Source organism: Coloeus monedula (assembly GCF_965178545.1).
Source record: "Coloeus monedula genome assembly, chromosome: 14".
Lineage (NCBI taxonomy): Eukaryota > Metazoa > Chordata > Aves > Passeriformes > Corvidae > Coloeus > Coloeus monedula.
In genome coordinates, this window is record NC_138794.1 from 13,227,360 (window position 1) to 13,502,239 (window position 274,880).

Genomic DNA, 274,880 nt, shown 5'->3' on the forward strand with positions numbered 1-274,880 from the left:
AGAAGGGACCTGCGAGTCCTGGTTGATGGCAAGTTGAATATGTCAGCAGTGCCCTGGCAGCCAGGATGGCCAACAGCATCTGGGGGGGCATCAGGCACAGCATCGCCGGCTGGGTGAGAGACGTGATTGTCCTGCTCTGCTCTGCACTGCTGCGGCCTCACCTCAAGTCCTGGAGGCAGTTTAGGGTGTCAAAATACAAGAAAGATCTGGAGCTATTAGAGAGCATCCAAAGGAGAGCAACAGAGATGGTGAAAAGTCTAGGTGAGAAGCCATCCTGAGGTCAAACCTCACCAGGGTCTGCAGCTTCCTCATGAAGGGCAGCACCGATCTCTGCTCTCCGTGACAGGACCTGAGGGATGGGCTGGAGCTGTGTCAGTGGAGGTTTAGGCTGGGTACTAGCAAAAGGTTCTTCCCACAGAGGGTGGTCAGGCACTGGAACAGGCTCCCCAGGGCAGTGGTCACAGTCCCAATGCTGCCACAGCTCAAGGAGTGTTTAGACAACAATCTCAGGCATATGGTGGGATTTTGGGGTGCCCTGTGCAGGGCCAGGGGTTGGACTTGATGATCTTTGTAGGTCCATTCCAACTCAGGATATTCTATGATTCTATGATAATTACCTATGGTTTATAACAGACCCGTCATATGTTCACATAAAAAAACCACCTTACCTAAAAAAGTCTACATAACACAAAAATCCTAGCATCTCCCCAAAAAACCCACAAGCAATAGCTAAAACACGCATTTGGTTTAAAATGAAAATAGGAACTATCTTCAGGCAGTGACTTCATTTTCTTTGCAGTGTTCGTAGTATTCCAAAGCTCAAACTCAGGAACTGACCCATTTGTTCCACTACTGCTTCATACAGACCAGCAGGATAAAGCAAAAAGTAAAAAGAAATTACAGGTGGATTAGGGAACTAGTATGGGTCCTCTGCAGTAACACATGTCCTGGCAAGAAACCAGGAAAAGCTGATTGCCTGTCTACACAATCCCCCAAAGTTTCCAAATCAACTGGCAAGGCATTCCACTATACAGAACAGAATGAAAACAAGTTGGTACTTCAGAAGAAAGATTCCTCTAGACCTGAGCCATTAATGATCCCCATTAACTCCACTTCAGAATTCCTGATTTTCTAGCACAAAGACTACTATGATTTCTTAATATCAAGCAGAAAGCATGTCATCTCAGATTATCCAAGAAAGAAACAACATCAGATCAGGAGGGGAAAACGATGCCTCAAGTCTGCAACTTAAGTTCTTACAGAGGGAGGAGAGAGGTGTATGTTCCAGCAAGGCCATAGTTAACAGAGCAAGGCAAAATCCTGTAACTGAGCCAGTCAGACTGAGGGACATCTGTTTTCTAAGAAGGTAGGAATTATGGCATTAAAATTACAATAGCACATGACAACAATTAATCTTGGGGCAAAGTAGGATTAACATGTTCCATCCACACTGTTTTTCTACTTTTCAGAATCTGGACCTAGTGGAAGAATTTATTTCCCAAAATAGCAGCTCAGATTCTAGATGAGATCACTCCAGTTCTGTTTGGACCCATTGCCTGCACAGGTGAAGCAGAGCAGCAACCTTGTCCTCCTTGGCCAAGGGCCTGCCACAATCACCAGGGTATACGAGCACCTAGTGCTGATTGCATGGCCTGTTTCTCTGGCACCTGGCCCACAAATGCCACCCATTACTCTGTGCTGGAACAGTAAGATAGGGCACATTTGCTGGCTGTGAGTGGCTTTCCACCCCACAAAGCCACCGTGGGAAGTGCAGCAGAACCTGACGGCCAAACCATGAGGTCACATACAGTAAAGGCTCAGCCCTGGTCCTCAGCCTGCAAAGGACGCCACCACTGGTGCACCCAAAACCACTTACCTGAGTGCAACACCTGGGTAAACAGGAACTGAGAGCAGCTGGTCAGAGACTCACTCCTTGAGCCCACACCAATACCAGATCATCCATAAAATGTTATCCAATGACTGACAGCTGCTAACATTGTAAGATGAAGAAAATGGTGTCTTCAACAGCCTTTGCTGCTTTTCTGCTGCTATTGAGTGGAAGCACATCCTCTTCCCACCCCTCCCCCTGCTTCTTTTTCCTTAACTGGTTCACTCAGTACTTTTGAACCGTTCTTATTTTTAAAAAAACCAACATAGATAGGGAGGGACCTGTAAGGGGGAAAGGGCAATCAATTTGGCTTGATAGACCACTGATCTGAACTAGTAAGTCATTTCCTTTGATCTTACTTGCTTTTTAAAATCTTAACAGAATCTTCCCCATAGTTCTCAGCAAAGGAGCTTAACAGAAGGAGAGCAGCTGAGAAAAAATGGTTCTTTTATAGGAATGATGCTTTCCATGAGTATATCCTGTATGATTCATTGAAGCCTCAGCAATTTCAAATGTACAACAAGTGTGTATAAAAATGTGAGTTGCAGAGGGTGAATTTAAAACTTACATTAATTTTAGGGCCCTTTCAGTCAGTTACAATGTTTGGGCAGAACAGCACAAGAGTAAGAAACTGATGTTTGCTGAGCCTCTGCTGAGCTGAAGTTCAAAATAGTTCACTGGGGCTTTGGTTGCTTATTTTCACACCGTAGCCTTTCGGGTGTCACAGTGAGAACCTCAAAACACATGGCAAGATCAAAGGAACCATTTGAAATACAACAGGCAAACAGAGATGAAGACTGACAACTCCCTGGCCTGCCAAAGCAGCGTCAGTATGCTGGCATCAGACACATGAAATGCAGCCCATCTTCCCATCTATGCATGGGAAGCATCATTCCTATGAAAGAATCCATTTCTCACAGCTCCTCTGGTTCTGTTAAGCTCCTCTGCTGAATATTGAGGGGAAAATTCTGTTCAGCTTCTTACAAGCAAAGAGAACTCTGAGGATGTGTAATGTCCAGACAAACTCTCTTAGCACAAAAACAGAAACATGTAAGACCATATATAAAAATGCTTCTTTTACCAACTTGAGCAGATGCTTTGATGCTATCTCATTTTAAAACTAAGCTCTGCAGGTCAAATAGAGCCAGAAACATTCAGTAAATATTTCTGTTCTGTAGTTGAAAGAAATTGAAATGTATTTTAGAGACAATGAAATTTTCACAGCAACAGTGGTGGGAGATTGCAGCATTCAGACCAAGCCTATGCAAAAGATAATTTCTGTACAAGATCTAAGATTGACTAAGCTCTCAGCTTCCAATCTGAGCTCCACTACTCTGGCATTTAAGTCCTAGGAGACTGGAAAACCCATCAGCAGTAAAGATTCAAACAGAATACTAAATTAATGTCAATCAGCATGGCTTTACAGAAAAGATGACCTTCCTTCTTAATAAAAACCAAATAAGCTTGTCAAAATCTCAAAGGTTGTCTTGATATAGTGCAATCATTATTTCATAAGTCATGTCATATAAGCCTACACCATGACTCGTGCTGCTCACTGTATTCATAGACTACATGAAAAGGAGGAAAGGAGACTGGTGGCAAAGCTTATGGATGGTACCAAGTATGGCTGTAGATGAACCGCCAGGGAAGCTTCACAATGCTGAGTTTCATTTGCCCTTTTATTTATCAGTATAATTCACACATAAAATTACACTAACTATTGCTAACCAGAGCTAACTGTTACCACTGGGGTATCTTGAGGTTATGATAACCTTGGTTCTATTCAGGAGTCAGCTCACTGCTCAGCAGCAGTCAGAAAGCAATAGATATGTCAGAAATCTGCAAAGGAAGAAAAAAAAAAATCTTGTGCCACTGTGTAAATACATAGCTCTACCCCACTTTGAACACTACACACTTCTGTTCCCAGCATCCCAAAGAGGTAGATCTGGAAGGCATTAATAAAAAATATAAAATGAAAGGTCTGGAATAGTTTCCATATAAGAAACCATTAGGTAAGTCTCGCCTCTAATCTGGAGAAATCATGTGAAGGGAAATATGCCAGACCTGTAACACAACCAGATTGGACAGAATTGCCCAATATAGGGAGGTATATCAAAATGAGACCAGACAGGAATAAGAATCCAAGCAAATAAGATGTGGTTGCAGGTTTCTTCCTATGAGAGGTCAATGAACTGTTCTATTCCTTGCTTCCTCTACTCTTAGGGAAAAACTGAAAAACTTTGTGGAAGTTGAAAAGTGATGTTACTAAACAGATAGAAAACATGAGCAGGAAAGAGATATTAGCCAGGACAGTACAAGGAAAAAGTATTTTATGCACTCATCTTACACTCCTGCCCACGCATCCATTTTTTTGTCACTGTGCTGGCTGTACCTGTGGCTTGAGCCAGTACAACTACCCACCCTAACATACAGCAGCCTTAGAGAAGATATATTCCTACAGAACACACAAGTAACTGATTAAAGTATGTCTAACTGGTAGATCCTGGAGGTGCTTGCAAGTCCCACAGAGATATTCTTTACCAGTTATTTGGGAGAAAAATCTAAGGATGTTTGTGACAGGAATCAGCTGGAAAGAGCAATGCTTGGGATTTTTGCAGCCACATGTACCAACAAGAAACATGGGCCGTGCTTACAGCCTGGGAAGCTATTTTAGTAGACTGCAATTCATGGGATCTTTGAGGTCATGCTCAGTGTGGTTACTATGAGAGTAAATACAGCCCTCAAGCACACAAGGAAGAAGCACAGAAGCTGACAAGTGCTTGCTTTTGTTGTATTTCTCTGGTCAAAAGTATGTTGGCAGACAAATGGTACAGGACAATTAATTGCTCAAGGACTAGAAATTGCAAAAGTCCAAAGAATCATTGTTGCATCTGTGGGGGGGAAAAAAAAATAGTGTTAGCCACTGACTTTTTTTCTACCTGAACATGCAAATTTAGAATATAGTAGTACTTTTATTAAAGAGCTGAACAAAATCCATCACTCAATGATCTATGTTACAGAAATCTCTCTAGCAAGAGGCCACAGCTGTGGGGAACACACACTTTCACTGTAATCTAATTTTCACAAGCAATTGGTCTTTTTCCTCCTGTCTAGAACAGCTTTTGCTTGAACACACAAACTTATCATCTTTACTATCCAGAAGCTATAATTTGAATAAACAAGGCAGCTTTTTTTACTGTCATGCACTTAAGACTCACCACTGAAGACTAACTAAGCAGTGCAGTAGGAAAAAGCATACGGCACAAGCTGACGTTCCAAGACATTCCAAGTTCCACGAAGAAGTTGAATCACTTGCACAAGTGAAAACATTGACCTATGGGATATTTGTTAGTGTAAAAGGAGGATCAAATGCAGACTTTGAGAGAAAGATGTGCATGGTGGGCTTGTGCATTTGCCTTTTCTTCTTATCAGATTTGTAACCTAATACAACCTGGTTTGTGCCAGGACTAAAAGTCCCTGTCCTTTCACTGTTGCAAAGCTGAATACATAGAAGCACAGAACAGCCAAGGTTTGAAGGGGCCTCAAAAGATCATCTGGTTCAACTTCATGGGAAATGAAACATAGGTTATACATCTAGCACCCTGTCCAATTACATCTTGAAAACCTTCAGTGATGGGACTCTCCCATGTCCCTGGGAGGTTCTTCCCTGTCACTGATTTTTCTCACAGTAAAAAAAAAAATTCTTACCTGACTTGAACACTCTCCCAATGCAACTTGCACTCATGGACCCTTGTGAAGGTAAAGCCTTCATCCTCTTTGTAGCTGCCTGTATGTTCCAGAAAGGCAGTAACACCGAATTCTTCTCCTAGTCCGAGTTAAAAGCCTTGTAGGAGTGCTCATCCAAAAGACAGATGCCTTCAGGAACTGCAACATAACTTTGCCACATTCTCAGGGAGCTGTGGCAGATACATCTGTATCCTCAATTGGCACAAAGTGTAAAACAAAGGCATCAGTAGGATGTGAAGTATGAGTGTTAAGCTGAATATGAAAGGCTTCAGAGCCTGAAGGCCATCTGCTGACAAGGCAGCCAGTTATTCAGCTGTTACTGACGGCTTTCAGTATAAAACATTATGTTTGCAAAGGAAAATGCAAGCTAATACTTGAAAATGCTTAATATTTCTCATAATCCTTTTACAGATGCAAGAAAAGTATATAATCAATGTTTCGTTATTTCAAGAATTTGTTCCATCAAATTCAACCTGCATGGTGTTTTTAATAGCTTGATTTTCAATTATGTCTTTAGTTATTTTTAAAAAGTTTTTTGAAGGCCAACACAAAGTACAACTTGAGAGAAAAGACCACTGGGGTGGTTGTTGAGGTATTTAAAACCCCCTCTAGTCACACTGAAAGCAGCTGCTAATATTCATGGAGTTAACTGCTTTCAGAAAAAGTGGTTTTCTCTGAACATCAAAATCAACAGATATCAGAAAGCATATTTCCCTTGTGCTGAGAAAGAATTATTTTGAGCATTTCACCTCACACCATGTCACTTTTTATTTGAAAGGGACATTCCCTCCTGGTTTTAAAGAACTCTTAACATCCAGTGCAAGGAGACACTGCCCATGATCTTACACTACTCTGGCAGCCAGTGGCAACTCAGAGTTGTGCAGAAATGTGCCTGGGGCTGCCCTTAGCATACAGGAGAGCACACTTCCATTCATTTTTTTCTCCTCACATCACCCTTTCCTTCCTTCCTTCAGACAATTTACTAGGTTCCAGATTCCCCGAATACATCCACACTTGATTTCTTGCTGTGCCTCCCCTCCAAAGCCTGTGAACTATGCTGTGAAGTTACCCCTACAGCATGGGGCATGTCGTCTGTGGTACTCAGAGGACAGCCAGCAAGTCAGTGTGGGAAAAAAGAAACTCAAAACCCCAATAACAAATCAACTTCCATAAGGTGCACTTAGTCTCACTTTACTATTACAAGCTCTGCCCTCAGCTTTTTTCTTCTTGGTTTGAATTTGAGGCTCATTTGCTCCTCATCATCTTTAAGCAGACTAAAAGCTTGTCTGAGGGATAACTGTGCCATCTCTGTTCCCACAGAACACTGCAGTCACATTTTAATTTCAGCTGCAAACACTATGCATTAACATCCTACAAATACAGTTTGGAAATAACTATTGTAACCGAGTGAGAAATTGCAAAGAAGAAAGTCTTGGAATATTCTGGTAGGAGACTGCTTTACTTAGCCAAATTGTATTACCAGTCTCCATCCTTTGTTTCTTGCCAGTGGTGTCGAATGTTTACTGGTTGCTACAAGTCTGTTGAGTGAGAAAACAGAAGGTCAAAGAACTACTCTGGCTTTACAGTAACTGCTGTGCTCCAGCTGGCTTCTCCCTAATCACAGACTGCAAACATCAGCCTTTAAGGGAATGATATTGTCCGATTCACGCACCTCTGAAAAGAATAGTTTTATCCTTCAGGTATCCTACTCAGCATACCAGTGTGGAGGCACATGTCCCCCACACAAGCCAGACTGGGATCTTTCAAGCAGTATGGAATCGAAACAACATTAGCTGGAAGGGATTTCAGGAGACCTCTAGTACAGCCTTCTGCTCAGAGAAGCTAGCACCAAGCTATGAATGCTAAGAGGAAAATCAGTTGCAGGCACTCTTCCCTTTGCCCACGGTAGGAACAAGAGTGTAAGTAAAGTGTAGAGCTGAGCAACAATAAAAAAGTTCTAGTTTTATGTCTGTTCATTTGGAGCATAGTGATGAACAACACCTTCACAGGGCTGTTACAGGATATACAGCAATGAATTTGCAGCAAGTTGCAGCAAAAGCTAAAAAAAAAAAAAAAAAAAAGAGAGATTCTTTACCATCAAAGCAATCAGTAAAGAATAGCTGCTCAAGCAGAAACTGCAAAGCTAAAAGAGCATTTAAAACTGCAGCTATATTCCAGAGGATTTTATCTGATGGTACATATGGAATGCAGACAAGATTGTTCCCAGTTTACATTTAGAGATTCTTCTAGATTGTATTCTCAGTTGTGACCTGAAATTTCTCTTGTAGCAGTCTTTCCCGCTTCCTCCCCACAAACCATGCCATAACCACAGTTTACTGCTGTCACTGGGAGAAACCTGTCTGCATGCAAGATCTACCACCATCAAGTAAATCCTGGGATTATAGCATAACTCCTCAATTTAAGCCTTTCAGCATTCAAGATACAGTCCCCTGCACAATCTTCCTGTACAGACTGTCATTATTTTCCACAGTCCCATACAGCTGCTTAACACATTTTAAATTGTAGCCATTATTCCCACACACACTCCTTTTGCCTCTGACAGATCATCTTGCTGCATTTCAGGATCCATGCTTACTGAATAAACATGGATCCAGACAGGAAATGTGCAAGTATCTAATTTGAGGCAAAGCTGCTCTCTAGACCCCCATAATCCCCAAAGCCTTTCTCTGCCTGCCTGTTCCGGCCTTAAGTGCTGCCAGGGAGATTTATTAGAGAAATTATGTGTGCCAGCTGTACACACTTGCCACAAACCAAGTAACCCCTACAGTAACGCCTCTGGTCCAAAGACCAATCCATGTCTGCTAGATCCCCAGGCCAGAATCTCTCACATCTTTACTGCTAAGCACATCAGAAGCAGGAGCTGCTGAGAGGCAGCTATGCTTTTCCTTTCCCAAAAAATGTACTAAAGCAAAGAGATACTGTGCTGAGCTAGCTGGAATGTATAGTCCCACAGGAAACTCTGCAGGTGTGTAATGATGGCCCTAAAGAAGAGTGGCAGCAGGACTAATACCAGGTTAAGCTGCACACCTCCAGTTCAGGACCAAGTCTCTACACAGAGTTTATATCAGAACTTCTGTTTACCCATCCTTCTGTCAGTAACTTCTGCATACCAAAGTCTGGCCCCTAATTCTGTGGCCAACAGGCTTCCTTAAACAGACTTCATAGCCTCAGATTCTCCAAAGATTTTTGCTTGGTAGACTAAGTCACTCATCTATATGCTTGCTGATCTCTTTGAAGAGCTACAAGATATTTGAAAAGCAGAACTTCCCTTTGCAGCACCAATGGTGACTCTTCCCAGATAGACACTAATCCTGCCTTTTATTGTAGTTGCTGCTGTTTTGCTCAATAGGCCTGATAGCTGGTTAACAGACTTGCATTTCCCCAGATCCATCACAGAAACCTCTTAATAGATGGTTAACAGACTTGCAATTCCATCACAGAAACCTCTTCATAGACTCCCAACACATTCATCACCCTTTGCTCCTCAAGGACCACAGTAGGGAAATGAGTGAGATACATTTTGCTAACATTAATCCAGATATTTCAACTCTGACTTAGAAGAATTCTTGGGCAAATGCTGTACTCATGGCAACTTTTCAGTGCTCTAGTTTATTTGTACTATAGGCCCTGTTACAGCTGCTTCAAATTGAGACAGATCTGCTGAGTGTTTCAAATTATATGTATCATACACATTATTTTAATCCCATAAGTGTATACACACGTACACACCATCATGCAAGGAGGGAGAATTTCCATCCCCATGTTAAAATGTCACAGAGAAGGTGAGACCTCTCAGTCAGTGGCACATTTGAGAAGAGTCCAGGTACTTTCTTTCACAGCTGTCCATTAGGAGAACAGCTTCCCCAACTGGAAAAATTCAGAAGCTCTGACTAGAGTGCAAAACATACAGTGAGCTATAAGATGGTCTTATATAAACCAGGTTTTGCAAGTGTCATCTGTGCTTATTATAGTAACTTAACATATGTTACATAAAAGTATTATAATCAGAGTTCAAGCTTTTCACAAGCTAAGCAAGCACAATTTCTAATGGTTAATGTTATTCTTATATGCTCTTATTCATTGTTCTCAGGAAAGGGAGCTAGGCCTTCAAAAAGAGGAATCCAAAATGTCATTTGGCTACTCTTACACACTACTTGCAACATCTTTTGTGCATACGAAAACATATTCTAAAACCCAACAGGAAGAGATTGACAATAAATAGCTTACAAAGTAAACAATTTTGTGCCACCTGAATAAGATACAGAAGATAGATGAATTCTAACTTCTAACTCATTTAATAGGCTTTAAACCAGCACATATTTCTATTCAACTCTATTCTCAGTAGTAAGATCTGTAATTTTAAGGTAAATTCATTGCATCCATCATACTGTTAAGATTGTTTTTCTTTAGCATTCAGCTCTGCAGAATCCTGGGCAAACAAGTCACTAATTGAATCACAATCAGTTTTATTCTTTGTTGTTGGTCTGGGGGATTTTTTCAGACCCAAAACAAGAGTTAAAAGTTAATATATATTAACCAAAAAGCTGACCTTTAACTTCAGAAGAAAACTGAGCCAGATGTCGGGTTACAAAGAGCCGCAGTTGATGATTCAGATCACAGTACAGAGTATCGATGTTCCAGGAACGAATTCCTGTCCAAAAACAAAAGGAAAAAAAAAAAAGAAAGAAAGAAAAAAAGTGAGCTGTCATTGTCATTATATCTACTCCAGAAACAGAAGTGGAAAAAGAGAAATGAGCAGGACACACAAGGACCAGGGATGCTCTACTAGATGAGCATACTTAGGATGGAGAAGGTCTTCAGAAGCAGAGGACCACAAGATGCTTACCTTCCATAAAATATTTCTTCCTGAAGGACATGCAGTGAGCAAGTCTCCATTTGACTTGGACTTCATGAAAGGGAAACCAACAAGAGATGAGGCCAAATGAATTACACTACCTCCTAACCAAACAAATACATCATGTTAGTTTTACATCTGCACTCTCCAGCACTGGTCACCAGTAGAGATGGACTACTTTGTGGTTATGCTACTGAAAAGCTCAGACATCAGCTTCTTTGCTCCTATAGCCCGTGCATCCTCCAAGTCACAAAAGCCCCCCACCCCTCCAACTTGGTCTGCCTAATCACTCCTTCAAAGACGCTGATCCCACTAAGACCCTTTGAGTCTGTTCTTTAATCTATATAATCTTTGCCAGCTAATTGCCTTCATATCACAGCAGGAAGCTGCTTCTGCTCCCAGAGCAAGTGGCACCAAGCCATACTGGGGAAGTCACCTTCAGACCTCAATGTGAGCAGATGTACATTCTGGAGGACACCTAACACTACAGACCACACATCTTCAGTTCCCAGTAGGGAGCAGCCTTTCCTAGATGGTGTGACTGTAGACTGTGCCACAATGAGCAAAAGCAGGATATCACTAAATCCCTACTCCAGCATCTGGTGCTGATGCCAGCTGATGTTCGGACGTTGAAGGCCAATGCTACAGACTTCTAAAGTTAACTGAAACAAGAATTTCAGCTCTGGTATTTCTTGATGGAATCCTCACTGAGAGTTCTTTCACCATCTCTCTTGCATAAAATACAAAGTTTTATTGCCTCTATTATCTGCTTTCTTTCAAGGGAACCATGGTAATTTTCCATGGAGATATCATTCCCATTTACTGCAGTTCTAGTTCTCCATGTTGTGCAACAGCTTTTGCTGGCCACTGGTGGGAGAGGATCCTCAAGGACACATGCTCCAGCCTTCTACACATACCAAGACACAGTAATCATTGCATCACACAGGTCAGTGGTCTCAAGGCCTGTAGAATCTACAGCAGCTAAAAAAAACTTTGTGCTTAGTTTCTTTTTCTGGTGACAGCTGACACAGTAGAGTAATAAAGCTTATTTATCAGCTGACAGTCTGCACTACAGACTGCACAAAAACCCCTCAGTAAATCACCTGAACTTAAGGGAAAAAAAAAAAGAAAAGGAAAAAAACCCCAGAAAACCAAACTACTTACCAGCACAGTGCCTTTCAATTTGGACATGGGATATGAACAAACTAAATACATAATAAAAAGACATGGAGCAAGAAGGTGGACAAAATGTTTTCCTGTGCTATACTCCAAGAGAGCATAATTGTTTAAACAAATGTCCAATATAAGAGAATCTTAATGCAGTAATTATGAGCATTCTGACCTGGACAGGAACAAGGTGGCACTCTGCAGGGCAAATCCTGCTGACTAGCTGCTGTGTCATGGTCATCGTGTCCTACTGCAGCAATAAGTGCTATTTGAGGTACTGCTACATCCTCTAGGATGCAGAAAGAATAGATGCTCTTTCAGAGCAAGGAAAGGGAAGAGTGAAATTATCTTACTTGTTCTCATACTTGCAACAATTTATTCAACTTTTTTTTCCCTACAGATAGTCTGAGTTTACTCAAAATCTCTCTCAATTTGCCCCAATTCCAATTTATCACTCCATGGCACATGAGCCAGAACATTGTCCTTGCCGATTAGAATCCTCTACCATGAGAGTGCAGACTATACCACAATAAGGGTTTCTAAACATTCAAGCTCTTTGCACATGCAAAGCCTAGCCATGTGACTCATCAGTTTTCCATCTCATTCTTTATGCCCTTGTGAATGTTTTATTTCCTGCTGAGGTAATTGGCTTAAAAGATTTGGCATTTCTCTCCAATACCAGACCTAGGCTTCCAGATATTGTTTCAAAATTGGACAAAAGTAACACAGGAACAGAAAAATAAGACTAGCATTTATTAGTATTTTGGAAAAGTGTTGTTCAGATATCCCACAGATTCCCAATGTCACAGCCTACAAAGCTCTACACCTGGAAATGAGCATGTTTCTAGAATGTCGTGTAGCCACTATTGCGTTCTCCTGAACCAAGGTTTAGAAAGAAGACTGGGAAAACATACTTCTTATATCAGTCAGGGCAAGAGATTTATCAACTGAAAAAAATATCTTTAGTTGTTTTTTGGTTGGTTGGTTGGGGGTTTTTGTGGGGGTTTTTTTGTGTTTTGGGGTTTTTTTGTTGATTTTGTTCTTTGGGGTTTTTTTGGTTTTTTTTTGTGTAGACAGGGTGCCACAGCCAACAGAATAGACACAAAACAAACCCCAGCTTTCATCCTCTGTATTCACTGCTCAGCAGCCTGTTCTACCCTCACGTGAGCCCTCTTCAGCAGCTAACACTTAAGTGGGAATCATAATTTCCACATTTCTTGAACTCCCTGAATCAAGAGTACAACTGTCTACAACATCATAATATGCTGCCTATTGACAGGTCTCAAGATTGCTGTCATTTTAACTATTCTCATTTTTCCTATCTATCTTTCAATTTGCAAATATTGGTCCATTTTAAGAAGAGGTCATTCTCCCATTTCATAGTGGGGAAAACTAACTTCCTGGAGGTCCTACTCCATGTAAGTGACAGAGGAAAGACCAAAATCCAGGTTTCCAACTCCCTGAATGATTCACTTCTACTGTCAGTAACTCACTAATACCACTGAAATGGCTCCCCCTCATGCAAATGAAAGAAGTGTTTAGATTTAGCAGAATTTCAGCTGGTTTCTAGTCAGAGAAGGCCAACTGTAGAACTTATTTTTACTGTGGCGGTTAAAATTTATGTTACAAACAACATGTTTTTCCTCTGCAGTGGGAATTCTCAGGTTACTGGCATATGACTGCAGAACCAGAGTGAAATCCATTTGTTCACAGTCTGATCTGTCACCATTTCAAAGATTCAGAGAATGGATAAGGATGTAGGTTGGCACATTAGTTCAGTGAAGTGCCAAGTGAAGATGAGCACCCTGCTGTGCAGGAAGCAGAAGTGGCCCCTTCAAAGAAGGTCTTTCAGAGGCCAGATGGTCATAATCAGATCTACCACTCCTGACTAAAGCCATCCCTTGGAAAAGGGAATGAAACACTCCTCATGAAGAAGCTGATAAGTGACCTGCCAACAGAGGTAGCTGGAAAAGATGCTGAAGAGAAGAAATTGGACAATATTTGACATTTTTACACCCACCCCTTCTTAAATTGCACTGTCCATCTGTTCTTCAGTACTGCTGATGCTTGAGAAGAAAACAGTCACAGAATTATCTCTGAATAATACAGTTTGGCCAATAGTTATGACTGTTATCCCTGGCATATTTCAAATCAATGTGCCTTGGAAATGGGGGGCTGAGGGGAGGAGTGAATGCAGAGTCAGAAGGCTGTTACTTTATTTGTCAAAGGTGTACCAACTGCTTATTAGAACAGGGATTCCCTTTAAGGTCCTGATGTAGTTAATCAGCCCTCCTTTGCCTTTTTGTCATAAACTATCAGAAACTGCCACAAAGGAAGAACTATCATCTCACCACCTCCTTTCCCCTTACTTCTAAACCACACTGCATCTAATATACAAAGACTAATTCATTGCCAAGGCCTCTGGGTATTACTAAAATACAGGTAACAGAGGAGAAAAATGTTATGGCAGGCCTATCCTACATTGTGCCATTCCTGAAGCAGTTCACTGTGCAGCTTCTCCTCTCTCACTCTGGCCCATGCAGTTGCTCTATAGACAGGGAGAGGCCATACCACAGCAGCCCCCTGTTCACAGCCATCCCTAGGACCACAGTGAACAGTCCAGCAAGACAATTCCTCCAACAAGACAGAATTTTGGGGTCAGATGGAAATACGATGTAATCTACCAACCCACTAATAAAATAAAGACTGAGGGGAAAGAGAACCATGAAATATCTTCAAGCTTTAAGACGTTCAAAAACTGCGTTAACTGCACGTCACAAATGCACATAAAGCAATGATAGAGGAGAAAAAAATCCGTATGCCGCCCGACGCCGCAGAGAGCGGCCCCGCACTGCGCCGGCGACTCGAGCCCCGCCCGGCCCCGCGGGGCCTCGCCCTCCACCCCGCGGGCCCGACAGCGTCTCGACCCTCCCCGCGGGCCTCCGCCGCCGCCCCTCAGGGACGAGTGGGATGAAGCCCTGCGGCGAGACGGTGGTGCCGCAGGGCGGGGAGGGCACCGGCAGCTCCGCCTCGTCCCAGGCGGCGGCAGGGAGGACGCGCCAGGCGCTCAGGGGCAGGGATCGCGTCCGTCTCGCCCGGGATGCTCCGCCGCGACCCCGCTCCTCACCGCGCTCCAGGGCGCCGCGCAGCGCGCCCCGCTCCGGCTCCGTCCCGACCTCCCCGATCACGGCGAGCAGCGCGTGCCGCCGACCGCCCGGCGGCGCCGCCGTGTCCATAGCGACCGGCCCAGCCGCCGTCTCCATGGCAACGCCGCGGCCGCTGCTGCAGCGCGCCGTCACTGGCGCGCGGCTCTTAAAGGGCCCCGAGTCGCCCCCTGATTGGCCGAGCGGGCACGTGGTCCTGCGCTACTGCGGGGAGAGGGCGCGGCCTGCGGGCCCGGGCCCCGCCCGCGGACTCCGCGCCCCTCAGCGCCCACGGGCCCGCCCCCCGAGCCCGCCCCACCCTCAGGCTCTCCCGCCCCGCCCCGGGCCCCCGCACGGCGCCGGCTGCGGGGCGCCTCTCGGTCCGGACCAGCCGCACTCGGGCTGCCGGCTCGAGGCAGGTCGTGCCGGCACGGCGGCTGCCGGGGAGCTCCCGCCGGCGCTGGGGCGCGGGGTCTGAGTTCCTTCCGTCAAGGTGGGCAGAGCGGTACAGCGACCAGCTCGGATGCTCAAAACCGTGAGCGGGGCTCAGACCTTTGAAAGAACAATTAGGGGGCAAAGGGGTGTTGGTTTATAGTTTAGTTTAGAATTTAGTTACTTAAATACAGAAATCCACGGAGATTTTTAAATGCTTGGTGTTGAGTTGTTGCGATACCCATAATAAAGCCATGGAAGACAACAGTTCTAAAGACTCCAAGGCTTTGGCAGTGTCATTCGCCTTCCTTATCTCTCCTCTGTCGCTTGGCACTGAGCAGATCCCTTCCTGGTGGTTCTTCTTTCTGTTCAGTTAAAAGCAGGTCTCCAGCAATAAAGTGATGGTCTCCAACAATAAGTCATGGGATTTCCTGGATTCCAGATACATGAGATATGAGAACAATCTGAACTTCGCTAGCTTCCAGTGCAAAGCTGATGTGAGCTGTTCATGGCTGTACTGGCAGGCCACGGTGTATGCAGGAGTTCTTACTGTCTGGGGTGACCAGAGAGGCCCTAACTTTGGGCACAAGTCCTTGTTGCTCACAGTTCTGGCCAGCCACAGCTCCAAAGCAGTTCAATGCAGATGGCCTTAAGCTGAGACAGAAGAGATCCAGATTAGATATTAGAAAAATTGTTTTCACTGTCAGAGTGGGCAGGCATTGGAACAGGTTGCCCAGGGAAGTGGTAGAGTCACCACCCCCAGAGGTGTTCAAGAGGCGTCTGGATCTGGTTCTGGGTGATGTGGTTTAGAGGTTACAGTGGTAGTGCTGGGTGGATGGTTGGACTGGATGATCTTGAAGGTGTCTTCCAACCTTGGTGATCCTATGATTCTATGTGCAAAAGCTGAGCAACCCCGAAGTATGAAACTTCTACAGGCTGAACAAGGGAGAGCCACCAAAAAGTAGTTTCAGGTAGAAAAATCTATGTCTTTTCTGACAGAAAAGGAAGGACCACACTGTGCCGATGCAGTTGGGTGGAAAAGCAACACAGCTATTATAAAATTACACAAGTCAGCAACAATGTGCAGCATTTCCTAAAACAGTGTCAGGTTCTGCCCCTGCAGTCCGCAGGATTTCCACAGGTGAGCTATAGTTTAGGAACTTGATGGGCAGATAAGTCAGCATCCTGCCCTCTTTTGTTCTTTTGTACCCACCAAGACTGCAGTTGAAACTTCAGAAGGTCCAGAGAGTCGGCATTTTAGCAAGCATATGTGAATCTATAGTGTCACAGGACTCTGACAAAAGACAGTCAGGAAATAAAACAACCACAGAAAGGAAGAAAAATATAAAATAATTATCTCTGCAGGCTACAGCTGATGTTACTAGCTTATGGAGTTTTCTCAAATTAAGATCTTAAAAGGTGGTCTAGCTCTCAACAGATAAATTAGAAGATGATGCAATAGGTCTTTTTCACATTAGACTGTGGTGACAACACCACTGGCTATGAGCTTTATGAACTAAATCTTGTAAACAGGGAGAATTAGTGTATCAAAAGGGTTTATTTCTCTGTGTTGTAACCTGCATAGCAGCAATCATTTGGTTTTAGAGGATTGCACTGAAGACGTAAATATGTGAATAAAGCAGTAAACCTGCAAATAAATGCCAGTGTACTTTAAATTCTATCATGAAAGTAGGATTGTAGATCATGGAGGGAAAACATGACAACAAAACATGAAGATGAAAGATTTTCAGATATTTTCATACCAGCTGACAGAAGTACCTTCTGTTTTCAGGTGATTCAGTCTTAGTACTTGCTGCTTATTTTTAACATGGTAGCTTTCCAGAGCTGCAGCTTTTCACTGCAGTGCAGAGATGCTCTTCCAACTGGCTTTCTGCCAAGGAGAAATGAAACAGGAGACATGCAAACTGGAGTGAAAGCTTAAAAAGAATATCCAAACACAGAGACTAGAAGTTCTGGGGAAGACTTTACAATTAAAACACTAATTCTGGTTGTGTGATCCATTTGCATTCTTCTACTGTACCATCAGTTCATAGAATGATGGTATTTCTGTTGCTTTCTAATGTGAATTGGAGATATCTGTGGTCACAGTAGAATTGCAGTAGAAAAGGCTTGAGTCCTAGTGAGTGCACACTGCATGAGACAGTGAAATGAGGGATTTCCAGATTACTAAATTCCTCCTTTTCCCTGTACGTTCACACTCCAGAACCATAGAACAGACCTGTATAGCAATTATGGTGTAAGCTTATGCTTTCATGCACTGCAGCACCCCCATGAAAATCAAAAGCTGACTGGGCTTAATGCAGATATTAGAGGTCCTGACAAACATCACAGAAGGAGAGTGGCAAAAGCAGACTAAAGGATTACCTCATACTGAAGGACAACGAGTCACAGGTAAATGACATTTACAAAAATGGATTTAGACAGTAGGATCAAAATAGTGTAAAAAGGATTTTCATAATATCATTAGGAGAACAATCTATACTATTTCAATTCCTTGGTCCTTTAGCCTGGAATGATTACTTCCTGTCCTTCCCAGCTAAAAATTTCCAAATGAATAAAAGTACTTCAGGGATTCAGAGACCTGTGACAGTACCCAGGTGAGAATAATGCCTTTAACAGTGGTGAAATATGGTATCATTTTGGCTGTGACATTTCTAAGAAGCAGAGAAAAATAGGTGACTGCCCAAAGGGACTTTGTTCAGGCCTTGATCTGTCCTGTGGTGAACACAGCCATTCTTACATGGAGCAGAAGAACCCAGCATTGATAATGCTCTTATGTACAGATGGAGTCTTATGGTTGTTTATATTGACACTTCCAGGATGTATCATAAGATAGAGAAAGAGAGAGAAGGCTAAGCCTTTCAGTTTGACCAAACCACATTTTTGCTTCCGTTTAACTCCAGATTTATCAGAGTAGTACTCCTATTCCTCTCATTTTTGGCTTACAGAAGGTGTGGCAAGATACTATCTCCTGTGCAATTTGGAACAAAGCTCTGATCAAGGGCTGGTGAAATTATCAGGTATATTCATTGTGTCAAGTGATGCAGAGCTTTGGAATTAAAATTATCAGACTTTGAAAGGTGCTAATTCGTACTTTTATGGCAGTCCTTCTTTTAAGCTGAGGTGATTTTTAATCATTTAAATATTAAATACAAACTGTCCAGAATCTATACCTCTTTGTTTCATCTTTCCGCATAGCTAAAACCAGTCAAAATAATACAGCTGAAATGGTCAGGCAAAGTACCAACATAAAAAATCGAACATTACTGAGATTTTTTTGCAGACTAAACTGTGTAGGTTGCCAGCAGCCTTACTGAGCAGTGCAAAGAAATGATAATGCCACCCTTTCCACCATAATTGTGCATATGTCTTTCTCAACTTCTCCTGCTCAGTAAAGTCGAGCAGTGATTTCAACATTCCTTCAGAAAAAGGACATGATCCCAGCTTGTAGTGAAGTAGCTTAATTGCGGTATTTCGTGGTGCATTTTGTGTGATTGAATAGGTTGCTAGTGTTCAGAGAAAGTGATATGCAAGTAAGTAAAGTGAACGCTTGAGAAGTTAATTTGGTGTGGCAATCACAGCCCCGTCCGGCATGATCGAATATGTGACCTTTCTCGTTGTGGCATTCATACGGTGAACATTTTCGTGTGGTCACTCTTCGACAAATTAAGGACGTACACGCCTTGCGTTACCGGTAAGAGCCTTTGCCTGAGGGAGCAGGAGCAGCCAGGGACGGTGCGGAGGCCGGGCGGGTCCCGCCGGCGGTGCCCTCCGGGTGTCAGCAGGGTAGGCTCGGTCTTGCTCGCCGTCCCGGACCAGCTAAAGCGAGCGGGCCGGACCGGGCCGCCGCCGTCTTCATCGCCCGCGTTCGCTTTCTTCGCGGAGTGCCGCAGGGAGAGCGGGGCAGCCCCGCGGCGGGGCCCGGCAGCGCTGGGGCGCCGCAGGCCCCGTCTGGGCAGCCCTGGCTGCGGCCACTCGGGGGACGGCGGGGCCGCGGCCGCTCGGGGCGCCGCGCGGAGCGGGACGGGACGTTCAGAGGAGCTCCACGCCGTGACCGGCGCAGGCCGGGAGCGAGTGCGGAAGGCAGCGGTGGCTTCAGCTCCCCCCGGGGACTTGGGTGTTGTACCGGCAGCTCGTGGTGACTCGCCGTCGGTAGCACGCCGGGCCTCTGGACTCACGGCCACCGAGAGCGGTGAATGCCAGGCACTATTTGTTCCCAAAGCCATGGCGCAGAGGACAGTGCATAAGGAAATTGGCCAGGTAGTTTTTAGATGCGTCTGCGTCATAATAAGTGTAATACACAGTACAAAACCTAAACCCAGTTTTCCAAAGACAAGTGGCGTCCTTACTCTCTTAGTAAGCTTAGCTATCTTGTTGGGTATCTTTGTTGTAATTAATTCCCAATTGAAATCAGGATCTGGAATTTGGTCCTTTTTCTAGGAATACTGTCCAGTTTTGAAGATGGGGCTTGGGGCTGCACTGAGACATGGAGTGCAAGAAAGATTCAGAGTGCAAGAAATGAGAATGAGGAATAGCAGTCCTGTTTCTCAGTTTCCCTAGTTCGTGGTCTGCATTGGAAAGGAGTATTTGGACGAAAATCAACTATAGCGTCAGCTCACTATTGCAAACTCTGTAAGATGCAAGAAATTTGGAAAAATCCTCCAAATATGAAAAGTCAGACAGCTACCATACCTTCATTCATTGAAACTCTGGTGTTGGACATGTTTTGTTTGAAGCAAAAGGAAGCAAAGACAGATTTTGCTCTTTTATTCTTTCTTAGATAAAGGTAGCCATGCCCTGTTCATAGTTTATGATTAGATTCAGAAAAAAGGCAATCTGCCAGCTGAGAAGAAATACTTAAATGAAGACAAGTATATTATAAAGAAAGCAGGGTGTTTCTTTTCATAGCATAAAAAAGCTGGGAAAAGTGAGATTACACTAACACAAAAAATGGGCAGTCACCTTTAAAACACACACAGATTTGGCATTTACAAATTTGACCACCTGGACTGAGCTTTCAATTTTGTCCTATTCTGGTTCATGCGAAAGTACTGAATTGCAAAAACACAAGACTGGAAAATTCTGGAGATAATCTAGTCCAACTTCCTATTTCAAACCAAGATCAACTATACACATTTGTTACCACTTAAAATTTTTTCTAAATGTTAGAAATGGCATAATTTCTAGGACTTATTTAGCCTTACTTTTAAAATATTTTTGCTTATTTCTGCTTTGTCTTTAATTTACACCTACTTGCAGTTCATGAAAACAAATTCAGTTGTCATCTAAACTGTGAATATTATTGAGAAACAAATTATTTGCCATCAACTTTTTTTCTATCTGGAGAATATTATGATAGCCAAATCTGTTGGAGTGAAAGCTCCGCTGGACTCAGGCCCAGAGGGAAGCCAAAGCACAGGGGTTGAATTAAAACCTTTAGACAAGATGAGATACATGAAGTCACACCAAAGTGAAATAGAAATACAGATTTTTAAACTTTTAGTAGAAATATATGCTAAGTGCCTTAAAAAGTGCCTTAAACATTAAAAAGCTGCAGCAGGGACCTTAAACAGTTCTTACTGCAGCAGAGTTACCTTTTCACAGAAGTCTTTACTTTAGACAAAATATAGATAGAACTATACTGTTCACATTTTTTAGATAGTGTTCACATAAACAATAAGAACTGATAGAAACTATATATGCAAATCTGTGTAATACCTATGTAACACTTGTGTAAGACTTACGACTGTTAGAATTAGACCAGGATAGGTTAAGAAAATAAAAATTAGAATCGTGTATTAATCTTACTGGTTAATTAGAAAATATAATCCACAGTTCTGTAAGAAAAAATATAGACCATATAGAAGAAGCAGCTGTTTTCTGCCTGCTGTTTGCTGTTGCTGCTTGTCTTTATCATGTAACCCCCTTCGAACGCTGCCTTCAAGAAAGCTATGAGATGATGAAATAAAGAACTTAGCAGAAGAGCAGCCTCCTCTGCTCTCTTACCCTGGTCTGAGAAGGAAGGGTAACCCATCCAAGCTCAACACAAATCCTTTGCCATCTTCTCACTAGATGCAGGGCTTACCTTAGGCTGTGCCAGTGTAGAGTACAAGAATTACTTAATGCATCTAAGGTATGCATACTATACACAAGTTTAACGCTGTTTGCCCCTTTTTCTGTGGCAGCAGCATGACGCCGACTGAGTTTGTGAGGCACTGTTGCTTTATTTTGCAGAAATACCATACAGCAGCCAGCATCCCAGCAGCCCCCTCCTGAATTTGTGTAGCCAGTTATTTAATTTTTTTATAATATTGTTCTTACCTGCATTGTACTTTGTCCATTTTTCAGACCATTTAAAAAAGAACTTTCTTCTACTACTTCTAGTCCCTTTCAATTTCAGATTGCTTGTGGATTAATAAGTGTACTTATTTTGTGACCAAAGTGATTAAAGAAAATGGTGGACTAGGAATAGCACACTGATGTTTGAACCCTCACTCAAATGTACTTGTTTTGAACTGATGATTACTACTTCCCGAGGATAAATACCAAACAAGTTTTTTACTTATCTTATTGAAACTTCATCACAGCTATGCTTCCCTAGTTTGCTTATGAGAATCCCATACAGATACTGCTAAAAGTCTTACTATAATAAAGTTGTTATGCTGCCACTTCTGTCCTGTTGCTCTGACATAAGGTATCAGATGTTATGCACCTTGTATTTAGAGATCAATGTTGGCTGTTAAATCCTCTCCTTGTTGTCTTCTGGATACAAACCCAACTTGTCTGAGGATTTGTTATCAAAGTTTTCAAGAATTTGAGGGCAATTTTGAGAAAGAGTGACTGGCACGTTTGCCATTTCTAGTCTTCATTATCCTCTGTGAATTTTGTAAGGTAACTGTTAACGCTTCTAAGAAAACATTTCCGTAATACAGCTTAATATATACCAAAGGAGCATCTTCTGGGATTTAAACAACCACCCACTAAAGCATCCCTCCTGTGTAGCAATTTGCAAATATTTGTAGCCTGTTTAATGATCTTAACAGGCATGTGCAAACTTCCATTTCACATTACACACAAAATTTGTAACGTACTCATATATACAGCGTTTCACTATGTACACCCTTTATCTATAACGTTGCATAATAAGAGTTTCTTCCAGGCCAGGTACCATTTTTTTCGGATTCTGTGGTTTTGGTTCTACAACATATTTTTAAATAAAATATACAGAATTCTTATCTAAAAAACACAGGTGCAGAAATAAAAAAGAGGAGTTGCAAAAGTAGATTTATATTAGGCTATTCAAACTCACTATTTTTTAGGCAAGAAGGTGAATGCTGGAAAGACAACGATACTGTCACAATTATGCGCAAGGCTTCTTCGATCACTGTTTAGTCATATATACACAGGGAAATGACTCGGATTTCACTCTTCCGTGATATCCACGAAAGGACGGACCCGACAGTGGCTGTCCGGGGTGCGCGGTGCTCGGTCCGTGCCGGAGCCCGAGCACGGGGCTGTTTTGTACCTCTGATGAAAAGGGGATCGGGAGGGCACCGCGCGGACACCTCCCGGCCCGAACCCGGCGCCCGGCCCGAACCTCCGTCGCCCTGGCCCGCCATGTGCGCCAGGTGGGAGGTCGCTGCATTCGCCCTCGAGCGAGCTCCGCCGGCTCGGGCGGGACGGAAGACACGAGGCTCTTTGTCTCTCCTGGGCTCTCGCGGAGACGCCGAGCGGGCGGCGCAGCTCCGAGCCCGGCGCCGTTCCCGCTCCGGGGGCGGTCTCGGTCCCCATCCTGCCTGGTCCCGGTGCCGGTGCCCACACTCACCCCGCACCCCCCGCCGCGTCTCCCCGGTAACAGCGCGGGGCGGAAGGGTCGCGCGCGCCAATCGGCGCGCGGCAAGATGGCGGCGGCGGGAAGTGCGGCTGGGTTGGGCGGCGGGCGGGCGGCGTAGGGCCGGGCCGGGCTCTCGGGCTGCGCAGCCTGTGGCGTCCTGCATGGAGCGCGGCGGGAGCAGCCAGCTGGACCCTGGTTTCTCGCAGCAGGACACGCCCCTCCTCATCGTGGAGGACTCGCAGCCCCAGGGCGCGGAGGCGGACGCGGAGCGGGCTTGGCTCGGCGTGCTGGCCCGCCGGCTGCCGGCCCGGCAGAGCCCGAGCCCCGTGCTGGTGAGCGCCCGGCGTGGTGGCAGCACCGCCCGGCCTTGCCCGGCCCGGCTCTGACGCGGCCCCTGCCTCTGTCTTGCAGGACATCGTCTGCGGTCCTGCCGGCAGCCGGGCGGCCGCGGGTGGCGGGGCGCCCCGGGAGCGACTCGCAGGTAAGGGCGGGGCGCGGGGTCACGGCGGGTCAGGGTGCCGCGGTCGCGCTGACGGCGCTGTGCTTGCAGGGCCCATGGAGAGCCCGGCCCGCCCGAGCGCCTTTGGACCGCGGGGCTGCGTCGCGGAGGAGGCTCCACCGCCCGACGGGGAGAGCAGGTACGTGGGGTGGACCGGGCCGCGGGAGCCGCCATCCGGAGGCTCTCGGCCGCCGCCTCTCCGGCCTGCTGAAATCTCTCTCGTGCTGAGGACAGGCCGAGAAGGCGGGCTCGGTGCTGTAGCGGCCGCGCTCGGCCCTGGCCGGGACGTGCGGTGCGGTGGGCTTGGGGCGCCCGGTCGGTGCCGAGTGACCCCTCGCAGCATGAGGCGCGGGAAGGCGGCCTGCAGGAACCCCTGCGCGACGTTAGCGAGTCTCTCTGTTGCAGTGCCCTTGGAAAGGCCGGGGAACGAAGTGAAGGTGATGTTGAGGACTGTGCTTCTTCGCCGTGTATAGAAGGTAACTTCTCCATTTCAGGTCGGTTTTTTGGGTTTTGAATCAGACGCACCGTCTGTGCAGTTTTTCAGTTGAGCTGGCTCACTTGTCTCACCAGGGGTAATTGTGCCGGTAGTAATAAGTCAGAAATTGGCATCCTTTTCTGGAAGTTGATTTGTATGCTTTGGTGTTTGGGGGAAAAAAAAAAAAAAGGTTCTTTTATTATTACTGTTAGAATGGATCTTCAAGACTGAAGGTGGTTTAGAAGAGGCAGGGATGAATTGTGATCTTTAGGAAATGGAGCCTTATGAACTGGCATAATGGTCGTTGTCATCAGAGGATTTTCAGACACAGGCTGTGTATTATCAAGATTATTTTCTCATCATGGAATGAAAGTCTGCTGCGGTTCCTAATGGCATTATATAAGCCCTTGCTGATTAATACTGATTTCTGAGTTAATGGTCACTGTCCCTTTTCTGGTACTGTATTTTAATTAGTACAGCTGAGATCAGAGTCTGTTAGTTTATTCAGAGTTTCAGCAATAGCCTAAATGCTTTGCATGTTAGAGGGTATATCTTTTGCCCTTGTAAAAGTGATAGATGGCTCTTGAAATTTTTTTTTGATATATATATTTGTAATGGATGTCTGGTGTTAGATACAGGCATGTCACAGCTGCAGTTTGGAGTTCTAGAGCTCTCACAGAGCCAGGACTTTGAGACCGACTTCGTGCCCAATGAGGGAGATGCTAGGCATCAGCTTCACTCTGGACCTGCTGTCCTTTCTTCCAGGCTTGTGAAGAATGAGTCTAAAGATGGTAAGTGAAAATGATCATAGGTGTCCTTTTTCTACCCTGTAGATTCTATCTGGTTTCTTCAAATTTTTAATTTTATGTTTGTGGGACAGGAAATACAGTGTTAGTAGTTTTCAAAACTGAGTTCACAGCTCAGTGGTAGTTGCAAAGAATTTTGGCCCCTCTTTCCTTTGGGCTAGTACATTTGTTTCCCTGTACCTGTCCAAGTGCTGTCGTTGATTCTTTCACTTCTCTTTCCTAATTTGTTTCCAGAATATTTAGACAATTTGATACTAAATTCACTCCCTGGTAAATACTTCATTGTTTCTTTTGGTTTTTTTTCTTGTTTTCATAGATAGTTCAAGGTTAATTTTTTTTCATATGAGGCTTGCCTTGGTATTTGTGTAAATTATAGAACTACACTTTCTTATTTGTATATTCATCCAGGTGACATGAGTAACAGATACGTTTCTTTTATCTGTCTCTTCCTAGAACTGCATGGGGACAACACAGAAACTGACTCCAGCACAGAAGCACATACTGCTTTGGAAAGCCAGGCAGAGAAGTCTGGAAGGTAAAACAGTCTGTCTTCTTTATAGGTCTCTTGTGGACATTCTGTAAGCTGATTTGTGTCTTTTTTAACTGGATTTTTAGACATGGGAGAGGATTTAAGGCAAAAGAGAAAGGTAAAGGGAAAGATGAAGTACTGCCAAGGCCTTTTTGCAGCAGTGCTGACTAAGGAGTGCTCTCAGCATTCCTTGGTGAGAAAAGATGTGATGTCAAACTCCTAAACACAAAGATATCAATAGGTTTGTTTTTAAGGGTGAGTTCACTGCATAATAAAATATGCCAATAATTTTCTTAAAGCGATATGACTGGAATATACTAAAAGTGATAATTCATTTTAAGTCACGGAAATTATCTTGAAATAACTTAATCACTGTAGCATGGGCTTTGGCTGCACAGGAGGAATCTGGAGGCTAAGTGTTGGGTATTCCAGGATGCTTTTGAGTATTTGCTATTGTAAGCTTTATGGTTTTAATTGTTTTAATTTAACTTCAGTTTGTTGAATAGTATTTATTCTATCTGGCATAAAATTTATATAATATTTACCTCATCTTGTATTATCATATTCTGCCACAAAATAACGTTAAAGGGGTGAAATGAAATTCCTAGAATCTGCATTGAGTAGAAGTCAGTAGAACAATCTGCATTCCATTTAAGCATCACTTAGATTGGAAGAAAATGTAAAAAACAATTCTGAAAGTGTAACTTATCAAGAGTGAAAATGTTACTTTGTCAAGAGAAGTGGTCTTCCTTCTCTCTTTTTTTTTCCTGTGTTATACATGAGTGAATACTTTCCATCTGTTACTGATAGATTTTCTTAACAATATTGTAGTCTTACTTCATGTTTTGAATTTCTCAGGCCAATGACTGTGTTTTGCATTTCCAGAACTTTGCAGGAAGCAGAAGAGCGTACCAGAAAGAAAACGCCTGTCAGTGACCCCAGTGAAATTGAGGAATCCCTTAGTTCTGGTCATGAGGAGTCAGATATCTTGTCAACTCAGGAAGAGATGTTTCCTGAGAATCACGCAACAGGTAACAATAAGTAGAGCCAGAATGTCCATCTCAGAGATAAACATCATACCTACTTGATCTTTATAGATATGTAGTGTTTTAGGGTGTAGAGTGCCGTGAATATTTTTCATGTAATTTCTGCTAAAACTGAGAACACTATGGAAATAAAAGGCCACAGCCTCATTCACTATAGTATGGAACAATGTCTAAATGTCACTTTCTGTTAGAGCAGTTACTGGCTTGTTAAATACATTTAATTTCCTTTCTTTCTGTGCCGCTTGAAGAGCAAATCCAAAACCCAGCTTTAACCCTCTTCTGAAACTAATAATGCTCACCCTTTGTGGTGACACACCATGTAAAGTGTGGATAAGTAGTGTAGGCAGGCTTGTGCTCAGTGGTGTCTATACCGATCTGATCTTGTGAATGAACCTTCTGTGTCCAGAAGATTCAGTACCAACCTTCTCACACCGAGTCAGTGGCCAGTGCAAGGTGTCTTTTCTTACAAGAACCTTGCCTATATTTGCATTCTAGTGCTGGATCAGATGTGCTGATACTGGAGCCTTTGGGGATTTTTTTAAAATTCCCAGGTAGGAAGACTTACACAGTCTAAAATCTGTTCAGATTTTTCTTTTTCATCTGAACTATTTTGTGCTCACATTTCACATACTGAACTTTCATGTACAGTCCTTCACCAGCTCTGAAAATCAGCTTGTTGTTGCCTGTCTGAGAAGCTGTCCAATAGCATGAGTTTAACTGCTCAGAATTTTCTGATCAGCTGGTTATTGACTGTATTTCTATCTTTATTTCCTTCTGTTCAAAGCCACTGCAGGGAGTGGCTGTCCAGTAACCAGGGTGGAAGAGGGAAGTTCTCTGGCGTGCACCCCTGCCCGCAGTCTGCAAGTCCTGCAGCTCTCTGGACAGGCATTCGTTGTACAGGAGGATCATTCCACGTAAGCAAAAAATCCCCAAACTATTTCAAGCACTTCATTGCAGTAGTGCATTCCCCTTATTCTCTTCATTATTCAAGGACTTGTGCTTGATTTTAAGCAATCAGTGTTTTAATTTTGCACTATGAGAGGAGCATGGCCTTATTTTGCAATAAAATGAACTGATGGTGGCCATGTGATCTGTGACTGTGTCTCGTCTCTTACTGGTGAACACCTGACACTTGCCTTTCATAGAGGAGTTGTATTGTGATAAGCTGGAGCTTAATAGGGGGAGAACTTAATGCATTTTTTGGTGAGGTATGGTTTTCATTTCCATGTTTCCTTTTGGTCTGCAGTGTCTCTTCAGGCCTAGTTATTCCTCCTCCTGTTTCATTTGGACCCAATGCCCTTGTCCCCAGCAGTCCTACTGAACAGGAGCAAGCAAAAGGTAACATTTTTCTGCATACTGTCTGTGGTCATGTTTCTCTGTGCTAATTTAGTCAGAGCTTGCAGCCTTTTCAAAACCTGTTAAAATTATATTTAAAGAGTAAAGCAGAACTGAGAACAGTGGAGGGGTAGATGAAGGGAGATCTCTATTTGTGACTCTGTTGTTTATAATTCTCTATATTTTCTATCTGCTATTGGTATTTCTTGCATAGCTATCATAATAAAATTAGTATTGTTGACTAGTCCCCCTTCACTTGCAAGATGGGAAATGCTTTGTATGGCATACAGATTGCTGCTAGCAATTATCTTCCTTCTTTAGGGACAAGCCATTCTTGCTACAGGCAGATACCTGTATTAAGCCTATACTGTTAGGGCAATAGGGAGGAGAGGTAAGAATTACATCATATAAGTTATTTTACCTTAATATAGACAACTTGCACAATATTTGTAAAACCTTTCATATGCTATCAGTGTGTATCCTAGAATGCCATGCCTAAAGAGGTTAGATTCGATATGATACCTTTGTTGTTAAATATTTTCTTTAAGCACCCATTTACCATCAGGGATAAGATATCCATCAGTGCAGACTTTTAGTATGATACAAAATAAACTATTCCTTTCTGTGAGATTCCTGTCACAGAGTGTGAAATACTGTTAGAACAGATATTTTGTTAGCTGGGGTCTGAATTTAGTTGCATTTTAATGAAGATAGCAAAAGAAATACCTCAGAAAAATGCTTTTTTATAAATTTCAGGTACTTCTTTCTAATTGTGAAAGTTCTAGACCTGTAGCAAAATAGTCATATGAATTTGTAACAAAACACTTGCTTCCCCCTTTGAAAATAAGAATATGGATGTTTTTGATTTTTTTCCCCTGCAAAAAGAATGCCCCTAGAGACAAGATTTTACCAAGTTGAGTATGCCGCTGAAGACAAATATTTTAATGGAATGTTGGAAATTTAGGTACAACACAAGAATTTAGCACTAATATCTTTTCTGCTCTTTCAAACCAGATGAACAGATGGATATATCTATCCCTGCAGAAGGAAGAGAACTGGTGCAAAAGCAGAGAGGAGATGTGCTGGTGGAGATGGCCCTTCCTTGTATCCCTCCAAGACCTCTTGTCCAGCCACAGGCTTCAACTCCGGTGTCCCAGAGTGCCCCAGCCTTCTTTCCTGGATCTTTACCTATACCATCACAACCAGAGTTCTCTCATGTAAGGCTCCATGTATATATCTTCTTTGAGGTTTTTATACAGCTGATGCAGAAGATGTATTTGAGTCAACCTCTGTTCTTTTGTGTTGAGCTTGCCTACTAAGCTGGTTCTCATGAACCTCCCTGTTCCCACCAGTCACAGTTCCATATTAGTCATACTGTGTGGCAGCTCTTCCTGCAGAGAAAATGCAGAACAGCTTAAGAGGGCATAGTGAGTTACAGAACATAGAAGCTGTTGTCTTAGACTGTGCTGCCTTCTTATGCTGAACTGGGCATCCTGCATCTCAAACTGCATCATAAATTAGTCTTTTATCAGGCAAGACCTTAGCACCATTTGTCATAGAGAAAGGGAAGCTGTTCCATAATAAAGCATTTATATTCTCCTGCAAGGCTAGAATTTATTTACTGCATTTTTCAAGTTGCTTATTCTTGCTATCTGTTGTTTCCTTTGTGCATTTTGATTCTGGAAATTATAACTGTTCAAAAGGATTTAAGAGACAGTTTGTGGGTTTATACCTTAATATTATTAATTTCATGAACTTACTAGAAACTTCACTAGTTGAAGCAGTGCTTCTCCTTGGCTGAAAGCAGCATTTGTGTTAGTATAATAGATATCACAGAGAATCTTTCCAGAACCCTTGGTTGTTTGAGTAAAAATAGCTACTAATTTGCCATATTTGCCCTGTATTTTGTGATTTGGTAGTGAAAGGTACCAAGGATTGTGTCTGACTTTGCCACAGATGTACTAAATAGTAATGCATGGTGATAATTTTTCTCAGCAAAAACAGGTCAATCATGGCTCATATAAATGTGTGGAAAAAAAGTTTTGGATGTTTGTTTGGTTTTGTTTTCATTAGTTGTTTTTTTAATCTGTAGTTTTGTCCTAAGCTTACTCTGGTCCATAATCCAGTGTAATGTTTTAGGAGTAATAAACAAACAGTCCTACTTGGGGTGCCCTAATACTTCACGTCCCACTTTTTTCATTTTAGGATATCTTTGTTCCAACTCAGAGTCCAGAGAAGAAGCATGAAGGAGAAGAAAAAACTGCTGCTTTAACCCCTTTATGCTTACCAGGAGATGTCTCTGGATCCACAGATGCTTTGTCGAAGATGTCTGCAGATGACTCTGTGTCACAGCCTCCTGAGTCCTGTAAACTGATACTTTCTGCAAGTGCATGTAGCCAGCCCACAAATACGGATGTCAGTTCAGACTCTCTGAACACAGGCCAAGACAGTGAGACCACACAAGTAGAGAGGATTTCTGAATGTGAGGCGTCAGACTCAAGACTGTGTTCTGTGAAGAATGACAAAATAAAACTGAAAGAGAATGCAGGTGATCAAGCCCCCTCTGAAAACTGTGAAAAAGCAAAAAAAGAGGCTGTAGAGACTACAGAAATGCCTGTAGGACAGTTTGTTAGTGCAGGTGTTGCAGGAGATGGGCCATTAGCCCTTTCAGTTCATCGGGAGATCGAGTGTGTTTCTGGAAGTCAGGCTGCTGCAGATCAGTCTGGTCTGCCTGAGATTTTGTCCTATGCTGAAGAGACTTCTAAACCGGAGGAAGTTCCTGAGACTCAGTGTGAAGAACGAGAACTGCAAGTAAAAGAGAAGCAAATAAAGAAAGATAGGTCTCTTGTCGATATAACACTTTCTCACAGGTTTTTTCTTGAAAGGGAAGGACAGTGTCATGAAGATACGGAAGTGAAATCTGCTGATTCTTGTAAAACTAGCAACAATGTAGCCCAGGAATTAGAAAAGATTGGACCAGAATGTCAGGGAAAAGAAGCTTTGAAAGGTTGTACTTTTGCCACTGGGGAGGCAAAGACCATGGATAAACTGTCCGTTAAGGCTGTTGCAGAAAACATGGCAAAGCTCAATGAAGGTTTAGCTAAACCTTCTGTAGGGGAGTTACTGGAGCAGCACTGCAATTTGTTTCCGAAGTTAAAGAGTGATGTTCAATCAGAAGTGCCATTGTGTGCCAAAAAACAGCCAGAATTGGGACAGGTAATGGTAATAAGCAATCAGCCATCACTTGAAGAGAGAGGGGTTGAAACACAAGTGATTCAGCACGAGAATCAGGTGCCAAAGAATATGGAGGATACTGTTATGACAAGGAATCTGGAGCAAGAAGAGCAGATGCAGCCACAGGAGAAGGCAACTCCTAAATCCCCCAGTCCTTCCAGTGGTAAGTGAATTTAGGTTAGTAGTTCACAGGTGTATATTTTGAATAATGTCAGAGAGAGCGGTATACAAACAATCCTTAGTGTTTTCAGGGAGCACTGATATTAGATGCAAGTTGAGCAGTCTCTCTTAAGAGCAGCACTACACCTTACTGTGTAATATGTAGAACATGGCTTTGCTATTTTCCCCTGTGGTGTAATTCTTGCTCCTGGCTCTCACTACTTTATGGTAGAAATGCAGGGCAGCTTGAAGAACTTAAAATATTGTGACCTTGGCAACATTCAGGGATTTTTGTGACTTCTCCCCCACTCAAGAAACAACAGCAGGGTCCTTGAAAAGAATAGGGTGTGTGGGAGTCAGTACTTTCCCTCTTGTAGGTCTCCTTATTTTCTTTCTCCTTTTTTTTGTTCTCGGAGGAGAATTTTCTTTGTGGGGGTGTAAAGAGCAACTTTGAGCTAGAAACTAATATAGCAAATTTTTTCTTGAGATTATTTTAAAGTAGAATGGCTTTTCACTTGCACGCAAGCTGTGGCTCAGCAGATACTGTTATGACTCATTGAAATCATTTAACATGCTGTATGTCATTATACAAGATGTGGGGTACTATACCTGTGTTCTGTGGAGCTTTTGCCTCTTAGCTGACTTCATTTCAAAACACAGTTCTCTTGTCCTTAAATGAGAATGAATAAAGGAACTTGATTTTAGTGCCAGAAAATGTATTTCCCCTCTATGAAGTCTGTTAGGAAAAGGGAAAGACTGTAGGACCCCAAATGTTATTTAATGTTTTGTTGAATTATGAAGTTTTTGCTACAATATTCTTAATTTCCTTTAACTGAAAGAAGAAAAAGTAGCTCCACTATGTAGAAAATAATGCTTTGAGGAGATCTAGTCAAAATATCAGTTAAGAAGTTCAAGGTATTCTGACTCCATTGCATTTTGTGATCTAAGATGAACTTTCCTGTGAACAAGCCCACGGCCTTTGGGACTGCATGTTTTTTAAGACAATTCGGCATAGTCAGGAGAACAGTACTGGTCTTCAAATTTAAGAACAGTATGGGTTTTATTAAATACAACAATAAGTTTGGGAGTACACTGCTGAAACAATGATAAAGATAAATAGCTGCAGTTACATAACAAAGTTAAATGTCAGGTTCCAGTTCAGTATGGTCTTTCACAATATTCACAATCCAAAACTTCCTTTTTAAGAGAGTGTGAACAAAATTGTGTATGACTTCAGATAATATTACCCCTCTCATACTGTACTTGAAATGTTGGGGGTTTTTTTAGAGAAATATAAATGCAATTTAAACACATCACAGTTGGCTGGGTTTACTTTTGAAAGAGAACTATAAGCCATTGTTTAAAGAAAATTAATTCAAAAATTAATGCTTACTTGTGTTTTATGCGTTTTTATTACACTGAAGGGCTGATCGGTGTTAGGAAGAAGTTCAGGCTTTTGAGATATTCTACCTAATTGCCTTCAGACTCATGAAGCATGGTGGAAAAGTATGTAGAGTGATATTTGCTCTCCCACCATCACTCAGTCCTTAAGGTATGAAGAGCTGTAGAGCATCCCTCTACCCTTAAAGCAGCTTTGTTATCATGATAATTATTTTCCTAATAAATATTTTAGGAGTATAATCCCTTATCAACAAATTATGAAGCATAAATCAGTGAGCACAAACTTTGGGTGAGGGCTTGCCAGGGGTACACTCTGTCCCTTCATCCAGGCCACTGACAAATGAGTTGAGGCTGGACCCTGCAGTGACCCCTGGGAACCACTAGCTACAGGCCTCCAACTAAATTCTGCACAACTGATCACAGGCCTCTGAGCTCTGCCATTCAGCAGGTGCTCAATCCACCTTGCTGTCCATTCATCCAAACCACACTTCCTGGGCTTATCTATGAGGATGTTTCAGGAGACAGTGTCAAAAATCTTGCTGAAGGCGGTGTAGACTTCAGTGCACTGCTGTCTTCTCATCTGCCCATCACCAAAGGCAGTCGGATTGGTCAAGTGTGATTGCTGTTGGTCAGTCCGTGCTGACTGCTCCTGATAACCTTCTCCATGTGCACAATGATGACACCCAGGATGAGTTGTTCCATCATCTTTCCATGGACGGAGGTGTAATGGTGGCTTGTAGTTCACTGGGTCCTCCTTCTTGCCCTTTTTGAAGAGTGGAGTGACCCTGGCTTTCTTTCAGTCCTCAGGCACCTCTCCTGTTCTCCATGACCTTTCAAAGATGAGGGGTGTGGCTTAGCAGTAACATCTGCCAGCTCCCTTAGCACTCATGGGTGCATCCTATCAGGGCCCATATATTTGTGGGTGTCAGATTTGTTTAAATGATCTCTAACTTGATCCTCCTCGACCGAGGGAAAGCCTTCCTTTCTCTATACTTTCTTTCTTGCCTCCACGATCTGGGTTTCCAGGGCACTGGCCTTAGTAGCAAAGACCGAAGCAAAGCAGGTATTCAGTAGCTCCACCTCCTCTTTATTCTTCATCACCACGGCACCCACCACATTCAGCAGCAGACCCACATTTTTCTTAGGTTTCCTTTTGCTACTGATGTTCTTGAAGAAACCCTTCTTGTCTTTGACATCCCTTGCCAGATTCAATTTCAAATGGACCTAAATCTGTTACAGGTTGATGGTCATAAGAAAAGTTTATTACTTTTAATTAACTGTTTTCATTGATAGAACAGTTGAAGCAGTAATTTGAAAGCATTTAAACTTTGAGGCATTCACATTTTTTAGGTCTTGTGAAAGTTTGTTTGTATTCTCTCCCATGATATCCCTTGGTATAGTAATTAGATTATGCAGTTGATCATCACCTGTGCTGGTGATCATTTAATAAATTCTTTTGATCATTTGTTACTAGCCTGCCAAATGTGAATTTATAGGTTAGAAGGGATTGTGGTAGCTAAATCAATCAATATTCAGTGGAATTGCTTCAGTTTTTAAATAAAGCACTTTTTAAATGGAGATATACTCTAGGCCATGATACAGCAGGCATTCATTGATAAGCTGTTCATGAGGAGGGGTGGTTGGGCCTTCCAATGTGAGTACCATTGTGCTAGAAGTTACCTACCCACTGCAAAAATACACTGAAGTTATTGGGGTGGTCTTCAGGATGTTGCAGTTGCTCAACCATGTCTTTAAAGCTTGTGATAGCTTGGAGGTTTTCAGAGTTTTCAAACAGATGATACATAACTTTGCTGCTTGGGTATTTTTCTGTGAGAGGATTATGCAAATTAATTCCCTGTGACGTTGAAAGTTTGCAAATAAATGCATGGGATAAGGCAAAAGGAAAGAGCATTTTACTAGTTTTTTGATTTACTGTATTTGTTAAATCCTGCAAGATCTGCACATAGTAAATCCATGAAGGCATGGTTTCCCTGATGGGATAGGCCACCTCAGCCATCATTCTGTGTAAGTTTTAGGTTATCAATTCAGGCAACATGTAGCTCTGCTGATTCATTTCTGTCCTAACCTTAATTTCTGTTTTTGACCTCATCTCCCTTTTCTGTGGAAAATCCTGAGCATCTCTGAAGCAAAGCTGCATTCTGTAAAAGTCCTGTTCATGTCAGGATATGTAGTCTCCCTTTTATCTAGCACTTGGGAACACCTGCATCAAGTTGACCACAGTCCAGATTTTCACTGAGAGATTTTCCCCATAAAATGTGAGGAATATCAGAGCAGCTGTTCAGGGTGGTTTTGTACAGCACCAGTGTTATGCTTTTCCCTATTCCTATTTCCACCTATTTCTGGTTTTGATATTTGAACTAAAGTAGACCCTTGAAATTACTAATTCTTGTGCTCTGTGTCTCTTAGGAACCCCGTTCCATTTTACTTTGCCTAAGGAGGGTGATGTCATTCAGTCCTTAACTAGCATAACACCACCTCTTACTGGCCATCTCAAAATGGGACCCAGGAGACACAGCACACCAATTGGTGAGTTTAACCCGAATGGCTCTGTTCTGCAATGAAAGCCTGGAAGCTCTTGATTCTTGGTGCAGGATCTGATAGGATAACTCAAACCTACCTTGGCAAAAAACATTGCTACATTCCTGTTCTATGGGCAGGGCTGATCCCTTCCCCACGGTTTCCTTGTCATATTTTCTCAGTCTCTAGTGAAGGTGTTTGCTCCCTGAGTACAGGGTGGTATGGAGCACGTCTTCCTTGCGCTCGCTGTGGTGCTGTACCACTCCATTAAAGAATGTAAAAGAGCCTTCTGAGTAGCAAAAGAGCTTAGACTACAAGAAGATTGCTTCCAGTATTCATCATCTTTTATCAGGACTTTCTCTGCTAGGTTCACAAAATAGCACCCTGCAAGTGCTAGATGAAAGGAAGTCTGTTCTACTTGGGTAGTAGTAAATTATTCTGTCTCAAACTAAGGATAATACCTATGCTACAGAATTTTCATGCTTCAGATCTCTAGCAAGGAACTTCCACTACTGCAGCATTACTAGTGCATGCAGTGAAGTGTCTTCAAACCAAAACTAGGACCTCAGCCCTGGCAATGTGAATAACAGTAGCTACTTCTTGCTTCTTGTTTTTGTTTTTCTGTATTCAGTGGATGATACTTGCCCAGACAGCACTATAACAACCAGTGACGTTACAACAGAGGGCACAATGGGGACCAACAATGTCACCGTGGAAAGTGCAGTGGTATCAGCAGATGTGTCAGAAGTGTGTGAGAAAGGAGAGTCTGGTGTGGTTCCTGAGTCAGATGCAAAACTTTCTCTGCGAATGAACCCTGTTACCCCTGCAAATGATGGGAGTGAGGAGTCCTTGCCATTCAGCTTGGAAAGTAAGAGGATGAAACCTGAAATGTATAGGCCCTACTTGATCTCAGCCCTAACTCAAAACCTCTGTGGCATTCCCCAAGACAGTCTCTGAGTCCTTGTAATTTTTCTCATTTTTCTTTTTGGGCAGTGTCATTTAAATTTGTTTCTCTGTTTCTGCAATGCTCTAAGCAAGGATGGAGTGAGAGGAGAGGCCTCTGTTGTGAGGAAAGGTATTTCCAGCAGACTAAAAATGCAATGTGTAGTGGCAGTGGTACACAGGACACGAAGTGAAGTTTAATTGTGTTGGGAGGGAAAAGATTTATATATATAAATATTAAAAAAAAAAAAAATATATATATATATAAAAGAAAGTATAATCAGTATAATCGTAGAATGGTTTGGGTTGGAAGGGACCTTAGAGATCATCTAGTCCCAACTCCCCCTGCCATAGGCAGAGACACCTTTCAGTAGGCCAAGTTGCTCCAAGCCCCATCCAGCCTGGCCTTGAACACTTCCAGAGTTGGGGCAGCCACAGCTTCCCCAGGCAGCATGTGAAAGTGTATCACCACCCTTACAGGGAAGAATGTCTTCCTAATACCTAACCTAAATCTCTTGTCTTCTAATTTAAAACTGTTTCCCCTTGTCTTGTCACTATCTGCCCACAGAAAAACTCTCCCTTTTTTTTTAATAAGCCCCCTTTTAAGTACTGAAAGGCCGCAGTGAGGTGGCCCTGGAGCCTTCTCTTCTCCAGGCTGAACAAGCCCAGCTTTCTCCTGTCTCTGTAGGAGGGATGCTCCAGTCCTCTCATCATCTTTGTTGCTTCCTCTGGACCTGTCCGTAACCTGGACAAAAAGAAGTTTGACAGGATTTTAGTCAGAACAGTGACATTCCATCTAATAGTCTAAAACTTGTAGAAACTTAGGTCTGTTTTGAGAAGTGGGACAGGGAAGCCTGGGAACCCTTTGTACAGTGTTACTCAGCCTCTCTTCACTGAGTGTATGGAGCTGGGAAAGGTCAGAAGAGTCTTTTTGGATGATGGCAAAATCATCCTTCCCTTCCTTCTTGTTTCAGAGCCGGCAGCCAGTGACAGAGAAGATGGATCCCCTGCTGGTGCTGAGGCTGCTGCCAGGTAACTGGGCTTCTTGCTGGGCAGACTTAATACAAAGGTCTGGGTAGATTCTTTTTCCACACGTTATCAGCCACAGGGGAAAAAAAAATTAGAAGGAGACACAGAAGCAAAGAACATTTTTAGCAGTAGACATGACATTAACTCTTTAGCTCTTGCAGCAGGTTTTAATTACATAGGCAAAGTGGGAACCCCACTTGTTTGTTCATTATGGGCTCTGTGGTTCCTACTAATGCCAGCATTTTGCTCCATCTGATTGTAGTTAAAGCCAGAAATTCGTGTCTTGTGTAGTCTGGAATGCAAGTCTGCCTTATCCATCTCTTAAATTTCAAATGTACGAGTTTCTGCTTTCTTGCATGGTGCAACTCAACTTTCTGCAAAGAATCTCTGAGAGGTTCTGAAAGAGAATAATCTTTTTGGTATAAAGCTGATAGAAACATAATCAGTTCATGGTTATGAAATCACAGGTTAACATGTTGACCAAAACACTGAGTTATTCCCTTGGTCGTTTGATTTGTATGTATCTATCTTACCTCACGTTTAATGTTTGCTTGATTTTAGCTTGCAGGAAGTAATGTTTCTAAGTATTAATAGGAATCTGAGTAGGAAGACAGTGACCTGTAGTCATCCGAGTGAAGCATAGTGGTTTGAAGTAGTGAGAAAATTTAGGAATAAACTCAGTATCTCTTGTTACAGGATTGCATGCTAGGTGGTAATCATGCCTCACTGCTGAGGATGAGTGATAGTAATTTCTCACTGGTTGAGGATGGGTTGCCTTTGTAGGTATGGGATGAAGATGAACTCTCAAGGTTTGCTTCATGACTGTCATTCCCAGTATTTTTGCGGTGTCATGAAATTCCTGAGAAATAAGCCATAAAGGGTTGAACTGTGTCTTTGGGTGGGTACCAGAGGTAGTAGATGCTGAAACTCCTGATGGTGCTGCAGTTTCTCACCAGTGTTTTCCAGAGTTGTTCCGTTGCTCTTGGCTGTTAGGGTGTCGGCAGAAATGACAGAAATGCTTGTGCAGTTGCAGCTTCTTTCTTGATCTTTGAGACAGATCATCTCACTCATTCTGTGTCTGTGTAGGTCAATAAACTCAATACTCTTTGTTGCTTTCACAAGGGACTAGAGAATTCTTGTTTTGCTGTATAAGGGTTTTTCTCACTTCCTGATGCATTTTTGTTTGTTTGTTTGTTTGTTTTAAATCTGCACTGCTAGCTCCCAGAAAGCATCATCTGTGTTTAGTCGTGTCTGTGAAGTTCGTCGAGAGGATGAGGCCAGAGGTCATGGTCTTTCCACTTCTCCGTTTAGGTAACTCCTCACAATCTTTGCCTGCCAGTCCTGGTTGGATTTATATCCACATGTGCGTTTTCTACATCAAAGAAATTGCACTAAGCCATTTTCTTTGGGTGACTTAGAAGGTTGGGGACAATGGGGTAAGTATACTAAATCTGTATGTTTGTGTTTCACATGGTAATCAGGCTTACCTTTCAACTGAGCAGCCATGTGATTCCAGAAGACTGATATGCTTCAGTGAAGTCTTGGGTTTGAGGAAATTGAGATCATATTTAAGGCTGTTTAAATGCCTTTTCTGTCTCCTCTTCTAAGATCTTCTGACCAGTTTTGTTTGTTTGTTGTTGCTGCTGCTATTGTCCCCCTTCCACATCCATCAGTTTTTGCTGTCTCTGGTTGCTTTGAAAAGGACTGTACAGCTGCATATGTTATGGTGAGGAGGGTGCTGCCTGGAGAACTAGAAGTAAAAGTCTGCTTCCTTGGTGTTTTCCGTTCTATCTTTTGATGAGACAGTGAGGTCTTGGTCTATGTAGAAAGAGTAACCTAAGTTTCAACATTTATATTAAAGACCATAACAAATAGGGAGTTCCAATGCTGGATGAGGCACAGCCAGAAGGGAAGACAGTCACTCCTCAAAATCCTTAAGTACCCGAGGGAAGCCAAATATATATAGTAGGGCTCAGTATAGTGTCTCATACAGTACCTGACAGAGGCAGTACTTTGGCAGAGCAGACAAATTCTAATGAGAACATTAGGCAGCATTTGTGTGTATGCTGCTGGCTCTTCTTGCTACATGGGATTATCAGTTTCAAACCAAACAAGCACTGGAGCAGCCTGAAGTAACTTCAAGATGACATGCTTCTGGAAGCAAGTTGCATAGTTGGTGCCTAATGTGTGGAGTGTAGCAAGAAATTTTGTATTTCAAATAGCAACTAGTTCTGTACAGTGTCAGCCATATGTTTTACTACGCTGAGTATCGCTTGAGAAGTGTTGGAAGGTTTTTGTGTTATTTGAACTCTGAGTTCTGTGCAATCGTAAGAAGAAATTGAGTGACTGTCAGGGTGGGGGTTTTTTAATACTGCTTTCACTTGAGTGGCAGCATATTGGTTGTCTTGTTTCCTTAATCCATAGCTTTGATCTGTGTGTAACTGGTTTGCAGGGGGGATCTGTTCATTTTTCCTGGCACACAAGAAGATGCTGAATTACATACAAATTCCAGTGATTGGCAGTGCCAGCAACACAAGGCAGATGGCAGTGGTAGACAGATCCTAATTCCTCAGAGGATGCAGCAGGACTGCCATCAACAACCTTCTGGTGCAGAGGATGGAGAGTCTATGGAGACTGATGTTGTAAGCACTCAGGCAGAAGATGGGAGAAGAATGCAGAGAAAACAAAGTAAGGCTGTTAAAGTTGATCAAAATCAAGAGAGGTGGGAAAACACCAAGAATAAAGGGATCCAGACTACAGCAGACTATCTTTTTACCCCAACAACTGTTACAACAGCAACACAGACATCAGAAGAGATCTGTAGACAGGTGGAAATGGGAACCAGTATGTCTGGGCAAAGACCTGGGAGACAAGATGTGAACATTCAAACCGACGAGAGTGGGGAAAAGCTTGTCAATGCCTCTGGAGATGACACAGACTCTTTGCACAGTCAGGTGGGATGAGGGCTGCCTGTATTTAACTGCTTTAGGACAGTAAAGTATCCCTTCAGCCAGTAAATTCACTAACAGTTGGTTCTCTGTTGAAAAAAGGCAAAGAACCACTTAAAAATGTTAATGGTCACAAGCTGTCCTGAATTGACTGCTAAAGCAGCAGTACTCACTGGGCAGCATAAATTTGGGAAGCAAATGTCTCCATATATGTTTTCTGGAAAAATGTGACAAGTTTTGCTTGGTTGGTTGATTGTTTTTGTTTGGGGTTGGGGTTTTTTGGGTGCAGATATAGTTAACACTGTAAAATTTTTTTCACTTTTTGTTGGCTGGAGATGGGAGTTGCAAGAGATTTTGAGTGAAGGGTTTGATGCTTTCTGGTTTGTATCAGCCAACTTCTGATGGTTTGTTCTCTCATTCCATCTGATGTCAATGGGTAAACACATGAATGGGGAACTCCTCCAGAGAAACATTCTAACAAGATGAATAACGTCAAATTAGTATTTCAGAAAGTACTGGAGACTCAAAAACCCCCACTGCTTGGCTGTTACAGTTTGTATGTTTTTTTATCAACAGAAAGACTAGAAAAATGACTTTTTACTAAGCCTGTGTTAAGACTAATGTGTCCTGTGGGAAATAGGAGATTAACAGGGCCGTAAAAAGTGCAAGATTGATGTGATATGTCTGAGAGTCTACTCAATCAAAGAGTATTGGAAGCCACACTAAACAAGTTTGCTCTTTCCTCCTTGGGCTGCTATGATTTCCCTTCCTCTACTTGTCAGCAAAATGTGTTCTGTTCTTCTGTGTTTAGGGTCTCTTGTGTTGTTGCATCTAATTTGTAACAAGATGCTTAAAGGTTCCCTACTCCTGTACTTTAACATGATATGAAGAAGCTGTACTGCAGAGGTAGCCCTACTCAGAAATAGTTTGCTTTTTGTTGTGGTCTGTTTTGTTTTTACTGTATCCTCTTTATTACAGGGAGAGGAAGAGTTTAACCTTCTTCACCCACCCAAAGGCCGAGTTCAGCGTCGCCACGTGCGAACCATTCGAGAAGTGCGCACGGTTGTCACGCGTGTTATAACAGATGTTTACTACATCAATGGTGCAGAGGTGGAACGAAAGGTAGTTGAGGTAAGTTCCCGTTTTCGTGGTTAAATGGAATGAGATATTGGCCTGAGAAATAGAAGTAGTTAGAATGAGAGTATGTTATGGCTGCAGAAAACAAGTTGAATGAACAAGTCTGTGTGTTGCGATGACGAGGATTTCTTCATGAGGAAGCTTGCAGGCCATTTAGTGAATGGTAAAAGCTGTGTTTTTGATGCTAGTATATTTCATGCCATGTGTTCTGGAGACACGCTCAAGTCCCAAAGAGCTCAACAAAAGACTTAACTATGTGCATCCAAACATTGTAAAAGTCTTGGAGTTTTGCCGGAATAAAGATAATTCAGAATGAGCAGAAATTCTGTTAGTAAGCAAAAATCACTTCTTCCTGTAAAATTGAGCTATGTAAGATAATTTAGCCTGTTTCGCAGTTCAACATCATTTTTAACCACAGTCTTTTGAGTCCTGTGTACCAGATTCTGTAAGAGGTCTACAAAAATCAACTTAAAACTAAGGAATAAACAGCCTTATATTAGTACATTTGTGTTGTAGTATGTACATTCATTAATTGGAAAGTCTATAGGGTATCACAAAAGATAGCTGAGAAATGCTGATTTCATGTAATCACATCAGCCTGCTAGCAGTAAAATGTCACTGCTATTCTATAAAGGTAAATAACATGAGAGTCTTCTGTGTAGTCACAGTGAGTAATGACACAAAAGGATAAACCAGTTCAATACTTTTACAACTGACATTACACATGAAACTCCTTATTGTAACATAAAAATGGAGAATTAAGTGTCCTGAAATATCCTTACATAGTTTGTGTAATCACAATCATATAACCATTTCTGCTTTATCTACCAACACTTGATATCACTATTTTGTAGATGCATGTTTTTATATCCATAAAGCTTTAATAACTCCAGATGACAAGCTGTCTGAAACTGTTCTTGGATTATGAGCAACCAAAAGCTCCTAGTGTCTCATGTATTTCTTGCAGTCTCACACTCTAGAAGGGTGGGAATTACTCAAAGCCAGACTAACAGGATACCAAGCCAAGCTCTGCCCTGTTGTTAAGGAAACTTCCCTGTCTGACCATCCAGGAGCCACTCTGGCAGTCACAACTGCACCACCTGAGCTGGGATAGCTCTGTGCCCTGCTTGACTCCATGCACACCCCACACTCACACAGATCAGATTTCCTCACTGTCTGGAGCCCACATTTCCCATGGCAGACAGAGTCTCAGACATCTGGATCCTTAAAATAATCTTGTTGCAATAACTAAATAACAGCTTGAGCTGGTGCTTCCAAGGAGAGACCTCGAACAAAGGGCAGGCACCCTGGGCTTTTATAGCTTCACAGACTAAGGTGGAAAAGTGTGGGAAGGTCTGGGAGTCTTCTGTTCCTGCTGTGCCTCCAAGTGTCCAGGTTCCATGGCATTTTACCTGGGGCCCTCGCCCCCCAGACCTCAACCTGCAGCTCGCGCTTGCAGCCCTGTGCTACCTGCACTGAATGTATTCCTCAACACTGCTGACTGAGTTCTTAATGTGACTTCTTGATACAGAGCAGCTGCAGGCCTGTAGTGAGAGATGCACTGTCTACCATGGATTAGCCCAGTCTGAAGTCTGTGTGGCTGTCATTAGCTTCCTGAATGTGGTCTCAGCTTGTCTGCACTTTAGACTGGTGATTGTAAAGCTTCCATCTAGCTAGCACTTGAATCACCTCAGACAAACATCTTTTTGCTTCTTTTAAGGAAACTGAGGAGCCTGTAGTGGAGTGCCAGGAATGTGAGACTGACACATCCTCCTCTAGAACTGCAGGGGGCTCGTCACTGACCTCAGGGGACCTTGGTGATGTCAGCTCCTTCTCATCTAAGGCCTCAAGTCTCCACCGTACATCCAGTGGAGGAAGCAGTGGCCACTCTGCCATGCACAGCAGCAGCAGCTCAGGGCGAGGAACTGGAGCTGTCAGAGGGAAAGTGTGTGGGACAGAAACTGGAGAATTTGCTTTACCCATTGGCAGAGGCATCTTAGGAAAACTGAGGTAAGTGCAGAGTCTTGGGAAAAGAAAAAGATGTTTTGCAGAAACAAGCATCTGGCTTGTGAGTGTGAAGCAGGGTAGACCTAAGTCAAAGGTTTTCTGGGAAAGATCTGGGTTGATGAACAGGAATAAGGAGGTAGTATTTGCTTTCCCATCTGTTCTTCCTAAAGGAGTAGCTTGTTTCCTTGTGAGGCATTGCCTTGCAGTTTAGCAGCAAAGAGGCAAACTTTCAGATCTGTTGCAAGATGATCAAGAAAATGGGAGGATCCTAGTGAGCTGGCTTCTCTTCTCAAAACAGTTAACTCGTAAATTCTCTAGCCCTAGGAAAGGAGCTGGGCAGCCTGCATCTCCAGTCAGAGTTAGCCAGACAGGAGCACTGCCTTGTGAGGAAGAGGAGGACTCTATGCCTGGCACTCGTCAGGCTGGCAGAACACCTGTGACACTTCGCGGACGAGGAAGAAGAGGACGCCCACCATCTCGAACAACAGGAACAAGGTACCCTGGAAAAAGGAGACTGGAACTTTAATTTATTGCCAAGAAAGAGAATGGGGAACTTCTGTTTTAATGTGCTAGAGGAAAAGGAGTACTGAGTATTTCAGAAGTTAGTTTTTAGTGATATCATGTAGCAGCTGCAAGCCCCTCACTCAAGTATTTTATACTTAGTAATAGTTTTTCCAGATCCTTGTGGGAATGCTTTTTGTCTTTTTTTCTCCCCTATCTGGGACTGCTTTTTTCTACAGAGATTTAGCTGGACTGCCAGGTATGGAGGATCTCTCAACTACAGCATCACCTGAGGAGAAATCATTTACTCGTTCAGTTCACCCGCCAGATGGAGGAGAGAAATCTGACACTTCTGGCTTCTGTGCCTTACGTCGAAGTGACTCTCCAGAAATCCCATTACAAATGGTGACTGGTCCTTTGGACCGTGCAGACTCACCCTCTGGGAGCAGCTTTGTGGGCCTCAGGGTTGTAGCAAAGTGGTCCTCAAATGGGTACTTTTATTCTGGGATGATTACCCAAGATGTTGGAGCTGGAAAGTACAAGCTGCTCTTTGATGACGGATATGAATGTGATGTGCTAGGAAAAGATATTTTGCTCTGTGATCCTATCCCACTGGAGACAGAGGTGACTGCACTCTCTGAGGACGAGTACTTCAGTGCAGGTAAGAGCAGTGTTTGAGTTTTATCCTTGGTTTTCTGAGTTGCTGAATGTAGTGGGAAATGGGTGCTTGTTCCAGGAGGATGAGAAGCCTGGGTATGGTTGGCTAACAGGTGTTATTTGCTGTCTTGTCAGGTGTTGTGAAGGGACACCGGAAGGAGTCTGGAGAACTATACTACTGCATTGAAAAGGAAGGCCAGAGGAAGTGGTATAAACGAATGGCTATTATCCTGTCTCTGGAACAAGGAAATAAGCTCCGGGAGCAGTTTGGGCTAGGTCCTTATGAACCTGTCACCCCGCTGACCAAGGCAGCTGACATCAGTCTTGGTAAGGAAAGGTGCTGTTGAGCTGCTGACTGCTGTTCTGTGTCTTGTGCCTTTGAGGTAATTCTAGTACCTGAATGTTTCTGAGTATTCAGTGATGCTTTTGGTACTTTATAGTGAGATCTTTGAGATCCTTTTATTGTTTGGCATCAGAGACTTAGTGGTATTGACTGGCTTGTGAAAAGGGGTCTGCTTCTAGGACAGTGATGCTTGCCGTACTTATATGCACTTGGTGGATGGCTGCTTTGATATAAAGTCCCAGCAGTACTGGGAGGAAAAGAGACAAGCAGGGTACAGGGCTTGAGAAGAAAGGTATATTTTTTTTCTTGCTTTCCTCTGTCAGAGGGTGATGGCATGTATCTTCTAGGTACTATTGAGTTCAGCCACTTCTGTACAGATAGGAAGGGTGAAAGCTTGTGGAGTTTGGTGACAGCCCATGACTAATCCCTGTGTACGATATTGCAGATAATCTGGTGGAGGGGAAGAGGAAGCGACGTAGTAACCTTGGTTCTCCCAGCACTTCCAGCAGCAGCACAACTCCCACTCGTAAAGGGCAGGAGAGTCCACGTGTCCCACCAGTCTCACTGTCTGGGAAAAGGAAACTTATTGCTCCTGAAGATGAGCGATCCCCAGCTAAACGTGGCCGCAAGTCAGCAATGATAAAGCCTGGTTAGAACCTTATTTTCTGCTCTTATCTTGCATTCATCTAGTTTTTTCCTACCTGGTTTTTCTGTAATTGATCTTTCTGCTTTCCATAACTGAAAAGTAGGTGAGATTGCTTTTTTGTTTTGCAGGGTTTGAGACTGATTCTCCCTGGATGCATTCAGCAGCCAGAGATATTTTTAGCATAGTCTGAGTATTTACCTGCAATCTTTTCAGTTCTGCCTTTTAGAAATGTTCTGACTTTAATGTTGTGATTTGTCTCTCTCCTTTCTTATCTCTTTAGTCAGTCCTGAAAGCTGCTAAAGGAACCCCTCACAGCACTCAGTGTTGTTTCAGGATGTTGATATGACTTGCAAACTTGTCCCATAAGTCCTTCGTGGTTTGATTTGAAGATTCTTTGCAACCAGAAGGATAAAAGATCCCTACCTACCCTAGTGTAATCCTAGCCCAATCCTGCCTCTCTGTGTCTCCTGCAGTAAACTGAGTTGAACAGGTCCCCCAGGTAAGACGTATCTTCGAAGACTTATGGTGCTTCTGTCTCTCTGCAGGGGCTGTGAGAGCTGCAGAGTTCGTAAGCACCTGTGAAGGTGTAGATGCTGCAGATCCTCCAGTACTGAAGGGTGACCATGGACCCTTGCCCCACAATAAAACCCTCTTTTTGGGCTATGCCTTTCTTCTCACCATGGCAACACCAAGTGACAAATTGGTCAATCACCAGAAGCCATCAGATGGTCCCACTGGGAGCAGCGAGGAGGAAGAAGGTGAGGCAAATCTTACCCATTGCATTTTCAAGTGAAATGCTGTGTCCTTAGGGAAAATGTTGGATACTGTCTGATCAGACATTTGTGTGAGTACTCGTTTACCCTTTTGCTCTTTAATCCTTTGCAGAAAGGACCTAAGACTCAGTCTCTGATTTAGCCAACTTGCATCCTAAGATGTGACAAACCTCAGTGATGATCATAGGCCTGTTCTGCAAGCTAAGAAGGGTGTGAAAATTAGTGAGATCAGCAGTGTCAGAATAGTATAATGTAAGAAAGAAGGTTTTGAGAGATAAGGGACAGTGCTGGCAAACACAGAACTTGAAAGCACGTATGAATTGCTCCAGTTAGCTTTTGCTGGTGTCATGTTTCATGCAGCCAAAGAAGTAACAAGGTGCTCACCTGGCTAGTGGTGTGCTGCCCTTCCTGCTGCCTCTTTTTTTTTTTTTTTTAACTTTATCAATTGTTTTCTTTAGATATTCTTGGGAGAAGGGCTGGGTTCCCTTACTGAAGTTGATGAGGGCTCTGTGGACTGAGGTGTAGGAACATGAGCAGATAGATTATAGTCAAAAATTGAACTTTCTGCTGTAGATTTTTTAGAGATGACTCCATATGATAAACACTACATAGAAAAACAGCTGCGAGCAGGAGCTGGCTATATCCTGGAAGACTTCAATGAGACCCAGGTAAGGGTTCACTTACTAATCTAGAACAACAGTCACAAAATAGTTGAGATTGGAAGGAATTTCTATAGCCTATCTTGTCCAACGCTCTGCTGAAAGTGGGATCAAATAGAGCAGATTGCTTAGGTCCTTGTCCAGTTGTGTTTTGAGCATCCTCAAGGATGGAAACACCCGAGCCTCTCTGGGCAGCTTGATCCAATTAAAAAGAAAGAAATTCCTGTATTTCGATTTTTAACTGTTGCTTCTTGTCCTTTGAGTGGATAACACTGAGAAGAGTCTGGCTCCATCTTTTGTACACCCTCATATCAGTCATGAATATGCATTAAAAAAACCACCCAAGCCTTCCCTTTTTGATCTTTAACAAGCTCAGCTCTCTCAGCCTTTTCTGGTATGTCAGGTGCTCCAATGCCCAGGCCTTTTAGTGGTCCTTGGCTGGACCTGCTCCACCATGTCTGGTGTTTTTGGTATACTGCAGAACCTGGAAGTGGATGAAGTACTCCAGATGTGGTCTCACCACAGGTGTGTGCCTTGGAACACTTAGAGGTAGAGCTCTGCACTTACCAGATCTACTTGGACAACTAATGTAATTTAATGTGGCTTTTACTTAAATTTAATTTTTTTTAATAAAGAGGGTAAATTGTTCATGGAACATCTTGCCTGAGGAAGCAATCTTGTCTAGTGACTTACTGAGTGTCAGACTAAAAAGCAAATCATCTCCTTTGTCTGAACTGGAAGAGGGCTATGATACAAAATCTAGGCAGAGTTTTTGCCTGTGAACGGCAGAGCCTGGAATAGGATATTGTTAAACATATTCTGGAATCAGTAGTGCCTTTATCCAATTCATCTTTCACATAATACAGCTGTGAAAATCAAGGTTTCAGTTGTTTTCTTCTTTAAACTGTTTAGCAGCAGGATAATTTCGGGGACTTTTTTGCAAGCATTGTCTTCTGCTTACGTGCCTTCTTCTCTCCCCTGAAGTGTAATGCGGCGTACCAGTGTCTTTTAATTGCGGACCAGCACTGTCGAACGCGGAAATACTTGCTGTGCCTTGCCAGAGGGATCCCTTGCGTGTCTCATATCTGGGTCCATGATAGCTGCCATGCTAACCAGCTTCAAAATTATCGGAATTACCTTTTGCCAGCTGGATATAGCCTCCAGGAGCAAAAATTGCTAGAATGGTGAGTGCCAAATAACTATGAACGGAGTCCACAGACTCTTGGAGAGACCTGTTACACTTGGGAGGCTCTTAAATAGCTACAAATACTGAAGGTGACCCTAGTACTGCTCCTTATACTTTCCCTTCCATGTAGGAACAGCACTTCCATCTTTCCTTGGATTTGCAGTGACCTCTAATGCCAAGCTACATTTGGGTGCCATATACACAAAAAACAGTGTCTCCTTGGAAGTAAGGAAGGTGTCAGTCTTCTCATGAGGAAGGCAGAATTCAGACAAGGCTTCCCACACCCTTGGCTAACTTCTGTAATTGCTTGGAAATGGATAAAGGAGAGCAATACTATGTTAATTTCCTTTTCCCTTGGTATGTTTTGAAGCTAGCTTCTGCATTTTCTATGGAGTCTTTTCCAGTAAGTCTGTTCTGAGATGACAAGGGAGATCAGACTTTTTAGGCAAGCTGAGGGGCAGACATAAATTTGTAGATAGCTGTAGGCTTTTGGGCAGGAGACTGATGTCTTCCTGATCAGCCCTGTCAAAATGGAAGCATTTTGGATATGCACAAAAAAGGTGGTTCAGGATTAGGGAAGAGTTCAGCCTAACTTTGGATATAGGCTGCTGTGCACACACCCCACCAACACTGTCTAGCTCTGTTTTACTCTCTATAAACAAAGGATAGTCACTCCAAGTACTTCAGGAAGGGTGGTAAGAGAGTGGGTCATTGTATGCAAGATATTCAAAAAACACATATGGGAGCAAATCAGGTGACTAGACTACTGGATATTCTTACCAGTCTGCATTTCTCTTTACTCTACAGGCACCCACGAGAAAACCTGTTCCATAACCTGAAGGTTCTCCTGGTGTCAGACCAGCAAGAGAACTTCCTGGATCTGTGGTCTGAAATTCTCATGACGGGGGGAGCAGCATCTGTTAAACAGCATTACTCAAATGCTCACAACAAAGGTACTCATTGGCCAGTTTCTCAGGGAATCCTATGCCACTGTGGTCTCTAGTATGGTTTAAAACCATGTAGGATGGTTTACAAGGTTGTCTGTAAGCAGAAGGGAAGGCAAAGGGCAGACACTTGAATGTAATCTGTATATAGATTACATCTAGGAGACCTGTCTTGCAGAGGAGATGCTGCAGCAATTCAGAACACAAGCCATCAGCTTCCAGCCTGTGTTGAAAGGGGGAAATAGGCAAGAGTTGCTCCTGGGCCTTCTGTTGGCCTCTCAAACTGTGCTTCCCTTGTTCTTCTGAACTCGGCTGTCTCTCCCTCTCCATATGGGATGTAGGCCCTAGCACTCACAGCCTGAGGTCAGGACTCAGAGTCATGCCTATACTGTTGGCTACTGGTTTTCTCTTAAATTTTTGTCTGGACTAAAAGGAATATTTTCTTGCAAGGTGCAGGGTTGCTGTAGGTGTGTCTTAACTTTTACAAAGAGAATTCACTGCCTATGAAAGAGAAGACATAGAAGAGTGACTCAGGGTGGTGAAACACACTGATCTGCCAGGTTGGATGGGGCTTGAAGCAACCTGGTCCAGTGGAAGGTGTCCCTGTTCATGGCATGGGGTGGAATGAGATGAGCTTTAAGGTCCCTCTCAAACCAAGTAATTTAGCATTCCATGCTTCTATGATCTTCTGCTGCAGAGCAGAATCTTCTTTCTTCACCTGACAGATGCCTGTCTTTTCTCCTGTACAGATATTGCTTTGGGTGTTTACGATGTGGTGGTGACTGATTTTTCCTGCCCAGCTGGTGTCTTGAAGTGTGCAGAAGCTTTACGGCTGCCTGTTGTCTCGCAAGAGTGGGTGATCCAGAGCCTTATTGCTGGGGAGAGAGTGGGCTACAAGCAGCATCCAAAATATAAACATGACTATGTCCCTCACTGAATAAAACTCTGCCCTGCTGTCCCAGCTGTTGTGCAGACTGTGTTTTAAACAGGTTTTAAATGTTTGTGAATTGGGCAGTATGCATGGATTATTGTATATAGTTTTATCTGCTGGACTTTTATGATTAAATAAATGTTTGATCTCTTGTGGTATCTGCTGGTACTCCTCATTTATCTAAACTTATTTCAGGGCAATGCCTTCAGGAAAGGAGTGCAGAGAAAAAAGAAATACTTATATTTCTCTGAGCTGAATAGCACTAATATTCTGCTTTGAGTAAAGCCTGAGCTCAACACAAAGTCAACTACAGAAAAAGGGGAAGGGGGTGTTTTCCATTGGCAGAAGTTCAGGGCAGTGGCACTTCTGTTTGTTGAAAGAATACCATGTTGTGTGTTCCTCCACTTTGCTGTTATTTTCTATTAATTTCATTAAGGTGCTGCTGAAGTGAGTGCTAAGAATTTCTTGGACAAAGTATCATTTTGGTTTGGCTACCTCTTTTTTTTTCCCTGTCAGACTGTATAGGTATTAACCTGTCATAGTGGAGACTGGCTCTACCTAAGTTGAGATAGACACAAGAACCTTGGACAACTAAACTGCTGGGAGACTGAGGTACAAAGAGTATGTAAGTGCTGTGTATCTTTAAATGCTAATGGGATAAATCATCTGCTTTTGAGCTTCTGCATTCACATCTTAGTGGTCAGGTGGCAAAAAGGCAAAAGCTCTTCACTCTAACAGTGCTATAGGCTGACGGCCTCTCTCCATCCTCATACAATCTTTAGTCCCCTGCTTCAAAAGTGTAAAGTTTTTCTCAGTGTGTATTTTTTCCTCTATCATTTCATGGCTCAGACATTTGACCTTGTTGGTCTGTAAATCTCACATCCAAACTACACCACTTTCTCCAGCTTTCTAGCTTTTTCCAGGGATTTTAAACTTTGCATCAGGTGTAGTCCTACCATAAACAGCTGTAATGCACGGAAGGTGCCAGGTCTTACACTTGCTGGCTGTTGTTACTGTGTCTTTCTGAGTGAGCAGAGAGGATTTTTCCCCCCCAAGGACATGTAACTCCAGTATGAGCTGTGTGCAAGTACCAACCCTTTGAGGGGGAGGCTGGTTTCCTGGCAGCGTTTGTGTTCAAATTGGGAAACCTGATACAACACCCCAGTGATGGACTGAAGGGTTCTCTTTTGCCAGTCATTCCAATGGAATTGCATCAAGACAGTTTGTACATTATGGCAAGGCTAGGAAATCTTAGTAACAGGCAAGAAGTTCCTGCCAGATACTGCTTTTTCTATGACAGACAAGGCTGGGCCACGCTGTTCCCTTTGCACTGGGCTGCAGACATTGACAATACTCCATATAATTGCATGACAAGGTATTTTTATTTTGGTTCAGTAGGGTAGTCACTAGTAGCATTCTAAATAGTCTGGAATGAGAACAGCACAGGTGAACATCCCAGGTAAGCATCTCCTTACTCCTTACCATTTTTCTGCCGGCAGAGGGTGCTTTGTACTCAAATAGGGCAAAGCTCCAGTCTTGGCAAGTGTAATTTTAGCACATAAACTGTATTAAATTGTATAGAGAAAGCATGTGATATCACCAGTGTCTCCATGACCTATACACATATCCTAGACTAGTGCACTGGATGAGAAGAGATTTTTAAAAATCTACTTCTTCCCTCCCCCTTCACCTCAATTGAAAATTGCTACTGCTGTTTCATCTACCTGGTGGTATTCGATTAGCAGACATTGTGTACTGTAAATCAGCTTACTACACAAGTGGAACTTCTGAATACAGACACAACTTCATTTGTAGTCAAGAACAAGATTCCTTCCTCCATCCTCAAACTTGATGTGGAGCATAGTCCAACTGAAAAGACAGCATAGTCCAGCTGAAGAGTCCAGACATCATAATTCTGGTTTTCTTCACTTTCTGAAGAGGTTCAGATTGCCTCCCTAGAAGCACTTACAAGTATATGCAGGGCTTCAGAAAGCATATTTTTACTAGTTCAGAAGAAATGGAGTAGCTTTCTGTAATCGCTGGGCAGCCTCACATAAGTGGCACTTCTTGCCAATTCCTTCTGAAACAGTAGATCACCAGGCAAAAGCCAGGTACAAAGGAAAATTCAGTTGAGTGCAAACTCTCCAGCTGTCCAAGAGCACCAGTCTCCAGCACCTGATGCATCACTAGTCACAGCCTAAAGGAAAGGCCTTTAGTGCTTAGACGCCAAAACTGCAAGAGAAAGGTACAGCATTAACTACACATTGAAAGTAACTCCCTTTACCAACCCACACCAGCATTTTTCAGCCAGTATGAGCTAGCAGCTTGTTCAACTTTCTGCCAAAAGGAACTCAAAGGGGAGAAAGCATATGAAACCCAAAAATGCTGATTTGTTACTTTTCTGTCATAGTATTTATCAACACTTAGTGTAAGCCAAAATAATTAGAAGCAATCAATAAAAATGGCTTTGTACTTCAAGTACCTCAGGATAATGCTATAAGCAACCCACAAGATATTCCTACCTGCCCAAGGTTCCTCCAGCCTGGGTGTAGTATTTGTTATAATCCAAGCGTAGTAGCAATTGAGCTAAGTCAGAGTTTATCTGATGATTGCGAACACTAGAGAGAATCTTGAAGAGAAGTGATGACTGACGACTGAATCCCTACAAATTAGAAGATGTCAGTTCTGGGCCCTCTCAGAAGAGAAGGAAAGCAAGCATCTCATCTCTGTTTCTGCCTAGCTAGTCCTTTAACAGCCTGAAGAAAAGAATCACTGCAAGAGATGTGATGCTTGTGGTCTAGGATAAGGTAAGGTGTGAGCCACAAGAATTCCTAGAAGTTAGTTATCCAAAAAGAGGGGTACCAACCTCTGCCTCCTTTCTATTCCAGTATCTGCCCCCCTTCCTCCTCTCTGTGCACATAGAATTTCCAAGCCAGGAAGAGTTGATTAGTTAAAATAATTACAAGCATTTACATAGAAGGCCTCTGCTTACACGCACTCTTTCTCTACCGCTGTTAAAGCCAAGATAGCTGCTTAGGCAAATGTTTGCATGGGAGAAGAACAGATCCACAGAAACATAGATTCACCTTCACCAAAATACTGAGTTGTGCAGCTCCTCGTTCATCTAATGGGCCCAGATTCTGACTGACCAGAGAACAAAAACTATGACAAAGATCCAGAATTTCATTTAAGCAGTGGAAAACCTACATGGAATGAAAAGTACAAATTAGTAGTTGAAACAGAGTTCAAACACAGAGAGAAAGCAGGTACCTGAAAAGTTGTAATATTCATAACAAAGATGTTGCTGATACTGTATTTTTTAGTCAGGAAGGAAGATATTAACGTAGCATTTTTGTAAGGTTTTCTATGGAAAAAGGATTTAAATGTTATGGTGCATCTCCCCTCTACCCCTCCCACAACCTTTTGCAGACATTTCTGGGAAAACAGCAATTGGCATGAACCATCCAGATAGGCACAGGAGCTGCACACTGGCTTCTCTATCCAACCAGGAGGTCATCACTGCAGCTTTGGGATTAAGAAGGCAGGATAACGACCAACAAGAGATACGGTTCAAGGCTTTGCTTTCACTGTTCACTAAACTAGGAATTTCTTTTGTATCAGTTGATCTGACTGCGTAATTACTATTCTGCCACCTTTATTCTACAATAACCTCATAGATGAGCACAGAGACACTGTTTCATTGAAACTGACCTTCTTTGCAAATATTTTTGTGGGGCTGTTTATAAAAATACTTCTAACTTTTTTTTTTTTTTAAATTAACAAAATTAAAAAGACCCTAAGTCCACCCGGAAATATCTCAACTATTTTTATTCTGTTAAGTAGAAGAGGGAATTTTTCCTACTCTAATGCATATCAGTATGAGTCCCTCAGGAATTCAGTTCCCAGCACTCTGCTTATTAGTACTTCTTTAATGAAATAGCCTGTGATAAAAACATAGTGATAAAATACAAATTACTAAGGTTAACTGAACACTGAAATAAGCTTGACTTAAAATTGCCAGGAATGCAGCATTCACACACACCAACTGTAAATTAGATGATCTAAATTGAATTATCAATTATAGTTTATACCTGCCTTACTCTGAGAATTGTACTCTGCGATCTGCAGAAGATTATCACTGATCTGTCTTAAAATACATGATTTGTCCTATCTGTTCAAAAAGGTGTGTTTCTTAGGGCACTTGGAGAATTGGTAGAAAAAGGTGAAAACATGACCTACTTACAGGTTTTAGGAGGATGAAAGACTGAGCCAACAAATTACTTAAGAAATGATCGTGAGCCAATCGTATACTCTCAAAATCTCTTGTGGCGTTTATCTGCTGCAGAAGCTGTGAGAACTGAGACTCCAGTACATCCACCTGACAGATATGTGAACATACCTCATTAGTGATTTAGGAATTGGGAGTGCTTGAGACCAGCCACAAGTTTTGAATAAGAAACTTACTTTCCTCATTGCTATTCTTATGTTAGAGGTTGAGGATCCCCTCCTCTCTGCCTGATGAATGAGGAATTATATACAAGAGCAGTACGTAACGTGGAGTACACAACAATTTTTGATGCCTAAGTAATATCTAAGTAGAAAGGAAAATGGTCACTTTCTTTAACTATGAAAAAAGTATATAGATAGCATGTAAACAAAGGTATTTGATTGTAGTAATTTCTGAAGTTATACTGGGAGATACTATTTGGAATCTTAGGGCAAAGGCTGCAGTACAAAAGCTCAGCCAGATTACTGTGGAGAATTTAGAAAGCCAGGCCCCCTCTCAATTCTTTGAAAACCAAACCAACCAAACAAAAAAACCCAAAACTTAACTCAAAGTAGAGTTCACTTAAAGAGGCAAGAGAAGGAACCAGGATGGTATCTTAATGATGGTCCTTCAGAGATGACTGGTTTGTCACAAACATTTAGTAGCACTAGGGAGTTACTAAAGAACTCCTCCACTTCACTGATTCACAAGTCCAAAAACTTCGTAATTGTAGCAGTAGTTTGGGAACTTGGAGGAAGCTCTAGACTTGTGAAGGAAGTCCTGATTTCCTTCAGGTACAAGAAATCAGAAACCTGAGATAGGTCTTCAGTGCTGCCTCCATGCATTTCTGCCAGTTTCTGATTAAGTGATACAGTTTATCTTTCTCTGTAATACTGACCTGCAGATAATACTGAAGATTGTCCACAAGGAAAGCCATGTGATCCCTCAGACGCCACTTGATGGCATCTGTTCTGTTAGATTTCAGGTGTTTGCGTTGCATCTGGAGAGCCCAGCAGTGCTGTAGCTCAGCCTGGACTCGTCGCACACTCAACAGGTATTTGAACACAACATTGTACCTACAATCAAAAAATACAAAGTGGTTTAAGACTAAAATCTTCCTCCGCTGCAGGTACTGGAGAAGGTAACAATGCAAGACTGGAAAAAGAAACAGGAGGTGACTGCCAGTAGTTAGGGCCCATCAGGTCATGGCCCATGTGCCCTGTGGCACATCTTGCAGAGTAAGATTTCTGCTTGTATTGATTACTGACCTAAAAAATACAAAGCTAGTTTCCGTGTAAGGAGGGGAGCTGTCAATGAAAACACTGTTTGTTAAAGTAGCACTGTTTGTAAATCAGTGCAGATCTGTCAGCATCTTGCAGGTCTTACTGTCATTACAAGTACTTTCAATATGAGTAAGTGGAATGAGCCATTTTAAGGTTCAGAGAGCAATAGCTTTACCTTTCTCTCCATAGAGAGAAAAAAAAGCCCAACACATTAGTGAATGCCTCAGATCAGGGAACATACAGATTAATGTAGAAAGACCATACCTAGTACTTACTTCTCGAGAACAGCAGGAGTAAAAAGAATGTGCAGTGGCCATTGAACTTTGTAAGAAAGGCCCAGAGCTGCCCATCCAGATGTGGGGGCTTCACGTGGAGATAATTCCCGGGAAGGCCCTTCACGAGTCTGAGAAGCATCTAAAAACAAGTAAGGTGCTGAATTATGAATTATTATCTTCTCAGTCAGTACAACCATGGCAAGAAAGAAAAGGGAAAGAACAGAATTGAGCCAGTGCAGTCTAGGCCCTCACATAGGGCAGTAAAGGGAACAAAATTAGTATTTCTTTAACTTGAGAGAAAGGTAGGTAATAGGATTTGAAAATAAGGTCATCATCTCCCCTCTTAATTTATGGCTAAAAATCAAGTAGATACCTTTATGTTCCTTTCCATGATACTCAATGGTTAAGTGAAGAAGAGGAAGAAGGTTGTCATCATCTAACAGCACCTTATGAGCAGACTGCTGAAATGCAATGTTGACATCTGACAACAAGAGAACACGTATCAGCTCAAAATCAGCAGCTAGTGCTAATTTTGCATCCATTAATTATTTATTCTTGGTCCTAAAAGACAACACTTATGCACTATTGACACTCTTTTAATTCCAGTTTCAAATACCTGCCATCAGAAGGTTTCGGAGAGTTTGTTTTCACTCACTCTGTGAGACATTCTAATTCACAGGTGCTATAGTTTCAAAACTAATGACATAGTGTAGAGGGTTAAGATAGAGCTCTTCTGTACTGGACATGGCTTTCCACTTTCCTGCTATACCACAGTGAGGACAGTTTGATAAGCACATAAGCAACACTCACCATGTTCAGTTACAGCTGTAGGTGGTGTCTTTAACATATGCTGTGCAGTGTCAATGAAGGCCTGAAACAGCTCACCTCTTCCCAAAAGGTAAAAGTCTTTTATAATCTGTGGAGATAAATTTTTTGTACCTAACATACCAAAAACTGAGCAGAAATTTTAAGCATCCTAGCTGATAGCACCCATTTTTTTTATTTGGACAACTGCTGTTCCAAAACACAGTTGGAGAGCTCTGAATTTTATTCACTGACCAAAAAGTCTACATTGCTTCAAGATGCAAGCTACAAAAGCACATACACATACCCATCTATCTCTGCCTCTGACCAAGTTCTATCAGTGTATGCTCATTCTTGAGACTGGAAAATGAAAACAGCTTTACCTAAATGAAGAAAGCCCAGAGTGTAAGGCAGTAAAGTATTTAATAGAAAGAAAGAAGGGAAGAAAGAGCTGCTTTAGCAAAAACAAACTAGCACTTGCATTACCTTCAGCTGTCCTAGTAGATCCGATTCCTCCACCATCAGTTTCCAAAGATGCTAGTGAAGAAACAAAAATCAAAACAACAGAAACTTCCCCTCAGAATTACCTCACCCATTCAGAGTAGCTGCTGTCTTACAATACTTGTGATGCATACAAAAAAAGCACCTACACAAAATGCTATATAAAGTACAAGAGCACACTAAGAGTCCTGTGTAGCAGCTCATGCTAGCAGTTAAAATTCTTGGTATATACCAGCAAAAAACTCTGCCTAAGAAACATGAAGACCTGTGACAAAAAACCCTGCAAATTCCTATGAAATCAGTTCTACCCCAGCTTTGTTCTTGTTTCTCTAATCTCCCCATTTTCTTAGGTTCTCCTCCCTGCTCCAAGTGAAAAAAAGATTAAAAATTGCCAAAGTATGTGCTCAGTCAGATGCCATTATGCTGAAAGCAAAGTTCTGAAGTAATTTCAAGTGAAATACAAAAATACACAAAAATTCCTTTCTTTCCCTCATGAAAGAGCATAGTATTTGTTAATGTCATTTTGTCATTAGAAGTTGGGTTTACATGAAGCTCTGAGACCAGTTAGAGAGCCCCCTTCTTCCAGTCCTTCACAAAACTTAAGAGTTTTTCAGCCTGCACAGTAGATACCCTTCCCAGGATGCTCACCTCAGCAACAGTGCTCCGTATCCAGTCAACCACTGATTCAAAGTCCACCAAACTAAAGAGTGGTTGCTGCTTGAGTCGATGTAGCTCTGCTGCAAAAGTGTCCTCCTGGTTTTTTAGGATGGAGCCTGTGCAGCAATGAGAAGTTTTGGAGAGTAAAAAAGGATGCAGAGCCACTCCAGCACAGTGGAACAGAAAGGCTGTCCAGGCAGCACTGTCTCAGGTCTGGCAAGGACCGTGGAGGCCTCAAAGTACAAGCACCAAGGTATAAGATTACTATTGCAAGTACAGTTACAGGATAGACACTTGCCATGGCAGTGCTGTGCTATCAGTAAAACCCCCAAATGTTTTCTAACTAAATGGTTGCTGCTAACAGCCCTTTTTCTAGGACTGAGCTAGATCTTTGAACCCACAAACTTTTCCTCCGCATTAACCACTTGGTTTGGTTCTCCCCATACCCCTGCCCCTTTCAAATCTATCCTACTGCTTGAACTTGGGGACTTTTTTTTTTTAACCAACTGAACTAGAAGACCAATTTCTTTTCCCCTTGCTTCTGCTAATGCAAGAAAACAGTCCAACAGAACTGGTCCTTTGTTCTCTGTAATGTTGCTCAAGTAATTTAAGTACTTTTGCATAGACATGCTCAAGGTAGAGCCATCACAGCAGTCCTCCCCCACTGGTGTAGGAATATATTTCCCAAACCACCCCCAGTGTAAACTTTTCAAGCTCTCAGAGAGAACCATCAGCTAGAATCATCTCTCCCTTGCTGTCTTTAAGACTCCATATAATTTGTCTTTCATAGCAACTTTTGGGACCACCTTGCAAGTGAATCTCTCCTGTCTGTGGATGCAAGTTAATGCCATGACACCATTCTGTAACATATACACTCAGAGCAAGATGTGCCTTTGTACGCAGCCTTTAGGGAGAGGGATGCAAACTGAAAAGAAAATAAGGCCTTTGCAATCGCTTTATCCAGAACAAATCACATGGTGACTTGCTGCTGGAAACTTGGAGACTATGTTTGGAAAGTGTTATTTACTCATCCTGTATTTACACCTCTCCCTTGGAATCAATCAGAAGCAGAACACTGGGACTACAGCTCTGTCCTGGCACAACTATTCATATAGTCTGAAGAATAACAGCCAATAGTCGGTGACTGTTGAGGAATTCGTTAATGCGGCATTTTGGAAACTACGTGTCAGTCACTCATAACTGAGCAAAGAAAGATATTCCTTACCTTTTCTGGTCAGGTTAACATTCTGATTCTCAAACATCTGTACAGATTCTCCCACAAAGAGGATTTTCTCAGCAACCCGTACAGGAATGTATGAAGGCAGCATTTCTACTCTCAAAGAAAACTGCTTCAGAGACGGAGCTAACATGTTCTCCTCCTCAATCAAGCGCTGCCAGAGACACCAGGAAAAAGAAATCACATGGAAAACACTGTGAGAAAGCCAGATAGAAAAGGTGTATAAAGGGGGGTGTGTGGGTGTGTGTGAGGGGGCATCCAAGAACATTTGAAGTAAGCAGAAAGGTAGCAAAACTGATTTATATCCTTTAAGTAGGCCAGTAAACTTCCTTATGCTTCTGGTATGCTAGCAGATCTCCCTAGAGATACTGCTTCCATCAGAGTGGAGCAGAAGGGGAAAAGAAGCTAAACCTCTGTGCAACAGCAACAAACTGGCTGTACCAAAGGATAATGTTACATCAGCAAAAGGAGTTTTTATTGCAAATGCATTACATCAGTCTTTTGCTGCCATAACCATGTTAACTAGCATTACCAAAAATAATCCTCTCCTACACCCATTCCTATGTTTTAACACTCTTAGAACACTTGTGATACAGGCCAAATATGAACGCCTCCACTAGTGAGCAAATAGGACAAAAATCCAAAGTCTTGCTAGCAGAGATAAGGCAATTTTCTCAGTTCCTGTGAAAGCTGTTTTAGAACACAGCAAGTTACTAAATTCTTTTCTGAATGTTAATAAATAATTCCAAGTACGGAGGCAAGATCTTCCTTCAGGAACACAATATTGATTATTTCATCTGGCTTTCTTGTTACTGGAGAATTAGTTTCAGTGGTCCATAATCCAGAAATAATCACCCAAACAAATTTTTGAGAACATTTGCCATCTACAAAATTCTTCATTTCAATAGAAAAGTTCAGTACAACTTTGTATACTGATGTTAACAGGTTAATTCTTTTCCTGAGATTCTAGTGACACTTTTAGATGAGCAATACCTGAGTATTTTATCAGTCTATCACACTAACACTCAAGATTTCTTATTTTACTCTTTGACTGAAGAATTGCCAACACTATTAGTCAATAATACTGAAGAAAGAAGTTGCTTAGTCTACAGTTTCCATCATGGACCTAGAAGACTCAACAATTTTCACATTCTTTCTTTATCTGATATAGTGAAATAACAGATTTTTCCACTAACTGCCTTTTAAAGTTTTCCCCTGTTTTTCTCTGGGTGTAGTCTGTTTTCAGCAGAGACTGTTGGCACAGGGCACTTAATTAGTATGCAACACATAGTTTCTGTCTGGTCACAGCCAAGCTGCAAGCACCACACTAACTCCATAGATGCCCATGAAATGTTTTCTCACCACAAACTAGAGTGTGAATTTAGAGTTGAACTTGCTCCACACTGTTCTCTATTCAGACACTATTCAAATGCTCATAGTGTGGAAGACTACTCCACTGAGAAAGCTGCTTTGCAAAAGGGCACTCCAATGGTATAGCATCTACAGGAAGAGTTACTTGCTTAGCAGTCTCTTGACTCTCACATAGCACATTTTCTACCAGTAATGTCAGTAGCATTAACCTGTTAGGTAACATTCACACAACTAATGGTTGTGCAAGAAAGGCACCTGACCCAGCTGCCCATAGAAAGTGTGCAAATCACGTCAACAGCCAAGTTCCCCACACCCCCTCCCTTGCAATTCCTCACACTACCACCAATGCCTGTGTTAGACAGATCACAGTGTTGACCATAAGGAATGAGAAACCAGTCAGTCAAGAGCAGTGGGCATGCAGCAGTTCCCATTACCTGACATCAGCATCTACACAGATTCCATCCAAAGGGCTTTCTGCCCTGGGGTTATCCAACTGGGCCAAACAATAGGTCTCTGTCCCTTATGCCTAGCAGCAACCTATTACAATAGTCTCTTGATTTACCATCCTAGCAGGTTTCAATATATGTCTAGTGTAGCATAGCTCGCACTGAAGCAGAATACAATACACTTCTTTTTTGGTTCCCTAAGACCAAAGATGCCAAGTTATGACTTGTAGATCTCACCAGGTCCTGAAGTTCTCGTAGCTGTTTTCCTGTAAGTCCCCCAATTCCTAAGTCATCATCATCTTCCTCAGGTTGGCTAGGGACATTTCCAGAAGAGGGGCCCTGTTTGATAAAGAACTCTTCATGTTGGTCTAGTAGCAATCCATGCAGCATCCAGGCAGAGAGCTGCTTATACATGACTCCATGACACACAGCCAGAATCCTGAGGTCAAAAGAAACAGTCAGTCAGGCCTTTGCACACAGTAATCAAAACCTCATTGTATGTCATTGTATGGAGGTCCAGTTAGTCAGCCAGGCAGTATGGCAAGTACTAAATGGCTAATGTGGTATTTTATATCTTTTTTTTTTTTTTTTTTAACAGAGAAGGGTGGATGAAACTAAAAGGTGCAAAACTAAGCTAACATATCCTCTGAATATGTGGCTTCTCCATAGAAATCTGCTAGTAGACCAGAGGTGTAAGTCTGCAGTGGCTGCTGTTTCTACTTAAATGACATTTTAAGGAGTCTGACTTTCTCCACAAGGACACACAAACATCACAACACTCACACAATCACATTTATCATTTTGAAGGATCAAAAATCAGTAACGGGGCTACCATATGCAAAACAATTCATGTAGACTTCAAAAGAAGAAAAAAAACCTGGGTCTGAAGCTTTCTGAGCCCTTAATCCAAAGTATGAAGAAAGCCTTCATTCCCACCACAAGCCTGCTTTAGATAAATAATGGGGATTGTGACGGTTTTCCCTGCATGGTACTCCTACTTTTATACCACGTAAGGCTGTTTTGCATGTACTGTTTCAACAAGTAAGAAACACTTTGACACTAACTCCAGAAGAATGAAGTAATAGTTTTATTGTATCTACGTACTTCTCAAGAGCACTGCGAACAGGAGGCAACCCCCCACAGCTATGTTTGTGGACTGTCTCCAATATCTGGCATCCATGAATCTGCAGAAAGAAAATGTTAGACTAGGTCTGTTATTTGGATCCGTACTGACCTTTTTATACATTTAAACACTACACTTTCAGCTCACAAGAAAATGCCTTAATAAGCTGAACAAGTCTTACAGAAAGAGAGATGTAACATGCTCTGTGTTGTGATGAAAAACGCCTTCTATGTGTGGATCTACACCCAAGCTTCTCTCAATACTTTCTATTAAAAAAAAAATGTAAGCATCTCTGGATTCTGAAAACATCAGCCTCTGCCTTTTTTATTTCAGCGAACAGTCAGAGAAAACATACTCAGAAAAGAAAAAATTTCAACCACCAGCATCCTGTCCTATAAAATTCAAATCATCAAAGATTATCGTATAAGGGAAAAAGTCAAATCCAGTGTAATGAATTATATAATCTCAATACTTACAGCAGAACTAGTAATAGGGCATCCATTACTGAAACTACACTCTTTTTTAGTAGTAGAAGTCTGGGATGGGGGCAGAAATAACTTTATCAGTTAAACAGTAAACCTGTTAAGAGAAACTTGCTGCAATTTTACTGTACCTTCTGAGTTTTGATCTGTTCCACCATGACCATCACGGAGGGGAAGAGTAACTGAAACTGCAGAACAAGGAGTGAAATATTGATCCAGGTTGTTACGTAAGGAAGAGAGAAAAAACCTATACTCGAGTAACTGTGGATAGCAGCTGAACACAATAATTTAATAAAACTATTCATCTGTCTTTCCCCACATATTAGAAACATGACATGCAAGTCTCTAGGAAGTATGTCCCCCCTCCACTGGACCAAGCTGCACGAAGTTACTATATTCCAGCAGTAGTTCAGGCTAAACACAGACAGTGAGGAATGTGTGAGGGTCAAGGAGGAGGACCTTAGCTTTGTGTTGAAGTGCAGGTGATCCTCTGAGCATGATTAAGGGACTACAGATGTAGAAGCATTACATAGAAATGGTATGACATGACAGAGCAAGCCTTGTTTATCCCACCCACTCAATGAGTGATAAGAACAACCAAAGAACACTACCTCTTTATTAATATGACATACCTGGTCCAAGGAGTAATTAACATGTGAGATGGAAAGATGTGGGTCAGCCAGAAACTATAAAGATAAAGCAATTAATAAAGATTAATTATCACAACCACTGGATGGTAACACTACCCAAGATATGTCAGCTACTAGTCTAGCAGAGATTAATCAAAACCTCTAAAACTGAAAACAGAAGCCAAAATAGTCTGAGACAGCCGTGGGCTCTGACACAGATGGAGCACTTACTGAACTGAAGGAAGAGGGGACAACACTTATTAGGATGAAAAGTAATTTACAATGGAATGTCACAGGAATAATTTGGAAGGCATCCCTAATGTGGAAAGGAAAATACCTTGTTTCATCTTAGAAACTACTACTAGCATGTCTACTGCAGGAATGACAAGTTTCCACAATCTGTCAGCAGCACTACAGCCTCTTGTTCCGTATCTTTCTCCTTTACCTCTTGTTCTAGGTCAAGTAGTGCCTGTCGATAAGGCTGCAGCACTGAATCAAGACCTGTGCAGAACGCTCTCAAATAAATGCCATGTAATCCACTCTGGTTTTGCTGAGATGGATGGTGATCCTGAAACAAAACAAAATCTGCATCAGCATCCCAGTGTAACTCTGAAGAGTAACCTAATATCTGTGCAGTCATGGCTGCAAACAGGCAGTAGTCACGGCTCCGAACAGGCTGAAATGCACCTTAGCTCACCATAAAGTAATCAGAAAAACAAATACAATCTTGTCACAAGAAGAGTTACTTGAGCAGATTTATATTTAGCTCTTTTGTGGGCCTATAGAAGTGCTGGGAGCCACTGATACCAGTGCTTCTTTTCCCTTAAGTGTGCCTCTTGGATCTCAAGGCTCTTTGCAAATCTTGAGAAGGACTACAAGACAGTCATGAGCATCCCACTCAGTTCACAAACTCTGGCCAGTCTGCTGTGGTCAGAAATTATTACAAGACTTCCCCAAGAACAAGATGTTGCATTCGGTTCATCTTTCACTGCTCTCTACCCTTCCTTACGCACATCGCAGAGAGTTTTCTGGAGCTCTGCTCGGTGCGAGCTGCGAGAGCCAGGGCACTCCTGTGCCCTGGGCAGCTTGGCCTTACTGGCACCTGCCGCGCTCTTCCCGGGAAATACCACGGCCCGGCGGCCCCACCTGCTGCTGTACGTGTCCCGTGTACTGCTCCACGAATTCGGCGAAGCGGATGTAGTCGGTGCCGAGGCGGCAGAGCCGGTTCAGGACGCTGGTCTCGCTGGGATGCAGAAACGGCAGCTCCTGAGACACCTGGAGTGGGAAACAGCGATGACGGACGGAAGGACGGGCGGGCCGCGCAGGGCGGGGGCCAGGCGGGGCGGGGGCCGGGTGGGCTTCGGCCGGGACCGTGCCACACCTGGAGGCCGCCGCGCTTGCTCCAGGTGAAGGCCGCCCCCGGGTACCCGCTGAGCGCCAGCAGCAGCTCGTGGATCATCCTGCCGCGGGGCCGCGCGGGCTGCCGGGAGGCGCGCGGGGGCCGCCGGGAGGGGCGGGCGGGGGGAGCCCAGGAGACGCGGGAGCGGGCGGCGGCGGCGGCGGGGGCGGGGGGAGCGGGCGGCGGCCGGAGTGACCGGGCAGCGGCCGGGGTGACCCGCGGCGGAGTGGGGAGCGGGCAGCGGCCGGGGTGACCGGCGGCGGGAGTGACCGGCGGTGGGGGGAGCGGGCGGCGGCCGGAGTGACCGGCGGCGGGGGGAGCGGGCGGCGGCCGGAGTGACCGGCGGCGGGGCAACGAGCGGCGGCGGAGGCCGCGCGAAGGCGGGCACGCCGGAAGAGGCAGCGGGAGCGGCCTCGCGGAGCGCGGCGTGAGGGGCGCTCTGGACCCCGCCCGCGTCCCGGGCGCTCCGGAGGCGCGTTGGCCTTGGCTCGCTGCGGGAGAACCGTGCCGTAACGTGGGTGGCTGTGATGGCAGGTGCCGGCTCGGGAGGTCCCATCCAGGACAACAGCATAGGCGCAGCCTGCAAGGTAGACTGGGTTTTGATGTGCCTCCCTAGGCGTCTTTATCGGTTTCTCATGTTATCTGTCAGTGTTTTAGCAGTGCCAGTTTGAAAACTGTGAAGTTATTTAATAAAGTGGTTTTTAGCAGCCTGTTTTTCATCCCCGTCTCCCCCTTCATTTTTGGCAGTGTCTTTTTCTATGTGCATTTTTACTTTTCTTCATTTAGAAGAAATTAGTGTTTAGTGTTAAGGGTTATCTAATACATATTTAGTTCAGCTTGCCACAATATGGTCTGAAATGTAGGAAGAATATGGGTGTGTAGTATCTGTAGCTATACAGCTTTATATGTAACTTGGGAAGCCCAACATTACTGTTGATCACGTATGAGTATAATAAAACGATTCTCTTTATATTGACAAAACTTCTAACGTCATAATAAAGGCTGAAGAGTTTAGCTAGGTATTTTTTATGCATCCTTGGCATAAATATCACAGTATACAATTGATCTGGAAACCCCTGCAAGAGAACAGATAACAGTAGTTTATTTAAAGGATATTGGTGCTCATTTTCTCTAGGAAGCCTAGTGATTAGTCATTAAGGCAAAAAACTTAAAGACTTTTTTTTTACAGAATTGATTGCCCAAATTTTGAAACTAGAGAAAAATAGGTATTTCTATATTATTTGCAAGGTTATCTGACTAGTGGTCATTCAACATTAAGGGGAAAAAAGACAAGAAACAGGAAAGGCAATAAATTAGACACATAGATACACAAATCTTAACAGAAAAACATTTTGCCGAGTCAATAACAAACACCAGAAATCTTAAATCAGGGGAGCTGTTATAGGTACCATTGAATACAACCTTGGAGAGGTTCAGCTAGGTTCTTTGATGATATGCAATAATCGTGTTGTATTGTTCTTACCAGAATGAGATTTTTTTGAGGGAGGATTGTGGCACTGTGCAAAAAATGTTATGAGATTTTTAGGGGAACAAAATGAGTTCTGCACTCCACAGTCTATATATAAACGTTATTTAAAATGTCTTCTCATTACATGACTTCCAAGTGGCCACATGTTAAGTAATGCAAATGTTAATAATAATAATGCATTATAAAATGGTTTGTAATTTATGTCTGGCATTCCCCGATGTAGTTACTTCTGTAACCATTGAATTATGTCTCCCTTTCATACAGACTCTTTAACAATCACATAATTAATTAGGTTCTCTAAGACTGTTGAGTCCAACCAATGACCAAACACCACCTTGTCAACTAGACCAAAGCACTAAGTGCCACATCCAGTCTTTCCTTAAACGCTTCCAGGGATGATGTCTCCACCATGTTCCTGGGCAGCCCATTCCAATATCTAATCACCCTTCCTGTGAAGAAATTCTTCCTAATGTCCAACCTAAATCTGTCCTGGCACATCTTCAGACTATGTCTTCTTGTCCTATTGCATGTTGCCTATGTATATATAGTAATTAAATGTACTTTTTGATGGGCTCATTGAATCATTGAGTTTGGAAGTGACCTCTGGAAGTCTCTAGTCCAACCTTGTTTCCTCAATGCCGAGTGAATGCGAGCGGGTTTGTCCAGGACTATGCCTAGTTAAGTTTGAAGTATCTCCAAGGGCAGAGACTCCACAACTTCTCCAGGTAACTTGTTCTAGAGTTTGATCACCTTCAGAATACAAATATTTCTTTATTTTGTTGAAGTGGGACTTCTATGTTTTTCAGTCCATTGCCCACTGCTTCTTGTCATGTTCTCTCATGCTCTCCTCATGTCAGATGCTTCATGCCCTTAACGTACTTGTTCCATTATGCCTATGTCTTCCTTGTACTGGGGAAGCTGAAACTGAATCCACCACTGGGAAGATGGGAATGATCAACTCCCTTACCTGCTGATGATGCTTTCCCTAACAGAGGCTATTGGTCTTCCAAATTACTTAATTTGTGCTTAGGTAGTAAATTTATGCCCTGGCAGTGAAATTCATGGGACTAATTAAAATGGACACATGGTGGCTGTCATCGTCAGTGCCCTGACCCTTGAACAAGAAATAGGCAAAACAACAGTAATGTGTACTGAAGGGAAGGAAACTTTCAGGGCATCATTCTGAAGTGGCAGTGCTGCTGGATGTTGCTGTTGTTTTGGGGCACCGTGCTTCAACTTACGGCTGACATTTCAGGTGAGTTACCACAGTTTGGTCAGCAGAGCTGTTTAGGTGGAACAGCACAGCTGCATCCAAAAACGCCAGGTGTTGCTACTGTGAAGGGCAATGCAGCTGGGGAACCTGGCAGGACAAGAGGGCCTAGGCAAGCCTGGCCCAGCAGCACGCGGGAGGCAGCCGGGCTGTGGAGGCTGAGCTGATGAGGCTGCACTGCACACAGTGGGGCTGGGAGGGCTGAGAAGGTAAGATGTGGGTCATGAGTAGGTTGACCTGGGCTGTGTCCCGCACGGTATGCTGGCAGAGTTTAGGTCAGAGCTTAGCTGGGTGTTCCGAATGAGGCTAACAGGAAGGTTCAGGCCAGGGCGCTGGCCCTGTGAGAGGACCCCGGGGAGAGACAGGGCGGCCAAGCTGGGGACGGGCCGAGCTAGGCTGGGGGCTGAGTCCGGCCGGAGGGGGACTGCGCAACTCGTCACTTCTCTTCCGCGGCGGCTGAAGGTGGCGGGGGCGGCCAGGGTGGGGAAAGGCAGAGAGAGCGCGGAGGAGCGGCTCCGCCCCCGCCACACCCGGTGCGGCAGGAAGAGGAACAGCCGCGCCCAGCTCCCGCCAGCCCCGGCCCAGCGCAGCGCCATGGCGGCGGAGGACGTGGACGGGCTGGCCGTGTCCCGGCCCCACTATGGCTGTGAGTACCGGAGTGCCCGAGGTCCGGGAATCCGCGTGGCCGCCAAGCGATGCCCAGCCCGAGCTGTCCGTGCCTGCCCGGGTCCAGCGCTGGGAGGGGAGGCTGGGCTGCCGCAGGCATGGGGGGAGCCGCGGGGTCCGGGCTCCGGGGCTGCCCCGCGGGCGCGGTGCGCCCCGCCGGGTCTACTCGCGGGCCCCGGGGAGCCGCGCCTCTCGCGGAGTGGGCGCCGTGCCGCACGGGAGCTCGTCGAAGCTCGACGGCCCTCCTGAGTGCCGGAGATGAGCGCTGGCAGAAGGCAGCGGACGGGCAGCGACGGGGCGTCCCGCGGCTGTGCCGCCGTCGTCTGCCGCGGGCGGGCCCCGCGCCTCGCCCAAGATGTCGGCCGCGGGCGGGGCGGGGGCGGCCCTGCCTTCCGCCTTCCCGCCGATTCTGGCGACCACACCCGATGTGCCGGGCGAGCACCGCTGCCATCGCAGCCCTTCACCGCCTTGGCAGAGGCTTCCTGTGGAGAGGGAGGCTTTGGGTCTTGGCGTCCGACACGCGGGCTCGCCTGTGCTCTGATACCGCGTCTGAAGTTATCAGCGGCGGAGGAAAACGTGGTGCTGTGAAGGGGCGATGTTGTAAGCGGCAGTCGGTCCGACCTGGCCTCTAACACTTGCAGGGATGGGGTCGCCACAGCTTCCCTGGGCAGCCCGTGCCAATGCCTCACTATCTTCTCGGTTCAAGAATTTATCCCTATCAGCTGATCTAAATCTCTCCACTTCTAGTTTAAAACTGTCCCCCTTGTCCCATCAGTATCTCCATCTACTTTTTATAAGCCCCCTTTTAGGTACTGAAAGGCCGCAATGAAGTATCCCTGGAGCCTTCTCTTCTCCAGGCTGAACCCTAGCTGTCTCGGCCTGCCTTTGTGGGAGAGGTGTTCCAGCCCCCGGAGCATTTTGTTTCCCTCCTCTGGACCTGCTCTAACAGGTTTTGTGCTGAGGGCGCCAGACTTGGATGCAGTGTTCCTGCTGGGGTCTCAAAAGCACACAGTAGATTGTAGTTGAAGGCATTTTAGGTATAAGTTAACCTTTGATTAGTAACGGTATATTTCCTATTTGTCAAATTGATCCACAAAACCTAAAAAACTTCAGTGTTTTTCTTTTTTTTTTTTTTTTTTTTTTTTGATATGAGATGTATTTAGCTGAAAGTATGGGAAGAGAAGACTTTTTCACTGAGGCTTTAAATACACAGAATCTGGAAGATTTAGGCATATTACCCCTATGTAGGTCTTTAGCTTGATCTGAAGATGACATGCAGGCTGTGAATCTGAATGATTCCCTTCCAGATAAGGAGTGTGACTAGTGTTTCTGCCTTGTTTTAGAGGTGATCTATAAAGATACAGAAGGGATTATATAATGTGAATATGTATTTGTGTTGTTCCTTAATCTTTTGCTATCAAAATCAGAGGATAAATGAGGGGCCAAGTGGTCACCGATGTGCTTTTGAGGAAGACAAAGGCAAAGCTAGAAGAAAATAAAAAAAATAAAGGATTGTTTCTAAAAAATTGTTAGAGGGATGCAGTCAAATTGAGAAATCAGGAAGAAGGAAGCTGGCAAATTTATGTGACAAGGATGAGGAAACAGGGCATCTTCTGTTGCTAGTAAAGAACAAGTCATCAGATCCTTAATTTTCTGAATAAAAAAAAACTGTAGTGAGTTTCTTTGGGAGAGGTTGGATCTGATTTTTGATGTCCCTGTTTGGTTATATTCAATCTTCAACCATCTGAGGACCATGTTTTGTTTATTTTCAGCTGTCTTGGATAATGAGAGATTAACAGCAGAGGAAATGGATGAAAGGCGACGCCAGAATGTAGCCTATGAATACCTTTGTCATCTGGAGGAAGCAAAGAGGTGAGAATAAGTGATTTTGAAACTGCTGGTACTTTAAAAGAAGATGTGACATTTGGTATGGGGAATAATTTGGATACATCTTACGTCTTGTCTCAGTTTCTTAGTGGCTATATAGTTTCACTAGAAAAAGCAACCAACCAAAAAAAACCAAAGGAATTCCCTTCCTCCCCAGAAAAACCAACCGACCTCTGGTGTGCATGTGTAACGTTCTCAGAGACTTCGTGGCAAGGACTCTGTAGCTGTTATTGCTCCGGTATTCCTAGCACTGGATGGGTTCTCCCTGTTGTCTGACTTGTATATGTCTGGTGCAGTATTGCCTCCTGGCTTAGCAGTGCATGTGAAAAACAGTTATTCCCTTCCTCTTAACTGAAACCTTTTATAAATTTAAATTGTAGCAGTGTATATCCCTTGCACTTATCCTCACTTAGACTGAGAACTCGATTCTTGCATATTTCTCCCTGCATCCATCTATTTAATAGATCTGTACTACTCTTCCCTGGGTTGCTCTGACATCTCTCCAGGCACTCAGTGTCTTTCTGGAAGTCCTCTGCCAGAACAGAGAGAACTTTTCCAACAGGGTGTTAGTGTGCCTACTTGTAAAGAGCCGAGGATTATTTTCTATATCCCAATGAATTTGACAGTATCGTACATTATTGCATGGTATCTGCTTTTTCATGATGTTATGATACAGTAGAGTTTTGCTGAGTGTCACTCTGAAGTTGTGCTGCTGAAATTTGTTTCTAATCTTGTGTTTGCATGGTCTGTTGCGTTTTCCCAAGTGTGTTACCTTTCACTTGATCCTGCTGAATTAGATTTTCCTGATTTTTGTTTGAAATATTGAAATAACTTTTATCTTATTGTCTTCCAGCATGTGTGTAGCTTTTGTGTTATCTCCACGTTTAATAAGCATATAAACACACCGTATATCTTCATTCAGACACTAATTGAAAGTATGATCAGAACACGGTAGATGCTGTATATCTGCTGTTGAAGGAAAAAGGACTGGCATTAAAAATTAAGACATGAAGTCTTATTTTTGCTATTTTAAAAAATATTTGGCAAAGATTAAATCCTATATGCTGTACATGAAGCATAGGAATGAGACATACATAAATACATGTTCAGCATAGCCGAGAGCGTGTTTTGTCATGGCTCACCGAATACTTAAGTCTCCCTTTGTCCTTCAAAAGATGATATAGGTTAAGAGCCAGAAAATTTTCCCTGGCTGGGTGGTGAATTTTGTATAAATCTGTGTAATTCTTCCTTAGCAAGACAGACATGTTCAGCTGTAGTGACTTTACTGAGAAGAAAGTACTGAGTTTGTACAAGTTTACCACTGGCAGAATATAAAGGATTTATTTCCAGGACTTTAATTTTATCAAGAATGTATAGTATATTTTTGAAGGGGCAGGGAGCACTCAGTTTATACTGTAGTCCTTTAGGTGCTTTATGAGGATGATCACTATTATAAGTTCACAAAGACTGCTTAGTTACTAGTAGATAATTTTCCTTCCATACGGACTTGAATGAAGTTTGAAGTAGTCAGTAAGATCTGACTGTGTTTCAAAATAACTCTTTCCCTTTGAATCCAAAGTCTTTAGCAGCAAATGCTGGGCAAACAGGGAGAGATGAGTTGCACTGTAGTAACTGTCCAAGCTTGATGGAGTCCCACATCCTTCACTTGTGGACTCCTCCTGTCATCGGCCTTGGAGTAAATGCTTGAGGAGGTGCTGATTCTCTCTTGAATTCCATACCTAGATTTGCAAAAAAAAAAAACTCAGGCAAAAATACATTCCACAGTTACAGCTTTAGTATTTTCATTAAGCTCTTGCTTAATCATGGGGACTTATTCTTTAAATAAATCAGCTTTGATTCTGAAGTTCTTAGTGATGTTGTCTCTTCTTCTGAGTGTTGTCTTGATATTGATGAGGTTGAGCAGCTGGGCATTTGATTTTTGCCACACCTTGTCAGAAAAAAAGGAAGTTTTCACTCTTGTCTCCGGGTGAGTCTTGAGATGTTTCAAACAATGCCCAGTGGTTACCAGTAAGTTTTGTAAAGAATGAAGCAACAGCTGTGTTGCTCAAAATGCAAGCAGTGGTGTACAGCCTTCGTTGTATCCACCTTGGCAGTTGGAGCAGTAATTTTTCAAGTGGAAGGTCTGCTTGGAGAGCCTCAACCCTATCCACCCCATAACCCATGTTTGCTTAGTGGTTTAGAGGCTATTCATGTATATGTGAGTGGGAGTTCCTGATTCCTAAGGCTGTATCACTTAACGTAAGAGTTAAAGATTAAATGGCCAGGAAGGGAGCAGACTTCTTAGTTTAATAATTAAGATATACCAGGGAAAGCAAAGGCTCGAGTTCGTTGTCTGCTCCAGGAGTTTTTTTTCCTTACTGAGAAGTTATTTTGTAAATTGCCCTTTGAGTTTTATTTATTACTACTGGTGCAGTCTAGAAGAAGGCTCTTGGGTGCGTTGTTGGTAAGGAGTTTATTTAACAGGATCAATTAAACAAGAACTATAAGAGATCAGTGTGTGTGAAATTAATGCCCTTGATCTGAGATTTTCTGTATTTGACATCTTTGCCAGTAGTGTAACTAAGGTATAGCATCTGAATTAGATAGTGTGGTATTTTGCTTGTGCTGTTGATTACAGTCCCTCTGAGCTGTGGGAGGGCTAATAATCTTTCTTCACGGTGAGAGAATGTCAGATTGGAAGTTACATCTCTAAGGAGAAGAGGAGGACCTAAGAGCAGAGGAAGGTAGCTGGTGCACCCCATATCACACTCAGAAGCTGAAAAGGTGAATGTTGTAAAGTTGATGGTAGCCAAGGCAGGGTGGGAGGCAGCTGAAGAACAACACTAAGTGACTCCCTTCCTCTTTCCCATAATCATGTTATATTATTACAGTACAATATTGCATTCAAACACTGTAGTTTATATTAATTTTTTTTTCCTATAACATAAAGGCACCTAAAATCATGTGATTAACAACATGCTGATTTGCATTGCATCAGCACTGTCAGAGGCTTGCTATCCCTTTAACCAAGCAACAGATACGGAATCTAGAAGCAAAGTGGGGTTTTTTTTAAATATTAGAAGAAGGTAAGATGAAAATTGGCTAGCACCTAACTTTGTACTGAAATAAAAAATTTAGAAAAGTTTGAATTTCTGAACTGCCTGATGTGACAGCCCATGTGCAGTAACTTTTAGTATTTCCATACTCAATTTATGGCAATTTATAACTGTTTGCAGGACCTGTCTACTAATGAGCATACATCAGAAACATTATCAGAGGAATCATTTGTACTTATTTAATGGTATTCCAGCACGTTGTTTGGTTGGTTTTTTTTCACTGTCACTGTTGTTCTATTGTTATTTAGTAGTTTTTTATTTCAGTTAATAATGTGCAACAGTCTTGTGAAACAGGAATTAATTCTTGCTAGTTGGAGAAAGGGAGGCAAAGTGTAACTAAGTTGCTCAAGATTGTGAAAGACTGAAATGAAATTTGGAGTTAAAATGAAGATTGTGAATAGAGGGATTACTCTACTATGTGTGGGCCAGATGCCTCATTCTTGAATAAAAATGGCTTTACTAAATAAGTGTTGTTTAATACTTCAAGTTTTCTTTTTCGTGTTCTGTTTTATTTCGTTTGTTTGCATTGCTTTGCTTTTTTTTTTTCCCCGTCTCCAAATCACAGTAGTTTAATAGAAAAGCTGTGGCAGTGCAGATAAAACTGTAAGAGTATACTGTGTTCTGTTGGCAGCTCATGCTCACAGAAGGGTAAGGGTATATTTATCTCAAATAGAACCAGCCCGAGAGACCTAAATTTTGTTGTCCTTATCTAGAAGTCAGGGTGTTTTACTCTAATATTCTTCATCGGTGTTTCCAGTTGTAGATTGGGTCAGGTACTGGTTTTGGGTTGGTTGTTTGGATTGGTTTTTCATGTATGTTGTTTTGTGGTGGTTTTTTTTGCTTTCTGCTTCTCTCAGATACAATGCAAGTCCCGTGTTAGATTGTAATCCAGGAGTATTCATAGATAATATTTTATTATCACTAGTTGTAAGTTGAAGTAACTTCTGCTTAGCTCTTACCACTTTATTTGGGCTTTTATCAGCTCCTGTTTGGACTTGAGATATTTCTCTACAGATCCTGTACTGTTTCGTTGATGATCTCATGCAGTTGGCAGGGAGTGGCTGTCTGGACTGGAAGTGTCTTGGAATGCACATTCAGAACTGTATTTTTCTGAAAAGTGGGTGGAGAGAGGTGCAGAAAGGACAGTGGTGGAGTACCACCATCTTTGCCTCACTTTGGATACTTTTTTTATGACTCACTGGAAATAGTAATGAAAGGCAGGCCAGGAAGAAAGAAACAACTGTTTGTTCAGAGACCAGGATTTTTCTTTTTGGATGGTGCTTTCTGAAGGAGTACTGTGTGTAAAGTAAGGAGAGAGCAACCCAAAATAACCAAAGCAAATAGATGTCACTAGCAGTTCTTGGCTATTGCATACTGTGGAGTGCTTCTTAATAACCCTTATTTACAAGAAATCAGGTTGGTCTTGAGGTATAATAACATCAGTGGTTTTGTAGCTTCCAAGCATTTAGGCCTATTTAGTTTCTAATGCTAAGTGATTGAGGCAATTAGCTTGAAAAAGATTTCTGTGTGTTTGATAATTAAGTTCCCCTTGACTGTGGGCTTGGTACTCATCTGAGAGCTCTCCAGGACAAATGGCAAATCTTTTTGGCAAACATGGCAAATGCAGTAGTATCCTCATCAGCAAGAGCAGCTAAGGGAATTTTACAGGTTGTTGGCAGTGTTTGCAAGGGAGCAAAGAGGAACCTCACATTTACTTTTAAGGAGGCGGGGAGTGGTGGAGGGAAAGATTTAAATGCCAAAGTATCAGTATCCTCTTTGGTTCGGCTGCATGTTGCCAGGAGGAGTGCATCAATCACTGGAAAAATCTGGCCTATGTTACTCACTAATTTTTTGCTCTTTTGTATCTTTGAACGGAACATGTCTGTGTGGATAATGAGAATGTTCTGGGACCTTTTAGCAGTAGGCAGTACTTGTTTTCCTGGCTCTCCACCTGAGAGACTGCGTCTCTTCCTGTACAAACCTTACTGAAAGGCATTTAAATATCCACCTAATTTTCTAGAGGAGAGCACACCTGATGTGATAAATTTATTTTACTTTGCTGTTGTTACCTCTCGGAGAGATCTTTCATCTTCTGAGGTGATTCCTTGATTTGTTTAGAGTTGGTAGAACGAGTTATTTTAAAGAGAAGTTTTTGTTGGTTTTTTTTCCATGGCTGTCTAATGCCCTTGTTCGGGTGAACTGGATGAAGAGCTGAGGTGGTCTTCCAAGTTTTCTCTTCTTAACCATCTGTGAGAATGCTTGCCAAGTCTACATTTGTTCCTGCACTAAAAATATTTGAGATTGCTTCTACATACAAATGATCTGCTGGAGTATGAGAATCCTCATCTTTCAATAAAATTAATAGTATGGTTAGTCCAAAGATTGCCATACCTGTGGTGTTGGCAGTAAGGAGCAGTGAAAAAGCCTTTAAGCCATAGTTTCGTACATTCTTTCAGATGGCTTATGCAGACACTGTTGGGGGGTAAAAAAAGGTGCTGCCCTTTTGCTCTGACCACTTTTTCCTGTGCTGGCCTGCTGCAGTGGCTATGCATCTTTTCCGTGGTAGACCTGTGGGGAATTGCACTAGAAGGGCTAAATGATCATGAACAGAAGCATCTAGGTGTGAAGGCACCACATGCAGCAGTTGGAATGACTTGTCTTTAGAAATGCCTGGATTAGCTGCTAGTCATCCAGATCCCAGCAAGTTTGCATTCGGTTTCACCTGACCCCCCCTTTGAAGGCAGAGCACAGTGAACAAATGCTGGTGAATCATGGAGGTGGTACCAGACAGAGAGAGTCATTCCTGTTCACAATCAGAGGGTAGGAAAAGGCTTATCCTTATCTGTAACATGTAAATTCTGCGTGTGGTTGCCAACTGAGAAAGTGCCCAGAAGAGGTGAGGAGAACTTGATGACTGGTCACCCACCATGTCAGGGCAACAAGTGTAATGGCCCACTCCTGGGTGGACAGCTTGAATGTCCTTTTCCTGCTTGATTGATTGCAGGACAGACTTCTTGGGCACCAGTTACTTTCTGATGCTTGTGAGTATAAGGTCGAGTGAAACCTTGGGGTGGGTGTTTCAGTTTTTATGTCCAAATACAAATCAGCTTCCCCCTTTGACAAGGTCTGGCAGATTTTGCTGTGGTGTTGGAACATGAGTGTAACTACATTTCCTGACTGTCTACCACATATAGGTTCAATAGATACTGGCTTTAGACCAAGGTTGAAGGCAAGAGCTTTTTCTTTTTTGGGGCAAGTGACAAAGATTTAAATTTCTATTTCAGCTTGTTAGATTTTTCAAAGCTATCTGAGTTGAAAGTGAAATTAAGAATGAAGCTTTTGGTAGAGAAATAGAGGATTATAGACCAAAGAGCAGTCAAAATGTGTTTTAGTAAACACATCTTGCTCAGTAGAATAATTCAAATTACAATCCTGATAGTTTTATGGTGGTTACTGGTGTAATTTTAGTGGTTGTAAAGATACCTGGCAATGTGTCATACTGATATGAACAAAGTGCTGAGTGTTAACAGGTGTGATTTCAGATTTACCTGCTTTGGAAGACTTAAAGCGAGTGATCTTGAACATTGTATCTCTTGATGATGATCATATTTCCCAGGATGTTGACTGTTACACTACTGTGAAAGCATTCCTGTGCTTCTCTTCCTCCCACCCTTCCCTGACATGTGATTATGATCTTTGAAGAGTGGAATTCTAAATAAGTATTGTTGGTACCTTCCTTTAGATTGGACACCTGCTGTCTGGAATGTGCTGGTGTCCCTTAGTCTTCTTTTGTGACCCTTGTTTCTGTAGGATGAGTTCTCAGGCATAAGATGATAATGTTTGAAATTGTGTCAGTGCCAGGTGCTAGACAAGATGGGCCAAAACCATTGATGTGTTATGCAAATATGGACCCTGAGGGTGAGCAAATCCATTGGGGAGTTAGGGAAAGGGAGACAGTTTCTTTCTTGAGGTTTTGTTGTTCTGAGTGGAACGCTTGATATTCTGAAAGTCATTCTGTGACATAATTTGTCATTTTTGTAGTAGGAAGCATTGTGTAGCAGGCTAGCATTGTTCACTGTCTCATTTCCAGCTTCTGACTGATGGTTATACTGAGATCACTGAAACTCTGTTTGGCAGAGAGTTCTGACCTCTTGTATGTTTTCTGCCATCTCCAAGATTCTTGCCAAATTCTCCTGCTACGGCAGCCACATGAATAAGATGCTATCACAAACTATTACTTAAGGAGGTTTATATTATTTACTGTATGTCAGAAATCCTGTGAAACAAGCTACTTGCCACCTAAATCAACGTAGTTTTCAACACAGGGAGAGGCTGATCACTTTACAGGTCCTTCTTGTTCAAAATGTAGTTGTCCTGGAATTGTGAAACCAGCTAATTAACTACCAAAAACTGAAGCATGTGAATATTTTTGCGTCTTTACTGCTGCAGGTTTTCATATTGACTTTGGCAGATCAAGAGCAAATTTTCCATTTATTTTCTTGTGGGCAAAATTTTTATATGTTTTGGGTTGTTTTTTTGTTTGTTTGTTGTTTGGTTTTTTTGGTTTTTTTTGAGCCTGGACTGGACAACTTTAGGAACTTTTGCGTCAGCACTGTGATGTTTGACAGAGTTAGACCACAAAGGTATCCAGTGTTGATTTTCTTGATGCTCTAGGCACTTTAAAAGTGCACAAAAATGACCTGGTTTCAAGAATTTGTAACCATGGCGTGAGCACACATATGGAAATCACATGTTGAAGATGTGTTTGAAGAATGTAATTTTGGGCAAACAGCCTGCTTATTTCATGGCTGTGAGATGTTTAAGGCAATCTAGGTCTGTTGGTAAGGCACAGGTTTAGGCAGGCTCGTTTTTCTAATTAGAAGACGTTGGTATGGCATACGGTGTTACAAAGACTGGAGACTAACAGTCCTATGCGCCTGGAAAGAGTGTTAAACTCTATGCCCCTCCAGACCTCATTCAGGAGGAAACAGAGCATATGCTCCTTGAGGAAGGAGATGGCAACCTTCTGCAATGTAGTTGGTAGGGGAATGCTAGAAGCAAGGAAGGAGTGCTGTGGCACTGACATGCTTGCAAAGAGAAGACTTGCATGATTCTGTCTGATGATCAAGAACTCTGTGGCCAGTGCTCTTAAACTAGCAGCTCAGAAATTTACATGGAGGTTCTGTTTGCAGCTTTCCTGCTAATGAAACTGGTGAGGTGTGCAGTAACCAGAATGTGATGTGGTCCTGTGGACAACTGAGCTTCAGCCAACGGTGTTGGTACCAGACTCTGATACGAATGGTACCAGTTATTCTTCAGCGTGCTGTATCAAGGTTCCATAGTTTAGTGGAAGTGACCACCAGGTGCAGACTCAGATGGTGTGTTGGGCCACTGTGTCGCCTTGGAGTTGAAAAATGTCACTGGCTAGGTCTGTGTGAAAAAGGAAAGGCCATTGTATTAGAACTGTAGGACAGTTGAAGGCTAGAAAATGTTATTTATATTTCTGGCCCCTGCAAATAATTTGTTTTGCCTGGAAATTACTTCTACTTAATGATGACCAAAAAGTGAGCTTTCCTCATTGGTGGATAAAATCACTTTTTTTCCAACTCTTGATGCCTTCTGTATTTTGTGTGCCGTGCTCTGGGGTTTTTTTGTGCTGGAACATACTGCACGGTAGTCCTGTCATGAAATGAGCAGCCTTTCTTAGAGGCTTTGTCCATTTTTTAAATTTTCTGCTCTAATATTTTTGTTTATTCAATTAGATATTCTTGCAACAGTTTCTGGAGAGACTGATTGCTAGTTCTACTTCTTCAGGCTTGTCTATAATCAGTCTGAGAGGAAAAGAGTGACTTTTAATTTCTTTTCCACACTATTTCCATTGTCTCAGGGTTAGCCAGACTCAACATTTTCACAAGTGAAAGAGCAACAGGTATGCCATATGATCAGTGTTAAGTTTTTGTTGTGTCTAAACTCCAGTTCTGGTTGAAATATGCCTATGATACTTTTCAAACATAGGACACATTTGTGTAACTTGTCACAATCCTCAATAATTCCGTATTGTGGGAGAATAAAAAAGATGGCAGTTGAGATGACTGATGTTAAGTTTTTCCAGTCCTTGGTAATGGAGCAGTGTTTGCTTTGAAAGCTTGAAGACAACATTACTTGAGAGACTGGGGCTGCCCAGCAGTACCTGATGCTACATTTTTATTGTCATGTCTTGTCAGGAAGGCCTGGCTCTAAATTGCAGGTGATGGTAGTAGCTGCATGTAGGTATTCAAGAACCTTTTCTTAGGAGGGGGATTTTGTAACAGTATGACTAACTGATTGGAAAGGTGCCATTACTACTTTAATTAGAGTTAGCTTCAGTAAAATTTTAAGTCCAATGTTATCTATGCAGTCATGTGATGAAACTTGATTGAAAAAATAATTCTGGGTTAAACATTTTTTTTCTGTACTGGTGAGGGGGAGGGAGCATAGTGGAAACAACCCAAGTAGCAGAAAAGAATTGAAAGTTCCTGTGAAAAGCTTATTGATGGCATATTGTTCTAATGCCTAATGTCTAAAAGGAGTAGAGGTTGTTGCCCATCAGCCAGGTTCCCTGCTCATTGAGAAATGCATTCATCTTGTTCATCTGGAAATTCCACATTTACTTCTGTCTTTTAAGGATGACAGGTGTTAATTTTAATACAAGTATGTGAGCTTTTAAATATAAAAGGTACTGGATGATGTTTTCTGAAAACACAGCTTTGTCCTCTGGCTTAGCAAATGGTTAAGCAGTGCCACACCAAGGGGGAACATTACTGTATGTAAATTGTTCTAGCTTTGTAGTTACATTAACACCCACTTAGGACCTGTTGAAACAGGTATGAGTACATTGAGATGGCTTATGTTCTAATTATGGGCCATTTATCTTTCTGTATGGAGATAGACAGCTCACTGCCTCTGTGTCCTTCCATAAGATACTAATTAAATAGTTTGGTCACATTTCCCTTCTACTTCCATTTTAGGTCTTCTAGTCTGAAGGAAGTGGGTGGTTTTGGTTTTTTTTTGTTTTCCCAGTAAGGTAGTTGAGAAGGTATTGTGCGAACTGTTGCTGTGATTTGGACTCTTCCAGTGTCTGAGTAGCTCCGTGTCCTTTCAGGAATCTTTGGTTGGGCATGCAAGGGTATCTTTTTGAACTTATGTCATGTTTATTACGTATTCAGTTAGGGTGTGCATTTTTCTAGAGCTCAATATTCAAGAGCGACTAAGGTTTTTGAGAGGAAAGCAGCAAAATCTGGGAAAACAGTAGTTTTAAGAAGAACTGAGTTTCTTTTTGTAGCTTATGTACAGATGTTGGCCAGGTGTTCCCAGAAACATTTTCTTCCTGGTAAACACTACTCCTTATTGCTTTTCCAGGTCCTGCTTTGGGCTGCAAGCCACGCCCTCTCCCCCCCCCCGCCCCCCTTCCTTTTCTTGGGTTCAGGCTGCAGTCCACAGTGCACTGGTGTCTCATTTGGGATTTAAAGTGCACTGGGTTGAAGCAGGATCATCTACTTGCTTATGTTTCAGATCAGTGCCAGTAATGTGGGCTTATCCTCCCTGTGAGCCAAATTACGAGACTTGTTTACGTTACACTGTCAGCTCTGTTTTATAGAATGGACTGATGCTATTCTGGGCCCCTATTGTCTTGAAAGCCACCTTTCTGTGATCTTAATTCATCCAAGGCTTATCTGTCCTGTAAGAGCTTTAGAGTTCAGCTGCAAGTAAGGCATGATCTGAGTAAGACGCGTTAGAAAGTGGCCTGTGGTTGTGCAGGTCCATTTTTTAGAGCCCAGAACAGCCAGGTAGCATGTCATCTTTAGGAGAAATTATAGCTGAGCTTGCAGTTTACAGCCTCCAGTAGCTTGTACAGAAGAAATATCGAGGTGTACCTCTGTTTTGAGAACAGTGATTTTTCAAAATGTTTTGCTGTAGTCTTTATTTTTGTCATGAGGTCCATGATACCATTAAATGAGATGGAAGGCAACAAGGGAAGATGAGTTATGAGGAGAGGAATGCCTGTTCCATGTTTGTTCTCCTGTTCTTGAAATGTATAGTAGGGTGGGAGAAGATATATAGGAAGATAGACTTGAGAACAACATCACTAACTGAAGGAGGGTAGGGTTAGATTAGATATTAGTAAAAAATTCTTCACTCTGTGTGTGTTGAGGCACTGGAACAGGTTGCCCAGAGAAACTGTGGCTTGTCCTATCCCTGTAAGTGTTTGGGAACAGGCTTGGATGGAGTTCTGAGCAACCTGCTCTAGTGGAAGGTGTCCCTGCTCATGGCAGAGGGTTGGAATGAGATAGGCTTTGAGGTCCTTTCTGACCCAAACCATTCTATGATTCTGTGAACATTGTGAGGGCTCTCTGTGAGATCATTTAAAAGAGCTTGGTAAGCAGCACAAAGTCATGAAATAACTAGCAAATACTTAGTGAGAGTAAAGAAATGCTTGTGAGATAAACCTATACAAGGGGAAGACTTTAGTTAAAAGGACAGGATGGCCGCTATGTCTAAACCGGTACAAGCTAAGTCATGGGCTGAAGGAGAAACATGAATGAGACAGTGTCTTAATTACTTTTGAAACTGTGGCTGGTGAACTCTGTACTTCTCCTTAATATTTTGTCAGAAGTGTTGCCAACTAGCATTTTAATGATGCAGACTCTGTGGTAGTGTTATATCTGTTTTCAACCTCTAGTGCTAAGTGAATACTATGCTTGAGTATGACAGCAGCAGCAGCATGAGACTTGTTTGGCATGGGGTCGTGTTCACAAATTGGAAATACACTGATGTGACCATTGTTCTTGCACTTCCAGATGGATGGAGGCCTGTTTGAATGAGGAGCTGCCTGCTACAACAGAGCTGGAAGAAGGATTGAGAAATGGAGTCTACCTGGCGAAACTTGGAAACTTTTTCTCCCCTAAAGTGGTTTCTGTGAAGAAAATCTATGATAGGGAACAGACTAGGTATAAGGTGAGTGCTGTTGACCATGGATACTTCTTTAGATAGACATCTAAAATGGGAATATGTACACATGGAGGTACTGTGAGAAAATAAGCAGAAAGTTAATTCATATTAACCTGAGAAACTCTGCCTTCACTCTAGAACAATGGTTAAATGAGAGGGTGAGTGGACTCTTAGCTTTATATCTAGGCTTGCACTTAGGTGAAATAATTTGTCATAAACAGTCAATATAAGCATATATAGAAGACTGCTGACTTCTTTCCTGCAGAAGTGCTGTTTTCACTATCTGTGTTAATGAACCTCCCTGCTGTTCTTGATAGCTGTGGTATTTTGTTTCTTACTGCCCTCCCTCTTGTTTCTGCTGATTTTTGTTTCAGGCAACTGGTCTCCACTTCCGACACACAGATAATGTAATCCAGTGGCTGAATGCCATGTCTGAGATTGGTCTCCCCAAGGTAACTTCTGTCTTGTGCATCCAAATAAATAAATAATCTCAGAAAAGCTTTGCGTTCTGTGGAAGCATTTGCTGTTATAAAAAAATGAGCGCAGTTACTCTAGTTAATGCTTAGATTTCTAGATTTGTGTCCCTATAGAAACTCTCTCCTAAAACTTACTGAAAGATTTCATTTTGCTACACGTGTGAGAATGACCAAGAGAAAAATAATTTATCCTTTTGTACCATATCCCTAATATTAATTATCTTGCATAATATCTGCATTGCATCATTCTTGCCATGCATTCTTTTGAGCAGTATCCGGGCTACAGTTCGATTGTGGAAGTTTTTTTAGAAATCAATGCTAAAAGTAGCAGCACAACAGAAAATACTGTGTTCTCCGTTTCTTCAGATTTTCCTGTGAAATTTTCATGTCGACTTGAAATGTTCCTGGTGTATCTTAATCAAATATAAATTATTGACTTGACCAGAGAAATGGCCTGATAAACTTCTCTGGGCTAATTTCATGCCTGAAAATATATGTAACTGTGGTAGTGTTGGGCTGATAGTCAAGTTTTTTTGTAGCTGTGTTATGCGTAGTCTTACCAAAACTGGCATTGTGTAGTTTAATCTGATGTAGGTTTTCTTTGCATATGAGCTTGCAAATTGAACACTTCAGTTTTGGAAAAGCTGGGATCTATGATGATCTTACAGAAACACATTTGGGATTAAGAAATACTGGAATCTGCTGTTAGGGTGGTTAGGTGAAAAGAAATGGGGAAGGATTTAGACAGAGAGATGTGAAGTGCCAGGTATGAGGTAAGATTTTCAGATGTAAGTAGAGTTTGGGTGGAAGTAAATGTGTGAGAAGATGTTAAAGAAACTGGGCTGGGGTTCAGTACATTTACAAGAGATACTGGTGCTTTAAGTATTTTCCCATGCAGAACAGCCAGGGAACTGATCCTGGGGGAATTGAGGGTTGTTCAGTTGCTCTTGCCTTTACAGAAAGAGCAGTCCTGTTTTGTGCTCATAGGCAACAGTGAGGAACCTTCAAATAACTGGAAAATAACATCCTTTGTCAGTACTTCTGAAATAATTGAAACTTCAGTATCAACCTCTTTTGTTAAACTTAGAAGAGCTTTGTGTTTGAGACTGTCTGAAAGCTCTTGGGTCCAGCTAACTGAAAATATAGTATGCAGAGCACCTCAGTGCTGCTTTGGGTTTCCATTTGAAACTGTCTCTTCTCTTGTTTCTCAACTGCATTTAATCCAAACAAAATTCTCTTTTCTCTCTTGTCCTGTAAGTCTTTTTTTCATCCTTTGGCTTTCACCAAAGTCCTTGCTAATACCTCATGACCCAGTATCTTGGTGCACACACAAAAGAAAGGTTCTACCCATTCATCACGTATGTAGAACTTGGCAGGAAAATGGGAGTTCTGGTTTGGGTATTAGAAACAAAAGGAAGGATTGACATTTCAAGCAGGAGAAACATTGGTCCAGGGCAGAGAAGCTTGAAGAGTTTTGTTCTGTGAGCTGTTTCTCTAGTGCAGTGTGGAAGAATTGGGCTGATGTGATTTAGCTGTATAGAGTGAGTATAATTCAGACTGCTACTTTGTTTTATCTTTAGATATTCTACCCAGAAACAACAGATATCTATGATCGCAAGAACATGCCACGCTGTATCTATTGTATTCATGCACTCAGGTAAGGAATACTGGACAGAAATCTGATTGCTTCTGAAATCTTTCTGCGAAGCTGAAAGACATCAGGAGGGAGAGCTGAACTGAAGGCTAGATGAGGGCAAATTTTCTAGCACAACAAACTCATCAGATCAGAGCAAAGATCCATGAAGCCAATATTTTGCCTTGGGCAGTGGCCACATCAGATTCTGAAGGAAAAAGAACAGCTCAAGTATATTGCGATTACTACCTTTTCATTCCAATTCCTGCCCTCTCTGCTGTCTGAGGGACATTCTTTAACCAAGAAAATAGTAAGGCACTGGCACAGATTGCTCAGAGAAGCTTTGGCTGTCCCATCCCTGGAAGTGTTCAAGGCCAGGTTGGACAGGGCTTGGAGCAGCTTGGGAATAGTGGAAGGTGTCCCTGCCTGTGGCAGCGGGTGAGTTGGAACTACGTGATCTTTAAGGTCTCTTCCAACCCAAGCCTTTCTGTGATTCTGTGATCTCTGTTGAGCTAGCACGACAGGCAAAATGTAGAGGAGTTGCTTTTCTTTTCCCATTCCCATCTGTACTCAGCTGTATGGGTTCATCCCTCCTTTGTAGCAGTTCCGTTTCTCATCAGGCTGCAGGTGAGCCTGATGAGAAACCCCATTTTAGTAAGCCAAATCAGCCTAGTAAATACTTAACAGTTGATGATGCCACACCTGCAGTCCTATGTCCAGTTCTGGGGTCTCCAGCATAAGAGAGACGCAAACATGCTGGAGAGAGTTGAAGGAAGGGTCAGTAAGATGATTCATGGACTAGAGGATCTCTCCTATCAGGATGGGCCGAGGCAGTTGGGACTATTCAGCCTAGATAACATATAGTGCTCTGGGAATGTCAACAATGTGTGCAACTCTCTGAAGGGAGGATGCAAAGGAGATGTGTGAAGCCAGGCTCTTTTCAGTGATGTCCCATGATGTGACAAGAGACAAATTGCATAATCTGAACCACAGAAGGGTCCCTCTTAACATCAGGAAATTCTTCATTTGGTGTGATGGTGACCAAGGAGTGGCACAGGTTGCTCTGAAATGTGGGGTCTGCACTGTTGGTGATCCTCAAGAGCCATCTGCACATGATCCTGGGGAACTTGATCCTTTGTGACCTAGTTTGAAAAGGGAGCTTGAACAAGACAAACTTGAAAGTGTCCTTCTAGCCTCAACCATTCTGTAATTCTGTGAAGGCTTCATAGTGGTGGGCCAGTTGCGTTCAGTTGAGGGGTGAAGAGAGGAGTCTGTTCACTCTTGGTGATTATCGGCTGTTATATTGGCTTACCTGTCCCTGAATCTATATCTCCTAAAATTGTATCCTTGTCAGAACCACAACAAAATATGACTAGTTTTAATTATTTGCTTGTTTTCTTTTCTAGCCTGTACCTTTTTAAACTGGGTCTTGCCCCCCAGATTCAGGATTTATATGGCAAGGTAGACTTCACAGGTAAAAAAACCCCAACACTCATGTATGCTGCCTTTATCTCATACTCTGCTAGATCAGTTGTTGAACCCTTGTTTAGGTCAATTAAAGGATTGTTACTGTTAATATCCCATATGCAAATAAAATTATAAATTAATGGCTGTGAGGAGTTTTAGTAATTTAAGAGGAGGTTTCATTTGCCAGCTTCTGAGCCAGTCAGTCATCAGTTCACACTTTCACAAGTAACAGTGTCTTAACTCTTTTGTCACTGTTGTAAGATGCTTAAGCCTTGCATCCATCTCCTTGGGAGAGTTTTCAATTTGGAACTTGGTGCATGGTTCTGACCTCCTGTGACAGTTCAGAGGTGCCATCAGCTGAAGAAGTGTTTGCCAGCTGATCTGCTGCAGGAGATGCTAGCACAAAGTCGTGTGTCCACATGCCTCCTCAAAGTTTCACTTCCTTAATTTTGCTAAAGTGTCAAATTCTGTGTTTTGCATTAGTGAGGCTCTTGCCTGAGGGCACATATCTGAGTTAAAAGGTGTATAAACTTTATTTCCCTGCAAATTGGCTGTTGATTATACCTATAAAATGCTAAACTATTAACTGTCTTTTAGAGTTGTATGATACTTAGCAACCACTTGTCTTGAGGCACTCCATTCACTTCTCTCAGTGTAGTCTGACTGTGGGGAAAAAGAAAATCTTAAATTGTACTGCCTGTACATTTTCCTGACCTGGCATTTTCCTGGCAACCACAGTTGAAGTACCTCAGAATGGAGTTTGTTTCCAGCTCCTCATGAGTGTTCTTGTGTTGTTTTCTAGTAAGAAAAACTACGGAATACTCCCATACGAGTTTCTGGGAGAAATGTAGATTTTAGGAAAGTGTGCAAAATGTCTTAGCATTTTCATTTCTTGTGTTTTATTTACTGAGTTATATTCAAAGTATTATTTGAATGATAATTGTCATCTCTTGTAGCTATCCTAATTTTTTTTTTAGCAGCAGTTAGTATAGCAGTGCTAATGAGTTTAAACCCATGGAGCACTGTTTTAATGTATGTTTCAGAGGAGGAAATCAGTAATATGAGGCTCGAACTGGAGAAGTATGGTATTCAGATGCCTGCCTTCAGCAAGATTGGGGGAATTCTTGCAAATGAACTTTCTGTGGATGAAGCTGCATGTAAGGAAAAATGGCATTTTGTTTGATTATTCAAATCAGCAGATCAGTTAAGTGTTGGTTTTAATGCTGCCTGTTTTTAAGTCTAGTACAGTCTTTCTGATTGGCCTTTTGGAAGACTGGGAAGATGTTTTTATTCTTTTCCCATGTGTATTTTTCTTTTTTCTGGAGCACGATGATTCGACTACTTAAAGTATTGTAACTAGAAAGTAGGCTGCTATTTTTTTCAACAACTCAAAGCCATGATGGAGTGAGAGATACTTTGATAATTCTTTTGCTTTCCAGTTAATTTCCAGATAATTTTTCTGCTTTTTCAAATAAGGGATTCTTGATTTCTTGATTTGTAACAGTGCTGTTTTGTCTGGGACTAACTGGCAGACTGTGGCTTGTTTTCCAGTGCATGCTGCTGTCATTGCCATTAATGAAGCAATTGACCATCAGGTTCCAGCTGACACTCTTACAGCAATGAAGAACCCTAATGCCATGCTAATAAATCTTGATGATCGACTGGAATCCACTTACCAAGCCACACTCTACAGAGCAAAGCAAGACAAGATGGAGAATGCTAAAAATAGGGTAGCTCAGTTCTTCTTTCAAACTATTTGCATGCATTGCTATTTTGTATTGCAGTGTAAACTGTGGGGAATTCACCGAATGTGTGTTTAAGTCCTGTATGTATAGTCTTAGGTGGATTTACTCTTTGTGGCTTCCTATTATGTTCCCCAGTAACCTCTCTTACTGTAGGAAACAGGCAAGAGTTAGCTGTGTTAGTCTGTTTAGCTGTCTGAAATATGGGTTGCATAGATGCAGAACTCCTGTCAGCATTTTTATGTTGGGAGCGCATTCTTCTATTTTCATACACTGTAGTTATGTTTTTCTAACAGTGAAATGATGAGCAAAACTGACTGTTGCTGGAATTGGTCCATGTTGCTTTAGAGCACTGTATAATGCATGCCTAGCTCTGTGTACTGCTTTCTATGTTCTGGAGCTCTAGAAAAGACAGCTCTTAGAAATAATATATTTCTAAGCTGTCTGTATCAGAGCTTGACTATAGTTACTTTAAATGTATTTATGTCTAGGGCTTCTTTTTGCATGTGTAGAGGTAGTGTATCTGTGGCCTATCGCAGCTCTATATGGGTAAATAGTTACCCATCCTGACCTTTTCAGTTAGAAGGTCTGTAAGGGAGAAGGAATCAGTAGAAACCCTGATTAGTTTTTGTCTTCAGATTGCCTCAGAAACTTCAGATAGTGAGAGAGATGTGTATGAAGAACTTCTGACTCAAGCTGAGATTCAGGGAAACATCAACAAAGTGAACAGTAGGTATCATATTATGTTAATAGTCTTACTTGGAAGAGTACTTCAAAATGAAACCTGTGCTCCTCTTTTTCTGTAATGCTGACGAAATTGAAAAGCAACTCCCCTGTTTTTGTGGGTTGTTTTACTGGTGGGATGTTTTGGTTTTTTTCAGTTGTGTGGTTTTGATTTTGTTAGTTGGTTTTGGTTTTGTTAGTTGGTTTTGGTTTTGTTAGTTGGTTTTGGTTTTGTTTTTTAGTCATTATTAGTACATAGCTGTAAGCTTAATTCTCTCTGACTTCTGTTACCCTTCCTTTTGGAAATGGATTGTCCATGTTGCTGGGCCCTTCAGTTCTTCATCTTGAATAGTGCATGCCATTTCCAACCATTAGCCTGTTTTTCAAGTACTGCTTCATAATTGACTCTGGAAGTCTTCCTTTTGGATTACATACCTAACATGCTATCTATCAGGTCTAAGAGTATTTCTTTCTGAGCAGTAGGTTATGTAAACCATGGGACTTCGTCAAAACTCTGTTTTGCTCTTGATAGCACATGCAGCCATATCAAGGATTGACCTGGCTTTGGAACAAGGAGATGCATTAGCACTGTACGAAGCTTTGGCAACACCAGCCCTGGGACTCCGAGGATTGCTACGAGAAAACTGTGACTGGTATTTCAAGCAGTTTTTGAGTGATAGGCAACAGAAACAAGAGGTATGGAAAAGTGTAGATTACCCTGATTTGTGAGGTTTTTCCCCTGTTCCTGCCTTTCACCATACAACTGTGTACTAATCACTTGATATATACCTGCATTACAGTTTAGTGTTGGCTAGAAAAAGTTAGTGTTAAGAGGTTGAAGCATTCAGTAAACCTGTCTATTATTTAGGTTTTATCTTGCATGTGAAAGGCCAGTATAATGTTTGTATGTATGTGCACATAAAATTGACCAAACCTTAAACTACTAACTTGTATGTGGATAGAACTATTAAAATTAAGGTATGTCCTTCCTTGTTTCACTGTTGTCAGTGCCCAAATAATGTGGATATATGTGTTTTATAAATGCCTATCAGATAAGCATGAACTCCTTTTCACTGTGGAGAGTACCATCATACACCACTTGCAGGCATGGTGCTTAGGGACATGGTTTAGTGGTGGGCTTGGCAGTATTAGGTGTATGGTTGGGCTCAATGGTCCTAAGGGTCTTTCTCAGCTTCAGTGATTCTGTGATTCTACCCAAGTTACTCAGGCCCTCCTGCCTTCCTAGTTATACTCAGTCTCCATTTGTATTTGTGTAGTATCATATAGTCCAAGAAGTGTGTCTGTATAAGCCAAAGGTGCATGTTGTCCATTTTGATGTTCTGCTAACTCTTTAGTTGCTCAGAGGAAAACTGCAACATTACATAATGGATTGTTTCATGGCAAACTGCACAATGGCTAATCTCACTCCAGCATGCAGCTCATGTACAGGGAGTTTTTTCCCACAAAACTGTGCCTTTTGTCTTAAATATTTTATCATTTTGGAAGCAGTCTTGCCTTTAATTGCTATGTTCATGGGACTGCACTTCTGATATAAACAAGATCAGGTTGTACAGATACCTGGTCTTTCAGCACCTGAACTGAGAATCTGGTAAGTAATTTCTGATTTCCTTGTGTATATGGCATTCTTCATTTGCAGAAGCTATATAGTATTAGAGTGTTTTAAGTTAAAGTGGAGTATTTTTGTTGAGGTAATTGAAATGAGTAATGTAACATTGTTTCACCCTCACAGTTTCTGTTTTTTCTTTAGGCTGGCCTTACAGGTCCTCTGCAGAAGGAAGAGTTGCAGCTGGGAGTAGATGCTGCTAACAGGGCAGCACAACAGTACCAGCAAAGTAAGGATCAGCAGAAATTATTGCAGCAAAGTCACCATGGATGTGATCGAAAAAATGATGCAGCACAGTATTTGGGTCTATTATGAATGTTCATTATGAATGTTCTTTAAGTACTTTACAGCTGCTAAGAACATTAAAGAGAGATGGTTACCTTAATTATTGTAGTGTCTTTTATCCAGCTTTTACAATGTGGCTGGAGATAACAGCATATAATTTGAATTAAGAAACATAGAATTTTTGCATCCACCTTAAATAACCTCTTTTTATAGAACACTTGTATGAATTTTTGTGCTGTGGATCTGTGAAGAAAATCTGGATTGCTCCAGGAGATGTGAAAGATAGGTTTATCTGCTGATCATTCAGACTGAGCTACAGAACCTTTTACGGTTCCTGAATATCAGGTAGCAAATAAAATGCAGATCATTTGCTGATTGATTTTTGGTAGATGCTTCTGAGACCACACAGAGCTCTGACTGTGCTGGAGCAATTCACTTTGTGATAGGTAGAAAGGCGATTACCAGAGATTTGAGGAGAGAGGATTTAGAATACAAGAGGAAAATAGTGAATGCTGAATTAAGTAGGCAGCTACCTTCAGAGTACCTGATTTGCTAGGCGTGGATGTCCACATTTGTTTACCTACTTGCAGTGTTTTAAGTTAGCCAGTGTGTACCCACTATGGAGTGCCTGTGTTACTGCCTTGAACAGGACAGAGGCAGAAAGGAAGAGAAAATTGATATGATTCACCCATCCAAAAATTTGCAGTGAGGCTTCTTAGTATTGGATTATTGAAATGGTAAAACAGTCATTTCATAACCAGACAAAAAGGTGAACAAGTATTAAATATGAGCATTATGCATTTTAATTGTCTTCAGTAATGGAAGGCTAACTAACTGAGGATGTATGGATCTGAGAGTTTGGCTCTTTCCTTGCAGTTAGGGTATTATTCTTTTTCTAGTTAAGTATTCGAGTAAAATAAAAGTGCTGTTATCAACTGTCTCCCTTCCGTATTCTTTATGCTCTTTGAATTTCTAGGACTGGCAGCAGTAGCCAAAATTAATTCAGCAATTCGAATGGGTGATGCTGAGAAGACTGTGGCAGAAATGATGAATCCAGAGGCCCAGTTACCAGAGGTTTATGCATTTGCTGCAGATCTTTACCAAAGGGAGCTGGCCACCTTACAGCAACAGAGCCCTGAAGTAAGTATCACCTTCTCTGTTTTCTGGAAGTTGGCATGGGTCACTTGGTCTACCTCATCTGTTTTCTTAAATGCATTCTTTGGAGCAAACCTGTCTTGAGTCTTCATAGAACTGCTTTGGTGTTCAGTCTGTTCTGATGTGGTTTAATCCTTAAATCTTGATCTAATTGGCCCTATAAGACTGTACTTCAATCTCTTACTTGGTGCTCTAGCTTTGTTTATGATCCTCATCTTTCTGTTTTGTTGTTGTAAAGGTTGTCCCTTTGCCTTGTTACATGTCTGTTCTGACAGCTACTCTGTTGTTTTCTATGTGCAGCAGTAGTTTGTATAGAGCAAATAGAATTAATTTGTTGTCCTCTGTGTACGCAGGGTCACCTCACCCATCCAGAACTATCTGTTGCTGTAGAGATGCTGTCTTCTGTGGCTCTGATTAACAGGGCTTTGGATTCAGGAGATACGAATACAGTGTGGAAACAATTGAGCAGTCCTGTCACAGGCCTTACAAACATTGAGGATGAGAACTCACAGAGGTGAATAATTCAAGGAATCATACCTGTTCTTGATGTTGCTTATATTCTGTGACTTCATGAATTTTCCTTCTCTTTAATTTTACATTATTTCTACATTATTTGTTACAGTATTGATTTAATCTCTGCTGCCTCTTGCATCTTGTTTTTGCAATTACTATTTCTTACTGGTCTGGTTCCCGTGCTGTCTCTCAATGCTTTCTCATGGGCTTCACATTAAAGCCATGCTGGAATACCATTGGGTTGTCGCTAGTACTTAGGCCAGCTCACCCAACATTTTCTTTGCCCTCATTCAGTGTTTCAGTGCTTTTTTCTATTTGGCAGTTTTGTCTGTTTGAACCTACTTCACATTTGCGCTGACCATCCTCCACACAGCATTTCTCTTTCTCCCCATTTTCACTTTCAGCCCTCCTGTTACCTCTCCCACTTTTGTAGAGTTCTCAATGCTGGATTTTGTGCTCCCTGACCAGCTTGTTGCAATGTGATGTTTACTGGGTTTGGGTTTTGTTTTCTGACAGATACATTGACGATTTGGTGAAGCTGAAAGCTCAAACAAGTGCAGAAGGAAATGAATTTATCACATGGAATGATATCCAGTCATGTGTTGATCATGTGAATAAAGTTGTGCATGAAGAACATGAAAGTGAGTTTTTCTGTTCAACTCATACTAGACTGATCGTAGCTTATAAGGAGTGCTAAAATTAGGTGTGTGTCAATACAAAAAGTTATTGACTTGTAGTTGTCACAACATCTTATTTGTGGACAAGGCTGGGTGATCTGCAATATGAAAGTCTTGATTGCAGGACTGTTTGTTGATGGAGAGATCAGGTGTGTTTGTGGTATTGATGTCAGGATTTCAAAACTTCGTTAATCCTTCCTGTGTAAATTTCAACCCTTTTTGGATTGAGTATGTGTTGTCTGGTGTCAGTGTCTAGGATTAGTCTAGAATCTTCTCATTTTGCTTCAATTCCCCAAATTTAATGAAAGCTAGTATTACCAAAATCTCTCATTTAGTTGTGGCCTTGTCTTGGAGTCCTCCATCCTCCTTCCTAATTTGCTCTGTTCAGTAGAAGATACTATTCTTGGAAGTCTTATCCTTCTTTGACTGCAAATTTTTCCCTGTTCAGGTTTTCCTCTTCTTCCTTTTATTCCTTTTCCTTGAATCTGCATTGGTCTTTTTACCTTCCATTCCCCAGTTTAGTTCCCAGTATTTAGTTCCCTAATGGGAAGATGTGCAAAAACCCTCTGGAGTTTACAAGTGTTTAACACAGATCACTGATGAGACTCCAGCTCTCTGGGTGTGGGGACACTGATATTTGAGCTCTCATCATGACCATGCTTCTGCAGTTAATCCTTCAACTGTACTGTGTGTGTTGTGTCCTGCAATCACACTGCTCAGGGTTTCCCTACAGGACTTACTGACCTGGGGCATGGAAACCTGTTTCTTTGCAGTTAAATAAAAGGTGTGGTCGAGGAATCACCACTAATGCACTCACAGGCTTTTGGTCAGTAGTCCTATACTGAGAACAGGAAGAGGTACAGTATATACACACATATACAGTGCCAGGTTCAATGGCACTGGAGCAGCCTGGTCTGTCGTGTTCTTGGTCTAGTGGCAGGGGGGCTTGGAACTGGGTGAACTTTAATGTCCCTTCCAACCCAAACCACTCTAGCCAGCAAGTGTGAGTACTGAAAATTAAATACTCATGAAGGAAAAAAATTACTGATGCAAGCTGAAAATTGTGAATGAGTATTAACCTAATTTCTATGCTTCTACCCCTGCATGTTTTTCCTTTCTATTTCTTAGTAGTATTTATGTTAATAACTATCTTTTCGCAGTGGTAAAAGACTGGGCCTGAGTGTAATTATGAAAACATCATCAAAACAGAAAATTGGAATAATTCTTCTTGTGCTAAGACAGTATTAGTTGACTTAAAATCCAGAGTGGAGATAGAGGAATCCTTGAAAATAGTACAATTAAACAAACTTATTCTTCATCAGACCCTTGGACCATTCTGTTTCAGATGGTTTAATTTTCTTTTTTTTTTTCTCTCATTTTCATTAAGGGTTCTTAATTTTTGTTTATGACCAATACTGAAAACCTCCTGTGTTTGACACCAACTTTCAAGCCACCTTTGTAGTATTTATAATTTTGTAATATTTAATATCTCAGCAAGGCTCAAAGCCTTGCATTATAAGTGGGAGAGATTTGTCACAAGTGTGGAGGTGATGCTAAAATTTATGTGGTACGCAGAGACAAGCAGGTCTTCTGCCACTCCTTGTTTGTGTAGTTGGTGTGTTGTGTTTCACCTTGAAAAGCTTGTACTGGAGAGAGGGTTAACTGTTAAATTAAAATCTCTTGGTTAACTTGTTTTCTCCACCTGCAAATAGACACTGTTTCCTGTTTGGGTCACATGAGTAGATTTGTTTAAACCACACAAACAAGGCACAGTTGGGGTGTGCACACCCGCACTAGTTTCTTAGTATCTTTTCTGTGTAAGAGGTCACAGTGGAATTCTAAAAGTGTGTGTAGTCACAACATCCTGTTTCTTTTAATGCTCCGTATCATGTAAGAAAAGGTGCAGAAAATCCTGTAATGAGAAAAATTGTTCTCCAGGGGAATTTCTTAATTCTTTGGTCTGCTTTCTATATGCCCTTATGCAAAGATATGTTTTATCTTCTCTCTATGAATAAGTTAAATTAGTCAGAGAAGGTCCTCAAGCTATATGGCTATATATGTATTTTTTTTCCTATGCCATTTCCTAAGTTATCATATCTGATTTTTGATAAAAATCATGCCATCATTTCAGTGATGCAGTTCTTGCAATGTCCTCAACATATATTTTTCCCTGATCTCTACTCCATCCAAATATAATCTCTTCCCCAAGATGTTCTATTTTTCGTATGAACTTCTGTTTTTGTGAGTCTTGCATTAAAGAGTCACAATATTTGAATACAATAACCAATGTTGGAGATCCCCACACTGAGCTCCTTTCTTTTATCTAAAAGGCTTTTCTGTTCTGCATTGATCAAACCATGATTGGATCCTTCTTTAAGCAGGGAATTGAATCAGATGGACTCTGGGGTTCATCTCAACCTGAGTTATTTTGTCATTTTCAGGAGATGGTTGCTATAGATGGGACATGCATGATGTACACTCTGTATTTAGCTAACTGTAAGGCTTTTATTTTGCTGAATGGTAAATTTTACTGAACTTGAATAGCATCCACTTCTCTGATGATACAGCTGATACTACATGTCCTTAATGAAACAGTTTCATAAAATATGGAGATACTGTATTTTTAAATGGTATTCCATGCAAGTCTTTTGTTTCATGTGAAGATTTCTTTCTGGAGAACCAGAACCTTGGAATATTGTGAACTCTGGCCATTTGGGCTTTGATAATTCTCTTCTAGAAGCTCTGAGCTGGGTGTCTGAGGATGCAGTTTTGTCCCTGCATGTGATCTCCCTGAGTGATTTTTTTTTTTTAAACTTTTTTTTTCATTGCAATGCTCAGGAATTATCACTACTTTAGGGTGGAGAAATAGTCTTGGTTTCCTTACTAGTAAATAATGTTTTCTGTTAAAAATATTACGGTTCTCAGCTGTTACTTGATTTAGGAAGGGCTAACTGCACTTTTCTTCTGAAGCGATGGTTGCGATTATTGTTGACCAAAAATGGAACTTTGTCTTTCTACCCCTTTGCGTTCCTCCCTAGGGATTTTGGCAATTGGTCTTATTAATGAAGCTCTGGATGAAGGGGACACCAAGAAGACTCTTCAAGCCTTACAGACTCCTGCAGCAAAATTGGAGGGTGTAACCCCAAAGGTAGCACAGCATTACCAGGATACACTACTTCGAGCCAAGAGAGAGAAAGCACAGGTGAGTGCAGTTAAATGCACCTCTTGGAAGACCTTTGCATTAGTGTTATTGGATTCTTGCTGGTCTTGAAAGTCAGGAATCAAAATTGGCAGTGGAGAGGTGGGCATACCTTCAACTGATCTTAACCAGTCAGTTTGGATCTTTCTGTACTAGAGAAAGAGATTTCAGCTTACAGCGTGAATCTTCATGAACTCTGGAGATGGGTGTAAGGATATTAAGTGCATGTGATGACTTACTACAGCTACTCTCTGGTCCCAAGTGAAATACGTATCTTTTTTGTGGAAAAGTAATATGCATCATCTGTTTTTGCAAGGAGACCATGTTTATTCCAGGAGTGCTGAACTTCTGAATGCAAGTTTTCTGCAATCTTAAGTATTTTTTTCTAATGCTGTTTGTTAAATGTCGTTATAGGCATAGTTGTATATGGCAAAAAGAAAGTTTCTGAAAGTGGAAAAAATCTGTAAAGTGATAAATTAGAAAAAAGATGTGAAGCAACATACATGCTACCAGCAAAATATATGCTGTTGTTCACCTGGTGACACTTCCATAGCTTATGACTTTTTTGAGCAGAAGTTGTCATTAGCCAAGGACTTCGATGTACTTGTACGTAGTTGCAGCTTTCACTAACTGAAAGGTGAAGAGAGAAAGAGCAAGGTGGAAGAAAGGATGATGAGTGCACGTGTGTGTACGCAATTCATTTTGGGGTAGTATGGATAGGACACTGGTTGGTTTTTTTTTTCCCCTCATATATTTACAGAGAAGTAGCAGATGTCTGCTTTCAGTGACTTAAGAGTGTTTTGTTTACTTTTTTCTGCTGTGGAGCTCATTGCTCTAATAGCAATGCACAATTTTGTATAGTGGCTATGGTCTAGATTGTGTTGAACCCTTTGTTTTTTGACTAAAGGTCAATTGGGATGATGACAATAGCTGAAAACTGTATGCATTTCTGATTAAAATCATTAAGCAGCTTTCCCAAGGGCCTTGACAGGGTTAATGTTCCTCAGGATCCATTTTGTGCTGAAACATTTCCTCCCGCTGAGTCAGAATGAAACAATGAAATCTTTTTATCCTGTGCTTAAACTTGTGCCAGACTGTGCTGGTAACTTCTCAGTTGGTATGAAATTACCTTATTTAGGCATAAGTAAAGGGCTTCTCCCAGCAGCATGGGAGTAATTCTGGAAATAGAAAGATCATATTATTAAGTAAAAATGTGGGGGAAATAAGCACAATCTGAAGTCAGCTGTTATGGACTAGTGATTTCTGTGCCTTGGGGCTAAGAGGGATTGTAGTTCACCTAGACTAAGGTGAAGACGTTGTTCAGTTGCTTACTTGAATGGGGAGTGCTGTATCGTGTGTGTTTCTGGTGTGATGATGTGAGACAGAAAAAGCCAGTAGACTGCAGTGTGTTGCACTGTGTGTACCTTGCAGAAAGCCTTGCAGCAGTAAAACTGTAGAAAAGCACGAGATGGTTTTGGTAGTCTTCGGTTTGACTTTTGTGGGTAGATAGTGCAGTACAGTTACAGTGATTATTCTCCTCCACATTCTGGACAGGAATTTTGCTGTTGCTGGTACTTTTGTGGGACTGTCTGGCTTTCAGATGAAATCTGCCTGTGAAGGTCATGTTAAGCTCTTGAATGAAGTATCATTTAGCCAGTCAGTTTCAGATCTGCCAAAACAGTGGGAAAAATATGGAAAGCATGTAAGGAAATAATTCATTTTAAGTCTGGCCTTAAAGCTCTTGAATGTTGCAAATAGTAGTTCTTTTGTGCAGTGTGATGATTATTCCATTCCAGAACTAAATGTCTTCTGTGTTCTGTTTGTATGAGGAGAGTTTTCAGAGGGATGGCAGTTGCATCATAGCATTTATTTCGGTAGTTACCTACAGGAAGCACCAGTGGGTGGGGAGAAGCTTATGCCTGGCAACTGCTGGGTCATTGTTCTTTATGTATATTTTGGGATTTGCAAAACACTTGTCTCTTTCCTCCTCTCAAATTTCTGCATGCTCATTTGGGTGGATTTCCCAGCCAAAATACAGGATACTATGTGATCACTGCTCCTTGACCAGCAATCTGTTAAAATAAAGACTTAAAACATGGCTTTAACTGCTGTGTGTGTACATCCATTCACAATGCATACAGTGCTTTTTGCTTTGCTAATTTGTACAGGTTTTGCAAAGTTTTGTGGGCATGGAAATGAGCAGCCTGATGCGACATCAATTACCCAAAGTTTTATTAGTTTCTGCACACAGATGTGTATTGTCAGCTCTGTGTAGTCACCTTCTTTTGAAGGACTAACTTCCTGGGAAGTCATATCCTCTTAGCTAGTGTGGCTTTAGGACTAACTGGTACTGCATCCCTGGCCTTGTGTTCTCTCTGCTTATTAGAGTGATTCCCACTGACAGAATTTCTTCCTTGTTCTGTTTCCTGAAAATATTTTTTGACTGGGAGAAAGTATTGAGTTTGGTAATGCTATAGTAGTTTCTGCCAGTCACAAATACACATGACATCCTTGTGCTGGAGTCAGCTAGGAAGACTGGAATACTTCTTATTCACTCTGATACGGAAAAGTACTATATTCAGTATGCCTGAATATAGGCTATTGAACTTTGTAAAAATAGTGATACTTTTCTCCTGATATTGTATATTTTTCTTGTTGTATTCTCTTCAGGACACACAGGATGAAACAGCTGTACTTTGGCTAGATGAAATTCAGGATGGGATTCATAAGGCTAACAAGGACACAGAGGAGTCCCAGAGATGTAAGTATTATCACACAGTACTGCAGTTAATCCCCACTACCAGCCAAATACCAGTTATTTAAGGAAAAGTTGGGAGCTGGAAATGTCATGTAAATGTGGCAAAGGAAACCAAATGAACCTACAGGCGTGCAGGTGTGTTTTTTTGAGGAGTGAATGTCAGATTCTTCAAATACTAAATCGTGGGGGAATATTTTTTTCCAGTTTTGCATGTGACCATTAGACCATGTTACGTCATTGGACAAATCTTTGACAAATTGTTTGTCATTTGCAACTAATTGTGTGTGACTGTGGGTGGTTAGTTAAAAGTGAGAATGTTCACATGCACAATTGAAGTGGTGTTTTCTGGTGAGCATTACGTTTTATTTGCATGACGTACTGTTGTCTTGGTTCTCTTAGGTATTACCAGACAAACACTTGCATGTTTTTCAGATACACAGATATACATCAGTGATACTCACCTTTGATCCTTAATGCAGTTTGCAGGTGGACCCATAGTTGCATCCCAGTCTTTATAGCAATGTCTGCAGAAACAACTAATTACTACTCTAGTTGTTGAAAAGACCTCTTTTGAGTTGTGGCTGGCTCTGCCAGAAGAATCTGTGTTAACTGAAACAGATGTCAGAGGAGAGCTGTAACTTTGTGTGTTGAAAAGTTCTGGTGGTAAATCAGCACCAATCTGGGACTTCAGGCACACAAATTACGTGCTGTCAGGTGCAGTTTTACACATGGTTGGACACTCTGTACTGAGGAAGCCTCTATACTGCAAGTTGTCTGGTTGTTTTTTTTTATTTTTATTTCATGTTTGTGTATCTTACATACACCCCAGCTGAAAGGGTATGTTCATGTTGCCTTGCTCTGGCTGCTGTTCTGTGCTTGCTGTGAGTTACTGAGCCTCTGCACTAACCTGCTTCCTCGTGTTATCCAAGTCTCCTTAGGAATTCTGGCCATTAATGAAGCAGTAGATCGTGGTGATGTTAGCCAGACCTTGAGTGCCCTGCGTTCACCTGATGTTGGGCTGTATGGAGTCACTCCAGAATGTGCTGAGACGTACCAGCAAGAACTGTCAGAAGTCAAGAAAAGGGCAGCAGGTACACCTTAAGTAGCTAACTATTAAGTGAAATAAATGCAAGATTATTGTACGTGGAATTGGAACCAGAGGTAAAAAAAGCCCCTGGGAAGAAATCTTGTGTTGTAGGTGGCAGCTGTGGATTTTTTGTGAAATAAGGAGGTTTTTTTCAAGAAAAGTGTGTGAATAGTGTAATGTTCTCCACTTGTAGAATGTATTGTGTTTAGGTAGTTCTCATATGAGGTCATTAGGGAGTCAGAAACATTCCTTTCCTTGCTTGGAGGAAGAAAAGTCTGTAAAGTAGATTTGCTGCTTGTAACATCTGTGTGCATGAAAGGTAAGACACTTGTCAGATTTTCAGACTTCTAACTGTGGTTTCTGCTCTTAGGGGGCAATGGCAGTGAATGGGTGAAACACTGGGTGAGAGGAGGCTATCATTATTATCATAACCTGCGGACCAAAGAGGGAGGATGGGATGAACCAGCAGAATTTGTGCAAAATGACACACAGCTGTCACGGGAGGAAATACAGGTAGAGTAGATAACACATGCTCTTTCTCTGAAAAGTTGATGTCCCTATCATTCCCACCCTTAATGCAGCTCTAAGATAGAATACTTCAGTGCCATAGTCATGTTAACAAGCTTAGTAACTCATTTGATTTGCTAGGCATCATCAGATTGTGTGTGTCACAACTCCTTGTCCTATTTCAGAAAAATTTATCCTGTCCCTAGAAGAGTACAGGACCATGATGTCACTGTTTTTTGAAAGACAGCTTTGGTATTTCTTGTAAGCACAATGTGGAAAGCTGATGTAACATCCTTTTTCTTGTACTTCCATTTTCTTTTTCTGGCTCCTCTTCCTGTCATAACATGAATTCAGAGCACCATATCCGGAGTCACAGCGGCCTACAACCGAGAACAGCTGTGGCTTGCAAATGAGAACCTGATTATGAAACTTCAGGCTTGCTGTCGAGGGTATCTTGTTCGCCAGGAGTTCAACTCAAGAATGAATTTTTTGAAGAAGCAAGTCCCAGCAATCACTTGCATTCAGGTAGTGATACCCCTTAATTCTATTTGAAAGTTGTCCTCTGCAGTTGTTTTCTGTACACAAGCTTATTGGCAGTTTTTGTTCAATTCAAGTAGCTACAGCACACAGTTGTCTTTGCCTCATATTGTAAATTATTTACAAATATTTCCTTCTCCCAGTGAGTTTTGGTATATTATTTGCTTTTGGGTGTCATGTATAATCAATCCAATAATCACATAGAATTGGAGAGAGAAAAACTTACTTGAGGAAGCTTTACCAATTTTTTTTTCACACATTTCAGTGTTTTGGGGATAGGGTAATATCAAGTGTGTTGTATGTGTTGATGGTGATAATACCATGAGATGCATTGTTGCTGTGATTGGTCATGAGTTCAAGAAAACAACATGTTTTTCAGTATTCTTAAGTAAAATTCTTCCCTTCAAATTTGTCCAGGGATTTGGAGGATTGAGGACTTGAAAGAGATGGTAGGATAATTCAGCATGAAACTGGGTGCATTTACAGGACAGCAACAAAAAAATTCTTTCTGTGGTGTTGTAACTGAAATGCGTGCACATGAAATAGTTGCTTTGTACCTTATCACCATTTTATTATTTCAACAGTATGTCTGTTTCTGCCTAAGTAGCACATACTCTGCATGTGTATTTAACAAAACCTCCACACCCACTCCCAGCTCATTAAAATAACACTCCCTCCCTTTAAGTGTAGTCCAGCCCCTTGCCTGACTTCTCTTCCCAAGTGTCAATGACAGTGAGTCTGCTCCGAAGGCTTAAAATGTTACATCATTGTTCTCACCAGCAGCAGCAGCTACCACATGATCCTCATGTAGAACAGTTTCTGTCATCTTGACTGTTTTGCTGTATCCTTGACCCCTAACTGTGCTTCAGAAGGCCCAGGCTCTTCATGGGGTAATTTCGAGTCTCTCATGATTACAGTTGGAAAATAGTTAATGCTTCACACAGTGTTTCTCTTGGACAAGCATGTCTCCTTCATGTTTCATTTCGCCAAAAGGGCAGTTGAAAGCTGAGGAACACAAAGAAGCTCAGATTTGTAATTACTTCTGTTTAATTAGAAAAGTAAAGTGAGTGTGCTTATTTTGTTTTCAGTCTCAATGGCGTGGCTACAAGCAAAGGAAGGCATATCAAATCCGTTTGGATTACTTACGTGCACAAAAGGACCAAGTAGTAAAGGTAGTGAAGCTTCCCTGCTGACCTTTTTGGTAAACCTTTGAGGTAGTGAACTTTGTAGGTAAGGTTTCTATCTGAATGTTTTGGTTACCCTTCAATAGATTCAGTCGATGACCAGGATGTATCAAGCCAGAAGACGTTACAGAGATCGTCTACAGTATTTCAGAAACCACGTAAGAGGCTATCTTGTTAAATGTATTCTGTTCCTGACTTTGGTATTCTTTCCAGAATGATGTCAAGTGCTTTTTTGTTTTTTAAATCCTAGATAAATGATGTTGTAAAAATTCAAGCCTTTATCCGAGCAAACAAAGCACGAGAAGACTACAAAACCCTCAGTAAGTATTGCCAAGAGGATAAAACTGATGGGCCTCGAATCTCTGTTTGTGAGGGATCATAGATTCATAGAAGAGATTCCCTTACTCTCCCTGCCTGTCTCCATAGGAGAGATGCTCCAGTCTCCTGATCGTCTTTGTAGCCCTTCTCTGAACTTGCTCCTGCAGTTCCACATCCTTCTTATTATGTTGGGGCCCCCAGAGCTAAACACAGTACTCCAGGTGGGGTCTCATGAGAGTGGAGTAGAGGAGAAGAATCACCTGTCTTGACCTCCTGACCACACTGCTCTTGATGCAGCCCAGGATGCAGTTGGCTTTCCATGCTGCAAGTGTACATTGCTGGGTCATGTCAGGGGGATGATGTTGATAGGGCAGTGCAGGGAGTAGGTGGTTCTTGAGGCTGAAGGAGAACTTTATTCTAGCTGTCTTTTTTTTTTTTTTTTTTCTGCTGAAAAATAGAACTATAGCTTTGCAGTTAGCTTTGACAGTGTGGACTACCCTATGCTAATACTGACTTCGTTCTTGATTTACTTCTCTTACAGTTTTCTCAAAACAGGAAAATGAAAATGTCAGAAGCTGTTTAGACATGATGGTACTAATATAACTCTGGGTGCTCCTTGTTTAAACATAGATAAGGCATATATTTACTTCTGTCTGCCATCTCCTGGTGTTGTCTATTTTCTTGCCTATTTTTAGTTAATGCTGAAAACCCACCTATGGCTGTGGTTCGGAAATTTGTCCACTTGCTCGATCAGAGTGACCAAGATTTTCAGGAGGAGCTTGAGCTAATGAAACTGCGTGAAGAAGTTGTAACATTGATCCGATCCAATCAGCAACTGGAAAATGACCTCAATCTCATGGACATCAAAATTGGTTTGCTAGTGAAAAACAAAATTACATTGCAGGTAAGCAGTATGTCATTGGGAGACCAGCTACACTTTGAATTGAGCCCAATGGTAGTTAGCATGGAGAGCTCCTGGCCTCAGATGTCAGTTGCTCAGGCCCAGTGGAAAACATTTCCCCAGACTTACAGTTTTTACTCCCAATAGGTTCTTAGTCCTTTCCACTAATTTAGTATGTATCCCTAGAGAGAAAACTGTAGGAGGAGAAGAAGCAAGTCCCAAAGCTAAAAAAGGCAATGAGACTGTCTTGATCTAACGAATGCAACAGGTTTTGTATTTAAAGACTTTGAGAACTCTTTTTTTGTTGCTCCTTTGTGGTTAAACAAGTCATATGCCTCAAGCTTGGAGCAAGGGGGTGATTTTGGAGGCAGGAGACATGCTTGTGCTGCTTGGATGCTTGTTGGTTAAAGGAAGCCCCCCCAATCTAAGCTTGGCTGGTGTGATTAATTTCACACAAAAAAAAAAAGGTTTCTTGCTGATACATCATTGTCTTTTCTTCAAGCTGAGGTACTGGTCAGCTTTTCATGTGGTCCTGGATTCGTTACACTAGGATTCTCTGAGTGCAGAATCTCAGTTGGTGTAGTGAAATTTATCTTACAAGGAAGCTGTAGTGGTTGGGCTGATGCTTGCAGTGAAAAGTGCCATTGCTGTCAGAGTATGTGGAGGTAGTGCGCTAGCTGAATATGGAACAGTATTTTTAAGTTGTAAGCCCAGTTTAAAAAAGGAAAACATTTCCAAGCATCTTCAGAATGTGACCAGCTCTGATAGTATTTGCTGCCAAGAGTGACTAACCCTTCTAGGATTTCAGACAAATTCACAAAGTCAGGAACAAAGCCGAACATGTACTTCAGTTGGAGAAACTGCTGCCATACCAAATAATGCTTCTCTTTAATAGCCCCAGGCATTCCTTGACCCTGCGTTTCTGCATCCAAGAGAAGTGGCTCTCAGATGCGACTGTTTTCCAGTATTGCCTGTTAGAAATTGCTGAGAGTGAAATCTATACCTATTCTTTCTTTCCAGGATGTTGTTTCTCATAGCAAAAAACTTACCAAGAAGAATAAGGAGCAGCTCTCTGACATGATGATGCTGAACAAACAAAGGGGAGGTTTGAAAGCACTGAGCAAAGAAAAGAGAGAAAAGCTGGAAGCCTATCAGCATTTGTTCTACCTACTTCAGGTAAGCAACTTCTTACACTGCTCGGTAACCTTTTGTCATAGAAGCTTAGATGTCTTAGCACAGTCTTTGCTTACGCAGTGTAGTTGTCATACAAGCAATAAGGTTGGAAAAGACCTTTAAGATCAAGTCCAACCAGCAACTGTTTTGAGCCACCTTAGTTTTTAGCGACATCAGCAGGGACATGCACACTAAGTAATTTTTCTTGTTGTTGTAGACTAACCCAACCTACTTGGCCAAGCTGATTTTTCAGATGCCTCAAAACAAATCCACAAAATTCATGGATTCTGTCATCTTCACGCTGTATAACTATGCATCCAATCAAAGAGAGGAATACCTGTTGTTGCGACTTTTCCAAACAGCACTGCAGGAAGAGATCAAGTATGTGGTAGCATAAGGCACATTCTTGCTGTCTGCTGTTCTGGCAGTTCCTGAAATTGAGGCCATTTTCATGTTAAGTCTAGTGCATATATGCAGATAATGCTAATCTGTCCCTTCGTTGTCCTCTTCCCATTTCATATCTGTTAATGTAGTCTATAAAAGAAGAATCAAGTATGTCCATTGAAGATGAGGGCTTTTCACTTCAATCAAGATTTCACTGCTCAACATGGCAGCTACTTTTACATGATGCAAAGTCATGCTAAAATTCAGTCTAATCTCAATTCTCCAGTGTCTGATTATAAATATGTCCAACAAACTGCAAATTCAGGCTTTACAAGCCAGGAACAGAGCTAAATCTAAGCTCTCTGGATTTCCAAAAAGCTAATGAGGAGTCTGAAATCTCTGTTGTTTGGCATTTCTTTTTCCTGTCAGTGGTAGAAACTCTGGCTGTCCTCAGACATGTTTTGTTGGATTGGTTAGGCCTTAGGAGCTCAGTGTTACATGACTTCAGTTCTTTACAATGCAGAGTGGCACAATTTGCTGTGAGAAAGAATATTCAATGAAGTTTTTGAGAAACTACCCTTACGCATTTTTGGGAATGCTTTTTAGGCATGAAGATGGTATATGGCCTGAAACAAATAACTTCTAAAAAATATTTTCTTCACACCCCCCTCCCCCCCAAAGTCATGCTTGCAACAGTAGTCCAGAGAAGTGTAGGCGGTGAAAGAGTTATGCATATCTCAAATTTCATACAGATTCTTTCTTCTTCAGATCAAAAGTAGACCAGATACATGAAATTGTGACTGGGAATCCTACTGTTATTAAAATGGTGGTAAGTTTCAATCGTGGTGCCCGTGGTCAGAATGCCCTGAGGCAGATCCTTGCACCAGTTGTGAAGGAAATCATTGATGACAAGTCACTTAATATCAAAACTGATCCTGTGGATATTTACAAGTCTTGGGTTAACCAGATGGAATCTCAAACGGGAGAGGCCAGGTATGGGACCTGTTAATACTGTATTTTTCTAAACATTGCTTAGCTGCTTTGCATTGCTCAGTTAATCATTCAAAAAACCATCCTTGGCTCCACTGCATGCATCTGTCCAAGTGATCGTCTCGTCAAGACAGCTTTCATCTGAGAGTTCTAAAGTTCATATTCTGGTGATGGTGCTGAGAGTATTAAACAGGAATGTCATTAGGTGATGGAAGAAATGCTCTTCGTTGTTTTCTTATGTTAACTTGATAGTTAGCTATGAGACGCCCTCTAACCTAAAAGAATGCATTGTAGGAAAAAGTATTTGGGAATCACTTCCATGTCAGTCCATGTTCATGTCATACATAGCCTGTGCAAACAGGTACTATTTGCAAGCACACAAAGCTGCTCTTGCTGGTAGAAAGCATCGCATTGCAGTTTTCTTGGTCCTAACATCTTTCTAATTAGTATTAGCCACTGTTAACAATTGTATTGAGCTATGTGATTTTGTGTCATTCTGGTTTCTTTGTCTTCAGAGGTTGTGATTTGCTAGAACTTGAAGATTCTATTGTGTTATTGGGGTTTTTTTAACATACTTTTAAAAAAAAAGCAAAAGCCATATAGATGAATGAGTACCTCCATATTTAGAGCAATCTGCAGTCATACACCTTAGCACACTTCATGCAAAATTCTGGACATTAAAAATGCAAGCGAAGATGTGTGTTTAGATTCTTCTCTGTACGTAAGATTTAGGATATGCCTTTATGAATTACCAGCTTCATCTGTGTTCACTGGAATACTGTGCCGTAGTTTCAGCTGATTGAAAAAAGATACCTATTCATTTGGCACTTTCCCACCAGCAGCATGTTTTTTGGTTTTATGGACACTGATCTAGCTTCTGCTTGTATCCAAGTTTTCATCATCTTAATACCCAAATGCATAGCTTTCTTTTTCACCAATTTGCAGTCTGAAGTACCACTATATGTTATGGATGGTGCTTTTTTTTGCCTAGTGTGTATGCTGTAAAAAAAATTAGGTTTTGAGTTAGCTGGGTCTTTCTTGCAGTGGCCATTGCAAGGGAAAGTAAAGGAAGTAAAAGCAAAAGAATTTCAGCTCTGATGGTGCCAAACAGGTTAATTAAAGGCAATGCATAGCTTTTGGCAGTGAAGTGAATATAAACTTGTTTCTGTGTCAGGCTATACATTCTTGAAATGTACTAGCTTGAGTAATATTCTCCTTTATATGTTTGACTTTTTCAAATAGCAAACTGCCATATGATGTTACACCTGAGCAAGCCCTAAGTCATGAAGAGGTGAGGACGCGCCTGGATGCCTCAATCAGAAACATGAGGACAGTGACAGACAAGTTTCTGTCTGCCATTATTAGCTCAGTGGACAAAATCCCGTGAGTCTGATGCACCAGTGTTATCCCTGAGAAGTTGCTGGTGTCTTCATGCTTGCAGCAGTCTTATTTGACCTTTTCTTTCTCTCAAAGTTACGGAATGCGTTTCATTGCCAAGGTCCTAAAAGACTCCCTGCATGAGAAGTTTCCTGATGCTGGCGAGGATGAGCTTCTGAAGGTGAGGATCTTGTGCACCTTTGTGAATAATTGTCAGCCAGATTGGCTGTGGCAAGCACAACTCATCCTTCTCTCGTTAGGTGTATGTGTGGAGAGGAGCGCATGTAAACCTATTTATTTACCTCTACGGATAGAAAATATTTCACATCAGGCTACTGATGTTAGCTTCATACACATCACTTGAGATGTAATGTGTTGTTTAGAAGGAGGTACCCTGTTGCTTCTGTTTTGCTTTTAGTATCGTGGGCATTTGGTCCTTTAGGTTTCTTGACTTGGGGTTACTGTTGCTCCTAGAAAGTAAACCTCTGGTTAACTAGTATGATCACAGCCCAGTGCTCCTTTCTTAAAGAAACAAGTTAAAATGTCTGTATGCAAAATTCCTAATGCCCCATCTGGAACCCACTAGGATATTTTGACAGCAATATGTAGAGTAACTTCCCATGATGCCTAGTCAGTTTTGAATTTTGCGTTTCAGTTGGTTTGGAGATCTAAAAGGATCTAATATTAGTTGCTCTTAGATGAGTACAGTGTTGGGGTTTTCATTGAAATTTCTTTGGTTTCGTGGCTTTTGGTAAATTGCGAATTTATGCCCATGAATGCTTTACTTTTTAGTACAACATAGTTTGGTTATTAGAATACTTGACAACGTCTCTTTAAGCTTTTCTGCCTCTACTTCATTACAAAATAATTACCAATCTGAATGCTGTTTTCTTCTCTCTTCTAGTTCTGTGCTTTCCCATTCTGAGACATCGATTCTTTCTATGCAGGTGAATTAATTTCTTCCATCTGTAAATTTAGGTGGAAAACTGCAGTTTTTGTTAATCCTCATGGAAACAATGTAACTGTCCACATGAAAGTCAAAACTGCAGTTGCATGCAATAACTACTTGTAGATTTTTTTTTTTTTTTTAGCAGCTGAAGATACCCATATAATATACTGTTCTTCTTGCCCCACAAGTTCAAAAGTTATTAATTCAGTTTCCTTCATGGTTGTTTTATTCTTTTTACTGGTAGTAAACAGTTTGACTCTTAACAGTCAACAGACTGTTAACATCCCATGGCATAATTTGCAGGAGTACAGCAAAGGCTTGCATAAAACACTTGTCAAAACATGACCTCACTGAAAGCAGTTGTTAATTTCTGGGACTGCTTAGCAATGGCTAGGTTTTTTCTCTGTGTTTTCAACTGTTTGTTCAGACCCCAGTCTCTTCCATGCATTTAAGTCACATGGCAAGCAGGTGAAGCCAAGATTCAGTGACCTGGCCTTCTGCAAATGAGCACGTGGTGAGAGAGCTTTTGCTTTAAATCAGCATGGTGGGTTAATACCTTTTCATTGCTAGAATTACTTTTGGCAAAATATCCAATACAGGATAGAAGAATATTGTGAGCTTATGGATAATGTAATAATCTCTACTTGTAGTTCTTTGAAATATATATTGCTGCTCACATTTGACTAGGTAAATTGGATTTTTGAAGCATCAAATGCCATTCGTCTTCTGTACTTCTGATTTTCTTACTTCTGGATTAAATGGTTTCTCAGTCTCACTAACTAGGGGTCTGTGCCCATATATGTTGCTGGCCCACAGAAGAATTACTCTGGAAGAGAAAAGGGCTTTGGACAAGGAATGGAAAGTAATTTCCTCAGTTTAACTTCTTGGTGTGCCATTCTTCCTCCCTGTTTTTGCTTTGTCAGAGATGGCAGCCAATGCTGCATACTTCTTTAAAAATTGGCTCTTGTTCTATATTGAAACTTCATTATCAGATTCCTCTATACTGTGGTCATTCTGCCCTCTGTTAGGCTAACTCAATTACATTTAATTCTCCTGACAGACTGTCTCACGCTCATATCAGTAGTTCATTAGTAACTTGTAGTATCTCCTCTCCGTACATTTTGTAAGTTGGAGTTCTAAACCTTTATGCATAGCAATATCTGCTGCTGTATTGTCCTGTGACTGGTAGTGCTCAGGCTTTCCTCTGTGTTGACCGCCTATTGCATCTTTATGATTTTTGCTTTTTTTTTTTACACTTTTTGGGATGGTATGTGCTTGTATACAGCAGAACCTTTGTCTTGGAAAGAGGCTTACAAGAAAATAATTTATCAAAACAGAGTAGTTTCAATAAAATTCAGTTGGGTCCTGTACTGTTGTTTATTGATGCATTTCTTCTCTACTTTCCCAGATTGTTGGCAACTTGCTCTATTATCGCTACATGAATCCAGCCATTGTCGCACCAGATGCCTTTGACATCATCGACCTTTCAGCTGGAGGTCAGCTGACGACAGATCAACGCAGAAACCTCGGTTCCATTGCAAAGATGTTACAGCATGCTGCATCCAATAAGATGTTCATGGGAGACAATGCTCATCTAAGCATCATTAATGAATACCTATTGCAGTCATACCAGAAATTCAGGTAGAAGACCGTAGCTAATTAAGCTGGGAAGTTTGGCGGAGGGTAACATTGCAAGTAAAAAGGGAAAATAATAAATTTTGAATATGGAAAATTCTCTCTCTGTCAAATATGCAATTTGTTAAAAGTAGATTTCGCTCCAGACTGCCACAAGCATCAGTGACAATGGTAGATAAAATGTATACCTGGAATTTATGAACAATACATTGAATGTTAATGAGATTGCAAAGCCAAGAGTTTTGAGTGTCCAGAATAAAGGTTGCTTTTGCACTTACTTATTACGATACTTTGGACATGGACAACCAGAATGGACATACATTCTTCTGTCCGGTGTGAACCCTGGTTCCAAATGAAAATCTAGTGATGATCAGGAATAAAGCAGGTTGGCATTTAGCTATTCATGTAGTTGAAGTAAGCTTTTGTTCAAGAATTGTCATCTTGCATCTCCTGTGTTTTGGAAAAAAGGTAACCAGAGGTTGGAAAAGGATGATAATGCAGTGGGGTCAGGAGAATGAGGTCACTGAAGCTAGGTCTTGTCACTTCTGAAAATGAGCAAATGTCAACACGGCCAGTATCAATGATTGAATTTAGTAGGTTGCTTCTGATGTGTTAAACTAAAGCTGACAAACTGTAGTGTGCCATAATGTACCGTAGTTTAAAGAGGAGAGACTATGCTTGAGATTGTCATGGGGAGGTAATACTCTTGATATATCACATGACTCTCAGAGTCACACTGACTATTCTCTCCTTCTTTGTTCTGAAGACGTTTTTTTCAGGCTGCCTGTGAGGTTCCTGAATTGCAGGATAAATTTAATATTGATGAATATTCTGATTTGGTGACTCTCACTAAACCAGTAATTTATATTTCTATTGGTGAAATCATCAATACACACACTGTAAGTATACACTAGTCATAGTTGCTCCTTATAAGCAGTGTTTGCAAAGAAAATGCTGCTTCTGTCTGAAACACTAAGGTGCTGAATCCAAGGCTGAAAGTTGTCATGATTGTAGTTTGTGAGAGCTTGTTGATTTATAGAATCAAGTAATTTAGTTATGGCTTCACTAAGTTTCTTTGAAAGCATTTGAATGTGTGATACTGGCACAGCTCTGAATGTTGATATTGCTGCTTGGAGTTCAGTGTTTTTTTTCTAAAAGATGCCAGCCTAAAGTAATGAAATTTTACTATCTAGAAGGAGATGTACTGTTAAAACATAATTGTTTTTTCTGTTCATCTAGTTGCTCTTAGACCATCAAGATGCAATTGCTCCTGAGCACAATGACCCAATTCACGAACTGCTGGATGATCTTGGAGAGGTTCCTACAATTGAGTCCTTAATAGGTAGTCTAGTTTGTTCAACTAAAGTAATATGTGATATTACCTTAAATGACTTAAAGTGCAGTAAAGAAACAATAAGAAATCATGACAGGTCGTTTGGGACGATGTGCTCTAAAAAGCAGCAGCAGATTCATTGCAGTGTATTTCCTCTGCAGAAGTTTTTGCCCAGAAAAAAACATAGGTTCTTTCCTTTCTCCCCACCCACCTCACCTCATCCCACTCTAGAAATTTCTGGAAGACAGATGGATATTGACATATTTTCTTTGTTCCATTATGCTGGAGCCATTTCTCTGTACTTGTGTCCCTGTTCCAGCTTGTTTGCAAAGATCCGTCCTTTCTGGAGATCTGTAGGTGTTCCTTTCAGAGTGTGGTAATAAATGTGTTAAATATAGCATGTGTTTCTTTAGGAGTCTTTGGCAGGTGGACTCCTTTAGAGTTTTTTTTCCATAAGGAAAACAGAATTTTATCCTCTTCTGGTTGGGGGAAGAAGGGACTAACACTACTAATCTGTGAAACTCTTCTGAAAACCTGAGCCACAATTTACTGCTTCAGGATATAAAATATACTGGAAAGATGCACAAGTTTTTCTCCTTCCTTGGTTTCTGTGTTGCAGTATTTGAAGTTTCTAGTCTAGTAGTGGGGAGGGAAGCAAACCAGGCACAGTTTTTGGAGAGGATGCTTTGACAGCAAACAATTACCTTGAAGTTGCTTGATGACAATGGTTGGAACCTTCTAAAGGAGTGATTGCTTGCACATTTTCTTCCATGCACTAGCAAAGAACAGAATGTAAGAACTGTTGACTGAACAAATATAGACCATGGGTTTAGCTAGAACTTGCCCTCCTTCCCCATTTCATTTTTCCTGTGTGCATTGTGTCACTGTGGCTAATATGTCAGAAGTAAATCTTTCTGCAGCCCTTTAAAAAATGGGGGAGGGAAGATTCCAACAACTGTTCTGGTGAAAGTTCATATGCAATTGGAGCAAGAAAATTTCTTTTTGATGGGATAGCTTTGTTTAAGAGAAGATAACAAGCTTGCTTGCTAACAAGGGCTTTGCTCTTATCTTGAAACATTTATTCTAATGAGGACATGAACATATGGGCATCATCATATTTTTGTTTCTAAAATACTTTTGGCAGTTCAGCCACTCTTCTCAGTGAGATCCTGAGATACAGTGTGGAATACACAGAAGTCTTTAAGGCATATGAAGTGGTGGTTTTGTGGCCAGTGCATTCTCTTAGATTTGCTACAAAAAAGTCTGTAATATATTCAAGATGATGTCTTTAAAAGTTGGTTTGGGTTTTGAAGTGTCCCTTTGACAGTATAGAAAGCCGTTAAGTTTTTCTGTGATCTGTTATGTAGGGAAAAATTACGAAGTCTTGACAATCAAGAAGGTAAAGAATGTGATTTAATCTCTAAACTCTTTCTTCTTGCCAGGGGAAGGTTCTGGCAATGTTAATGACCCCAACAGGGAAATGCTAGCAAAGACTGAGGTTTCTCTCACACTCACTAATAAATTTGACGTTCCTGGTGATGAGAATGCAGAGATGGATGCAAGGACAATTCTGTTGAAGTAAGTATGGGGTAACTACTTGGTATGTTACTCAAGAGAAGGAACAACTGGAGCTCCAACAGTTAATCTGCATGTGAAAATAAGAGAACTGAGGCATAATTTAAAGAAATGTGGGGGGACTGTTACTCCAAATACATTGAGATTGTAGTCATGTCCTTTTCAATGCTGTGGCATGACTTTTAATAGATGAAGACTAATAACCCTTTTTGAGCAGCATAGGTCTTACTACCCTAATGGAAAGAGGGCAATGGACTGTCAGGGATTTTGTTATTGCCAGAATCTTTATTCTGGAAAACTTTTTACTTATATTGACTCTTGCCTACTTTTAAGCAAATCCCTAATGCTGAGATATATAGAGCAGTGACCTAACATTCAGATGCATGTTTACTTCCTCTGGTGCATTCCTGCTCTGATGGTAGATAGTTTAATTGAAAAATCTTCGATCAGCATGAAAAATGTTCAGTCTAGGTAGACAAGTGATCTCCCAGAAGAAAATTTTGTCTCCAAAAATTACTTTAACTGGACTTCTTAAAAGGTACATCACTATTTTCCTGTCCACCAGAAGAAGGTAGCATTGATTTCAAAAGTAAAGATTTCCCAGCTGCACTGGCAGTCATCTAAGTTGTGAATGATGAGGAAGGTGCCTATGTGATGCAGTTTGTGTGATTCCAGAAATAATTCCAGCCTGACTGCAAAGATGCTATTTTCATTGTGTGGCTTAAGGGCAGAAGTGCTTCAGAGTGGACACTGGCTGTGATTAAATCTCAGCTCACATCAAGGAATGACCCTGTCTGTCACCAGACTGGAGTTGAGATCTGCCTTGTCTCCCATCCACATAAGAAAATAATCCTTTGGAGTTTTTAGATACCTGTTATAGCTCATTGAAGCACACTTATGGATGGATAATATTATAGGGCTTTTCTGGTTGCACAAATTGGCTGCGGCTGCTTTATCTTTCACCTTGAATGCAGCTTCTGTGGTCCACATGGCAGTACAGGGGCTACCTTGTAATATATGGGGTAGCATCCTTGCTCTTCAAGGGATTTTGGGGAGCAAATTGTGCATATTACAGAGAGGAACCTCACGGGGAACTGGTTTCCAATAATGCACTGTCCAAAAAGTAAAGTGCTTCTCAGGGATCTGGTCTGGTCTAGCCTGTGACTACCTAAGTACTTGTCCAGTAATAATCTGACTTTGGATAAATCAGTAACATTGGTATTGTTGCAGAACAGAAGAGTATTTAAGGTCTTTCTGTTTAAATTTTTTTCTGCTATTCTCCCCAATTTCTTCACAGCACAAAACGTTTAATTGTTGATGTAATCCGCTTCCAGCCAGGGGAGACACTGACTGAAATTTTGGAAACTTCAGCTACCTCAGAGCAAGTACGATGTTGTTTATCTCTGCTGGTTTTAGAGTAGGAAATTATCATCTGTCTAGATATATGTGGGTATACGTGGGACTCTCCATTTCTGTATTGCAGTGAAGCTGTCCACCGATGATGGAGCAGGATGTAATGATAATCAGGAGGGTGTACAATGGAAGTAAATTGTGTGTGTGAATCTTACTCCTGCAGTAGTTGCTAGAAACTGCTTATGTAGAAGACCATTTTAGATGGTAGGTAGGCTTCTGCTGGTTCCCATATGTAGAATGTGTTCATCAAAATGTGTTCATTCGAGTCAGTACAGGAATCACCAGGCAAAACTCTTTATCCTGTGTTATGCCAGAGATCAGACAACCTGTTCCTGCTTCTTTTTGTCACCTTAAAATTGATCTGCTTATGAACTTGCAGTTTTTTGTTTTCTTTTTCTAGGAAGCAGAGCATCATAGAGCTATGCAGAAACGGGCCATTCGTGATGCTAAAACTCCTGATAAGATGAAAAAATCTGTCTCTGCAAAGGAAGATGGCAACTTGAACCTTCAAGAAAAAAAAGAAAAAATCAAGGCAGGCCTGAAGAAGTTGACAGAGCTGGGGACAGTGGATGCCAAAAATAAATACCAAGAACTAATCAACGACATTGCGAAGGTATAACATTTGGTTGTTCCCTAGTAATCATAGTGGAGTTTTCCCACAGTTTGCAGCATTGTGAAACTGGCATGAGTTTTCAGAAGGAGAGTAAGGTTTTTAGTAGCTCATTTATAGACAAAAATCATACCTTTTGTTGCAGCATTTCCACCTCTTGGCATGTGGGAAGTCCTTTATTTTTATACAACGTTTCTGTTCTCTCAAATGACTGCGTTGCCAAGTTCTCAGGTACTTTAAGAAAAAACTTAATAGCTTGGAGGGGAAGTCCTGGTGTGTCGTGTGTTTTTCTGCTCCATTTCACTGATTTAAGTAGTGCCTCTACAAGCTTATTCACACAAGGAAGTTTTGCCCATAACTTTAAGACATCCTAACTGTTATTTTTATTTGAATGTGCCCGTTAAAGAATACCTAAACGATAAAGGGGTGGCTGTGAAAAACTTACAAAAGAGATCCAGTACTGTTGTACATTGCTATAGTGACAGTGTATTTTATATCACAATGTTTACTGAAAAACTATTTGGGAAATGTTATGTAAGTAAACCAACTAAATAATTGCCTTTAGGGATCTGATAAGATTTAATTGTACTATAGATAATATGTGTCACATATTAAAGTAGCAGTCAATGAATGTAGTGGGTTTTTGTTGAGGTGTTAAGGCAAGTGATGCTTAAGGGCTGACTAACAAAGAAAAATAACAAAGACTGTGTGCTGCTATGGTTACAGTGCTTGATTTGTCAGATACTTTCCCTACACAGTGGTGGCAAAATTGCTGCTTTTATATCATGTGCTGTCAGTGCCCACTCTATTCTTTGCAACTAAGACCGAACTGAAGTTCGAGAAAGCCACAAAAGGTGCAAGTGTACTGCTGTGTAGAGTTGGTTAGTTCCACAAACAGTTGTCACAGAGACGAAACTGTGACACTTAAACTGGGGCAAGTGCAACTGAGTGCTCAAGCCTGTAGCATGAAGCAATACTAAACAAAATCAAATGGTATGTTTCAAGTACTCAGTGGCTCTGGGACTGAGCACCTGGAGAGCTCAAATGACTGTTAAGTCTCTGCCTGTCTTTCTCTGCGGTGTAGGATATCAGAAATCAGCGCAGATACCGTCAGAGAAGAAAGGCGGAGCTGGTGAAGCTGCAGCAGACATACAGTGCCTTGAACTCCAAAGCTACTTTTTATGGGGAACAAGTAGATTATTACAAAAGTTATATAAAGACCTGCTTGGATAACTTGGCCAGCAAGGGCAAGTAAGTATCTTGGAACCGTAGAAACCATAGAGCGGTTTGGGTTTGAGGGGACCTTTAAAGACCAGCTGTGGGCAGGGACACCTTCCACTAGACTAGGTTGCTCCAAGCCCCATCCAGCCTGGGCTTGAACAGATCTGGGGTGGGGCAGCCACAGCTTCCCAGGGCAACTTGTCCTGGGGCCTTACCACCCTCACAGGGAAGCTGTTGGCTGCAGTTCTTTGAGTGCGACCATCCGATTGAGTCCTTATCCATCAAGTGGTCCATCTATCAAATCCATGTCTCTTCAATTTAGATACAAGGATGTTGTGTGAAATGTTGTTGAATGCTTTTCACAAATACAGGTAGATGATGTCAATTGCTTTTCCCTCATCCAGAAATTCTATACTAACCCCTTTGTAGCAGGTCACCAAATTGGCCAGGCATGTGAGTGAAGGTATTTTGGCTGTCACCAATTACCTCCTTGTTTTCCATGTATCTTAGCATGGTTTCCAGGAGGATCTTGCCAGTCATGGAGGTGAGACAAACTGTGTCTTCCTTATTTCCGTTTTCCAGTTGGTAGGAGCTTCACTGGACTGCCACATTTTCTCAAATATGATAGATAGTGGCTTAGCCACTTCTTCCACCAGTTCCCTGAGTACCCACAGGCACATCGCATCAGGGCCACAGACTGAAGGGTATCAACCCTTCAGGTTGCTTAGATGGTCTCAAACCTCATGACCTACAGCAGGTGGTTCCATGGCCCTAGAAGTGCTTCTTAACAAGAAGCATGTGTTGCTAAGAAGAACCATAATGCCACCTGCTCCAAGCTCCTCGTCCAAGCTCTTTCTCACAGCGATAGTTTTAGCGAAAGGGTCTCAGCAGCAATAGGAAAATACAGGGAGACATCCTGGTCGTGAATGGGGTCAAAAAGACAAACTTGAAAGACTTTTTGGTCCCTTTGGGAGAAGGGAGTGCAGAGAGTCCAGTGCTATGAAGCTTGTTGCCCACATATGCACTTGCTGCTCAGTCAGTCTTTCCTGTCATCCTTCTTAGGAACAGAGAATGAAAATAACATAGTTACCTACAAGGAAACCCTTGATCCCAAGTTGTCCCCTTTCTTATGCCAGAACAAGTCAGCTTGTTTTAGTGCTAGACAATTCAGATTTTCTGGGAGGGAAAAAAATTGTTGTCTTCTCCAGTGAGATGAGAGAATGTGAACCCTTTTCATCTGATCTGGGCTACAAGTGCTTTGTAGGTAAACTCACTAGTAGAAGTACATCATTATCTATCATTAGTCATAGTTCATTAGCTATACTGATTCTATCCCCTCTGCCAAATAGGATTGAATATTTACTGCTCAAAATGTCTTTACTTGTTTGAGTGACCTTCTAATTTGTTTGGTTTGTCTTTTTTCCCCAGAGTCTCCAAGAAACCTCGAGAGATGAAAGGCAAAAACAGTAAAAAGATTTCTCTGAAATACACAGCAGCTCGACTTCATGAGAAGGGAGTGCTTTTAGAGATTGAGGACCTGCAAGGTAGCCAGTGAGTATCTCTTTAAAGCTCTTTAGAGCTAAATAACCTTTTTGGAGGAAAAGGAAAATAGGTATGCTGAATTCTTGTCTTTTTCTTAGAACTAGTCTAGATGTTGATAGTTGAGGACCAGAAATTCTGAGATCTATTTGAGATTGTGTTGCATTGTCTTGCAATTTTGTTCTTGGAATTTTAGTATTGTTGGTAGACTTGGCTATTAAAGCTGAAAAATTTGTTTTGATGCCTAGGCTGGCATCACTAGGGCCAAGAAACCTTGCATAGTGATCACTCTTCAGTTCTCTTTTTCTGGTTGAAGCAAATAAATTCTTTGATTGAGAAGTGTAATGTGATTTAAACATGACATCCTCTTTTCCCCAAACCCTTCTCTGTCCCCCCCACAGTTATGGAAGGGTACCTCCTTGGGTGAATTGTTATTATGGTTAATAGCTTTCGTTGTTAAAAAATCAGCTTAATGCTAGCTTGAGTTTCTCCAGCTGTAGTTTGCTAGCCTTGAGAAGCTGGCATATCTTGTGTGGAATATAGAGGAGCTGCCTGTTACTAGAATTTTTTCAACCCTGAATCACATTTTGTGCACTAAATGAGGCATGAATGTGCAACACTAAAGTAGACTGTTTAGATTGTACAAGCTAACTTAAATTACCCTGTTTCCTGCTGTGCTTATGTGAAGATGTGATCTACCTGCCACAGAATCTGTTAGGCTTCTGTTCATTGTTGTATTGAGTCTGGTTGGCTTTTACAGGCTCATTCCCAGTGGGGATAATAGAATAAAGAGTTACGAACAAAATTCTTAGAAATTTATCTTTGTCTTATCTCATATATTGCCTCCTTGTGATTTTTCATTTCTCAAATTTCACAGGTTTAAAAACGTGATTTTTGAAATCAGTCCAACAGAAGAAGTAGGAGATTTTGAGGTTAAAGCAAAATTCATGGGGGTACAGATGGAAACCTTTATGTTGCATTATCAGGTAAGAACTGTCCTATTTAATAGTGTCATGTAAGTTCCCCTTGCCAGACTCTTCATCAAAATAGCAATGACATGGTTTTTGCCTAAACAGTCTGAAAAATGCTCTCAAAACTAACCCATTTGTTGCAGGTGATACAGATGCAACACATAAAGGGGGATCCAAACTCCTTTCTGTTTCTTCACTAATGAAAGCCTGATGTCAGTCTGTGTTCTTAATTACGTTTATACATATGCACACAAAACAAGCATTTGCATTTTCAGCAATTTCCTGCTACAGCAGAGAGCTTGGGAGTCTGTGGCAGCAGTCACCTGGGCTTGTGTGTGATGGCTTCAGCCAGTCATTATGTATTGGTATTCTTTCTGCTACCCTATACTTACCCCTTTCTTTCCTGTTCTTAGGTGTCCTCCTTAGGTGTCAACCTTTACTTAGGCCACCAGAACAGGCATGCTGACTGACCTTTTCCCAAATGGCTCCCTGTTCTTTTTCTCATGCCAGTAATGTTACATGTGGTGTCTCTGTCCCGTTCTTCCACTTCTTTGTCCATCCCCGTCCATCTTGGTCTTCATTAGGTTTGTTAGTTGTGGAAGCCTCAGGCCTCTCAAAACAGATTGTGTGCAGGAGCACCTTGCATTGCAGTTAGTTCATGCCACCTAACTGGCTGCTGGGATGGACAGCTGCCTCACACCTGTCATTTGTGTTGAGGACTCCCCTAGTTTGTTCTGGTCCTAGTCCATCAGAGCTGGTCATGAACTTCTTGGTTCATGGGGCTACTCGCTTCTCAGGCACGTGGTTTACTATACCACTATGCCTTTGTAGCAGGGCTTTGCAGATAAAGTAGATGCTGTCAGAGGACAGCAGCAAGGGATGCAACATCACACACGCCCACCCACATGCCCACACCTACCCACCCTGTCACCTGCAAGAGTGGGATTGCTTAAAGAATTTAATCAGTGAGATAAAATCAGTGCAGGTGCATTGCTGACAAAGCAAAGTATAACTAGAAATACCGCCTTACATAAACACCTCAGAGATTGAATCAGCATCGTATGCATAGTGACTGAGATGCCATTTCTTTTTGTGCCCTAGATTAAAGTGCTATAAGCCACTTCCCTGAGATCTGTGGCAACTAAAGCTTTCAGAAAGGGATACTGTGGAATGCTGTCATGTTTCATGGGTACATGATAGAATTAGGCACATAGGAAACCCTTTCTAAATGTTAAAGCAACTTTATGGCTAGTGTGAATAAGAAGGATAGAGATGGCTAGATCTGAAATTTGGCTTTCTTAGAATGGTCTTCTATTTCTGCTCTCTTTTAACCCACTGCTTAAAATAATTAAGATCTTAAATGCCTTAGAATGACTATTTCTTACACAGTAAGAGTGGATCTTTACTGAGTCTCCTGCTTTTCTATCTTACACTGTGTACTTTTTCATTGATATTCCTTAAGATCCTACTGTTCTGTAGCGTCTTTTTTTATTCTCTGTGAGCTGTTGAGGGTTCCTTACTCATTAAGATACTCTCTTTGGCAGGATCTCTTGCAGCTGCAGTATGAAGGTGTTGCTGTCATGAAGTTATTCGACAGAGCAAAAGTGAACGTCAATCTTCTGATCTTTCTTCTGAATAAGAAATTTTATGGGAAGTAACTGACCTCTGCCAGCAAGTCTGTGAAAGGGGAGATGGGTAGAAACCTGCACATGCAACTTTCAATAATGTAGTGATGTATCAGTATATTCCCACCCTGTGCTAATTGTATCAAATGTATCATGAAGGAGGACTGAGAACCTCTTGGGAATTGACAGCCCTGATTGCGTCTTCAGGGAGTTGGTTTCTTGTTTATTTATAATCTTCAGCTTTGAAGATCCCCTTTAAAGAGGTTATTTTAGAATGTATTTTTACATGGGTTTGGGAATTAAACTAATATTAGAGTATACTTAGACCATCTGAATGCTTAATTTGCCTAATTGTGTGCTTTGTGAGGCTTGAATTCTTGTTGCCTGTGCAAAGAGAAAGCTGTATAGAGGTCTGTTAGCCTCTTCCTGATAGCCAAAAAGGGGTTGCAGGCTCTATTTGGACTCCAGTTACTCTCAAGCAGCAATGACCAGTATAAAACATGGTCAAGGTCCAGGTTACCCTTTTGTTTGCAAGCTTGCATTGGTAGAGGTGGCAGCAGCCAGTTGCCAAGATTAGAACTGCTGTGGTCAGGGTAATCAGTAAGCATCATAAACAGTTACTGGACTATTTGTGATTATGTACTACAGCCACATATAACAGCTTTAGTGTCTCACTGTTCTTGATTTGCTTCTGTTTATCACACTGTAGTAATTTACAGGTACCCTCTTAAATGGAGGGACCGTGGAATGTATTTACTAATGCTTATAGATAAAAAGATTTTGTGGAAGGGAAAAAATGTCTTGAGACATGTTAATTTTTAATGTTGCTTGCAAAGCATTTGAAATGTAAAATTAACTTTTTTTTTCCAGTTTAGAGCAATGTTCTTTGTATCTGTGTCTGATGCAATAAATGTTAGGCTCTACCTACAGACTTGTCCAAGGAAGAAATGTATGTCAAATAGGTTAGCTTTTAAAAAGTTAATTTTTTTCTAGCTATACTCAAGTTCCTGTTTCTTTTATTATGTCATGGGGGTTTTGTCTGTGCTTTTTCACAGTGGTGGTGGTGCTGGCTGTTCCGCTATATCCAATAAAAAGGCAGAGACTCTTAAAAAATATAATCTGGCCTTTAAATTCATTTGCTTCAGCTGTCTCCCCAGTTTTTTTTCTTAACTTTTTTTTTTAAAGGAACATATTGCCTGCAACAGTCAAGTTGGCCTGCTTGTTCAGGTTACTGTTCAGAGTTTAAATGAACTGTTTGATCTACACCGAGGCAGTTCTTTCAGCTTAGATTTTTTTTCTCATGGAAGGCACTCCTATTATTTGGAATGGCTGTGTCACTGACTATAACTTTTCTGCAGTTCTCTTGGAAGGAAATGTGTAAACGTGCTGGTATTTAGACATACGCTGGTGTCGGTGCATGTGTGGTCCAACACGATAACAAAAGTGGCTTACCAAGTCTGACAAATATCATCTGAAACAGGGATAGGTCAGAACTGGATTTCCACTGTAAGAGGTTTGAAATGGAATAAAGGGCTTGCCTTGGGGTGGTTTTTTTTTGGGGGGGGGGGGGGGGGGAGGGGGACCTTGTTGGTTGGTTGGTTGGTTTTTGGTTTTGGATGTAGTTGTAGTAAAAAAGAAGGTATCATCATTTCCCTAAAGAGTTTTCTTCTGTAGCCAGCCCTTTACTCACCTTGAATTTAAGTCAGAGAAGCCAAGGAACTACAGCTCCTTTGAGAGCTTTTATACCATGTGGTAATGACCTCCTCCCTTTTCATGGGCATAGTGGGAATGAGAGACGGGCCCTGCCAGGGGTATATTAACCCTAGCATTTGCCAAAGGGGTTCATGGCCTTTCTGAGACTAATTGGGATAAGAGCACTTCTCTTATTTCAATGAAGGGGATCGTTCAGCTTATCTCAGCTTTTTTTTCAGCAGCTGCTTTTGGCCTCTAAAGCAAGAGGCTTTGAAGACACCATGAAAAAGATAGCATTAAACACAGGGAATATTTAAGTTCATGATTTTGGATTGCGTATTCAGAGGTGGTAAGGTGCTTTTGTAATTTCAGTTTTTGGTTTTTTTGGGAGCATTGTAACTTCCAGATTGTGTTGAGTATGAAACTTCAAATTTTTTCAGCACATTCATCATGCCACTAAAGGCACCTGCCCTGTGTCAAAGATGCCATCCGAAATCAAGTCTTCCAATAGGTGAGTTGTGGATTGCAACCATGTGGCAGGATGTGTCCTCCCCCTCTCTAGCACAGATAGCTGTTGCACATGGAAGAGATAACCCAGGCAGGGCACAGGCACCAAAAATGCTCAAGCCCCCAGCTAAGAATCAACATCTTATTCTGGAGAGCAAATGTGGGAAGAGATAAAAGAAAAATAAATATTCTTGGCTGAGAGTCACTGTTTTACAATCCATAAAAGACACATGAATTATCACAGAGGCAGAAGTCTCTTATGCACTCCCAGAGAATGTGTGAGACAACTTCTGCCTGAAGCTTGAACGCATCTTTGTTGTTACTTTTCCGTAAATTGAGGGAAAGGGTTTCAATGTGTGCCCCGTCAACAACTGGATGGCAACATACATTGAATCCCAATCTAGGATTTCTTCACTAGCTACTAAAAAATGGTACCCTATCATGCACTGTATATTTAGCTGTTAATAGTTTCTTTTGTGCATTCCTGTGTAGTATGTAGTCTGTTTTAAGTCTTATGTCTGTTAGTTTTGTGTCTATTAGATAAATAATTCATTCTATACCAGACTGAATCAGCCATTATTAAAGAGCTTGTGAACAAGATGGGTTTTGGGGTGCTGGCCACCTCAATAAAGCAAGGCAGGGACTTATCTAAACCCCCCACATCTATTCATAACAAGCATCTCTGTCACTGAGGCACAGCTAGATCCTGAATTATTTACATTTTCTGTATGTCTTAATGGTGCATTCCTATGTAAATAGGATTTAAATTATGGGATTTAAATAAAGTTTACACTCCTCTTTCAGGTAGAAACAATTTGATCTCTCTGTCAAATCTGAATGCATTTATCTGAGGCTCTTACATGCAAGTATGTGAAGAGAGGGGTTCAAATTCCATCCTCTTTGCTGTGTGGGGAGAAAAAGGTGAAGCCAGGTCTTAATACATCAGTTATAGAAAGAGTTGGACCCTGCAGCATAGACAGCAGCAACTTTAACACCTACAGCTTCTCTCCTGACAGAGGACATACTTTACTGTCCAGCAGCCAATGCTGAGCCATGACTGCAAATGAAGGAAGAAGGGAAAACAGGCTGGGCTGCACAGTGCCAACCTGTATTAGAAATAAGATATGGCATAGTTTAATCCTACTGGTAACAAATGTTTGTGCATCCCCAAACAGAAAACCCAACTGGATTTACTTGTAAATATTCACAGAAGTAACTTCAAGAATAAATGAAAGGAGAGCAGAGGTCTTTTTTCATATGTAACAGGATATGAAGTCTGGCTTTAGGTGCAAAGGAGATTTTTAGACCAGCTGGCCTTCATATTCCAAGGTATTGATCTTTTATCCAAAAAACAGATAAGCTAAGACTGTAGATTGTTGTCCCTGGTAAACCTAACAAAGAAATAGCAATGCTGTCATCTCAGTGAATGTGGCCATGCAGTGTAAGTGGCCCACAGCACTCACCTGGCTGTAGCTCAGACATTCAGGTTGGTGGCAGACTGCAGACAGGTAGCACAGCATCAGATCCCAAACCAGGGCTGTTTCTAAGCTTTCTTTTGCAATACTAGCTCCTTGAAAGGTGGAGCTTTACTGTTTAATTATTGCTACTGAGAATAAGAATTCTGGACCGTAAAATGAACAAGTACTAACCAGCAGTAATGTAACTGGGAATTGCAGTTGGTTCCTGTTCTCACTTAGAGAAAGAGCAGCAGCCCTGGTGGATTGCACTAGTAGAGCTTTTGTATCACTGCACAGTCCAAGACTGACTGTTCCCTAGCTATTTGAAACTGTTGTCTTTTTAAATGTAGGTTATCTACTCTATTTAGGATTTATTCATTTTTTACAATACTCTCTTAAAATACTTGATCATATTTTCAGCATTGGTCTAATTTTCTCAATTACCTCTCAATAACTATATTTCAGTGTACTGCCTACCTCTTTTTATGACTTCATGTGCCAACAATTTCCCTATCTGCTCAGCCCAAAATGAGGTGCTGCAGTTTTTATCTTCCTTGTTTTGGGCCACTCCTCAGAGACACTGAAAATAAAGTATCAAGTAGCACTTTTACTAAGGAAAACTTTTATTTCAACTGTGCAATCAATCAGTATTTAGACAGCAGTTTCATAAACATTTGGCATTTAAACTTCTATTACTTTTTGGCATGACCTTGGGGTAGTATATAAACAACCCTGGAGGGGAGAAATTAACCAACACACTAGGTAATATTTACTAGAATGCTAGAAAAAGAAAAACAAGTCCACATTATTAAACAAAATAGTTTTTAAAAGACATTAAAAAGTTACATTCAAATCAGGGCAAACATTAGCTTCCCTCATGCAATGGAATTCATGGAGCTGATCCCCTGAGACAAATATAAAATTAATACAATTCAGCTCCATCCTCCATTAGCCAGTCAGCCATTGCTGCCCTTAGAAGAAAATGGCACACGGAGTGAAAGGATCCAGAACACCAAAATGTGAGATACACACCTGGCTCCTACACTGGCAAGTCATTCACAACTTTAAAAAAAAAAAAAAAAAAAAAAAAAGTCAAACAATCAAAAAGCAACATCTGTGTAAGTCCATTTTTCATATACAGTCAGTCTTCACTGAAAACACACCAGGCAGATGCAATGTGAGTATATGCAACCATGAAAAGCTGGATTTTTTTTTGAAGGAACCCTATGGAATCAGAGGGCCCAACACAGCAAAGCCTTAAGCATGTTTTTACATCCCTTTTGAGTCAGCCAGGGGGACCAGGCTCAGTATGAATCCAGAGGGATTCCAAAGAAATAAATGTACTCACATTTAAGCTAAACTGAATTTGTGTTCTTTTCTCTGTTAATAGTAAGCGATTTGGGTTTGGACTTGTATTGAAGAACAGTGGTTTTTGAAACACGTTCCAAAATACTACATAGTGTTATTGCAGAAAGGTGCTCAGTATTTCCTGCAGACAGGAATCCCTCTGCTTTAGAGATTGCCTACCATTACCAGAGCAGCATTTGCAGCAACTGGTAAGTGTGTAACAATTGTTCAACCTAAGAACTACCACTTTAGCAATTACTAAGTGGAATTCTGCTTTCTGTTTTCTGAGAATAATGTCAGTAAAATGGTTTCTGTGAAATACCACCAGCATTACACCTGGGCAGCTCTTTTTGGTTGCCATGAATGGGAGTTTTGGCTAAACATGGAGTGCCCTACAAAACCTACCAATGTTCCCCATGCTAGGAGATGGACTTTTCCCTGCATGAACTTCATTCTGTAATGGATAAAATGAACAAGAGCTCAGAGCTAGCTCAGAGTAACATTTTACAGAGAGCCAACAGTAACTCTGCTTGTGTACACCCAGGCTGCAGCAAATGAGAAGTCATTCAAGTTAACTTGATTTGCAATGGAAAAGAGGTAAACTGACTTGAAATACTCAGTGTTTACTACAGGCTAATACTGGATTCATGGAGAGTTACAGAGGACCTCCTATGCATGGTGACTTTTCTTACAAAAATCCATTTGCCAGTGGGAGTTTTAACCATCTAAGTCTTCTGTCCTTTTAAAATAATAGTACTGTGAAGGTTTAAAAAACAAACAAAAGCTTATTTTGTCTGTCCAGACTATGCAAACTGAAATACAAATTAATTCTCCCATTGGCTTAAAAAGAAACAGGATGAGGACCCTGATTCTAATAAGGCAAACAAGATGAAGTTCACATCTAAAGCATGGGATTAAACCCAGAGAGGGAATGAACTATAAGAATAATTAAAAACAGGCAAAACAATCTCTTCATATTCTTTTCTGTTAAAAATAGCATCAGTTATACAAAAAATGGAGAGCTAATATAGGAAATTACTGAAAGTGATATGTAGAATTTTCAGATTTCTCTTACAATAGCAGAGCTATTAAAAAGTAACCAACTGATATGCCCTGTTCTGCACAGCACACACATTCCCAATTCTGGGTAACTCCTGAAAGATGACAGTGCTTTGCATTTGTTAAATATGGAGAAAGTACACAAGTGTAGCTGTGGGCAGATTGAGCATGCAGTTTTGGCTCCAGGTCTTGCAGAACAGGCCTTGCTGTGGCAGCTGAAGGGCAGATCCTCTCTTACAAACACCATCACCATGGCAAGTCAGTTTCAAGGTTTCCTCTGTAAGTTTTGATGCTTTTCAAGTCACATCAATGGTAACATTTTTGCTTTTTTTTTAAAACACAAGGGTTGCACGTACACTCATTACACCAGCCATGGCTCCTTAGTTCTTACTACACTTAAACAAAATCAATTCACACAGTGTAACACTAAATTCCACATTTATGTTCATCTTCCAGAACATATTTAGCAAAATTTGTAATTAAGAAATTATTTTTTTTTCTCCAGGACCCAGTTTCTACAGACATAAACTAGAAGGAAAACCTGAAACAGGTCTGCCTGGTCTGTTCTGCCAGCTCTTTCTAGGCAAATGGAATGAACAAAGTGAAAAACTCATTCTCTTATTAGACAACCACAGGTATAGCTTCAAAAAAATTACCATCTGTAATATTGTATTTAAAATTACATGCATTGACTGCAAGGATATGAAGCATTTAAACTTTTAAATTTTGCTCTGTTCCAATCATGAAGGATTGAATCTGTTGTTAACTTCAATAGAGATATTATAAATTTCTACAATTTTTCTTTTTTTTTCCTTTGCTTACCTGTTGGAGTTTTCCATCATGAGACAAATTTCTCTCATAAAATCTTGTGATATGTTAGTACTAGGCCATGAATTTTGAGGAGAGGATTTTTGTTCTGTAGAAATCATGACTGTGTCAAAGGGAAGCACATGAATGTAGACTAGGTTCTGGAGAAATGTTTAATATTTGGTTAACATAAAAATAAAGACAGAATAATTAATGCCTAACTAAGCTTGCCTATATGCTGAGGTAACCTTAAATATCTTTGGTTTTCTTTATTTGCTGCTAAGAAGTACCTCAATAAAACAATAAGTGATGGATCCAGTTCTGGTGCACTGCTCTCTTATACACTGAGCATTTTCAACTCTTTGGCTATTGAACTTAAAGCATCTATATAAGATTGGCAGATTTTATATGAAGTCTGTTTCTCTCAGATTATCCATAGGTTAAACTACAGAATGGATCTTTAGAAGAAAGAGTTTAGGATTTATAGTATTTACCTGTAACGAGGATCATAAAATTATATCCCATTACCAGTACTTACAGCAAACAAGTCTTTGGAGAAGCAGTTACCGTCTGCATATCAGCTCTTTCTGAAGGCAACTAACACAAGGGGCTACTCTGAAAGATGAAGTGTGAAACTTCATGCTACAGTTACACATTCTTACTCTAGTTTTGATTAATTCACACTTTACCTAACTAAAAACAGTACTCTGCTGTACACTACACATTCTGCCTGACAAGACCAAAAATAAATCTTTGGTGAAAAGGTTTTCTTTTTCTTCAGCAAGTAGATAAAAAACTGTTAAAAAATACTTTCCTTAATACTGTACTGTTCATCAACTACCTGCTGGAGAAAAAAAATTACACTCAAAATTCTTTGGAGATATCTGCTGGCATTATAACTTTCTTTAAAGGCTCTTGTAACAACAAGGTAGTTTAAATTGTTGAAGCATACAACTCACCTATGCAATCGGCTACTACAATCAAGAAGCCCTATTGGTTTTTGTTAGTAACTACTTATACAATAAAATGTCTTCAGCTCTTCAAACCTACAGCTTTTTAACTAGTTCAATTCCTTTTGGATGTGGCTTCCTTCTCTTCTACAGAAAAGTCTTTGGTACAAGATCATTCTTCAAGCATTTGAATCAACACTGTTAGGGAGAGGTGAATGTGTACTGTGTGCTTCAGGACTGGCAACAGTTCCAAGGGAAAGAACTCCAGGAACCAGAGCCCGGTTCCTCAGCACAATCCAATCACAAGAGTAGGGCTTACCCACAACTTCTGACCACCTACTGATACTGAGGAGCAACACAGGAGTCAGCCTGGCACACATGGAGGTGACATCTCAGCCCCAGTAAAGTCAGTGGGAGTTCTGACAGACTTAAATAGAGCCAGGAGATCCTATGGTTGATTTCTTACATTACATTTTAAACAATTCCTTTAAGTAAAAACATATGCCTAATTTTTTTTCCTTTTCTTTCTTTCTTTTTAAGTAGAACAGAGAAAGAGGAGGAGTGAGAAGAGGACTGGATATAGATACAGGCAAGTTTATGACATTGGATGATTCCAGCCTTCTCCCTGCCTTTCGCTCTCTCCTATTAAAAAATAAAACGATACCCTGTCAGTTTGCTCCACGTTTCCGTGAGGCAGCTTAAAAGTAACAACTGTTCCCTGAGTACAGGAAAAAACAACAACAACAAAATCCAAAAAAACACTAGAATCATTTTCAAAGGAGGTAGTATAAAACAGGAATTGCATGGGTTCGAGGCAGTAGCAGCACTCACCTCTTTCAACAGACTCTTCAACTAAAGCTCTGGCTTTTTTATTTCTCATCCCTAATCAGAGTTTTAGATTGGCATATAGGTAAAGTCACTCCCTGAGCTAAAATTCCTGGCTAATAGCACACTAGGTGAAGGCAAGGAGCAGGTTTTTATCCTAACAGTTCTGAGACATACTACAATGCTAGCACTGCTTATCAGCACTCAAAGATGGGTAAAAATGAACTATAAATGCATGTTACAGTTTACTTAAAACACCTAAGAAGCATTTAAGGCATCTTTCTGTACTCCAAAGGAAGTTTATGAATACTAAAAAGGAATAAGGCAAATCAGTAATTTCATAATATATAATGCAAGGCACCACTGCTAAGAAGTACTGTGATACTGGAATACTCATAACAATATAAATATTATTATCTATTCCATAATTCCCAGGCAAAGCCAAGCTGTTTGAAAATGCTGAGTACTTCTTCATTTTACTATGATTTTTAGCCTTAACTGTGAATACAGGGGCAATATTTGCCACAGTGGAGGGAATCCACCATGTCTCAGAGCCCCAAGGATATAGCATACATGCTGCCAGCAGCTGCTGGTACAGGTTTCTGAGGGAAAGGCACTGTCCTAGGCTTACTGAGCGTCTAAGAAATCAAGAGGTACAAAAGATTTCATGTGGTTGTATACATGGAAGTTCCAGTTCTCCCAGTTTTTAACATACTCTGTGTCAACCACATTAAATCATAACATTTTATACTCTGGGGTTTCCTTCTTTTTAAAGACAGAGCTTCAGCTAAACAATCTTGTCCACCAACCTATACAACTCCCTGATCACTGAGCACACACACATGCACACACACACACACTCTACACACAACTGGGGCAGGGTGGGGGGGGGGAGAAAATAAAAAAACCCAAAATGAAACAACACTACTAGGAAGTATCTTCAGTTCCATAGCTGAGACCAACTAGAACACAAATGAGGTAAAGCAGTCGTCATTCAGAGTTCACCTCTCGGTAAACTGAGGTAGATAGTCAGCAAAAGGGCCAACAGCCTTCCCTTTGCTCCAGTGACATATTTTTAACATTAGTCAGAAGTCTTCACTCCTTTCACATTTTTTGACCACTGAACATTCAAAATGAGTGAGCTTTAAAAAAACAAACCAAAATATAGGAAAAAAACCCGAACATTCACCAGAACTGCAGATCACCTGCTAGGTTAGTCAGGCTTTCCACAATCAAACTTTGGCTCCCTGTTCATTGTCCTTCGAACAGACACACACAGAACGTCCGGCGTGGCCCCGGGGTGTCAGTTGGGCACCGCTGGGTGGATCTGCAGAGGGGAGGTGGGAGCGTGGCCAGCAGCAAACAGCAGCGGCGCCTCTGCACAGCCGCTCATGGCCCGGCTCCCCGCGCCCAGCCCCGAGTCACTGCTGGCCAAAGGGCTGCTGCCAGGAGGGGTGGCACTTGGCACGGATGAGAGGTGGATCTCATCGTTGGACTCGTGAGAAAACCTCCCGGAGTCTCCAGTCTCATGGCTCCCTTCGCTGTTGGCCGAATGCTCCGTGTCAGCCACCACACTGAAGGGCACCTGGAAGCTGGACTGCTGGCCGGGGGAGCCGGGGGAGCCATCCTGGCCGAGCAGCACCGTGGGGCCTGGCTGGTACAGACACACCGCCTGCACAAACCTCCTCTGGGGCTGTGGAAATGCACGGAGAAAAGAGCCTCTGAAAAGCTGAGCCATAATTTGAATTTTTACTGCATTTCCTGCCTACTATTCCACCTGAATGCTTCTCTCAGGGCTTTCCTACAGGAATTTTAAAATAATCTCAAGTCTTGCTCATACTTTTCCACAGTAGATGAAATAATCCTTCTAGATAAGCATGGCTAATCAAAAATTCTTTCACTGGAGAGACCTGAAAAGTATTTTAAAAACACACTTGGTAGAGCTCCCTCCCATCCCATCATGCATATTCTTTAAGCATTACTCCTCGGGTGGTAGCAAATATTTTTCATATAGAGGCATAAGAAATACACATCTGCTTGTGGAAATTTTTTTCAATAGAAATTTACGACATGGATATCAGAACTTTCTAATTCTTAACCACACAAGAGCACAACACAAGTTGAAATGCAATAAAGAATAGTTACATGCTCTGTAGGTGTGAATTTGCATAATAATGTCCCAGATTTGGTTTAACACTTCAGTTTTAAACTGTTCTTTTTTTCAGCCAAATAGCAAATGTGTCCAGACCAACAATTCCAGAAGCCAGACAGTTCTATTCAAGTTCTCAATTTTCTCAGTACTTTGGGTATATCATTTAGTTTCCCTCTTTTGTTTCCCTTCAGCCAACAAGAATTTTAGCTGCCAGGGTAGGAGAGGATTCTTTCTATTTAAATATTATTTTCATTTCTAACTAAATATTTAATTTGTAATTATATTTATACAGTGTCTCTGCAGAAGTAGTTCATCTGATGCAAAGTACACAGAAATCCATCTGTTCACAGATGCAAAGGCAAAGGCAAGTAAGTAATCAGTTAACTGTAGAGTTACAGTGTCTGCCAACTGTAAAGAGTCACAGTGTCCTAACAACATCTTTCAGAAAATGAAATTTCTGTAAGATTTTACTATGGTGAGATAGAACACCATCAACCTTACACAAGTGAAACTATCCAATTAATACTAAGACCATGAAACATGTTTTTCCATAAATAGAAAACTACCAATGTTCCTTTGCAAAGAGGGTATGACAGTAAAGATTGTGCATTTCTGCCTGTTAGAGCAATTACCTCCTCAGTCTTCACCTTCTTAGCATCTTGGAAGAACAGCCACCTTTTCTTGCCATTAGTCTTTGTGACAGGCCCATAGCTGTTAATTATCAGATCAGACCCTCCCTACAACAGAGGAAGATGCAGACATTTATTTTAATAAATTTCTAAGATACTTGAAAATATTTATTCTATTCCTACCTATTGGTTCCATACTGAAAATGAAGAAAAAGGAAGCCTCAGTGGTGAGTCACATTTTTGTGGTCTGGTACCCATCTGCACAAGTCAAGAACAGACCCACTATATCTGGCAAGCTTTCTGTCCAGACCCAAAGCTGCAATACTGCAGACACACAGCAAAATATTCCAGCTACTGCTCTTGCTCTAGTACTTAGAATATGGCCATTCATAGGCAGTGTCTGTGCCTCTACTGGGTCCATTTCCATTTCCCAACTCTCACACATATCCTCAGGGAGCAGCTGCACTCGAGCCTGCAGTGTGAACAGAACAAGCCTTAACTCAGTATGTCTGCATGTGAAAGGAAGGCCACTGTGGTGTTGTCACACTAGACTGCTGGACTGAAGATTCTACTCATCCACTGGTACATCCTGCCATCTAGGCTAATTTATAATTTGACCAAGTATGAGTTTATAAACTGCAACATTGTCTTACCAGTAAATATACAGAAATATAATATTTTTCTTAACACCTGCTTAGTGCCAGAATTGACTAGACTGTGCACAGGCACTTACTGAGCTCGGTGCTGACAGGGACTCGCTCTGTGCTGCTTGGACCAGCACAGGCCACCAACAGCCCCGAGTCTACAGAGCCTTTATGCTTTGATGCTGTGCCAGAGCCAAACTCTGCAAGCTGCAGAGTACAGTCAAAGACAAATGTACTGAACCAGATCTCCAGCTGAACTTTCAGATAAATCTTGAAAATTTGAGCCTGGATTGCCAAGCTTGTGCTTGTCCCATTAAAAAAACCCCAAACTCCTGGAGGTTTGTAGTGTACATATTTTACTTTTATAAGGAGTCTGACGTTATAGCAATGAATTCCAAAGAAAGATTTCTGATCTGGGAGTTAGTAAAATTCACCGTACCTTAGCATCAATGAAGCTGTTTCCCACTATCATTGGCAATAAGGATTCTTCATTCTCTGCAATTCCTTCAATATTCTTCTCCACCTCATTAGGACTGGCTAATGAGATGCTGGTACGTGACAGCTGGTCAGCGCTTTGCTGCACAGGCTTAGGAGCAGATGCCTTCCTACACAATGTTAAGTAGGAATAAAATTGACCCACAGGAATACAATACAAAAAAAACAAGGATAAACTTCAAAGCTATTATTAATCAAGTAATCCTGGTATATCCTTGGCATTTACATTTTGTTATATGATACTCCTAACTCACATGGAATTTAAATGTTATTGCTTCTGATAAAAATAACATCTGCTTCCAGTTAATCATACATGGTAGGCTACAAGCTTATGCACAGACAGGAATTGTCATGATTAGTAATATTACTTGGAGGAAGTAACCACTAATGACATTAAGACCTTTCTACCGTACTACACAGAGACCGTCTCCCGATCCATATTTTTTCCTGCACGTATGCTAAAAAGCCCTTGATACTGAAAAACACTTTCAGAGAGTTTTTTAATTTATTATTTCAAGTGACTTATATTTGTTCTGATCCCAAAGTTTTGGGCAGAGTCACTGGGCCAGTTTATACCCTCTAGCAGGTGATGACAGATGGTGGCTTGCACCACTGCAAAGAAACTGCATCATGGATCTGCTTTAAAATCTGCATCATGGAACTCCTTTCTTCAGAAAGAGTCAGAGTTCCTCTTGTCCAGCAACACCCAGGGGGTTAAAGCCTTGCAAGCCAGGTGTGGGCAGGCTGGAGGGTTAAGCAGGAAGAGCAGATGATTTACAGCAGCATGCTTATCTGACTCAAAGTGGGGGTTCAGCTGGAAACATGCCTCATACTTAGTTGTCAAAGTATCACCACTGACTCACTCTGTGGGTTCTTCCTCCTTTTCATTGGAGAAGGGGCTCAGGTAGAGTAGGAAGAGCCAACAAAGTGCTTTGTTTCCAGCGCTGGTAGAAACAGGTGAAGAGACAGAGTACTTCAGAGAACTTAGCACTCTTGGAGGAGAAGGCACGTCCTGAGAATGAGTGCATTGAAAAAGAGCTCAATCTTCAAGAACAAAAACATACCTGGCTTTACTGTGATAAATTAAGATCAGGATGCAGATAAGGATGCAGGTCAAGGCTATGCAAACCCCAACAACAATGCCAGTCATGGATTTCTGGTCCAGATGGTAATAGTCAGAATAAGCTATATCAAAAAGGAACATAGAAAGGCTCAGTAAATAAGAAGAGTTAACCCCTGCTCCCTGTCAGGAAATTAATAGGGTTACAGTTACAACCACAGAGACAAATGCTTCCTTCTAATGAGATTTCCAGGCCTTCTCTGTCACACATTTTTATGCTTTTGAAAATAAAACTTGTAGACCAGAGGAGTGTCTGGTCAGTGCAGCCCTGGTGTGGGAGGGGAGGAAGGGAGTGCCTCCTGGGACAGACCCAGTGCTACTGTTATCTCAAGCCAGATGAAGGACTTAAAGGAAATGCCTTAGAAGAGTGTCTGCAAAGTTACTGATGTAAAATTCAAACCAGTTATATATTCTCATTTGAAAGGCAAACTTTCCATTTCTGAGCAGGAGAATTAGACCAGCTCTGAGTTGAACTGAGATAAAAATTCCAAAGTTGTTTCATTTAGAATAAGAAAATGCTATACTGTTAGGACTGCCTCACATAAAATAGAATGGTTTACCCAGAAAGTGGTTACAGCTAAAACAAACAGGGATCTTTTCTTCCCAATACTTGTGACAGAGTAATCAAAACATTGCCACTGACTCGTGGAATCTCCAGAATCCAAGCGTTTAGGTCTCTGGTTAGACTCTGATGTCTCCTTTGGCAGGACAGCAAATTCCACTGCATTTGAGAAGGGTCCTTCTCCCACTTCATTGGAGGCTGCTATTTTAACCAAGTAGATGTTTCCTGCTACAAGGTTTTCCAGCAAAGCCATGGTAATTGCTCCTATGAAAAGATATGGTAGACAGTTTCAGTTAGACAAAATTTTGGGAGCAGACTCAGATTTAGACATTGGGACATACACTTTTTTCCCAGTACTACCTCTAAATTTTGCTTGAGGATTGTGATCACTTTGATATATTCTACCCTGCATATAAAAACTACAGAATGAACACTGGGCTTGCCTTCTCATCCATTGTTTCCTTTCTCTCCATTCTATTTGAACATAGGACACTGTGAAGTGCCAGTATAGTTAAAAACCAGGATTGGCTACGACACACAGCACACTAACCCTAAATCTAGCACCATCTGCATTTCAGTCTGACAGCCTTTATGTTGTGATCACATCTGTGAGGAGATGCACCCAGCGTTAACCAGACTCTCAGGTAGCAAAACCAGAATGTTAAACCCCTCTCATATAGAACATGTGCCTCTCCTCCACCCCCTGTACCTTCAACGTGAATGAAAATTGATATAACAAAAGAATCCATGTTCAGTTTATCAAATGTCAGGTCTAGTTGGTTAAATGAACAGGACAGCTTTGTAAGAGTACATTATGCCACAATTTTAAAATAAAATTAAACCCTATTTAGACCTGTGTAGGCTTCCTTGATTACTGTGCACCTAAGCTGTGCTACTAAGAATATTACAGAAAATGTCTTTTTCATATGCTAGGGATTCATTTCCTGAAGTCCCTGAAGGCCGGAAAAAAGATTAAGAACATAAATAGGATTCACCAGCATTGTCCTCAGACAGGCAAAACTCCTGCAAAAGTCAATGAGAGCTTTGCCTGCCCAGGGACTTCAACTACTGCTTAGAATTCCAATTCATTTCTAAAACGCCTGTTTCTTGCTACCATAAAAATATACTGCTTTTATTTCCCTAAATAGTGGCAGTTACAGCACTAAATCTATCTCTTGTTCTCTTTCACATATTCCGTTCACTTTCTCAGACTTAAGTCAAAATTTTAACTTTTTTAATCAGTTTGAGAAGTCAAAATTTATGGTATCATAGGAGCCTATAAAATATAAGGTTGTTCTGTTGACAGAAAAGATTGTATCTTTGGCAAAAAGGAAGCTACTTCAAAAGCTATTTCAGTTCTTCCATAAAAAAAACGCATTAGCTGAAAGCATTTGAAGTAAAATGTGAGGTATCTGTAACCAAAGGAGCTGTAATATTTAGCACCAGCAAGGGTGAAAGGTCACATTTCAATATCACAGGCTTCTTCCCACCAGCTCCTTTGCAATCTGCTGCATTGCTAAAGCAAGTGAGCACTTGGTACTGATTTACTGCACACCAAGTGTGCAAGGGCTGTAACTTCTGATCCACTTGAAGAGAGCTAGGGAAGAAGAGGAAGGTGGCTGGAAGATAACTCACACCACAAATCAGCACCAAAATGCAGTTATAATTTTCTGGTTTTGCCAGGCTTAACACAAGCTCATTCAAATTACAGGCTGGATTGGGAGATTTCCTGCATAAACTAAAGCCCATGCAAGGACTTTTATAGGTTGCAGGGTTGGTTTGTGGCGAGTCTTTTGTTTGGTTTGGTGTCTTTTTAAATATTTTTTTTTATTTTAGGGGATTTCTCTGGAGGTATGAGAATGGAATAGGGTCAAGATTTCACAAATCTTCTGCAGAACAAGTTTAGCATCAAGACAAAATAATGCTGTTTTTTGAATAGGGTTAACTGATCTAATCAGAATAAATGCATTAAAAACCCCAAACCCTGCTTCTACCTCAAATTACCTATGAAAGGACTATCACAGAACTGATCATGGTATTTGCCCAATTTTATCTCTACATATTAATTTCCTTTCACAGACCTTTTCATCTATACTTTAACTAAGAGCATAACAGATTGTCCTAGTGTGTCAAGATGCCTGAATTCCACACCATGCCTCAAACCCTAATATATCTGTCAAAATACAAAATTTGTGGCTCTAACATTGATGGATGCAGTAATACACTGGGATTTATAGCTCTCCATTTGCTCATTGCCCCCAACACTTCCAGTATGAGAACACATGAAAATGTTTACTGTTATTGCCATCCTGTCATCCAAAATCTCTGGTGAAATACTATCAGAGATGCTGTTCAGTTTCACATCTTTCAGCTCAGTCATGCCTGTATCTGAAAGCAATTCAGCCACTTCGCTGCATGCAGCAAATACAGTGTATCATCACCAGAATGACAGGATTTAGTCTTCAAATATAAGCTCTCCATGAATTTAAATCTGCTGGGCTTTTTACTGAGTAAAAATTAATAGTAAATTTGTCCTTTAATATGACAATTTTATATCACTATTTCTTCCAACAATTTAGTTGGACAGCTTTACTTAAATTACTGTTTCGTTGAACAATTTTAATAGTGAAAACCCATGGGCTCAATCTTCCCCTGTAGCTAGACCCGATTGATATTACAGACACTAGTTATTTTTCACAAATTTTGTTTAATAGTCATTTTCCTTTTACTCATCACAGCTGCCCACTCTATTTGAGGCCAGCCTGACAAACACCATCATGCTGCAGCAGACAAAGTGGCACTGCTGCCTTTCAGAAGGGCTGTTGGTCCGTCATCCTCTCTTCAGGAGAAGCACGAAGGACAACAGCTCTGAACTAGAACAGCTCACTCTCCATGATGGTGAAATGAATTATCCTCTCTGAGAGCATACTCCTTATGTTTCTGGAATTATCTCCACAGAAAATACAGCCTTACTCTCTGCTGACAACTAAGCTTTCAGCCAGGTAACAACACAGAACAACAAAACAGTAACTCTTCCAGGGCAATCCCCTTACACAGGCTACTCAAGCACATGACTTTACTCTGTAACACTGAACTTTCCTCTCTGGTTTAAGATATTATTAGAACATTATCTATTCTGAACTGCCTCTGTCTATTTTGAGTATCAGTGGAACAATAAATGCCTTTTCCTTTTTTTCTGGCTACAGTAGAAATCCATTCTTGATTCAGCTCTTTCAAATCCTAGTATTATTCACTAAAGTGCCTACAAAAATTTATACTATCTTTACATTTAATCACAGAGGTGTGACTGTGGTTCATGTCAGCATATCCGAGGTACCATTAGATTAGCTGGGGCTCAGCAGTAGAATAGAGCCAGAGAGTTAAATTGAATTTGCAGAGTGATTTACTGGGAGTAGGAGAACGTTCATTAAGCAAACTGACCTAACTGGATTGGCAGTGATGGACAGAAACATAAAAACCCACACAGCCACATTTAAACATTTCTTTCTGCAGAGAAAGGCATCTCAGAGACTTCAGATTTGAAAAAGTGCATTTACAAAATGAAACCATCACAATCATGGTTACAATGGAACTAAGATGGATGTAATTGGATTTACAAGACATTTTGGTTTATAGGCACACTGAGCTCCAAAGCAACACAGAGAGCCCCCTTCTTCCCTCACCTTCTGAATATGAACTTTTTTTTAACACATCTTCCCACGGCAATAATTCTAAACTAGTTAGAACGTTCATGAGAACATTTATATGAATTTATTTCTTATTGTAGTCCAAGGTTGCTGAAAGTAACAAAGTGTCTTATAAGTAGCATCATTGTTTGTCCAGTTCATGGGTTTGTGATTTTAGTTTACCTTCTCTGTGCAACACTTGCCATTCCCCAGCAATCCAAGATTTCCTGGATGCATAGAGGATAGTGTAACGTGTAACAACTGTTTCAGGACCATCAGGTGGCTTCCAGGAAACCAAAGCAGTATTATCCTCTATCAAAGTCACCTTCACTCCTACTGGAGGGCCAGATGGTGCTGTGAGAACAGTAACACAATGCTATTAGGCTAACCCAATTAACATGCAATTAAATTGCTCAGAAAGAAACTCATGTGCAGACCTAATGGCTACTGCTACATCCCACAAACCACATTGAAACAAACACATACTGCTCCTCAGAGACACTCTCCTGTTAACTCTGAGCTGGTCAATAGCTTAGATTGTGTAAAAACAAATTTCATATTTTTCCTTCAACTCCAAAAAGAAACAGCCACTGACAAACTCCCACTTCATTACCCTCTAAACAGGTACCTCCCAAACACTGCATTGGTGAGAACATGAAACTGCAGGTTTGGATTTTCCCCTACCAAGCTGACAGTAAAGCAAACCAGCAGCTAAGGCAGTAGATGTGTAATATTCTTACAGTTTCCAAAACTTCTGGGGTATAAAATATGTTTTCATAATGCCTATGAATCAGCCACACTTATCCAATATATATTTTAAAGTTTTTATTCCAGTTGTTTCTATTCAGTGGCTGCTAATAGTGAAAGCATCACACTTTATATAAAATCAATGCTGATTTAGGGTGGATTTTGAAAAAGAATTTCACAGTTCCAAAACATGGATTTCCCTGCTAGCACTTTTCTCTCTCTCACCAAGAGAGCACTACCTGTATCTCAGAGGAAAGGATTTCCCTCTTCTACACACATCTTAAAATTAATAAGCAATTTTTCAGGCCATTTGGTTTACAGAACGTTCTTTTGAGAACCATAGGGTCCTCTCCTGGTTCCTTACCTTCTGGGAGGGTAGTATGGTAGACTACAGGACTCCAAGGACTGGAGAGCTGGTCCACGTGCAGTCGAACTGCAAATTCATACATGGTTTTTGGCTCAAGACCTTGAACTAACATATGAGTCTCTGACCTGGACAGATGAAGGAATAAAATACATTAAACAGCAGCAGTTATCTTGAACATCCTAAACTCAGATGATCAGATATCTCAGTCACATGAGTAGATTCTCACTGTCAGTTCAACACAGGACAAACCAGTTCAAGTCCAGACACGTGGCACATCTGTGCTGCCTACCTGGAAATGTAATTGTACAGCTGCCTACCTGGAAATGTAATTGTACCAGCCCTGGAGCTCTCGAGAGGATGTTATGTCTGCTGTCAGTTGACTTGAGTTCAAGTTTTTATAAAGCTAGTTTGAACAGCTGATGCACAAGCAATATTATTGGCTGGCTCACCGGCAGGTATCCCAAACTCGGCTCTTTCCACACTTGTACATAGGACACTATGCTTCAAGCTGGAGTAACAAACTGCAACCAGTGTCACAGCTGACAAGGCACATGGTATTGCCTCTTAGATCTGCTTCCCAGCTCACAGACACACAAAGGCTGTGTGGGCATCATCCCTTTCACTTATGGCCTCCGCACCTCATGTTTAGGGGATGAATATGAATGCTCCTTACTCATCTGGTAATAATATTTAGTAATACATTCATTGCAAACTTGATTCTCTTAATTATAGTATTGCAGTTTACTATTTGATCACAAAGTCAATTGTACACATTTCACTTTACTTTGATTCTGGGGGCAGAGGGAAATCTTTCATATATGCCAGGGTTAATTCTGGGTGTTAACACCCCAATCAAGATTAAATCTCAATTTAAAATGCTCTTACTTTACAGATACTGCTTCATAAAATCTCATTTAGTATTTTCATCTTCTTTGTTGCAGAGGCAGTCACCAGTATCTGCAATAGCCTCATCCTATCACAAAAAGCAGCAGTCCTTGCTATGCTCCACATTGCACACCAAGAAATTTGCATGGTGATTATACTGTGTCTAATCATTAAGCCGGGAGTTATACAGCAGCAGATGTGTTCTTGGAAGAGAAAACCATGAATATTAGGATGGAAACTATTTATCCTTTAAGACAGCATTTTTCTTATTTAGAGGCTTGAGTAAACTGAAGTTTTGAGGGAGCTGCACACATGGATTCCCTCAACGGCCCCACAGCCCCCAGCATGGAGCAAAGTGTTCTGCTCCCACACCACCTGGGCAGAGGCTGAACAGCAACCCAAGGCGCACTCCCTTCCCTGTTCAGCCATTCTGTGCCTCATGCATTGCTTCTCTGCAAAGCAAGCAATCCTACCCAGGGCAGGGTGCCACACACTCAGGTACATGGCATTCCCACAATGAAATGCTCAAACCCTCAAAAATTCTCATTTTCAGTCTTAAAATCAGACACTGGACTGAGTCCCATCTTTGCCCAGACAAGCTACCTATAAAACAGGTATTCTCTTTTGTATAGTTGAAGGAGAGCTTAAAATTAAATTCAATCTAGACAGCGAAAAAGACATTAAAAATTGCCCAATGATACGACACAAGGATCACTGGCAGAGAATTAAGCTGTTCTAGGAATATATCTTAAAAAAATAGAGAAACTGAACTAGCAGCCAATGGGCAAAACACACAGACCTCCAAGGGAAATAAAAGTTGTTGCAAGTAAAAGACAATTAAAAGAGAGCAGGAAGAGTAGAAACTGAGTGGAAAGGATCTGGAACTGGCAAACCAAGAGTCCTCAGCAGTGCTGCACTCACGTTTGGAGGTAGAGAACCAGTGAAGCGTTCTGCAGCCCCACGGGGTTGCAGCGCACAGTGTAGTTGATGACCTGAGCAGAGGTGAAGGCAGGCTTTCCCCAGTGAAGGTAGATGGAAGATGAGGTGTTAGCTTTGGCATAGAGGTGGTGAGGAGGTGGTGGGGGTGGCACCATGCGATCACGGACAGCTGTTTAAAACACAATAGGAATAGGAATTATTTACTGCACTGTATACAGATACTGGTTACATTAAGAGGTCTGAGCCCAGTTTAGATTCAAATCTGCCCTTACCCTGGTATTTGGACCCCAGAATCTGGTTAAAGCTATTAGACATCCCTCCTAACCAATACATGTCACATATTATTTCTGCAATCCCACTTGTTTATTCAAAAACAAAGTCAAAACTATCAGCAGAGACAAGAAAAAGAGATAAATCTCTTGTAAGATACAGGATACATCATGTTAGATGAAGCAGATAGTTCAACAAGGGAGGGAAATGTGTTTGGGCTATCTTGTTTCTTCAACTGCACTTAATGAGCACAGGACACTGTCTCAGTTGCAGGATGACTAAGGCAGTATTTGTCATTGATATGATCTTTCTTGTTCTCTGTTTTACACTGAATTAATTGATTATTTACAGGTTAAAAACACAGAGCTGATGGGACCTTGAAACAGCTCAGCTCTCAAAAAATTCTTCATGCATCTACAACACTTACAGACACATCCTGGAGTGCTGACTGTTTGGTCAGCCTGATAACCTTCTTCCATACTGTTATATGCCAGCAACCTTACATGATACTTTCTTCTAGGATCTGCAGAAAAAACAAAAGAATAATTAGGCTCAAGCAAAAAAAAAAAAAAAAAAAAAAGTCATAAAAAGGATATTCTTGCCTCTACAGATAGTGAGACAAATTGATGCTCCTGCAAGTTTGTTTCAAAACTTGTTTGCTACAATCAGTAGCCCTGATGGACAGGCTGGATGCCTGGAAGCCTGTATTCTCTCCAGCCCTGTGAATTCCCCTGAATCTTTACCCAGAAACAGTCAGTAATCTCCCAGTCTCACTTAAAATAACCTAAAGCAAAGGTTTTTAACAGAATCAGTGGGAGTAGGACAAATACCACATTTTTATCTGTAACAAAGTCACACCTTCACAGCTACAGAGCTAGATTTAATAGTATGATTCAGCATATTGGAAGTGTTTTCAGACCTTTAATAAATATTTGTTAAAACAAACAGCAGGAGGTCCACAGAAAACAACATTTGTTTCTGGATACACAAGGTGTAAGGAAGCAGGGCAGTCAAAGCAATGGCAAGACAGGACCCAGCAAAGAAATGGGAAATTATTTGCTTCCAGGCTTCAAAGGAGATAAACTGTGAAACAACAGGGATTGTTAATAATGCTTTGACTAGCAAATTCTGCCTCCATGTGTTTTCTTGCAAGCTGGTTCTGGCACTCCTAAAGGATCACCATTCCCAGCTGGAAGGATCTCCACATTCCTTTTCTCTGCCCGTGCCTTTGGGTGGCCACATTGCAGTTTGCTGCTTCTCTGTTCTGTTGATGATATGCTGGCCTTGATCCAAGTGAAAAATTGCTACAGAGAAATGAGTCAGGAAGGGGCCTGGAGCTCTCTGTAAGTGGTGATGGCATGGGGCACCCACAGGAGGCCAGAGTGCAGGCACCAGGACAGCTGCTCTGCTTCCTGCAGCTACTCCCCTGCAACTGCATTTGCAACCAACCCCTTGCACACAGCAATGATTTGCAAGGTGGCAGCGTTTGCCATCAATTCACATGAGCTAAACTTCACCCCAGCACTGAGACAGGCACTGGGACATTCTCCTCTTCTATTGACATGAACCTATTTCTTTTAATTAACATTTTCAGATGTTATATAACAGTGCTGATCTTGTTCATGTCTTTTTTCCTTGCCCTAAGATACCATAATATTATCCCTTCTCAAAACAAGCTCTTCCCTTTCTCCATTTAGCTGAGATTTGATGTGGCTTCTCATGAAATAAACAGGAACAAAAATTCCTGACATTTCTTGACCAGGAATAGGACTGTTGTTTCCGTCAGATCGTTGGCTCCCTCTGCAGTCACTGCACCAGCAACACCATCTGAACAGAACGGTCAGATGTTTCTGTAAAGGTGGCAATTTCCTAATAACGCCCTTTATAAAATCTTTTCCTATTTATTTTTAAATAGTCAATCTTTTTGTGCTGTAGTTACCCATATCAGCTGTAAATGAGATATCACTAGGTAGAGTTAACATCTCTATGTATTCTATGTCTATTTTTGAAAGGTTATTTTATCAAAATCTAAATATAGATGCAAAAGCAAAAATGCTCATCTATTTGGATTATTATATTTGAAGTATTTCTTTGGTGTGTTTGACCTTAATGGTAGAATAGGCAAGAGCAGGCCATTCCCATTTTTTGAAGACCTTAACATCACAAGCAGACAATGTAAATAATGAATATAGATCTCTTACAAAAGGAAAAAGGCATGCTTTTTTAAACTAGAGCAAAATTCTCATTTGCTTTGAAGGTTTTTTTCACTTTATAATAGCACTTTTACAACAGATGACATCAGTTGTTCCTAGGCAACAAATTACAAATCAGAAAAAAGAAGACGGATACAAACACACAGAATAATCTTAAGCACATGATAAAAGAAAATATGAAATTCTAATATTGAAAATTCAGAAAAACAGTAAGATGTTATATGTAAAAATTACATATAAAATTGTAAAATTTCACAAAATTACATTAAAAATTGTAAAAAAACCAAGGTACATTTAAAAACACTGGGCCAAACCAAAAGGATAAATGATAAAAATCTTTCAGGAGTCCCAAGTGATTTGAATACACCAAAGTCAAGTCACAGTGCCTTGTTGAGGAATATTATAGCATGCATCTCAGAGAAGCAAACACCTTCCCAGGCCTCTTAACCTGTGGTAGGAATACACACGTTAGCATGCAACCAAAGCATTCCAAAACAAAGCCCAAATTTAAAACAGAGGTCATCAAGACATCTTTAAGATCTCTCTAGGACTATGCTTTGGAGGTTGCTACTAAAAAATCACTTGTCCCAGCCATTCTTGGAGAAGGCTCGAGCCGGAGCACTGTTGAGCAGCCCTGGAGGCGCAGCCGGCAGTGCCCCGCTGGCCGCGTGTCCCTCCCCTCTCTCCACAAGCCCCCAGCGCAGACCCCCGCGGCATTTCCGCAGGACACAGGATGACAGGCACGGCCATCCATCATCCTGCCGAGCACCTTCAAAAACTCCCTGCCCTTTGAAAGTGCTCACCCAGAACTGATCATCTTCGCTGTGAAATGAAGGATAGCTGAGCTCTAGTGCCCTGCTGAGCTGAATGAGGAGCCTGTGAGGTCTGTTTATCCTCACTGCATTTCTTTTTTTTTTTAAACTGAATTCCTCATTAACACTTGATTGAGGAGAAAAGGAAGAATAATGGGATGTGGAAGAAAGGCAAAAAAATCTAACTCCCACAAAAAAAAACAAATGTCTTTGAGAAAAACACATTTTTAAAATCTTACTTTTAAAGTATCCTTAATACTTTACATGTAGAAGAAACACAGTGTTGAATGCCATTCTTCTTACTCCTGTATAACACAAGAAATTTCAAGCAGAATTATCTTTTTAGAGAAAAACCTGTTTAAAAGTAAAGTATCTGGACTAGTCCCTACCGTCTGAAAAACAAGGTTATTTTCACTTCATGATATCATGGTTTAATTGGTGGCAGGACCAGTTCAAGCCAAAAGTGATGTCAGAATTTTTAAGCTGTCACACATTAGGGCTTCTATGGTTAAACCCATCTGCGGGTTTCTGTAATTGAAATGACAGCTGAGGAGGGAGGGGTACGTTATGTACTGCTCTAGGAAAGCCTCAATGTTACAGTCATCTAAAAAGGATAATAGAAAAGAATTAAAGACAGTGTACTGAGCAGCAATAGAAATTGATGTGAAACTTGCTTCACAGATTACACACATAACATGAGCAAAGACCAATTAAAAAACACCACCAAGATGCAGATCCATGCTGATCATTTTTTCACCATGTGCCAAACACAGTAACCAAAGATCTGCCAAAGACCTGCCTCAGTTCCAACAGTACTTGCTCGCTATTTATGAGGTGGTGGGAAATACTTTTTGTCTGAAGTAGCCTTTGTTTAGAATATTTTTTACAATTTTACATTTCATTTACAGGCTTATGATATGATTTACTCCTCAATGGCAATCCCAGTACACACCTGGCACAAACACTTTCATCTCGCAGTTCATCAGCTGGATCAAACACTCAAAGCCAGACATATCCGTAGAGAGAAAACAAACTTCAGGAGCTTTCTTATCTTTAACCAGCACAGGTATCTTGAGTAGTTTACACATAAATCATTGCTAAAAGATTGGGAATAACATGGCCACCTGGGGACTGACAGTCTCAAATTCTTGAGAATTCATTGTTCCATGGAAGGACAGTGTGTACCATCCATGCACAGAAGGCTTGGAGGAAACAGTTGTGCTCACAACAGACCCAGGAGTAACACATCTCTCTACAGAAAATCACTGCTCTTCAGAAACAAAGCAGGTGCAGTGATTTACTCAGTCTATTCAACATAAATTCAACTTAAGTAAAAAACCTCACATCAATATTTCACCTCTGCATTTTCAAAATTTCTCTGAATCACTGGTAACACTGAATTGTTTCAATTAATTCTCTTGCAATTGCCAGCATTTGTGTAGAGGTTGAAGGCTTGTTCCCAATCTTAAGGTGAACAGGAACAATTTTGTAGCCTATTTACCAACTGGCAGAATTTTTTTTTAAGTTAATTTGTTTCTGTTAAATATCATTTGCGAGGTTTTGTGCTGTTGGTATTAGATTGCTTTAAAATTATCACAGCACCTAAAGGTCTTTAATAGGCATTTTTATTGTTATTACTTAAATCAGCTGGTGGAAAGGAAAAAAATCTACACTGTTTCTGCAATTCAGGGGATTGGCACAGATACTGATAGTAACATGCTAAAGCTAATTCATAGATCTTATTACAAGAGTGCCTCTGGAGCACACAGAGATTGTCTTAAAAGACACCACAGGCTGGATGTGGTAAGTTGGAGTAGCTTCACACAGTTCAATGAATCTGCTGCACACACCTTTTTTGTGTAACCAAAACTTATCAGCATTAAGAACACATGAATAATAGTTCCATCAGAGGCACAAAATTTGCCTCTGGTAACAATACTCCTAAAAAATAAGAGTAGGAAAAAGTATCTTATGTCTTTTGTTTATGCCTTATATTGATCAACTTCAAATATCAAAACAGATACTGTCCCAAATATCACTGGTGACAATTTATGTTGGATCAGCCTCATCTTCCTATGGCAGTTTTTGTAGGTAGCTCACTGCTCCCTGGTGATATTCCTCTGGAATCTCATATCCTGTCATTCACTCTCCTATAAAAATTTGTAGTGAGTCCTGCAGATCCAACCCTGGTAGGTCTTTCATCAGAGAACACATGGGGAAGCCTTGTCTTTGTTTTCAGAGTCTATGAATGGGTTCTACACCTCAGAGTAAAACTAGAGCAAAGTTAAATACTACAAATACAAGCAAAAAAAATAAGTTGAGCTATAATTTCAAACATGGATTGTAACTTGGAAAAACATAAAACATTACAGTAGCTATATTTCAGTAAGAATTCAGATGACAATGATTTACTGGTGTATTTTACTGTTTTACTACACCCCTGAGATATAATCTTAGAGATTATATTTAGCTTGTCAAAAAGAAGACAGGAAGCTCACAGAAGATCCAAACAGACTCTTCAAGAAAAATACTGCAGTGCACTCAGATGTTCCAACCCTGGTTTTGGGACATTTCATTTCCCAGCATGCAGGGAGAACCACAGCTGTTTATCTGTCTGGATGTGAGAAACAGAGAAACGGCAAAAATATCACAAAGAATTGAGACTTGACTTATTAGCAGTTCTGTAGCTCTACACCTCATTGGAACATCTATATTTTATTGCACCAGCTTGAAATTATTCAGTATTCTTTACTCCTGGTATCAGCCTTGCTTCTATGTAAATCTTCCATTTCTCTTTCAGGAAAACTTGAAGGGGAAAACTTGCAACTACAAAACAGCTGTCAGTCAGAAATATTCATAGTCAGATATTCCCATTTTCTTTTCCAACACTTAGGATTTTAATGTGTTGAAATCACATCTATTTATTAGTTAAACACAGATTAAACATTCGGAGCCCAGTTTTCAAAGCCTGGGATAATATAAGTGGTCTAGGAAATATATACACAGTGGTAGGCAGAAGCAACTCCAGGTCCTCTGCTTTGAAGCCATTTCCCAAATGATAAAGGTGGCATGGGGAGAGGAAGGAACATCTCCAACCAGGGCAAGCTCATTGCATCTGGTAGAGTTATACCTCATGGCAGCCAGGTGGTGTCCTCATGCACTTCCAATGGACACAGCTGGAAAAACTGGAGGCATCAAAGATTAAATGCCTGTATTCGCAGTTAAACAACTAAAACCAGAAACGTGCTTCTAATCACTTTGCAGCTGGTGAAGCACTTTATAATGCAACTACCTCATTCTTAAATTACCAATATTGCACAGACCAAACTTTTAGAAAAAGTTACTAAGAACAATAAAGCCACTTCTACATTCACAGGAACAAAAATTCCATTTTCAATATTGCATTACATAATTAAAACCCTCTAAGACTAAAGCAGCATGACACTAACAACACAGCCAGTGAAAAAACCTAATCCATGTAAAATTCCACCCTACCTTCTCAAAAGAATACAGAGAAATGCAAATGTCCTGATTACATATTAACACTATCTTCAAATCAGTTTATCCCATTCAGATTTTGATAATTTGTCTTCATGCAATTCTTCTGTTCCAGGTAAATTTACAGCACTAAAGGAAAGTATAAAACCTGGAACAGCAGGTTTTATACATTTACACAAGAGACACACTCTGGGTAACTGCTCATTCAGCTGAAGCTCATACTGAATACAAAATGAGTAGTCCTAAATCAACGTGTTACAAAGTATTTGCCGACGTCAACACAACCAAAATTTTGGCTTTCTGGCAAAAGCTTCAGAGAAAGCATCTGTTTACAGGCTACTTAGCCAAGGTTACAAGAGAGTGTAAGATTGCAACCCCTAAAAGCCCTGTCATTGTTTCTTTCAGCTGCTGCATGTTTGTGAAGCTCTGAAGGCCTTGAAAGGAGCCAGAGCAGAGCCAACAGGTCAGGGCTAGATAAAATTAAGAAAGAATCCGAGGTCAGACCATGAAAGAACTTCTTTTTTTTTTCCACCCCTCCAGAACAGTGAGTCCACCTCCAGCAGCCTTTCATTCAGTCCTGATAAGAAGAGACAGCACCCCACAATCTGGATTTCAGACACTTTAAGTCCTCTTTGGGGGGAGGAAAAGATAAGGAAGGCAAAAGAAAATGGACATTTTACTATCATTTACTGTTGGAACACATTTTCATACCTGCTCTGAACATCCCTCAGCAACTTAAAAGGAAATTATTGATAGAAATGAAATTGCTGGGGGCTTTGTTCTTGTTTCTAAAATAATTGGTATAGCACTGAATTTCTAGAGGGGGGAAAAAGAAAAGGTTTGGTGTCTTGATGTTTTGAGCCAAGTTCAGTGACTAAAACCCTAGAAATTACTTCTTAAGCTACAGCCAGTATGGAAATTCTAACAGTTGGGGAAGGAGATAAGAAAAATATTTCAGCTTTATTCTAGCTTGCATACAAAATTTAAAATCATACTTTATTCCTTTCAGTTAAAAGTATCAAAATCACAGTACATTAAGAAGGCTGAAAAAATAGTTTTTCTAAGGACAAAGCTTCTGTGCCCAAATGTCCATTTTTAATTTAATCTTTTGTGCTGCTAGATTTTTTGTGTAACCTACAGGTCCATTGTTGGGTAGTGGTCTGGCTGGATAGCTCATTGGTCTGGTTTGCCAGGGTGACTGTGCTGCCCCCAAGCCCATCCCTTCAACACAATAAACTCCAGATAATTATTCAAAGAAGAGGCCAGCAGCATGGGCTGCTCTGACATCGGGTCACGGCCTTTGACATCAAATCTGGGGCTAGCCAAAGTCTGCTCCAAGCAACAGAGGTCCAGGGGAATTATTAAGGGGGAAGGGTGGGAAAGGAAGAGCACTGAGAAATACTATCCTTAAAAATGTACTCTTGAAGCAAAGTAATGTAAATACAGCAGAAACTTATTAGGAAAATAAGCAAATACATTTCAAATGTACCAGAGGAAAAGGACAGAGAGAAGTGCATCAAACCAAACAGAAACATAAAGCTGGGAGGCAGGAGGATGACACAGACTCAGGTCTGTTCCTCTCTAAAGCCGGTATTCCCTCTCAGATTGTCAGTACTGGATTTTATTTCATTTTTCTGAAAAATGTCTTTTTACCTTGCTTATACATATAATTGAGCAATTAAACACAGTTAAGCAACCCGGTTCTATTACAGTTTTTAAAATCTTGTTGATGTTCTGAATGTGCAATTGCTAAGCATTATTATTAGCTTCAAGTAATATTTAATTTATTTTATTTTTAAAGGAGTTGGAATTTCAATTGGTTGCACAATTGATCACATTTTAAATAACGACCTTTTAATATCCCATTAAAATAGTTCGAGTAGTTAAAAATCACCAATATTTTACATCACATGGTTTCTTTTTCAATTTAAAGGTAACTTTAAACATTTAGATGGAACAAAGACTGTCTGTGATACTCATGTTTTCCTTTGCAAACCAAATAACTGAAGCAGAAACTAGGCAATTTGTTCTTTGTACAACATTGTAAAAGTTTATTTTGGTAGAAACTGGAACATATGACACATGTGAATTGATCCAGCTAAACAGTCTGGCTTTCCATGGCTTTGGATGGCTCTCGCTTATTTGTCTAAATCTGAAAAGGGTCTGTATCCCTTTTGTAGCTTTGCACTATCCCCTTAGAGGGCCCCAGGACAAACAACATCTCACACCCCTTTGCAGTAAAAACATCACCTCTCCTACTGCCCACCATCAGCAATGGCAGCTTCATACAAAAAAAGTGCTGGGGGAGGGCTGGCGGGGCAGGATGAATTCCCAGCACAGCATTTCAGCTTTTTGGAGCCCACGGAAACAAGAACTATCTAAAGGTCTCTAATCCTTTTAAAATAAGTGGAGCAAATCTCAAGGATTTTAAGTTTGCTTGATTTCCTCACGGGTGTGGGACATTCCCTCCATGCCTGTAAGGTCTGCCATCAGCCCCTGTGTTTCTCCTGTGTTTTAGAGAACTGTTAAATTGCACAAGCAAAAAGCTCTCTTCCAATATTATTCTAACAACCTCTCTAAATCAGCAGACACCCTTATGTTAACTAGCCTGGCTCACCGTTTTCAAAGTGAGCCCTCAAAAGCTAACTTGAAAGCAATACCAGAGGCCTGGACAAACACCTAATTTTGATCTTTTGTGCTCGTCTTTTCTTCTGAGAGACCTTTTCTTTTGTTGCTGCCCAGTGGAAAGCACATAGCTCATTGGTCCTGCTTTGAAAGATGAGAGCACTGCCCCTCAGTCCACCTCTCTGAGCACAATCACTTTAATGGAATTATGTAGAGAGGCCATCTCTGGAGGAAGAAAGGGAGGGCGAGGGGGGAGGGAGAGAGTGTCCAAAGAAGCCAGCAGAGCTATTACCCCAGTTACTAACACACACTTGTCCCCTGAGAATTCATGCAGTGGTCCAAACAGGATGTGCCACCCCACACAACAGGTTCCCTTACATACAGCAGAGCTATGCACAAGACACAGAACATTGTTAGTGAATCAAACATTACAATAGTGGGTCAGGAAAAAGGGAAAGAAACAACCCACACAGAAATGCTGCTACAAATACGCCTCAAAATGGGAGCATGCTATAAAAGGTTATTTTCTGTAAGATACAAGAGACTGAAAAGATGATCCCCCCAGTGGAGACCAACATTTCTGGGTTGCAGATAAGAAGAAAGTTTAGCATGAAGGCCAGGCAAATTGTCTAAGAGAAATGCTTCCAGAGGATGCACCTAAACACAATATAATAAGAACTCTAGCAAATTTGGTTTAACATCTGTTTAGGTACCAAGCTCTACCATACATATGCACCAACTGCCTGACATCTAGCATCACCTTACAAATAACACATTTGCACACAATGACAAAGGCAATCTGTTCACAGCGCCCAAACTTTCCCCTGGAGCTATGATATAAATTTTCTTTCAGAACCAACATTTTCTGCTGGTCTGTCATGGACTCCCCGTGCCATTTTGACCCTTCTGTGCAACAAAATGAAAACACTATCTATCATTACTTGCACCACAGTGACTTTGTAGGAGGTGCATGGTTTCATTGCAAAAACATCTGTGGTCTGGTGACTCAGATCTCAAGCTTTCAGAGTTGTGCTGTTGCAAGCATGACTGCAAGATGCAAAAGCTTCAGGCAGGGCAACTAAAATTCAGTCTGGCTCTTTCCTTCTTCAGAGGGTAACAAGGAACTGCACTAAAACACATTCAACTTGCTAGGCATAAAACAAGTCAATCATGACAGGAAAACAAACTAAATACATGCAAGGGGAAACCACCACTATATTTTTCTTAAGGCAAATATTGGGTGCATGGGCTCTATCCAGCTGCATCTATAATTAGGGCCCTAACTTCAGTGGGATGTTCTGTTATTGCAGGTGTCAAGGGCCGTGTTCTCCTGCTCACACAGGGCTCCCTCTCACTGCTGGGACACCAGGCAGCCAAGGGGACAGACAGACACCCACCTGTACTTGTGTCCATGGGCTTGGGAGCATGCATGGTTGTGTGGGCACTGAAATATTATCATACAGACCCTCTGCAGGTGTAAACAAAGCAGCCTCTTAATGAAGCTCAAAATTCAGCACTCATTTGTTGGATACAGGGTAGGGGGACAAGCTAACCTAGACTGCTGACAAATTTTACAGTGAATTTGCTAAACTGACCTACTTGTCATGAGCTGCCAGCTAGTCTGATACATTTACTGCTAATATTACAACTCTCATACTTCATTTGCTGAGTTAAATTCAGATGCATTAAAAAAAAAAACCAAACAAAAGGGCTGGCATTGAGCTTCCTTTTCTACACTATTTTTAATATAAATTATTCATTGAAAATCCATCATATAATGCTAAATATTTTCCAATTACACGCATTAATAAACCAGGAAGCAGCTAATAGCATTTGTAAAGAGTTCATCTCAAATGCCTTGGCTCAGCAGGTAATTTCACCTGAAGCGTGATGGCACAAGGACACAGGGCTGTGTTTCCTCAGCTGTGAAATGCATGCAGGATCTGTCCCATACGTGAACATGTCTGTTACTTTTCCCTCACTATCTTCTTAGAAGCCTCAGTCCCTTCAGTGTCTCTGACTGGTTGCACATCTTTGACATTTAGCAAGGGTATTCATTTTAATTACATTTAGATTATGCTGAACCACGTCCCTGATGGTTTGGCACAGCAGTGTTATTTTTAGCCTTTACGTTTTCATACAGCACATCCCTAACTTCTAAAACACGCCCTAAATAAAATTTCCATTTGTTATGACAATAGAAATATCCAGGACCCTACAACATCCTTGGCTCTAATATTCACCACAGTTATATCCAATGGCACACTGGCAGGAGCTATCCATAATGAGTTTTATGATATGAATTTGCACAGAAACATTTATTAAAAGAACACAGTAAGTGACATCTTGTCACCAGGCAATGAAGCCTGATATACTACATACTTACACTCCTTTTTGAGTGCTTTCAGTATGCTGAAATTTGCTGAAAATACCCATCTAGAAGGCCAGGATAACCTGCTTCTCTGTAAAAATTACAGTAACTTTTCATCTCCACATTGATTCCTCCCAAAACAATATTTCAATGACATCTTGTGTTCATCTCTGTCCAGGCCAAGACTCTGCTCATCTAAGATAATTTATCAGGAGGATTACTCAGTCTATATTAGTGGCAGCAGCTGTGCAAGTTAATGATGTTGTTGCTTTTAGTTAAATAGATGTTAATGGTTTATTTGAAGACCATTTAATCAAGACCAAATTTCTGAAACACCAGCTCTCGAAAGCACCATAGACAAATCTTGCAGGTGGTGTAAAAGAGGTCAATATGAGTAATCTGAATTTGGACCTAATATTCTCAGGAGCTCAAATCCTTTACTCAGAGTAATTCTCTGAACTGTGGCCTGAGTACCCTTCTGCAAAGATATTTAATGTCCAAACAAAAAAGCATCTAAACAAGAAGAGTAACCTGGAATATTTCAGGCTTCCTCAAACTTTCAAAAATCTTTTGCTCTTCTGGCTGACAATACAGCACCTACTATTTATTTTATACTTTGTGGTATTTCGTAAAGACAAAAAATGTATCTTTCCCAACATGGAATTGCACTACAACATTACATGTTTTTAATGTAGATTGTATTTATTACAGGTAAAAACTAATGTACTTTAAAGGATGCTCAGAATAACAATAACAACATGGAAAGGAAAATACACCTCTGTAGAAACTGCAGTAGAATTTTACTGCTTGTGTTCTTTTCTTCAAGAATGTTTCCTGTATGTGTAAAGTACTTTCTGTAATTTATATGCATGGGAATTTGTTCTGGCTTAAATTTTTCCTTCAAAATGTTTAACTTTTTTTAATAAGCAAAATCACTTTTCATAGGAAGCAATGCTACTTTTGTCCAAATGTTTGACCACAGACAAGTTGTAATTTAAGTCTTCTGTCTTACCTACTGTATTTTTAATAGTTTTGGGAAGAACAAGCATTTAATACATGTCAAACATTATATTAACAAGCTGAAATGTACAGAGCAAAAGACTAAGATACAATTCATAATCAAGGTTATTTTTGTTAACTTTCCTAATGCATTCAAGATTTAAATTCAACCTATATCAATATCTTGATTGAAAGAAAGGAGAAGAAAATTATCTTGATGTAATCCCTCTGCATATGAAGTTTATACAGCACTTAGAAAGTGGAAAGCAGTCTGACTGATTGATTGCTTAAGTAAAATAAACACACAGCTACTTAACTCTTAGCTAGCTATCTCCCTCTGTACAATTAAAAGGGTCTCCCACCATTAATTCAGTTTTACAAATGCTCTGTTGAGCCTGCAGTTTGATGAGCACTTTAAAGCAGCATTAGCTGTGCTGCTGCTGAAAGAAGCCAGCCTGCTCCCCTCACCCTTCAGCCACTCACGCCTGCCACTGCCTTCCCTTGCCACCTCCCACCACGTCCCTGTGCTCCAACACAAATGTCAGAAGTGTGCAAGCACAGAGAGCAGCAGCACAAATTAGCAGAGACAGGTACACAGGAATGTGGGGTGTTTTCTTCCGGAAGTGCCAGCTTTTGCTACTTTATTGTGCTGTGAGTTGCACTTGGATGAATTCTGAGAGCTAAACAACATCCCAAGGCAGCAGAGGGAGCCCTGGCAGCTGGTCAGGACACAGCACAGCCACCGCGAGTCAACTTTGTTTTATACAGCCTGGTGAAACTGTAACCCTCAAACCTACCCATAAAACTTCACTGATCCCAGAGCTGTTATGAGTTTATTAACAAAAGACATTTCCCTCAAGGGGGAGCTGTTATCTAATAGACTGAATCCAAAGCTGGAAAGCTGAACATTTACAGCTCAGTTCTGTCACTGACTGCAGGAATATCCCCATCACACTCAGTTTAAACCATCAATACCTGAGCAGTCCATGAAAATGGCCCTTAAGTTCCTTGTGTTTCAGGTACCCAGTGTGTAACATGGGACAGTGAACACTCATTCACCTGTGAATTTCACGGGAATGCTTATAGACTGCTGGAAGAGCACAGCACGTGTTCTTAGCACAGACAGATGAACATGTGTTATTAGCAAAGTGGAAATAAGAATAACTGCCTAAAGTGGATGTTTGCCACACTGCTCCAGGCAGAGTGTTTCAGCTGCCCTGCACAGGAGCACAAGAGGCAATACAGGCTCTGAGGTCCCACCAGCAGACTCCTGCAGCCTCCAGCAAGGTAGAAGATGACCCTTGAGAGACATATCTTCCAACAGGGAGGCTCAAGGAAAAGAGGGAGGTGTAGGCACTGCTGGGTCAGCTGGAGTACCCTGGACTCGTGCTTGCAATCTGAATCACACCAAGCAGTTCACTTCTCTGCCCTACAGCTTGACTGTGCTTTGGTGCTTTTCTTCAGGTATTTTATTGGGCTGGCTGGAAGCAAGATCTGGCTATCAGTTCTGAAGGAGAAGGATGAGTATCACTGCCTATATGACAGTGATACCAATCACAGCCCATGTGTGCCTGTCTACTCTGCCTGAATAACACAGATTTAATACATCCAAACCACTTCTGAGAAAAGTTTTCCAGCACAAACAACTGGTAGGGAGTGCTACAGATAGAGATCTCCAAGGCGAGTGATTGTCACCAAGGCAACAAGGGCTGATGGGAAACTGGGAAATTAAATAAAGGCAGGTGAGAAGCCATAAGAAGGCAGCCAAGAAATGAAGAGAGAAAAAAAGTCAAATTAGGCCATTAGCCATTATCATGAAAAGAAAAATTTATAAAAAGGACTAATATAGTAAGAGGTATGCTTGTGGTGGAGAAGTGCTGGGCTAGACTAAGACAAAGAGGATCAAGAAGATATCCTATTTTTCTCCCAACAGTGTCTATAAACACTTGCAAATACAGACACACACATACTGAGCTGGGCAACAGGCTGTGAGCACAGCCCTCCCTGCACCTCATATATACAAGGGAGAAAGTTGGTAAATGGACAGAAGGCACAGTAGTGCAACAACCACCCATCTGCCTCTCATCCCCCACATACACTATCCTACCTACCACTTTAAAAAATCCACATTTTCAAGGTGTATTTGCATACAGGATTTTATTTCTACTCCTTCGTCTGAGTATACAAATGTGCCAGTTGTACAAAAAACCCCCAGTGTGCACAACTGGATGCCCCAAGAGGCAGAAAACTGAAGTCTTTCACAGATGTACCAAACAGGATCAGAATGATTTCCCTGTCCTGGCTTCTACAAGCACATGCAGTAACAAGTGGTTTTGTTCTGTAATGATAACCAGCTTGAGCAGGGGTACAATATTCAGCTATAATAAAGTAAAAAACACTGTGAAAGTGAGTATAAATGTTGAAATACACTTTTTATGCAAATCTTATTTATACTAAGCGCTTTTCCTAGATGCAAGAAAAAAAAAAAGTTAAAATCCAGGTTTGGAAGAAAAGTTTTACAGCAAGAGTGGCTTCTTCCAATGCAAGATTGTTTTTTTCACCCACTTCCTGCATCCCCCCCCCCCCCTTAATTTGCCACAGAAGTGTGACTCCAGGAAGCCTGAAAAAAACAAACACGCGCTTTTTCACAATTGCATCTTTTCCCAAAATTGAAAAAATGCTGCTGCTAGCAACAATGCCTTCATGGCAAATATATAACCAAGGTGTTACTGAAGGCAGGGAAGCTACCAGAAAACATTAGCTTAGCTTTAGAAGTGCATTTACTTATCACTAACACAGAAATTACTAAGATCCCCTATTATTATCTTTCCCATACAACTACAACTGGTAACATGACGCAAAAAAAGTTAATGATAAAAAACTTCAGGATGAATTAAATTCACATTTTGATCACAACATCTGGATTGTTGTTTAACAACAGAAGAAAATAAATAAAAAGGGGGAAAAAATTAAGCAATGTAACTAGCCCTGTACAGCAAATGTTTTCTTCTGTCCACTATGAAGTCTCTTTCATGTGCTAATGGTGGCATTTTTTTAAACTCTTCCCCTTTGACTTACTCAGACCTTTAAGGACCTCACACATCTAATGGTTCCTCACATTCACCAAGAACAATCAAGAGAGGTCTGGGGGTTGACATGCAGTATGATTAATGGACAATGTTGATTTAATTTCCTATAACAGGAGTTTTCTCTAAGCTTTCTCCAAGGAGCAGTTTCTTTGCAATCCAGGACTTAAGTATTTTACTAATGAAGTCCAATAAATAGCAAATTAAATAATGCTGTCTCCCAGAGACAAATCCTCTCATTCCAGGGAAAAAAAGGAAAAAAAAAAAAACAAAAAAACAAAAAAACAAAAAACAAACCACCCACTGTATTTAAAGTTCTGTTTAAATCTAAAAAAGCTTGTATAGCAGGAATGTACACAGTAGTTCAGTTTTCCAGGGTTCTTTGGTTTGGTTTATTTTGTTGTTTTTTTTTAAGAAACTTTATCACTTATCTGGTCACTCCTGCAATCATTATCTGCTTGGTCATTTTCAGCTTTAAACAGGGGGGTATACTTTTAACTTAATTTCCAGTTTCAAGAAATTAAGTTTTTATTTAGTGGTCACTTTTACTTTACAGCTATCAAAACGTATCTATTACATATTCATTGTAATACTTACAAACATTTCTGAGGTTTTTCATTTAAAGTTATTTACTCTGTTCTTGTTGTAAGGAGTGATCAGTATGTCCTTTTCATGGAGCAAATTTTAACCTTCAGCTCTGGCAAATGAACAATGCAACACTATTTGTGTGTATCCTAACTGTTACCCAAACAACATGACACAATCTCCCAACTGAATTCCCACACAGGTTTAGCTCTAAATGGAATTTCTACCCCAGGAACGCAGAGCAGCAGAGAGCATTTCCTGCAAGATTCTAATCGCTTTCCCACCATCGAAAAGTTTACCTTTAAATACTCTGAAGACAACACATTTTGCTTCACGACAGGCTGACAAGTTATCTTGCCAGAGTGCAAAAAATCTTCTCCTACTTTGAAAGCTTTGAAGCACCCTTGATTCCAGTTTTTTTGAGTTGTGACACAATTAATCTGATCCCCTGAGAAAAACATGCATCCAGCTCAGTTATGGGGACAGTTGATAAAGAGACAAAAGTCTCTCAAGAATAAGCACAACCCCTCCATGCTACTGGAGTGGGCCCATGGAACATAATCTCTCCTGTTGCCTTAGCAAAGCCATATCTTTACATTACTACCTTTAACATTGCTACAAGGCATTGCCCCAAACAATGACACTTCCCTCATCCTGACAGCTCCCAGTATCTCTTTAGAGCAGGGCTTAACTTGTCTTAGCACTCTATTTTGATTTTTTGAAGTACAGTACACTCAATCTTCATTCTGAGCTGAGGATCTACTCCCTCGCCATGTCCTTCCCCTTTAAAGAGCCACTAGCTCGGGAAGTTAAAAGTCAAGACATGTTTAAATGAGGATGTCAGAACTATTTTCCCAGATAACTGAGTTCAAGCTGGACCAGAGCATGTTTCAGAAGGTTACATAAAAATGTATTAGACAATCCTTCCAAAACACAATCTACCTGTCTATGAAAGACCTTAACTAAAAGAGAAAGAATGCGTTTTCTGACCCAAGATGAAGTGCTTATCATGCTGACAAATCAATAAATTTCCATGAGTTTTAGAGCCATTCCATGACTCTGCAGTTAATTCAAAGAAAGCCTAGAGATCCTTTTTGTAAGGGTCTGTCATACATAACATTTTAATTAACACCAAAACCAGTTATGCTGCTAATGCAGATATTACAAATAGCAGCATTCCAGTGCCTGCTGAAGTTGATTACTGGCTAAATTGGTAACCTAGAGAGCCTTGATGGTGTAATTTAAAATTCGCAAATACATTAAACATTAATTAAAGCTTTTCACTAGAAATGAACTGTATGAAAGTAAGATTTACTTTCAAAACGCAAAAAACGTGGGCAGAAGTAACTGTGATGTGATTTTTAAAAAATCGTAAATCCCATTTCTTTAATAGAGGTAAATTTAAATTCTGACAGAAAACATGTATGACCAAGCAATCTTTTTTTAAGAACAAAAATTAAAGTGAAAATACACAGTAATGATACAAATCTGCAATATTGCACAATGCAAAACAAATACTGGCAGAACCACACAGGAAGTAAGGCATTACAGTTTTTTACAGATGTGTCACTCGAACTGCATAAAAGGTATGCAGCATTAGCAGCTGACAGTTAGTTGGCTGCTCCCCAGCAAATCTGCTCAGAACAGGCTGATACTTATCTGGGATTCCCACTCAGTCGTGTGCAAGAGTGCTTAAATACAGCTTTGCCCAAGACTCAGTAGCTGTAATGGATGCCAGGCCAACAAGCTCCAGCAAAGGGCCACAGAGTTCAACATTGGTTTCAGTTTTGCCCAGTAAGAATTCAATTTATAACCCTAGTGAATCAATTTTTCACCTAAACAGAGCAGTGTAGTATTTTCCTTCCATAAGGAAGGCATGAACGAAGAGGGTGAGTGTGGAATCAGTGTCTGGTCATCTCATGCCAGTGTATTTGCACTGTGCAGCCTCCCCTATTTCCCTAGGACAACCCAGCTGCACATGGACCAACAAGTACATGAGCAGAAATGCTGCACAGGAGAGAGGTTTGATGCCTTCCCTGCCTCTGCCACTCAGTCTGGTCTTCCACAAGCAGAGACAGGTAAATCTGAGCCTAAAGGGGGCTCTCTGCTACAAACAGACCTAGAGAAACTACTAGCACTGACATACACTGGAAACAAAACATGATGCAACCGTTTGTAAATCACAACAAAACAGAAAACCCAGTTTGATCTCTGTTTACATTTACAGCCTGTAAAATGCAATATGGTTCCTTATATAAAAGAGGTAAAAGCTTATCAAAGCACCATTTGCTTTGATATCTCACAGGTAAAAAAGTTACAGGGTAATAAAGCCCCCTCCATTCTCTCTTCTAATCTATAACCTCTCTTTCAAAACCTGAGAGAAAAAAAACAGGAAAAAATGATATGCTGATATGCCACATCTGCATTTGGAAGACAGACTCATTTAAGAGTGGTGACAGGTCTGTCTTTCATGATTATGGAGCAAGGAATGTGTGTCTCTTGTTTATTGATGTGCCACAGAAGCACTATCATAGCAGGACTAGGAACGAGCTTGGGTTTAACCAGAAATATACATAATCTGCCATGTCTGGGAAAGAAAATGGGGTCACAGCTGAGGAAAAGGTTGATTTTAAACATACCCAGTTTACTTCTAGGGCTTTTTGTTTTATTCCTGTTCAATTTGTCTGATTCTTCCTGCCCTCTCTCTGCAAATCCCTTATGTTTTAGCTGATAAGTAGTAGTAGCAAGGCTGTTACACACAATCAGGAGAATTGACAGATAAGAGGTTTAGTTTAAGGATGTAATCAGCATGAGTAAACACTAGACTGACCCAGCTGTAAACAGTGGAAATAAATGATAATATTTGTCCTGATCACCTACTGAGCTATTACACACTTTCCACTATGTAACAATGTAAATATAATGACTACAATATATACAGCAGACAGTGCAATCATCTGGTTTTCCAAAGAAGAAAACTGAGCTTTCAGTTCATCTTTATTAAGAACTAAAGCAATTTCCAATTATTTTTTAACAGAGCTGTCTTTTGTTCAAATCAGCATTTCATTAACTGTGGATGTCTGAACTGATGTACAATACCACAAGCAGAAAAAAGTATATCTGTTATACTAAATTATATTTACTTTAATGCCATTTGAAAACATTTAACAATGAAATTTTTTTTAAAAAGTGTTTCTCGAGGAATACCTGTGTTTCTTTCACATCACTTCATGAAACTGTAGGAATGCCTGGCTGCTTGAATTTGTATGGGAATTCCAAGCTAAATTTCCATAGTAACTTACAAACAAAAAGCAATATCAATTCCCACACATGCAATTTTCAGTATTCCAGAACTGTCAGATACAAGTATGTGAGACTACATTTTGACATCAATAAAGCACGGGATAAAACTGAAATTATAGCCCCAGCTTTCAGAAATAACTACGTTAACACATGAAATGCAGTTACAGTGTTCCTTCTCAGTACTTCAGCATTTGCAGTTCTTAAGAAAGACAGCATCAACAGTGTCAGAGATGCCATTAAGTTTTTAAAACATACATTTTTCAGCACATTCATTTGCAGTATGGTGCAAATGAAACCACTGTGTCCTATCTGACCATCCTATCAACTGCTTTACAAAACTTTAAAGCACTTTTACAGAATCATTACAACAGATGCTTGGGTGATGTGCATCAGGCAGCTTAATTGGAGGAATTCTTTGCACTGACTCGTCTTACACACCCTTATTCAATTTCTATAGACTGTTGAATGACCTTGTCATTTTTGCTGCCCTGGACTAAAGCTTAGCTACAGTCATGGCTGTAACACAATATAAATAGATCCCAGGGAAATTAAACAACTGAAGGCCAAGTCTCTGGGGGAATCCTAAGTGTAGTAAGTAGCTGGCTAATTCTTCAGTAGAAGCTCCCTTTCCAAAGGGGAGTGCCATGCAGGGTCACAAAATGTGCCTTTGTGTCATTTAGACTTTGACAAATTCTTCACTTGGAAATATTGTCCAAGTCAAGGAACACAGGGAAATGCACTTTTCTTTATTTCTGCTCTCTGTAACTGGGAAGAGGCAGAACACAGAAGAGTTTTCAGACAGAGAAGCTTTTCTGATTAAGACCAGACCTTTTGGAGTATATCACAGGCATGAGTCTGACAGAATTAAATTATTTTTCCAAAAGTACTAGATTGGGGCAGGGAAAAATGCCAATGGGTAATATAAAACTGGGGTAACAGGAGAAGTGCCAGGGTCATGATGCACCTCATGTTAAACAGCTTAGATGACCCCACCAGCACAGAAGAAGCTTTCCCAGCGAGAAAGCCTGGAGTGTCTCCAAGCCTCTCAGGAATCACCAACCAATTTATTAGTTTAATGGTTTCTTTTATGCAGATACACTCCATTTCATGGCCATCCAATCACTTGGCAGCTTCTGCCAAGTGCCCCTGCAGCCCCAGGTCTGGGGAGCCAGCAGTGCTCCCAGCACAGGACACTTCACTCCACAGGCTGTCCTGGGGAGGGGCCTTCTCCAGGGAAAGGCCAAGGAAGGTGGGCTCCCATACTCAAGGCATTTTCACCAAAGCAAACAGACTCGTTTTTCCATCCCCTAAGGTGTCTGAGTGAAAGAAGTTACTCTGATATCATCGTGCAGCAAAAACAAAAGAGCACCTACAGAACATGAGCACATCTCTGCCAGTACCTCCTGGCCTCAGGGTTTTGGGTGCATTTACTGAGACCCTATGTCTGCCTTGTCACCAAAGTGCAACTTCCTGAAACCCTCACTGTAACTGCCAGCACCGAGGGTGGTACAGCTCCCACACAGCAGCCATGGAAGAATGAACTAGCAGAGTGAATTCTTGCTTTTGTCCCTTCCTCCAAGCATAGAAGGCTTGGAGGCTAAAGGCACACGAACACGTTGCAACCCCCCATCACCAGTGGCATTCATTTAATTAATTACCAGCATGATAAGAACTGAACAATGAAGTTCAGAGATGAAGATTTCCAGGCAGCTTGAAAAACAGTTCTTGTGTTACAGCATCAGAACTGATCATGCTTTCTTGCTTTTGCTAACCAAGGAGTTCAGTTTGATTTTATCCTCCCAGATCAGCTTCAGATGGGTTCTTCTAAGTCATTGCCATCCCTGTATAAGCTCCACTTTCCTACCAATGATACAGCTGCAAATACAGTGAGATCTGACAGGCAAACACTCCACTTAGCACAGGAGTGATACCAACATCACGGATGCATACACATATGCTGAAAATACTCTTTGAAAAAAATAATCTGAACACATTTAAACGGGGAGATGAGCTTATCTGGACACTCTGTTTGTTTTAACTTTCAAGTTTTGCCAATCCCTCTCCTGTTGCACAGTGAGAAGGTTCCCCAACAAACTCTTCCACCAGCAAAACTCACTTCAACTTCTGAACACACATTCTGAACCAATACAGAAACAGAACCTGTACCAGCAGACTTATCAAGTCTCACAATGAAAGACTTTCTGGGAGGGAAAAATTTCTAGATCAGGAGGAAGCAATGGAGGAATTAAAAATTGAGGTAAAAATGCATGGTATGCACCCAAGGGTCTGCTCCTGTGGCAAATTCAAGTCATAGAATTTTACACTGGACTAGGAAACAGCCTGCTATTGAAAAATAAATGCAAAGACCTTTAACACAAACAAATGTCTATGTGAAACTGTGGATATTTATTTTAACAATAAATGATCAGCTCATTTAATTCTATTTACGTGGTGACTATCATGCTAAATAATCCAGTATAAAAATACACAGAAGTAATTGGGTAGACCTACACTGGAGAAAGAGAGGTCACTTCTCAGAAAACAAGGTAGGAACCAACAAAAGACTAAAAACATGAAGCATAATATTCATATTGCTACATTTCATGTTCAATAATTGTAATCTATTTCACACTAGCATTGCTGATTCTGCTTTATCATAATTATCCATCAAGAGTCCTGTAGACATTCGCAGTCATTTACAGTAGTTATCAAAGCTATCAACAACAAAGCAATCAACAGTGCTTGTAATAACAATGCTAATGTTCTCTTTGATTAGAGACTATCATGACTTCTCGTTTTGTGATGCACTTCAATTGCCACAGGGTAAGTGAAATGTCTTCTTTTAAATACACAGATCTTGCACAACTGGCATTTGTACCAACATCTGCATAATGTTCCATGGATGTATTGACATGCTCTAAATGTCACTAGAGGTATATCTGCATTTTATTAACCATGCAAAAGAACAGGGAATAGTAGGGCAGCTGTAGGTCATGACAAAGATATGACGAGGGAGTGTTTGGAATCCATATAAATTCAGTGGCAACAGACAATGCCTGAGAAACTGCATTATGAAACCTCTTTGCCACTGGGAAGCACCTAGGACTGTGAGCATACTCCTTCAAATTAGGAATAACCTTTCCTTTTGACCATATTATCTGACTTATATGACACCAAAAGTCTTAACACACACCTTTCCTCTTCAAGTTTCACACTTGCAGTATTCTACTAATTCCTGGAGCTCATAATGAAGACATTTATTTTAAAGGATCTGTCAATAAATCAGTAGTTTAGTGTCCTCAGGAGAGGCAAATGGATGACAGAATATCAGTCCTCAAAGCCTCTGTCCAGTTCATAATCAGTTTACTATAGTCACAAAACCCAGCATGGTGGCTTGCCTTGTTTCACCTCAAATTGTACCAGGGAGGACCATTTCCTAATAACTAATATTTTAAACTTTTAAATGCCTAAGTAAATAAATGTACTGCTCCAAATTACTTAGATTGTTAACAAGAAATAAAAAGATGAACAAACCTATCCCTTCTTAATGTATGGATGTTGCTACAGTCTTTGTGGGTTTATGTATTGCCTACAATTCTACCTGCTACATTCTCCACATGTGCAGCTGCCAGAGGCAGTAGATTGACTGTGCACTGTCTTCTAAGAAATAATTTGGCATGCACAAGTATTTCAAACAGGCAGCTTGGCAATGGGCAAACACAGTTGTCAGACAGGCACTATTGCTATGAGAAGTCTGTGTGAACTTTCCAAGCTGCAGTGTAAGTAATCATTTTAGCAGTGGAAAATCATGACCTAATCAATTTTCCTGAGCTGAGTCTTTTGTAGCTGTAGTGATGAATGCCTTTTACTGTAAATGCTATAAAACAAACAAACAAAAAAGAAACCAGCAAAGAAACTTGCATACGAAAACTCATATTTGATATACACTTCAAATAACTCAATAAATCCCATTAAAAAAAAGAGAGATGACTTCTACTGAAGTTATTAAAAAAACTACTCTTCAGTGAAACTAGCCTACAGCAGCACAAGTGATGTAGATGTGAAAATTATAAATCACAGCAATCAGATTTTATGGAATGTATCATGTTTTGGTCACCATATTTAGATACTGAGAATTATGATAAAGAGTAAACACTCAACACATCATGTGCACCATGACTGAATGGTTAACTCAAGCACATGAATTATTCCTTCTTGCAATTCAGTTAACTGTGACCATGTGAAAGTTTTAATTTCCCAAACTCACTTTTCTTTCATTTTCTCACCTGTCTACATGGTCACTGGAAAGAAAAACCAACAAAACCACACAGATAGTACACATTCTAATACAATTCTGTAAAACAGTATTTTCATCTGAGGAGTATTAGTGTTCTGAGAAAATCCACATCATGTAGCTCACATTGTTAATAAGTTTGCGCGTTTGAAATTACAGCTTTGTATTGCATAATAAGAAAAGAAAAAGATTTATGCATTTCTGTCCTAGGACACACAGACACTACATCCTTTCTGTGCTCTCAAAAGTGCTCTTTTGTCTTGCAACTCTGTTAAACAGTCAGCCACTGCCAGATGCTCTGGCTAGAAATGGTCACAGATGGTCAGTTGTCCAGTTAACAGACCAGAATGCTCTTCTCAAATCTCCCCTGAAATTGTATCTCAGCTGTATGCGCAGATGAGAGTATCTGAGCATGGTCAAGAAGCCATTTCACCTAGTTAAGACTACAGGTCAACTTTGATAACTTAGTCAAGATTAATTCCCCACAATATCGCTAAGCTAATTATCTCAACACATTTCAAAAAGCAAGTCTCAAGTCCTATATTACTTTTGCTGATTACGTGATAGATCACATCTTTTGATGAAAGAAATTCTCAGTTCTGTACATAAACCAAGTACCTTCTACCTAGGGATGATCCCAACACCTCTGTACTAATACACATTGCAAGAGCTACAGGAGGAAACAGAGTCAGGTGATCAATGGAAAGACTCCAGTGGGACTCAGCAAGCTCTGTGCCCTAATCTTTGTGCTCAGTACTGCAAATATTTACCAGTACTCCTTAAAAATATTAACAGGACTATAACATGCACAAGAGCCACTTGCTTCTATGTTGAACAAGTAGTGCTTGTCATGCAGTACAGTTGTGACAAAGGCTACAAGAGAGAAATAAGCTAAAAATAGCAGAGAAAAATCTTCGGTGTTTCATATTAATCTTTCACTGTTCCTAGACCACGAAAACCAAAAAAGAAAAAACCTCCATAATTAAGTGAATATTAAAAAGACATGTCATTTACTAACTAAGTTCTGTAGCTTGTGATAAGTAGTTGGGTGTCCTTCCAACTTGCACAAGACTTACAAGATCTGGTTATCTAAGTGTTGTGCAACACATATTTTGTGAGAGGATTATTCCCTCAGCAGCCTAACTCAAGCTTGCAGAGCTTATTGATGGGAAAATATGTGGCCAAACCTAACACTGTTGCCTTACAGGTCTAATGATTTAAGCTCTCTAAGGTGTCATTGTCTTCCAAAACAGTTGAGAAATATTTTATACACTCACCCAAACCACTGACAGTATATTCCAGGTCACTGGCATCCAACAGAATCGGTCCATTCTCCTGCTGCCCCTCTTCCTTGTAGTACAGTTTGTACCCTTGGACAGCTGCAGTGTCCTCAGAGTCCTGCTGCCACTGCACTGTGATGGTTGTGCAGTTCATGGGCTCCAAACGAAGCTCAGGAGACTTTGGTGCTGGTTTCAGATAAATATATATATATATCATAGTCTTATATGGCAGAAACAGCTATTTTTCATGCAAAAATCTGTATGTCCACCAGTCCAAACTTCACTCCAGACTTTTATTCTAACTCACCTGTGTATTCACGTAATTATTTCTTTCTTATGATGTCTGACTCCCTAGAACCTAAACTGAACAACTTAATTTAGAACACAACATAATAGAAACAGTTTTTAATTCTTCATCTTCTCAAATAAATAAATTTATGAGGTAGTTATTTTTAAGCAAAACTGAAAACATTTCAAAGATAATTACAAAGTTATTTCCTGTTTTAAAGCGAGCCAGAGCAAATATGATCAACAACACCATCGCACTTTATCAAGTGTTAATAATTCACTATAGTAATCAAAACTCAGTCAAATCCAAAGCAGAAAGGTGTGGATTACAGCTAAGAAATAGAGTTAAAAATTCAAATCTGCATAGTTTTCAATCTATTTGTGCAAAGTTGAATGTACTGCTGCATGACATTACTAAAAAATAATGAAATTCAAAGCTCAATTATAACAAATTTGACTTCAAATATTAATTTGCATATTCAAAACATACATGCATTTTTTTTATAATACAGACATACATGCATCAACTCAGATCCTTTATTAGCACATTACAGTGCTAATCTGTAGTGTCCTAGTTTGCAGAAATGTATTTCACTTTGGACAAAATGGTACAGGAAACTCTAGTTCATGCTTGTGAGCTGCTCAAATGTTTTAGCTTCTAGACTCATTTTCTTCTGTTCTGTATAATTGGAATTAAAAAGAAAATTTAAAAATCCAACCACCCCAAAAGGCGTTGTTGTTCAGTGCAAAGTATGTTAAGAATTACCTTTCACACTTGTAGCTTTGGGAGTTCGGTGTGAGGTCCACAAAGACGCCTCTCCCCAGCCAATCCTCGTTGCAGCAGTGATACGAACCAAGTACACACTGTCAGGCCTCAGGCCTTCAAGGAGATACTCATCTGAAGTGCCTGGAAGCTCCAGCACTTGGATTTTGGTCTCTGTGCTGAGGCGGAATGACAGACGGTACAGGACAACCTGGCCTCTCCTGTATTTTGCAGGAATTGGCAGCCAAGATATGAGAATATCTGTAGGACTCCTGCTCGTCAAACTGATTTCAGGAGCTCTCAAGGGAACTAAAAAGGCAAAGATAAAGAGGTAAATGACAGAAAATGCTTGTCTGATACCTCAGCCTACAATGACGTGTCAGTAATGTAAAACTAAATAAGCCAACAAGTTCTGTAGATTCTAGTTTAAGAATAACTTGACACTTCTCACCTGCTGCATGCGGCACAGCTTAAGCAAACTTTTTTCTGCAAGGCCCTCAACATTTTCTTCTTATTGCTGCCAGCAGTAATCAAAGGCAATCAGCACCTGACTGGTCTGACACACTGCCTGCCAAAGTTAGATGCAGCAGCTCCAACCGAGAGCCCAGACAACAACCTGCACTGGCGAACACTTGGTGCATGTTTTCTTCCACCACCCATGTAAGGAGGGTTCTGACAAAGAGACAGGCAGACAGCAAGAAATGGCAGTGTTCCATGCTGCCAAAGCTTAACCCTGTCAGAATTTATTAATCAGTCCTAATGATCTACACTAAACAGTTTGTTGCTGCCATGATGTTCAGATTAATTAAATCATTGCACAGAAATAATTCAGCAGGGTCTTTCACAAAATTCTGATTCTACTAAAAAAGGCACATAGACACAAAAAAACCCAAACTAAAACAAAAGGTTAAATTCTTTTCTGTACAGCAAATTTTTATTTCAAATTTCCCTACAAAATTTGCAAAAGATGTAGTAGGTGTGCAGTTTGATCCACATTTCAGATACCCAAGAGAGCATCAGAGACCAATTGTAGGCTACTGTCAAATTCTCATCATCAAGGAAGTGCTTAAAGACCTAGAATATTTGTTAACGTGATTTAATGAAATGTCTTTCAACAGAAAAAGAGACTCTGTGTAATACACATTGTTGCCCTGTCAGAATGTTATTTTATTCTCATTCCTCTCATGAGCTGGCCGTCTTGTACTGTGGTACCCAGAAGTCTCACTGGTATCAATAGAAATTCGAGACCCTCAAGAACTGTTACCACTGCACAATTCGACTTAGTGCACATAAAAACATTCACCAAAATAATTTCTTACCATCTTCGAGGGTGTGCTGAGTCACATGGTCTGACATCTGACTGGCTCCCAAAGGCATATAAGCTACAATATAGAAGGTGTAGTTGCTGGCTGGCTCCAAGTCGTCAATAATGTAATGGGTTGTATCATTTCCAATGACCACTTGGTACTCTTCATTATTTAAACCTGGTATAAAACAAAGGTTACACAAACAAAAATTCCTGAAAATCCTCAAACATCACAGTATTTTGGCTTCAAGATCTTACAAAGTTAATTTCATGTGCTTCTCCAGCCTGCCTCTATTTTTCAAACCTATTAAGCAAAAGCTCTTTTATGCACAGGAGTAACTGTGTCTTGCTGTAGTACAGGTTGTGGTGTTTCAGGATTTTCCTCAATAAGGGATGCTGAATGCAACTCTAAACCCTATTTAGCATTAGTCACAACAAACTGTGCCCAATGTACAGTAACACAACAGACAAGCTCTAATAGCCTTATCATTCATACCCAGCTTCTAAATCTATTTGTTTAGAGTGAGGATTTTTTTTCAAAACCTATTTACAGAGCCTTTCTATAGCAGACTGTGAGGAATGTGAGGGCTCCACTCCATCAAAAACAAAACAAACACCCTCCTGCCCCCCAAAAGAAACAAACAGAAAGAATTTATTCAGCAAAAGGATCTCATTTTAGCCATGCAACTTCTATTACATTTGATTGACACGTTTTTTATTTTAATTTGGAAAAAGGCCAATAAGAACAGACCAGAATAAGCTTCAAAAATGTTTGGCTCCTTAGCAAGCTGTTAAAAAGAAAAAAAGAAAAAAATTGCCAGCAATTCACACAAAAATATGCATAGCAATGCATGCAGCAGTCCTTGTCTTTGTTGGGCTTTATTCCTATAGAGGAAAGCTATAAAGTGGACCAAGTGTGGTGAAAGCTGCTGTGCTAACGAACAATTCACACCAAGTGCACGTCAACTTAATCAAAACTCTGTAAGAGCCAGCTCCTCCTCTTCACAACGGAATTTATAAACAAAACGAAAGGCAAATTCCACCATTAAGTTTTCCCACATTTATGAATTAACTTGATAGCATTTTAATTAGACAAGATTACGAGCATCTCACAACAGACTAGTTAATGGCTTGTTAATTAGGAATTGCAAGGCACGATTTCTGACCTGCTAAACAAGATCCTTGAGCTCAAATTAAAAGGACTTGTTCTCTCATTGAATGGATTGCTAGGCCTCATGCAGAGGCCCTAATGAAACAGCCACAATAGAGAACAAGGCTTGCCTTCCACCACAATCAGTGTTCCCTTTGTGCCTTTTCTAAATCACTAACAAGGAATTAACACACTCCAACATGCACACTCATCAGACCCTTATTCTTCTTGCTACTATGACCCCGATTTGAATGTAAAATATTCTGCTAAAAGAAACAAAAAACAAACACACAAAACCCACACCTGTTAGTTTCTTCAACTAGCTTGATTAAAACACTAACTTTTTTTTTATATAGAGAAGAGAACCTGAATTTGTTTTTACAGTGAAACAGAGTATTTGAGTTGTGAAATGTAACAATAAGTGATGGTATCTTTTGTGTTCAAAACACCTACCACATTGTGATGTCTACAAAAAAACTCTTTAAAACTGCATATGATGCATGCATTGTCCAGTTCTGCTTTCTATTTAATGTTTATGGAATCATAAACATCAGTACAACTTTGGAGACTTGGCAAGCACTGTTTTCCTTTGGCAATACTATGTTCTTTACTCACACTTGCAAATGAGGTTCCTAACTAAAGAGAGAAATGTGTCTGTAACTTTTTTGTTTATACCTTTATGTTCATAAGAAGCTTCAAGCAAAGATAAAATCTAGTAAAGTCAGATACATCTGAGATAATTTTTAACCTACATTAGGGTCAGAAACAGGGTGTGAGGGTGGAATGGGGAAAGATAAGCTGAAAGGAATAATGAAAGCAATACATTAATACAAAACATTTACACTAATATGTAATTATCTAGAATTCTTAGAGTAAATAAGATGTTGACTATGTCAACAGTCTATGTTAGCACTTCTATGATCCGATATGGTGTGAATGTCAGCAAAAGATTTTCCTTAATATTTAATTTGCACTTCTTTAAATGTTTCTGAATTTACATTAGAGAGATGGCTGATGCGATAATTATTCACAAAGGCATTTCCTAGACTTTCAATAATGCCTCTGGTGGGAGGGCAACATCTCCAGGTTTACAGGCTATCATTCTATCACTTAGAAAGCTATTCTTTTTACAGAAGTGCAGTCCACTAGCCCTTGAAACTCAACATTTTTCTATAAAACAAAAGTGGGGTTTATGTTTTGATGCAAACTTCTGATACTACGCAATCATGTTACAAAATTTAAAATGCATGCAGATCACCTACATTTTGAATCCCACCACTATAATTACTCCTCTTTACACAGCTCTCTCCACTCTCCTTATGTGGGTTTTTTCACTGATGTGAAAGGATGTACAACAACATTACATTAAATAAGATAAATATCACAAGGCAGTCAGAAAAGATTAAAAAAAATGGGTATCTGAGAAAGTTCAAATAAATCAGAGGTTTCTGTTTGGTTGCTTGCTTTTGTTTGAAGTTTGTTTTGTTTTTTAAACCAAGACAAGCTGCAATCTCATTTCATAAAGTATAACCTTTGGATAAGCAAGCAAATAAGGCAGGGACTGCAAAAAGATTTTTGCAAAAAGCATATTCCAGAAGATAACTCCTTTCACTACTGTGCAAGAGTATTTCCTGCACAAATACACACTTCCCTAAGGACAGTTTCCCAGTTTTCTTTGAAGTTGTATGGTCTCTGCTCCCTACAATTATCCAGATAACTTATCCAATGTGACTTTATTCATATTAGCTTTAAGAGGGGATTGTGAGCACAATACCTCAGTGACTGAAAGAGTAGGGGGTAATTTCCCACACCTCTTGTTCTCATTATCTTTTAAAACTCTTTCCTTCCTTCCGTCCTTCAGACAAAATTCTCCTGTGTCCTGAAATATCCCACTTGCAAAAGCAAATGTGGCTATTCCTGCATCAGTATTAGATTAATTAAGCTGTCCTTCCTGTCCTCTGCTTAGCAGATGGCAGGCTGGTATTCCACACAGAGCTGAGCATCTGCAGTCCTGTCCTTGACTAAACCACTTACTGAATAGCAATGGAAACTGAAATCACTCCTAGAAAACAGAGCTGCAATGCAGCTTACTTGAAGCCATGCATCTAAGAATTTTCCAAATCAGTAAGACACCAGCTCCTGCTTTCGAAAAGTGGCTGTTTCTTACCACCTTATATTACCTTAACTCAAAGCTAAGCATTACACAATATTAAGGGATTTTAAAATGCCTAGTTGCTCATTTTTATTCCAACTATCCATTCCCTTCTGTACAGGAACTTGTATACCATTCCAGAGACTGGGATAAGCCATTCATGGAAATTCAGCACTTGTGTTTGAGTAGACTTTTCTCATTACAGGACACCAAGGGGTAAAAGAAGAGTAGATTTTACCAGCTGGCCAATATTCCTTTTAAGAGAAGGTAGTTAAGACAAAGTATCAACTATTCTACTCCAAATATATCAAAGCCAGCAAAGTCACAAAAATTTGGAGATCTAAACAAAAGAGCAGTCTGTGTTGAGAAGTTCAACTCTGTAAGCCTCCAGGAGTCTGTTGTATGCTCTGTTCTTCCCTGCCAAGCACACACACAAGAGAATAGGCAGAAGCTGCTGCTGAGGATAGAGGGAAGTCCAGAGAGCACTATGGAGGCCCCAGGTTCCAAAGTGCACTCCTAACTTCAGAATCTGCTCACTGGAGCCATCAGACACAGGTACATCGGTAGAACACAGTCCCACAAATGAGAGGATGTGGCAAAAGCGTTTTTCCCCAAGCTTGCCTGTTGATTACAGTATGCATTTATATGCTGGAATGCTCTGATGCAGCCCTGAATATGAATCATTCAAACCTGACAGTCTTTGCAAGGACGTTCAAGTCCTTATCACATACAAATCATTAGATGGCATTTAAATCAAACTGCTTACCTTCTGCTTTCATGTAATGCACAGAGTATGCAATCACTTTGTCTGAATTATACAGTGGCCTCTCCCAGGCCAGCAGGATTGCTGAGCTCGACATGGTTTCAGCATGGACGTTGTAAGGTGCACTGGGCCTGTCCTCTGACATAACCACAGTGAGTCTGGCCCTGGAGAGAATGGAGCCCTGGCTGTTCTCAGCCATGCACTGATAAATGGCATCGTCTTCAGGAATGATCTGGTTAATTACCAATTTACTGGATCCAAAAGGAAGAAAAAGGTGGAAAAGAAGCTCACATCTTGGATAAACTTAGCTCCACATAATGCAACAACAGTTATGTTTGCCTCTGCTTCCTAAATTTAGCATAATTTACTTACATGCCACAAATTCTTCTATTAGCAATGGATGCACAGCAGTGAAATTTAGCACCTTGAAGTGTTCTGCAAAACCCACCATGTTTCTGTTCGTGCCTCCAAAGCCAGGCACAGTGAAAACCAAGCTGCACATCTATTCCCTCCCTGCAAAAAGCAGAACCTTCAGCTTGTAATTCCTGAACCAACTCTTTAATATAAGCTGCTCACTCAACAGAAGTAGTGGCAAGATTCTGTGGTGGCAGAATCTTGCCACAGTGGCAACTCTGTGGTGAAAGTCTTTAGTCCAGTCCTTCCCACCACCCTCCCTGCCAGGTAAGGCAATTATCACATAAACTTTACTTATTTTAGGTATTGATTAATGTGCATCCATCACTACATTTAATGTCCAATTTCAGGTTTACTTGAGTTATATCTTGACTGGCTATATTTAGCTATTGGAATGTCATCTTTTGGTAGCACATCACTAGCACAGCTCTCCTACAGCAATTGCAGTCTTACCTGTTGTACATTTTTATTCTACCATTGGAGTGTATTCTCCTTCCATTTTTTAACCATGAAATTTTGGGGACAGGATTTCCTTCTGCTTGACAAGCAAAACGAGCAGTACCAGCTCTAGGCCTTGTTAAGCTTTCTGGCCATTCCACAAATGAAGGTGGAGCTACAGATAAGTTACAAGAGGAAAAAATAATTAATAAACCAAGCCCCTACAAATGCAAGGACAGTAGTCCTACTACTACTACTACTACAAAATTTTCCAAATTAAAACCTCTCTCCTCCAGCCACCCAAATACACATCTACACGCGCAGAAAGAACGTTCCTTGTAAACAAAGCACGTGTTTAAAGATACACTATCTGCACAGAAAGTATTTTTGTTCATGCACCTATGAATACAAACAAATCAAACTCCAGACTGTGACATACTGTCCTCTCATAGATACACGTTACATATCTCTACTTGGTTACAGGGTCCTTTCCTGTGTTGAAAGCCTGTCTTCCCAGAGCAAACATTGCACCTGGGTATCTCCAAGCACTAGTTCACAACTCAAATCTTGGGTATCTGACACTTCTCATCTAAGTCAACAGACAGAAGAAGGCAGCCACAGTTCTGTGATCTGTTCAATCTCTGCAGTTTTCCTACAGTCCTTGATGCACGATGTTTGAGATAAAATGTCAGCCCAGTACACAGCAGAGCTCAGAAAGACAGACACAAGGTGTTCAAACACACTGAAAACGGAAACGGGCTTACCCAGCACAGTGAGAGTTGCCATTGCCACTGTGAAGTTCCGGGTGCCAGGAATAGTGGCCCGGCAGACGTAGACACCTGCATGCTGCACCTTCACATCAGAGATCATCAGGTTCCCATTCCCAAGGACTCGGGTGTTGAAGACATCAATGGACTTATGGTCTGTTTGAGAGAGCAGCAGAAGCGGGTAACAAGGCTGATCAGTTCAATAACTTATCTAAATTAGGTTGTGTACGCAGTAATGGCTTAGATTAGAGTAAAAAAGTCAAAAGGTGCAAAGGAAATCGGAGTCGAGGTTTCCGTTTTGCATTTAATTTGCTCTTCACTAATTCCTGACCATTCAGATGGTTGGGCTTCACCTACTCAAGTGGTTTATATCTGAAATTCACCACCTCAGCTAGAAATTAACCTCCCCAACTGCCTGGCACCATGATTCAGTTCATCACTACCAACATACACACCATCTTTACAGTGATCATCCATCTCCTGAATTATGCTGCAGATAAAATTAGTATATTTGATTACCATGTATTTTCTCCTATTTTCGCAGCAAATGCTCTATGACTATTAGGTGAACTTTTTTCTTACTTGTTTTTCTGTAAGAACCACTGAATCAGTCAGGAAAGATGTGTTTATTTCTTACACTAGAAAGAGAAATGTAGGAAAGTTTTTCATGGTTTGCTTCTACATGTGCAGTCCTGACTTCCACATTTCTGAACATGTTAGAATGAAAACATAAGTTGTTTTCATGAAAAAAATGTGATGCTCTGCTCAATGTTAATATTCTTACTGCATTCCTCCTTCTACCCTCCCAAGCTGACTACCCTGGTTTTGTCTATACCTATTTATAGTCCGAATGGCCCATTAGATTGGGTGCAATTGCATTCTCATAGGGCTTCTAAGAAGAAGAGGAGGAGAAACACTTAAAGGTCTGTTTCATGGATGCAGCCACCACAACCTGCCCACACCACTGATTCTGCTCCAGTCAGGGATCCCTGGAGGTCAGCACCCTGCCTGTCCCTGTGCCCACCCTGTGCCGGGGGCAGTGCGAGATTGACAGCAGAATCAAGGAGTCCAAAGCTTCCAAAAAACTCAGGACTTCTTAAGAGCAGTACTGTAGCATGGAACTGAAAGTGTTTCACTCATCCTACCTTAACCTACTAATTGTTACCTACTACACAAAGCTTCAGAACAGAAACCTAATTGCTCAAATCCTTTCTTTCCAGTTTTACTTCCTCTCCACAGGCTGAAGGTCACATGCTGTAATTTCAAGACCTACCTAATCGGCTCCATGAGATGATTGGCTTTGGATTCCCTGTGGCTACACACTCCAGTATGACAGTTTGATGAAGAGATGCTGTAATGTTTTGAGGACCAGCTATTATAGATGGTTTGTGAAAAGGCTTCAATTCTGAGGCTTTGCAGAGATAAACAAAAATGATAAAAAGTGAGCACAGCTGAACAAAACCTCAATTAATATGAAATAAAACTACTTTTTTAAAGGATGCTGAAAGTTACATTTACACAAAAGCCTTATTTCAGTAATTGTGGAAACTTACATTGAACAATATTCTAGGTACAAGATACAAGCAAGCAAAATTATTCGGACAAGTGGTTCAGGGACACCTACATCTCGTCAAGGCATCTAGGTGTTTTTGCTATACTGTAAGAAAGAATATGATGACATTGAAAAACTCTCACATGGTAAATACCTGGAATAACACTCAGCACTGCCTCGGTGCTTTTACGTCTATTGGCTGCAGTCGTGGCAACACATCGGTAATTCCCAGCATCCTTCTGCTCAACACCATAGATCTGAAGCACTCCTGTAGGCAGAGCAGTTATCCTGCCACAGAAACAAAAAAAAAAGAAATGTAGGTAAACATTCAGCCAGTGAACACCACTGTGGAATTAACTCCTTGATTTACAAACAGCCATTGCTACACTGACCTGGGAACAGCAGGCTGGAGACTCAAAAACATTCCCGATACATGACTCACCTTCCTGCCTTTCTGAACTACAGGCAGAATTCCCCCCAGCACCACCATGAGAGCAGAGGAATTTACTTTCAACAAGCAGATCGATCTCAGCCTCAGAATCAACTATCCCAACCTTCTTTAGCCTTCTAGTACATTCATACTATTCAGGTTGGATGATTTTTACAGCAGTTTCTGATATATGGGCAAACTGGTGTACAGTTCCCAGAAACCCACCTATGGTTTCAATTTTTAGTTTCTCTTTTTTCCTTCCTTTGCATGCTGGGTATCTTAGACACGTTCAAATGGAGTTACAGGTCAAAAAGGACAGGAGTCACTTCAATGAACACAAACTGGACATGGAAAGAATCTAGCAGACAGCAGACTCTATTCTTCAAGTTAATCAGTTCATGAGACGACCCCTTGCATAGAATTTCCCTGGTATCAAGTGTTTTAATCCAATTTTCTGTATATATAATTCTTTATTGTCCCTCTAATGAAAAACAAGTTCAGCATCAATTCTTCAGTGAAAGCAACCCCACTAGTTCAGACCACTCCCAGAGCCAAAGTTCACCCATTCCGTTCCCCACTGCAATTCCTGTTCCTGAGGATGAGTTGCATACAAAATTCACCAATAAGAATTCAAAGATCAGTGATTACTGTGCAGACAATAGGGGGTGACTCTGGTCTGCACTCACAACACGTATTTAAAATTCATTAGCAACATACCTCTGACTAGCTATTTCAATAGTTGTCATGGAACTTTTTTAATGTAATGGCATTGCAAGTATTCTGATTTTCTTCTTGTAGCAGGATCAAAATGATAGCAAAGAATAAAATACATTCTAAGATGTGTAACTCTACATACCTGTCCATGATTAAAGGTAAAGTTGTTCTATTCACTTCCCATGTCACAGTGGCAGGAGGGTTTGCTGTTATTTTACAGGCAAATCGAGCTACTCCACCTTCTTGGACTTCAGTTGAAAGCGGCTGGACTTCAAATGCAGAAATGGCTAAAAATAAGAGAACATCAATTTTAATGGACTAAAGTGAGAAAAAATTCCTGGTTAAATCAAACTCTAGTTCACAGATCAACTTGTTAAAACACCCAGAAATACTTCAAATAGTCCTTTTATTTCTGTATGCAAAGAAAGATGGCTCTAACTGCCTTGTCACCTTAGCTCAATAGCATGTTTTCACTGGTTGAAGGTTTACTTAAAATAACTTTGCTTTAACCTAATTCAGTAAAAAATGTTTCAATGAAAATAAATATGACATGCTCAAATAGAATTAAGAATACAAATTGACCGGCATGCAGCTGGTAACCATATCAATTATTAGACTAACAAAGTTCAAGTCAATTCAACTAGTTTGGGACTGGCATTAAAAATTTTGACTACAATAGGAAATTTCCAAAACACCATTTGGTTCCTGACTCACTTTAATAAAATAAAGCATTTGCAGAGTTGTACAAGTTCATGTGTGGTAAGAAAAAGAAATCAAAAATTTTTTTAAAAAAATCTCAAAATAAGTTGAAGCAGGTGAGAACACTTTTATCCCAACAGTCTGAGCAGTCACCAAACTGACTCCTGATGTGCAGAGCATCAATGTCATTTTGAGCATCTACAACTTGAGTTGTTCACAATATTGAGCCAACTGAAGTGGGAGATCAATAGATACCCTGCAGCTAATAGACAGCTAAGAAATTGATCAGTTGTTGGATTTCCTTGCTCAAAAAATAAGGGAAAGTAATACAAAACCTGCTAATTAATTGCTTATTTACTGCTACTTACAACTAACAGAACAATTCTTCCGAAGCAACTCCTTTTGGATAACTCAACACAAATAATTTCACACACGTTTCCACCCCCAGTAACTGCAGAGGGAACAGTCTCTGTAAACTCAATGGTACTTTTTTTGTTTTTAAAAAAATCAGATTCCAATTAAATTTCTACTCCTTTATAAATGATACAGAAACATGGTTGCAATACATAAACCAACAGCAAAAAGTTACCCATCTCTTGAATATTCAAGCTTTGTGTTTAAATAATTTCTTTATTTTACTTGTTTATTAATGACAATAGCTTTTCATCCTATTTACTCCAACACATTTCAAAAATGCCATTCTGCATGGAGGACACAGGCAGTACTGATGCACACCAGGCATTCTACTGAGTGCTCCCCCTTCCTGTCATTTTAATGGTACAGCACAGCATTAAGAGATTAATACTGGAGTGTGAAGGAAATGTGAACTCACCTGAGTTCCCTTCCCTGCACAAATTAATTCCTAGCACAGGCCTAACTACACAACTTAAAGATTCCTATTACTCATATCCCTATTTCACTTCCCAGGTGTGAATAAATCCACTTTTTTTTTGCACTGCATTCCTGTAGCTGCATCAGCACTACAGGAATGAGTGTCCCTAATCATATCAGCAGTGATAGTGTGTAGCTTCGTGAACAGACCACCCAAAGACTGTGGATAGCAAGACAACAGAACCACCTTGTACAGCAAAACCACTTGAAAGCTGTTGGAAACACATGATGCAAACACCATGGCCATTGTAAACTAGGTCTGGCACCTCAAATGTGGCTCAGACACCCAGGACACAGGAAGCAGAGATGCTCCTGGTACCCATTTTTACAGCCCAACCTGTGCTTTTGGCAGCAGGTTTACACAACCCCAAAGACTCTTGAGTCTGTTCCCTCCCCACCCTCACTGCAGACAGAACTGTCCTCTCACCAACAGAACTAGGTTCCAATTTTTGCTCTTTCTTTCACTTTTTAGCAGTACCAGGTTCAAGAACACAAAAACCCCCACAACATGCATAGAGGTGTTACAACAGAGCCCTCATATTTAAAGCCTGTTGGGGGAGACACAAAAACAGTTCTCGCCTTAAACAGATTTTCTTTTGATTACAAAGGAATCATCAGAAGTAAAAAAAGAGACTTTGTAGTTTTTTGGCTATCTACAAAAGCTCAGCTGCACAAAACAGACTCAGTAAAAGGCAAATAACCTGCACACACAGCAGGTTGTTCCCATAACTCCAAACTTCCCAGATTTGCTTTGTGCTGGATTTGATGCAACCCAGCTCTCCTGTAGTCTTCCACCACAAAAGAGAGAGGAGGGGAAAAAGAAACAGGAAAAAAAGGCATCGAGATTGTCCTACTTCCTTCCCTTCCTCTTCATTCTAATTTCTCCCTACGCAAACGTGTGTTCACCTGGAGTCAGAATAATACTTCCCTAGTGCTGTTCTTAACAGACTTTCTAACAGAAAATACAGCACTTTGCATTCTTCATTTATTTACTGAAAGTATGATGCAGCAAACTAGACAAGTTGGCTCACATTTCAAAATAAAATTTCTAGGAATGTAATAAAGGCATAAATGATAAGAACAACCCAAACCAATGCAATGTGATGCGAGTTTCAGAGCCATCCTGTAACACAGCTGCACCACAGTCAGCAGCATGAAAAAGGATCATTGCAACAAGGCAAGAAGATAATCATACAGTCTTATTGAAGGAAAGCTCTTTCACAGCTTTAGGAGTTTAATCTCCATTGGAACTATAAAATTGCATCCAGAATTTTCTTATATTGGTACAATTATTTAAAGGGACACAGTGAGACAACAGAAACATAATATTAGGTTTTCATTTACATATATAACAAGAATGATTTACTTCCATGCACTTGGTACATTACAGCTGAAGATGAAAGACAGAGGCGAGACTCTCAAGAACTACAAAGCAAACTGAGGGCAATTAGTATTTCACAGAACACAAAATTCCATCACAATAGCAAGCAAGAACAGGTTCAGGTACACTGTACAGAAAGTCCAGTGCAGGTTGTTAATTGAAGCTGATACATAAAGAACATTTTTCCACCTCATCAGGAACAATGTATTTTCCCTGAAAATTCATCTTTAAAGACAGCAAAAGTCACAACTATGAAAAACGGCACAAAATCTTCAGAAAAATTTATTGATGTCACTAAATGCAGTTTTAGAAACAAAAAATCCCTGCTTATCTCTCATTTAAATTTACATATTGTTTATCAGTTTAGCTCAATACTTGCTTCTTCTGTATCTTTCTTTATGCACATTTCTGGTATCTTCCTAATTCTGGCTTTATTTGTTCCAGTAAAATCTGTTTTTACAAGTCTATTGCTGTCTCATGAAACCTGACCTCTTTGTAACAGGCTGATTTTCCTGGCAAACGCTGATTCCAGCTCAGAACCCCAAGAACAAGTCATTAAAGCAGCGCTGTTAAGACGCCAGAGCTCTATAAAATGGATAAGAAACAATGTCTCAAGAGACATACCCTGCGCCCAAAAACAACCTTGCAACACAATAAATGTAAGTGCCTTTTTATTTAAGTTTTCACTCCCTCTTCTCCAGTCTATTTAATCATTTTGTTCCCAGATTTATAGCCAAAGGAAAATGATTAATGCTACTCTGAGAAGCTGATGCTCCCACCCTTTTTAACTTGCAAGATACCAAATGTTGCTTACAGAAGCAGAAGACAATAACTAGAAACTGTATTTACTTGTATAAATTCCTGAAATTTATGTGATAGGTGCGTGTGTTTGTATAGTTACTTCTGAGTGTGAAGATCTTTACTGGACGGAACTGTGTGATTTATGCTATCAATGTTATCTATGCAGAGAGAAATCAGACTTCAGCTCTGGTATGAGTTCCTTCATTTACCACTGAGGCAAATATCCACAGGTTCAAAACCCAAATCATTACTTGCTGTGACACACTGATGCAGTATGACAGAACCACTGCTGATGCACATGGATTGAATACTATCCTGAATCATGTAAAAACCTTCTGTGTACCTAAGCAGGTTTACACAGATTTAACTATTAAGGTAAGGAAAAGTAAAACTTAAGAAGCTCATGCCTCACACCTTTTGTTTGTTTAAATGCAGCAGCTGTCCATCACTGACTTTAATTATGAAAAGAAAAAGACCAAACAAACAAGCAAAAAAAAAAAGCACAACACACACCCACTTCATTCCCTCCTGAAGTCCTGAAGCTTGCTGCAACACAAATCCAGTAACCTGCTCCTTACATGCTGCACTTTCTACTTAACACACTTCACGTCATTATGTGATTTTCTGAATGAGCCTTCTTAAAAGGCAAAAGAAATTCCAGAAACTTACATGTTGGTTACTGTTTCATCACAGCTGACTCTAGCCCAAGACTGGACTACAACTGTAAAATAAAAAACCTGTAAGAATGAAAGATAAACCCAGAACTGAAAGAGTAGGACAGTTTTCAAATAACCAGAATGCACCAAATATTGAGAACATGATAGTGATGCTCAAGTGTTTCTCAAGAGATAATGGCCACTCAGAGAGATGAACTGCTAAGGTGGAAAGAACAAAAGTGCATAATGCCATTTGGACAAGGCATGTGTTAATGCTATTGAGAATTTAACAACAGCCCTAACCCTTCAAGTGAAGCCAAGATCTTCCAATTTCTTTAAACTCTCCGGTGAAGAGGTTTCATTTGAGAAAAATAAACTTGTTAAAGTTTATTTATGTTAAAGAGAAGCTATGGCTTTTTCCAAAGAAATAGATTTCAGAAGAGCACATGACAACTCTTCTCTTCTTGATCTAGGTTTTTGTGATGTACTCTCTCTGAAACACTGTTGAAAAATCCAACAAATATACATGTGTATTACATTTTAACACCAAAGCAAATTTGCACATATTTTCTTGGAGTTTATGCAGTTTCTCAGTTCTTGTAGGAACAAGGCTTAAAAAGAGATTATAAAAGGAGTTCTGCCATGCCTTTTGGCTATATAGACACACATTTCCAATGATTTGCTGCTCAAATTACACACTTTGGTCTGGATCTGGATTTGGAATAAACTTCGTATGAGTATATACTGACAGATCCAGACACACAGCAAGACTGCAGACTGAGCTCTTCTTATTTCTGAACAGGCATTTGGAGTACACAGTGCTGGGGCTGTCATCAAGTGATGTAATTGGTGAATCTCTCCTGAGTTTCCCAAGAGATGCTAGTAAAAATTAAGTGTTTTGGAGCCGAAGTTCTGCTTACAATACACAGTTCAGATACAGTTCACAATACAGCAATATGGGTAAAGATTTTCATAACTGTAAGTGAAAGGGGATTACTGTGAAAGGGCATCCTGTATGTGCTACTGCACAGTGATTCCTTACACTCACTCTTAAAACTTTAACCAAGTGTTGTTTGACCTAGAATTAGTATTTTTACAATGTGATGCATAAAAATGAGAGATTTCAGGAGAAAAAGAACCTGACCTGTAAGGAAAGATGAAAAGAGCCAGGATCTGATTAGCTCTGGGAAAGGAAACTCAAGAGAGAAGTGATAGTCTTACTGATTAATGAGAGTCATTGCTCCCTGTTCTCCCTAATACTTCTCTGTATATTTGTAGGAACAGAAAAAGCAAGAAGAGGTTTTAGCTCCAGCATGGGGAGCTCAGGTGAGGTTGCTGAATGGAAATGTACTGGTACGGAGCAGGCAAATAAGGGAAGCAACTGCATCTGCAAAGACTATCTCACTCTGTCTGCACAGGCATCTTCCTTCTTCTAATGGCTATTATTTAGGAACGGAGTTCCATCTGTAAGAGGAAGTGATATCATCCAGAACACATTTGGCCCTTTCAGGCACAAAGGAAAAGTGTCAGTTCATTCTGACTGTTATAAAAGACTGTAATTCAAACAACATAATGGCATTCCTATAAATTACCAGAGATTTAAGTCCTCTGATAAACTGCAAGTGTGACTTTTTCACTAAAGTCAGCTGTTATTTTTAATTTCGGCCAGAATGGTTAGAAAAATACACTTTTTGTATAACCCTGCATTTTAAAGAGATATTCTGAAATTGCATGTTTTTGTACTACTATTTGCTAAAACTTCAGTTTAATATACTTAGTTTCAATTAACAACCAAACCAGGCTGAAGCCTGATACTTAAACTCAGTTGGAACAAAATTAATTGCTTTTTTCTAAATAAATAAATAATCAGATAAATCATCCAGGCTGCTGACATCACTGCCCACATGTTAAGAACTCAATGAAAATTCTGGAGAATGCTGTATCAGGTGCTTAACTTATTACGCTAGAATTTAAAAACTGCATTTTTCTTTCTCTCTATCAATAATCCCTGGCAGTAATGCTATCTCACACTGACATGTTAATAAGTTGTGCTAGCCTAACAAAAAGTAACTGATAGCAATAAAACAACTAAACAACTCTTCTCTCCTTCTCCCCCAAAAAAATAAAACCAGGGAGGGGACTGCAGTTCATATGCCTTTTCTCATATAACTCAAGGCTCTCAAGGTGGTTGTTCTTCTCACTTGCATGCTGAGAAACACCTGTAGGAGGGAAAATGGGAGGAGAATAATGACCCATCCTGTTCCACCCCCTGTGTAGCTGCAGGAGAGAAGAGCAGAATACTGCACATTATCCTTATCCAGTGCACAAGGAAGTCCTGATTACACGTTGAAGCTCCAACACCAGTACCCACAGATTTTAATGTCCTTGAACTAACCTAGGCCCAACCACATCTTCAGTCCCAGAAAGACCTATAACTCCAACAGCCTTTCAAACAAGCTTTTCCAGACAATTTCACTTCTAAAGGTAGCATAAATTTTAAAGGATTAATGAACCAGTTCACCACAGTTTTAAAATCCATACGTGTGCGTGTGCATATATAGCATAACTGCAACAGATAGAAAAACCAGTCTTTAAGTTACCTCACTTCACCTCACTGATACCTTAGGAAAAGCTGTGCTAGAATGGCACCTTGTACACTCTAATCCCAAATTAAACTAAATCCTTTTAATGTGCAACAAGGAGATTGCTGCTATTAATCCCTGGATTTTAGGTACTAACACTAAACTGTTAGACATGACTTTAAAATCAGTATTCGCTCGAGTTGCCTGGCAGCGTGGTCATCTTGCTAAAGGGCATTAATTTTACCTGTTTCCCAGCTTCCTATTTTTGCTTTAATTCCTACCTTTCCTTTGTTCTATCAAGCTGGTTACTACAAACTCACTCTTAGAAAAAAGGCAGAATAGACAGACCTAAGACTACATGACAGATACACATTGGTTTGCCATGACTGCAACATGTAATTTCTCAATATGAAAAGGAAAATAACTTTCCTGGAAAATCTAAAGGTTGCACATAAAAAGTGGGGGGAGGGGTGGGAGGAAATGACACCCAATTCAGATATTATGTAACAGAGGAGAACTATTTGAAGGAAGAAAGAAAAACAAGATATCAAATCAAACAGCAGCCTTGAATTACCAATATCAAATCCAAGGAAGAAAATCCTTCCCTTTAGTATGAACACTGTAGCAGCAGTTTTAAAGATGATAGTTCAGAACTGCATTGAAAAAGGAGTCCAGACTCAAACTATTACCTTAAAATTAAATAATAGGGAAGTTAAATGAGACCGAAACTGCCACATTGATTTGACACGATCAATAATTGATATGGGACACCTATTAATCTCTCTACCCCACAGATTTTTTTAACCATTTGCCATTTAGTATTTCCTAGCAGTCATTTTAACACTTCAGAGAACGTGGACCAGAATTACCGTCAGTACAGAACACGATGATATTCTACACTAATCGTTCGGATGCTTTGGAAAACCCTGAAGAGTGGGAAATTACAGAACTGCATTTTTATGAGCTTCTATCTTAATACTACAACTTGGGTTCCTGAAAACACAAACCTAAACAATAATAATAATTTTTTAAAAAGAAATAAAAACGTCCAAATATTGCAAAAACCTAACAAGATTTAAAACCCCATTTCTACAGCATGAAAGACACAAGCACAGAGTACGAGCCAGGTTTGGCCATGAAAATTGACATTCCCTTTAGACAAAACTGATCCTTCACACCATGTGCTCCTCATGTTTCAGTTCACAGAATAGTACTGTTGTATCTGAGGAGCAAATTTTTCTGGAGCATTAGCCTGCAAAACCCTTTCAAAATCACATTCTGAATTTGGAAGGACCAGAAAATGCTCTGCACATAGGGGTAATTACAGAAAGCTTTCACTGATAAATACCAAGAAGATCCCGGATGAGGTGATGAGTGAGGATTTGGGCCATCTGCCCTTTCTGCTACTCTCAATTCATTACTTCTGCTCTGGACAAATCTTCTCAAAGGCCCTGACTGCTCAGCTAAAGGCTGAGCTCCTTTGCACAGCTTACTGCAGTTTGCCTTCAACATACTGCCAGCCAGTTTGGGAAACTGCTCTGCTAAAACTTATGGTCACCTTATTGCAAAAACATCTACTCCAAGCCTACCACATACTTACTTCCACACTAAACTAAACAATGAGATAGAAAAGCAATAGAGAAAGTAGTGTTAAAAAGGAGGAAACAATGGTATGGTCTAATTTGTCATTTCCTCTCTCATATGCTTGCCAACCTGCTGGCAGGTATCTAAGAAGTGAAATGTTTAGACAATGATTTCCAAACTAAGATGCAGATCACCAGGCATTACTCTCCAATCTCCAATAAGAAGGGAGAAAAGAAATAATTAGCCTCATATACAAAACCCATACTTATAAAATACAAAGAAAACTGTTTCTTTGTGCATTAAAATCTCTGTACAGCAATGCCCAATGTTTCTGCTTTAAAAAAAAAAATTAAAACCTGCCCATTCAGAAATTACCCACTACTTTTCTGGTACTGAAGAATGCTATAATCCAAAGGCAGTGAAATGGAGAAGCAAAGAGGTCAACAGCCTGAGCACCCTTGAACAAAAGTTCCCTTGGAGATGTCAGCTGCAATCTCATTTGTTTCCTCTAACACTTTCAGGTCCCTCTGCTCCTTTCTTTAAAGCTCTTAATTCAGTGGCTGATGAATGATCATTTTAAAAATCCCTGTACAGGAATAACCAAGTCTGAATTTGTCCACTGAAGTTCACTAAGCTCTCCATCATTTGGGCTGGGACTAGATTCTATAAAAGTGCTTATGGCCACACACAGGCAGTTTTCGCCACCAGCTTCTCAAAGTTAAGACCAGTCTGAAGTTTCATATATAGTATTTTCTCCTCCTGAAAACCTGGAAGTCAACTAGGCTATTCGGGAAATGTACTCATTTATCCTTTCTTTCCTACACTATATCCTTATTCCTTCATTCTTACAGTATTCCCAGAAAGTAAGAAAATATATTGTCTTCTCCACTGTCCTGGTTTCAGCCTAAAACCATGACATCCACATAGAGAATGGAAGTTTTGTGAGCAAGTTTCTGATCTATTCCAGTGCAGAAAATCAAGAGAAGAGGACTCAAATGCATGCATGTTGAAGACAGGAAAGGAGAAAAACCTCAAAAAGTTAAGAAAAAATACCTCAACACCATCACAATACATCAGGAATCTCTCTGATATTGATCAATTTTTTCAAGGATAAAAGCAATAATTTCTTCTCAGGATATAATGTACTTTAAGAAAGATGCTCTTTTCTTTTGCTGAACAGGCAGCACTAAATTTTGGAAAGTGTTAACCTTAGCAACAGAAGGAGTTCATAATCAGCATGTCCACTCTGAATGTTATGGAAAAAAAAAAAAATCTCAAAACAGTTGAAGAAAATTGGCTCCTCAGAAGTGGATAATCACCCATCAAAAAGTTCTCTTCAATGCAGAAGCACACATGCAGGAACAGAAAGGTACAATTTGACAAGGTGACTGTCTGTTCCCTCCTCACTTCTTCAAACTCCTGGAACAGACACAGAGGTTGTTATCCATGACATAATAACATAATTGTGACAATAAATGGGATCCTGGGCAGCAGCAATGTGCTAGAGAAAATAACAGAAGGATCCTCACTTAGAAACTACCAACCCATGAACACCTTATTTTACAGTTTGTTCTCCTGCCCATCAGATGCTCTTAGAGCAGCACTGAGATGAGAATCCACAACTGCAATGCAAGGCCATGCATCAGAATTCCCAATCTGTGAAGGAAGAAAGTACAGGATAATACACCTAGGTCTTTCTATTTTACTTTGCTAGAAGCAGCTACTGATACTGCAACAATGCCACTCTTGCAGCTACATACAACCTACTCACATGACTACACATATTGCCTTACTACATCTGAATAATTTGATAGGAGGGAAAAAATATACCACTACCACCCATACCAATAAAAGCAGACAAACATATCACCTCAGGAGTTATCACTAGCACTGTTTTAAAGGAATTAAAATCTTGAGGCTTTGAAATATGTGCCTCTATATATTCAACAGTTTATTGATGGTGTGACTGACATTCCTTACCGAGCCATGTAAACAAGCATGAGAGATTTGATCTTTCCACTTTTGAAGGCATCCCAGCTGGGGTTTTCCCTTCTCAGTCTATCTATCATCCAGGCGACAGTGTGTGGCCACAGAAGGCACAATAAATGCTAATGCACTTATCAAGGAATTCCCCTCTGCTCTTCTGCAGACAAGAAGCATAGGAAATAGGAGAGAAAAGGCACACTGTAAGCCACATTAACCAGCTTCAAAGCTGTTCTACTTGTGTGGCTGCATGCATTCAGCAGAAAGAACACACCACTTTCTCCCTTGCAAGGACTGATTTCCTTCAGCAGTTTGCCTAGTGATTGCCTTCTAGTATCTATGCTTAATCCCACAGATGCCTTTCTTTGGAGTTGCTGCCATTCTGTGAAGAATTAGTTCTGCTTAATAGCCCAACTGTTGCATGGGGAGCATCCAGAACAGTTTTGCACTTTACAACATGAAGACAAGGATCAGAACACAAGCAGGATTTTGCAACAAAAGACATGCCCCTTCACAACTAACCTAATCTGGCATCCAAAAAGAAAAACCAAAAAAAAAAACCCCACAAACCAAAACAAAAATAATGAAACAAAAATAGAACATTAAAGATTTAAAGATTGACTGCTATGGTTCTAAAGTTCCTCAAAGAACAAGAAAAATTTAATAATTGCTCAGTGCAACACAGAAAAGACAATTTCAGCACTTTGCAACAAGAGTCTGCAGCACTGCAAGCATAAATCTGCACCATTCTGACCAATGACTTTCACTGCAGATGCCAGCAGAAGGGTAAGACCTCTATTTATCAGTCTTGTATCTCTAAAAATGAATAAATACTATTCCTGGCTAAAATAAAACTAGACCCAAAGTAGAGTACAAAACCCACTCTTCACCTCACCCTGCCTAGCTCATCAATCAGAGGAAGCACCACAGAGCACATCCCAGGCCAGGAGCAGGGCCCCACACATTCCTCTGCTGCACCGCCCACCACTGCGCCTTCCCTCACATCTGGGGGAAGGCAGAGAAAGGGGTTTCATTTCATACAGTGGCAAACTGACACCATCCCCATATGAATGAGTGTAAGTTGATATGGTGGTGCTGTTAAGTCTCCAGACTGTCAGAAATGATATTCCTGAGAGATAGGAGCACTCTCCATTTTTTGCTTACAGTGTTTCAGGATCAGCAACCCAGGATGAAAGACAATTTCACTGCAAAATGCTGAGCAGGGGTGCTGGGAATTCAAGCCCTTCAGCCCCCTCTCCAAATGTCAACATTTCGTCATTCCCACAGGGAAAGGAAAGAAGAAATGCCTCCACTTTCAAGGGCCAAATGCCTGCAGCTCATTTCCCTGTCACCAAATGCTCCACTACTGCATTACACAGCCCAGAGATCTCACCCAAGAACAGTCTTTCAACAGAGGGTAGCAGAAAGAAAATCAGAAACAAACTTCACACAAAAAACCAAGTAACAAAAGACACTGTCAGTACTACCTATTTATTGAAGCAACTTAAATCCTCTAATTAGACGTTTACCTGAAAAATTCTGGAGGTAGGGGAGGGGGAAGTGTTTACAACTCTTGCAATTTTCACATGAAACAAAGTAGAAGTGCAACCAGATAAAAATTATATTGCCTTCAATGTCTTTAGAGGAGGTCACCTTGCTATGGCTATTGACTGCTTGGGTGGGAGGCAATTGTTGGACTCTTGGATTTCCAGTTTGCCCAGTCACAGCACAACTAAACAGCCATGTTCTACTAAGTAGGTAATACATCTAGTTATTAGAATACTTTTTTTCCCAATACACAATGACAACCCATTTTTCCTTTCCATGATTTTTAAAAGCTCATTATTTGTCTCTGACTCAAGGCCATGAATCAAAGCCACCAGGGAAGCACTGAGGGAAGTGTTATCTGGAGCCCAGAGAAGCTGGTATCACCATCTCAGACATCCTACTCCAGCCTGAAACAAGCAAGTCTCAAGAAAGGGGACTGATCCCTGGGAAACACAGCTGCTGGCAGGAAAGGAATACCACCAGGCCTCCATGAAAGAAGGCTGCCTATTCAACAGGTGTTTTACTTTTCCCAGATTTCTGACACATATGTAGAGGTGTATAACAGAGAAGCGTTAGCAAGGTTAGATTATCTCAAATTTTCATCTTCCCTCGTGTTCTTAAGATAGTTAAGCCATTCATTTATCTTGACAAATACAAAATTCTCCCTTTTCCCCCAAAAAAAGAGGGAGAGAAAAGAATACAACAGATCAAGCTTTACTGTATTTTCTTCTAAATTATGCACTTGTACTTCCATCAGCAGAAGTAAAACACCTTGGCCTGAAGCCAATCAGAAATCCCTCATAATACGTTCAATAAGCCAAATCAAAACAATTCATAGCTTATGAGAGTGGGGAAAAGAAACTTGAAGGTTGTATTTCATCTGCTGCAGCTCATCATGTTCATTCAAACAGAGGCAGGAGGTTAACTGGCAGGATCTGCTCTCTAATGCCTGTTATTTCCAGTGGAAGGAGCTAAGCAAGGACGTGCTTTGCTCAGTACTTCATGAAGAGGACCAGCAAGAAAATCCTAATTTTCTTGGAAACACAACCCAGCTGGAGGTCAAATGGACAGAGGAGCCTGGCAACACACCAAAGCTGAAACACACCTCCCTAGTGCAAATCAAAGTTGGTTTTTTGTACGTATTAGTTATAAAACTGAAAACATGATTCAGGTTTCATAATGTATGGAAACAGATTCCTTGTTTTACAAGAAAAGGCATTCTAAACCAGCAGAAGAAAACAGCTCTCCTGAGCATTTAGAAAATGCTGAGTTTGTGCAAGAAACAATTGTTAGAGGTGAAAACAGGGACTAGATAGATAATACTAGGGTCTAACCTCAGCTTTACCATTGCCTGTGTTGTCTGGAGGAAAGTAATTTATTCGTTTGGTCCTGTAGAATTTACTCTCTTCTCACTTTTCCCTTCATCCAAAACAGAGGTAACACACTAATCTTTTACTTATTTGAGGCTTCCCTGGATTGCTTAAAACCATATACAAGAGGTAGAAACATTAATACTCATATAGCACACATATTAAATCTAAGAGTGAGATTAATAATAATTAATATTCTTAACTCTGACATATCAGCAAATCACAAAAATCTATGAATTTTTTGGCAGAAACATAGTGGGGTGGACAAGTCACAGAAAGGACAGGGGGAAACAACAAAAAACAAACAAAACAAAACAACCCTATTGCACTGATGGAATTGAAATTATCTGTCCCTCTACATGAGCACCACACTGCACTGATAAACTAAATCTCTCTTTGATTGAAGGCCGAATTAAAACAGAGCAATGCAGGAACTCTTCTGACCCAAAAGTAATCCACTCAATCATATAATGCATCCCCTTCCTTTTAGTAAAATGAATAGCCCTCCATAGAACCTTTTTCTTCCTTGACAAGTCCTTGACAGAAGAATGTGAATCTGGACAGTTAAATGAATCAATCACCAGCTGCTAGTCTAGGGCCAAGATGGTGAGCCGAGGGGCCTGCCAGAGTTCACTGACCACTGGTCAAAGCAGGACAAAGGCTTTGCCTCTATGAATAGTCTGCTCCTGGGATACAAAGGTCACTTAGCTGCCTTGGAAACGGTCCCCTTTGGTTATTTAAAGTTCTCAGGCTATTCTGCCACAGATGATATTGTTTCAGGTGGTCACCATCTTTCCCCATCACAAGTTTGTGATAGGCCGGGCAACCATTATTTAGATAAACAGAAGACAATGGTGAACATTGCAGAAACTAAATAGTGAGAAAAGGAACAATTAAAATACATAAAAATAATGCTTTACACTTCCCCATAATTCCAGCTTCTGAACAGGCCTGTGAAAAACACCCTCAGAGAAAGAAGGTCCCTGCACCCAAAGGTACAGATCCCCAAGAGGATCCAGGTGTACATGCTGCACTGAAGGCACGTGGTCTTGAATACTTCACTGCTTTTGAGATTCTTTATATAAATGTATCAGGAGAAACAACAAAAATAAAAAAAAAAAAAAAAGAAAGGAAAAACAACAACAACACATCACCCCAAGTACTGGGGCTTTTCTCTAGTCACGACTGCACGGCTGTATTTCCAAAAATCTGTCCTATGGCTCAACGTAGCCTAACAAGAAGGTGGTAGTCCAGGCTATGTGGAGGAGTAAATACTTAAGAGAAGAGACAGAGCAGATAAAAGAGGAGGTGAAACCCACAGGTGCCAACTCCTCCACAGCACTGGAGCACACAGTCCTGCCTGGCACCTCAAAATAGCTCTTCTTCTCTGCACCAGCAATAAACCCAGTTTTCATCTCAGTCAGATGGCAGAGTAAAGTTTGTACTGACAAACACCAGAGAGTGTATAGATGAGCATATGTGTATATATATATACATATAAAATATTACTTGAGCATTATTATTATCAAGTTAAAGTTATTGCTGAATACATGCTCAGATACCACGTTTTGGTTGAATCAGAAAGTTCTGACAAATCTATTTGTTTAAGAAGTTGCCACACCTCTGTTACAAATCTTTTTTTCATGACATCCTGTCCATATAAAACTCTAATACTTTCAAGCATATTTATTTCTTTTTTTTGCGTTACATACATCATTAGATAAATGAAGCTAATCCCTAAATTTTCCCACTCACACATTCAATATACCTGTCTCTCACATGTGTGTATACACACACAACGAAAATTTCCAAGCCCAAATGCTCAGAAGTTGGGAAACTGAAGAAATGAAGCTGTTTATGTAACTGATTTGCTCTGTTTATATACATGCTTTAGGAAATAATACAACTGCACAATCCACTTCCCCCACTATTCACAGCACCAAATGAATGGTGCTCACATAATGAGCATCTATTCAATATTTTGTTTTCTCCTCTCTGTTCAGTGTGTGGCCTCATTCCTTGTTTATTACACTCTGTTAAGCATTACCCTGAACAGAGTTACCAACTTCCCTATGGCCTTTCCTGCTGGGCTGTGCACTACAGTTCTTCACAAATGTTACTGCATCCACTTTCACAACACCTTGAGATTACATTCCATTATTAATTTAATTTTACTGTTGGGTATGGACAAACATTTGGATGCGGACTGAAATATTCACTAAATGTAGACGTCCAAGACATGACACTGATCCTTCACAGCACTCCACGTGTTGCAATCATGGACAGCTCCCCCAACTTGTTGCAGCTCCAACTGATCAAACCTCAGAACTTCGTATCAAATATCAAGGCCATAAGAAACACATAATCAAAGACTTCCCATGAAAAGTAGGGACACGTGGGCTCATGTCACATATTGCAGAAGCTTCTGGCTGAAGCAGCAATGCATTTTTAATACTCTAAAGATCCCCTGACTAGATTATTTTTTGTCTTTCTGAAGTTCCCAAGGGAAGTTCAGGCCTCCTGGGTACACTTTCCACGTCCTGAAAGATCAGCTGCTCAGATGGGCACACTCTCTTGAGTCAGTCTTTGGCAGATTCCCAGTCCTCTTCCACTCCAATCTTGTACCCATGGCAGTCTCCAAACTGAGCCAAGCCCAGGTCCCCTCACTCCACAAGATTCTCCTCAGCACTCGCCTCTTCCCACCAATACCCTTCCTGACCTCTAGACACATGATACCACTCACACCTCCACCTCACCCCCTTCCCCTCCCAAACTTCCTCTCCAGGTAATTAGAGCATTGTTTCCAGCTTTCGAAGCCAGCTGGTTTCTCCAGGCAGTGTTAGATCACACTTCAGCTCCTCATTAATGCAGGACAGGAAAAAAAAAGCAAGTCTACATCTGTCCGGGACTGCTTAGAGGGAAAGCCCAACCTGGTGTTCACAAGCAACATGCTCAGCACAAGCAGCACCTTCGGTGTCTCTAGCTAGTCAAGCTGAGTAAGGTTGTGTGAACATTTGCCAAAAAACCAAAAAAGTTTGAGATTTTTCCTCAGAACTTACAGGACAACCAATTCTAGTCATAGCAACAACAAAAGCTACTTCCAGACACAAAGACCACTTCCCCAACAAGTTCCATGTCTCTGTTCCCTAAGCAGACATCCCCATGCTGTCCTGGTGAAAAAAAGAGAAAACACAGAAAACAGTTTCATCTTAGATTTGCTCTAGGCAACAGGATAAACAGCCCTGATTAAATATACTGTATTAGAAAAATTTAAAAGTAAAGAGATGGATGCTGACATGACAAATTTCTATCCAAAAGGTTAACAAGTCAGAAAATTAGCAACAACAGTTCTACAATATAAATATTTGGTAAATTTAAGAGCAGAGTGCCACTAGCTCCCTTAGAATAAGATCATCATTTGCACACACACACAAAAATAACGGAGTAGAAGAAAAGTCTACCATGATAGTTTTTTTGCAAGAATCATGATTAAAAGCTTTTCTAAAAATCATGATTAAAAGGTTAATAGGCTTCATCTCTACTATGCAAAAATAAAGGCTGGCAGCTGATTCTTTCTTGGGGCAGGCGATGGGGGGACTTTTAATGCCTTCTTAGAAAATCATGGGGTGTTCTTCCCATTGATAGAACTCTAGGCTCTCCTATTCAGAAACATCCTTGCTAAGAGGACTATAGCCAGCCATGCTAACAATTCAAACCTATGGCACCTTACCTAGCACAAATATTTTAATTATTTTAAATCAAAGTAACACCCTGCTGAGGTTACCTTCAACTGCTATGTCTTGAGAGGGTCAGAGCTAATCTACCAGTTAGTAGCTGCCAGAAACAGAAGACAAGCTCTTCCTAGATAGTCCCAAAGCCCCACTACTCCTGCCTACTTACCTCTAGCAAACTAGTGGACTGATTAAACTTCTTTATGTTTCACTGCAATTTCTTTTTTTAGTAACTTCATGTTTACGTCATGAGAGAACTTTCATATCTAGTACACACGAAAAGCTCCACGGGCTACTTACTACTAATGAAGGTCATTAAAGAAAATGTCAACATTATAAACATTCATCTAAACACAAAGCACAGATTTCGAATGTGCTTCATTCTCTCAGCAGGATCTGCTTTCAGGATCTCCTCTGGCATATCAAGTATACACAACGCTAAAAGAAAAGAAATACTGTTTTTAAACTGAAGCGTAATAAAATTCTTCATGAAAAATATTTATTGTGTTCTCAAAACTGACCATTTTCAATTAAATTTCTGACCATAAAGGAGTCTAATATACTACCATGTGCTCCATAATAATACCTATTAGCAGGTTAGATATGTTGCCTTCTATGTATAGAGTTTCCTGCAGTCATTTTACGATAGATAATATAGGAGTTCCTTTAGTATGTATAGTTTTTATTATTATTGTGTATTTATCTTAAATAAATCCATGCAAAGCCAGTAATTACATAGAGGGGGGAAGGGAGGATAAAGCCCTGTTTAGATTTCAGGGATTCACCATCTGAAAGCTTTTATTCTTCCACAGTGAAGGAAAGTTATGACCTTTGACATGTGGCCATGGTGCCAAAGAAACTGCTCATAAATGTGTGTCAGTAAAGAAGCAGAAATCAATAAATTCATTTAATCCAGTGAACTATTATGTAGTGAGACACAATATATTTTCAAGAGCCAACTGTTCTACTCTTTGTCTCAAAAGAGAAAAATTTTATGTAATGGATTTTTTGGGTATTCAATTTTTTGATGGTATCTTAGACCCTTTAATAAATATTTTGGTTAGTTATGGCACAATTTGTTAGTCCATTCATATCTGTTTGAAAGATCCCTGATACAGCTGGATCCAGGTAGCACAACAGGAACACTAGAAGGCAGGCAGATATCCTATTAACAGCCTCTACCACTACCAGAGATAGCTATCCCACAGGAATCAAACACTGGCAGGTGTTAAAAGTGTGTATTTTTTTCTATACTGGGTGGTCAAAAGCAGAAAAAATTGTTCATCATTCCAAACAAAATAATTTCAGAAGACCAAACAAAGCACTGCTCTATGCTATTAAAAGGCTTTCAGCAATGCATTTGGTCACCTACGAAACACTATGAGAATCAGCAACAAGCAACATTGGGTAAAGATTATGACCATTAAAAACAAGTACTAACTGTCCCGTGCTGGGAATGTCACAAAACTCCCATCAATGCTACCAAGAATTCCGCTGTTAATTTCTTATATGCTGTGGGATAAAATTGAGCTGCCTTCCTGGCACAGACTGGCTGAACTAATAAAAGCAAGATCCACTTTCAACCTCTATTGAAGATCAATGATAAATCTGCTTGCAAACTGCAAGGCTACAGGGCTGTTTGCATAAATAAGCATTGAAAGCAAGAGGGGAAAAAAGAGCTGGTCATATGCTCACTTAGGCTTTGGGAGAGGAGGTGGGGGAAGGAAGTTTCACCCTTGTAATTTGGGACATGCTATGTACAAAGTTTCTCCTCAGGCAAAATGACAAAGTCGTGCCAGAACTCCCAGAGAATATTTCCAGTTAACATCAATTTACCGGATGTCACAGACAAGTTTAATGAACAAAATGATAAATGTCTGTCAATGGCTTCATAAAGTCAACGAATTCTCGCTACAAAGAACATACATAATGCACAGCTCTGCCTGAGGCACACGTTACAGTTATTAGAGGTTTACTAGAGATCTTGATGTGGACAGGGAAATGGTAATTTAATAATTTACACTAGTTAATTTGCTGATAAGTCATCTAAGCAATTTATTAATATGTTCAAGATTGTACAAGCAGGAGTAAGCATTTAAAATTCTTCTGCATGTTCAAAGACTTTAAGGTTTCTTTCAAAAGATAACAGGTTATTTGCAAACTTCCAGCTGTAACAAGTTGTAAAGCAAAAAACAATAGTGTGTAACACTGAACTGGTTTTATTGTACATTATTGCAATGGTTATTAAAACAGCTTTTTCTTAATCATAATTATTGTCTGATTTTAAGTGAAAGACAGACCACCTGAGACAAGATATTATAGTTCTGTGGAATCATTTTTACCTCATCTAAATTTGGGGTCAAAACTGACCTCAAAGTATCTTATGACACTTCCCTCCTCTGCCACAGCTGTGAAAATAAGCTCCACTGGAAAACAGCACCTCCTTCCAGTCATCAGACAGGAATAAGGAAGGAGGGGTCACCAGAAGCAGTTTTGCAGATCCAAAACAATGATATAGCACATATGTGACATTTATAAGAGAAAATGAAAAACCAAAATCTAACTAAATGCAGCAAAATCAGCCTGCACCTGACATGAGAAAGAAGAAAGGGTGGGAACATGGGAGAGGACACAAATTATGAGAAAAATTTCAATGTTAGAACAGATCAGCAAATAAATGAAGAGCTTTTCTATTTGATATGTTTTCCTTTCCATTTTAAGGTGTAAAGTGTCTCTCAATACAGCTTAAAAGAGCTGGCAAACCCACTTTGTAAAATATGCTGATAGATAACTTTTACGATTTTAGAGGGAGAAGATGGAGCCTTGCTATTCATATGAGAAACTCATGCTGCAAAGGCTGAGACTTAAGCTGGTTTTCTAAACTTATTTTATCTTGTTTAGACTTTAATCTGAAATACCTCAAAATAGAGCCAAGAAAACCCCAGCAACCAGGTTTTACACTAGAAATTCTGATCTACTGAAATGAGAACACACAATGTACTCAATCAGTGTGATCAAGATTATTATCTGAAGACGCTAAAAATCAAATTTGAAAATATAAAATTGCTTCTGTTCAAAGAATCCTCTCCAGTTTCCAACATTCATTCATCACTCTATACAAGATGCACACCACAAGCTGTAAAGACTTAGTTTAACTTCCCCCCAGCTATGTATTAAAAGAACACCAGATGACATGCTTAACTCTTGTAATAACTTACCTCTTACTACCTCTTGTAATAAAGTACCTTTTACGCCTGGTCAATCAGATAATTATTTCTTTTAAAACTCTCTCTCATAAGCAAATAATTTCAGAATTAAACTATTGCACCTCAGAGTTGAAGAGCAAATTTCTAACACAATTCTAGGCCGAGGTAAATTATTGCTATTATTAAATTCTAAATCATAATTTTAACACCTTCTGAGGCTAGAGGACTAGGACAAGGTAAGTTTTGCTGCTTTGTCATCAATACACTCAGAGTAGCTTGCAGCTAAAGACAGACTTTTCTTCTATCTAAAACACTGTGTTTGTCCCACCTGAAGCTGCAATTCCAAAAATCTTGCACATATGGAATTTGTCACCCACACCACCATCCACCTAAAACATGTGCTTGGCAAAGATGTTCCACATCAGAATACAGATACAGTGAATTGCAATGTTTTGAGACCAAACCCATCCGACCACCAGTCTCTTGGTATCAGTCAGTACACAGGAAGTTTTCTTCCTAAGATTCTGTAGATGGGAAAATATATCAAAGACCCCCTCTGCAGCTGGCTTCATGCTTTTCACAATACATTTCTGCCACCATCCTGAAACAGCAATCATCTTACTCCCCACTGTCCAGGAGAATTGTACCAGGATTCTGATGGCAGACACTGCCTTCAAACACAGTTCTTCTCCAAGGCTGGAGGTGTCATTTGCTTAGCACTATTCTACCATTGAAAAAATTGGTAAAATACAAGAAAAATGTAGCTGTGAGGTCTTGAGAAGAAGAGACATTTGTGTTCCAGGAGTCATTCCTTTCCCCAAAGCTTTGCCTACATGCAGAAACAACGTCAAAAAAACCCTTTCAAATAATTTATGGGAATAAGGGTATATTCTCATTATTTTAATCAGAAGAGGAAGACAGTTAAAACAGGTATAAATGCAAGAATCATGACTACAGAAGGTTAAATAACTGCACTCTTTGCGGACTTTCTTTCTCCCCAGTAACCCTGCCAGAGATGGTGAAGTAGTGTCTTGGTACATTGCAACTTTTGCCTCAAATGATATAATCCTGATAAAAGCTTTGGATATAAAGCTTGTTGTCAGCATTCCTATGTCTTTTACAACAAGTTCATTTTCAGTATTTCATTTCTCACATTGCATTCTACTGCTCTGACATCCTGTAAACAAGCAGGTACTTACAGAATACTATTGCTACAGTGTGCAGGCTAGAAGCAAACATAACTTGCTCAAGCTTAACTACTGAAAAATTTACAGTTTTCTCATTAGCCAAAGTCAGAGAAGCCAGACCCTGACCACAGTGGGAGTTTTAAAAGTTGTTTAATGTGTAATACTGGCACAGAAAGACTCAGGAACCCTGAAATTTTTACCCCATAAAATATGAAGATTACACATTCTGTCATTTTTGGGTTTTGATAATAAGAATCTAAGTGAACTTCAGGAGCAAACCTGTCTGCCTCTGGGGGAAATGATACCTAGATTCTATTTCCCTAAGCTGCAGATGCACTGCTGTGTCAGAAACCTCTACCAGAAGTACAAGAGATGGGCACTTGAGAAACAAGCACTTTGAAAAGGGCCTTGAGATGCTAACCATATTATCCAGATGCCACTTAGTTTATTTTGTCTTTGAGGGCATTTATCTTGTTAAAAACAAATAAAAACTTCCACTCACCTAAGACAAAGTTTGATTTAATTGGGAAAAAAAAAAACAGCAAAACCAATAGACTTATTACTGAGAGTTAGGAAACAAAGTAAAAGAAGCAGGGAAAAAAAAATCTGTCTAGCAATGCTTATTCTTATTTTCCTCTAATAAATTAGGAAGGCCATCTCCCTCCAAAGTTTTTACATACAGAAAAAACAGAGGAGGAGGTTACAATAATTCCATACACTAAGTCTTAGGCAAACTGTCCATACTCAGGTGGTTTCACAGCCATCTCTTCCCTAAGTCTGCTGTTTATGTCTTTAAAAAGTAACAATTTAATCTATACAACCAAAAATTGTTTCCACTACAGATGCAGGTTTTGGAAGGCTGCCAAATGGATTTCTACCTCCCAACACAAGTGATCTAGTGCAATTTTTTTTCCACCTTTAACTCAGTTGCTGAGACAATCAGCATTTAAATATAGACACTGCTTAAAATGCTGTTGCTTAAAAGCTACCTAGAGGTTGACCCTAGTAACTAATGTTGACCATACAACCCACACTTACTCAACAAAATGTGGAGTCTTGACATTGTTGATTACTTTTTCACTTAGGTGGTGATTACCAGTTATAAAGACTGGAAGTAATCAATCCCAATTTAACAGCTGGGCCTATTGATGAAACAGAAACAAAACAAAACAAAAAAAAAGCAAAACTAAATAAAGATTATGTCCACAATTTTGGAGATAAAGTGTGGAGAAAATACAAAATCCTGAGGAAAACAAACAAATACTAAGCACAAATTTGTCCAACAATGGGCATGACCATATTTCTGTAGGAAAACACTTAGTAATTTTTTAAATTCTTCCTCCAAGATTCTCTTTTGTCATTGTCTTAAATTGTTCTGCACACCATCAATAGCCACAGCTGTTAAATTGTGAAGACGTGACAACAAGTCTCTAGGCAAACAACTGCTCAGAGTGAGATCCTTTTCTTCAGGATAATCAGAGCTGGCTGACAAAAGGGGGCCTTACTGAATGCCCTTTCAACAATTTCTACACCAAGAAATGCAGAGAAAAAGGGAGGGGGAAGAAAGGGAGCAGTGGGGGGGAGCACCACACTGCAGGAACAGAACAGCATCTTTTGCTGCCATACATTGCTTGCAAGTAGGAAAGGAATCTCCATAGGCTAGTGCACATAGCACACACAGAATTTGCACCAGGTAAGAAGTGAGCGCTTTTGGTCACAGCTCTGAACAACATGCAGCACAGCACCATGTTTTCCCTCAATACTTCTCATGTAGGTGAAGTTTTTATTAGCTTTAGCTACAGAATACACTGACAAAAAGATTGACCATTCTTTTAAAAGGGAAGCTAGTAAAAACTTTATACATTGTAAAGTTACATTGATAAAAACTAGTAAATAAACCCTAACAGCTTTGGTGTTACTAGCTAGGAAGAAAAGCAAGGGCATGGAAGGCCTCAGTCTGGCATTAGTCTTGACACAAATTTGAAACTGAGGTGTTGAGGAAATCCATAAAAAGCTCACTTCTCAAGTAACATGGTAGTGGAAATGAACACTGTTCATGTGCACTAAGTTTTTGGTTTTTTTTTTTTATCTTGGTAACAACATAAAAGCACATTCCTTATTCTGTGGAAGAGCTCTTACAAGTGCAGCCCAGTCATTGCTGAAAAAGGAGGGAATTCCCTAGTACCACCACCACCAAAAAAAAAAGTATGGTTGTGTCTTAAAAGGATAATTGTCTTCTGTCAATGTGCTGCAGGACTTCAGGTCAAAAGACACTTGGAGAGTTGTAGAGGAAAATACTACAATAAAAAGGGTTAAGAAAGATAATATTTCTCAGTTTTCTTATTTCTCAAGGATATCTCAGTTAAAGAACAAAAATCTTACAGTTCTTCTTCATTGCTATCAACTGACATGGCTGACTAAGACATTGGAACCTCATCCTCCTGCCTAAAAATACTGGAATTTAAATGGACTAAGGATCAGCCATGTTCACTCTCAGCTTAGAAATAAATTTTTCTCTCAGGATATTCAAATCAACCAATCAAAGCAACAGCAGTAGGGCAGCACTTGTCAAAACCTAGATCACCAGGTTTCTCAAGCTGTGTGTAACCACACCAGTTCTACAGCATTAAGACTTTGGATCTCTTTCAATACAAGACTATTGGCTACAGCTGCCGTTTGCCATTTCACTTCCACCACAGTCCAAAACCACTTCTGCCCTCTAACACCACCTTTCTTTTTCACAATTTGTACCTCACCACCTTTCTTTTTCACAATTTGTACCTCTCTCCATTACTATTTAAAATAATTAAACATACCTTTGAGTTTTATACGCATTTGAAAGACACCTGAAATGACAGATTCCATAGAAAATGAAAACTATATTGTTAGACCACAGCTATTAATCCTGTTATTTTAAGGCAATATACCAAATTATTTTTTAAAAAATCAGTAGCAGAAGGGCAAAATTTTTGCTTACATGTTTCACAAAGACTGTAGTTTAATGAGCCTAAGTTTCCTTAGCCTTCCCCTGTCCCCACTAAGTCTTCCCACCTCCACACCAGTCCTCTCAGTTACACCAGTGCAATCACTGTGAGTGGCTCCAAGACAAACCATATTAGGGAACTCATCTGGGTTAAACACCATCTTTTGTTTTAATTCTATTATTTTAACCCAGACCAGTCCATGCTCAGTTAGCTACACATGCAGCTGTGCCCACACAAGGTACAGCACAATGCCAAAGTGGGAACGAACAGCTGGAACAGCTAAGGAAACATGATTGTCACAGTACAGAAAGAGGCTCAGCTGGATGCACTCTTCAGTGCAAATATTTAAAAGCAGAGCAAAAGATGCTATTAGGCTATAAAAACATAAATACAGCCAATTATTGGCAGGACCAGAAGTCAAATCACTGCCTCAGCAGGTAAGCAAAATTACGAACTTTCCACATAGTACAGCCTGCTATGTGTAAAGGGCCCAGCATTCCACAAACTGCAGTGCAGTGGGCACACACAGAGTTTCCCTCCAGGAACATGTTCCCAGAAACCTTCTGCTTGCATAACCTTTCCCTCTTGTGAAATGTAGAAACCTGTACAAGAAGAATTAGGCTTACATTTCTTGTAATTCACAAACATTAAAATCAATTCAGCCAAGTTACAAGAGGAGAAAGGGTTATCTAGGAATGCTGTTTATATACCATCCAACCATCTCAAGAATTCCATTTCCACTTTTTGCGAAAAGGAAATAAACAGTGAGCAACCTATCCAATCACTGCCCAGTGCCCATGTTACCAGCTTCAGAACATGATCCACCTTCTCCATTTGTCCTGAATAATATCTTATTGGAAGTGGAGCTTTATTTTTAGACAAAATCTTAGTTAACTTTGGTTAAACAATCTAAATTTTAAAATGCAGGAAAACAAAAATCTCCGCTTGTTTACTTTTGGCTGATTCCAAGTTGTACCAAAAGGACTTTCGCTGGAGTCTCCATTCCCTTTATATTCAGTTAAAAGGGATCTCTCTCAGTAGCAGTGACAAAAGTTAAATTTTGAGTAAGTCATGCTCTTAAGTAGTACCATTTCCCCCCCCCACGTTGCCTCACAAAGAAGCAGATAGGACCTCCTCCTCTGCTCCCACATCAATCAGCCAGCTTTGGAAGTAACTACAAGCATGTACTGAAACTAATATTTAGTTTTACTTAAGCACCACCTCAGCACCAGAGTTTCCTTCTAAAAAAGTAGGGGGATCTCACAAAAAAAAAAGAGCCCTAAATTAGTCAAATTCTTTTGTGCATGGATGAACAACAGGAAAGCAAAGCCTTGGGGCCTCTGGGGAGGAACCCTGTCCCTGCAGACCTACTCTGATGTGCTCGGGAGATAAGGCTCCATAGTGACACTTAAGGAAAGGCCTGCTCACATTTGAATTTCTGCATTCCTCAAGAACAATTCATGGCAATCACTAACTTTGCAGAGGAGCTACATGAAAGCTTTGGCCAATGAATGAGGGTCATCTGCTCTTTATCACAAGGGTAAACCTCATCCTGGCCAGTTTCTAACCTTTTAACCCTGTGAATTCTTAATTTGCACATGAATAATGGAATTCTTGCCAAGAGTGCAACCTTCAGCTTCCAGTTTCTAAGTTTAGAAACCAAGACCTGATCTCCTTGTGTGTTCAGATCTTAAACTCTTGGACAGATTAAAGTTTTTGATTTCCAAATGCAACACTAAACATTACAATTCTGAAGCAAAAGATAAGCTTATTGGAAAAACCTCTGACCAGGCAAAGTAAAAGAACATCCTCACACCCTGCTGCTACCAGTAACTGAAGAGAGCATTTGCTTTTTTCCTCCAAAGAAAGAATGCCCATTTAATGCCTATTCTCCACCTGTTTAATATGTATAGTTCCTTCTGTACCCTGAACACAAGGTAATTTGCCTTTGCAGCAACCGACAACTGCTTCTAAAAAGAAAAATTGTAAGGCTACAAAATCCCCCGACAAGACTTTCATTTATTTCACTTAAAACGTCTGCAAAGTTCAATCAGTTCGTGAGAGCAGGCAGAAACACTGTGAAAATGAGAGAGAAAACTAATTTTGCACGTTTTATGGGCTCCAAATTATCACAATACAAATTGCTGCCATATTTCACAGCTTTACAGTAAAGATGACAATCTGAAACGAGTCATATTGGCGCATGACTAAAGAGAAGAGACTGCTACATAGGATAACTTCATGTTTGGCCACTAGTTAACCACTTAATCACTAAGTCAACAACACCTACTGTGATCATTATGGATCCGCTATCTCTTCCAGTTTTCTCCAACAGCCATAGAAAGCCTTTCAAGTATTCAAAGAAGAAAAAGAAACCTTTTGTCACAGTCCACAGAGAAGGGGGGAAGGAAAAAGAAAAGGGCTGCAAAACAAGAATCTCATTCCACAGCATGCAATCTATTGGTTCACAAGTCTTTCTTGGTGAAAATCAGCAAAATTAAACCACCTTTCTGATGAAACAATGTGTATGCTAGAAGCAAACATTTACAGAAGCCCAGTATTGTCTGAATAAATCCAAATACTACAATTGCATTACCATGCTATTCTACTATAATGCTCTGTACTATTCCAGAAGTTCTCTGGTATTAAGCATAGAGCTCATCCTGCAATGTTTCCAGTTTAAAGTGGCCCTGAATTTTCCAGACCTACACACAGAATGCATCAGCCACTTAGCTTTATGTTGGTTAACAACAACAACAAAAAATTCTATCCTCTTTAGAAGGGTTTTCTTGTCTAATTTTTAATCATGCTGACACTCTGAGTGAGGTGAATTTAAATGTCAAAAATTGTAATACTTCATTTTTCACCATTTTACCAAAAGCACCCAAGAATTACTTAGTCTATTAATCCTGTACATTAGCAAGATAAAAAGTAATACATAGGCAGGTTTTTGAAATGAGGAGTCCAGAGTTTCACATTCTTACAGCATGTGAAAACTCAGCATTCACTTGGAGCCACCTGCTTCCAGAATGGTTTTGAACCACCCAATGCTCTGGCTCACTGAAAAAGGCTTTTCTCACCTTCCTGGGGGATCCTGTGGACAGTTTTTACAATCAGGTCAGAAGGACACAGAAAAAAACCTAACAAATGTTAACATTCACACGTCTTTTAACGTAAGCTGATGTACCAATTTCAATAACTATTGTCATGTTGAATTTAGTAAAAGCTGCAACTTAGAACTAATGTCAAGTTTTCACAGAGGTACCAGCACCAGTTTTATGCAACTTGCTACTAAAAACAGGGTCGAAGAGGTCAAAGGAAGTCTTTTCCTATTAGATTAAATTCATCAGTTAAGTCCTATTATAGAGGGAACATGAGAAGACTACATAAACTGTGTACTCTCTGTGTTATACTTTCTTTGAAATGAAAGTTTTCTTTACTTTGCCAAAAATTTACTTTTCTTTGAAAAGTACATTCCTATGTACTTTTGGGAAGCAAAAGGAGATCATGTTGTAGAAGTAGTCTAGTGGCAAAGCTCTGCACTGCCATAGAAAAAGGCACAGCATTCCGTTCCTCACACACATCTCTTGCTCAATGTTTAAAGATGATAGGAAAATAGAGGGCAACAAACACCCGGGGTCAGTCTGTTAAAGCCATAAAAGCACTTAGACACAACTATTTCCTTCACCATTCATCCAGCAGCAGGGAGTCACTCCAGAAATGCAACTCTCGCTTCCTAGTGGAAACACATAACAGGCCCTTGTGGGAGGTTCCAGAGGAGTCTCAAAAGGAATAGCATCCACACCTGCCTGGCTCAACACGTCAGAAAAGCAAGGCCTTACAGTTGGCCAGAAAACCTTTCCCCTCTTTCCTCTCCAGAGATAAACATGTATATTAATCATTCCGCCTGCCCCAAGACGGCACAACACAACATCAAGCTACCGAACAAGGAATTTTTTTGGTTTTTTTAATCAATTCTGTAGATAACCCTTGTCAGGCTGCTAGAACAGCACTTGGGAAACAAGACCCAGGACTTCTGTAGCCAGCATTACTCTGCATCACCACCTGCTCCATAGACTGGTGACACACATAAGCCACCCACACAAGGCACCACTGCCCAAGAGGTCCCACAGGCGCCTGCACCACTTCTGCCACAGCAGAGACTCAAAAAGGGACCACGATAAGTTTTTCTCATAATCTTTAAACATTTAAAAAGAAATAAAGGTTCTCTAGAATTACTCTATAATTTTGCATTTTAACTTTTCAGGTACACAATCAAAACGATAGGTTGTTGTGTGCTGTTCAGGGAACTGCTGTCACAAACTCACGAGCAGGTTAATAAACAGGAGCTGGGACTTACTTGCTAGTGTAAGGTGGCTTTTTTGACTGAGAATGGCCCCATATTTGTTCAGAGCTAAGCACTGGTAAAATCCTTCATCAGACAGTTCTCCCTTCTTTCCTTCCACCTCACTGATATACAACGAGCCATTGGATAAAGTGTAGATCCGTTCATTTTCAGACACTTTGCCTCCATTTTTCAGCCATGTAATAGTTACAGGAGCTTCACCACGGGCTTGGCAGTCTAAAACCACCGGATCCTTCCTTGAGACAGTAACGTCCTGAGGCTCTTTCACAAAAAACAGTTCACTAAAGCACCACACTCCTAAGAGAGAAGAAAAAAAAAAAACAAAAAACCAACAAACAACAAAACATTTTGCCTGTAAGGACAGACATGTAAGCAGAGACGTGCAAGTTACCAAGCACCGTGAGCCGCGAGTCATGCCGCGGAACCCACAGCACGAGGTGAAGCTGTCGCTATCACACGCTCCGAGCGCTCCGAACTCGGACAACTCTGGGGAAACTTGGTACTGACTCCAAGCGGCGCGAAGCCCTCAGGCTGCAAAAAGCCAAGGAGCCAGAGAGCCAGCGCCTTCCACACCGGCTCGGGCACTGCCACAGCACGGGCGGGGTGCGGGGTGCGCGGTGATCCCGGGGGCCGCGGGGCGCGCAGCGCCGGGGCGGCCACACAGGTGCGACGGCTCCGCCCGGCCCACTCGCTAATTTTACAAGCCTGCCAAAGCAGCCGGAGCGGGGCGCGCCGTAAAAAGGCTGATTTTACAAGGAATCGTTAGCGAAAACCCCTCACCAGAGCGCGGAGGGGCCGCGCACCGCCCGCACCCCTCACGGCCCCGTCGCGGCGCGAACAAAGCGCGGAGCCGCCGCCGGTTCCCGTCCCTCCCGGCCGGTCCCGCCGATGCCGGATAAATAAAGCCACGTGCGGGGGCCGCAGCGGGGCCGGGGCGCGGGCGGACAATGGGGCGCGGGCCGGCCGGACTCACCTGGCAGCGAGAGCAGCAGCGGCGGCAGCAGCGCCCGCAGCAGCGGCCGGCGGCGGAGCGGCGCCATTCAGCGGGACGCGGCTGGCATGCCCCGCCGGCCGCTCCACAGACCGGTCAGCGGGCGAGGGGAGGAGACTGGGGACGGACGGAGCGGCCCCGGCGCGCCCGTCCCGGCCCTACTCTCTGCATCTCGTCTCCATTGGCCTTTGGGGAGAAGAGGGGCGAGGGGCGGGGCAGGACCGGCCGGAGGAGGGAGGGAGGGACGCCGCTGGACGGGGCGGGCCGCAGGGCGGGGGGTCGCGGCGGACAATGCGCCGGGGCCGGGGGGCGGCAGGGCCGGCCAGCCCCGCGCACGAGGGGCCGCGGGCTCCGGCGCCATCTGGGCCGAGCACGGCCCCGCAGAGGCGGCCCCTCCCGGACAGCACCGGGACCCGACGGCAGCTCCGCCGACCCCTGAGCCGGGCAGGCGCTGCCGGCTGCGGTATTTGGCGGGCGGGCTGAGCTCTCCAGCCGCGGCAGGAGCTGCCGGCCATGCCTTTCCCCGGGACACCGGGCTCCCCCGGGACATCTCACGGCTCACCGGCATGGCGAGCATCGGCAACACGTGCGCTGGACCCGGCGCGGCGTTACTGAAGGGCTGTGCCAAACCCAGAGCTGTCCGCCCAGAGCACCGAACCAGGGGAGGTGCTGAGCAGTAGACCCTGCACTGCCCGGCGCAGGTGCAGCACTGTCCAGGTGTGCCAGAACACCTCACACCCAGATAAAACTGGCCTTCCCGTACATGCAGACAAATGTTTGACTTGAGGATGGGCATTGACCAGAAAAAAAAAAGCCAATTTTGTTATTGATTCTCACTGAGCCCATCCTACAGCACCAATAAAACCACTTCCAGATGGCCACATGGAACAGCACTGTGCTGTCGAGGATGAGCTGCCCTTCACTTGCATCCTCAGAAAACAGCCTTACGCTTACATCTGCCGCGAACTAGCTTGCCAAAATGCAACCTAAACTGCAAACATGGCTTGAGAATCATGCTGTCACCACCCTCTGGATAATGCGTATGGGAGATACCATCAAATGCTGCCGCTATCACTTAAGCTTTCCGTTCCACCCCTAATTTTACCCCATGCTTGCAGCAAGCAAATTTTTAATCTCTTTTTTTGTCTGTTCAGATTTCTAGTTTCTAAAGTTACCGCGTAGGAAGGCATCTTCTTACTCAGCAGATTTACCTTATGTTTGCATTCATTGTGAGAGCTGCTGACTTCACTGACAGGCAAGTTTTTACTGCTTTTTGTTCCTGCCAGCACTGCAAAGCTCACAGAGCTGAGAGTTGGCAGCCAAACCAGTCCCTTCTGCTGCATCATCACCAGGACTGGCTACAGCCCGAGTCAGTGACTCTTCTGAAAGTCTGGGAGAAAATCAGAGCTACTAAAATGTGATGTAAAGCCATAGTTTGACCTACATCATCTTCTCCACTTGTCAAAAATATACAAGCAGAGTTTTCAGGTAGGGTAATTAGGAAATATTTGCTTTACATGCAAATCACTTACCCAAAAGGCACCCAGACAGTTTCAGTCACTTTACAGAGCAGAACTGCAAATGCACTGTTTTGGTGTCCAAATAGGACCAAATAGAGCAACAGGATCCACTTGATTCAGTATTTTTCAATTTTCCTCAGTGTTTCAATTTATCTAATCAGAAAAGTGTGAACTATGAAAAAAAATCACAAGCAGTTTTGCTTACATTATTTTTGAGCATTAATGACTAAATATTCATTCTTTCTCATGGTAAACTCACTGCTTTCATCTGCACCTCATGTTGGTACTGTATTCTCTCCTGCTAAACTCTACTTCACCAGCATGACCTGAATTTGAGGTTTCCTTGAGGAGCTCAGCACACCTAGAAGAAAAATACAATAGGGAATGCAGTATCCAGTAACATTTCTATGCCAGGTGCCTTGGTCAGTTGGTGGAGTGGCTGGAGCTGTCCCTGGGAGACGTAAGGTCATTTTCCTGCAGACCTTGGCACTGCTTCCTGCAGGCATGAGCGGATGGCTGAGCTGTACTGTCCAGCACTGGACACTACCCCACCTGTCCCAGGGGAACACCTTGCCCAACTCACTAACCTTTTTTGAAGGAGGGGTTGGTCTGAGTTGACCAGGGGACAAAAAAAAGCCAACACAGTGAGAGGAAATTGTAGTCCTGTCCTATTTGTGGGCTGGTTTGCCTTAGCTGTGTTGTCTGTGCTCACTGCTGTATTCTGCTGTGATGGCGAAACTGCTTTACCATCTCCCTGGACTACACTGTGCCAGCAGGAGATTTTGACTCATGAGATCAAATGCAATATTTGTCTTAAATGGCTTAACAAAGAAAGTGCTTCCCTCTGGAATGTTTCTTGTGCCTGTGTCTGGGCAGCTACAAATGCCAATATTTTAATTTTCACATTTCTGTTTAATAAAATAATTAATACAAGTCTTACTAGAACTAAGCAGTTCAATAGCTAGATAAGTATAAACTCTCCCTCTTTAATTTGTCAGGATTCATTATTTTAACACATTTCCCAGTAATTAATTGGGTTAGAGATAGTGCAGACTTGCGATAACATATCTAAATTCATATATAACTGATAAACTCACTGAACCACGGTTTAAAGGCACTGCCAGTTGTAACTTTGTCAAATACACCATATTTGTAAATATGCAGCCAATGAACCCAATTATCTACTTGTCCAACCATTTCAGAAGCACTATCTTGAGAAAGACAGAAAGGCAGTCCAGGAGTACAAGAGGTTGCCAACCAACATAAACAAAGCTATGTGTACTTTGCTGCAAGGCAGCAATTTTTCTTCTGTCACCAACACAGACTTTTTTTCCTTGACTCAAGCTGTATTTTTGGCTATCCAAATTTCCCCAGCTTCTGTGGTTCTTTTCAAACCCATATAAACCCTTTTCTGTGTTTTCTCTTAGATTTTTGGGTCTGCAAACAAGCTGCACACATCTTTCAAAGAAATAATAACTTGTAATATTTGAGCAGTCAGCTCTTCAATGTCTTAAAACACAAGTCAGTAGTAAGAGTTCTCTTTGAAGTGTTATCCATGGCTGGAACAACAACATGCTGTCCAGGTTACTGTCTGTAAATAACCTGATTTTTATGCTGCATTTCAGCCTCAGCCCTGGCCAGACAAATCTATATGTTTCCTGGAAGGAAAGATTTTAAATATCAGATTGATATGAACAGATTTGACTCAAGGGTTTGCTCCATAGGCAGCTGGCAATGCATCCAGGACTGCTAAACTGAGCTAGGGCTATAAAATCCAGAATTTTGGTACTATTATGAACCAGAGAGGGATTTTCCAAACGTTAATGAAATCTCATGATCATGGTGTTTATACGCTTTGTCTAACTTGTTACCAACATCTCTAGAAAGACAACTGATAGGCAGGAGTCTTCTCTGGGATGGAATGAGCAGCCTCAGGAAAAGGAAAGAAGCTGAAAATTTGCTGTAACTGGACCTTCCCAAGGTGAACTCTGTATCTATGAGATCACTGCAGTCACAAACCTAGGATGGAGAATGCAGTTTCTTCCCACGTTAGAATAAAATTTTTCTGGTGTTAGAACATTTACCTCTCCTTCAGCTTAAACCAGAAACAGACCTGTTTGCTCTGTGGTCAGTTTTGCACTGAGCATTTCACCCTTGTCTGGGAAAATGAATAGAATCATGTTAGCTCTTTCATCCCCGTGGCCTGGAAAAAGCTGTCACAGCAGCATGGATGGTGTTTGGCATGGCCACAAATGGCCTGAGCTGGGTTCCCACACGCTGCTGCATCCCACCTGATCTAACAAGTTCAGAAATGGGAAAGTGGTTTTGCTCACATGGTCTCTTCTCCTGTTTTGGCTTCACATGGCTGTGCTCTAACACCATAACGTCATGGAACAGAAAAGGAGAGGAACGAGCACCTCTGGGTGGGAAACAGGAGAGGTGGAGAGAGAGTTATTTACAGCAGTTTAAAGTGTCCCCATTGGAATATGTGCAATCACAACACTATCTTCAATTAGCTGTAGCCTGTAAGATATGGTAGTAGGGTCCTGGAGCCCAAATCCATTTTCAAACAGACATATAATCATTATCATGGTCCCCCACAGGATCAGCCCTTCCCTGGTACCAGTGCCAGGTCCCAGTTGATCCTCCAGCCCTGCTAGTAGGAGCTGCTGAGTGTCACTGCTGGTGTGGAGGAAGCTGGAGCTACAGGCACCGCAGGGTACCGGCAGCACACGCAGCTGAGTGTGGCTGTAGCAGTACTGGAGCTGCAGCCCAGGGCAGTCTGGGAGCAGTGGTAATTGTCAGAAAGCTATTAACTACAGGGAAATTACTGCGAATTGCACCAGCCAGCTCTGCCTTCAGAGTACCCAAAGCCCAGCTAAGGGGCTGCCATGATGCTGCACTTCCTAGCAGGGTGTAATCAGCTCTTCAGGGAAGTTCGTTTTGTCCTTATAGTTCTTGCTCTGAGTGTTTGTGATCTGGTGTCACTGTAAGCATGTTTAGACACTTTCTTGTTTCTCATGCCGAACTCCTGACCCAGTTACAACTGTATTGCCAGATTTTAAGTATGTTACACTAACTCTATTAAGACCCACCATAAAAATGTTTACTTTTGGTACATTTGGTCACTTAGTAGATTCTTGTTTCATTCTAAACCTGTATACAGTTACCATCTCCATTGCCTTCTCAAAGGAGATTCACTCTTTCGATGAGCAGAAGGGCAAGCACACTTTGGGCTGAGCCCTTGGAATGCTAATGAACTTTCTCTCCAGGGAGCCTTCCTGTACAGGAAAAGCACACCTTGACAAAGGGATTTGAACACAGATCTCACCTCATCATAAAACAACAACTCCAAAGTGAAAGCAATACAATCATTTGCTATATTAGCATTTGTTTCCCCTTCCAGACACCTTCTGGTGCTTCACTGGCCCAAATCAGTGGTGCACCTTTGCCAGGTTGTTTCACAGTGCCCCAGAGGCAGCCTCCAGATGTTTACCCCCACTGTCTAAGGCTCATCACACCAGAATGAAGAGGAAACCCGCCATGAATTTCAGCAGGAGATGGATGACACCCCAACATCCTCCTCCCTGCTGCCAGAGGTAACCACATGCAGTTTGGAAGAGCAACCTCACAGGGATCTGGAAAAGTGCAATCCCTTGCTCTTCCATGCCCATTTGCTGCTACTGGAAGGCGTGAAAAATACCTAAGTATTTTTGGTCTGTCAGCCTGCTGTTTCCTAGATGCAAGCCACCAGATCTTGGTACTTCAAACAAACCACACAGCTACAGAGAAAGGGGCATATCTGATCCCAGATGTGCTCCTGTCCTCACATACAGTGTAAAGACTTCATGGTGTGGAGTTTGGATTTACTGCAGCTCCAAGCTCTCTCTTCTGGCCTTCATGCCACAGCTGATGCTCCTCTGCTTCAGTGAACTTCTCTGAACACATAACCTGCCAGAAAATCCTTTCTGTTTTTCAGTAGAGTTTTTCTCCTGGTTTATCTCCCTAGCCTGGTTCTTAGGTGTAGAAACACCAAGGGTTGCAACATGGAGCAGAAGGTGTGGCAATAGCATGGGACACCAGCTTGGATCAGCGAAACCACCATGAACATCTCCCACGCCAGGCAGCCTGCACGCTTCTGCCATGCCACCTTGGGCTCTCAAACAAGGAGCTGAGCACCATTTACTTCCTCTGAGCTCAGGAGTGCTCAGCACTCCTGGGAGGAAAGTCCTCAGCACGTAGCTGGCGTGGGACCAAAGTGCCAGCAGACTGGCAGCAGCAGCTGGAATCTGCACACTGAAACACACAGAATATTTTCATAAAGGGTTTATGCACATGTAGAAATTGCAAGGCACAGGAATGGCCAGCAAGAGGAGAAGAGCAGTCCCATAAAATGCATTTGCAATGTATATATTTTTTAATTGGCTCAGTACAGTCCTCTCTCTCAACCCTTTCCTCAATATGGAAACAAACAAAATCCTGGAAATGCTGCAGTACTGTACTCGGATGTTATCTTCCATAAATCAAAGTGTTTAGGCACTGGGTCGATACAATAAGTATCAGACCAAGAATAACTAAGCAGAAAGAAAGTATCTCCTAGGTTACCCTTTTCTGTGTTTGAATCTACAAAGGAATCTCCCAGAGGCAGTTTTTTGTTAGTCTGTCATGCTTATCATGATAACTCACTGTTCTGCAGTTATTTGTTTAGCAACAGGCATGAAATATGGTCTCCTTTCATCCCTATATGTTACCTTCACTTTGCGGTTACAACAGGAAACAGGCAAATTTCTTCCTCTTTTCCTTTATATGTTTGCAATGATAAAACAAATATTGGAAATAAAATAAATTAAAACCAAGGCAAGTCAGAGGCTAGCTAGAATTTGGACATACTGCTGAATATACCCTGCTACAGAGACCTATTTATTTTTGCTGTGAAAGATTGCTCTTCCTTTGTCTTTGCATTCTCAGCATGTTAACAAAGTGGTCTCTCTTATCTACAATTTATTCCAAGGAACTATTAAAAAGAAGGATTGGAGGAGGCTTCCTGCTGCTCTTGTCCCATTTCATCTCACAGAGACATAAGGAATTGCTGGTCAGGGAGAGGCCACTTGGCCAAAGCAGGCTGTGCCCCATCGGTTTATCTCGGTGCTGCCAGGGCTGCTCCCTCCAGTGCACTGCCCTGTCACGGGAGAGCGATCGCCTCTCAGGAGTGTGAAGATAAACAGATTTGAAGCCTTCAAGGCATGTTCCCAGCACCTCCTCCCCCTCACATGCACACAGAGGCTCGACCTGCAAATGCCCCTGTGCACAACACAGCTTTGGGGATGGAGACCGAGATGTTTGAAGGTCCACACGAAGCTGTGACTTGCACCTAAACGGCTTTAGCAAGAATTCGGGCTGACCCGCTAAAGGCAACACCCCGGTGCAAGGAGTGAGCTAAGGGGGGGCGGGGGTGAACCGAGGGGAGCCAAAAGCCGGGCATTGCAGGGGTGATTTCTTTTGATGCCCAAATTGCTGCCTCCATCAGCTGCAGTTGCTGGGAGTTTATCTCAGCTGGGCTGCAGGAGTCACTTGGGGGCCTGTGGGGTTCTCCCCTATTTAAAGGCTCTGGAAGAACTGTCTGCCCAGGGCTGGACAGGATATGAAGGCAGCTGGATCACAGTGCCCTGCATGTGCCAAGGGACGGTGGGGAAACAAAGCAGCCCACCCCGATTCCTCCTTCCCCTGCATTGCTGCTAACCTGGCTTAGGTCTCCACCTGGTTCCTGCCCAGGCACAGCAGAGCAGGAGGAGATCAGAAGCTCTGCTGGAAGCACATCCCCAGGTGCCCTCAGTTTAATGCCATTTAGCACTTGCCAACCAGCATAAGCACTGCCAGTTGCAAAGAGGTTGTGTGGCCAAGCAAAGAATCCAGAGAACTAATCCTGATGGAAATAACTTGGGGGACAAGTTACAACTTTTTGTTTTGTTTTGCTGGAATTAATTCCCTGGTTCAGTTTCGTGTGTGGCATACCCAGGTATGCCTGCAGAATACATAGGGAGAGCAACCAGAAGTTAAAGCTGCTCATAGTATAACTGTGCAGCTATCCAGCTATCTGCTGCTAATCGTTAGCCCAGGATTACGTTTGCTAAGTGCTAAATAACATTTTGCTATCATTTATGTTCAGATACCTCTGTAAGATCACAGTGGCCAGATGCTGGCACATGACAGAACTTGTATTGTTTAAAATAATAAACATATGGAACACATACCAAAATGTTCATGCTAAGTAACTAGGGGGAAAAAGTAAGCGTGCCATGTGGGGGGCAGTTATGACAAGTTAGGGAGTTAAATTGGCCTAATGTGCTCAGTTGAGGAGCAGGCCACTGCAAGTCACTGTGTGGAAATCCTGTCTGGAGAGGCTGGGGCCATCCCACCCAGCCTCAGCAAGCTGCTGCACCCAAAGCATGATGCCTAACTAGAGCAAACCTTCAACATATAGACAGCAGCCCTCCAAATCCTGCCGGGTGTTCAAACTCCTGTTGGCTTCAGGGGGAGCCTGCCCTGTTAACACCTCCAGTGCAGGACACCACCAGTCATATCCTGCAGGCCACTCCCCACCACAGCCCAGCCCTGCAGCAGCTGCAGTCCCACACCAATTGATTGAGCTGCTTCAATTAGATACAGCGTGATCAGGATTCATTTCTTTCTCCAGTGAGAGATCAACTGATCCAGTTTGTTTGCACCTTAAGAGTCAAATAGATGGACCTTTTCCAGTACAGAAAAGTATTTTCGTGACCAAAATGTTTTCATTTTTCCAACGCAGGTCTATCTAAGCATGCAAAATTTCAACTTCACCTCTTATCTTTACAAAATTGTAGACATTTATACAAATGAAAATGTGATCTTAGAAAGGCTTACAGTTAGACTCTGAATTCTCAGCACAGAAAATAGCAAAATGAATTAATTTGCAAAATAATAATTTTTAGCTACCTGTTAATAGAGCTCAATCGTATTACATTGGATAAAGCAGCACCTCACATTCTGATAGCTAACCTTTAATTATACTAAGAAAAGCACTTCTAACATTCTGATAAAGAGCACAGAACGACTTTTTACTAACCTGTGAAATAATTATTCTGTGAGTCTTCAGCACAGGATGCCTATAACTACTGGACTGAGACCCAAAATAGGAATGAATAGCCTTCTCAGTCCCCTGGTTTTGGGTAATTTCTGTGAGTCTACATAAAAAGGCAGGCATTTATTTAAAATTCTACATTACAGCAAGCAATAGTGCATGAGCAACTAATTAGGAATAAATCTGTTAAGGACGGACAACTAATTGCTGGGCAGTAGTACATAGAATGGGAAGGCTCATAACTCCATCAAACACTTTCTGAAACGGAATTTATTACATAATTATCATAACTAGAAAATAATGTGTTGTAGCTGTTAAAAGAAAATAAAATATATTCACATAAACCACAGCTTCAGCTAGAGAATAATTTCTAATATCTTTTATAGAGAAATTCCCTTACTTGGGCAAAGGAAGAAAGCAGATTTTTCAGACAAAGGGATGGCATGGCCTGGCCAGGGTAACTTCTACTGAAGTGGCATAGTTTGTCATATCTGACAACCCACTGAAGAAAGTTATCACTAGTTAAGGGCCTGACCCTGCATTCCTTAAGTAGACAAAAATCCCTTTGAAGTCAATGAAGCATCCTGCTCGGATAACTATATCAGGATTTAGCAATTAATGAAAACTTCTAATTTCTTAAGTAGATTACAAAAGATTTTCCCTGAAAAATAACTATTACACGTTACTCACAGCAAATCCCTGACAGTGTGGGTTTGCTTCCAGCAGCTCTCGCAGCACAGGAACTGTTTTTCACTAACTAGGAATTATCAAAAGTCAAAACCACATTGTTTTCTATTTGCATTGATCTGCCTAAAGTGTTCTTCTCTAGCTAATGTCTAGTTGAAGGTTTTGACAGCTCTGCATTGAAAAGGTCAGTAAGCAGTCCTCGGGGCAGTTTGATTTAAATCTTCAGCATTTTGCATACTCCCAAGCAGCAGCGCATAGAAGGAGGTGTATTAACAGCCTCTAAAAGGTCATACTTCCCAGCCCTCAAAACAAAACTCCAATCAGAAATATTTCAGCTTGTAGAAAGCATCAGAAAAGCTAACAGAAAATTATGGAAGAGTGCCATTAAATTAAACTCAAAATGGGTTAAGAAAAACAAATTGTAATGTATGTTTTTAGACTGTGGTGTATTTCAATGGGAAGTTTTACATTCTGTCACATTTGGGAAGGCTGCCCTTATCTGTCTTTGCTCAAGAGGCAGGCTCACTTACTTAATGTCTGTTTAGGTTTTCCAAGCCGCTTGGCCTCCTCCCCCTCCCCAAAATCCCAAGCCTCTCTCTGGGATGAGAACCTGAAACCTACAATGCAAAATTTGTTTGAAGTCTCATTAAGCAAGAAACCTCAAATTAAGGACAGCTCAGCAAAACAAAACATTTTTCTACAGAATCACATGGACATAAAGCAAGCATTACATGGAAGTTCTCCCTCATTATCCCCTTTGTGAATTGTTTGTATTCTGATTAGCGTGCTAATGATATATGTTCCTCAGAGAAAAAGCAATTGTCTCCACTTCAAAGAAAAATGATTTAGTATTAAGAGCACCAAAGCTTGTGCTTGCATCTCCTACTGATTCTGTGATGCCGCAGAGCAAAATGGCAGCTGTTAAATACTTAATTCCCATTTATAACCATGGAAGATGGTAAGTGTTGGTTGCCTTTTAAATGTATAGACATTTCAAAAACATGCTTCTATGACACTAGAGGTATGGATCCTTGGTGATAGACTGCAGATAAATGGGTTCCTCTCAGTTCACATCGTTAAGAATTGCACAGTGAGTCTTTTAATAGTTGAGTAAAACCAGGAGATATTAAAATAAACAAACTGCCTGATAAAATGCAGAATCTCGTACAAAAATAATATTGTAAGACCCTATCTGAAGAACTCAAGCACTACAACAAACTAATTAATGAGAAACAGAAAGGAAAACAGACAGCATGAAAAAGGACAGAAGAGTTGGTCTCCTAACAACTGACATCATTTTTGACCACACAAGAAATGAGTAAAATGAAGACAATATTTAGAAGTACACATGTTCGGTTTTGAGTATTTCATATGTTTTAGCATGTTATCATTGCCACGATGCAATTCCCACCCTAGGGAATTGATGAGTATCATGTATTTGGTAAGTAATGCTGAAATTGCACTGAAAAGAGTACACAAAAAAAAAAAAAAAAAAAGGAAGTCTCTGCTGATCCAGGATGTGCCCCACATTGACAGTATGCCAGAGGCAGCTGTGGATTTAAAGGACACGTGCAGATTTTTGTAAAGATGTCATTAATTAGTGAAATAGCACCAAACTGTGCTATGAATTTACAAAACAAATGAAATGTCAAGGCACTAGGATAGCTTACAAAGTAAGTGTATGTATGAAATAGTGAGGTTAGAGAGAGAAAGTTAGGATAAAGAAGGAAAATCAGTAGTTTACGCTCATGTATTTTGCCTAGGTTTGATGCATTAGTACTCAACCTAGTCTCTAATTAAAAAAAAAACCTTGTTTGATATGCCACAGATGTGATTTTTGATAGTAATTAAAAAGAATTTAAGTCATGTGTCCTTCAAACTGCATAAGTGAAGACTCAATGGCACTTTCTATAGAAATTGTTAACTTCCTCTTAACCTGGAGCTCTACCTCATGATGCAGCCAGAATGCTGAAGAATCACCTGCACCACCTTGAGAAGTGAGAGACTTGATACAAGTACCACTCAGCCTAAAAACCTGTTGAGAGAAATTAATTTTGAAGGGAAAAACCCACAGCCCCCACCACCCCTAACCTCCAAGTGAGTGTTGAATGTGTCTTGTTCATGCCTAAAGTCTCATTTCCCTACCACCAGACTGCACAGCAATTACACAGACATAATTACCTTCAGAGTAAAGGAGAAATTTTAGAGAAAGATGATTTCTTACCAAAACCCTGTAAGTCAACACAAATCAAATTAGTGACATGGACTGAAAAATCTAAGAAAGCTTCACCCACAGCAGCCTAAGCAGACCTTTGAATTAGGAACAGTTTACACTGCAAGTCTTTGTTGAGGTGCATTTATATACTTAGTTAATCTATATACTTACCTTTTTTAGACCAAATAAATTCACTTATTCAAAAGCATCATAATTATCTATTTAGAAACACCCTTTACTATATAACTGTAATAATTAACACACAAATAAACACCATCATCCTTATTAAACATGCAACAGGAATGGTTTAAGTTCCCAGGAAAGTTCAGCTCCTGAGAAGTTTCCCGGAGGTTTCAGACCATCCTAACACATCTAACCCCCATGCCAGCAGCTCACATCCTGCTGTGCCAGCAGCTCATGTCCCTGTGCTGCCCTGTCACCCAGTGACCCCAGCGGGCCAGGGTGAACCCCCGGGGAGGCCTGGCCCAGCCATCTCCAGTGCCCAGGGAGGCCCTGCAGCTACTCCCAGCCCAGCCAAGAGTCCAAATCCTGGGCAGAGCCTCCACTGGAGTCTCCATGTTCTATACAAGATGTCTGGAATCAGTACTGAGCTGCAGAAGCCACAACAAATGCAGGGAACTGTTTTGCTTGCAGCTCTCTCCAGCTTGGAGCAGCCCAGAAAACTGCAAGCACAAACTCCCCTAAATTTTCAGTGCGGTGTTTTCAAAGCTGAGGAAAGCAAAACTATTCCCGTTGCAGTCATGCTCTCCCTCCCATTGTGATCCAGCCTCTGCCTTAGAATGTACATCTTTCTCAAGATCTTTCTCATGAGCTCTCAGAGAGTCTCTTCACAGATCAATGCTTCTTAACCAGATCTGCACAAAATCTCTTACCAAACAATCCTATATCCTCTTTTCTTCCCAGCATATTAGCTCTTACCTGCGTGAGAAGCTTTTCTTCCTTACCCCTCACCTGGCACTGCTCGGTGTTAAGAGCAATGAAATCAGTGTGACACAGCTGGTTGCCAGCTCACAAGGAAGCAGCTGTTAACCTCTCCTCTGCAATGCCACAGTAAGAAGCCTGCAGTTGACATGCAGAACTGTGTTTCTGGTGAAAAAAATTGGTGTTCATAGGAGCGTCTCTGGAGTTTCCCCCTCTCTCTGTGTATGTGCTTCAGGGAACACAGAGGTTGATGTGCAGAAAATACAAGTACAAAGGGACATGCAGCAGATCCCAAAGAGCACCTCCCTGGTTGCCCAAGACTGCACCATTGTTTGGCTGTTCATGGCCCCCTACAGAAGCCTCCCAGGCTGCTCCCCTTTGCACTGCCCTGCCCACAGACGTGAGGGAATTTTGTCTCCCCTAAGAGCCAGGGTTTAAAATTCTAGAATTTCCTGAGAAGCTACAAAAAACACCCTACCCCCTTCCTCATGACAAACAGCAGCCTAGGGCAAGTCCTGACCAGGATGTTCCCACAAGGGCCTGCACCAGCCCGTTGCCCCCTCCACAGTCCTCCCTGCATCCAGCCATACAAGCCATGTCTTTTACTCCTCCTGGCTTTTCCCTGTCTGCCTCTGTGTTCAGGCACACAAGGCAGGCCCCCTTCAGCCTGTGGCATCCTCCACAAAGGCTGCCTCATTCTTATCACCCTGCCCCAGCTGACCAGAGGGTTGGAGCACCTCTACTCTAAGGAAAGGCTGAGAGAATTGGGATTGTTCTGGAAAAGACAAGGCTTCAGGGTGACTTAATTGTGGCCTTCCAATACCAAAAGGGAACTTACAGGATAGATGGGGCAAGGCATGTAGTGACAGAACAAGGGGGAATGGGTTCAAGTTGAAAGAGAGTAGGTTGAGACTAGATATTAGGAAAAGCTTTACTGTGAGAATGGTGAGGCACTGGAACACGTTGCCCAAAGCAGCTGTGACTGCCCTATCCCTGGAGGTGTTCAAGGCCAGGTTGGATGGGCCTTTTGGCAACCTGGTCTAGTGGAAGATGTCCCTACCAATGGGAGGGGGGTTGGAACTGGATGATTTTCAAGGTCCCCTTCCCGCCCAGGTCATTCTATGGTACTCAGCACCACCAACCTCTCCTTTACTTAAGCACAAGCTGCTATCACCCATCACTCCCCCACAAACCTAGTTTAAAGCCCAGAGAAAGGATGTGTTGCTGGGCGCTCCCTGCTGCAGGTGCAGAGTTTCAGGGCCCCTCTTCCACTCCCCATCCAGCTGTGCTGGCTGTGTATCTGCTGGGAAGGTTCTAGAGCAAGGAGGAGCCTGGCCCTGCCTCACCTGGTCAGCAGTGTTGCTGAGGGGCCTCCCCTCAGCGTCTCTAGGCCGGCCATGCACTGAAGGCTGACAGAGACCTAGAGCTTCTATAAAAACACAGTGTGCATTTTTCCGAGGCTGCACGTCTCAGGAGCAGAACACCAGGAAACAGCACTGCTGCATCTTCACAGCTCTGCAAAAGTAGCAGCATGTTGTGGTGGAATTACTGCCGTGGCCTACCTAGGAGTATAAAAACTACTAAATTCTTGCTATTTCAAGATTACTCATTTGCACTTCAAAGAACTGAATCACAACTTATTAGAATAAACTTTTATTTACTGCTCTCAGGATCCTTATTTTATACTTTAAAGTATGCAACAAAACCTGCTACATTCAAATCTATACAGATTTACTGATATATCATTTACGTTGTACAAAACTGCTTATAGATTTGGGAAATTTGTATAAGTTACTTTTATTTACATGTAATACTCTCAGTCCTAATGACCTAGTCAAAGGATAAAACAAAGTGGGATTTTAAATATCCCTTAAGACCCATTAACATTTGTTACATAATTTACATATCTTCGGAGAGAGATGTGCTACACTTCCTTCTTGCATATTTATAAAGACTGTGACTAAACAGAAATTTGCTGGACAAAGCTGGGTACTGTCATTTCCTCTGATCATATTGGTAATAAAATGTTAAAATTTGAGCAAGCCAGGTATACAAACCAATTTTTTTCTTTCAGAACCAACTTTGCTAATCATTTTAACCAGCACTTGCTCAAAAACAGTCTTAACATTAATACAAAAAATATCCACATTTACAAAAGAAATCAAACTAATATTTATATATGACAAGTTTATCTATGATAAATTGCATGTTGTTGGTTATGACTTTGGTTATATTGTATTAACAAATTTGGTTTCTAGACTAACACTGGAGAAAAAAAAATATAAAAATGCAGCTGTAGAAACTAGCAACCTGTAAACATATCACAGAACCAAATTCTGCACCTGATCACATGTGCAAAACCTCCATGCAGTTTAGAGGAGCTTGCACATAACAGACTGCTGAATTTGGCCCAGAAAACCCTGTAAACATGTTCTTTATTGTTATGTAGTGCAATACTGCAAGAATGGATAATAAAGGCCTCTAACTATCAGTAACTAAATACTGAGTGATATCCATACAAATTTCACTTTAAGATTGATTTGTTGCAAAAGGCTGAATTGAAAATATTATCAGCTACAAATTTATCAAAAAAAAGTGATGAACACTCAATAAACCAACATCGGTATACAAATTCAGACAAAAAATGGATATAATTTCTCATTAAAACTCAGAATTATGCTTCTTATCTGTTTTGTATAAAAATCTTGGGTTTGTTACATTGTTTTAGCAAAAGCAAGTCAGAAGAAACAGAAGTCTAACAACCATGTCAGCAAGTCAATGTTCTGCAAACAAATGTTTTCCCATGTTTTATCTAATGTGCTGAGTTATAAGGTGCTTTGGGCAGATCTGTTGCAAAGAGCCTGAAGCAGCACAGATTATGATATTGTAATGCATGAAGTTTTTTAGGTTTGTTGCCTTTTTTTTGTTTGGCTGGGGATTTTTCTAAAACAGTTTAACAATTTCAGTTGTTGTTCTTAAAGCAGCAAATCAAATTTAAATCCTCTGCAAAGATTTCTTCACAGCTTTACTTCAGTAGTTTACTGCAGGACAGTCTCAAATATTGTACAGGAGGCAACTGATAAAATATTTTAGGTTTTGACTTACTCGGCACTGGCTGATCCAATGTGTATATTGCATGTATTAGCAAAGTACACAAAACTAGGGAAATGACAAAATACATTTTCAAAAGTTAGTGATTTTTAATACTTAGTTATTTTACATGTGACACTATGAAGATTCAATTGCCATGTGACTAAATACAATGGTAGTCCCTGGAAAATTCAGATTTGTTTGTAAACCTTTAAAATGAAATTGCAGCACTGGACCAATATAATTTATGTCTGTGTCTTAATCAACCCCATCAAAACCCTGAGTGTTTTCAATCGCTAGAAGAAGTTTATCCCATAAATCTTCAAACGAGTCATATGGAGGCAAATCCAAGCGATTAAAGCTGAAAAACAGACGAAAACTCTTAAGCATTTTATCACTCTTACTAGAGGTCATAATTTATCTGAATTAAATACTCACCAGGTATGAGCTCTTGGCAGTTTTTCAGGGGTACCCCACTGCTCAACTGTGAACAACTGTGGTCCATTTGAACCTGCAGAAAAGAACACACCCATTTTCAACCTATTATAAGATCCTTTTAGAATCAGAAATTAAAATTATGACATATTTGGGGGTTTTGCAATCCAGTTCTGACATTAGAAGGAGCTATCTATATGAATAAAATACAGACTATTGTCAGTAATGGCCAATAATCCCAATTCACTTGTATTTTAATTATTTCTTGCTATACCTCAATTTCAAGAGACTTTTACACCTTAAACTCAGAAGCCTAAGACCTAAATGCATATGTGTAGCAACTGGCATTGAAAATTTTCTAGACAAGACAATTTTGAACTGTTATAAATTTTGCATGTAAAAACAGATACATGTTTATCACCACATGCCAAGTTATATAACCAGGTAGAAAGTCTTCAATGTCCAGCTTTACCTACACAACAACAAAGTAGAGTAACTGAGAACTTCTGGAAACACGGCAATCATATGTGTACTCCAGCATGTTCTTATGCACCCGAGAGAACACTTTTTGGCTAGCAAGGGCAGCCCCAGCTCCCTCTGTCCTTCAACAACTGCCTTACAGCATGTCATATCTCAAAGTTTCTTGGACTTCTCAATTCTCAGCAAGTAGATGCAAAGGGCATTTTGTAACCGTTTCCTTAAACTGGGAGAAGACTGTACAGTTAAAAAAAAGACAGACAAAAAAGTCACTATTTTTCAGAGACTGTTCAGTGTCCTAGTTCTCCAGCGCGGGTGGGTTTGCTCCCGGCCTCGGAGCACCCGCGTTTGAGGAGCAGAAATGCCTGTCCGTGCCACGAGAGGGAGATCTCCGCTAGGAAGCGGCTCCAGGGCTGCAGACAGGGCGTGGGAAGGAAACAGCCCGGCAGCAGCAAAGCGCCACGGACCAGCACAAAACACTGAAAAACCACCTACAGCTCTTTCAAGACAAGGTACAGGAAATATAATTGTTACTGGGGTTCTGTAAGGATGCCATGCTGGCCACAGTAATGCAGAAATAACTGTAAGAGAAAAAAACTTGCACTGTGCAAGACAACTGCTAGTTGAATTTTTCATTAACGAGTGAATGAATACAACTACAGAAGACTGCCCAAGTATTCTAATCCCTGGGCAGAAGGAAGCCAAGAACTTCAGCAGTTTCTTCCCTGTATCACTTCTTAGTTCTGTCTCTAGTAGTGTTCTCAGACAAATAAGCAGAACTCCTGAGGTGGCAGAACTCTGACTGGGTTCCCCTGCGATGAGCATGTGCTGCAACAAAAACAATGCCAAGGTTCAGGTGCAGCAGCAGACACACGGCTCAAGCCTGCTGAAGACACTGTCCTTCCCACTGGAACTCACAACTCATTTACTGATGGAACAGAAAAAAAAACAACCAAGTATTTAAGATAAAAATGAAGACATGGGTAAATGGGAACACATGATGGGTGGTTTTGTTCGCAGTCCTTTTGTTTTATAAACAAATTAATGTCTTGTTTATAAGAAAGGAAATGTTTAATCAAAGAGGCAAGTTAGGCTATTCAGTCATTTGCACAGCATCCCAAGCACTTTTAGCCTTAATAAAGTAATCTAGCAGAAAACTTAATAACTGATGGCAGCTGAGAACAGACTTCCCCTAAGCCAAGCATCCCCACCCTTTGTGGGCTGCTCTATCTGCTTGCCCGCAGTCTGCCCACAGCGGCTTTTCTGGCTTTGCTATTGAAATACGCTCCCTGCTGTCATCTGCTTGTTTCAGCCTCAGCATTGTAGGTTCACTACTTTTCTTCTGGCTTTATGTTTAACTCGTGTCATTTCAGTGGTCCCCTTTGGAGTATATCCTTACAAACAACTGCATCTGTACAACCGTGGCTTGTGAGCAGATAAAAGCAGTCGGGGAACTGAAGTTAACTGCTGATGCCAGCATGTCTTTGTAATCAGATCTTGGATAACTGAGAATTTTCTTCAAGCTCAATCATGTGTTAAACAGGGATTTTTGCAGCTCTTGAGAACTTTAAAAATCCACATTCATTTGAGAAGTCCTATCCATTTGAAAACTTCCAAAACCAGAATTAAAACAAAACATTTACAGAACATGGGAAACGTGATATAAGTGACTCTTCTCTAACTTTGTTTCTTATAACTGCCAATACATATTAAATTTTAAAACAAAATTTGAAAAATAATTTGCCAATGTCTGAAGTCAAACATCAGGACAATGTTGGTATCGGGTTCTTTGTTACTTAATTGTGAAGATAATCTTAAGTACTCACCATACAGCTCAGCAAACCCATTCATGGGAACACGTGATGTGCCAGTAACAAACTGAAGTAATCTTATTCTCTTTTCAGAGTCCATCATTAAGACTGCCTATGGTATGATAATGATTACAATTAAAGATTTATTTTAAAATTAAGGTTTTAAGCTAGTAGACAACATAGCCACATAGTAAGCAACACAGTATCTACCTCTAAATCATTATCTTTGATATACATATGCATTTTTTTAGTGACACACAGTCTACTTCTCTGCCTATTGCTTAAAGCTATGAAGTCAACAATTTTTAATGGCACTGTAACAGGAGTATGGTTACAGCCTAGCAGGCTGTTAAAGTGCCTCCCTTGAAGACCTGGCCCCCCACTTTCTTTGAAGTTTCTTGATGTTATGAACTAGAAGCCAAATTCCTGTAATATATTAAACAGAAGAGTTTAACACCTCTTTAGTGCAACCATGCCAGGAAAACCTACACAAATATTTTTAACCCCAGTCAGACATGGACGTTTTTGAAAAAGCAAGCCTCAGTATTGAATATACATTCTTACCGTGCAACTCACCTTTACTTTCTTACTTTCTCAGGAATTTTAATGGTCAAATAATATTTACCTAACCTTTTAATGAATCAAACTATAAACTAGTATAGCAGAAAGGCAGCAGCTTTTGAAAAACATTTTCAATAAGAAAATATTAGAACTTCATGATACCTTCCAGAACCATTGTATTACTTGGTGGTTTATGTTGTAGCCGTTTTTGTATTTTGTGTGTAGTTTCCAATCAGCCACGTCCACATCTCCCAATCCACACATTAATAACTACACAGATAAACAAACAAACAAACAACACCAAAGTTTAAGTCAGTAAACTTAAGTTTCAACACAATTTGTTTTCTTTTCCATGATACACTTACCTCTAGCTCATTTTCATCAAAAATTTTAATCAGATCCTGTGGTATTAGTTCAAAAAAGCCCTATAAAAGATGAGGAAAGTTTGTAAAAATCAAGTCAACATTATTTAAGCATTTTTAGTCATGAAGAAGAATATTTAGAGGCTTTGGTAAAGAGAGCCAAAGCCATGTATCAAATACAGATGTTTGGACACCAGTAGTCTCCAGTTTCCTTATACTACTTTTAACTGACTACTCACATCTTTATTGTGCAACACTGAGTGATGAGTATGGAAGTCTGAATATCATATACGTAATACAACTTATACAAGTAAGGGTAAATGACCTAGCTTAAATCAAACTAATATAATTTAATTAAGTTTAATTTCTCCAGAGGTCATTAAATAGTTTGCTCCACAGCTAAAGCTGCCAGTCAGAATTGAGAAATAAGCAAATTTTTCAATATGAATCGAACACCTCAGTAAAAATATACCAAAATATTTTTAACTGTGAAATAATTCAAAGATGACACTACAAACAGTATCACTGCCTTTTTTTATATCTTTAACAAAATTATCTGTGCATCTTCAGGATGTCAAAAGAAACTTAATATCAGATGCAAAAAACTCGTAGAAGAACTTATTATGTAATTAAAATTATACCTCTTTAAAGGCTGTCATTTGTTTCTGTACTCTGCTCACAAATCTCCACTGAATTACAAGACTGTAAAAAAGAAAAACCAAACAAAACCACATTTAAAATAAAAGTGATTTATATACAAAGCAACAACTACTTTTTGTAAATAAAGCTAATAGAGTGCCTGCACTAGAGGCCAGTCCAGTGAGATACATTACACACAGCAGCCACTACTCACTGAATGTAGTCTCTCTTGTTCTTGTTGGTGACAACTATTTCTGATCCACCACTTTTCAGTTCATGTTGATGGGTCTAAATGCAATGCACAGAATAGGTCTTAAACAAGGTGAGTATGTAACAGAATTCATATGTTAATATTAGGTAATTCACGCAACTCTTGAAGACTGCAGAATCTGAGAACTACGAGAAACAGATCAAGTCCCACAGGTCACCTAACAAATAGAATGTGGTACATTTTTTTTAAAAAGATGTAATGTTGAAGGGTGCTAGACTGCAATGGGAAACCTCAATTTTTTCTGACCTGCTACAACACACCACCCAAGACTGCACACAAGTTCAGAGTCAGGCAGACTTCACTAACTGCATATGACCCAGCCTCCCTTCCAAATATCAAGGAAAAACAATTACAGAAACCATTTCAGCAATGATCCCAGTAAGTGAATCAATGTGCATCTCTCTTACAAAGTGACTTATATTACTAGAACCTCAGGAGACAAATATCTCCTTTTCAGTTATCATGGATATACAGTTTCATTGCTGCTTCTTAGGATCACTGGTATTACACAAGACGACAAAGGTTATTATCCTTACATCTAGCTGGCACCAGTAATTCTGAAGTTTTATTCAAGACCTGTGTTATTTCTAACATGACTTACCTTAAAGAGCTTCGTAAGCAATTAACAAACTTGTTTATTCTATAGGTTTCTAGTACATCTTAAGAGAAATCTCCCAGCGATTCCAGCAATTTTCGAAAGAGCTCATCCTTTCCAGCCAATCATATAAACCCAGCCTCTACTCCAGATCAAATAATGGGACTATAGATGTCTTAGTCTTGGTTGCCTTCACAGCAACAGCTACATTTCAATGCAAGTAGTATTTAACAAAAAAGCACAAGCAATTTTTTAAAGCTCTGCTTATTTCCAAGTCCTTTATCACAGCCAGGCTGAAAGCACTGCATGACTGAAAAGCAGTTGAGAGAGCGAAGGGGTTTTCTTAACACCACACAAATAAAATCCCCTAATTTCACAGGTCAAACATTTTTGTTCATGTTTTGTCTATACTACTTGACATGAACTTACTAACCTGACCAAAAAGTTCTTCATCAACAATGAATCTGAGGTCCAGTTCTGTTGGATCATTTTCAAGAATCCATCTCAGAGAATTGTAATATTCACTGTCCTAAGAAAGAATTACAAAACAGTAAACACAAAATAGAGTAGCCACCTTACAAACTGCAAGAGGTTCCATGGCAGCCCAGTGAACACTGCTACCTAGGGTAATCCTGTACTGGATACAGAGACACTGCAGTTGTACAAAGCTCTGAAGACCTTTGAAACCCAAAGGCTCAGCAATCTACGTAAATGTCTCACATACTAAAATGGTGGTAAGATACAAGTAACATCTTTTGGACTCTTCTCTTGTCTCTCATCCTGTATTTATTTTCCTTTTATTGCCAGACATCACTACAAAGAACCTTAGGAAAAGAAAATTAAGATAAAGCCAACCACATCCTGGGCTCCATCCAAAGCAGTGTGACCGGAAGGTTGAGGGAAGTGATTTTGTCTCCCTAGTCAGCTGTGCCCAGCTCTGGGGCCCCCAGCATAAGAACACGGAGCTGCTACAGCATCTCCAGAGGAGGCCACCAAGGTGCTACAAGGGCTGGAGCACCTCTGCTCTGGAGACAGGCTGGGAGAGCTGAGGGTGTTCAGCCTGGAGAAGGCTCCAGGGAGACCTTACAGCACCTTCCAGTACCAATACAGGGCCTACAGAACAGATGGTGAGGGACCTTTTATCAGGAAGTGTAGTGACAGGATGAGGGATAATGATTTTAAACTGAAGGAGGGTAGATTTAGCTTGGATATTAAGAAATTCTTCACGATGAGTATGGTGAGACACTGGCACAAGTTGCCCAGAGAAGCTGAGGCTGCCCCATCCCTGGAAGTGTTCAAGGCCAGGTTGGACAGGGCTTGGAGCAACCTGGGATAGTGAAAGGTGTCCCTGCCTTGCGACCCAAACCATTCCATCATTCTAGAGTACTGAACAAAAACCAAACCAAAACAAAACAAAAAAATCAGGACACATCTATAAATCTATTACCCAGAAACAGATAGGACCTATATTCTGTAATCTTGATGAGCAGCAAAACCAGTAACAGATTAAAAAGATAGAATAAAAATCACTTTGTTCATGAGTATTCTAGATAAGAGTCATTATCAGGGAACCAACCAAACAAGAAAAGTCTAAGGGACATGTTTTCCTCTAAAAAATGTTACATTGTATCACTCAAATATTTTCACTCCTGAAATTATTAATTTTAATAATCAAAGACAAACTAATTAAAAAAGCAGGTTAAGATAGGATCCTAAAGGTATTTATATTCAATTTTAACCTCAGTGTCTAAAACATTTAAAGAAAAATCACAGAAAGTTTAGATTCAAGTTTCCAATACAGCTTAACTGACTTAAATCTGAGTCTAGGTCTTCAATTTTCATTAGAAGTTTTAATTCCTACGCAACTTACAGATGTGGCATAAAATATCTTTGAATCATGCATTTTCAACCTTCAAAATGCCATTGAAGATATATACACAATATATAATATTAATAATATTATATAATATATCATTATATATATGAAATAGTTAATATTATAGTTCTTATACATAAAAATTATAATTTAACATGAAATTTATCAACATGATAAAGCAAATTACATACCACAGACTCCATATCATGTAGTGTTATTGGTTTTTGGAGCATCATCTTGTAAAAAGGACGAATAAAAAAGGCTTTAAAGAAGAAGAAACAAATTGAACAGATGGAACTTAGGATTCAAAACAGGCACAATATTAATCTGAATATCACATTACATAAGAAAAATACTAACCATCCAAAAGTTTGCCATGGTAAACAGCCATTCCAGCCACACGACCTATAAACTTGAAATAAGAGAGATGATCCTCATTGCAAAGTCCAGAGTTTGGATTGATCTGCAGAGTATAGTTATCTCTGAAGTTGAAGGAAGGGAGCAGGGAAGAGAAAGAAAAACAAAATGTTGTACTATTGGAACAGTCTCACATTTGAAGATCTGAAAGACATCACTAGTTAAATCAGTTACTGCTTTTCATGATGATAGCTATCTTCTATTGAATATTCTACAATATTCAATAGAAGACTACTAGTACATCAGAAACAACTACCATGAACTACTTTAGTAAATTAGAGATATACCAAAGAAAAGGGATTAACTCCCATTAATTTTGAAGTAGTCAGAATAACATTCTCTGTGTTATTGGTTAAATACTGCCTCTTCTGTACGCTGGAGATGGTTACAAGCAGGTTTGTCCATGCAAAAATGACATGGCTTACATTAGACTGCTGTAAAAAAAACCCCACAAGTACTGTCTCCACATTACTCTACTGTCAAACAACTAGGTGCAGATTATTGCAGTTATTATCAACTAAACCCTCCCATAGACTGCAGGGGGGGGCAGGAATCCCATTTTTAGAGAAGGTATGAGAAATACAATTGATCTGCTTTTCCTAAGTTTTCACATCTTCCAGACTAGTATTACTTACGTAGCTGAATATTCAAACAATCCATAATAAGGATTAAACATTTCTTTGGAGAGAAGGAAGAACCATTCCCTGGCCACTCCTCCATAGTCTAAACCTTTTTCACCATCAAATTCAATCCAAAGTCTGGCTTTAAGGAAATCTGCTCTCTTTACAGCTATAATTCTTCTATAAGAATCTTCAAGGATTGTTGTGCGATGAATTTTCATTTCAAACCTATTTGGAATATCACTCTAAAAGAGAGAATATGAAAACACAGAATAATAAAACAAAACCCAGCATCTTAAAGTTTTGCAGAATATGCGAATTCTGAAAATAGACAAAGAGGGCATAGAAACCCTTTCCTTACATAAAAACATAACACAATATGATTGAAAAGAGGCTCTCTATTTACCTACAATTCAACTAACAAAGGGAATTTCAGATACTAACTTCTGTTTCATGCTACAAAAATACAGCTAAAGTAAGTTCTTACTAGTAACAGCATATGGGCAGTTGTTCTGCATGCAGCAAGGCACGGAGTCTCTTCTGACACTGAACATTTATCATATAACACACTTGATTAGTTGACACATAAAATTATCTAGAACCATTTTACCTGACTTATTTCACCTTCTAGTTCAATATTCTATGAGCCTAGGTGTCCCATTCTCTTACTTAAGACAAAATCTACAGTTGTATTTAATTCTTAAACTACCACAATTGTATTGTGTGGCTGAGCTCTCTATCACTTCTCAGATTAAGATACTGACATTTGAATGAATGCCAATCTTGTTTGATTAGGAACACAAAAAATGAGGTGCATATAACTGTGTGCAATTTACATGTCAGCTCAAAATACATAGGCAGACTTGGCAGGTAAAAGGTGAAGCATGGATCTAAACTCAAAGGTTATTATTATATATGTAAAATACCTCCCAAGGATGTACAATTTGATTGAAGCAGTGCAGAGACTCATTGTTATCTGGCTGTCCAGATGCTATTTACAGTCTTTTATGCTACATGTTATAAATATACCTGGCACTGCCACTTCAAACTAGAGTATGGAAACAAGAGTCATAAACTTCAGATTTTAAGGCTGTAACAATTCATTGTAGTCATCCAGCCTGACCATAGTAACAGTAGAGATTTCTACACAGACTAAAATCTGTTCTGAGAACTTTCCATATTCTGAGTTTCAAAAACTATTTTATGCTTGATCAGTGATTTCCAAACTTTTCTGTTGCCAGTCTTATTTTCAGGTTCACAACTGTTTAATCTTTGAGCATTTCTACTTTTTCAATTAGATTGCCTGCAGTCTCATCAGTGCATAATGTCACAAACCCTGCTGTTAGATTAAATTGTTATTGCTAATTGTTACCAAGTTGCTGCTTCACAAATGTATTTGTGATCAGACAGTAAGTCTACCTTCCCTGTAACCTAAGCTTTCCCTTGTTTAGGGGCCTAAATTTCATAACCTCCTGCTGGATTCCTACTGATTACTAACCTGTTTCTTCAATTTCTTTCTGAAGAATTCATACTTCCGCTTATAGTCCCTGGAGTAAGGCACAGCCTTTGGGGAGGAAAAAAGGAAAAAAGCTTGGTGTGTCTTGTGAAACACAGATAACCCATTTAAATTCTAAGATAACAGGAATAAATGTTTTACTGAGTGCCAGGGAAGACTTCCAGTTTATAAACCCCTGGAACAAAAAGCACTTCTCTGTTCAGATCGGATCCACAGAATTCATCCTGTACTTCACCACTAGCTGATGTAACTGCCTGAGATCCCCGAGTGGCCCAGATCAAAGTGACCAAAATGCCTTTGGTGACGTCCATAATGTGTAGCCTTTCCCTGCTGTATCATGCGAGACCGGGCTACAAACACCTCTATTTTCCATGGACAGGGAAGGTTGTTTACATATGCAGGCTATTAATAAACACAAATATCAGCTGAACACTAAAACCCATCTATAATTATAATGCAAACCATCTTTGCAATTAGTTCTGGTAATTTTGCACTTCAGATTAAGTATCAAGGCAGGATAATTATTTTTCAGTTGAAAATTAATTTAATTCCTTTTTAACCCTTTTTCTTTTTTATTTTCTTTTTCCTCAAGTTTACTTGATGAATTGAGCTAGTGTGGACAAAAAAGAAATAGACTCTCTTACCCACTTCAAAGCCCTCTCCCCAGTCTATAAGGAAACTTTCTTACTACCATGGGAACTGCTTTTTCTTTCTGGCATTTAAAGACCATCTCCCCAGAAACGGTCTTTAAAAAGAAATAAAACTGCTTTGTTTAAATACCTGGAAAGTTTCACTTTCTAGACCAACTAACTGATAAATAACAAAATTTTGTTTGGATTCTATTAACATATAACATTTCTGAAAAATACAAAAAACTACATCAGGAGAGCTTACTGGACCAGTTATTGCCACATTCTGCAGTCGAGGATCCTCCCACTGTGTTCTCTTTGTATCTGCAAGACATTTCTTAATTAGTTCCATTCATGTAAATAATGTTCACAAATAAAATGATGAGTGGGGGAAAATACTACATTGTACATACTGTGGTTTATGAAGAATATTCTTCCATCTGTATGAGTTCTCTCTTCCCACCCTGGCTGTAAAAAGGCAACATTTAAATTAAATTTTTATTATAAATTTCTGATCATACAGTGTGAACAGAACTCAACATGATCTGCAGTTGTGGGCATTCCCCCCCATCTACTGTCAGCACTGAAATTCAAAACAGAGTATTTTTTGTAGGAAAAAAGCAGGCTGCATTTTCTCATGTGCAAATTTCAATAATGCCAATTTAAATAGTTAAATTGTTTCACCTGCAAAACAAGTACAGAATGGTTTACTTACTGGTAATGGGCCCAGGTCTACTGGGTCTAGGGAAGTCTTTCTCTTCGGATGAGCAGAAATTTTCAGTCTTGGATCTTCCTTTGAAAAGGAAACAAGCAGCATGTTAAAATGCTTTTGCTGTTTTGTTTTGCTTTTAATTTTTTTTTTGTTATTAATGATTTTGTAAAGAATATGCCTAGTACCAATTTAGTAATGCTTGCATATTCTGCAGCCAGAGGAATCCTTGTGGATTCTCAGTCCTCCAGTAATTTACAATCATCATCTTGTGACATCTCACTTTATTTTATTTACATATATATAAATATAAATCCCTCATTCAACTCACTTTGTGTGTATTTGAGTCAAATTACTCATTCCACACAGTTTCTGACACACCTTATGCTTTTTGGGTTTGGTGGGGTTTTTTGTTGCTTGGTTGATAGGTTGGGGTTTTTTGTGGGAGATAGGATGAAGGTGTTTGTGTTAAATGAGTTCTTTTCATATACCTGGAAAAAAGAATACCCCTTTTGAATCAACTTAATGCATTTCTCCTTCCCTTTCACCTGACAGTAACACTGACTTACTCTTGAGATGCTTAAACCCATCTAATAGCACTGCCAAGTGGTGTGCAGTGCCCCTCTGTGGAACTGCAGCTGTACAGCTCCCTCATCCATATGGTACTTGCACCTGGTCTGCTTTTCTAAGCATTTACAGAAATTTGTGTTGCGCCCTGTGATAACTCAAGGCAATGGACTTCCAGTTGAAGGTATGTTTACAAAACTCATTTCTATTAACAGCTCCTATAAGCTATCACAGTGCTGCAATGTCATTTAGGAGGTGCTTCACATCTGCAAAGCAGATTCCCGTTTTCCTTCTTCCAAGCTAAACTTTCAAGTACCAATACAATAAGTATCATTGATGATCTTCTACTCATGACAGGTATTATGACAGGCATTTTTACTACATATCACTCAGACTCACAGAGAATATTTTGGGTTGGAAGGGACCCACAAGGATCATGGAGTCCAACTCTTAAGTGCATGGCCTGTATAGGGATTGAACGCCCCTTATTAGCACCATGCTCTGACCATGCTCCTGAACAGTCAGACACAGCTATCTTGGCACTAAAGAAACATAAAAAAGCTTGCTGAAAGCAGCAAAGTTTTGACTCAATAGGAACTAGAATTTCAGTTCACGAGAGCAGTTTTCCATTACCCATGTTGTGGTTTTGGTATTGTGGTCAATAAAGAATGGTCTCCCATTGGGTGCATGTCGGACTTCCCAGCCCTTAGGGAGAAATCCTTGCTCCACTTCAGGCTGCTGATGAGAAGACTGTTGTGATGAATCACTTGATGTTGCTTGTGGCTGTCTTCCCATAGAAATACTTTGTGCAGCTGACACCTGACTTGTTTCCACAGCAGTCTATGGTAAATGACCAAAAAACATCCTATCAAATCAAAGCCCTGTAAAGCAATGTGTTTTTTCTATTAACCTATATTTTTGACTCACGAAAGCAGTTTCATAAAGCAAGTGTCTGACAGTACACAGATTTCATAATATCAAAACAACATTGACTAACAATCACTGATTATGCTAAAGGTTTACAGAAGCCTTCCAGCCTCCCCAGTCAGTTACTACTCTCCAGAAGGTTTTCTTGGTACATTCACAGTAGAGTGACTTGCCATAAATGTTACTGTTCCTAACTCTCTGTGCAGTCTCTCAGTTATTTTATGCGGTACTTTACCAGTTTACGCCTTTTGTGTGTTCTGTTTCAAAGCCATCTCTCCACTTCTATTACACGAGATATTTAAAAGGTTCAATGAATACAAACGTCAGTAAATTGAAGACAGATAGTACCTGTACAACTGGTTTTATCCAGGTAGTGGTTCTAGAATTGTGATCTATATAATATGACCTTCCTTTTTCATCTTGTCGTTCTTCCCAGCCTGGGGGTAATCCAGATGAAGTAGGCAGTAACTAAATATTAGTGATAACAGATGAAAAACAATTAAGGAAACTATGAAACTTACTGTGAAAAGGCTTTCCTCTGTCAAATTAAAACAACAAAACTATATCCCAGAAGGTTCATGACTTTTATGAACTGGATAAAATAGATAAGAAGTATGTAAGTACTTACTGAATAGTATGAAGTAACAGATTTTTGTTTGTTTATACAAAATTCAAACTCCTCATGTTAAAGGATTTACTTATATATCTAGTTTAGGCATGGCTGATGCAGCCTAGTACTTCTGGCTATGAGATCACAGCTTGCAGTGTCACCATTAAACCATAATGGAATGTGGTATAGTTTTTAATTAGAAGTAAACACTTATAAGGCAAACCATTTGAAAAACAAAACTCATATCATCAGGGTAAGACTACTTCCTTCTACAGGCTATGCATCAAGCTAATGCTAAACAAAGCTGAAACATGAAGGCTTTACAGCTGAACTAGACCCATAATTGCCATTTTGTCAGGACAGCTGCTGGGCAAGGAAGGCCAAATCTCATCTGAAATGTCAGCACCTAGCACAGCTAAAAGCCTGTGTATTTTGAAAAATTACTTACCACTGGATGTGCAGGCTGCTCTTCAAGTCTGTATGTTTGTAGACTACCTCTTCTGCTGGACTGGCTCTTGAAGAAGTGGAGAGGAATGACACATTAGCTATTACTGCAGCTTTAAGGATGGCAGCAAACAGTCAACAATGGTTATCATACTTCAAGCTGTTACAGTTTCCATCCTGAACAAAGTGCTGTACTTGTTCTGAAACATGATTTAATATCGTATTTTTCAAACCCCTGTTTTAACAGCTAGAAACATTAAGTTCACAGAGTCTATTATAATCTTAGGATGACAGAGGCTTTTGAAAGTTCAGAAAACTCTAGCAATAGATGTTTTGGCATGTAAAACATTAATTACAAATAGTTACAGTACAACTGAGTTTACAGTACAGAACTTTTTGTGTGGTCAGTAAAGTCTGTGATAGACTAACTAACACAGAGCTAACACAACTTTCCAGAGAGTAGATTAAGTCAACAATGAAAAGATATGAGAGTCTGAGACATCCAGTTTGAGAAGAGCAATTCAATCCCTGGACTTTGCCTAAGTATCCACCTTCCTGCCTAAAGCCACATTTAGATCTCATTTTGCTCCAGAATTTCCATGACTATTTGAAAGATTTTTCCCTATCCACATACTTTTGGAGTACCTCAAAGAGAAAGCATGATTAACTTTTAAATTTTTGGGGGGGGCTGGGAGGTACAATGCAGGTGAAGGAAGGCAAGACTGCCATTCTAGTTGACTCTTGTAAATAATTCGAACATCTGCCTCTTTCAGGCCACCCAAGCAAGCTGAAATAACAGTTTTCTTGCTATCCACAGGATGCTGAATAGCAGAGCTCAAGTTTAGTCTTGTTACTCTCACTTGTCTGTTTCCAGCAACACTAGTGATACATTTGTACAAACTTAGATAAACATTGTTTATCTAATTGTTTCAATTCCAAATTTACATTTGGAAGGGTATTCTTAACATCACAAAAACTAATTATTATTTCAATACCAAAATCTAACAGACTAGATGGCCTGGGTCACCTCTATAGGCTTTCCTCAATGGACAGTGGATTTCTCATGTCACATCTCAGGTTACAAGGCTGTTTGTGGAGCTCGAGTTTCACAGGACAGCTGAGCTCATTTAATTGCGCTAGCACCAAAAAGACAAGTTTCACCCTGGCTACACACTCCTGCTGTTTTCCCTTTGCCACTGTATCATTTGTCAGACAACCTAGCATGCTGTTTCAGTTGCTCAAACTGCAAAAAAGCACAGTTGGGGAAAAGAGAGTAGTTTTGTGCTGGGTTAGCAAGCTGAACAGACTCACCCAGAGGTCAGGCAAGTTTCACAGCTGGCACAAGGGCTGTGGAACTGGGTGAGCAAGCTCCATTTTTTGCTGCTATGGAAGCAGCAGGTTTACTCAACCCAATCACAAAACCTTATTCCAATATTCACAATGAAAAATGGTCTATCTTAAAACATGTTCTAGTGGGAAAAGTAACTCACATAGTAAGTAACTCCCTTAGAAATAAGCTTTCAGGATACAGCTTTTTTCATTCGTAGTTTTCAACACTCTACGACACTAGACTAAGAGGTAGATTTACAGACTGAAAAATAGCTCACACAAATCTGTTTTAACCTCAGGCAGAAATCCATATAAGCAAAGCAGAGAGGAATAAAATGTTTGCTTAGATGGGATTCTACAGCAAAAAGACTATTCTTAAAATCTGTGCATTTGAGATGAAATTAAAAATACAATTCCTAAATAAAGTATTTTTGGATCTAATTCTATTAGTAGTATGACTTCTGTGCAAAATATTGTAGATATTTCTACATTAGAACAATGAGAAAAATAATTTACAGTGTAGGCTGTTGACTGGCCAGTAGCTGAACTTCCAGAGGTAGTAAGTCTGTTACTCAATTCTTCTGCAAGATGAGTCTGTATATCACAACTACTTTGCGAGAGAGGTATTTGAATGTTCTGACTGCTGTACATTGTTGCCTCGTCTTCAGTTATAATTTCCCAGCTCTTTAAAAGGAAAATAAAGGGAAAACATTTTTAAAAAGTAGTTAAGCTTTTTGATCAGGCCAGATTAAAAAATCACTTGCATTTCAGAAACATTCTGAGATTTACTTTTTTACCTCGGGGGAATCCCTGTTGTCTGCGTTTTCTGTATCCTCCGATATCTGCCGCCGGTGAGCGAACACGTGCTGGGCCTCCAGCTGCACACTGCCAAGATCTGCGACCGCCACACTGTCCCTGGTGGGGCAGGGTGAGACAAGTCAGCAAACAGCAGCCATAGTTTATCTTTCAACTGTAAGCCAGGCTAACAGCAAAAACATACATCACAGTCATTTTGGCAGAAAAAAAAGAAACAGTCTGGACTATATAAATTAATGTAAACTGTTTAAAATGAATAAGCATCCATCTCCATGTGAAGTGTAAGCTGAAGAACCAGGTAGCATTCCAGGACAAAAAAACCCCAACTGAATAAAATAAGGCAAACAATTCAACAAAGTCCCTGATGGGAAGGAAAAACCAGGTTGAAAACTGAAAAATTATTTACTTTCCATTACTATAGTTGTTATCTCTCCAACTGCAACCAGTTTCTATTTGAACACATACTTCCAGAGCACAGTACAGTCAAAATGACCACCAGCCAGTGACCACTGCATGTGGGCTTCAAAGTTAAGCTAAGGAAAGCTCTCTACTAATTTTCAAGCTGTTCACTTTTTATTTCTCCTTGCTTTCAGTGTAACTAGGGTGAACTACACTAGCTAATATAAGACTTGAATTTTCAGTCTAAAAGACATACTGTGCAGTTGGTCTTTTCCACTGTGTTCTTCTGAATTCATGATTGACATAGTAGGTCCTGCCAAGGATGTCTTGTCTTTCTTCCCAGCCTGCAGGCAGTGGAGGAGATTCCTGCTGCTGCTGTTGTGGCTGGCTAGCAGCCTCTGGTTGGTCCAATATAATCCACCCAGGCTGAGACACATAACATAACTACCTTAATATTACAGAAGTTGAAAAAACACATCTCAATTTATCAAGCTATTCCCCCTTTTAAGGTGCAGTTCCATTACATCTTAAGCCAGTAAATTTGACTCTGGTTTTAGTGTGTTTATTTCTAAAAAATGACAGGGCATATTATGCATGCAGAAATCTTATTTTTACCTCAAGTTCCTTAAACATATTAGTATCAGAAGTTGTTAATTGCAGGAAAATAAACAGCATTCACAGAATACATTAAAAGTTTAAATATTGTCATTTCACATATATGCTGCGAATGTATGAGGCAGATGAACACACCCTTCTGTAACAAAGTTTAATTACAGCAAAGGTGGTAATGCTGAATAGAGTTAAGTCTGGAAAAGAAATCCATTAATCTACATTGGATGTGCTTACAAAGATTACATATATATGGAGGTAAGATCAAAAAATCCCTATGGATTGGAGGGAGTTGAAATTCTAAAACCAGAGAGATGTTAGTGTCTGTCTGGGGTCAAACAACATTGAACAGTACAAACAACAGAAACTTAAAACATTTTAAATTGTCTGCAAGAGACGAACAATCACGTTTAAGTGGTTTGTTTCTAAAACACTATTTATAGCTTAGTGATTCATAACATTCATTCTTCAGCAATAAACATGTTTTTTCCCACCTCTAATTCTTCAGCCTGTTCTGTGGTTTCTTCTTCGGATCCACTGGTTTTAGGTAAGTAAGTCATTTTTAATCTAAGGTGGCCTTTAACTCTTGATTTATGGCTGCAGAAGAGAAAATAAAATTATCTTACCATGCACTTGTAAAACAAAATAGCTGAAAAAGCACAGCTAGAGGATTATTCTTAAGGTTTCAGTGCAAACTTGACTTCTTATAATCTACAATAATTAGGTTCTGTAATGGCATTGAGGCTTCAGACTTCTGAATACAATAAGTATTTAAAGTAATACTGGCTTTTTAGTGGAACATCAATATCTTACAAATGGCTACTCTAATTTCTTTGATGGAAACAGAAAAACTTAGACAATGTTTATGTATTTGCAACTAATTACATAAGAGCATTGTTTAGATATGAAAATTAGAATTTCCACGTGTTATTTACTAACCTTCTTGGATGAAGAACAAAATCCTTAAATGTATATGGTCTCTCCATACTTGGATTTTCTGTCTGGAATAAGAATTTTTTTTAAAGAAATATCTTTATCAAGCACTTGAAATTAAAGAAAACTATCAGACATTTACAATTAATTCCTTTAAAGGCCTTATAACATTTTAAAACTTAAATTACAGGTTCAGGTAGAGTAACAGCACTACCAGCTTTAATCTTAGCAATAAGACCAATAATCCTGTTCAAGAAAAAAGCATTACCTTTCAGTGTCTATGTATATTACAGAATGAAACACCTGCTCTTGGAAAGGGCTTGCCAGGGTTGCTTTCCTGTCTTTAAGACAGTTTCTAATACATCTGTTAGTATCTGCTAATGTTTTGAGACTTCAGAAGAAAATGAAAAAGCTTATTTATTTCAATATTCTTGGTGGTATTTCTTCAAAATTAATTATGTGTTTTGCAAAAGGAATATAAGAAACAGAAAAAAATTGATCAAAGCAACACTAGCTCTATTTCCCACTTACTCTCTTTTGTATCTGTTTATGTAGATAAGGAACATTAAAAATAAATTTACAGACTTGAAAGAAAATATTTTAAGACAAGACAATAAGTACAATCTCTTCTTATCTCTAAGACTGTAAATCTATGAAAAAGCTAAAAGCACTCCAGTACTGAAAAACACGGTAACCTACACTGTCTTTTAAATATCAGCACTAAAAAATCCTTAACAGATCTACAAAATAAAACAAAGAACCACAGAGCAGGAAAATGTAATCACTATTATCAGTATTGTTAATTTCCTTAGATAACTAATAGAGTGCATATAGAAATATTTTTTCCCTTTCATAGTCTTAAAAAATACAAACCGGTAACTGATAAAGAGGAATATCCACTTGTCCAAGAAAATCATCTCGAGTCTACAGAAAACAAAAACAAACACCACAGAAAGTTGAAAGCTGCAAAGTGTTTTAAAAACATTGTTCCCATGCCCTGATAGCACAGCAGTGCTTTCTTAGAACCTGAAGGCATTTTAAATTATAGGCAGTAACTTGTTCTATACAAAACAAGTTCTGATTGACCCAGCACTCAGAGCCTTGGACAGTTCTGCCTTCCTCAAAACAAAATTTGAGGGAGCTGGGGGTGGAGATTTAGACTGTTTACTAAATTATATAGACTAATGTTAATCAAGCAGGAGAGTTGTTTAGCATCAGGACTGAGATTGTCAGCACTCCAGTAGAAACACTGTCCTAAAGGACCCTCCTCCTAGGAGCACCCAACAATTTCCATAAACCTAGGGAGCTGTTTAAAACGGGCATGTATAAACATTTTTTTCTTTTCCAAATAATACAGCTACTGTCAAAGATAACATGAAGCAAAAGTAAGTTTAATCTGTGGTGAGTGCTTTGGAAGTTCCAGTAATTCCAGTGGTCCCAAGCTTGGCATGAAAATCTGTTAGAACTACAAAAAAATACCCTCTGTCCACACATGCCACAGAACTTAGTTTTAACAACTATTATCTGAAAGATTTTGCCCTGACTTGGACATCTGGACTGTCCAACTAGGACCAGATTATGAACACAGCAGCTGTCAGACCAGGGCACGGACTGACAATACACAGTATCACTGCACACTTTACTTTTGATCATGGATTTTTGCTTGCCAAATAAATTAAAATTGCAGTAATCCTCATAGGTAATTTTGGTATTCACCAATAATCACCACCAGCAGTAATTTACTTGACTTCCTGATGGATTACTGGAGCATGTGCTAAGTTGCTTCAAATTAATTTGCGATTTGAAAACCTTTGCAAACCTCCACAGAAGCAGGAAAATGTATTATAAGGGTCATTTAACACGAAGACATATCAGTGCCTGTGTAATACACTCAGGTCGACATGGAATTTTTTGGAAGTATGTATAAGCTTACGGCTTTTTTTAAAAAACTCTACACTGTAGCAAGACTACACTTTTTTGCACAGACTGAGTAAGGAGCTGTAAAAGTTTTCAACTGTGTGGCTCATGCAGCCTCTGAAATTCTAGGCTTCCTGATTTTTCCAGCTAACAAAAGATTTGGTGCTTATTCTTTCCTAAATCTGTTGGTGTACCACAAGCATATATTCAAACTAATCACCGCAAAACTTTAACGTTTGTCCATAAAACTTTTCACCACAAAGCTCTGCAGCTTGTTGACATCTATTTCCTTCACCTCAGGGCAAAACTATGTGTTTCAACTTTCTTCTGAAAAACTTCCTTTAATTTTCAATTCAAATGTTTTACAGTATTAAAACTCCTGCCCAATTCTATCCATGTTTTGGTCCCTCTGACATTAAAGTGTATGTATTTCTTGAAGCAGTTCTTTTTGCCTTAGTAATTCTGGTACCTTTTTCCTTAGCTCTGTCATCCTAAGTTCATCCATTTAATCTTTAAGTCACACATGTATTTGGAGAATCAGTGTCTCACATGTGCCTTTAATTTTTACACCTGGAAAAAGCACAACTAGATTGTCATAGGTGAAAAAATGCTAGAAATTTTAAGATATGTCACTTCGAATTCCATTCGCAGCATGGATGTCATGTTCAGATCTGAAGGGGACAAAAGTGAAAATATATACAAAACACTGATCTTTTTAGTCCATAAACTCATTTGAGGTAGAAAGCTACAACAGGTTGCATACCTGAGGAGTCAGAGGCTTCCCTGAACTGCTGAAGGAAAACTTTCTGTGCTGTTATAGACCACAGGTTTCTGGAAAAAAATAGCTACCATTTTTGCCTATGAGGTTTTTTTAAAATGGCACAGCACATACCTTAGACATGTTAAAAGGCTTAGTATTTGTAAAGTTCTTGGCAATCCTCAAGTGGAACATGCCTTCCAAATAAATTATTGGAATGTGGGACAAAAGTTTGCTCTATTTTAGAATCCCTCAGAACATTGTGTTTGTTACCAGCATAATTTGAGTATGGGCTCTTGTTATTCACTTTATTATTCTGCTGTTTCTCCTGCTATTTTTAGCAGAGTTAGCCTCGATAACCAACTCTTCAACAGTACTTTCTCCTCCAGATAGACAGCAAAACCCTGAGTGGAGATTTTTGTTGACCTCCAAACAACTAATACATAAATCAGATAGCAGGAATGATCTTCAGCAGTGCGCCCCACTATGACAAGCTGACTAACTGCCTGCGAAGAGGTGCCAAAGCAGCTTCGCAACAGACGTCGCACACATGAACAACTAAATGCCAGTGGAGCTGAAACTGTTTGGATCTCTGTTTCATGAGAGCAGGCAACACACACAAGTGGGTCAGTTGTTCTTGTCAACTTCTAATTTCTTAACAGCCAGAGAACTCAAACTTTCTGCTTGCCAAACCGTAAGTGCATAAACCTCAATTAATGATATACTGCACTAACAGAGAGGCCTTGTGTTTTACGGATTCACTGGTTTAGTCTATAGAAAGTTATTAAAAGCAGGTGAGGACAGACAGCTCCTGTACACAATCCATTTAAAGAACTCCAGTGCAATGCCAAAGCACTCAAAGAAAAGCACCAAAAGAAAGTAATTCTGTTCAAAACTAATTTTCATCTATTTTATGAATATATGCTTAATAAGTTCTAACAGTGAAGACTTCGGACTTTTTTCTGCAATTCCCATCAGAAACTGAAGTAGATCTTAAACAGACACACTTATCTGAGTCACACATTTAAGAGCAGTACTGAGAACATAACCCAAAATTTATCAGGTTTGAAAATGGGTCACTGAATTTAATGCCTTTCTTAATTGCTGGATTCACTACACAGCCTTTTGAAACAGTTCTTGTATAAGACTAGGGTGTTGCAATAACAAGTATTTTCTCTACCAATTTGGTGGTATTAGTGCATGAATTAAAATCCAAGCATATTCCCAGTCTTCTTCTAACTAAACAGGCAGCTAGTTGTGCACAGGTTGGTTGGTCTTTGCACAGAAATCTACAGCTGTATGGCAAAACAAGAAAGCATACAGCTTTTATTGGAGGGAACATAAGTATCAATTCAAATTGAAAAAACAAACAGTGATCTGGACTATCGCTGCTTAAGAAAACAAGAGCTCAATAGATGCATTATAAAACCAACATTCTTCTTGCTTAAACACCCAAACATCAACATTAGTTACAAGCTTGATGAGAATGAAAAAAGCTTTCCTGAGTTACACTAGCAACTTCAAGTATTTTTCTTTTCCTGCTGCGCTGAGTGTATTATTTGGTTCTCTTAAACTCTAAATTGAAAAAAGTGAGCTTTTTTTCTTTCTTCCATAAAATACTGCCAGCATATGCTATTCATCATGGGAAAGTAACAGTTTCAAAAAAACAAGATTCAATTATCACATTAAGATTGTACCAAATTCACAGATTCCACAAGTAATGTTTTCTCTATCTTGCAATGCAATAAATACTTGGTTGCATGGAATTCATTACAGTCCCAGCCTCCTGTATTTTTAAGGGGGACCAGTAGATAGTGAGGAGATTTTTTTTTTTTAAATGACACATAGGCATTTCTTCAGAGTTGGCATCTATGATAAAGAGATATAAGACTCTATCAGCATTTTCAAAATAGGGAGAATACATACTGTTAGATCAAGGGTTATTACACAGCATGTGTTTCTGCAGGACCTTCAGCCCTGCTGGCTGTTTCAACAGCAAGGTGTCAGCACAACATGCCTCAGCAGTTTTACCATCTGCTTAAGAGACAGCATTTAGAAATGACACCGAGATTATTTTCACTAATTCTCTCTCACTTCCAAAGATATTTTCAGGCAACTGCTTATCTAAAGATGAGAGCAAAAGCACTGTCTGTTTCTCCATTTATAGCTTACACATTTTATATGGTACCAAAATCTTACAGCTTCCTTAGAAGTTCGTACTTAGTTTACAGTACTTCTACAACAACATTCATATATTAGTCCACTCAATGTGTGCTACTTTGAGAACTTGTCCTTAAAAGTTCATTAACAATGCAATTTAGGTTAGCCTTTTTTTTTTTTTTTTTTTTTTACACAGGCCACAAGAAGGAAAGTTGTCTAATATAACCAAAGCATACTTCAGTACAACATGAACAGAGAATATGTCAGAAGTTATTAACGCATTGATTTTATTCATCGGGACTTTGAGTTCCTTTGGTTTGATGTACAGATGTGCCAAACAAGCTACCATACAAAAAGCAGAGATATTACATTTTACGAAAAGTCAAAAGCCAATCCAGACTTGTCTTCCTGTGTTAAATCTGCCAATACTCACCACAAAAAAAGTAGAAAACAGTACCAAATGTTTAATTAGGTATTATTTCAACAAGTCATTCCTGGCATCAAGTCAGTTATCTTCATAATAGTATAAAAACATAAAACTTCTGCATCTATTTGTGAAAGCTTTTTTGCCAAATCTTAAGACTTCAAATAAAGGTTGAAAAACAAACTTGTAGTAATAATTACAGGTGCACTTTTACCTTCACCATTTAACACTACAAAGCTTAAACCACAAAAATATTAAACTCTATCAAATGTTAAAACTGCATGTGTAATTTGCTCCCAGAAATAACGACAGATAAACCAGATATTGCAGATGTTCACCACGCTGGGTAATTAACACATTCAGTGAAGGACTTGATACAGCTGGTGAGCTTTTTGCTTTTCAGAGCAAGAGCAAAGAAATAGAATTTTTAAAAAGAGACAAACTACTTTACTCCAAAAGGGAGACAGACAATTGGAGCATGTCTGCATCATGGTCTCACTCCTGTGAAGTTCACTTCATCCAGGAGAGGATCACACAGAGGCACAAAGTCAGGTTGCACCTGAAAGCTGCTCTTCAGCCCTAAATTGAATCAGTTGGTCAGGGCTGTACAGGTACCTGGCCACTTCTAAGAGAACGAGCCTAGAGCAGGGCTGAATGCACACTGCATGGCCTCACCCCACTCCAAAGTCAGTCCATCAGCTTTCAAAAGCACTCTTAAGTCTACTGTTGATCCAAATGCAGCATCAACACTAACTCAGGCCTTCCCTGTGCCTTTGCACCAGCACACAGCTAGTGGCCACTGCCAGCCATACCACAGTTTTCCATGCTCTTACACACCCAGCATTAGTCCTCAACCACTGGTGAACAGGAGTCTCAAGCCCCACCTATCGGCCTCTCCCAGCCCCACACCTGAACCTCCTGCTGCCAGGTGTAAATGTAGAAGCATGACCTGGCTAAGCAGAACTCAGTGGTTTGGTTTGTCTTAAGCTCTGCTATGCTCACGCTATAAATCCCATCCGTGTAAAACCAGTCTGTATGAACTGACCTTGGATGCCTCAACCTCTAACAACAAAAAGTGACTGCAACACAAATAATCCAACCACAATTACTTTTCCAACAAAACAGTATTACAATTTATTTCAGACAAGCTCAATGACACTACTAAAGTTACATTATACTTCCCACCTCAGACATGGCTTTATTAGCCTATCATTTGCCAGATGTTAACCCCTTAAAGTTTCTCATTAATAAGTTATATATTTGTCCCAAAACAAACTTAATAGAAACAATGATTATTACAAAAACTGGCTAATGTAAAAATTCTGTTGTAAAATAAGTAATGTTATAATAAATTCTGGAATTCCTTTTCCTTCAAAAAGCCCTTGTGCTTTCATGTTACCGAACAGGCCATCTTCCTTACGCTAGGAAAGTCACTGATTGCCAGAGAAATCATCGAGGTCTGAAAGAATTCTGTTTCTTCCCACACTCCTTGTACTGGAGTGTCTCATTTGCATTTTAATACACCCTAACGTCAATCACTCCAATTCAAATTTGTACGTAATTTCAGCCAGGAACTTGCTGATGTCCTTCCTAAATTCTGTTTGCCTATGTTACAGTTGATACAGCCGAAAGCAGCGCAAGGTCTCAAACAATAACTGCATCTATCTGTAGACTTTTCAGTTTATTGTAAACTATCACGACAGAAAAAAAAATGATGCACTCTCTTGAAACAGAGATTATTATAGATCCATAAACTAACACTGCAATGAGCAACAAACATTTTGCTGGCTGCATTCCAAAATCAGCATGTTCTGTTTGCCACAGGGAGTAAGAAAAAAAGTTCACTTGAAACAGAGACACTTAACAGAAATGCAGGGCAGTCCCCTTCAGACAAGGGTGAAAGTCAGTCATAAGCAAATTACTTGACTGAAAAGGCCACTCAGTTTTGCTTACTTGCTCAATCCGTGAAATTCATCCACTTCTGGAAGATGAGAAAACACATGTTAGAACACAGAAGAACACCCTCTGCCAAGGGTGAGGGGAAAGCATTTCTACCACTTGATCCTCTGTGGCTGCAAGGGCTGAACAGGCACCAGAGAGCCTGGGGGTCAGATTAACACTCTGCCTACCCTTGTATCCTTTCTATGTAATGGCCAAGAGCAGATGCTTAAGGAATAGTAATAGTGGCAATTAAGACTGGTACTTCCTTTGATATAAACCCCCAGTTTCTAATGAATAAGTAGTCATGGATCTCTTGATCCTGACCTTAAAATACATATTGAGAATGTAATACCCTTTGATGGACCTTTCTTCAACTTACCTAACTTCTTAAAATCCATTTCTACTTTTGATATGCAGATCTTGAGATAATCTGCTCAGTAACACATAAAAGAACATTTTTTTTAAAAAGTGGAATGGGAATATTCACCTCCCCTAAACCATAGCTTTAAAAACTCCCTCTATACTACTTTTTGTTTTTTACCCAAAGCTGAAAACCCTCTGCTCTACTTGGTGTTTCTCCTCACATAAAACTTACCCCAATCTTGCAACCTTTCTTTTTTAGTTCTGTTATCCACACTTCCTGAAAAAGCATGACCAGAAATATGCATGCCATGCACTTATGTGGATTTGTATAATTCCATAACGGTGGTTTTAGTTTTGTTAGTTTATTCCGTCCCTAATAAATCCTAAGCTTTTATTTGCCTTTTAACTGTCAACAAGATCTGAGCTGACATTTTCAGCGAGTCTTTCCCCATGACACAAACCATTTCCTGACCAGTATAGGAGGCCATCACCAGGCATGCATCATTAGCTGCCTTTCATGTGTGCAATACTTGGTATTTTTCAACAATGATTTCCAAATTGTCTATTTGGAAAAAAAAAATTGAAATTAAAGCAATGATCATGAGCTCATATCTGAAAGCCTGAAAGTTCTTTGGCTATTGAGAAGTAAAAGAACAATGTCTCCAGCTTGCCCTGTGCACAAGTTTTACTTTAACACATTCTTGTAGGTATACCACGTCTTAAAAAACAGAATAACTATAGCTTGTGGCAACATTAAAGAAGCCACAGCACCAACACTTCCCACTCTCTCATGGCAGATTAAAAAGATATGAATCACCCTGAAGGCTGGATAATTACATATTTACATAAGCTGTTACAGGAGGCCTGCTCTGCATGGTTTTGCAGTTTCAGTTTCCCCATTTTTTTCTGGCATGAGAAACCTGCCCAAACTCACTTCAGTTCTACAGTTCAGCTGCAGACTGTAAACAGAATTAGGCTAATCATAATCTCTGCAAAGCACAATCAAATAAAACTTCTCCTTAATATGTACATGTAATGTTTGCTGAGGACTACAAAGTGCCAGAGCTTTAATATACTGATATAGTCAAGTATTTGCTTCCTTACAGTATGATGATATTCTGAAAGTTACGTATGGTTCATAGTTGCCAAATGCAACCTGCTAAACCTGACAATGAAAAACTTCAGGGATGGAGCTATTACCAAATAATATTATTTGATTGCTTCCTTCGCTAATGCACCCACATAGCAACCATTCATAGCCAGGCTGTAAGATTTATGCCATCCTTTGTGTGCCATCTCTTTCTTCCCCTGAAGAAGGATTGCTAATCAAAAGTGAAAGCATGAAGAAAGGTAGAGAAGAAGGTGTAACTAAACTCTGCATTTAAGCATGATAAATAGAAGAAATTAGTACCAACTATTAAAGCACTACAGATCATTCCCACTTAAAGGAGAGAATCAGGAAATTACCTACAATTAATTGTAAGTTGTTCATTATTGTGATTAACACAGTTTCCACTGTCTTCCCTTTAATGTATTGATGTACATTTCAACTTCCAAAATTTGTCTGAGACACAACACATACACTCTTACGTGATTTAAGTGTAATGTAGTCATCCCCACAATTCCTCAGAAAGACACCACCTTCCTTTCAGCTCCAACTCTCCCAGACTGAACTGACTGACCATGACACAGCAATACACCAGACAGTCCTGTAACGTGATCCTTCAAGATATACAATACTGAACAATACAAAAAGTTATTAGATTATGAGGTTACCATAGCATGGCAACATAAAGTGATGCCAATTTGTGCTTTGCCTTGTATTGGCCCCATAATCTTCTGCTTTTGCTGCCCTTTTTCCACCTCACTTCCTTGCACAGATTTGGGACACTGATACACATGCAGCCCCTTTTCTCCATGTGCAAAGTTGTAGCTAAGCCACAGCTGTCCTTCCCTTCTCTTGGCACTTCTCCCTGGCTGGATCACTACTTTCTGAGAGGGAGTTTTGCTGTGACAGAAACTCTACGCCTAAGGAAAATGCAAGAGGGAAGACAACCTCAGACTATTCAGCACTAACTTGTGGTGCAGCACTTATCAAGGGAATCACAATCTTCCAGACACAGGTTCTGATCCCCTCAGCATGTTCAGATCAGCTGGGAAGTTATTCAAGAGAGAAATCCTCACACACAGCCCCCTCAAATTACTGTTTTACTAAATTTAAATTTAGTATAGCAAGATTCAAATAGTATCTCCTTTTATGAAGGCAAAGTTCCGGAGTTTGGTGAAAAAAGCTTGGGAGTTCCAACTGAAAGGTTTCCCTTACATGAATCTGACAGGAGAAAAAGTTTGGTTATTTTACACCATCTCTGAAGTTTGGGGTTTTTTTTGCTTCAAAACATGCCATTTCAACAACTAGAGACAAAACTTGAGCAAAATTACTTGTAAACAAAAGGACTATAACACAATTGATTCTCTTAATTGTATAAAAAATTATTTTAGAGATATACAGCTGCTGAAACAGACTTGCAAGTACATTTACAATATTCACATTATCCAGTAGAGAGTGATACTGATGGGGAAGGCATAGCTAATGTCAACAGGGATATCAACATGGTATCATACTCGTGGAAGAGATTAACAGAACTTTTTTTTTAGAAGTCTGTTTATGTTCTACAAGAACTGGAACTGTATTCACTGTTTCTGCCTTCCTCTGTACCTCTTGGAGTTTAAGTATGTATGATGACAAGTAACCTGTTCCCTTACTCACTCCCACCCTCCGATTCCACACCTGGGATGTCAAAATGCTTTAGTTGCATATTTATTTCTACCCTAAGCAGAGACAGATGCACTAAAAAAACCACAAACAAACAAAAAACCAACAAAACCCCCCCAAACATTAAAGCAGAAATACATAGTTAAGGACAAACTTCAATGCTGTAACCATGGACCATCTCTTCCTCCTGCTTCACATAAATAAAATACCAATATCTACTACAGAACTTATCTAATAAGTTTCCAGTAAAGACCAGCAGTGGTACACTGGCCACCACCACTCCCCATTTTGTAACTTAATTAAAAATGATCCAAGGCCAGTTGTCATAGAAATAGTGTTGATTTTTTTTTTTTTTTTTTTTTTAAAGCCAGCCTTTAACAAGCTGTTGATTATGGAAAGGAGGAAATGTGATCCGAGGCGGCTGAAGGCTGGTAGCAAGGCACAGCAGAAAAGAATGCATAGACCTTTTGCTACTTCAGCCTCTGGAGTCTCTGACCACAGCACTGATTTGATTTCATGGCTGCTCTGTACAGATAGCTGACATTACTAAATGCTACTCCAGTATCAACTTGTTAAATTTGAACCCAGACTCAGCATATCGATATACTAGGCCAGACTAACTGGAGTCAAGAGAAATATTTTGGGAGTTGTTTATTTTTAAATGAGTCACAATACACCACAATAATTAACAGGACTATGTAATTAAATGATTGCCATAGAATCTGTTACACTGGTCACAAAGACTAATAACAAATACAATGGTATTTATCTATTTTATTCCAGTGAATTGCTGAACTGCTGTAAAGTCAGCTATGGGTTTACTTGGTTTGGTGGCGGAAGCTTTTACATTTTTTGATAACATGTTTTATAGAGTATTAACTGGTTCTACATTAAAACTGAAATGAGCCATTTGAGGACTGAAAGGTTCCTGTACCTGGTGTTTGTGTCAATCCATTGTAAACACTGCTCCTGGGAACTGAAACAAACTATTGCCAGTCCAGTGTCCTAGGAGGTTTTCTGGAAATGTTATCTAACAGTCTAATCCCAAACTTGGATTAAAATACAGAATATCAGCTGCCATTAAACACAAAGGCCAGCAGTGCAAGTTGATGAGAAATGTACTTGAAGTGCATGACTCAACATTTTTTTCACAATATACTTTCAAAATAACTGACACATTTTAAGTAGTCTGGCTCTAATCTGTTTGTGCTTATTGTGGATCTTACCCCTCACTTTACAGTGTGATTTTGGGAAGAAGAATCACAACAACATATACATGTATATATATATATATAGTGATTACCTGTGATCCACTCTGAGTCTTATAAAGAAGTTTAAGCATAAATCACAGTTTCCCAAGAAGGAAAGAGCATTTTTCTTCACACTCTATCTAAACAGCTCCAAAGAAGTCAGAAAGTGTAGAATCATCAGGCACTACTCTAAGGGCAACAAAAGACTGAAAATTCCAGGCTAACACCTCCAAGGTAACTGTCTTACTAGTTTAAAAAGGGACTGTCATAATTATAAGATCTTTGGCAAAACGCCCTTTGCTTAAACAAGCATGTTAGTTACATGGTAGTAGTGCCAAATCAATGAGAATGAGCTCTTAAAAACAATTTTAGTAACCTTCAATTGTTGCACTTTTATCAGCATTCATAACTAAAAATATTCAGATAATTGAAGTCCTCACAATGTTATTTAAACAAGTGTTAAAATCCACCTTTCACGTGGCCTATGCTTTACTAACTGCCTTAAGAGTTAGTAAGGGTAGACACTTCTGCAGTTTAGCTGGACATGAATCTCATTACAAAAAAATATATATTTAATATAAGCCTTCTAGACCCAAGTACTATAATTTGAACAGCAATGTTGTTGGGAGAGGTATTAAGTTACTCTGTACCGCTCCAGCTGAAATAGTAGTTGGAAGGAGGAAAAAAAAGAGTGAGAGGAAACTCTGAAAATTCCTGTGGTTCAGGGTGTATACAGAAACAAATGATATTCACAGCTTCTCTGCTCAAATACTACTTATCTTTAATTCTACATGCAGCAAAGTGTTCTGTAAAATAAAGCCTATCTGAAATAAAACTAAAAGACCACTCATTTTTACCCACTTTATATGCAAACAACTTCAGTAATTACTATTAATTTACTGAAAAGTTAAGTGTTTATAACTACAAAATTTAATCTAAAGTTTAAATGACTCCCATGTCTAGATAACTAGACAAGAAAATCCCTCTGAGTTTGTGTAAACAGCAAACTATTGTTTAAAATACATTAAATACAGGTATTTCACTGTAACATCTATTCACCTATGCTACTGTATGTACCATATTCTAAGAAACTAATCTAAAACCCAAATGTTACAGATAATTAAAGAATTAACTTCCTAATGGTGACAATTTGACACCATTAGGAAACTTTGAAATCACTGCATTGAAGTCTTGGTTGCAAACTTTTACTATTTTCCAGCTAAATTTCAACTGTAAAATACCATCGCATTTTTCTATAAACCACAACACTCACCTTATGGGGCCTCCACAAAGTGCCAGACATTTCCCTTTTAGAGGTTCCATTTCTTTTCCTAACACCAGTTGTTTTTCCTTCATTCCCAGCTTTGAACTGTATGTGCAACTGAGACGTCCTTGCACTATGACACTTGTATTTAAGGCTGGATAAGCAGCAAGAAACTTTTTGACGTGATCCTTCCAAGGAAACACTTCTTTGTAAAATATGGTGAGTTTTGCTCATCTGTGCATTCGGTCTTCCTAGCTCATTTATATTAATCTGATATTCTGAATCTGTTTTTGAGGGCAGACATGCAGATGCGCTACGTTCCAGTTTTAAATGAGGGTATTTTGCACCAGAGTTCAGATTTAACTCTGGACTGCAAGAGCCATTAACCATTTCACTGCTTGATGCAAATGATCTTTGTGTAAGATGAACTGAAACACATGAGAAGCCATCAGGTACTTCTTCACAAGTTGCCTGCTGAGGACCATTCAAAATTTGACTTTTGTCCTGTAATGATGCATTCAAATAAAGTGGTCGGATGTCTCTGACTTCGCCAGAAGAGCAAACTGTTTTAGACAGTCTAAGTCCATTGACTGCTGTTGAAAGGAATCCCTTGGAAATGGTTTGATCTTCTTTTTGTGCCAGCTCACTAGGAGAAATAATTAATTTATGAGATGTTTGATAGGTGCCTCTATGTGGTAGTTGACCTGAGCTTACTGGAGAAGCTGGAGGAGTACTGGAAGGACTCCTAGGAAAAATAACCAGTGATGAACAACGTCGCAATGGAATTTTAGTTTTCTTCCTCACTGACAAAGCATCTTGGTCAAAAGTAGTATTACTTCTATAAAGCATTTCCTGAGATGAGTTGCTCCTGGAGGGATTACATTTGTTTGCCGTGCTTCTAGATGAAGAGTCACCATATGCAACACTACTACAGAAAGTACTGTCATTTGTCCAAAGAGTGCCACTGCCACTGTCACTGATGACACTGTTACTATATGAACCTCCATCACTTGTGGTACTTGCACATGATCCATAGTCACTGCCAGCACTGCTGAACGAGCCACTGTCACTTGCTGCAATGCTGCTGAGGCTGCCTCTGCCCAGAGCAGCATTGCTCAGAAGGCTATCATTAGATCGATGATCAGCCACAGTTCCAGCACCACAACTGCCTTCGCTACCAATACCAATGAATGAAGTGTCTTCACCGGCAGCCACAGCATCACCAAACCCAGAACATCCACTCTGCTTCCTAGACTGCAGGGAAATGTGCAGTGAACTGCTCTTTTTTATTTGCAGTGAAGAAATAGTTGTGCTTTTCTCTTGATTGATTACTTGCTGCACTACAGGTGCATAAGCAGCTTGTCTAGGAGTTAGTTTCACTTGTGTAACACTAGGTACAGAATTCTGCGATTTTTGGAAGTACATACAATTATTACTATCCAAAACATCTTCAGAGGTTTCTGATAATGGATCTGTGTTGCTTCTTGGGGTAGCAAAATGCAATCTTAACCGTCGTGCCATTTGTTCTCATTTCCATGAATGTTAGCAAATGAAACCCACAAAGATCCTTCAGCAGAAAGGCTACAGGCAGCTGCACAGAACCCAGAGCTGGTACATCGCAACAGTAAAAGCCCATAAAAGTTGCAGTCTTTGTCCTAACTTCTACAAGATACTAGCATTTAAAAAAAAAGTACCTCTTGAAATAAGTCAGCCATTCCTTGAACTGTAGTTTCTGGACCGTCGTTGATTGCTTGCAGTCAGAAAGCCTTCATTTAAAAAGCACTTGTGCTCCAAGGACCTCAGCTGTGACACACTGACAAACACTACCGACCTTGTTTCAATTATACCTTCTGGAATTTGCATAAATGAATACAATAATAGGCTTCCAGAACTTCCAAGTTTCAAACAGCAATGCCTGCTGCGGCTGCACGAGCTGAGTCAATGTGTCCGTACTTTCCCCAGCAGCGTATGACTACTAATATTTTTACCCATAGGTTTAGAATTACAGGAAGTTGGTAGGAATGAAGTCCCATATAATTGAGTATCAAGTCCAGGATTGAATTTCCAAATAGTAACCGTGCTAGCAAACTGCTGAGGTCTGAATTAACCACAAACTAGTGAAATAAGCCTCCTCTCCCTTAAGAAAATGTTTTTCTGCACTATTTAAATAAAACTTGAAAGAAATCTGACATTATCTTGCAATCCACACGCTTCTAAGTAATCACACTCTCTAAAGATTTGCACAAAGTAGAACCCTCTCCTGTTTATTAATTCATAATTTTACATGAGGTGCAACTGAATAGGAGCCAAAAAAAGTTTTTCTGGTTAATAATTTGGCATTTATTTTTATTTCTAGTTTGACCTTTTCTAACTACAGCTGTTAAAAGTAGAAAGAAGCAAAATTATTCTTACAAATTAAACTACCTCATTTTGTTTGCTGGAAGCCCAGAGTAAGGAGACATTCATTACAGTTCAATGTGATTTGCAGATATATGACCAGCTACACAAACTTTAGAACACTGAACTAAGTATGCACAGAGATAAACAGCATTACCAAACACAATCACAGAAGAAAGCTATTCTGTATAATTATATACAAACTGCTTCATACATTCATAACTAATTAGTATTTTTTAAATTTTCATTTTTTAAAATAAAATGATCAGCATGTCAAGAAGTTAATATACTGTCAATTCTTCCAAGAGTAATGGGATTGAGAATTCCTACAAAATGTTTCACTGGTTCATATAATCTGAAGAAGTCCTTTGCTGGCACCTAGTGGGACTTTTTATAAAAGACAATCTTGAATCTTGCTTTATTAAGTAGGACTTTTTTTGTTGTGGGTTTTGTTTTGAAAAACACCAACATTTGGCTGTGAATGTACTTTTGAATACATAAGCCATATATGATGCAGTACTGAATACTACTGCACTAACATGAAATTACTTAGTGCTGCTGAAAGAGTACAAACAGAAGAGAACACTAGGCCATTTATACTTTTATAGGTCATGCTACTAGGAGTTTTTTCTGCTTCCTATTTATTTAACCTTTACTGTATTTTAAGCTAGAAGGCAGTAAAATTAACATTTATACCTCCTTCCCAAAAAAGAGCCAAGAATCAAATTCACAGTACCTTGTTTGCAAGCAACAAATTTGTTTTCTAATTATACTCCAGGGCTTACTTAACCTCCATTACCTGAATTCCATTATTAGAATGCAGCAATAAATGAATACTGGCTTATTCATAAAAAGCCAACAAATACAGCACTTCATTTATTTCATTATGCTTAACCAACAGGACTTCTTCTAAAGTTATATGTTGGCGGGGAACTGGGATGGGGAGAGAAGACGAAAGGAAAATACCATAAAAGATTCTTTTGGTCAGTTTCAAAAAGTTACGTTTGAACTTCAAGCAATATAGTAAAAAAAACCCCATAAAACCAAACAAACCAAACACCAACCAATAAACACCAGCAAGTGACTGTAAGATACGTGACTGAAAAGTAAAAAATGCATTTCTTAAGGCTTCTTCTCTCCCCAAGAACAAATGTATTAGTGGTAGAGTTTGTAACACGTTAGTGTGACATGAAGTGCAACCACTGGAGGTCCTGCTTTCTTTTAGTAAAAGCATTACTTTCATCCCCCAGTGGATGATCTGAAATGTTTTTTAAATTTTACTAAAAAATCCTAGGAAAACAACAAACTGACATGATTTGGTAACTCAAGGCTTAAGACTCCAGCAAAATTTTTCAACATCTCTCTTGCTTAGCTATACTTGTATAGATATTGCCAGCCAACTACAGCTTTCTTAGGCAACGTAAAATGGTTTTCAAATTGTTAAATTCGATGTTGCTGAATTAGAGTTGGCATAAAAATAAACCAAAAATTAGTATTTTTTAAAAATACCAATAGTTCCATTCAAAGCTTAATGTTATTGATTTCTTCGGTATCACTAACAGGTTTAGGCACTTTGTTTGCAATATACTTAAATTGTGACAAGGTAGGCTAAATTGTGTAAGATAGAAAGATAGCAAAAGGTGTGATCCCTTCACTGATTCATCTCCTAAGTGATCTCAATGTCCTTCTCGACATATTTTTCTAGTGTGTTTTTAAAGACAACCATAATTATAGACTCCACAAACTGCTCAAGCCCTTTATTCTACTAAGAGTTTGCAAGTCAGAAGAACAAACTAGATTTAGCACTCCTTTACAAGTCCAAGACAAGTGATTTTTTGAAAAGTTTTAAAGCTATTATGGGAAGATTTCAAAACTCTGACTATTGGTGATATAACCAATGCAGCAAGAACCCAAAGAAAGGTTTTGAGGCTGGTATTCAAGAACACAACATTTCTTAAAAACAAGCAGGTATTTCTGGCTTCCATTTATGCCTAAAAGTTAAAGGGAATAAAAGCATTTGGGATCAAACTTTATAAAGAAGAAATGAACCACTGGGAGGACAGTCTCACAAATATAAGAATATTTCAGTTTTATCAGCTTGCTCACATTTAGACTTTAAGCAGTCATCCAATAGGTAGATGAAAGAACACTGAAAATAACAGAATAAAATACTAAAATAACAGAAGATGAAACACCTTTTGATCATAGCTACTTAGCAAGGCACCTATGATTTTTGACATGTGAGGATGAATTAATAGAAGTGGGGGAGCTTGTCAATGCTAAACAACAATCATAGCTAAGGCAACAATTTGTCTTACTTAAAACAACTCAAGATATGTGGGATAAAAACACTGTTTCTGAGAGCAAGCTAAAGAGAAATAGGGAGATGGCCTGTTCCATTCACCAAGTGAGATGGAAACAATGAAAAATATACAGATTTTATTTTAGAACTACAGAGTGACTGATGAGGTCACAATACTTTGATCTCTAATATAATCATACATGGGAAACAAAGCACATTTCCTTGTTGATACCAATAAAATGTTTAATTGGTTCCTCTCCCATAAGCAAACAGATCAAAAAACTTATATACTCTAGACTACAGAAAGAATGTGAAGGAGTTCTCTTGGTGGAAAACACAAAGAGAACACTGGCTTTCTCCCCTCAAAAAATCAAGAATCCTACTTTCTAATCATGCCTCATGGCTTCCAGGTGGTGGCAGCAATGCTCTAAAGAGACATGCAATGGACAGAATACTTTGACCTCAGCCTATAATATTATGTCCAGGTGAAAATTTGAGCATCCTGGAAAACAACATTTAGCCTCCTGTGTAGGCTACAAGTGCTGGTGATTCCCTCTAACATTGCTCTTAAATAAATCAGAGAGACACCATATCTGAAATACCTGGGACAGGTAATACCACCAGTTAAGCAGTAAATGGTTTGGGAACTGTATAATGCCCATAACCAAGAAACAAGCCTCTTCCTTCTTAAATCTCCTTATTCTACACCATTTGGACTTCTATTTACACACATTTTCACTCTTCCTAACTTTAGGGAAGCACCTCAATAAAAGATACTATGGATTACTGAACATATGGAGAAAGTTTAAGGAAAAAATGTTTTTCATGGCTAACGCACTACTCAAGCACAGAGCACAAAGAGATCCTGTAATTGGAATGAAACTCTGTTTGGAGTGCAAGAGGGCTCAATCCCTCCTATTAGCTCCAAACTCCTGCAGAAGGGAAAGGTATATATTCCAGTGACAAGGAATGTCAGTGAAATGGATGCAAGTGTCATGTTTGTACTGCTACAAGCTTACTCACAATGAAACATACAAACAGAAATACAGGTAATTAGACATCTTCACACAAAATGAGAGCTTGGGTCAGAGGAAGACTTTTGATTTCACTGAGATAACAAAAGCACAAGCTAGCCCTGTCTCACCAATGACCTGCCATTCAGAGTGACACCTATCTACAAGATCACAATTCACCGTTCATTTCCTGAGCTTTCCAAAGAAAATCCATACACGCTTTGGTTCATGATACTCCTCACACACTGATGAAGCTTCTCACACCACATATCAATACTGCTTTGTTTGTAGGAAAAAATAAACATCCAATGCAGAGCTTTCAGTATCACCAAAGAAAGTGGCCCTATCATGTGAATAGCACTATAAAAGAATGGTGCTTTCATGAGTTAAAGCACATTAGAAGTTTAGAGTAATAATGTAACTGCTTCAGAGCTTCAGGAGTGTGGTAATATCAGATAAATAAATCAATCAGGTCTGCCTTTAGCTTTAGGTTTTACTATAGAAGTTAAGGTTGTTTGGTGTGGGTTTTTTACCACCTTGAATCCTGATGGACTTGCATTCCTTCAAGTCTTTAATACACTGCAAAATTAACATTAAAAGACCTACCAAACGGTTTTCATCAAATACTTCAAAAAGGAGTCTGTGTTTCTGAGGATTAACCTATGAAAAAGAAGTACAGTGATAATTAACATATATACTGAATTCCAGCACTTGTCTTCAGCAAAATCTCTATGTTTATGCAGGAGGAAAGAAATACCTAAGGTCTCTATTAAACAGCAAATCTATACCTCGCTGCCATTCTATGATGCAATGCATTTCCATTAGAACCAATAAGCCATAACTGTTACTCTCCCAAACTGTTTCTAAATCCATGCACATGCTTTGAAACATTCACAGAAAAAAGAAGGCAACGGCAAGACTGAAAATGTAACTTTTTTTTTGTGCCAGGGTCAACGAACATATTTCTAAGGCAAGCAGTTTGTCAGCCTTTTAGAACATTAATTGTAGAGTTATTTCTGAATTAGGAAGAGTTCTGAAGTAGGAAGAGTAGTGAGTAGTTTTTCCCAATGTGTCAGCATAATATCCAACAGGTAATAAGGCTATAAACAAAATCACTTACTCTAAATAAAAGTTCTTCATTCCATTTTGGGTTTAAGGACTATGTGTGGAGGAAGGAAAAAAAAAAGAAAGAAGAAAGCGTTACTTATACTGACAATTCTGCAGTAGTGTATGTAATTTTTGATGTATTACTTGTTTTATTCCATGTAACAATCCACTTAAGAAAAAACTATAAAAACTTTAACCTTGATATTGCTGGTAGAAATCAAAGGAGTCTTGTACTGTTTAATGCAGTGCAGAATGGAGGCAACTTACGCAGGTATTCTCAGATTTCGGGTGTGCCATGGATGCAGAGAAGGTGCATTAGACACTTGAAAACTGACTTTAGGGTATGTCCCTTCAGTAATAATCACTGCCTTCTTCTCAGTTCAACACCCGCATTACTTACATGCAAACAACTCTTAACAAATGCCAAATCTCTAAGCAACGTAATCTACACAGACCAAGCACAGATGGACCAAACACAGCATAACTCACTCAACTGAACTCATCTTTGAACTGTGATTATTTTTAAAAATACTAGAAATAATTTAGCTACAAAGAGAGTTTACAGTAACAATTATGAACCTGGAAGGAAAAATGCATGAGTGATCTCATAACATAAATCACAGCTACTATCAGAGAACAACAATTTGGAAGAGTGCTTTCCCTCTCATGTGTACAGTTCTTCATTTTTAGTTAAACTAAGTCAGCAGTACTGACTTTTTCCTGCATGTACTCTAGAAAAACAAGTCGTGTCATGATTCAAGTGGATGGTGCAATTTGATGTTTAAACAGAACAAATTGTGTTCGTGTTTTTAACATAAAAAAAGATAAAAGCTGTACAGCAAGATTCTTGTATCATTAAAGATCTCAGAAAAATCACAACAATCCAGTACTTCCATTAATGACATCATTTTGAATCAGTACTCACCTTATATTCCTTAGCTTTTCCTCTACCTTTCAATAAAATTTTTGAAGAGAAAATACTACAATAATGCTCTGAACAGAGAAGCTGAGCAGACCATGGAACATTCCTTTCCACATGTCCATTCACTCAAAAGACATATGAATTCTCATATTTCCTACAGTTTTACTTTTTCCTCTGGAGTCTGATTTAAAAAAACCTCAACACAATACCACAAACCCCAAACAAACCCCACCACACCCACACAGATAAGATGACTGACCTTTCTAATAGTTTTTGTCTGAATACTGGTAAGGACTCCATTCACTGGATCATACAATGTCACTTTCACATACGGGTCACTGGGAGGGGAAAGAAAGCAAACAAGTAGCATGCTGGTCTATGCCCTTTTTGGTCACTGTTATTAGCAGCCAAATTTTAAAAGGCTTAAATCAATAGCAGTTATGTAACTAGTGGTTACAATTACTTTACGAATACATAGACATTTGTAATTACAATCATTTCCTACACAGTTTTAGAGATAAAGCTAATATAAACACTAGTAGTGATTATGACCATATTAGCTATGCCATTCTATGTATCAGTATGATTTCTCTGTCCTCTTTCACAGTTATTTCAGGAGAACAGATTTAATAAATTCTCTCATATTTCAACAAGACATGCATGAAAAAAAATCAGTTGTGACTGAAAAATATTGAAGTATTCAGTATCTTAACACTTTAGAACACCTGGAATTTGAGGTACTTCCTTGAACATGCAACAGTTTTACTATATGTTCTATCATTTTGACAGAGTTTGAGTTTAACCTGAATTTTTCTGTTAATGAAGATGTCCTAATATTGTTGCTTAAAATGTCCTACTGCCTTTTCCCTTTCTATGGTATTAAAACCCAATATATTATATGAATATCTACTTTTCATGGACAATCAAAGCACTCAATTGCTCAGAGTAGTAACAAAAGGTGACCAAGACTGTCTGCCATAGAGCAAAAGAGCATACGGTTTTCACATATTTAAGTTATAATGAGAAAAGCTGATCTATTTTTGCTTGGAGTAAAAAAAAATTGCACACGAATAAAAAATTTAAGAGAGATTGTCTGGCTTTAGGGAAAATATGAATTTCACAACAGAATTTTTCTGTTGCTAAACTGATGTCACACACAGCAATTTTGGTACTTCTAAAATAACAACATTCCTGCACATATGCCAAAGCAGCTGACAGCAGAACTTGTATTAAACCCATCAATACTTTTCTAGACCCTCTGTAAAAAGGCTAGAAGCAAAAGTGACTTTAGCACAACACTTGCCAACTCTACAAGATCCTAAAAGCATTTCAATTACCAACTCACAAGTCTGACCATTCCTTTGCTAAATGTTAAGCCGCTGTTCCTCTGCACATAATTTGAGCTGAAACAGTCTTATAGCTACCAGTGTTTAGTACTGTGTTCATTCCAAGTCTTTCAAGCACAGATGAGAATTTTGACTATAACTAAACTCTAATTATTTTAGCTGTAGCCTACCTGAAGTAAAATACAGACATGGATCTATCCTCCATGGCAAGAGCTATTTTACCATACCGAGAATAAAACATTCCTATACTTTGTTTTGCCAATACATAAGATCTGTCCAAGTGACTCTTGGACAAGAAAGCAGATATCTTCATGTTTATATAGGCTCTAATAATTTTTTTTAAGTTACCAGTTGAAAGAGCTCTGATTTTTTTTTTTTCATAAGAGGCACAGAAGAATTTACCAAGAACTAAAACCTGTAGAAAGAAAATAAAGAAGCACCTGTCCCTTAATACATTAACAACATATTCTTACCTGGCTCCTAAGATATCCTTCTTGGCCAGGCCAATTCCAGCTATAACCTTCACTCTGACAATTCGTGTGTTCTCCTTAAAAACAAAGTAACATATTTTTCAGGTCTATTTTCAATTAATAAAGCTAAAAGAAATTATGGGCATAAATTTGAATTCACACTGAAAACTATAGACTAAACGATGCAGTTGCTCTGTCTGACAGAAATAGCTCTATCAGTAACACTCAGACAAATGTGCATGGACCACACAAGTTTTCACCTAATGGTATCTTGGCATTCATCAGAGGGAGGGAAATAGACTCTGACAATACTTATTTCCTGGGCAGAATGAAAAGGGTATCAAATTTTTCAAAATAGATAAATAAAGCAGCAAAAAACTCTGAAAAGAAATGCAAGAATAAAGAATTCTTGCATCTATTTTTAGTTAGCAGCACAGAGAAGTCACACTCAAAATATCGGGATTTCTGATGTGACCTGCCAGCAGGGTAGGAGTTTTCTAAGAAAGCAAAAAATATTTCAATTACACATTATACAAATTAGCTTCACAGGAGTGACGTAAATAATTGCACTTCTCCTGTTAACTAATACAGCTGCAGAGTCCTACATGGCTCATCTGATAAGGTACTGAACTGAAGAGGGAAAAAAAATCCCAACAGCTGTGAGCATATCAGAGGAGGAAGACAAATGAGCATTGCTTCTCCAGAAAGCAAAAAGTTTTCCAGATGAAGGGCTGTTTGTAGGAGATGGTAGGCCAGAGACACTTGTGAGGGAAACTGATCTAAATCAGTGGTGATTAAGGAGTTAAACAGATATGAGAGCAGTGGGTGAAGCAGTAGATGCTCTCCCTGTCGCCTTCCTGAATTCCACATACTATTGGAAGCACTTTCTAAAGGAGACTCTTAGGAAGCACTAAGAATGCTTTGTCATTGGCCTCCTATGGGTCTTTGTGGTCTCTACAGGGCTAAACTCCCTATCCAATCCCAACTGGAATGGTTCTTAAAGCTAATAGGGAGAACTGCATGCTAATCCTGAGGGAGGAACTACTGGCTAAAAATGTAAAACTGAGAACCTGATATCCACCTGTCTTACATTCTAAAGCAATGTCCAATTTATCTTCTGTGAATTACTTGGCTTCAGTGACATTCAACATCAGCGAGTTCCGGCAATGATTCAAACTGAAGAGTCCCCATGTGTGCATTTCCCCTCTCCCTGAGCACCACTGCATCCAGAGCACCTCAACCCCCTCCCAACAGGAGGATGGGACCCAACTGACAGAAATCAGCTCGTCAAACAACCCCACCTTTTCCTTCTCAGAAAAAGACCGAGAGCAGATGCTGATGTAGGACACAGAGCTCTAAAAGACAAATAGGTTTTCTTGTATCTGCATTTAGCTGCTTAGACCATGAGATTTGCTCCATTATTCAAGCATGAGAAAAGCAAAGACAATTAGATGCTTTTGGGCACAGGCATCCCAGAATCAGGCTTAATAGTGCATCAATGTAGTCCATACAGGGGAGATCCCAAAAATAGGATCCAAGCTCCTGAGATTTTAAAGTTGGCTTAATCACATGGTTTGTTTACTTGTATCATAATAGAGATATGAAAGCTATTTCACAGAAAAACAAATTGCATTGCACATAGCCTCAGGAAACTAGAAGCCACAAACCCAGTGTTGGCATGCTGAAGGTTGATTTAAACATGCCTTGCTGAAAGAAAGGTTATTATTTATTTGGGGTCAGTGCCAAACTAGGACAGCTACAGCATTTTAGTTAGCCCAGCAGTACAACTAACCAAACTGCCATGAACGTATGAACTGCCCCTAGAAATACCTTTCTAGATTAACAGAAACAGTTTTTAAAAATTCCTGAATTGTTCAAAACAATCTTCCCCACAGATCTCCTTTTTCACTTTCACTTTTTCGACAAACCACTCTCACTGCCAAAAGCCACCACATCCCTTTTTGGTTTTTTTGAATTGATAGGTGACACTTAAGGGTCCACTCCTTCCTTTTCCAAGCTATAGAGATTAGAAACTTTAGGAAAAAACCCATGCTAACATGCAAGGGCAATACACAATCACAACAGATGAGGTTCCCCATTCTCTGGTCACACTGGTTTGCAAGGAACATCAGGGGAAATTCAGACGGCTCGATCCAAACACAGTCAGAAGGGCCTGACACTGGAAGGACCCATTATGCTGTGACCCCACACATCCTGAAAAGGCAGAGCCTGCTCACAGGATACCGGGCTGTGCCATGACCATACGACCTTTCCTCCCCACTCACTGATGACAGGCAGAATTGCTGAGGAACTGCTGCCATAGCTTGAAAAAGCTGCCACAAACACACTGATCACAGGAAGTGGTGGACAGCCAAAGGGCTCCAAGACCCTTTGAAGCTCATTTCATGCAGTCAAAAATTAGGCCATGCAAGCTCTGCACGGAGACAAAGCAACAGATACTTGATTCTGGCACCCACAGGGAATAGATTCAAAATCAAAATGTCATGGTTTGAAAGGCAATTTTGAACCTCATCCTCTTCATTCACCTTGATCAGGAGATCCTTATTCACCTCCTTCATAGCCACATACAAGAAATTGTGGATCAGTAACTCCAGTAGATCCACAGGCAGCTGCAACAGGAGTGTTTTTGTGGTCCAAAAATTGCACAGGCTGCAGCCTGTACCTCTTTTACTCTTCCATATTGACTATAGACACTCTCGAGCCTGCCTTGCTACTTTTTTACATCACTGCTGTGCTTCCAGTGGTTCTGCTGGCAGAGGAGGGGACAGGCACCTAGCCAGTAAACAGGAACACACCAGCTATGCCTAGCAGCACTGCAGTTTATCTAAGAGACTGCTCTCTCAGTCCAATTTATCTCAAGAGTCTCTTCCTGGATATAAACATCTACCCATGCTTCTGCTGTCCTGACATTAACTTGAACGGGTCAATCTGAATTTATTCTGTCTGTACAGATGAAGAAACTGAGCATTCTCTGCTGCTCTGCACACACAGGGAGTCTTACAGGTTTAGTGCCCTCAGACCCAGCTGCTCTGTTACACAGACATGCACACAACAGCCCATCAAAGGCAGCAGCTCTGGGCACAGACTTGTACAGGGACTGTTTGTACAGCTGGAACAAGGACATTCAGCTTCTTTTGACAACTTCTGACTGCCAGCGATTCCAGAGGCTGGAGGCAAAACAAAACAAAAAAAGAATACAATAATGTTACAACTGAACTGTTAAGCTGTTTCCTCTGAGAATGTAAGCAACCCAATATGAATCAGGTAAAAACAGCACATGGAAAAAGAAGAAATATTGTTAAACCTACTGGATCTGCCAGGGAGTGGCTGCACATAGTGTATATATCAGTTAGTCTGCTCCCAACGAATTCAAGCTTAAATTGTTTTTAGGGGTCATATAATATTTTAAAGCTATAGGGTAGGGGAGTAAGGCTACAACATATTACAGACTGAACTATCCAAAACTTCTTGCTCTGATTAAGTCAGACAAAACATCCTTTTCAGAGCTGAGTCAGCAAGATAGTTATCTTATTATCAACTTCCAGGTTTTATTGTTATTCTATTGTTAATCATATTAGTATATTCTAAAACACATGTTCAAGATGCTAGTCAAAATCGCTGGGACTACTAAACCATGCCATTTTCACAATCTCTAATAATTAATCTATTTACTAACAGATACTGTGCAACAAGGAATGAAATAGAAGTTTTCTGAGCTAGTATGTTGACAATCAATAACTTAAAGCTTTAAAGGCAATACTTTCCAGCTTGTGATTCTTAGAACTGATCATAAAACAGAAATCCTTTTTATGTATGCCATAAAAGAGTTTTAAAATGTGTTCTCATAGCAGCAAAGCTAGTGTCAAACTAATAAAGTGGCACTTGCAGAAGAAGACAGTTTCATTTCCACAATAGTCACTATGAAACTACCTGTGTTCAACGAACATATATAGAGATGAGATGCTCTTGAACTGTTCATTCAGGACAAGAAAACAGCACTTGGAAAGAAATTTCAACCTTATAAGGAGTTCAAAACTTGTTCACAACCTTGAGAATGGAATGGTCTTGCCTGGCTTACAGTTGTTTGCAGTCAATAATTACAAAGGACAGGTATTAACAAACTGTTCATTCTCACCCCTATCCTTTCCAAATTCACATGGTAGGAAAAGAACACTAAAGACAACTGGGAGAATGAGTCCTGCCTTAGTGATAGAAGTCCAAGAGAGAGCAGAAGACAGAAGAAAAATATAAGCAGGAAGAAAGGGTGAGAAAAAAGGCACAGATTAGGAAAAGGTGACATGTTGATGACCATAGCCAAAGCCAGGATGGTTAATTTAATGTAAAGCATAAAATGGTAGTATCTACTGGACCACTAGACAGCTTTTTTTGAGGAAGCCAATATAAAAATGACTGAATAGTCTAACAGAGAACACTTGGTAGTAAACAATTCCTCTAGGCAATAACATCCTGTTATTCTTTTGTTCCAGTTAGATAGGTCAAGAATCAACAATCACTAAAGCCAAGAAAAGAGCATCAAGGCTTGTTACAACAATAAAACAGTACAGCAGCATCAACTTTAAAGATTCTGGCAATATCAGGAACTATATATTAAGGCTTTCTAAGGAGTCATACCATGTCTGCATAAAGTTCTCATTTGAAAGAAAGCATTTCCCACAAAATGGGGAGCCTTAGGTGGAGAAAAGTACTTCCTGCAATAATCAGACCTTGCAAGTGAGGCAGCCATACACGTTAGGTGACGTCTAAATGATCGCAAGTCTTTTTTAGCATCATCACTTCATTTCACCAGGAGATGGAAAATGGGAAGGAGACTTTGCCATTTGACCATTGCTTCACAACCCACAGAACACTGTCCCCTCTACAGTGGCCAACAGAGCTGAACCATTTTTCTTTGAAGAAATTATTTCAAAGCAAGCAAAGTTTTAGATTCAGAAAGATTCCTATTATAGAACTACATTAATTGATCTTTTAAACATAATGAAATTCATTAACTTCCTCCTGCCAGTTACATATCAGTCTTACTAACTCACTAGAAGAGCTTAATTGTACCATGTGGGCATTTTGTGCACACAAAATACAAAAGTCTCATCCATCAAGAAATGCTACAGATTGTATTTAACAGCTGCATTTGACTACAAATTAAGGACAAGATTCAAGACAACTAAAGTCCACTGATGAAGTTACCAATTTGTCAACAGAATTTTAAAAAAACCCAAAACCACCAAACCACCAAACAATTTTTCACTATGTGCAACCCAGTATCCTTAACAGTCCCACTCAGTGTTTATTAGTTCAGTGCAAAAGAAAGGCTTTAAAAAAACAACACAAAACAAACAGAGGTACATAAAATAGCTTCTGGAAACCACCAGATCTACACAAATTACACTGCTGTTCAAAAAACCCAAGTAACACCAAACAAAATCAGGAAACCTCTCAAGACTACAAGCCCATAAGCATCACTATTTCTACAAGTGTCTCAACTAATCCAGATACATGGGATTCTAGGACATGCCTTGCAATGGTAAAGTCCTTCACAGCCTAGAAAGAATTGAGATTCTTTCTGAAGCACAGACACATGAACATCTATATTTTCTGTTTGAGTGCCTGTATAAGAACAGAGTAAGACAGAGCACACATCTCATACAGAGGCACTGGGGAGACCATTGGCTTTGAACAGGAACTGAAGCACTGGGCTGCCTCAAGTTCAGGCACAAAGGAGTCAAACAACATTACTGGTTTTGTCAGAAGCAATCCAAAGGAAGATTAGCCCATGCCAGTCTCTGAAGTCATGTCTGAAACATTTCTCATCACTATCACTCCAAAAGACATCAATATCAGAAGGGTTGTGGGGTAAGGTGTGCAGAAGTAGAGAAGACAAACCACGTATCCCAGACATTCAGTTTCACCAACTACAAGCTAAATAACCATTTAACAACCTACTCCAGCAGTAGATCCCAAAGGAATATAACAATATATCTAAAGGTTTTCAGAATGAAATACCATATGCCTATGAGAAATCTTAGGCGACCTGCAGTAAACAAGAACACTTGTTCTACACAGGACAGTTCTCAAGTGACTGAGAAAGGTGAAATGGCACATGCATGCAAGTAGGAAGTGTATTTTTGCCTGTGAGAACTTCCTATTTCTAGGAACTTCCTATTTCCAAACATAATAGATACAAAAGACCTAAAAATCTATCTAACTTAGAATGTTATTTAGGCAACATAAAAACAGCTAAATGAAATAAGAAGTCTTTAATTCAGGCTGGGAGTGTAAGAACTCTGACACACAGACATTTTAAAATTAAAGTGGCTATGAAAAACATGTATATAGACAAGCAGAGTCATTTTATCAAATGCCATTCCAAAGCCCTACAGTGCAAGCAGGTATTATAATAGAAAGCAGAAACAGATACCAGACAAGTCTCTAGCAATTGTATTTTTAACACAGCAAACCACTGAAAAAAATGTTATTCCTTCTGCAACCAAAGAAATAACAGTGCATTAGCTAAGATATCAACAATTCTTCCTTCAGTCTTTGAAAGAAAGAACGACAAACAAAGGCAACAGTAGTTGCGTCAGTCTGCTCCTATGGGTCTGAACCAACACCTGCCCTGACATCCAAAGGAAGATGTATCCTGACCACGGCAAGAGAAGGCAGGGCTCCCACACCATGGCTCAGGCCAAAGTCTGCAGTGGGGAATGCTCCCCACTGAAGGCTCCAAGAGCCTCTGGCAAAGAGCGTTCTGAGAGGAGTCTAACTGGCTGGGAAGAGGGAAGAACATTTTATGGCATTCCCTTCCCCTTCAAAAAAAGTTACTAGGAGGATAAAATACAACATGTTCTTCTTATTTCCATACCATTTGAGACCTACTTTTCTACTGCTAAGACCCTGTTCTGAATATAGAACTATTGTTTTTTCTCCATTGACTTCACTAGTGCTCATTATTTCAATACTCAAGTAAGCCATAAGTCCTGTGGGTGACAGGACACTTTTACAGAAGGAAAACGGAACCAGAGAAATTAAGGACAACTGCATCTGCTAGATTCAGGAACTCCAACTCAGATATCTACATACAGCATATACAAGAACCCACTGTATACACAATAACCTCCATTACACATTTTTTATCCCAGCTTCTTTTTGTGTCAGTAACATCACATTAGCAATCCTTTATTAAGTCCAAGTGATTAATACACAATTAACAAAGAAATCTGTCATAAATGCCTAACCTGAGCCGTGGTGCTAGAATCCACACTCTAATACTACATTTAGCTGCCTCAACAATTACACCAACTTCTCCTCACTTGCCTTCCTTATTAACAATTTATTTATAACTATTATATTTACCATATGATTATATCCAAAAGCTACAACAAGAGATTGTGCAGATCCATCTTGCACAAGAGGCCACAGAGCAGTCCTGGGGAAGCAGCAGTGTGCAGACAAACTACGACAAGACTGCAAAACAACGTGGGGGGATGACAGAAAAGTCCTCGATGACACTTTCAATACGACCTGGGTTTCTGACCATGCTTTTCATCTGCATATACAATCTTCCCGACTTAAACTCTGTGAAGACAGTAAAAGGCCAAGGAAGGAGAACTCTATTTTCCATTCTAGTATCCTAGGCAAAAGCAGCTAGCAGAGCAGTTTTCCTGTAACCCTAAGATCATTTGTTTTGTCACTTGTGCACACAGAGTCTCACATGAAAACTATTAAGATAGCTGAGCAAGTTCTTCACATGCGAATCAGTACGTACTCACTGAATATTAAAGTCTCTAAGCATAAACAAACTGCATTTTTCACATATGTCACTTCAAAAAGTTTGGCTAAGCTTTTGAATTACAGAAAAAGTTGGACTGAATAGATTTTGTACATGCTTTCTCCTCCTTCCCCCAGCAGTTCCAAAGGAACGTATTTATGCTCAAAAGTATAGAGGGAAGATGGAATTGTTCAATTTTAAGCAGATTTCAAAATATTTTCCCTGTAGCAATGGAGGCTACAAAGCAGCTAAACTGAACAAAGCTTAACAAAGTTAAAATAGAGAGCCTAAGGCATGGAATCTTTTAGTCCAACTTCATAGCCTCAGAAAGTTACTAGCAACTGAAAACAGGATCTTGCAATAGGAAGTGTTATGCAATCCTTGCAGTATGCAGTGCTAATCTTCTATTAGAAATCCTATGTGATTCAAATACTAAGATGAAGGAAAAAAGTCATTTAAGAGCTTTTTAGTTACTTCTCCAAAAGTAAAGCACAACTTGAGAAAGAGAGTCATGCTAACAGACAATGAATAGTATTTTAGAGCTTTAACAAACTGAATTCCTATTATGGATGCAACAAGTATGCACTGACACAGAGATCATCGCTGCCTGAACACAAAAAAGAGCTGGTTAAAGACAGTCTTGGTAAAATATCCTGTTGGCCCAAAGACAACATTACTGACATTTCACACAGGTCACCAAACAGCTTTCAGAGAGATACTGCCTTTAGTCTTCCTCTCTCTGCAATTTAAAAAAACCCTGACTTTCCTTCTTCTTGATAAAGTTAACTACTCCATAATATTCTGCCCCATGCACAAGCCTCGGTTACAATGCAAAAGACACCCCACCTGTCTACCACTTACACCCAGTAATAGGTACACCGGGTCTAAGCCACCTTCCAAAGATCCACGTGCTCAGGAACTACGACCTCAGGACAGAGGCCACAGCAGGAGTCACTTTCAGTCATCCACGGGTTTATTACAAAAAACACTGAATCGCAGACAGGATTTCACACTCCCGCTAATGGCAAGGCTGGGATGAGCCCCATCGCTCAGGCACCGCACTACCTTTTGTACCGCTCTAATCCACGCACCGCTTCTGTCACACCGCCAGTGACAAAGCCCGGAACAAAGACGCGATTCTTCGGTACCGGGGAGAGAGAGGGGGGAGAGAAGCAATCCCGCTTCACTCCGTCACGAGGAAGTTGGGAACGCACGCGGATCCCTCCGTCCATAAAGGAGGCTCCACAGCTTCCAACGGGAGGAGACAGGAACGCCGGTGCTAGACGGCACGGCAGCCGCCACCTTACGGCGGGCCGGGGCACAGAGGAGCCGGCACTGGGGCGCCGGTCCCGCCACGACCCCCCTCATCACCTCACCCCGCTCCCCCACCCCGCGCCACACCGCAGCGGGTCCGCAGGGAACACCCTCCCTAAGGGGGTTCAGTCTCGCGGAGAAGCCGCCGCCCAGCCTCCGCAAAGAGGGCAGCGGGAGGCGCGGGGCCTCGCTCACCTCCTCGCCCGGCAGCCCGAGCACCTCCACAGGAGACGCCGCCATGGCCGCGCGGCGCGCGCCCCCCGCAGCCGTGTTTACCGCCGCCCCGCCCCGGGCCCCGCCCCGCGCCCGCCCCAGGCTCCGCCCCGCTCCTATCTACCGCGTCTGATTGGTGCGGCGGGCTTCGACCCCGCCCACCCGGGTGTCGGCGGCGCCTTTCGATTGGCTGTTGCTCCACGCCCCGCCTGGAGACACGCGCCGCGCGGGCAGCCTGAGGGGGCGCGCGGCCGCCGCCCTCAGCCCCACCGCCCCTCCGCCCTCCCCTCCTCGGCAGCCTTGCCCGGGGCCTCGGCGGGCTAACGTCGCCTTTCTAAAATTTTCTCCGGTGGTTTACACTGTCGAGGTCTTTCTTTACAGAATCACCGAGTCGATTATGTTGAGAAAGACCCCTAGGATCATCGGGTACAACCTACGACAACACCATCGTGTCAACTAGAATATAGCACCAAGTGTCCAGTTTTTTCTTTTAACACCTCCAGGGATGGTGACTCTACCACCTCCCTGGGCAACCCGTTCCCATATCTAATCACCCTTTGTGTGAACAAATTCTTCGGAATGTTTAGCCTAAACCTCCCCTGCCGCATCTTAAGATTATTTTTGGACCTCTGAGAGCCAGGCCCAAGTTACGGAGCTCTTGCCTAACCCCTCGTACTCAGGGAACCTGGAATTGCAAAAATTTGGGGAAAACCAAGAGGAAAAAAGGACTTTGCCCACTAGGATGAGGCAGTGCTGCCTTCAGGGTGCTCTGAGGAGGAAGGAAGTCCCAGCTGTGTGAGGAGCTGACCTGACATAACACCCAAGCAGAGAGAATGCCAGGGGACAGAAAAAAAACTGTAAAAGCCGTGTCTGAAATCAAAACAACGTTATCAAGACTTTTCTTGAGAAAAAAATCTGCTTGCCCCCCACACCCCATTCAAGCCTTTGAATCAATCCCTCAGGAATCCCTCCCTGCCCACCTGCCTTTCCAGCAGGCAGAGGACAACAGCAAGAGCTGTGCAAAAAAAAAGCTGTCAATAAAGTAGAGTGATTTAGTCTGAGCTTTGTAGTCATGAGCCTTTCTGCAAGCCTAAGCCAAACTCCTCCAGGCACTGCACAGTCTAGGAGTGCAAAGAGCATACCTCCCTCTTAGGATGAACATGTTGAAAATCACAGGTCACTAACAACAAACAAATATAGCAGCACCTGTACTGGCAAGGAACCAGGGTCTTGCGCCGCCTTTCAACTCATCCAACCTGGCCCCTCACGCCCTGATGGCCCTACTTCTGCCATCATCATCTGATGAGAAACTCTTCCCTTTCCAAAACAAACACAGACCCAGGCTCAGCTCTTTGGACTATGCCGCAAGCAGATCACAGAAACTCTCAGGTAGCTCCTCCTCAGAAAGGCTCAGGCAAACCTGTGCCCATTATCACACACACTCACATTCTCCTTCCAGAAGCGAACCAGATGCTCCAAGGAAAGGCAATCTCAATAGCAACATCAGTTTGTGCATGTCCCAAAATCAATGTAGTGTATTACCCACGAAAATTCAGGTGAGTATCTGACAGACAGAGTGGCATTCAGGCAAGTGGCTTCATATGAATTGGTAGATTTACTTGGGGAAACAGTGTCTGTTATAAGCCCAACCAAAAAAGTTTGGAAAAAAGACCCAGAAAAGCTTTTGGGCATTTCAAAATAAACAGCCCTCTTCTGTTTCTGGATTGACCCTCTGGACACCCAAAGTTTCCAATTCCTTTCTCTCAGCTTTGCCTACGTGAGTCTTCCAGCACAAGTTTAGAGGTTTGTCCAAATTTAAGTTTCTGGGTGACAGCCAAGGAAGGAAAACCTGCCTAAGTTACAGCAGGCATGATTTCCAGGTCCAGTTTTTTTGGGATTGAGTATAATGATGATTAGTAAACTGTTGTTACAGCTTGCTCGAAAAAGCATGTGGGTTTGTGGCTGTCAAACATGAACACTGGGTTTTGCAGTGCTGCCTCTCATACTCTGCTAGAGTGTACAAACCATGTAAGAGAGAGAGCATCAGAGCCCCAAAAGCTCACAGCTGAGGTTTTTTGTTAATTTTTTTTCCAGAATTGTATTGGTTAGTATAACAAAAGATGCTCTTTTATTTCTCCCTATAAATATCTTACTACACATTACTGTCACTAGCCAGAACTCTGTCTGGCTTTCTGCAGTCTCAGCTTTTCTGTACGGTAAAGACTATAACAAGAATCATCCTAAATTCTTGTTTAATAAAGGTTTTCATTATGAATATTTTATTAGCACATTACTTATTGGGCTTTTCTGTAGGACATCAAAATTCAAACACTTAATTTTAAGTAATGTCTCTTTTCAATAACTTTGAAATTTAAAATAATGTCCTTTTGAAATTCACAACAGGACATTAACAGTCATTTTGTTATATTACTTTTTTAAAGTAGCAGAGTAACACAGCACTGACTAATTTTTTGTGTGGAAAGACCACTGATTGTCCAGAATAGGAGTTAGAACACTGTCAATGCCCAAATCCATAAACAGATGACCTGCTATGAACATTTCTGTAAAACAGAACTTGTGTTTCTGGGTTTGTTACCCAGAGGCATCCATATATTAAGGTAAGGCCTATGTGCATTTTCAGTGGGATCAATAGTTATCTCCAATATTCCAGCAAGACATCTATCACTTCACCCAAATTATTCTTTTACTTAAAAACAGGGGAACATAAACCACAATATGTTCGTTAACAAACATTCAGTTCTTATGTTAGATATATATCTCCAGCATTTAATATTTTATGGTCTTATGCTATTACAAACTACTAGTGGAAAAGAGCTCTTCTGAAAGCAAATAATTGATTTGCAGTTGCAGAGAATAAACTGAATTTGGATCATCTGAGTGCAATGGAGCACTTTGCATTAAAAATCTGCACCATTAAAAATCTGTTAATATTTTATCTCATTACTCCATCCCGATAGTGACTTCTTATCTGGTAACAAATTTGACTTCTCTTCCCATCTAAATTAATCTTCAGTCTCATGAAAGATCAAAAATTTACAAAGTTTTAAAAAAAAAATCCATCTCTAAGCTGATGGCATTCATCCTGAGAGACCCAGTTTGTGGTTTGAATTTTATATACACTTATGATATATGGTTTGTGTCTTTCCTTATCACAAGTGCTTTTCTAGGCCAAAGAGAATCTGTACACCATAATACTGAACTACTTTGAAAAAAATCCAACAGTGTTTATTTTTAAAGGAGGAAATTATGTGGATAAAGGAGATTTGTTTCAGAATTCCAAAGGATTATCACAATAGTCTTTCATTTAAGAATATATGTTAACTACAGTGATGGTTAAGTGACAAAAGCTAGGACATCAAGTAACATCAAAGTATGTTTTAACTTATTAAATATAGGATACACTTTTGCTACAGAGGGTTTTAAATCAAACTGGATATAGTATCTTCACTGGTCTTCCTTTAAACCAAAGGAATAGAAGTCATTTTAACTGCAACTAAACAAAAAAGATACAAATGGCAGAAACAGATTTTTGTCCTATTGTCTTTTGTTCTACTGAGTCATACCATAGAAAATGTTATGAACCACTCACAATGTCACAGTGACAGGTAAACTGAAAACTGTGTACAACAGGGAATTAATAGAAAAAATTTGTATTGGCCATGAGTCATTGCTATGACTAAGAGAAGTAAACAGCTATTGGTATCCTAATCTAAATTTCTTTGCTATCAAGGCAATGTCTCAGTAAAGAGACTAATGTAGAGATGTAGTTAAGAGCCCAAGACTTAACACTCT

The 274,880-nt window shown here is 40.4% G+C and overlaps 5 protein-coding genes across 14 annotated transcripts; 2 read left to right on the forward strand and 3 right to left on the reverse strand.

The window, feature by feature from the left end:
- Positions 1-15,205: 15,205 nt before the first annotated feature.
- On the forward strand, positions 15,206-49,946 carry TP53BP1 (tumor protein p53 binding protein 1; the record flags this gene model as incomplete). Of its 5 annotated transcripts, XM_082290702.1 has the most annotated exons (28): positions 23,270-23,440; positions 23,520-23,589; positions 23,659-23,746; positions 24,013-24,083; positions 24,715-24,873; positions 25,342-25,423; positions 26,303-26,448; positions 27,248-27,377; positions 27,710-27,801; positions 28,813-29,015; positions 30,004-31,195; positions 35,020-35,139; positions 35,762-35,998; positions 37,047-37,104; positions 38,320-38,412; positions 39,554-39,789; positions 39,898-40,055; positions 41,028-41,180; positions 42,907-43,196; positions 43,512-43,688; positions 43,934-44,355; positions 44,487-44,678; positions 45,140-45,343; positions 45,886-46,098; positions 46,687-46,781; positions 47,757-47,956; positions 48,766-48,911; positions 49,652-49,946. In XM_082290702.1, 28 exons carry the CDS (start codon positions 23,270-23,272, stop codon positions 49,837-49,839), a joined length of 5,586 nt encoding a protein of 1,861 aa, XP_082146828.1. In that variant the 3' UTR covers positions 49,840-49,946. The 5 variants fall into 5 exon arrangements, with proteins under 5 accessions (XP_082146830.1, XP_082146828.1, XP_082146827.1 ...); XM_082290704.1 differs by lacking the exon at positions 23,270-23,440 and adding an exon at positions 15,206-15,314 and having other exon boundaries at positions 39,554-40,055; XM_082290701.1 differs by having other exon boundaries at positions 39,554-40,055.
- A 1,339-nt stretch (positions 49,947-51,285) lies between these two features.
- On the reverse strand, positions 51,286-64,380 carry TUBGCP4 (tubulin gamma complex component 4). 2 transcript variants are annotated; one of them, XM_082291093.1, is made up of 18 exons: positions 64,290-64,380; positions 64,055-64,183; positions 63,354-63,476; positions 62,912-62,965; positions 62,411-62,467; positions 61,779-61,858; positions 60,912-61,113; positions 58,846-59,011; positions 57,612-57,736; positions 56,949-56,999; positions 56,469-56,574; positions 56,032-56,139; positions 55,659-55,797; positions 54,999-55,176; positions 54,077-54,211; positions 52,920-53,036; positions 52,356-52,495; positions 51,286-52,065 (listed from the first exon to the last, which is right to left on the reverse strand). In XM_082291093.1, the coding sequence occupies exons 1-18, from the start codon at positions 64,365-64,367 to the stop codon at positions 52,053-52,055; spliced, it is 2,001 nt and encodes a 666-aa protein (XP_082147219.1). In that variant the 5' UTR covers positions 64,368-64,380; the 3' UTR covers positions 51,286-52,052. The 2 variants fall into 2 exon arrangements, with proteins under 2 accessions (XP_082147219.1, XP_082147220.1); XM_082291094.1 differs by lacking the exon at positions 56,949-56,999.
- Positions 64,381-67,619: 3,239 nt separating this feature from the next.
- On the forward strand, positions 67,620-120,352 carry IQGAP1 (IQ motif containing GTPase activating protein 1). Of its 3 annotated transcripts, XM_082290689.1 has the most exons (38): positions 67,620-67,712; positions 69,505-69,604; positions 81,573-81,729; positions 82,098-82,175; positions 83,780-83,856; positions 85,239-85,306; positions 86,343-86,456; positions 86,851-87,029; positions 87,680-87,770; positions 88,297-88,460; positions 89,533-89,617; positions 90,650-90,813; positions 91,182-91,342; positions 91,858-91,982; positions 95,057-95,220; positions 97,888-97,978; positions 98,905-99,066; positions 99,433-99,575; positions 99,924-100,094; positions 101,195-101,278; positions 101,377-101,448; positions 101,541-101,610; positions 102,304-102,512; positions 103,530-103,685; positions 103,900-104,063; positions 104,835-105,059; positions 106,299-106,439; positions 106,530-106,614; positions 108,791-109,023; positions 109,784-109,916; positions 110,257-110,359; positions 111,793-111,928; positions 113,223-113,310; positions 113,739-113,951; positions 115,033-115,199; positions 116,598-116,720; positions 117,586-117,694; positions 119,224-120,352. In XM_082290689.1, the coding sequence occupies exons 1-38, from the start codon at positions 67,661-67,663 to the stop codon at positions 119,335-119,337; spliced, it is 4,971 nt and encodes a 1,656-aa protein (XP_082146815.1). In that variant the 5' UTR covers positions 67,620-67,660; the 3' UTR covers positions 119,338-120,352. The 3 variants fall into 3 exon arrangements, with proteins under 3 accessions (XP_082146815.1, XP_082146816.1, XP_082146817.1); XM_082290690.1 differs by lacking the exons at positions 116,598-116,720; positions 117,586-117,694; positions 119,224-120,352 and adding an exon at positions 114,094-114,179 and having other exon boundaries at positions 115,033-115,140; XM_082290691.1 differs by lacking the exons at positions 67,620-67,712; positions 69,505-69,604; positions 81,573-81,729; positions 82,098-82,175; positions 83,780-83,856 and having other exon boundaries at positions 85,239-85,293.
- Positions 120,353-128,003: 7,651 nt separating this feature from the next.
- PRTG (protogenin) lies at positions 128,004-206,256 on the reverse strand (the record flags this gene model as incomplete). Its single annotated transcript, XM_082290680.1, has 20 exons — positions 128,004-129,641; positions 130,733-130,837; positions 131,813-131,978; positions 132,933-133,053; positions 133,632-133,814; positions 137,420-137,590; positions 138,348-138,475; positions 140,157-140,343; positions 140,872-140,967; positions 165,508-165,696; positions 166,565-166,870; positions 167,881-168,045; positions 171,936-172,183; positions 172,800-172,959; positions 173,549-173,707; positions 174,825-174,962; positions 175,258-175,391; positions 176,390-176,534; positions 205,211-205,513; positions 206,190-206,256. 20 exons carry the CDS (start codon positions 206,254-206,256, stop codon positions 129,252-129,254), a joined length of 3,561 nt encoding a protein of 1,186 aa, XP_082146806.1. The 3' UTR covers positions 128,004-129,251.
- A 14,097-nt stretch (positions 206,257-220,353) lies between these two features.
- Positions 220,354-271,071, reverse strand: NEDD4 (NEDD4 E3 ubiquitin protein ligase). 3 transcript variants are annotated; one of them, XM_082290737.1, is made up of 29 exons: positions 271,050-271,071; positions 261,740-261,813; positions 260,180-260,258; positions 259,012-259,050; positions 258,498-258,551; positions 240,204-240,254; positions 239,337-239,398; positions 238,892-238,994; positions 238,045-238,214; positions 237,371-237,488; positions 237,090-237,257; positions 235,249-235,314; positions 234,539-234,658; positions 233,897-234,103; positions 232,703-232,780; positions 232,401-232,455; positions 232,253-232,311; positions 231,341-231,406; positions 229,858-230,087; positions 229,166-229,287; positions 228,997-229,067; positions 227,363-227,458; positions 226,278-226,351; positions 226,066-226,126; positions 225,428-225,487; positions 225,225-225,332; positions 224,517-224,613; positions 222,217-222,289; positions 220,354-222,139 (listed from the first exon to the last, which is right to left on the reverse strand). In XM_082290737.1, exons 7-29 carry the CDS (start codon positions 239,381-239,383, stop codon positions 222,037-222,039), a joined length of 2,352 nt encoding a protein of 783 aa, XP_082146863.1. In that variant the 5' UTR covers positions 239,384-239,398; positions 240,204-240,254; positions 258,498-258,551; positions 259,012-259,050; positions 260,180-260,258; positions 261,740-261,813; positions 271,050-271,071; the 3' UTR covers positions 220,354-222,036. The 3 variants fall into 3 exon arrangements, with proteins under 3 accessions (XP_082146863.1, XP_082146862.1, XP_082146861.1); XM_082290736.1 differs by lacking the exons at positions 258,498-258,551; positions 259,012-259,050; positions 260,180-260,258; positions 261,740-261,813; positions 271,050-271,071 and adding an exon at positions 252,189-254,117; XM_082290735.1 differs by lacking the exons at positions 258,498-258,551; positions 259,012-259,050; positions 260,180-260,258; positions 261,740-261,813; positions 271,050-271,071 and adding an exon at positions 252,189-254,117 and having other exon boundaries at positions 238,045-238,232.
- Positions 271,072-274,880: the final 3,809 nt, after the last annotated feature.

What these genes read in the sequence shown, in the direction of transcription:
- TUBGCP4 (XM_082291093.1), bottom strand. Translation starts at nt 64,367, where the DNA reads ATGATCCACGAGCTGCTGCTGGCGCTCAGCGGGTACCCGGGGGCGGCC. An exon ending in CGGGACACGTACAGCAGCAG is followed by an intron (nt 63,477 to 64,054) that starts GTGGGGCCGCCG and finishes GTTTTGTTTCAG; the next exon opens with GATCACCATCCATCTCAGCA. An exon ending in TACGAGAACTTCAGGACCTG is followed by an intron (nt 59,012 to 60,911) that starts GTGAGATCTACA and finishes TGTCTCTGGCAG; the next exon opens with CGCTTGATTGAGGAGGAGAA.
- NEDD4 (XM_082290735.1), bottom strand. Translation starts at nt 253,700, where the DNA reads ATGGCACGACGGTTAAGATTGCATTTTGCTACCCCAAGAAGCAACACA. An exon ending in AGCAGCCTGCACATCCAGTG is followed by an intron (nt 234,659 to 235,248) that starts GTAAGTAATTTT and finishes ACTAATATTTAG; the next exon opens with TTACTGCCTACTTCATCTGG. An exon ending in CCATGGCAAACTTTTGGATG is followed by an intron (nt 229,068 to 229,165) that starts GTTAGTATTTTT and finishes TCTTCTTTAAAG; the next exon opens with CCTTTTTTATTCGTCCTTTT.
- IQGAP1 (XM_082290689.1), top strand. Translation starts at nt 67,661, where the DNA reads ATGGCGGCGGAGGACGTGGACGGGCTGGCCGTGTCCCGGCCCCACTAT. An exon ending in TGTCACGGGAGGAAATACAG is followed by an intron (nt 99,576 to 99,923) that starts GTAGAGTAGATA and finishes ACATGAATTCAG; the next exon opens with AGCACCATATCCGGAGTCAC. An exon ending in AGCTCAGTGGACAAAATCCC is followed by an intron (nt 106,440 to 106,529) that starts GTGAGTCTGATG and finishes TTTCTCTCAAAG; the next exon opens with TTACGGAATGCGTTTCATTG.